This window comes from Microtus pennsylvanicus, chromosome 3 (genome assembly GCF_037038515.1).
Source record: "Microtus pennsylvanicus isolate mMicPen1 chromosome 3, mMicPen1.hap1, whole genome shotgun sequence".
Taxonomy (NCBI): Eukaryota; Metazoa; Chordata; class Mammalia; order Rodentia; family Cricetidae; genus Microtus; species Microtus pennsylvanicus.
This window is the reverse complement of record NC_134581.1, coordinates 132427298-132715655: the sequence shown is the minus strand read 5'-3', so window position 1 is coordinate 132715655 and position 288358 is coordinate 132427298. Positions and strand designations below refer to the sequence as shown.

At 43.6% G+C, this 288358-nt stretch overlaps 2 protein-coding genes, 1 long non-coding RNA gene and 1 pseudogene across 6 annotated transcripts; 2 read left to right on the top strand and 2 right to left on the bottom strand.

Moving 5' to 3' along the window:
- Window positions 1-101892: 101892 nt before the first annotated feature.
- LOC142847338 (uncharacterized) lies at window positions 101893-103184 on the bottom strand. Its single transcript, XR_012910147.1, has 3 exons — window positions 102932-103184; window positions 102741-102801; window positions 101893-102128 (listed from the first exon to the last, which is right to left on the bottom strand). It is a non-coding gene; the product is annotated as an uncharacterized LOC142847338 (long non-coding RNA).
- A 1604-nt stretch (window positions 103185-104788) lies between these two features.
- Znf462 (zinc finger protein 462) lies at window positions 104789-237921 on the top strand. 4 transcript variants are annotated; one of them, XM_075967195.1, is made up of 14 exons: window positions 104789-105527; window positions 160967-161216; window positions 161692-167315; window positions 168083-168247; window positions 170387-170455; window positions 170567-170670; window positions 173731-173849; window positions 176963-177154; window positions 204960-205227; window positions 206584-206720; window positions 215565-215788; window positions 227197-227329; window positions 233451-233574; window positions 234938-237921. In XM_075967195.1, the coding sequence occupies exons 2-14, from the start codon at window positions 160997-160999 to the stop codon at window positions 235143-235145; spliced, it is 7587 nt and encodes a 2528-aa protein (XP_075823310.1). In that variant the 5' UTR covers window positions 104789-105527; window positions 160967-160996; the 3' UTR covers window positions 235146-237921. The 4 variants fall into 4 exon arrangements, with proteins under 4 accessions (XP_075823310.1, XP_075823308.1, XP_075823311.1 ...); XM_075967193.1 differs by having other exon boundaries at window positions 170384-170455; XM_075967194.1 differs by lacking the exon at window positions 104789-105527 and adding an exon at window positions 105960-106270 and having other exon boundaries at window positions 170384-170455.
- A 22948-nt stretch (window positions 237922-260869) lies between these two features.
- Spcs1 (signal peptidase complex subunit 1) lies at window positions 260870-261169 on the bottom strand. Its single transcript, XM_075968048.1, is given in 3 exon segments — window positions 260870-260964; window positions 260967-261087; window positions 261089-261169. Coding segments are annotated over 3 exon segments (297 nt in total).
- An 8211-nt stretch (window positions 261170-269380) lies between these two features.
- On the top strand, window positions 269381-269715 carry LOC142847336 (ribosomal protein eL22-like 1 pseudogene; annotated as a pseudogene).
- The last annotated feature ends 18643 nt before the right edge of the window (window positions 269716-288358 follow it).

Below are 288358 nucleotides of genomic sequence, written 5' to 3'. Positions count from 1 at the left end.
ATGAGTTCTGAGTAATAAAACTCAGATTCTTACAATTCTTCCCAGACCTTGAAAGAACAATACTCAACTTCATATGGAAAAACAAAAAACCCAGGATAGTCAAAACAATCCTGCACAACAAAGAAACTTCTAGAGGCATCTCCATCCTTGACATCAAACTTTATTACAGAGCTACAGTAATGAAAGCAGCCTGGTATTGGCATAAAAACAGACAGGTGGACCAATGGAATTTAATCGAAGACCCTGATATTAATCCACACACCTATAAATGAACATCTGATTTTTGACAAAGAAGCTAAAATTATACAATGGGAAAAAAAGAAAGCATCTTCAACAAATGGTGCTGGTATAACTGAGTATCAGCATGTAGAAGAATGCAAATAGATCCATATCTATCCCCATGCACAAAACTCAATTCCAAATGGATCAAAAACCTCAATATAAATCCAGCCCTACTAAACCTCATAGAAGAGAAAATGAGAAGTAACCTTCATGAGCACAGGAGACCACTTCCTAAATATAATACAAGTAGCACAGATACTCAGAGCTACAATAAATAAATGGAAAAGCTTTCTGCAAAGCTAAGGACACAGTCGATAAGACAAAAAAGGCAGCCTACTGGATAGGAAAAGATCTTCACCAACCCCACATCAGACAGAGGACTGATCTCCAAAATATATAAAGAACTCACAAAATTAGACATCAAATACCAAATAATCCAATTTAAAAATGAGGTACAGACCTAAACAGGAAATTCTCAACAGAAGAATCTCAAATGGCTGAAAGACAGATAGGGAAATGTTCAACTTTCTTAGCCATCAGGAAAATGCAAGTCAAAACAACTCTGAGATACCATCTTACACAAGACAGAATGACTATGATCAAAAACACCAATGATAGTTTATGCTGGAGAGGATGCAGCCTTACCCTCTCTGAGGAGTGGATGTGGGTGGAGGCAGAGGGAGCAGGAGGAGGGGAGGGAGTGGGAACTGGGATTGGTATGTAAAATGAGGAAAGACTGCTTTTTAAATAATTAAATAATACATTTTAAATGGCAGGATCTCATATTTCTGAGGTGAGTACTTTACCAACTGAGCAGTTATGTCACCTCCTCCCCGACTTTCTTAAATCACCTTTAAACCTTCAATGATGCCCCACTGGGGATAAAGTATCACTTTGAGATCTTGAATGATGTCACCAATGGTTACAGCAAGGTCTCCAGTCTCATTGCTCCAGGTTTGCACCATCTGTTCCAGCTGCGCAAGGGGAATCAGTAGCATTCATTAGATTTCCCAGGCATATTTCTTTCCTGCTCTATGCATTCTCCAGAATAACGTTCAGAACATCCTGATGTAAGGTAGCTTACAGAACACAGCTTCTCCTGCATCCATAGAGGTCATAAAGACAGCACAGGAAGCCAGAAGCTCTAATCCGTGATGGAACACTGCAGTAGAAGACTTGAAATTGCTTTCAGTCTTCCTCTGAGCCACTTCCTTCTTTCACAAGGGACTTTGTTTTCCTTGCCTCAAGCTCTTTATCTGCACAAGGAGGGCGCTATGCTCTAACTCTCGGCATTTTAGGAAGATGCACTAGGATGGCAAAAGCATCATGAGCTTCATTACCATAAAGAAGGAAAGCTCAGCCCACACTGCTGAGACACATATGTAAAAGTGGAAAAACAAGCCTTAAATGTGCAGAAGAAAATAATGACTAATCCAAAACTTTTTAGCTCAGACTTCCAGCCTTCAACAACACAGTGATATAGTGTTTTTAGTTCGATAAAATAACATATTACCTATGTCTTCCAAGTCCATTTCTGTACTTCTTCTAGGCAAATACCAAATATTAGCATGTGATAGGACCATGACTTCAAAGGCATTATTTTCAAATCAACTGAGAGTCACCGTAAGCTCTATGAGATTACTTGCTCAAATTTTTTAGCTTTCCTTTTCTGACTCAAGAACTTCAAATTTCCCCCAAAATTATTGTCTTTCAAAAGTTCAATAAAACAAGATGTCACTCCAGGCAAGATGTGACTATTGGTGCAATAGTGGCATGACTGTCACAGCAGAAACAACTACTTCATGGATGGATTTGAGCACAGTTCTACAGAGGCTACTCACTCTGGTACTATAAATCTAGTCAACAGCTCGTGTCTCAGATGTCATAGACTCTGATGGGAAGCTACTGTTGCTGTTGTTGTTGCTAAGTGGACATGACAGGCCTGCCAAGTTGCCTTCAAATATTTATGCTAGTGCCCAAAGATTCATGCTGATGTCAACTTAGGTCAAGGAAACATTTTTTTTCTCCCTGAGTAGGAGGCAGATACTGCAGCAACTCATAATTCAGTAAAGTTCTGAAAATACGTGACTGTTGGATGTTCAACCCTAAATGGTACATCTGTATAATACACCAAAGCTTGAGGATCATCACAGAAGATAGAGCAGAAAATATGTAGCAGCCAGAGAAAGGGGTGACGTGAAGTGAAACACTGTTTTCTGGGGAGGACACGGCTGTTGCATTTGGAATTCCCATCATCTGTGGTTATCTATGCAAGAGCTGCACAAGATTTTGCATATCAAAATGGAATGGGAAGGGCTTATGAAACCAACACCTCTCTGAGGATCTACAGATCATTAATGATAGTTAACTTATGAACAGACATTTTCTTCAGTCGTGTAGCCACTGAAAAATTGTCCATACTCCTGTAAAGATCCAAAACACACTAAGTCAGAAGACTATGTCAAAAGTCAGGATGGATTAAATACTTGGGTGATATTAAAGGGGAGTCTATCCCAAGACATTTTTGTTTTCAAAAATGGTCCCTGGGGAGAGATCTCTACAAGAAAGCAGGTAGGATATGTGACAATAAGAATCCAGCTCCAAGATAGCTCAGATAGGTACACATGGTATACATAAGCTGCCTGGCAAAGATTGGTAGCTCATTATATAAGTATTCTTTTATTCTTTATTATTTAATATCTACTCTTGTAGATATGGGTCATGATGACTTTTCTTTTTGTCAGCATGTTGTTTAATCAGAATTTAGGTTTGCTGTGCATATTTCTCCACCAAGTCTATGACAAGGCATTTCTTACTGAACCTTTCACCATATTGCATGTTTTTCCTCTCTTACTCCTTTTTCATTTCCTCTTTTTCTTATGGTCTTCATTTTGTCTCTTAGTTATAATCTTCCACAACTCTAATAATCTCTAAAATCGATAGAACCAACCAACACTTCACTATTCTCCTCCCAGATGCTTTAAAAGTCAGTCTAATATAGACAGAAGTTTCTGGCCCACCAAGTCCCATAGTTATTCAGACACAAATAAGCACACAGAGGCTTATATTATTTATAAACTGTTTGACCTATTGCTTAAGCTTATTATTAGCTAGCTCTTACAATTTAAATCAACCCATAATTCTTACCCATATTTAGGCATGTATCTTGGTACCTTTTCTCAGTGCAGCATTCTCACCTTGCTTCCTCTGTGGCTGGCTGGTCATTATATCTCTGCCTTTTTATCTTCCCAGGGTTCTCCTAGACTGTTCTCCCCACCTATACTTCCTGCCTGTCTTCTGACTAATCAGCATTTTATTAAACTAATTCGAGTGACAAATCTTGGCAGTGTACAAGAGTATAATCCCACAGTAGTCTAATACTAATCCCTATATTTGTCTACCTAACTTTGTTCTTAATTCTAATGTTAAAAATTAATATCCTAGTATACTCGTTACTATGATTGTTTTTGTTGCTTTTTTTTTTGTCCTTCAACCATTTTTAAATTGTTAACTTGTTACAGTTGTAGTTATTCTGGCAGATAACAATCTACTCGGTGGGTAAAATAAATTCCACATCAGGTATCCTGAGTCCCAAGACTAAAACTATTTCCTGACATATTCAAGTCCCTCTTGACCACTGAAAACACTTGAACTGAAAGAATATCTGTTTAAAAAAAATTACTAAGCAATGAAATATCATCACGTATGTAAATCTCAGCAAAGTTCATACAAGAAACACAAAAAAAAAAACAAAGCAAAATTAACTGCTTCAAAAACTACAAATCTGGCAGGAATGGCACTTGGTAAGAGAAAATTAGAAATTCCACAGATAACTCAAAAGAGTATTAACAGGAATGTTCAGAGAAAGATTCAACCAAAAAAAAGAGAATTACAGACCAATTTCATCCATGAACATTGATGCAAAAATATATAATAAAATACTGACAAATCAAATCCAAGAGCACATTAAAAAGATCATCTACGATGATCAAGTAGGCTTCATCCCAGAGATAGAGGGGTGGTGGAACATACAAATATCTGTCAATGTAATTCACCATATAAATATACTGAAAGAAAAAAAAAACACATAATCATCTCATTAGATGCTGAAAGAGTTTTTGACAAAATCCAATACCCCTTCATGATAAAGGTCTTGGAGAGATCAGGAATACAAGGAACATACATAAATATCAAAAAGGCAAATTACAGCAAGCTGACAGCCAACTCAAACTAAATGGAGAGAAATTCAAAGTGCTTACACTAAAGAAGGAAAAAGACAAGGCGGTCTGTCCACGCTCTCCGTATTTATTCAATATAATACTCAAAGTTCTAGCTAGATGCCGCTGAGGGACTTCTCATTCACTTGCAAAAACGGTGATTTTCCTACTGTTTTCCAAAAGCATTTTCTTCATCTCATTTGAATCCATCTCAAGGGCACTGAGCAGATTCTGCAGAGAACCACACTGGCGTTACTAAGTGAACCAGCTATCCTCGGGTGCCTGGCAGAGTAACATCCGGAGTCAGGCTTACATTATACTCCTTCACTTTCACAGCATCCTGCTGGACTTGGTACTCAAGTTTTCTCTTCTCCTCTTTTGTTGTCTCAGACTCAGTTTTCCAAGTCTCTTTTTCACTATAATACCATGCAATAACAATTAAAAAGATAATAAATAAAAAAAATTTAACTGCAAAAGGAAAAAAAACAAAGTTCTAGCTAGAGCAACAAGACAACAAAAAGTAATCAAGAAGATACAAATTGGAAGGGAAGCTACCTCTTGGTATATTGGTACATACTTAGCTATACCAATCTTAGGTATATACTCAAAGAATGCTCAGTCACACCACAAAGACAGTTGCTAACCTTTCAACACAGCATTGTTTGTAAAGGCCAAAATCTAAAAACAATCTAGATGTCCCTCAACTGAAGAATGGATAAAGAAAATGTGGTAGATTTGCACAATAAAGTATTACTCAGCTGTTAAGAAACAATAACATCATAAAATTTGAAATAAGATGATGGAACTATGCTATAGGAATTCCTTCAGCCAGTAGCCTTTAAATTACTAGCCTTGGGTGTGGCCTCTTATATGATAAATGTCAACATAAAGTGCATGTTTGCTCTCTCTCTCTCTCTCTCTCTCTCTCTCTCTCTCTCTCTCTCTCTCTCTCCTGGCTTCTAGATTCAGTTCCTGTTGCCCATTCATGCAGAGGACTGTGATCTCTGAGTCTACCCATAAATAAATAACCTTTTATTATATGCAGTTCTGAGTTAGGAGGGATTATTTTGTAACTTCCATCTTCATCTGGCACCCATGTAACAGAATGGTACCCAATGTGGAGCAACTACATCCACATAAAACCTGAGAGAGCTTGGGAAGTAATTCCAGACACAAAAGAACAGAATTAAGCACAACTTCTTGGTAGCAGCATTTTCTTGGGGGGGGGGGGGAATCTGTTTGCTAGAAGTAAGCACATCTCATTTAAGAGAGGCTTCCTGACTCAGCCTTAGTTGCAAAAACCCTGCAGCCTTTTAAGAGTCTCTGCCATCAAACACTTAAATGGTGTTTATGAATAACCAATAGCATGCTTCCTGGTGGTGGCAGGGACCTTGAAACTCCATAGAGTTGTGACAATAACCATGGCTCCTGCCAGTACCTCCACCATGAAGTTAGACTCTCAGAAAGCTAAGAAATGTGGTGGATCCAGCTGCCAAAGCCACAGTTTTAATCCTAGCCATATTGCTTAGCAAATTAAAGACTTATGTGGTCAGAAAAAGAGAGATATACCATAAAGATATATTCAGACCAAAAATAAAAAATAAAAAAAAAACTCTAAATGGTTCACAGTGTTTTTAAAAATATGTATAGGCTTGAGAGAGAAAAGAAAAAGGACAAAGCCCTTAAAAAAGAAAGAGAAAAAGCAAGAAAGCAAGAAAAAAAGAAAAAAGAAAGCAAGAAAGAAAGAAAGAAAGAAAGAAAGAAAGAAAGAAAGAAAGAAAGAAAGGAGATTAGTTGGGTATGAAGGCACACACCTTTAATCCCAGCACTTGGGAGGCAGACACAGGTGGATCAGTTTGAGCTGAAGGACGGTCTGGTCTACAGAGTGAGTTCCAGGACAGCCAAAGATACAGAGAGAAACCCTGTCTATAATAATAATAATAATAATAATAATAATAATAATAATAATAATAATAAAGAAATAGAGTTTAAAATAAAGTCAGATAAAGATGGAAATACACAGAGAATTCTGGATGCTGTATGTTTTTTGTTGTCTTTGAATTGTTTGATGGCTGAGGGAGGAGCAACAGCTGCTAAAAAGACATTTGATTACAAATGCTGCTGGATTAATTTAACATATACATTTTGAAAGTGCCTTAACTTCAAAATTTAAGTCAAAAGATGTGTTACTTTGGAGAAGAGGTTTTGCTTTTATTTCCACAGGAAATGAGAGGCTTCGGATTCATTCTAGGTTAAGAAAAATCAGGTTTGATCAAGGAAGAAGACCCCTCTAAAAAATCTCCAGTAGGAGCACAATGGCCCAGATGACCCAACATTTCAGAGGACCTCTGTTGGAGTTTCCTCTGAGTTCTACGTTCAAAATAGCTTCAAGAATGCTGGCTGAGATGATCAAGCTTCACAGAATACTCCAGTCAGGACTTGACCATAATCCTAAATTTTCTTTAGGTCCTCATAAGCTTAGTGCCCCCAATCAGCAGGAAGTGGGTGAGGGTGGGAATGGGAAGAGAGAAGGGAGGGAAACTACCTTCAGTATATATATAAGAAAAATTTAATTAATAATAGAAAAACTACAAGCTCATGACTGAGACCACAAATAAGGAAAGCAACACAAGATATAAAAGGGGACCAAAAACAATAATAGTGAAGAAAAATGAATCTATAATGTTGGAAATAAACAACAAAATAAATCCAACAAAAAGTTCTATGAGAAGTCTCACCAATAGAATGGATCAAGGTGAAAACAAAATATGTGAGTTTAAAGACTGGGTGGGGAAATTGGTGTAAAAATATGGATAAGGTGAAAAAGAAGGTACCAGTGGGAATTCCAAACTATACATGGCACTGGCACTCTGAGAAAACCAAATTCATGGGTCATAGACATAGAAGAATAAGAACATTATTCTAAATACAAAGAAAATATTTTCAAATGAATCTTGAAAAAAAAATTGCAGAGTTTGAGAAAAAAAAAAAAAACAAGATGTAAATCCAGGTACGAGGAGTATTCAGGAAAGCAAAAAAAAAAAAATCAGAACTAGAAAAGAAACTCCCTTCATCAATTTATAATTAAATTATTAAATATAGAGAATAAAAAATATTGATAGTCACAGCAAGAAACATCAGTCAGGCACATAAGTGTAACAGCAAATTATTAAACTGAAAATTTAAATACCAGAAGGGTTTAGATTTACATATTTCAAACTCTAAAAGATAATAACTGTCAACCCAGATTACTATGTCCTTGGAAACATAAAAACTCCCCAAGATAAGAAACAGACCAAAGAAATTTATCACCACTGCGTCAGCTGTACAAAAAAATATTTGAAGGAATTCCTCAGACCAAAGAGAAAAAGTAAATTCATATATGAACCACAGCAAAAACTAACCATGCCACAATAAGAGTTAAACAGAAGAGGAAAAAGAAAATCCAATAATATCAAATCAACAAAATGGCAGGAATTAATACACAACTTTCAGTAATAGCTGAATATTACTGGTCTCTACCTCTCAATCAAAAGATGCAGGGTAGTCAGATTGGTCAAAAATCAAGAACTATCTAGTTACTGACTCCAACACTGTGTCTCTCTAGAAAAGACAGATGCTATTTTAGGGTAAAAATGGGGGGGTAAAGTATTCCAAAAAAATTGACCTAGGAGACAAATGGGTGTCAGTGCTATAATAGCTGACAAAATGGATTTCAAACCAATACTAGTGAGAAAAAATAAAAATAATATTGATTAAAGGGACAATCCATCAAATAAAAGCTTTTTGGCTCGAAATATATATACTCTAAACACACATGTGCATAATTTCTTAAAACAAATACTGTTAGGTGTAAAGTCACAAATTAACTCCAGCTTAAGAGTCTTGAGAAACTTCAGTTCCCAACTCTCACCAACTGACAGGTCTTCCCAACAAAAACTAAACAGAAATATATGAGTTAAATAACACTGTAGGTTAGATAGACTTAAGAGACAGCTACAGAATATTCTATCCAAACACTGCACATTTTTCTCAATAGCCCACAGAATTTTCTTTAAAATATTAAGAATCAAAGCAAGTCTCAGCAAACACAGGAAATTGATATGTCCCTTCTATTTTATCTGACCAAATGTAATAAGAGTACAAACCAACAGTCAGAGCAGCCTTAGAATAATCACAAGGTCATGGGGATTATGCAATGCACTACTAAATAAATGATCCTTGAAGAAATCAATGAGGAAAATTTTAAACTTCCTAGAAGCAAATGAAAATGAAGGTATAAGCTACCAAAATTTATGGAACACGATGAAAGAAGTACTAATACAATGAGAGAGTGCTCAAGTAAATAACCTGGTATACATCACTGACCTGCAAAAATAAGAAAAAGAGAAACGCTCAATCAATAGATAGGGAGAGGGCAAGTTGGCTCAGTGAATAAGGGAGCTTCCTACGCAGCCTGAGTGTGACCCATGGAGATCAGAGAGCAGAAGGAAAGAACTGACTCTTGCAAATTGTCCTCTAACTCCCTGGTACATGTACTCACAAATATACCCATGCTCAAACATACACACACACACATACATACATGCATGCATGCATACATACATACACACATGCATGCATACATACATACACACACATACACATGCATACATGCACATACATACATACACATACATTCACACATACATACATGCATACATGCACACACATGCATACATACATGCATGCATACATACATAATCACACATACACACATACATACATACATACACACATACATACATGCATGCATGCATACATACATACACACATACACACATACATACATACACACATACACACACATACATACATACACATACATTCATACATACACACACATACATACATACATATATACACACACATGCATACATACACACATACATACATACACGTAAGTGCAAAAATTAGAAGATGGGAACTAAATCATTAAGATCAATGCCGGAACTCATGACGTAAAAAGTACAAAGGTTCAATGAATTAGGGTCGTTTCTTTGAAAAGATAAGTTAAGACTGACAGACCCTTAGCCAAACTAACCAAAAGAAAAAGTTCAAACTAATAAAATTAGAGATGAAAATATAGATATTAACAGCAGATATTAGTAAAATTTCAAAAATCATTAGCTTTTACCTTAGAAACATGTATTCTACTAACTTGGAAAGTCTAAAAGAAATGAATGGATTTCTACATATATAAGAATTAATAACATTAAATCAAAATTAGATGAACAATTTAAAGAGATCTATAGCAATGAGTGATATTAAAGACGTAATTTTAAAAAACAAAACTCTCTGTGTGAAAAGGTCCATATCCACATGGGTTCAGTAGTGAATTTTACCAGAATTTCAAAGAAATAAGGTCAACTGTGCACAAATAATTCCACAAAATAAAAAAGGAAAGAACATTACCAAAATCTTTTTATGAAGTTGGTATTATTACCCTAATATTTAAAAATATTTTTTAAAAAGTATCACAAAATGAAAGTTGCAGATTAATGTCCATGATGAACATGGACACAAAAATTCTCAGCAAGCCGGGCGATGGTGGCGCACGCCTTTAATCCCAGCACTCGGGAGGCAGAGGCAGGTGGATCTCTGTGAGTTCGAGACCAGCCTGGTCTACAGAGCTAGTTCCAGGACAGGCTCCAAAGCCACAGAGAAACCCTGTCTCGAAAAACTAAAAAAAAAAAAAAAATTCTCAGCAAATTTCTTGCAAATCAAGTCTGAGAATATATCAAAAAGATCACTCACTATAATATAGATAATTTACCATCAAGTTGAATTTGTTCCAGAGATGCAGGGATAATTCAGTAGGAATAAATCAATAACATTACAAGAACTCAAGGACAGAAATCACGTGGTCATTCCAGTAGTAATAGAAAAGACTTTGATAAAACCCAACATTCTTACAAGTTAAAAGTCCTAAAGAAAGCTGTGTGGGCTGTAGTGATACATGTCTTTAATCCCAGCTCTTGAAGGTAGAGGAAAATGGATCTCTGAGGATCTCTGAGTTTAAGGCCAGCCTGATTTACAAGCAAGTTCCAGGACAGCCAAGGCTACATAGAGAAACCCTGTCTCAAAAAAAAAAAAAAAAAAAAACTCCTGAAGAAATGCAGAATAAAGGGAAGGTGCTTGCTGTACATTACAACCCACACCCAATATCATATTAAATGAGAAAAAACTTTAGGCATTTCCACTAAAATTGGGACCAAGATAAGGGTGCTCACCTTCTCTGCTTTCACGTGGTTTGGAAAGTCTTAGCAATGAAAAAAAAAAAGCAAATAAAATAATAAAGAAAAGAAAGAAGTTTCAGTATCCATATGTAGGCAGATGACATGATTTTATGAGACCCTACTCCACCAGAATACCCTCGAACTGACAATCACATTGAGCAATGTGCCAGGACACAAAATGAACTTTCAAAAGTCCTGCGTGCCAATCACACTTACCGAAAAAGAAATCAGGGGACTCCATTCGCAAGAGCAAACTAAGCAACGCAGCAAAACCTTGGAACAAACCTAATGAAGGATGGGAAAGGCCGCCACAATGAAAACTTTAAAACACTGAAAAAAGAAACCAAGAAAAACACCACATGAAAAGGCCTCCATGTTCATGGATCAATATCGTGAAAATGTCCATTTTACCAAGGACAATTTACACATTCAGTAAAATCCAGTCAAAAGGCCAGTGATGTTCTTCCCATAAATGGAAAAGGAAAACATTAAAACCCACATTGGAGCACGAAAGACCCCAGATAGTAAAAACAATCCTGAGCAAAAAAAAAAAAAAAAAAAAAAAAAGTTCTAGAAATAACTTCACACCTGATCTTGAGTTTTACTGCAAGTGCCTAGTAATAAACACATCATGAGACAGGCACCAAAGCAGGCACAAAGACCTATGAAATGGAATGGAGAACCCAGAGACAAGGGTACAGCACCATTCAGTGGGGAAAAGATGATATCTTCTGCCAGCAGTGCAGAAAACTGGATATCTCCATACAGAATAATAAAATTAGATCCTTAACTCTCACCCTCCACCAAAGTCAACTTCAAATGGGCTAAGAACTTGATCATAAGTTCTGAAACTGCTAGAAGAAAAACTAGAGAGCATACTTCAAAGCATATAAAGTTAAGATCACATCACTCATGGAAGAAAAAAAAGCAGTCATCCTCAAATGAGAGCTCACGAAATCAAAAAACTTCTGCAAAGAAAACAGTAGTGAAGAACAAGTGAAGAAGCAGCCAATAGGAAGGGAACTGCAATCTATATATCTAGTAAAGAATTTGTATCTAGAATATGCAACAGCTCAAAAATTAAACACCAAGAAAACAAATAATCCAATCCAAAAAATAAACAAACAAACAAACATAAATAAATAAATAGAGTTGAGGGATTGAACATATTTCTCAAAAGAAGAAATACAAGTGGCTAATAAATTTTTTGACATGTTCAACATCAGAAAAAAATGCGAGTTAAAATTGCTTTGGGGTAGGGAAATTGAAGAAAACTATGCTGTGATTCCGCTCCACCTTCCACTTCTCAAGTGTCCGCGGAGGTTCAGAAGAAGGCGTTGGATCCCATGGAACTGAGTTACAGGCTATTGTGAGGCACCCTGTTGGTGCTTTTACCCACTGAGCCATCTCTCAAGCTCTAAAAGATTCTTTTGTTTAAAAACAAAACAAAACAGCCAGGCAGTGGTGGTGCACACCTTTCTTCCCAGCACTCGGGAGACAGAGGCAGGCAGATCTCTGTGAGGCCAACCTGGTCTACAAGAACGAGTTCCAGGACATGCTCCAAAGCTACAGAGAAACCCTGTCTTGAACACACACACACAAAAAAAAAAAAAAACCACAATTACTCTTAATAACAGCAGCATCCTCATCCTGCCTGGCTAGGTCACATTGTGTCACAGCAACACGGCAGCATTCGACAGACCACCAGAACCTTTCCTTCTAGACATCCTCCCTGGTAGAGCATTTATAGGTCGTCTCAATTCTAATTCTAAAGGCAACGCCAGTTCAAGAGCCAGTTCCACACCAATTCTCCACCTCCACTTCTTACAATTTTTATTTGGGGCTGTATTTAAAAACCACAGGTAGTTTTCTCTATTCTTGCTCATTTCTCTGTCTTACATAGGCTGCAATTTAATTCTGACTTGCCCAAATATACCCTGCAGGCGTAGTGAACATCCATCTAGCCATTTTCTTGATGGAGAAACACATAAGCAATAAATACATATGCTAATTCGACAATTTATGCATTCATTAGCTCATAAAGCATTCCTGAACACCTATTCTATGTCAGGCTGCATGTTCTGACTGGAGAGTGGATGAGAGAGTCCCTGCTGTGAAATGTCCACATCCAGCTTCCTTGAAGAAACAGGCGAATCTATAAGTCACTTCAGTTCCATAGGAGAGATGCAACAGGAGCCTATGCAGACCTCAGAAACAGCGAGGATGGATGACATATGTTTCCTGTGGGGAGGCGGGTGTGGTGGCTGGCTCAGAGAGAAGGTGGTGCTTCAACTGGACAGAAAAAAAGAGCAAAGTTGCTAGCTTGAGTACTATAGGCTGGTCTTCTAGGCAGAGGGAACCCTATGAAATAGTTAGAAGCATGGTAACACTTCTGACTATGCCTTCCAGTGTGACAAGAGTCTACCATTCATCAGCAGGCAGAGCCTTGAGATAATAGCCTGGCAAGGGAAGCTGGGCTCAGATCATAAATGACCTTGAGCATCCTTCTCAAAAAAAGTATGGTTTTGTCCAGTAAGTGATAAAGCATGGAAAGATTTCATTGCAGGGGTGAAAGGATCTGAGAAGAACGGCCATTGCTGGAGATGGGACAACTAGTTAGACACATCCAAAGACTCAGCACATAACTGCAGAGATGACCATGGAATCCAAAGAGGTTTGGGGGTAAAAATATCTGTGAACAGACTGGGTGTACACCTCCTTGGGTTCATTGTGCATATGTTAGGTCCATATGTGATCAAGAAGCTACCCAGTATGTGAGTAAAGGCAGTGACTCCTAACCAGCAACAGTGAGGTGGTGGAGGGGAGACAGTCTCTCTGGACTCTGACTTGGTGTTTGCATGGGACGGCGCTCTGCCTCTGTCACCCCTTACTTTGTTCCTTCTTCAGCTCCCATGTGACACACTGACAGGGATGATTGGTCTCTGAGGCTCTTGCAGCCCTCACATTCTGTGAGTCAAACACTTGGGATTAGTGGACACAAACCCTGTCCTTCCCCAGTTGAGTCACCTCTGAGGCAGGGATTCTTTGGGGCTGACCAGAAAACATGAGCAGAGTCACTGACGTCACACCCCAACTTCCATTCTCCGGAGGCAAGGATGGGCAGGAGGTGCCTAAAGTCAGAATAGATACCAGAGGCAGATCCCCTCCAGTGATCAGCCTGGCTGGTCCTGGAGACCTGTCCTCACTGCCTCAAGGCTAGGGCCCCTGGGCCTGGCCTTTGCCTTCAGAGGATATGCCCCGATGCTATCCTAAGACTCCACCACAGAAAGGCAAAGGCTTCCGTACTACCTGCTGTCCAGAGTGTGTCTGAGATCCACAATCCACAGACAGCAGCAAGACGTCATCCTCAGGGTCTCAGCCCCTAAAGGGTTCTACCTCTGTCTATTCCACTACCTGAAACTTGGTGAAGCCAACCATATCGCACCAGACACATCCAAGAATCCTGGGCTTCCCACACCAACCCCACAAGGTGAACATTGTTTGTCCACTTTAATGATGCAGAAAATGAGGTTTGGTGATTCATCAAAGGCTGGACTAGTATGTGGCCCAGCCAGGACTCAAACTGAGGTCTGTCTGGTTTCCAGTCCACTATGTTTTCCCTCAACAGCCAGAGCTAAGCCCTAAATAATCTTCTGCTTGAGTGTGAACCATCTGGAAAGCCACTAAGTAGATTCAATGTCCTCTTTTCACCCAAGAAAAGCATGGTCTAGTTTAACTCTAGGCCTAAAAAACAAGCGGGTCACAGCTCACCAACTACAGCACATCACTATTAGACCTCTAGGCTTCTCCTAATTTTCCCCAATAAAGTTGTAGCATATGGGATTACAGTGAAGAAGCTCCAGAAGTTTGTCTTCCTGGCTTTTCACCCCTGGTATCTCAACATGGCCCCAGACAAACTACAGAGAGTAAACCTCAGCCACCCCGTGTCTACACAGAGATGAGAGTCATACGCACCTCATCGTGGTGTTATGAGTGGTAAATAAGAGCCTGCGTGTAAAAAGCACTTAACATGGAGTCTGGCATATGGCAGGAGCTTGATAAATCCCAGTCATTATTATTACCATAATATCTCTGCGCATAAATCTATCTGCAGCCCTGATTGTTTTCTTAGGACAGATGCCAATGGGTAAAATGGCAGTATCAAAGGGTGGTTCTTCATACATAAGGCTTAATTATCCCCCAGAAATTGTCTAGCAGTTTGTACATCCAACCCAGAGTCAGCAATCAAACGCAGCCGCAGGTGATGCGATCAAAGCTGTCTCACAAGCAGGTGACAGTAGAGATTTTATTATTCTTATTTATTTGGTGTGTGTGTGTGCGTGCGTGTGCACATTGCACACACGGAGGTCAGGAGACTTTTTGTGGCAGTTGGTTCTCTTCTTCCGCCATGGATGAAACGAAGGTCCTCAGGCCTGACTTCAAACCTTTAATCTAACAACTGCCAAGATGCCAGCATTTTCTCTTCTTCCTTTTTTAAAAAACATTGTACAGAGTCTCAAGTTGCCCCAAGTGACCCAGAAATCATTATATAGCCAAGTGCAACCTTGAGCTCCTGATCCTCCTGCCTCCACTTTCTCCCATGTACTAGAGTTTCAGGCACACACCACCATACTTCATGTATGCTGTGCTGGGGATGACACCCAGGACTTCCTATATGTTAGGCAAACACTTCCCATCCGTGCACATCCTGACTCCATAAACATCCTTTCCCTCGTACCTCCCCAGGTGGAGGAAGACCCAGGTTCCTGGCTGAGCATTCAAAGGCTTTGATTGAACGGCGAGAAGGAACGGACTCAGTTCTGCACTCCGTCGCTACAGCTGGCACGGTTTTGAGCTGGTTTTTTTCTCCTCTGTGTCTAGTTCACTCTCTTCTCCAGCTGCTTGAAATAGAGATTATATGTGGGTGGTGGCTCCCTCTCATCTTTCCTGTAATCACATATGGAGAGTCATGTGACTATTCCTGATGATAACACCTATGGATATTTTTTTTCTTTTCTATGTCTGTATTACAGCCATGGTCTTCATTTTACTACTATTGACATTTAATATTACATGTGTTATATGTTTGCATGCAATGGGATATAGATTTAGCTCCACCATAATCTTTCTGGGTGATCAAAGGTCAGTGGCTTTGCCGTCCTGGACCTCCTTTTCCTGACTGCAGCAATAAAGAACTTAGTCTACAACATCCCAGTATCCATGTCTCTATCACCATACCTTCCCCTCCATCAAAGTTCTTGATATAGTATAGACGTGAAATGTCCCCCGAGGGCTCATGTGCTGAGCCCTTGGTCCCCAGATTTTGGTGTTATTTGAGGAGATGGTGGAAGGTTTGGAAGGTGGGGCTTAGCTAGAGGAAATGACCACTGAGGACATGTTAGTTAAGGTCATAGCTGGTCCCCTGTTTCTTCCTTGCTCTCTGATTCTAGTCTAGATGAGTTGAGGAAGCCCCTCCAGCCCACACTCCCACTAGTGCTCTGCCTAAGAACATGGGGCTAAGAAACCATGGGCCAAACCCTCTGGAACCATGAGCCCAAATAAAATACATCTCAGGCATTCTCTGTGATGCTTTGGTTACACCTATGCAAATGGAATGAATAGAGTCAGTCATTCCTCAACCTCATATTACTAATAATACTTAACCAAATAATGTTCTTGTGCAGGCTGGCATGGAGAGAGGGGCATTGTCCTGAGCATCAGAAGACATTCAGTAGCCTCTGACTTCCTACTTCAACATGTGAGAATATACCGAGACACTGCCAAAGACTCCCGCATTAAAGCTATCCCTAGCTGAGAATCCTGTGTGTTCTAGTTTCAGTCTGTGACCAAGAGGAACGTGGGGAAGAATGGGTTTATTTGACTTATCCTTCCAGGTCATAGTCCATCACTGAAGAAAGTCAGAGTAGGAACTCAAGGCAGAAATCTGGAGGCAAGGACCATAGAAGGACACTGTTCGCTGGCTAGATCTCCGGCTAGCTCTGTGGCCTTCTTCTTAGCGGGCTCATGTCAGCTGACTTTCTTAGACATTCCAGACACTAGGACCACAGTGAGCTGGGCCCTCCCACATCAATTATCAATCAAGACATTGCCCTATAGATGAGTCTCCTGGCCAGTCTGATCTCGGCAATTCCTCAGTTGAGAATTCCTCTTCCCGAGTCACTTTAGGTTTCTGTCAAGCTGACAATAAAGACTGCCCTGAGCACACTACTCTCTCCCTCAAGCTTGCAATGGTTGTTTCACAATCCTTTCCATCTCAAAATCCCAAAACTCCCCAGGACTGAGGCTGCTGTGAGCTTAGCCCATCTCAGGCTACCTACTTGAGAGGCCTTGATCATTCTAGGATCTTCCACCTTCTCAATTCCATTGGAATGACTAACTCAAGCCCCTACATCTATGCTATCTCTTGGCTTGTCACATTGCAATGACAGGTGAAGCTGCCAAACCCCAGACTTAGAGTCTAACTGACCCAGGCAACAGTCAGCAGTCTGGAGGAAATTGGTTTTTCTAAACTTGTTTCTCTTTCCTCTATGAAACATGGGTGATACCTCAAAGCCATTTAGGAGTGTTTACGTATAGAAGTATGCATATGTTTGGTGCCAAGGAGGAAGGAGAGTTCCAAATGGAAACTGTTGCTTTCCTTTGTCCCTGTGGTATGTGATTACCACTGAGCCATTCCCCAGGTATCGACTCAGGGCTTAAGCCAAGCTTTCTTTTGATTCTGTTCTTTTGAGCCAGAATCCTGGGGTAGCTACTGAGGAGTGGGGTGGACAGGTGGTCTGCATAGGCATCAGAGAAATACTATAAACCAGAATCGTGACTTTGGGTCTAGCTGAAAATCTCACAGAATGCCAGGAGAAAGGAATCGCTTTAGCAGGTGTGTATGGAATCTGGCAGAGAGAGCTGGGCCTGGGCCAGGAGCCCAGAGCAGGCCTGAATGGCTTCTGTGTTGACTTCCCTGGGACTGAGACCCAGGAGGGAGAGTGAGGGGAGACCTCTGGAGTAAATACACAACAGCCAGACAGTGGCGGATTTTTCCTTGGCCTCTCCATGTCTCTTATACAAGTGTGGCCAACATCTGAGGCCTTCACCAAGCCTTGTCTAGATCATCGGCTCCAAGAGGAGGTCCCAAAATAGCTCAGACTCTGGGCCCGCCTGGGAGAGACATAAAGATTCATTTACAAGGGAAGGTGACCGCTCTGAATATCTTGAGCAGACCAGTCTATGCTAATGCTTCTACTCCCTCAAATCTGGGATTTCTATAACCCGCTCCCGTCCTTGTCATTGCCAGCAGAAATGTCGGCATTATCTTAATTCCAGAATGGAAATTATTCCAATTTTGAAAGCATCATTTTAAAGTTGTCAAGGTCAATATTTTTAACAGCCTAGAAAGAAATTTTTCACAACTGGAAAATGTCTAAACAAGCTGTGCTTGAGATCCTGAGACAACTGGGGAAAATCGGGGGAGATGGAGGAATGTCCTGTGCTGGGCCCCTGTCCCGTTACCAGTTTGTCCCAAATCAGGACACTTGCCTTAACCACTTTCAATCTGTGATCCTCTATGTATGGATTAGTCATCCACCTTTTGATTTGGACTTTATTATTGCTAATAAAGCAATTAATTCCTAAAGGAAAAATGGTCAATGAAAATAAGAAAAGCAAAATAAGCCGTGCCTTAATAGCCTACACATTTTCCAAATGTTATTCCATTTCTGTCTGCATTCTTGTCATTCATTACTCTCTGAGACCTGGCTACCGCCCTCCTCACTTACTCCCCTTCCTTAAGTGGAGGGGAGAAACTTCTGGAAAACTCCTTACTTGGTCAGGAAGAGCAAAGAAGCTCCTCTTCAAGATTTCCCTATCAGTTTCCATCCAAGTGAATCGTCATTTCTACTTGATTAACTCTCCCGGTCAAAAACCCCAGATTGAAGGAAGTGCGTGCGTGTGCAGGCAGGAGAATGGCTCTTCCAAGCGGAATCACAATCAGGCTTTGTCTTTGGCTTAAGGGGCCATTTGTTAGCACCTGGGGAGCTTGCCAGGCAGTGAGAAGATGGAATTAGCCAAGTGGACACCTCCGGACACCACTGCCCCAGATGCCAGCCTGAGAGGTCCTCGGGGAAGAAGTTGGAAAATCCCTATGATGGGCCCATCTCCCAGTCAGGAGCTGGGAAACACCACCACGTTCCTGTAACTCCGAAGCAGGATTAATTGATTGGTCTCATATGAACCTAAAAGCCGTTAAGAGCAGGGAGGATGAAAAGCAATTCAAATTGCTTTATTACGATTTTGTAGTAAAGTACCAGTTTAGCCCTCAGCCCTACTGTGAAGCAGCGGGTTTCCAGATATTGACTGCACTGGCATGTGCTTCTCCAGGAGAGGAAATTCCTGGGTCTGCCGAGCAGAAACATCTGCTCAGCTCTTCAGCAGGCCTGTTGCCGGAGCTGGGGCGGGGGGGGTCCCCTCCAGGTGGTCACTGCAGGCAAGAGACAGAGGAAGCACCCCCCCCCAGGAGTGTGGGGGGGGGTATGGAGGCTGTGGGTGGAGATTCCTCCTTTTTGTTTTCAAAAGAGCTCATTCACCGCATGGGAGAGGGAATTATAAATGGTTTTCTAAAAGGGTCTGTGGACTTCCCATTGCAAAACATTGGCACAGCTATCATCATAGCAATAACGATTGACTTCCCAAGCTTTGGGGTGGGAGGCACAGAGTGCTTTACATATCTTAATTCACTTCATCCTCAAATGGTACCCCTTGCAAGACACCGCTATAATCACCCTTTTAAAAATGGAGAAACTGAGGCACACAGGAGCAGCAGCTTTTACAACCAGTCACTGCAGAAGCCAAGCTTTGATTCTAGCTACTGGCTGTAATTCTCCTGACCCTAATATCTAGTTATGGGAATAGGTACCACCGTACATGCCTCTATCTGTACCGAGAAGGCAAGTGTTGAACATTGAGGTGCCCGATTTTTAAATGGACAAAATACAGCCTGGAGTTATGAAGTGATTTGTTCGAGGTCACTTGGATAATAATTTGTTCAAGGTCACGAGGTCAGAGTCTGGTTTTACTCTAAATCAGGTTCTTACTGCACTTGGGCTCCTGTTCCCTGACCTTCCAGTTTGGTCTTTGGCTAGGTTAAATGGAAAGCTAATATTGATAATAATAACTTAACAATCGTAATAGTTACCATTTATTGAGCACCTGTGACTTGTAAAGGTGTCTCTTAAGCATGAGTTTAATCCCCACAAATCTCTGCAAGGCTTTATTACCCCCCTACACCAAAAAGAGAAACAGAAAAATCAGTTCCATATCTCCTCAGTAACCATGAACAAACTGGAGGGGAAATTAAGATGCCAATCCCACCTACAATAACATCAAAAGGACAAAGAGCTTAGGAAAAGCTGCTGCCAAAAGTGCAGGCAACAACCAAAAACTGTGTAAATTGCACCTTAACAAAATTAAAAACTTCTGTGCATCAAAGGAGGAAAAAGTCACAGGATAGAAGAAACCGTTTGCAGGTGGCCAGGAAATGTGGTTCAGGATATGCAAAGAGCTCCTACAACTCAACAACAAAACCCAATTCAAATGGATTTGAATTATTTTTCCTCTAAAACGATGCATACAGATTTCTAATAATCACATAAATAGATGCCTAAACCACCAATCATTTAGGAAATACAGATAATCACCAGAGTGAGTTATTTCCGTATACCCATTACTTCAACAAAGTTATGGCAAAAATGATGAGCACTGAAAATTCTGAGAAAACAGAACCACTGTTCATGTGTTACAGATGTGAATGGCACAGCTATTCTACAAAGCAATATGGCATTGGCTCTCAACTTAGAGTTATCATAGGATCTACTGTTTTCAGTTTTGATACACACCCTCAAAGAAGTGAAGTGTCAGACTGGCTTTTATACACCATGCATACAGCATCATTGTTTAGAGTGTAAAGAATACGGAAGCAACCCAACCACCCATGAAGTATGAGTAGATAAAAAAAAGCAGTAGATTCATCCAAAGAGATATCACTCACCCTAAAGATAACATGAGGCTCTGGAACATGCTACTATATGGGTAAACTCTGAAAAACGCTATGCTGAGAGAAGTGAGACAATGAAGGTCAAATACTGTAGACATCCACCTATATGAAATACCTAAAACAGCCAGACTCCTAGAGACAGGAAGCAGAAAGATGAGAGATGGGAGGGGAGCCAGAAGGCTGCTGGTTAAAGGATGCAGAGTATGCTGGCTTGAATAAAAATAACCCCATAGGCTCAGAGGGAATGGCACTATTTAAAAGGATTAGGACCTGTGGACTTGTTGAGCAAGTGTGTCACTGGGGGTGGGCTTTGAGGTTTCAGATGCTCAAGCCAGGCCCAATGATGCTCTTCCTGCTGCCTTTTGATTCAAATGTACAACTCGCAGCTCCCTCTCCAGCTCCATGTCTGCCTGTGCCACCATGTTCCTGCCAAGTGGATAATAAACTAAACCTCTGAAACATAAGCCAGCCCCGATTAAATGTTCTCTCTCTTATAAAATTTGCTACAGTCATGGAATCTCTTCTCAGCAATAGGACTTTTACTAAGACACAGAATTTCAGTTCAAGACAATATACTTTTAGGCTGAAGGATGACGATAGCTACATACATTGTAGTGTAAATGAATTAGTGCCACTCAGTGATGTGCTTTTTTTTAAAGAAAAAAATACATTTTTACATTTACAAATCTGGGTGTGTCTGTTTCTGCATATATGTATATACATATATATATTATACATATACATATATTGTACACTCACATAAACTGGTTCATATGGCATTTAGAAGACAACCCACAGGAGTTAGCTCTCTGCTTCTATCTTGTGAGTTCTGAGGATTGAACCTAGGCTTAGTGTTGTGTCTCTACCCACTGAGCCATCTCACCAGTGCCAAGAATAAATGATATGCATTAAAATGTCTAAAATGGTTTCCTGTTATAGACTCTCCCCATCCTCCCTCCAAAAAAAAACAACTGAGGAACTAAAATGAGACTTTTGCCTAAAATCACACATTGGGCATGTTCCTGGCCCAGTCCACACTAGAATTATCAGGTTCCTACAGCCTAGACTTGTGTTAATGCCATACTTAAATATGAAGCAGCTTGAACAAGATGAATTGAACTTATCACTTATCATTGCCCCCTCCCATGAAAGCAGAAATTCCCCCCCCCCTTTTTTTTTCCTAAGACAGGGTTTCTCTGTAGCCTTGAAGCCTGTCCTGGAACTGGCGCTATAGACCAGGCTGGCCTCAAACTCACAGAGATCTGCCTGCCTCTGCCTTCCAAGTGCTGGGATAAAGACATGCACCACTACCTGCCAGCAAGAAATTCACACTTAAAGTATGCAATAAGTAGGTGTGACAGTGGGAGTAGCAACAGCCCCTCTCCAGGCCCTGAGACCTGGGCAAGAGCACGTTTCACTAAGGTAGCAAGGCCTCCCCTCTAGCTCTGAGAATACCCCAAATTCTACAGTTCATCAAACTTCTTAAAAATTTTTCACAAAATTAAGCTAAAACTAAAATCTCCAGGCCCCAGTGGTCTTGCCGCTCAATACAGCAAAATCAAAGTCACCACCTGAGCCAGCTTATTCTCATAGCATGTATGCTCCTGTCCTGTGTTCTACAATATTGCTTTCAGTAGGAAACCTTGTTGGTTTCCTTATTACTATTCAACGTTATCAGAAATCTTAGCTAGGAAATACTTGCAATAAATTAAAATATTAAATTTCCAATTATGTTTCCCTTTCAGCATTCAGGAGGAAAAATCAGGATGCAGCCTCATGTATAAAGTGGATTTTAATTGCTCCATTTTTTTCCAGAACAACCTGGATATGGTTATTGATCTTCCTTAAACCAGGTTTAAGTGTTTGGAACAATGGAAATGGTTTCTCCTCTCCCGTTTCCACTTAGTGTCTTCATACCTCACATCCATTAAGAACACATGCTCACTCTAAAGGGCATTTCTGCCATCAAAAGTCAAGATGACTCAGTGTATAAAGGCACTTGTTAAGCCCGACAGCCTGAGTTCAATTCCCGGTCCTCTAACCTCCACAAGCTCACTGTAGCGGGTGCACAGCCCTGATTGTCTCCCCCTAAGAGACGAATAGGAGTAAATATAAAGGTAAATAAATGAAAAGAGTCTGTTTTTAAATTCCAATTCTTTCATTGAATGCAAAAGAGAACGAAATATTTATATGCCCTGCAATTCCAACCAGCTATTTAACCAACTTTACCCTGAAGGTGGGTAGTTGTCTGTCCTTGTCCAACATGTCCAAAGACCTGAAGTAACTCTGAGTCCAGGGACATTTCACCCCCCAAGTCTGTTTATAGCAGGGAGAAATGCGGAACACTCAAATGTTTGGCAAATCCAAAGCTGTAGGCTATTGCTTGTGTCTACTGCTACTGAGCAACTACATGGTCTTGATTTGTGATGGGGGAGTGTCATATATCAATCTGTTGATTTCCTTGGTTAAGCAATAAAGAAACTGCTAGGCCCATTGGATAGGCCCACCCTTAGGTGGGTGGAGTAAACAGAACAGAATGCCGGGAGGAAGAGGAAGTGAGGTCAGACTCCACAGCTCCGCTCTCCGGAGCAGACGCAAGAGAGACGCCATGCTACCTGCTCCAGGGAAGACGCACGCTATGAAGCTCCGACCCAGGATGGACTTAGGCTAGAATCTTCCTGGTAAGCGCACCTAGGGGCGCTACACAGATGATTAGAAATGGGCCAGAGCAGTGTTTAAAAGAATACAGTGTCCGTGTAATTATTTGGGGCATAAGCTAGCCGAGCCAGGCAGGCGGCTGGGGTGTTTGGGGACGCAACCCTGACGCCGCTCCATATTACTACAGATTTGTATTGCTGACAGATCAGAGAAACAGCGTCTGAATGAGCCACCCAATCTGTTTCTCATAAGTTCCCAGAAAACACAGTTCATTTCTGCCCTGAATAGGAAAGGGTTCGAGGACATGAAACCAGCAGCCTTCCTCAGAGGTGTATGATCTTTTTTCTGTACTTGCCAACTTCTGCAAAGGGAAGGGTAGAGGGTGGGTACCTTGAAACTGTTCTGCCGTCATGCGCACGCCCTTCTCCATGAACTGTAGTACGACTAATAAGAAACCAGAAACAGATATTGGGGTTCAAGCTGAAGATCAGAAAAGCAAAGAAACCAAGCCACTAGAGAGTTCTTGCCTCTATCAAGGCTCAGACAAACAAAGGGGGTGATTCTGTCCTCATTGGGCCTGCACACAGCAATGCTCTCCACCACACCTCAGAACGTAGAATGAGACCCTGAGCTCCTGTCTCCTCCTGTCTTATATTCCTCTCTAATGCTGGGATTAAAGGTGTGCACCATCACAGCCCCGCCTTTATGGCTAACTAGCGTGGATGCCAAGATTAAAGGTGTGTGCCACCACTGCCTGCCCGTATGGCTGACTAGTGTGGCGAACTTTGCACTCTGATGTTCATGCAAGCTTTATTTATTAAAACACAATAAAATATCACTGTAATGAACTACCCTCTCTCCACCCATTCTTAGAAAAATATCCGTACCCCACCCAACTTCTAATAATGTGTGAGGTGCCTTAAAAATTAGTAATGTTTGGCAAGCACATTTGATTTATACAAATAGAACAGTATTTTTGCATATTTCTCCTAAAAATCTGTTAGTTTTTTTCAAACCAAAAAGGGCTTTTGAACCCTTTATAATCTTATAATCCATACAATCTCTCTTACCACTGCTTAAACAAAAATTAATACATTTATGATTATAGTTAAAGAATGCCAATCAGAGTGCTGGGAACCAAGAATTGGGGAAATGAATCTTTGGAGCAATAAAGATCTCCAGAGCAATAAAAATACTCTGTATTGATACTGGTGGTTATGTGGCTATATTCTCTGGATTGATACTGGTAGTTAGAGGGTTGTTTGTATTCATTTTGTGTACATTTAAAATGCACACAGAGCTTTATATGTACATGTATATAGATTATACCCCAATGCATCATTATGCATTATACTTCAATAAGTTTTTACTTAAAAATTAAATGATGACGTATTCACTGGGAATTTTTAAGCAGGTTCGTAGCTAAACATGCTAGATTTATTTCACCTTTCTCCTTCCTGTGACAAACCTAAAATGAGAGAAAACCATGGCGACAAGACAAACGAGAACGGAGAAGATTTCACAGACTTCAGAACCCAGCAGAGCAGAGAAGACTGCAAACCTTGTGGCCACAGATGAAAGAAGCAAAAGCACAGGAGGTTAATGGCGGCTTCCCTCACAAGACCTTGGGTAGGGGGAGACACACTTAGCACTTGGAAGCAGGATAAAGTACAGAAATGAATAAAGGATTGGCTGGGAGCATCTCCAGCGAGGATTGGGATTCTAGTCCTCTTTTGTGTGGGTAGCCAGGGACTCATCTCTTTTCCATCCTTCATCTGCTGCATCCCAGACTCAGGGACAAGACTCAGCAGAGAACTGGTTAAGACATCAGACTGAGCCATTCCATTTACCTCCTGTGCTATCAACTTCGGCCCACTTCACACCCCAGCCTTCTATAAGGAAAAATATACACACAAAAACTCTGCAGCTCCCAAAGGTCAGGCTTCCTTGGATCCCTGGGCTGAACCCCACCGGGTTAAAAGCGGTACACGCGCGCACACGTAGAAGCAGGGGCGGCTTCCACACGTGGCACCATTTTAAACTGGGACAGTGGAGGATCACTCATGAAAAATCACCATCACGGCTTCTTCTTTAAAAGAATTGAAACCAATAATTTTTTTTAAATCTTGGGAAATTGAAATAAGGCTGCAGAAAACATAAGGAAACTGACTTTAACTTTTTTACGTTCCGCAGCACTCGGAGACCAGAAGACAGCCCGTCCAAGGATGAGCTGGTCCTCTTCTTCTGCTCTGGGTGCCAGAAATCAAACACAGGCCAGCAAGCCTGGTGGAAAACACCTTTGCGAAATGTGCCATCTTGCTGGCCCAGAAGGTTTATTTTTTAAAAGCACCTTGGTGCTGGGTGTGAAGGCTCAGAGGCAGGTGGAGCTGAGGAATCTCAAGGCCAGCCTGGTCTACTGAGGGAGTTCCAGGACAGCCAGGGCTACACACAGAGAACCTGTTTGAAAGTAAATTAATTAATTAAAAATAAAAGCAAAAACAAAACAAGACAGACAGACAGACAGAAAGAAAGAAAGAAAGAAAGAAAGAAAGAAAGAAAGAAAGAAAGAAAGAGGCAGAATTCTGTTCAATGGTTGTAATGGTGTAAAACATTACACCCATAAAACAAAGCTATGAAAGGGAAATAGAAGGGAGGGTTTTTCTTTATTGAAAATTGTGTTAGAAGAGAATTTTCTGTCTTTAAAATGTGTCAATATTTAATATAAGTACTGGAGTAAGGAAAATTAGAAGTGTTCAAGTAGAAAAACTACATAGCCAAGCATGGCTGTGCAGTTTGGAGGCAGACAGGTGGAACTCTGAGTTCTAGGCCAGGCACGTTGACCCTATTTCAGAAAAAAACTAAATTTAAAAAAAAATAATAAAATGAAATTTTCACATAAAGAAAGAAAAACACACGAAAACTGAGAAGAAAATCAACCAGGAAGAAAGTTCTATAAAAGGAAACTAAAGTCAAGAAGAAATGGGAGAAAGGGCACAAACCTTGAGGGGGAAAAAGCCCGTGTGTGAACGGGACGAGAGTGGAAGGAACTCTGACAGTGCTGATTATCCTGAAATTTCAAGGCCCTGGAGGCAGACATAAAGTACAGAAACCTCTAGAAATAGATTACAGATCACAGAGCAAGGAGGCACACAAAAAGGATTAGACCTCTCAGCAACAGCATTGATTTTTCAGTCAGTGGAGCACAGTCTTGACATTTGTGAGAAAATTCATAATGTAAGAATTTTATATCAAGTCAAGTGTGGCGGCACGTGCCTGAAACCCCAGCAGTCTGGAAGTGAAAATGGAAAGATCAGGAGTTCAAGGTCACCCTATGTGTGACAGCTTCAAGGCCAGCTTGGACTACACGAGACCTACCTGGAAACAAACATACACACAAACACACATACACACACACACACATACATACACACATACACACACTGATACACACACATACATACATACATACACACACATACACACATACATACACATACACACATACATATACATACACACACACATATATACACACACACAAAATCATACCTATCTACATTATCATTCAGAGCAGAAGGAAAATAGACAGATTTTTGTACATGCAAAACCTCAAAACGTTCACCTCTTAGACACCTTAACCCAGGAACTGCTAAAAGAGGTGCCCCAGGAAAAGTTTGTATTAGCAAAAATTAATGTCAAATGTTTAGGAGAGAAAACACAAACACTGGGGAGTGACAGAGAGAATTCTCTATGCCTACCCAGCCAGCACACACAAGCGACTGGAGCTAACCTGGGATGAGTACACTCCGAATAAGAATTCTCCAGAAGGAAAAAAATCTACAGTAGGGTCCAATCTTATCTTCTTAAGCACTTATAATATGTACTACTGGGGATTTGAGCTATCTGTTACTATGTTCAGAAAATTTTTCTTATGATAGGTAAATAGGAAATTAATGAAAACACTGAAGCCATTGTTAACCACAAGTAAAACGAAACTGTCATATGGAAAAAATCTATAGTACTTGCCTGGGCTGTGTACTGTTTGCGCCCTTGTGACGGTGTCACTTTGTCTTCAGATTTGGCACCAAATTGTTATGTAATTGTATTGAAAGCCTGAGAGATTAAAAGGGGAAGAAATAGTAATCTGATATATAATACCAAAACTAACACTATATGCATGTTGTGTAGATTTCATAGAAACATCATAGGAAACAGCTAGGATTTCACACAGCTTCCTTTAACAGGTAGAACAAGGCAGGAAGAATTTGGATAAAGAACTATGCATTTTACATAAGCCTGTAGATTATTCTACGTTCAAACTGCATATGTGTTTTCATGTGTGAGTGTGTCCGTGTGTATGCATGTGTAAGGGTGTCTTTGAAGGCCATAAGAGGGTACTGGATCCCCCAGAACTAGAGTTAAAGGCATTTGGGGGCCACACAATGTGGGTGTTTGCAAGAGCAACATGTGCTCTTAGCCAGTGAACCATGTCTCCAGTCCCAGTCTGCTAGTTCTAAATACTGCTTTTCCTACATCCAAAGGGTAAAGAATATTATTACAATATTTGACTCTTCACAACTCTGCCTGAGCAGAAAAGGACATAGAAAAATGAGTAATATATAACTGTTTGATAAACTGAATTAAGAGCATATCATTTGAGAAACACATAGGAAAAGGGTAAGACGCAGGGCTGACTCTTAACTCCACAGTTAAAAGTTCTTGCTTCTACTGTAGAGGACTGAAATGGGGTTCTGAGCACCCAGATAGACATATTACAGCTCCAGAGAATTCAAAACCTGCTCTGTGGGTGCCTGCAAACGCGCGCACACGCATGCACGCGCACGCGCGCGCATACACACACACACACACACACACACACACAGCTTTTTTAAAAAGAGAGAGAAATAGAGGACAAAAAGATGGCTCAGAAGGTAAGAGTACTTGCTGCTCTTCCAGGGGACCTTAGTTCTATTCCAAGCACTTACACGGCAGCTCACAACCACCTGTTAACTCCAGCTCCAAGGGATCTAACAATTTCTTCTTTCTTCTGAGGCACCAGGCATGAATGTAATGCATATATATATATGCAGAAACACACACGTATTATGGAAAGTTTTTAATCTAAGGAGAGTGAAATAAAAGTAGTTAACTCAAGGGGAAATTTTAATTAGCTAATGCTGTGTAGTAAATCTTCTATGATTTCTATGACTTACATGTGATTAAATCTAAAGTTTATTCTCCATGCCCTAGCCATCAGTGTTAAACAGAAAGCAAGAATTACCACTGAAAGTTTCACTATGTCCACAAAATAGGGTCAAATCACACGTTTTTTAAAAAAGAGCTTTATTAGGCCAGGTGTGGTGGCTCACACCTTCAATCCCAGCACTGAGGAAGCAGAGGCAGACAGATCTCTGTGAGTTCAAGACCACCCTGATCTACGAGTGAGTTCCAGGGCTTCTCAGTATGACTTTGTCTTAAAAAGGAAAGAAGGGAAGAAGGAAAGAAGAAGGGAAGGGAGGGAGGGAGAGAGGAACAGAGGAAAAAGGAAATTATGTCATGTAATGATAATATTCTCAACAGTTACAAAGTATGTGTAGAGGCCCAAAAATGTGAGCCTGTTCCACGCAGACCAAAGGTCAGAGAGTTGGACCTTTAGTTCCTGCAAGGTTATTGTCCTTCTACATCAAAACAAAGGTCCCACTTAGTTGTGAATCAGAGAATTCTACTCTCTCAAGGTTATTGTTAGCAGGTGGGGCTAATAGCCAGCCCTGTACTCCAGGAATAGAGAAGTAGATCTGTTCCTATCTCAAACAAGAGTCTAAGGACCCAACTAATTCTCTTTATGGAGATAACTTGGGATTCCACCAAGGGAGTGGTTTGCCTACAGAATGTTTTGGTCTAGGGTACGAACGTGATTTGTTTTATTCTAGCAACAGAATGTTTAACGATGGGGCATAAACTTCCAGCCTTCATAGCCTTACAAGGGTCCTACACTTCTGCCTCCTCTGGTCTCTGGCAAAGTAGATGAAAATGGGGATTCTGTTTACTACGGCGGCATAGAAGCTGCAAGAGCGTGAAGGGACGGTCCGTCACAGTGAACGCTTCCAAAGGTCCTTGAGCTCACCCATAACTCATAACTCAGCCTCTTCAACACGCCTTCCCCCAACCTTTCTTCCTTCCCAGGAGAAAACCAAACCAGCTGGGAGTGTTTGCACCAATAAAAACCCATCTCGTAGCCAGCATCCTTCCAGTCCCTAAGGATTCCTCCTAAGGGCTTTCCAGTGCACCCCTCCCAGGGCAGGCAATGTGCTAAACCAGCTGTGTAACAGGAGAGGTTCCCTGTCCCCAGAGACTTGGGACAAGCTCCTGCGATGTGTACGATGTCCCCATGAGCCAAGTAGTCGGTTGTGGGTGCTCTTCCTCGTATTTCCCATCGTCCACTGTTCTTTAGCTGCTGGTCTGCCAGAGTCTCCAAGCACCCGCTTTCAGAAATAAAGGAGAAAAGTACTGTTCTTAAGCCTGCCTTCCCAAGGACTACGTGTCACAGAAGCTTGTCCCCATCCATTATCAGGGAGACCTAGCTCGCTGTCTCCTGAGATTTCCATGCCGAGTCAGCCGAGTCAGCCGCGAGGGGTGAGTGAGCGGGAACGGGGAGAGCTGGAAGGAAGTCACTGACTCCAAGTCCCAGTGTCCCAGGGGGCATGAGAAAGAAGTCATGGTGCAGCTGACAAGAACTGGGTCGAGAAAGCACTTGAATCCTGCATTTGCCATTTAGTCAATACCTGTCCTTGGACAACTTTCAAAACTTCTTCCTCCTAAGAGGTTATTAAAAAAAAACAAAACCCTCCAAACTATCCAAGGACAGAATGCATGACGTTGATGGAGCCCTCAGCACAGGGTCTGGCTCATGGTAAATTGCAACTCGTGTTTTCTGTGAGTTAATTTATGTCCCCAAGAGAGGACAGAGGCTGAGGATGGTGGACAATGCTCTCCTGATCACAGGTGTCCTCACTCACGGAGAATCCCATCTCCCAGGCTCTAGGTTCTTCCAGGTGTAATTATATCCACACTGACTAGTGTTGGGTCAGGGTCTGCGCCATTCAGCAAGGTAACTACCAGATATATATATGTTGCTACCAAGCTGGTCCATGCTGAGATAGAGTATAAAATCCACTTTAGGTTTCCTATCAAGAGTTGGTATGAATAAAAGAGCAAATTATCCTTTTATATTACTTCCATGTTAAAGTGATAATACAGCTAGCTCATGTTCATGTGTTCTGAATCCATGAATTCCACCAACTATAGAAGAGTTCTTCTGACAAAATCATCTCCTATTGACTGCACAGACCTCACATGCCAGTGAGACCTGTTTCCCTTCTGCCTTCTAGTCTAAAGCCATAGCTTTTGTTCTCTCCAGATGATGGAGTATTCAAGATTCCATCAGTAGAGAGCAGCCCTCAATAAACATCCATTCTGCTGGCACCTTGGTCTTGGGCTTCCAGTTCCCAGACCCATGAGAAGTCAATTTTTGTTTTTATGAAGTTACTCAGTCTTGAGTATCTTGTTGTAGCAACACAAACACAGGACACAGCTCACATAAGTCAGGAGAAGAATATAGTCAGGAAACCAGACAGTCTCACGTGGATCCCATGAACACAGATGACAATGACTGCAACAGATCACATGCTCGCCTCCTGGTGTGGAAGAACCTTAACAAAGGGGCTGGCTCTGTGACTGGGTGTCACTGAGCCTGGAAGCTTGAGGACCTACATTTAATTGGCCTGAGGCCTTAAGAACTGCAATATCATCACATGTGGGCCTGAAAGTCAACCTGGTAACAGGTGAGCATCCCAGAACATCTCATGCTCCTGTCTCACATGCTCTCAACAGAGATCAAGGATCCAGATACCCTCCCAAAGGAATTCTCATACATCTCAAGCCCTGGGCTGGATGAGAAAACTGGAGGAGTCAGCCAGAAGACCAGAGAGATACCAGAAGAACACTTCAAAATGCTGAGTCCATCTTCAGGTTGAACCAACCTCAGCCAGGTTCTAACATGGACTCAGAAAAGTTCTCAGAGAATTCTATTCCCAATGTCTTTTCAAAATATGACAATGGCTAGAACCATCTGTGGGCTCACCATGTCCAAGAGATTCCTGGAAGTCCCCTTCAATCTCTTAATCTAAAGAATCTCTTAAGTAGGAGTAAGTGAAATCTAAGACAGACAACAAAACCTATTATCCAAAGGTGAACATTCTCTAAGACTATGTGTCCTGTCCTCCAACAAGGTGGAGTGAGAAAGCTTTTATGAGATAATTTCTCTGGTTTGTCAGCTGAAAATGTGACATTTGCTCTTACCTCCATGAAGTACAATTCAATGCACTGGAGTGTGCAGCCACCACCCCATTTTAGGTGGTGCTGGGGATTAAACCCAGGCCTCTGGTTGCTGAGGTCATCCCTCTGACCACTGATCTACAGCCTCAGCAACAAACAAATGAACCCGAATACAGGAGGTACATGCAAAATACAAAAGATTGAGAAGGCAAGATTCTGAGAACTTGGACTTATGCCATACCCTGCACTCCTGCACTTGTACTGTTTTCAGGCTTTGGCATGAAAATCAAGATTTGCAGCTCATTCTTGTGGCTCTACACACATGGTCTTTCTGAACACATGTATTCTGTTACCAGCTGTGTGAAAACTCCTAGTAGGCTTGATTGAGACAGCCCAATCCCTGAGTATAAATTATTTTACTATTTTATTTGAAATGTTTTGGTTTTGGTTTTAGATAAGATCTCAGGTAGCTCTGGCACCTTTGAGTTTACTGTGTAGTAGAACATGATGTTTGACTCTTGATTCTCCCGCCGTCTCTGCCCTTTTCTCACCAAGGGTTGTGATTGATTGTGTGTACCGCCACGTTTCAGAATTATGTGCTTTTTCAAGTGTTATATGACCATCACAAATTCATACGCTTTAGTTAATTTAATACAATTTGAAGTTATTTTATATAACCTCATAAGCGCCTCTCTTGAGAACTAAATGCTTCCTGAAACTTTTCATGATCTCTGAGTTTCAGGTCCAGCACTTATTCCTGGTCATCCAGCACTGGTCAGTAGTTACCTTGCTGAATGGCGCAGGCCCTGACCCAACACTGGTCAGGGGGTTTACTGTGCCCTAAGTACTTTCCTCACTGTGGCCAACCCCTGATAAGACAGAACTTAAGAGAGGAAAGGTGTTCTGAGTTTTAGGGTTTTTTTTTATTCTCTCTGACACTTTAAGGCTACAGTCTATCATGTCAGGGAAGGCCACATGGCATCTGTGGTCAAGAAGGAGAGCACTAACAGAAATGGGGCCAAGCTACATGAATACCTCAAGGCCTGCCCCAGTGACCCACTTTCTCCAGCACAGCTCCTCATCCTAACGATTCCACAAGGTTCCAAACAGCACCTCCAGTTGGGGACCAAGTATTCACATGAGTCTAAAGGGTGGCATTTAACATCCCAACCACAGCACGCAATTGCTCTCTTTTTGACTTTGGAAAGACGTGGGACAGGACAGTACAAAGAGTTCTATGATGTGGGGGGAAATTATCATTCTGAGTCATATTATATTATCTACACAGTGGGAGTGATAACACCTCTCTAATAGGGTGATTGTGAACATGAATTAACAACCTCAGAGTCAAAGGCCTGGCACAGCACCACACCAGCCAGGAAAACATGGGCCCCAGTTGTAAAGTTTAGTGTCACTTTAAAAGGACTGAACAGTAAAGCATGGCATCTTGCTTGCAAGAGGGAAGAATGAATGTAAGTATATTTACTACAAAGAGTCAAAAATAAAGGGTGTCTAGGGCTTGGTAGAGGAGATTTCTAAGGAACTTCATTGCGGTGGAAACATTCATTTTTATGTTTTGTTGGTTTTCCATTTTGTGGTACAATGGCAATAGACTTTATTGTCCCTTTTTTTCTTTTCAATCATCAATTGTTTATTCCTGGGACCAAGCTTAGTGGTTATCAATATCATCATCACTTTAAAGTGACTTAGGTGGAGTTGCAGACATGGCTCAGTGGATAAAGTGATTAATGTGCAAATGTTCAGACAAGATTCACATACCCAGCATCTACATCAATGCTGGCTGAATGTGACCGGATGCTTATAATTGGTATCATCAAATTTCTTATTTTATTTAATATAATGTTTTAAGATAGGACCTCATGTAGCCCAGGCTTGTCTCAAGCTTAGTCTTTGTCTGAGAATGAGTGTGAACTTCTGATTCTCCTGCCTTCCCTTTATAAATCCTGGGATTAAAGGTATTCACCACCATGGCCCAGTTAGTACAGTGCTGTAATGTGGGAATCCTCCTCTGTATGCTGTGATTACCATTTATTAATAAAGAAACTACTTTGGATCTATAGCAGGGCAGAGTAGAGCTAGGCAGGGAAAACTAAATTGAATGCTGGGAGAAAGAAGGCAGAGTCAGGAGATGCCATGTAGCCGCCAGAGGAAAGAGATGCAAGCCGCTAGCTGGAACCTTGCCAGTAGGCCATGAGCCTCATGGTAAAATATAAAATAATGGAAATGAGTTAATTCTAGATAAGAGCTAGCTTACAATTCACTTAAGCTATTGGTCAAACAGTGTCACAAATAATATAGTTTCTGTGTGATTATTTTGGGAGTCTGGGCAGCTGGAAAATGAACAAGCAGCCTCCTACAACAGTGCAGGGAATCAAACCTGGGGCTTCATACATTTGAGATAAACACTCTACAACTACATCCTCAGCCCCCATTTTCCTTCCTAAATGTTCCAAAACTCAGTACGAGAAATGAGTTCTGGCTTGGACCTGTCTCAAAGACTTTGTCTACAGGTTAGGAAAGCACACACAGGCATACTGCATTATCCTTTTCTGTTCAGGATCAAGGTGCCCGGATGCTTTGCAGTGAAAAGGCTGCATAGTGTGTCCACTGCTGTCCTCCCCCTCAACCTCTTGCTCTTCCGCCTGGCTACCTTAGCTCCTCCCTGACCGCAGAGCGTGCTTACACTTACTTACTCTGGAATGTTCTTTTACAGGTCTCTGTTCAAATATCTCTGAGCCCTATCCTGTCCATCAGATATAAAACTACAGCCCCTGACACTCCAATTTCTGTGTGCCTTAGCAGGTATTTATATCCATACAGAGCCCATAAGAGGAAGACTTTGCCCAGTTTTCTTACTGCTGTGTTCCTGACACTCAGGGCAGTTTCTAGACCACTCTAGGGACTTAAGATGTAAGTATTAAAAGAGTTACAGAATATCATCACCACCACCATCATGAATTTCCTAGTAGTAAAATGTTTCTGAGTGCAGTCAAATCATGCCTACACCTCTAAAGCAGACCCCAAGCTTGAACCTGTCTGGTCAACACTGCTCAGGCCTTGCCCTGATCTCATTTTCCACATCAACTTCTGCATTATCCACTTTTCAGGTAGGAATCAGTGGAGTGGTGTATCTTGAGGTTATATACACATATACAGTAAGAGGTAGGAGCACCAGTCCCATGGGGAATACTGACACTGTGATATTAACAATAGTGTGTTTGCTGAGAACTCAGAATGAATCAAGCACTAATTTATCTACCAAGCGGTCAGTTGTTGTTATTATTGCTATGATGTAAATGTGTTGGATGGTAGAGTTTCTCCCAGTGAAACTAGGGAAAAGGCAAGAACCATGGCTTAGCAGTGCTCTGAATGAGGGCTATGCCCGTTACATCCTCTGCCACCTTAGAAGTCCTGCATCCTCCCCAAGGATGCTGATGTCATTCTTCTTTCTCTGACATTTTCATACCCTATCACTAACTCCCCATCCAAGCTTCAAAGTGGAGCATTTGTTTTCAGTTGTATGAGAACCCTTATTGGGAACCCATCACTGCTGGTTCTGGTGTATGTTAGACAGGAAGGAGGTAAGCAGAGGAGGTGTGGGTGGTTGTCCATTATATATGCTACAGAGAAAAAAACATGCTTATGCAATTCTTGAATGTAAGGTATCTCTGTGTTGGGATCATAATCAGAGTCTTATTAACTCTCCAGCCTGTCTCTCTTTCTGTGTATGTGTTATATGTTTATGGTGTGTGCGCCCATGTACACATGCAGAGGACAATGGTACACTCATCTGTATCTCCCTGCCTCACTCCTTCTCCATGAAGTAAGAGTTTACAATTTTTTGTTAGACTGATAAACAATAAGGCCCAGCAATCCTCTTTTTACTCACCACAGTGCTGAGGTTATGGGCTGGACATACGTTGGAGCCACAACCTGCTTATTCTCTGAGTTCTGGGTCTGACTGCTGGTCCTTACTCTTATACAGCAAGATTTTGCAACTGCTGAGCCATGTCTGCTCTTCCTGAATCCTCCCCTCTGAGGGGAAATGGTGTCCCTAGTAAAATGAGAAAATGAATAAGATGCATTTCAAAGTCTTCCTTTTCTTTTCTTCATAAACAGAAGGCAGGACCCTGAACCTGAGCACATCCTCCATTCAGATGGCTGCTCCAGATTCTCCTGAAGAGCTCCTTATTGAGCATCCTTCACAGAACTTGTGTTCTGGGATGTCTTCATTCAATCCTCCTTAGCTAGATAGAGAACTTCCAGGAAGTCTGTGATGACTTCGTGGTGTGACAAGAATTCTCAAAGTTTCTATCTTATTCAAACTGAGATCATGAAATTAAATGAACAACTTACTAAAGCAGAATTTCTTTGAACCATTAGTCCTTATTGAGAGTTTGACATTTTCCAAATAAAATTAACATCCATCCAGGTGACTGCAGAGCTGTTGCCATCACAGGCACGTGATTATTCTGTTTGAAAAGATCACCACAAACCAACTCCTGTAAGGGTCTGCATAACTGAAATAATACGGTCATTTGTAATGACCGTGGGAAAATAGTAACTCTATCAACAAGGCTATGTGATTAACTCATATGTATCTCACAAATCAAAGATATAGCCTGGCATGGGAAGGTACACCTATAATTTCATCACCAGGACAGTGGAGAGATGGATTGGGCATGGCGCTAAAGTAGAGCCTTTCTCAAAAACTCAGAGAGAGATGGATGGTCAGTCCTAAATGGGCTATCTCTACTGAACCCTTTGCTCCTAAGCCTCAAGGACAATCACTGTGGAAAAGGGCGTGGAAAAAGATACAGATACAGAGCTGATGGATGGATGCACGGGAACAGTGTTTTCTGGACACACCACGACAGCTGCACATAGACACTCATGGCAGTTGTCGTAACAAGGATAAGACTTGTACATGCTCGGGACAGATAAAAATCCCAGCCTGAAAAGGAGAGGCATGCAATAAGTCTCACCCCTAGGTAGGGAGCAATTGGAAGCTGACAGTTGCTGAGGAGAGCTGGGTTTTTTTATTGCGATCCTTGGTAGACTCACCATGCTTTAGGGCAGTGGTTCTCAACATGTGAGTCGCAACCCCCACAGGGGTCACATATTGAATAGTCCACATATCAGGAGTTTACATTACAATTCATAACAGTCGCAAAATTGCAATTATAAAATAGCAATGGAAAAATTTTATGGTTGGGGGGTCACCACAACATGAGGAACTGTGTTAAAGGGTCACAGCGTTAGGAAGGTTGAAAGCCACTGGTTTAATGGAAAGCCACACATCCAAGAGTATATTGGCAGTACAGACTGCTTTTGCTGTGTTCAAGAAAGTGGGGGACAAGTGGGGTGGTGGTGGCGCACACTTATAATCCCAGCACTCGGGAGGCAGACATAGGTGAATCTCTGTGAGTTTGAGATCAGCCTGGTTTATAAGAGCTAGTTCCAGGACAGGCACCAAAAAGCTACACAGAGAAACTATGTCTCAGAAAAAGAAGAGGGGAACAAAATTAGGTGGATTGGGAATAGGGGCTGCATTTGGGGCAACGTGGAGGTTGGAGGAGGGGAGTAATTATGATCAAAATATGTCACGCAAAAATTTTCAAATAACTGATTTTTAAATGGAGAGGAGGCCATGTGGGTAGGTAAGGAAGTCAAGGGGCACAGCTTCCATGAGAAGAGATTTTTGCAAAGTTTTAAAACTAGCTCATCTGATCAAGAAAAACTTCAATTCTAGAATCTCTGTCATTAATGCTGCAGAGACCCGCCAACTAGTAATATGGGGTGCAAGTTCTCCAAAGGAGAGGATCATGGGATATTCCTAGGGGAGCACACTCAACTAACCCCATTAGATTGGAATCCAGAGGAGCTGCTAGTTTCCATGCCATGTCATGAGGAGTTCTTGACTGTTCAAATATAGTGTCAAGACTAGGAACATATCCAGAGACTGTAAGGTAAAGCTGCTTCCAATAAATAATAAAGGTTACAGTTCTAAATGCTTCGATAAAGCATTTTAAACAAACAGTCCCTCTGATCCTCATAATAACTTTTCAAGATAAATATTATAATCACCACTTTACAAATGGTGAAACTAAGAATCAGAAGCCTTAAGCCATCTTCGGAAAGCTTAACTGAGACAGGAATCTAAGGCAGGTTTACCCCACCCTGCCTTCCCTGAAGCTTTTCCCTGAGCCCCGAATGGTTCACTACTGTTCGCATGGCACTTTTGCATATTAGCTGTTTCCTTCACTCTAGTCAGCCTCCCCACATGTAGTTATTTCTATCCTTGTTTGAAAGAAAATAAATCTTGGGGGGACGTGGGGGAGTCAAGAAAACAAGTGACAGCAAAGGCTTCACGGGAGATGCCAAGGTTCTCTCAACAGTGCGTCCCCAAGACTAAGCCACGAAACTATATCTGTGCTGGGAGAACAAGACCCAAATAGAACTGAGCTGCAGCAGAGCCTTAATCAGATACATTCCATTTGACGTTTCTGAAGTCTGTTGCCATGGTTGTTAAGACCAGCATGCATTCCTTGAGATTACAACCATTTCACAGCTGACAATGCTAGAGACTGTGCTCAGAGGTGTCATTGCACTTCCAAAGTGAATCCAAAGGTGTGGGGGGACGGGCATAATGGAGGGGGGTAGTCTTAATTCACAACAATAGGTTTCAGTGCTCAGAGGGGGTAACCTTTCTAGTCTGGGTGGTATTTAATATTTTTGCTGATCTTGACTGCTAATATTATTACAAAAGGAATTGCCCAGTCTTCATACACACTTGCCAATTATTACGAATAAGCCAGGAAGGGGAATACATAATTTCACTCTTCTAAGTAAACTACAACATTTTAATGTATATTTCTCTCTTTTTAAGAGTGAATAGCAAAATGCTGTCTCGAAAAGTAAACGTGACTGAGATGGCCCAGTAGCTAAGACCGTGTAGAGCGATTGCAATAGGGCTACAGTTTGGTTCCAGGAACCCCCATGATGCAGCTCACATCTGCCTGTAACTCCAGCTCCAGGGGATCCTTTGCCCTCTTAAGGCCTTTGCAGGCATGAACACATACACACATATGCACACACACATACACACATATACACCTTAAAAATAAATAATAGAATCTTAAAAATGCATAGTTTTATACGTTTTGTATATTTTTTACAAAGTTGTCACAATACTATATACATTTTTTGAGTATTAAAATATGCTATAATTAACACTGCATCACTTGAGGCTAATAATCTATTGGACATTATTAACAAAATTTTTATTTTTCTCAGGATAATGATCCTTTCACATTTTTTAATTGATCTTTACCAAAAGAGCCTTACAATGGATCTTCGTACAACGGATCTTTTAATAAGTTTGGTTTCTTCAAATAGATACGCAGAAACTGAACTAATGATCATTTTCAGACCCTTGATATTGTCAAATTATTTTTCAGAGCATATGTATTTCATACTTGTGATATCATTGATATGGCTTGAATAGCCTTCTCTTAGCACATTGGCAGAACCCTCTGCAAACTTCCTGAGTCTCTGCTGGGTATTCTGAATGTAACCATATTAAAAGTTCACGCTCATGGCTCACAAGACAAAGCTAGCTAAGAGTGGTAGACACAGTCGTAATCCCAGGGCTGGGGAGACTGCAGCAGCAGAGTCAAGAGATTGAGATCAGTCTGGACTACATACCAAGATAGTCTCAAACAAGCACTGTAGGGGGAGAATGGTTCTGCACCTAAGAATGCATCCTCCTCTTTTAGAGCAGCCAAGTTTGGTTCCCAGCACCCATGTCAGGAAGTTCATGATCACCTATAAGCTCAGGGTACCTAATGCCCTCCTCTGGCCTCTACAGATACCTAAAATGTGTGGCATGCATTCTCATAGGTATACACACATACATGGAAATAATAGTAAATAAAAAAGGGACTAGGGGTGGAACTCAGTTGGTAGAGCACTTACCTAGCATGCAAGAAGCCTGTTCAATACCCAGCACCAAATAAACCAGACATAGAGGCACACATCTGTAATCCTAGAACTCAGGAAGTAGAAGTAGGAGGCTCAGAAATTCAAGGTCATTCTAAGATACATAGTGAGTTCAAAGCCATGCTAGGCTACGTGAGATCATGTCTCCAAAGAAAAGTGAACAGTTTTATGAAGATAACTGAAATGTCTTGAAACCACCATGCCCTTTTGGTCATGCGTGTCACTGGAACCACAAGCTCACACACAGCATCCATGCTTAAAGCATTTGGCTCTAGATGGCCTCTGGGAACTCTGCAAAGCTTTTACTGTCCAAGTTGCTCAACAGATAATCTTCGATGAAGCAACCATCACTTATGAAAAGCCATTTGAGGATACAGGCCTTCTGTTTGAAATTCCTTCCTCATACATGGGATGTACTCACTCATAATTGGTTTCTAGCCATAAATAAAGGACATTGAGCCTATAATTCATGATCCTAGAGAAGCTAAATAAGAAGGTGAACCCAAAGAAAAAACATATAGGCATCCTCCTGGATATTAACCTTCATCTGGCGATGAAAGGAGACAGAGACAGAGTCCCACATTGGAGCACCGGACTGAAATCCCAAGGTCCAAATCAGGAACAGAAGGAGAGAGAGCATGAACAAGGAACTCACACACTGAGACAATGGGGATGTTCTATCAGAAACTCACCAAGGCCAGCTGGCCTGGGTCTGAAAAAGCATGGGATAAAACTGGACTCGCTGAACATAGCGGACAATGAGGACTGCTGAGAAATCAAGAACAATGGCACTGGGTTTTGATCCTACTGCACGTACTGGCTTTGTGGGAGCCTAGGCTGTTTGGATGCTTACCTTAATAGACCTGGAAAGAGGTGGGAAGTCCTTGGACTTCCCACAGGGCAGGGAACCCTGACTGCTTTTTGGGCTGATGAGGGAGGGGGAGTTGATTGGGGGAGGAGGAGGGAAATGGGGGGTGATGGTGGGGAGGAGGCAGAAATCTTTAATAAATAAATAAATAAATAAATAAATAAATAAATAAATAAATAAAAATTTAAAAAAAGAAATTCCTTCCTCATAAAATACCCTTGTGTCAGAACATCAAATCTTGGAAGAGACAAAGCTGGGGCTAGAGAGCTGACTCAGTAGTCAAGAACACTGGCTACTCTTGCAGAGAACCTAGGCTTGATTCCCAGCACTGATATGGTGGCTCAAAACCACCTATAACTACAGTACTAAGAGATCCGATGCCCTCTTCTGGTTTCCATGGGTACCACGCACACAGTGCATATACAGGTATGCATGCAGGTAAAACACTTATACATAAAAAATAAATTTTAAACTTAAAAATCCATTTTTAGAAAGATGAAGCTAAGACACCACAAAAAGAAGCAGTCTTCACAGAAGCGTGTTAATGCAGACATCCTCAGAGAGAGAGAGAGCAAATTTATGATCACTAGAATCCTTGTCTGGGCTGAAGAGTAGGAGGAATGTTCCCAGAATAGGAAAATAAAAGCACTGTCTAGACTGAGGGAAGGAAACTGGAGTGGGAAGAGGTTAGAGGCTGAGACACAATCAGAGACTGAATTGAAAACAAAAAGGGGGTTATGATTTTTGGATAGATGGGTGAAAAACAATAGTTGGTGTTTTTAGGTGTCACCTGGAAGGTACAGATCTCAAGGTGGCTCATCTATATTTATATTATATAACTATTCAGCTAGACCCTCATTCTAAACTGGGTAGGTCTTCACCAAGCTTCCTATATTTTACATACTGTCTTTGTCCTACCAGTGTTGATCAGGAGTCCTCTCCTAGCCTGTATACAAACTTAGATTCTTGCCTTCACTGGTATCATCCGGGTTCTCTTCTACTACTCTAACCACTGTCCCTAATCATCATTATTATTTTTCCTCTTTCTGTTAGTGTAGCAGACAGCTTTCTGTCTCTGTGGAAAATATCCGAGACAAGCCACACAGGAAAGATGTCATATGAGCTCATGGCTTCAGTCCTTTAGGCTGCAACTGTAGTGAAGCAGAACATCGTATCAGGGAGCACACTACAGATCAAAGTTACTCACCTCATACTTCATAAACCCCATACATCAAAAAGCAAAGAAGTTGAGATGGGGCACTGGATGCAAGACACACCTTTCCCAGGCCTGCAAGATAACTCAGTAATGTCATGTACCAACAAGCCTGAGGAGCTGAGCTCAATCCCAAGGGCCCCTAGGGTGAAAGTAAAGAACTGACTTGACCTTCTTTGTATGGCTTGAAAATGTTCTCTGATGTTCACATATGCACCATGATACACACATACTCACACACATGTGTACAAAATTAATGATAGATTGAGAGAGAGAGAGAGAGAGAGAGAGAGAGAGAGAGAGAGAGAGAGAGAGAGAGAGAGAGAGAGAGAGGAAAATAAAGATTATGTCAAACAAAGATGATATGCCCTCCAGGGCATGTCTCCAGCAATTTCCTTCTTACGGCTAGATTCTAGCTTCTACAATGTCCTTGGCCTCTCAATAATGCTATCAAATTATGAGTCTATCACTGATGAAGTTAGTGCCCTTATGATCTAACCACTTCTCTAAATTCTGTGCCTGGCATTATCATGTTAGGGATAGCACTTTTCAGCATTTGAGACTTAGAAGGACATTTCAAGTCTAAACCATAATGTTAGTACACACACACACACACACACACACACATATATATATATATATTCTGCACACACTCTATAGCCTTGTCAGCCCTGCCTGTATTAGCAGTATTGGCTCAGTAGGTCTACCTGGACCTACTGGGAGTTTGTGTCAGTCTATCAATGAGAGCCTATTAGTCATGCAACCAAGAGCAAACAGGTCAGTTCACTGAAAGTTTTCTGTTGCCTGATAAAATTTACACAAATTATAAATCACAAATTAACATTTTGGAAGTCAAAATTTTAGTATATAACAACACTATTTTACCCACCTCCACCATTTAACATTATAGTCAACCTTGAAATATAATTTCCAGTGTTTTGTTTGGTTCTGTTTGTTTGTTTGTTTGTAGTAAAAAAAAAGCTATGCATGAAAACAATTACTATTGAATGTAGGCAGAGACTCTTCTTTTATTTCCCAGTTGCTCAGACCCGAATAGTCACACAGAAACTATATTAATTATATCACTGTTTGGCCAGTGACTCAGGCATATTTCTGGATAGCTCTTACATCTTGAATTAACCCATTTCTATTAATCTGTGTGTTGCCACAGGTTGTGGCTTACTGGAAAGTTTCCAGGTTCTTCTCCTACGACAGCTACATGGCATCTCCTTGACTCCACCTTCTCTCTCTCTCTCTCTCTCTCTCTCTCTCTCTCTCTCTCTCTCTCTCTCTGTCTTTCTCTGTATGTATGTTCAGATTTCCTGCCTGGTTTTGCTCTGCTAAGCTGTCGGCTAAAACAGCATTGTTCATTAACCAACCATAATAAAACATATTCACAGCATACAAATCAAAATCCCACATCGTCAAAAATCACTTAACACATTTTTGAAGTTTTATCTAATAAAATTTTTAATGATCTAGAAGGCCAACAAGCCCAGTTGTTCCTCTCATGTTAGAAAAGAATAGAAATGCTTCGGGAAAGCACTAGAGAAAGTCATTAACATGTGTTTAGTGGCTATGCTGCATAAAAATATAGACACTGTCTTAATCTCTAGACACAGAATTGGACAGCAGGATGTTCTCACTGGAAGAGTTCCATGATTACATCCAGATTAAAAAAAAAAACCAAGCATCATAGCTTTCTCCTCATAGTCACTGAGTGATGCTGTAAAAGAAACACCTATAACGTCATAAATCTGTTATAGCTAGTACCTGCCAGAAACAAGGGTTTTAGACTGCCTGAGAACTATTCACTCATTTACTCTAAAAATGAATACCCTAGACCTACTCTGTGCCAAACATCAAGTTGGACACCACACCAATTACACAGAGAAACAAGACTATTCTTGAGTATTTAGGCATCCATTGTCCAGTGATGAAGAGACAAACATCCAAATCAATATTTAGTCAATCTATCAACATAGTAGAACACAAGTAGAGATGTTCGCATGGATCTATTCATCTTACCTGGACAGGTTATGCTGAAAGTCGTAAGAGTCTTGGGAAGAGGTTCCTTCTAGATAAATTTACTGTTCAAAATAGGAGAAGGCCAATTGCTACTACCCTGAAGGTAAAGAACAAAGCCATATCATGGTTGGTTTTCAGGCTCCCCAACACTGCTTTCACTTTTACCTTTTCTACTTAAAGTTTTGAGCCCTATGCTGTAGAAATTATTCTAGAGTTACTTGTCTTAATATCCTGTAAAATTTACAATTATCCAAGACTGTAAAGGTTTATTTTTTATTATTTCTATTTATTATTATTATTATATATACATATACATATGTATACGTCTGGGTGTGGGGATGTGGATGTGAGACAGGTCTCCACTAAAACCAGAAGAAAACACTGAATTAGAACTGGAATTATAGGCTGTTGTGAGCCACCTAACGTGGATGCTAAGAAATGAATAGTAATCTTCTCAAGAACAGTATATGCTCTTAACCACTGAGCCATCTCTCCAACTCCTATCCCAGCCCCCTGCATATTAATTACTTTTTCTTCAAAATATGGATAGTACTCTTATCTTGGAATATTTTAATTAACTGAGATGATATGCATGAACTATTTATAATAGTACCTAACATTCAATGAATACACATGTTATCAGTCATGGTGCCAAGTATGATGGCATTAGAGGAGGAAAGTAGAGAATGGGATTCTAGGCAGAGGGAAACACTTATGGAAATGAACAGAATTAAGAAAACCCATCCTAAGAGCGCACAGGTCGGTGCTTCTGTAGCGTGTGTAGTGGCAAGTACAGAGAAGAGAGAAACTGGATTCGAATTTTGAAAAGTCTCCCAAACCTTTTGAGCAAGTTTGAACTTTATCCTGCACTCAAGAAGAGACAATGGTCTTTAAACAGAGACATAGCATTATGGAACTCTGTTAGGAAGAAAATCCTCGCAAAAGAGTGTAGAATGAGTTCAAGAGGGGCAAATCCCGAATCAGAGTTTGCAGAAAATGGCTACAATAATATTGGCAAGAAAAATGAAAGGTAGGGGAAATTATAGAGAAACAAATTGGAAGAACTGGAGTTGGAGAATAGTGCCTCGGTGTGTAGTGGCGTTTTAACTATATCTCAATAAATAAAGACTGCCTGAAGATCTGAGAGGAAAACAGTCCCACTGGCCAGTTTTGCCGACCAGATTATGGTAACACACACCTTTAATCTCAGTATCCACAATGACAGGCACCTTTTTAATTCCTAGTGAGGAATATAAGATGGGGAAAGACACCTCTCAGATTCAGTCTCCTTCTGAGATTCCAGGAGGCAGGATCACCATTTTCAGACTGAGGTCAATGTAAGAGCCAGTGGCTAGCTTTTTGCTTTTCGGATCTTCAGGTTGAACCCCAATTTCTGACCCTGAGTTTTTATGAATTGTACTTCAATTAATCTTGTTTCGCTGGTGGGGCTAACAGAACAAGATAAGATAGTTGACCAAAAGAAAGGAACAAGAAACAATAAGCATCAACAATTGTGGCCTGCAACGTTCTAAGTCAGAAACATAAACTGAGGAGTAGTAAGTTAGTCACAAGTAGTGAAAGCTGGGGAAAGTTACAGGAAGAATAGCTGAACCTGCTATCTTCTTGGCTGCCTGCATTACTTTCCATTGTATTCACTCGGCTGAGATTAACTGAGACATAATCTATGTCACGTGGTCTTCAAAAGCAATGTTTTCAAGCAGTCCTAGAACTATTTAACGTTTACAATGGTCTCATTATACAAAATACAACCACGGTTAGGCCACTTCAATGTCTAAAGAAGAGAAATTTCACGTAGCATTGGCTTCATCCAGAGGAAACCCTTCCTTGGATTTGGAGGAATTTACTACCTTCTGACAGAAATCGTAGTTTCTTATTATATGAACTTTGCTTCTACTTGGCTTAGACCCAGATCTTACAGGTATAAATTACTCACTCTTTATACCATAAACATAAATGCATCTTCAGAACACAGATGTATACAAAATGGCCAAGAAACTGCATCCTTTCATTGTAGAAATTAAAATTCAATTAACATTAAAGTTTTTGAAAATTTTATTTTTTTAAAAAAAGAAGAAACCAAAGTTCATACATCCTTCTTACCTTTCCCAATGTGTCTTCCTTTTAAGTCAAAATGTTAAGGATCAGTTTCCACAAGTGAGTAATCCATTTATCCTGTGTTGTCTATGATGATTTCGGTGACTTTTCTAGAAGAACCGAGATTACCAAAAACACATCTCCAACACATTTGTGATGAACCTATTTCCACCTCAACATCATCCCCCAACCTGTTATTTGAAACAAATGAAGGATCAGACCTTATCATTTTTTTTACAGTAGGTGTTGGGATGGCTATTCTTGCTTGTCAGCTTGACTACACCTGGAATAAACTAAAACCCAAGTGGCAGGGCACACCTGTGAGAGATACTTTTGTTCCTAATTAAACCATTTGAAGTGGGAAGACCCGCTTGCAATTTTGATCTTTTGAGGTGGGAAGATCCACTTTTCATCCAGGTCTGAAAAAGTGTGAAGTTCCAGCTTTAATGTAGCCACATCGTCTGGAGCAGGCTATGTAAAGAGCATGAAAAGGGAACTTTTTGCTCTTTGCCTGCTTGCTTTTGCAAGTTCATTCCTTCATTGGCGTTACTGCCTACTTCTTCAGGATTCCACCATATACTGAAGACCAGCTAAGACATCCAGCCTCATGCACTAAACAACTATTGGAATATTGGACCTTCTGCTGATAGACAGCCATTAATGGACTAGCTGCACCACATCCTGTAAGTCATTCTAATAAATCCCTTTTATGTGTGTGTGTGTATATATATATATATACATATATAGATGTATAATGATATATTAATATACATATATATTCATATATATATATATCAGTGCTATTATTTCTGATACTCTAGAGAACCCTGATTAATACAGTCACCATATCTATACCTTGGAAGACTGTTGAAGGCTAAAACTGATCATCAAAATGCAGACTCTAGAATCACCCAGGACAAACACACCAGCATCTACCTCTCTCTGTTTTCTGACAGAGGATGCCATGTGAGCAGCTGCCTTGTGCTTCTGCTGCTATGACCTCTGTTATCTTGGACTGTAGCCTAAACTGTGAGCCAGAGCAAGTGCTTCTGGAAGTTGCTTTTGACTTACATTTTGTCACAGCAGTGAGAAAAGTAACTAAGCCAGGCATAGAGAATTCATGAGCACGAGCATTATCAGCTTGTCTCTCTCACACTAAGTGCTGGACCAAAAGAGGGTTTTGGACTGCAAACAGGTCTCTCAAGATGACTGGTGGACAAGATAAACAAGGACAGCTTGACGCTTTCTTCGTTGTCCAACTTATTGTGTCTGGTTAACAAAAGGAGTTAATTATGCCAAATCACCACTTGATCATAGAATTGCAACTTATAAACTCTGGGTTCATGCTGGGTGTGGTAGTTCATAATCCCAACACTTGGGAGGCTGAAGCAGGAGTGTAACCATAAGTTTGAAAGATTCAGCATAACCTACAGAGTTGAGATACTGCCTGAAAGAAAGGGGAAGAGTGGGATTGGAGAGATGACTCAGCAGTTAAGAGCACTAACTGCTCTTCCAGTGGACCTGGGCCCAGCATCCACATGGCAGCTCACAACTGTCTATAATTCCAGTTCCAGGGGACCCAAAAACCCATGGCAAAAAACACTAGTATACATACAATTTTTTAAAAGAAAGAAAGGGAAAGAAAAGCCAAGAGAGCAACCAAAAGATCCATTCTAGGGCACACCCCAGCTCAGAACTTGAGCAAAAAACCAAGTCTCCCACAAGTTCATTATCCATGTTTATAAACACTAAACATGGCATTCCCTCACAGGTCTGTTTAAGCATTAATAGGGTAACAGATGTGAAGATATTCAGTACGGTGCCAAGTAAAATCTTGTCTCCAAAAGCAGTACTAATATTAAATCTGACATTGAGTTTGGGATCTAAGATTATAGGTCGCTTTGTACCAAGTGTTCAACTTTTACTCTAGTTACGTAGTGGAAGACTACTATTGAAGTCATAGATCCTGAATCGTATTACCTATAGACCATATGTGATCCATTTTCATATTAATCATCCCTGCTCGAAGGGTTAGCGATACAGGATGAGCAACATCTCACAAATTTTTCAAACATATCTACTCCCTAGGAAACATAATATCTATTTTTATCAAGAGAACGTTCCAAGGAAGTTCCACCTAATACAGAGAATTGAAGAGAGCATACTGGGTAAATAAAGCAGTTTGCAAAAGGTCAAAGGATATTTAAGAGATCTAGCCACGATACGCAGCATAGACTAAAAGGATTTAAAACAAAAACTAGTAGTGGATTAATATTTTAGAGCTGTGTCTTATGGTCCGGGATATGCCACTCTCCTTGCGTGCTATACTAAATATGTAATATTTCTTATCATATATTATATTTATAATATTTATATATCATAAAATAAGCACACTGCTAGCGTGTGTGCACCAAAGGAAACTGATGTCTGGAATCAGCTGACAGTCACACCACAGCTTGCTACTTACACAAAGAAATATTAATGTACCTGGTCACTCAGAGCTGAGGGAAGAGATTTGAGACCACATCTTATCTACGACCAAGTCCTCGCCAGCCAACCATGTGACTTCCTGTACCCATCTGTGAGAAGCTGTGGACTTGGCCATCCTGGACCATTTATCAAGGCATGCTTTTTAATTAGTGCACACCAAGCTGATATGAAAAGTCTGGCAGCTCATCCCCTCACCCTGGTTGGGTTCATCGCCTCCTTAAAAATGTCCTGGATGGCTGACCACCCAGACAAAACTAACAAGCACCTTTTTTGCTCTCCACGGTAGCAATAAGTAATGTTTTTATAAAGATTTAAGATTTCTAAAGTGCCTTTAAGTATGTCATGCTCCGTTGGTGAATCACAGACAGACTACAAGCCCAGATTTAAAAATTTTGGATTGCTATCCCAATTCTGTGACCCTGGAGAAAGAACACTCTCCCCCACACATCTCGGTTTTCTCTCCCTCCTCTTCAGTGATGTAGAGAAAGTGGCACCCGCAGCACAGGGAAGTGTTTGGTAACTGAGATAGTACTTCGTGTAAATGGAATATTTGTTACAACTCATTCTGCCACCATTTAATTTAATGAAGAAAATAGTCCTCTGGATGTCATGATGGCCTCAGACAGAGGCTCTGAGAAGACTGGACAGAACATAACTCAAAAGACCACAATAGAAAATTCAGGCAAGGAAGCTGGAACAGATTATGTTGGCTCTCATTGGCAAGTCAGATAGCCTAGAAATTATTTTCCAGCTAAACATTCTTGTTAGCGGCTGAGCTACTGTATTTTGTGCCCATTTGACAGAGGAAATACTTCAAACATAATAGATGAGAATTTCTGTTCAAGTTGACTCCAGAATGGAAATCTTGCCTCTTGAATCTCTTCTTTTCTTGTGTTTTGTATTAAAACTCCTAGAAGGAGTCTTGAGCCTCCCCCAAGGTAAGGGGGGTTGGGGCTCAACCAGCAACTCTATTCGAGGGAAAGCAGTGATTACTGCTCCTATCTTTCACAGTCAAATAAATATTTACTAAGTAGGGGCACACAGCATACATTAAGATTAATGCTTCACACGGCTTTGGAAATGTCTGTCATATCTGTCATGTTCCCCCATCTCCATGACTGGGAAGGGCTCGGCTGTCTCTCAGCAAGAGCTGCCATTTTCCTGATGGTGCTCAGCGGGAGACGGGGCCTGATTACACACTCGGAGCCACAGGACTGGCAGATAAGCATGCAAAGCCCAAGGGAGAGAGGGCAAGATTATAAAGTTGGCATTCCGTGAGGCCTGTGGTCACTGTACAGTGTTTTTAGGGAACAATTTAATGGTGACTTCAAATAGAGACCAAGCGCTATACATAATAGGGACATCGATGTTTATGAACTATTAACAATGACAAAGGAAGAAGTAAAAACCAGGAGAAATGGACAGTCGTCTATCTTAGAATAAATAACCTCCACAGAGTTATGTGTTTTGTGTGTCAAGTTGTCATCAGCCCAAGGGTTTAAGGGAGAGTTTGCACTTAAAAGATATTGATGTGTGTTTCCCCAAGTGTCATTCACCCAATGCCTGTGCAGAGTGGAGCTGTCTGGACTCAGATAATTTTATTTTGTTCCTTTTCCCTCCTCTCGGGGCGGTGTCAACTCTTGACACTAGCCTGGCTGCCGAAATGGTGGCTGAGGGTTTCTTTAATGGTATATTTACGATCCCTTTCAAGTGCCTGTGATCTACTCCAGGAAAATATATATAAGCATTAAGAAAGCCACATTTTCAGATGCTGCTCTTTCTGTTGGCATTTCTGGTCCTGCTGTGGCTGGAGTCATCAAGAGATGGAACGAAACTCGACTAGCTATTTTGGGACAGCGAGAGAAACAGATCCGGGGAGATGTAGAAATGGAGCTAGCTTGAGGTGAGATGGGAAAGAGCAGGGAGGTGTGTGTGGCAAAGCTGACGACATTTCCCCAAGTATTCCAAAATGAGTTAGTCTGAATCGCTGGAATGCCCTGCTCATACCAGCTGTGTTTTCTCTGTGACTCACGCCTTAGGGTCCCATCTCTTCAGCTCCAATATGTGGGTAGTCTCATTTACCTTCAATGTCAACTTCCCTGAGGTTTTTTTTTTTGGGGGGGGGGAGTAATTCTGGTTTGGTTGTTGTTTTGCTTTTTACTTACTTTTTCTTCCTCGTCTTTCTCATCCTCATCCTCCTTCTTCACACAAGGATCTGGACTGTAGGTACAGCCCAGAGATAGAGCACTAATTCAGTATATATATAACCCTGGATCTGTTTTTTGGTTTTTTGTTTTATTTTTTTGTTGTTGTTGTTTTGTTTTGTTTTAGGTTTGTTTTTGTTTTGTTTTCGTTTGTTTGTTGTTGTTTTTTTTTTTTGAGACAGGGTTTCACTGTAGTTTTAGAGCCTTTCCTGGAGCTAGCTCTTTTAGACCAGGCTGGTTTCGAACTCACAGAGATCCACTTGCCTCTGCCTCCCGAGTGCTGGAATTAAAGGTATGCGCCACCACCGCCCAGCAAAACCCTGGATCTGATGCTCCAGACACTCACACAAGTACATTCAGGCATCCACACAAACATGTATATCACATGCACAAGCATGCATAAACACACACACAAATTCACATGGATGCAGATACACACGTGCACACACACGTGTACACACATAAGCATGCACACTCTTATACACCACAGGGGAAAGAATATGCATTTCCTACATTCAAAATATTAGCAGCTCTCCCTGTCCATATTTTTACCCAGTGTGTACTTTTTCCCAAAAAAGGGTTTTCTTACAACATAAAACATGAAACTGGAGAATCATTAAAAAGCCCTATCTTGAACACTTTCTGATAGTACCTGCATGTTTAGAACATTTTTGTTATTTTAATATAAGCATCAAGAAAAATAACACCTTGCGATATGATTCTAGCTTCTAGCACAAACACAGGTTTTCAGTTTGGGTTTCCCAGAAGCAGGGCTTGCACAGAGGATCCGCACATGAGTGAGAAGGTGTCTCTGGAGAAGCTGGGAGACTTAGGAAACCACGATAGGAATATAGGAAAAAGCCAAGTGTGGTGAGGGATTAGGTTGCGTTCAGTCCCAGACTGAGCCTGCGGAGGATGAAGGATGCTGTCATTTGGTCCACTCTGGGGCACATGAGCTGGGGCTTCATATTTACTGCTCTTTGTGAACTGAAAATTCACGGTGACTAGGAAGTAAAAAGAAGAACTGTACCCCATAGGGACGCCTGTGTTCGTTAGCTCACAACTGTCTGTAACTCCAGTTCCAGAGGACCTGACACCTTCACACAATATACATGCAGGCAGAACACCAATGCACATAAAATAAATTAAATTTTAAAAACAAAGAAAGAAATGCTCTGTACAGGTGACCAAACTGCTAAATCAGATAAACAAGAGTGGGCTAGGTCTTCTTCATTCACACATCACACAAAAGCACTGAACTACACAGGGAATGGCTTCATTCTTAACATAAGACCAAGCTCACAACAAAATCCATGCTGTTCAGATCATTTCCAAAGTCCTGCACCTGAGAAGGACGGGCAGACAGTCATCAAAGCATGGAGACCCTCACAGTCAGATTCCGTAATGGCAAAATACGAAGAAAAAAACCTGCAAAATTTGTTTTCCATAATAACTTTCTTGAGTGTGCCAAAGGCATCCCTCCTAATGATATTTTGGCTAAAACTTGTAGACAAGGATAACTCCTTGGGAAAACTAGAGACAAGATAGTATACGATGTCCCAGTATCTAGGTGAGCCATTAGGACAGAAGTGAGGTAGAACCTTTGAGAGCTTAAAATCTGGTTAACTTTTATGAAACAGCCTCTGCAGAAGAGGAAGCAAGGAAGCCTTGTTCTTGCTATCTTGTAATATGAAATATTATATATTAGACTATTTACACCTAAGCTCAAGTAAAGAATGATTTTAAGTAGAAGATAGAGGGTGGGAACAGGGAGATGGCTCAGTTATCAAAGAGCTTGCCTTGTGCGCAAAGGATTTGAGTTGCGTTTCACATAACTTATGTGAAAAGTCCAGGGACGGTGGCCTAGGGTTGCAGTCTCAGCACAAGGCAGACAGAGATTTGAAGCTTCCTGCGGTTTACTGGTCACTCAGTCCATTTTATTTGGCAAGCTCCAAGTAACTGAGAGACCTTGTATCAACAACAACAAAAGGTGCCTAACTGAAGAGGATGGCCTCCTCTGCATGCAGATATACACACGCGCACACAAGCGCATGCACACACACACACAATAGTGAAAGACAGGTTGTTACCTATCCCACATCTAAGGTGAACATTTAAAGCATAAACTAGTGGTGTTTGGTTGCTAAAACAAGCTGTCCTAAGCTTACCATGTATGAAACAATAAGCTAAATATTATACAATTTTTCTTTTTGCCTTAATTAAAAGTTGACTCTGTACGGAAGAGGAGCAGAAAGATTTTAAGAGCCAGAGGACAAGGATGCCTGCTGAGAGACAATGTCTTCTAGACATGACAAGAAAGCTGTACCCATGAAATCTTAACAATGTGGTTGCCTAAACAAGACCTGCCGAATGACACCACCAGTTGACATGCCAACAATGATGGGAGAAATTTCACAAGACACATCCCAAGATAAAGAGCTACAGGCAATCAGCGGCTGCTGAGAAGGGGAAAATGGGACTTCTCCAGGGACATGCCCCTGATAAATTATCCAATCCCAAGTGATAAGCCCAAAACACATGTATGAACTAACAGATTCAGAGGTTACCTGTGTGTGTTTGTATGTGTACATTAGTATGTGTTTATATAACAATAATAATTAAAGAAAAGAATTTGGGAGGAAGTGGAAGGAGATGCAGGAAGAGTTGGAGGAGAGAAAGGAAAAGCAATGGTGGAAATGATGCAAATGCAGTATTCATGTATAAAATTCTCAAAAATTAATTTTATAAAAGGCTCCATGGAGTCTGAGGCTGACTTCCCAATGCTAGTTCTTGTTGAAGTGACTGGCCCGGCCCTTCAGGATAATTCTTTCTTCGTTATCAGCCATCACAATGGGAATAAGCCACTAACTCAACGGTCTCCAGATCAAATTCTCTTTACCCCATAAGCAAGAGACATTGGAAGGAGTGTGTGGCCTCCAATGTCCCTCCAAAAGTCAGTCCTGATGATGACCATGCTGAAAGATAGAGGAGCATTTCCCATGAGCCTTTTGCTGTGCCTTTGAAGTTCTTGCTTAGGCAAATCTTCTCGACAAAACAAAATGACTGTTGCCTATAGCCAAAAGCATCCTGATACCTTCCCTGCTGCTCATTTATGCACAAGAAAATGGATGCTTGGAGATGTTCCGCAATCAATCACACGTTGAAAATCAGGATCTGGGCACAAAACTCTCTGATTTCAAAGCCCAAGATACTTAACCATAAAATGAAATGGGCTCATTTTGTTAATGTTTCCAGAAATAGTTGACCACTGGCAGTAGAAAAACAAACAAACAAACAAACAAACCTTACATTAGGAAAACACCAGCCTCAAGACATATGACTTCATGTATTAACTATTTAAGTCTATTAACTGATTTCTATGTACTGTTTTTCATTCAGATATTGATATACATCCTTGGAGAACTCAACCACTGAAGATGGCAATACACAATTCTTCTTAAACTTACAATCTATCTATTTTCTTTTGAGACAGGGTCTCACTATATATAACCCAGGCTAGCCTCAAACTTGTACCCCTTCTGCTGCCATCATCTAAGTGGTGAGATTACAGATGTGCATTGCTATACCAGATTTTATTTATCAACACTAAAAATGTAAGCATGCATTTAAAGAGTTGCTGTTTCCTCGACCACTCAGAAAACTCTTTTAGTTTTAGGACTGGAGTTTTTTATAAATTTTTTTTATTTATTAAAGTTTTTATTTCATTTATTAAAAATTATTTATTGAAAGCCTGCTGATGACAATTAATATCCCTCTTCATAGCAATTTGTTCAGTTCAACCTCTCTGGGCATAAATTACTGCAATAAAAGCAGGCAGTCAGTTGTAGCAAAGATAAGTATCACATTTTCATCAGATTCTAGTAGACATCAAGGAAGGGTTATCATTGTATCGCCCAGTCTCAACATAGCCCTCCCCTCAGCAAACTCATCTAGCTAGACAAGTATTTACAAACAATTAATTTCAGGAAATTCTAGAAGGAGTTAGCTCAGAGGAAGAACAACTAATTTTTCCAGAAGAATGACCAGAGAAGCCATCATAGGAATGGGAACTTTTAAACTAGGCCATGAACAGAAGGTTGGAAGAAGGACAGAGATGGGGAAGGCACAGTGATGTTTCTTGGTATGGTCACAGGTGAGAGGACTGGCCAATGAAGTTGACCATTGCTTAAAAAGAGAGTCTTAAGGAGGGAGAAGATGAGCAAGGAAGTCAGGACCACGAGGGGTGCACTCACCCACTGAGACAGTGGGGCTGATCTATTGGGAGCTCACCAAGGCCAGCTGGACTGTGACTGAAAAAGCATGGGATAAAACTGGACTCTCTGAACATAGCGAACAATGAGGGCTAATGAGAAGCCAAGGACAATGCACGGGGTTTTGACCCTACTTCGTGTTCTGGCTTTGTGGGAGCCTAGCCAGTTTGGATGTTCACCTTCCTAGACATGGACGGAGTGGGGAGGACCTTGGACTTTCCACAGGGCAGGGAACCCTGACTGCTCTATGGACTGGAGAGGGAGGGGGAGAGGAGTTTGGGGGAGGGGGAAAAGGATGGGAGGAGGGGGAGGGAAATGGGAGGCTGGGAGGAGGCGGATACTTTTTTTTCCTTTTCTCAATAAAAAAAAATTAAAAAAAAAGAGAGTCTTAGTCAGCCTCTGCTAACCAGCATAAAGCGAGGCTTATAACAATGCCTAGGAATCTAGAATGGAATAATTATAATTAGACATATCAGCATCTCATATTCCATTATCTAATTTTTGTGTTGCTAGGGATTGAACAGAGGGCTTTGCACATTCTAGGTAAGAACTTTACCATTCAATTATACCAACACAAAGAAACTGGCACATATTATTGAAGTTGGTATTTATAATAATTCTACTTGTTATTGATAAGAAAGTTGACTTTGAAGTAGTTCATTTGGTACAGTGCTTGCTTAGCAATCCCAAAGCCCAAGATTTAATCCCTAGTACTGTATAAAACAGGTCTTATGGAGGCCAGAGGATCAGAAGCTGAAGGTCATCTCGAAATACACACCAAGTTTAAGTCAGCCTGAGCTACTTGAGACTCTGCTCCAATAAAATAAAACTGAAGTTCAGAAAGATTTATTGTCTTGCTGATAATTACATAGAAAATTTCAGCTAAATTTTTTTCTCAGAACACCAGCATCTCCCTTTCAGCATCTCATAACCAGAGGGTCGTGGGAAATTAACAAGCATATTTACTTTGGTGTCAGTGAGTATACACATAACACAGAAAATCAAAAATGAGAAAAGATTTATTTCTTATTTCAGCTCATAGCCCCCAGTCTTTCTCTTTTTATTATAAAACAAAAAGTAGGATCATTTAAAGCTCATCGAAGATGTGGATGAGTTCTCTAAGTTTCAAGACTGTTATTTTTTATAATACTTAAAAATATTCATTCCTGCTGGGCAACGGTGGCACACACCTTTAATCCCCAGTACTCAGGAGGCAGAGGCAGGTGGATCGCCTAATCTACAGAGCATGTTTATGACAGCCAGGACTACACAGAGAAATCCTGTCTCAAAAAAAAAAAGTATTCATTCCTTTTTTTGACTATAAAGTAATTAATACTTATTTTATAAAGTTGGGGGAGAAATCACATTTTAGCCCAGCCACCTCTCAGTATTTTATTAATGCCTTTTTAATTGTTACTTTTGCACATATACACATGTACGTATGGACCTTGTACATCATCGATGTCTTTCTCAGACTGCTCATCAACAGAGGTGACACATGAGGCAAGCAGACTGAGTTATGAAAAGCACTGAAGGTAGAGGACCCACAGAGTAGGAGTGTGAGGATTGCTATCTTTCCACTGTCTCACTATTTGGAACAAGTAGTAACTATATAGAGAGTTAGAGTAAAGATTATCTTAATATTGAGAACATATGGAAGCTGCCAATCCTTCTTGAATTAGGAATCTCAATTGTTTTTCTCAAAACGAATGATACAGTCACTTTGAGACTTGACCTAACAGCAAAGACACAGTTCTACCCCTAGTGATATGGAAGCTGCCAATCCTTCTTGAATTAGGAATCTCAATTGTTTTTCTCAAAACGAATGATACAGTCACTTTGAGACTTGACCTAACAGCAAAGACACAGTTCTACCCCTAGTGAAGAAGAGTTGCTTTGTGAATCAAAGAACCCCCAAAACCTTAAACTACTACTTACTGGTCAGCATGATCTAGGCTGAACGCTATATTAATATCTCTCAAAGCATATGTCCAGAATGTATGACCAATGAAGTCTGGGACCATGAAGATAGTTGGTCAGTAGGAAAATCAGAAGGCAAGAGGATACTTTCCAGACACAGAAATAAAGTCTGACATCCCCTCGCATCCACGTTGCCTATGAAGAATAAACTCTCAGAGAAGGGCCATCTGCAACAGTGCTGTAGAGGGAACATGATTATCACCAGAAACAATTAATCCATGGGACATCTCACTGAGCCCAACTGACACATCGCACCGTCCACACACTTGGAAAGGGACATCGCTGTAAATGCCCCATTTTCTGGGCTAGTGCCACCACCAAGCAATTAATAAAACTTTCAGCCTTGTGATTCAGCTTCCATTCAGAGGGCCTAAAGAACTAAGTCTTTCACCTCACAACAAAATCTCCAACATCAGTGGTTGTTTAAAAATAATAATAATCCAGGAGATGGAGAGATGGCTCAGCAGTTGAGAGCACTGGGTGCTCTTCCAGAGGACCTGGGTTCAGTTCCCAGCACTCACGTGGCAGCTAACAACTGTCTGTATCTCCAGTTCCAGGGAACACAGGACTGTGGCATGACACCAACGCACATACAATTTTTAAAAGATGTTTAAAAATAGTAATAATCCATAGGACTTGTCAACTCTCAGAACATCTTTTGTACATCCAACTCTGGAATCTTCTGCAGCTTCTTATCACTTCATTTGACATTTAAGAAACACATAAAGCTGCTATTGGTGGCCATAAAGCCAGGCATCATGTGATGTGCTAGAAGAAATACAATAAAAGAACATATCACTTCTGCTTTCAACAAGCTTGCAGTCTGTGAAAGATAAACACAAGAGCCAAGTAGATGTCAGGAGAACACAGCATTAAATGTCGCATTGTGACATGGCCACCGTCCCATACTACAAGAGGATAAAACACTGTCTATGGAAGGCATACTGAAATCAGAATCTAAGTTCAATCTCGGGCAGCATGACTTTCTGGTAGAATGACCTTAACAACCTCTTGAAGCCTTTGAACTAGATGGCTTTGTCCCCTTCCTGTCATAAAATTCTATAACTCTCCATGACTCATCTTGAGATATAATGAAAGCAAGGTAAACTTTGTATAAGCAGAAAGGAACAAAAGGGCATTCAAGATACGAGCAGTGTGAATCAGAAAAAAAAAGAAAAGAAAAATGATGATGTGTGGCCAGGAAAACAGAGAAGATGAGCGTGACACACTGTGAGTTGAGTTCATAAAAATCTACTGTTATCAGGGCCAGGGTGGCCACCGTCTTCCACTTCCAACCCTGGGCAACCCCGGGCCCCTCCATTAATGCCATCACATGTGATCACAACCTAGCAAGGTCATTAGAAATGGCCAAAAGTGGAGTTCAGAAGGCTTCTACTCTGAGACCTTCAACTTGTTGACTAAAAACCCTTAAAACTAGTTCAAAGAAGAACATAATGGAATATGGAGGCCCTTACTAGTTCCAACCATAATATTATAGGGTCTCATATGACCTGGACACACCCATTTGCTTCATCTGATGCTCTGAGCCCTGTGGTTTCTTGCTGGAAATCTGCTTCCTGTCCCCTTCTAATCCTTACCAGCTTAGTCATTCCTGCCTGTTACAATGTGGTCATAACAAGAACCCTGTCTCTAGCCATTCTTGAGTACGGTGTTTTCCTGGTATGATGCTGACTCTCAGTTCTTGGTTCTAGGAGAAGCATTTGATTAACCCTAAGCCAGTAGGTAAAGCCATAATTCTCTGTAGTTCCTCCATTATCAGATGAAAATAGAATCTGTGGTACCCAGAGGTGTCTCCTCTCAGGCCCTGGTTCTGGGTTGAACACATTAAGCTAGACAAACAGAAGAATTTATCTATAGTGAGCAAATCAACTATCTTCTTTGCTACAGACTACTAACACATGACAATTTAGACACAGCATATTTAAAAAGATTTGTGAACTAGCATAATGACCTCACTATCATATATAGCATTCTATTCAAAAGAAAAAGTGTTTCAAGTTATATATTATAACAAATTTTTAGAAAAAAAATTCTATTCTTAGCTTGGGGGTGGTCTTCATAGAGCAACCACCAAAGGAATAATGAACATAAAGGTAAAATGAAGGAGAGAGGCATTGATATAATACACACACACACACACACACACACACACACACGGAGAATCAGAAGCAGACACTTGGAAATACTTTACTTTTAAGTAACAGGCGAGAAGAAAGTAAGGGGTAGCCCCCCCCCCCATGACATTAAGAAGCGCTTAAAAAGGAAGCATGACTGGACATGATGGCACTTGCCTCTAAGACTTAGGAGGGAGAGGCAGGAGGACAAGGAGTCTAGGTCATCCTCCACTGTATAGCCAGTTTGAGGCCAGCCTGGGCCTACGTGAGACAATGTATTAGAAAGAAAAGAAAAAGCAAGAAAGAGGGAGGGAGGGGGAAGAAAGAAAGGAAGGAAATACAGAGGCAGGAATGAAGGAAGGAAGGACAGAAGAGAAAGAGAAAACTAACCTTTGTTTGCTGTCTGCCTCAAACTGCCCAAGAACTAGACATACAATTCTGTATTCCTCATACAATCTAAGCTATTGCTAGTCCCACTACCAGACAATGGGCCTGGTACAGCTGACTTGTGCATTTGTGAGACAAAACCAATATTCTACACAAGGCCCCTTTGACTTCCAAACGTATGTTCAGTCAGCACCCCTCACTCCTCCAGGTAGCACAGAGGTTCCAGCACTCTGAGATGAACTTGCTGGAACCCTCGCCAGTCCTGCTGCAAGGAGCAAGGGGTCTCGTGCATCAGTTTTCTCAGTAAAGGAAAGGTCTTTTAGAGTGTGTGTGCTCACACACACATACACGCACGCACACACACACACACACACACACACACACATGCATGCACTTTTCAAATGATTGGGCTCACATGTGTGAATGCCTAGAAAAGTTTCAGCCTCAAACCCTTCACCCTTCACTCTGCTAGATCCAGCTGAAACTCCCGACCTCAAATTCCAGACGTCTTGGGTTGCGCTGAGTCAAGGTCTCTTTACCAGATACCATTTGCTCTGATAATAAGAGCTGGAGCAATCTGGTTGGTGGCTAGTTCGGTATGCAGAGTTTCACAGACCTCAAATGATCTGCTTGTCTTCTCTCCAGCCTCTGCTGATGAGCAATCCGAGAAAGCAATTGTTGACAACGATGAACATGCATATACATAAATATGCATGAAGGCGAGATAATGCGGCCGTTATTGCTATTATTACCCCGACGTTGCTTTGGATGCGGTGATCCGTAGCCACATGATCAATCCCATAAAGAGGGAAAGGTCACCTGCCTAGACCTGATTACAATAGTTTCTGCAGACTCCAAAACTTATCTGAATATTGAAGACATGCAAAAGAGTCCAAGTAAATACACTTACCTCAGGGGAAAAAAACTGAAACCCCGTCAGCACAGACATTTTAAGGAAGATGGACCAAGCGCTGAAGACAGAGAAGAAGAAATCAAATATGCCATTGGAGTAATCTTCAATGCTGGCCCTCAGGGGATAAGCTAAGTAACCTAATAGGTGTTTTCCATCTTTGAATTCTATGACTGGAATAGTAATGAAGGTTTTAGTTTGGAATTGGGATGCTGCAGACAACTTAGGAGGTCTACAGAAAAAAAAATGCTTTTATATTACCTACCCACACCCTGTCTGGATTAAACTGGTACTGACTGATTTCTATTTTCCTAAGTGCTCACTCACCGTAACAGCGTTTTTACACACTACGCGTTCATCATATACATACACATGCAATTATGGATGGAGATACATGAGCTCTTGCGGATAGATAGAGTGTTCATTCCCGATGCGCTGGTGCCCCGATTCACGTTCAACACATGGGGAATGAAAGCAGGTTTCTTTTAGAAGAGGAGAAAAAAAAAACAAGTTGGCTGATGTAGAGTGGAATTTATGGGTCAGATCTTAATTCCTGGAATATGTCAGCAAATGAGTCTTCTACTTGTAACTTACAATGTTTATCTGAAGTGATGCATGTGTTGGGGGGTGGGGAGGTGAGCATATGGAAAAAACAGGTTTAACTTTCCTGTGAGTTCATTAGCAGCAGTATTTGGCCTCCATATCAAAATTACAGTGAGCACGTCTTGAAAGTTAAAAATATCCCCACATTGATCACGTTCATTTGCTAAGGTGGTAACGAGTCTGAATTATACGTGAAGACATTGGAACCACCGGCCACAAATGCTCTGGCAAAGGCTTGTGAAAGCCCAGTATCTATCTCTCCAGATAGTTAAAAAAAAAAAAAAAAACCTACCCGTTAAATCAGAGTCAAATAATACAGGGGTCAAATTCCACAATCTGAAATTCAATAAAAAATGTGGGGTTCGTTAGGCTACCTCTTAAATAATATTCATATGAGCAGATGAGCATAATAAGAAATGCGTAGACCCTATAATCGGAAACGAATACATTATTACCTGGGACTTTTTCATCTCCTGCAAACTGATAGTTGTTGAAATGGAACCTGACCCACATAAACAAATTCATCTTTATGCATGTGAACCTGATATGAGCGGACCCCTCCTAAGCACCACACGACATGCTCTTTTCATTATCGAACACTTTCAAGGATACACACCTAAGTACACGTAAAAGTTATTTCTATTGAAGAGGGCATTAAATCCTAACATATGGACCTCCAAACTCAGTAAATTATTACCAACCCCTAGCACAAACTGTTACATTTCACGCCGCCCTTTGAGGAATGTACAGATACATAGAAGCATATCTGTCTCAGCATCTTCTTCCCTCAGGAGTGTTTGGAAGATGATTATTGCATAAACAGCATTTGCACTTTTTCTTTCCCCATTGTTTGCTAGTGACATTAAAAATATCTTTCTTCCACTAAATCTCCCACCTTAGACTTTCCCTCAAGTGAAGTCATGTGAGTTTTTGAAGGGGACGTTAGAGCTCTTGTTTCATGGAGACCAGCATTACACAATCTAATACCATAGCATCCTCCTTCATGGGCACCAGCCAGATACTGTGTTCAGCGCGGGTGCCACCTCCATCCATTCATCCGTTCTTTTTCCAGCTAATAGGTATGCACTGTGCCAGTGTTTCGTGCAGGAAAAGGCAGAACGGCAGTCGCATAGGGAGTGGAGAAGAAACCCTCCATTTTTGAAGCAAGGTTCTGATTATACAGTACTTCCTTTGTTAACAGTAATTGCTTGTTACCTTACAACATTATCCTTTAATTAGAAATGCCAATACAGGAAAATGTTAACTAGGCCTCCCACCTATTATCAAATATTAGATATGTCAAAATCGCAAGCAGGTGTAGAAAAGCATACTGATAAGGATAATAATGTAATAATAACAACATCTGCCACTTATTGCTTGGAGTGTGCCTGACACCATGACAAACACTTTAGATGTGTCTGCAGGGTGAGGCATCCTCTTGCCGCAGGAATCCTGGATAATATATGGATGGCTCTTTCAATGCTACCGCTCAGGATCACATAAATAGGAAATATTAGAAACAGTTCTGTCAAAAATATGAATCAGTGAATAAATGAACGGTATCTTGCTGAATGCCCAAGATCTAAGTAATGTCGCTTCTCAGAACGGATGCGAGTGAACTTGAAAACAGAGAAGTGAAGAAATTGCCACAGACTAAGATTTAAATCCAGTCTTGAGTGACCCTAAGGTCATCAGGTATGACGCCACTCTGACCCTTTGAAGTGCCTCAACACATGCTCTTTCCAGGGGACAAAACCCCCTGGCATCTTCGGTCCTAAATCTCATCTTCCTCAATAGGTCAAGCATATTCCTCTTTCCTTTCTCCTTGGGACATGTTCTTACCGTGTAAGCCTGGTTGGCCTTATTATGTAGAGTAGGCTGCTCTCAAACTTACAGAAACCCACTTGCTTCTGCTTCCCAAGTGCTGGCATTAAAGGCAGACATCACCATGTCCAGCTCACATGCTTCTCCTTTTCTTTTCTTCTATTCTTTTCTTTTCATTGAGACAGGATTTCTCTGTTATGTAGCCCTGGCTGTCCTGGAACTCGCTATGCAGACTCGGCTGACCTCAAACTCACAGAGATCCACCAGCATCTGCCTCCTGGGTGCTGGGATTAAAGGTGTATGCCTCTGTGCCTGACTCCATATTCTTTCTTGGGAAAGTTTTTATTACATTTTTTGGGGGCGAGTGGCACAGGTACACCCATCCTGCGAGTTGGTTCTTTTCTGTCACCCTGTAGGCCCTGGTCATCAGGCTTGGCAGCAAGGGACTTTACTAGATGAGCTATCTTACTGGCCTACATATTCTTGATTGAAACAATCCTCTTGTTCTATCATTCGCTTTCATTTGACAAAGTTTTTCATTTTTGTTTTGTGTGTCTAAGCCCATGTGTGTGTACAGTCATATGGGATCCAATGCTGCTGCCTTGGATCGGTCTTCTTAGTGAGCCTAGGGCTTGCTGATTCAACTAGACCAGCCGCTGACAAGCCGTGGGAATCCTCCTGTCTCTGCAGCCCTGCTGCTAATTAAGATTAAAGGTGTGTGGTCCAGCACCTGAATTTTCACGTGGGTGTTAGAAATCCCAGTTCAGGCCCTCAAGTTCACTGTCTAAGCTGTCTCCTCAGTTCTCATCTGATGAGTATCTTTGATGGCCTACTCTCTCTGTATTTTTTTCATACTAGTCCTATAAACATATACGCATTCTGAGCCCATAGAAAGAACTTTTGAAATGATCTATCTTAAGACAACCCTTCCTCCACCCCCAAAGATTGGGTGGTTGCCTTAGCAGGAGGAAGCAACAAACTTGGGAGGCATTTAGTGTGTGAGGGGTTCAAATTGTCTTCTTTACAATGAAACCTCAAGTGGGAAAATGTGGGCTCCAGGACTTCATGACCCTGGTAGCTTAACTGTGGTGAGCCTCAATTCTCTAAACACAAAATTAGAACAATGGGAAGAAACGATATTTTTTTAAATTCTGCAAATGTTTTTAGCATAGTATGGCAGACAGGAGGTTCAACTTGTCACCAATTTCTTCAGAAAACTTGCTAAAATAACTTGGGAAATCTGAGGCCATGAACTTGAAGAAGAGTGGGGAAGGGTATCTGGGAAGGCTTAGAGGGAGGATGTAGTAATAGGGGCAGCGGGGCTGCGTCTCTAACACCCCAGCCGCCTGCTCGGCTAGCTTATGCCCCGAAATAATTACACAGACACTGTATTCTTTTAATCACTGCTTGGCCCTTAGCTCTAGCCCTTACTGGCTAATTCTGATATCCCAATCAACCCATCTCTAATAATCTGTGAGCACCGGTCTTACCCCGAAAGATTCAGCATGTCTGACCTGGCGGCTTGCTTCATTGCGTGCGTCTTCCCAGGAGCCGGGAGCATGGCGTCTCTGCTGAGGCATCTGCTCCCGAGAGGAGAGCTGTCGAGTCTGAGCTCACTTCCTCTTCCTCCCGGCATTCTGTTCTGTTTACTCCACCTACCTATGTCCTAACCAATGAAATGGGCCAAAGCAGTTCCTTTATTAGCCAATGACCTTCCTCCATCAAGAGGAAGGGGAAGGGAGAAATGTTGGAATTATATTATAGTCTCAAAAATAAATTTTTAGCCAATTGGTGGCTGTACATGCCTTTAATCCCAGAACTCGGGAGGCAGAGACAGGTGGATCTCTGTGAGTTTGAGGCCATCCTGGTCTACAAGAGCTAGTTCCAGGACAGGCTCCAAAGCTACAGAGCAAACCCTGTCTTGAAACACCAAAAATAAAAAATAATAATGAATTTTTAAAAGATGTGGAAAAGTCACAAGTTGACAGCAAAAGCTGCTGTGCAGGAGTTATGCCATCCCTGGAGAAGGGCACTGAAGAGGGAGGCAAGGGTGTCACTGGGGGACCCTAGAAAGACACCTGCTACTGGTTCAGATTTCCAAGTTAAAGCTATACTCCCCTCCTGGGGAAGTGTTCAGACCAATGGCCTCTCAGATGGGCAGTGAAAGGGAGAATTATATCTTGAGTCTGGGCCTGAGTTTGACTCTCTGTGGAAGGCCAAATTCAACTCACATGAGGGAAGGCTCAAGAGTAGAAACTGGTAGAGTCAAAGGTTTGGGATTCCACAATCTCTGACGTTCTGTCTAGCAATTGCATTTTATGATTCTAACTTCTGACCAATTTCCAAGAGTAATTGAAGTGGTCTCAAATGTCCCGTCAATCTATTAAAGCAGAGCACCCAGGTGTTGGGAAGAGGGAGAAAGGAGAAATGGCATCACCTCCGTGCAAAGCCTCTCAGTGCTGAAACGATTTTAAGCGAGATTAGGAAGTACCATGAAGCAGAGCCACGAGAGGGCAATGCTTGCTCCCCTTCCTCGTGCCCCAGGAAGATATTGATCTATTGATCCAAGCTTGGCAAATCCCCCTGAACAAATATGAGTGTACCCTCAGATGGGATATTCTAAAAGCAGACAAGAAAGTGAACATCACATTTCATGTTGAAGGGGCTAGATGGCTGGCTCGGCAGTTAAGAGCCAGTTTGGTTCCCAACACCCACAGCAGGAAGCTCACAGTGGCTTGTTGGATCTCTAGGGGATCCACCGCCCTCTTCTGGCCTGAAAGGCATCTGCACACACGTGCACATACACATGTATAGACACACATACATGTAAGTAAAAATAGAAACAAAACACTTCACCTTAAAAAGAAAAGCTTTTTCTCTCCTAGCAAAGATCATGAACAATCACTGAAGACCTGATTCTTGCCTTTTCCTGGAGAGAGATTCAGAAAGAAATGAAAAAAAAAAAAACTTTCTACTCGCAAAGGTGTCCTACTTAAGTGAGGAAGATAACAAGCAATGAGGCAGAAATTGATCTGTGAACAGAGGTACAAATGATACGTGATAGAAAAACAAAATAAAATGTTAAGCCAAGACACTAAAAGAAAGGTTTTCAAAGGTAAATTCAAAATACCATCCATAGAAAGTATTTTGAAAATTGAAAAAACAATTGAGTTTTTAAGAACAAGCAGGGTTTCTAATAAGGGGTGTGTGTGAACAGTCTCCCTAATAAAAGGAAAAAAATGAGCAAAGGCCATAGGCAAGTAACATGAAATTTGATGTTCATTTTCTTGTCTATTTTTAGAATAATCCATCTGAGGGTGCACTCATATTCGTTCAGGATGATTTTCCAAGCACAGATCAAAACATAGTATATTCACCTTGCTACTACTCAAAAATATTCAAACTAAAACAGTAAACTACAGGCCAGGTAGTGGAGGAACACGCCTTTAATCCCAACTCTTGAAAGTCAGAAGCAGGCTGACCTCTGCCAGTTCAAGGCCAGCCTGGTCCAGGACTACAGAGTAAGTTCCAGGAATGCCAGAACTATTACACTCGGAACCCCTGCTTTTAAAAAAGAAAAGAAAAAAACTGGTAAACTATAAATTTTATTTATTTGTTTATTTATTTTTTGTTTCTCAAGACAAGGATTCTCTGTGTAATAGCTTTGGCTGTCCTGGAACTCACTCTGTAGACCACACTGGCCACAAACTCCCAGAGATCCACCTGCCTCTACTTCCCAAGTGCTGGGATTAAAGGGATATGCCAGCATTGCCCAGCTACAAAATTATTTTTTTATCTATCAGATTTGCAGACTTTTTAAAGGACAATACTTAGTGTTGATACAAATTAAAATTGTGCCGAGTTTTTATGAGACATCAAGGAATATATAAAAATGTTGCTATAATTTTATCCAAGAAATTCAAATATAATATTCAATTCTAAGAGGGGAGAAACTCAGAGACCTAAATAAAGAGACAGATGAAGGAATTATTTATAAAGATAAAATATTATAAATTATTTAAATGTTTAATAATATCTTCATAGTAATATATACAGAATATGTATATAAATGTGTGTAGCAAATCTGCATACTTATTTGTTTTAGGCTCTTTTTGAGGTCTTATCTATCCCTGCCTGGCCTTGAACTCACTATGCAACTGAGGATGCTATTTAATCCCTCAACCCCATTTCTACCTCCAAGTCTAGTCAACACATCCAGCTACGGTGTTTTGATTTTTAAAAATATTTAATGGCATTGCCAATTTTTCATCATATGCCAAGTAAGAAAGAAGAGCTCTGAATATATATGCATATCTATATATAATATGTACATGGCTCTGTGAGACAAGGATGAGAAAGTCTATCTAAAGATATCCCGCTTCTGGGTAAAGGGATTATGTGATTCTATTTAATCTTTAATCAGAAAAAAAGTAGTTTTTCAAGAATAGCAGTTCTCAACCTGTGGGTCACAACCTCTTTGATGGTCAAAGAACCCTTACACAGTGGTCACCTATCAGATATTTACATTACGATTCATAACAGTCATAAAATTATAATTATGAAGTAGCAATGAAAATAATTGCATGGGTGGAGGTCTCCACAATGTGAGGAACTGCATTAGAGGGTCACAGCATTAGGAGGGCTGACTTGAATATAGACAGGGAATTGAAAACACCATTTTAGCACTGGGAGCCATAAGAATGAAGGCTACAAGAGGAAAAGGCACAAAGGAGAGCATACAGTGCAGCGACAATGAAACCGGGAGGAAGCTGAAGGTGGATTATTGGTGACCTTCAAGGCCATGCTCGTGAATGATTCCTGGGGACAGGGCAGTCCTTTATGAGGGGATTATATGATCACCCTGATTTGGAGAAAGATTGTCTATGTGTCAGTTTGAGATACAGAGTTAGTTAACAAGAGAAAACTAGAAGAAATTGTTCATATACTCTGGTTTAGTAGTGCCTTCAGTAGTAACTACAGTGCATACTAGCTGTGCATGCTCACACACCATGCATACACACATGCTCACACACAATGTGTACACACATGCTCACACACCATGCATACACACATGCTCACACACAATGTGTACACACATGCTCACACACCATGCATACACACATGCTCACACACAATGCGTACACACATACTCCCACACAATGCATACACACATGCTCACACACCATGCATACACACATGCTCACACACCATGCGTACACACATGCTCACACACAATGCATACACACATGCTCACACACAATGCGTACACACATGCTCACACACCATGCATACACACATGCTCACACACAATGCGTACACACATGCTCACACACCATGCGTACACACATGCTCACACACAATGCGTACACACATGCTCACACACCATGCATACACACATGCTCACACACAATGCGTACACACATGCTCACACACAATGTGTACACACATGCTCACACACAATGTGTACACACATGCTCACACACAATGCGTACACACATGCTCACACACCACGCATACACACATGCTCACACACAATGCATACACACATGCTCACACACAATGCGTACACACATGCTCACACACAATGCATACACACATGCTCACACACAATGCATACACACATGCTCACAGACAATGTGTACACACATGCTCACACACAATGTGTACACACATGCTCACACACAATGCGTACACACATGCTCACACACAATGTGTACACACATACTCACATACAATGTGTACACACATGCTCACATACAATGTGTACACACATGTTCCCACACCATGCATACACACATGCTCACACACAATGTGTACACACATGCTCACACACCATGCGTACACACATCCTCACACACCATGCATACACACATGCTCACACACAATGCGTACACACATGCTCACACACAATGCGTACACACATGCTCACACACAATGCGTACACACATGCTCACACACAATGCGTACACACATGCTCACACACAATGTGTACACACATGCTCACACACAATGCGTACACACATGCTCACACACCATGCGTACACACATGCTCACACACCATGCGTACACACATGCTCACACACAATGCGTACACACATGCTCACACACCATGCGTACACACATGCTCACACACCATGCGTACACACATGCTCACACACCATGTGTACACACATGCTCACACACAATGCATACACACATGCTCACACACAATGCGTACACACATGCTCACACACAATGCATACACACATGCTCCCACACAATGTGTACACACATGCTCACACACAATGCATACACACATGCTCACACACCATGCATACACACATGCTCACACACAATGCGTACACACATGCTCACACACCATGCGTACACACATGCTCACACACAATGCATACACACATGCTCACACACAATGCGTACACACATGCTCACACACACACATGCTCACACACAATGCATACACACATGCTCACACACAATGCATACACACATGCTCACACACACACATGCTCACACACACACATGCTCACACACAATGTGTACACACATGCTCACACACCATGCATACACACATGCTCACACACAATGCGTACACACATGCTCACACACAATGCATACACACATGCTCACACACACACATGCTCACACACACACATGCTCACACACAATGTGTACACACATGCTCACACACCATGCATACACACATGCTCACACACAATGCGTACACACATGCTCACACACAATGGGTACACACATGCTCACACACAATGCGTACACACATGCTCACACACAATGGGTACACACATGCTCACACACAATGCGTACACACATGCTCACACACAATGCATACACACATGCTCACACACAATGCATACACACATGCTCCCACACAATGCATACACACATGCTCACACACAATGCATACACACATGCTCACACACAATGCATACACACATGCTCACACACCATGCGTACACACATGCTCACACACAATGCGTACACACATGCTCACACACAATGGGTACACACATGCTCACACACAATGCGTACACACATGCTCACACACAATGCATACACACATGCTCACACACAATGCATACACACATGCTCACACACAATGCGTACACACATGCTCACACACAATGCGTACACACATGCTCACACACAATGCGTACACACATGCTCACACACAATGCGTACACACATGCTCACACACAATGCGTACACACATGCTCACACACAATGCATACACACATGCTCACACACAATGCATACACACATGCTCACACAAAATGCATACACACATGCTCACACACAATGCGTACACACATGCTCACACACAATGTGTACACACATGCTCACACACAATGCGTACACACATGCTCACACACAATGCATACACACATGCTCACACACAATGGGTACACACATGCTCACACACAATGCGTACACTCATGCTCACACACAATGTGTACACACATGCTCACACACAATGCATACACACATGCTCACACACAATGCGTACACACATGCTCATACACAATGCGTACACACATGCTCACACACAATGCGTACACACATGCTCACACACCATGCATACACACATGCTCACACACAATGTGTACACACATGCTCACACGCCATGCATACACACATGCTCACACACAATGTGTACACACATGCTCACACACAATGCATACACACATGCTCACACACAATGTGTACACACATGCTCACACACAATGTGTACACACATGCTCACACACAATGTGTACACACATGCTCACACACAATGTGTACACACATGCTCACACACAATGCATACACACATGCTCACACACAATGCATACACACATGCTCACACACAATGTGTACACACATGCTCACACACAATGCGTACACACTTGCTCCCACACAATGTGTACACACATGCTCACACACACACATGCTCACACACAATGCATACACACATGCTCACACACAATGCATACACACATGCTCACACACAATGCATACACACATGCTCACACACAATGCGTACACACATGCTCACACACAATGCATACACACATGCTCACACACAATGCATACACACATGCTCACACACAATGCGTACACACATGCTCACACACAATGGGTACACACATGCTCACACACACACATGCTCACACACAATGCGTACACACATGCTCACACACAATGCGTACACACATGCTCACACACAATGGGTACACACATGCTCACACACAATGCGTACACACATGCTCACACACAATGGGTACACACATGCTCACACACAATGCGTACACACATGCTCACACACAATGCTTACACACATGCTCACACACAATGCATACACACATGCTCACACACAATGCGTACACACATGCTCACACACAATGCGTACACACATGCTCACACACAATGCGTACACACATGCTCACACACAATGCGTACACACATGCTCACACACAATGGGTACACACATGCTTACACACAATGCATACACACATGCTCACACACAATGCATACACACATGCTCACACACAATGCATACACACATGCTCACACACAATGCGTACACACATGCTCACACACAATGCATACACACATGCTCACACACAATGCGTACACACATGCTCACACACAATGCGTACACACATGCTCACACACAATGGGTACACACATGCTCACACACAATGCGTACACACATGCTCACACACAATGCATACACACATGCTCACACACAATGGGTACACACATGCTCACACACAATGTGTACACACATGCTCACACACAATGCATACACACATGCTCACACACAATGTGTACACACATGCTCACACACAATGCGTACACACATGCTCACACACAATGTGTACACACATGCTCACACACAATGTGTACACACATGCTCACACACAATGCATACACACATGCTCACACACAATGTGTACACACATGCTCACACACAATGCGTATTCACATGCTCACACACAATGTGTACACACATGCTCACACACAATGTGTACACACATGCTCACACACAATGCATACACACATGCTCCCACAAAGAAGTCAAGTAGTGGTTCCTGATGGGGCCCCACCTCACTTACAAGATCTATGCGAATGCTTGCTATTCCGTGTGTCGTATTCGTTTCTACTTTTAAACTTTTCTTTTTTCATTTTTAAAGAGCACAACTTGGAACGTGATGCCACCCTGGTCTGGGCACACTAAGATTGTCTCCTTTCCTCAGCACTGCTCCTGGCTGCAGCCAAGCTTTAGCAACAGATGAAGTCCAGGAACTCAGAGTTGGACCATGGCCCCAGGAGCCAGAGCTTCCTAGGAAAGAAGCAAGGTAAAAACAAGGTGGGTTTTATAAATCATTCTCCATAAGGATCCCATGTCAGGAAGCATCAAAAGGGACGCTTTCCTTGCTCCGTTACCTACCCCGCTGCCTTTCTGGCTTGGAACCTTCTTGGTCAGTGTAGTCTTTGACATAAGACAGACTCCAGCTTTACCTTCACCTTTGCCAACCTACCCCGTGCCCCAGGAAGGTCAACAGAAAACCAAAACCAGCCCTACATAAGAGGCCCTGGAGCTCGCCTGGTTCATACACGGGCAGCTCTTCTCTCTGTGGGCCGTCCAACCTTATTCTCAAAAACGGGAGCTTAGAACAAGAACTTGGCCCAGGGGGAAAACACAGCGCAAGGCAGACTCTTGCTGGTAGACTTTCCTTGGACATATTGACAGGCAATGGCTTTATACAGACATTGTATTTCCATTACTCCTGGAAGAAAATAATTCAATAATCATGGTGAAAGATGGTCCGGGCATTGCCTAGAACACTGGTTGGGGCGATAACATGTGGAAGATGAGCTAAGAAGTACACCTGGAATAGAGTCAGCTGAATTTGAGCCCAGGTGGAGAGGAGAGACGTGAACTGGGGTGTGGGGTGAGACAGTGGCAGAGACAGAAAGATTTTCACGTGAGACACTGGGTTGTAATAGTGAATTCATATAGCATCACTAGAGGTAAGGAATGTGGGAAGAGAAACACATGTTACAGAGAAATCAGTGGGGTTTTGTTTTTATAAGGGTCCAGCTCAGAGAAAACTCAAAGCAAAGAGACAAACATAATCCCCTTGAGGCAGTCTCATCTCTACCGAGAATCAGAATCTGAAGATTGGGTGACACAAACAACTAACGACTTTGTTGTAATTTATTTTAAAAAACGCCGCGAAGAGAAGTCACGCCATGCAACGGGGCTCACATGGGAGGTTTATTAGAAGAGGAGAGAGAAGGGGCAAAAAAGGAAACAGAGAAGGGGCAGAGAGGGGGCAGACACCAGGGGGGAGGGGGGAGAGAGGGAGAGAGAGAGGAGAGAGAGAGAGAGAGAGAGAGAGAGAGAGAGAGAGAGAGAGAGAGAGAGAGAGAAGTCGTAAGCAAGGCCCACTTTTTAAAAGGAAACTTAGTAAGTGTGCACAGGTGATCTTAATGGCTGCAGCTGAGAATGTATCCCCTCGGGACCTAAGAGCAGGCCAGTACAGATGCCTGAATCCTAACAGACTTCACTGTTAGAAGTTTCTCCATTCAGGTTTGACTATGATAATGACCGAGTATAGCTTAATAGTGGAGTGCTTGCCTGCCACACACGTAGTTCTCAGCAGCACCACTAACAGGGAAAAACGTTCACCAAGGTGTAAACCCTTCCATATGGGAGAGCCATCATCACCACCCATTACCTACCTCACCAAGCTTTCTCTCTTCCTTTTTCATTTTCTTCCTCGTTGGAAAGCCCACAACCACTGGGGGAGCTCGGGGTTCTTGTTATCACCTTGCAGAGGAAAAACCTCAGCTGGGCTAGTAACGGCTTAGGGCTGAAGAAATGGCCCAGTTGTGAAGGGCACTTGCTCCTATGCACACACCTGTAACTCCAGCTCTTGGAGAACTGGTATCCTCTCTGGCCTTTGTGGGCACCCACACGCACGTCGCTCCTCCTCTGCACACAAATATAATTTGAAGTAACTTTTTTTTTAAGTCTTGTCTAAAATCAAACCAGATTCTAGCACTTTCTATCAATGGTTGATCTATTTGTAGCCCTGGTAAATCTGATTTTAAGAGGGAAGAAAAGTATGAGGGCTCTAGCTTGAAGAGGTTCAAATAGAAAGACATCTCTAAAAGGTCTTTGGAACATTCCAGAAGCCAGGAGCCAATGGCATGCCTTTGCCAAATGACAAAATCATATTAAGTTGTTGGACAAAATATCAACATCATTTAAAAAGTTTTCCAGAATTTGATGCTACACTGGTGCTTTTACAAAATGCCTCCTGAATGAATTCAATCTTAATCCATATTGTCACTGTGGAAAAAAACATTTTAGCAAAGATGATAGCAAGAAAACCAGTTTTCTGCTTTGAACATTGTGAGGTGATTTTTTTAGGCTCTCTGTCATCACGTGTGAGAGTTCTGCCATGCATGTTCATGCATGTGCATATGGAAGCCGGAACACAGCCTCTGGTCCTCAGGCGCCATCCACCTCGCTTTTGAGGCAGGATCTCTCCCTGGCTTTGAGCTCACAAAATAAGCTAAGCTGTCTAGCCAGCAAAGCCTAAGAATTCACCTGCCTCAGCTGCCTCTCCTATACTTGGATTTACAAACCCCTCCCATGGCTTTTTCGCATGGGTTCTGGGAATCAAACTCTGTCTGACCTTTGGGCTTGCAAGGGAAACACTTGACTAACTGAGCCATCACCCCTGTCTCCATAGCCAGTCATTTCTCAAATGTGCTGGTTGACACAGATCATCTATGTCTTAGCCATTTCAGAAAAAGCAGTACACATGAGTTACATTTAACTAACAATAGCTTAATCCTTTTAGTATTATTAAGTCGGGATCCCCATGGAAGACCATCAGTACCATGGACAAATAACCTTAGGTCCAGAGACAGGGTTCTCAGGTCTGGCCCCACCACCTACTAGTTTGGTAACTGTGACTGAGCAGATTTAGCAGAATCTGTCTCCATTTTGGTGTCCTCATGAGGCAAATGAAAATAACAATGCCTACCTGGTGAGGGGGCTTGAAAGATGAATTTATAATAAGACTCAGAGCATGAAGCTAGGCACAGTAGTAAGTCAAAGAACAGTAGCTCTGATGACTGAAGGGGAAGGAACAGAGGAAAAAGAGAAAACCCCCATCACCCAGCCTGGAAAGACCACTAGAGAAAACCTTTAATAAAATACAACACACACTTGAAAAATATGTGCTTGTTTCCAATACTCATATTTCTGGTGATCCTGGAAAAGATATCCTGTCATCTTTGGCTCAGATTTTACAAAACACAGGAATAAAAACACTTACTGGTGACCTTTCTGGAGACACAGTGAGTGCTTGCTGTTCAAAGTTCAGTCGTGGTTGGACGTTCCCTATATCAAAAGTCATTCCCACTCCGGCGTTCAGATTACCCACACACACTCAGAGGGCCGCACAGCCGTGGACTGGTTCAAACCCTGCTGCGTGAGTTTCCAGAAAGGATATGTGGCCATCTTTCTGGGGAAGGCATCAAAGTATTTAGATATTCACGCTGTTGGAAAGAAGCAGAAGGCCTATGTTTCAAGGTGCATCTTTTCACACTTCTTCCTCTGCAGAGCTGGGGTTCACTCGTTTCCTACTCTTTGAATAAAAAAACCTCTTTAAATGGTGGAGGATTTATGACAGCTCCTCTCCCTTTCTCCAGGACAAACCATCCTGGTTCTTTTAACTTCTGCAGAGCACTCTGGAATGCCCTGACTCTATTAAAATGTTTGACGCCCCCATAGACCTTAATAAAATACTCTGGACAAACTGGCTAATATGTTGACTTTTGCCATAGATATTATTTCCCAAACTTCTAAACATGCCTGTAGCTTTCCTGTCCAAGTTCAAATATAGTATAACACATCACGAGAGCTGAGAGGCAGGAAGTGCTTCTCTGAACCTGGCACCATCGTCCTGAATGGAAAATACCATTTGTTTCCTTGGCAATTTGTCCTTGGTAAGTGGAAAAAAATGGGGGAGAAGGGGTTAAGGTACTGTGGAAGAGCCACACGACAGCACCCAGTTCTTAGAGGATGGGGTAGGGTGGCAGAATCTGCTGGAAGAGTTTCCCTGGGAGCAGGCTAACTGCTCGGTTCTTCAGCAGGAAGTTAGAGCAGAGGTCTGAAGGTCTAATGGTCTCATGACAAGTCACTTCTGCTCCCAAGTTCCTAATCAAGAGTTGAACTGCAGGAAGGAAGGCAAAGGACACCAAGTAATGAGAAAGTCACCAGCGCCACAGACGCTGCAAGGCAGAAGACCTTTCCAACACGTTCAGAGCCAAAAGAGTACCTTTTAGTGTTTGTTTTGATTATATTTGCCTGTAACCCAGCAACTGGGCCCAGATGCCAGGAGCCCAAAGAGAACACGGCTGATGGCCGGAGTAGGAAGAGAGAAGGAATTGCTTTTGTGTCCTCCCTCAAGAGGTTCTTCTCAAGGTGAGTGAAAAAAGCTGGGCCTTCTGAAACTGTTGTGAACCCTTCCTCGTTTTTCTAACAGCCGTCGGGGTGATTTATGACACATATGTGCTCATTACTAGCTTCTTCTCTTTTATTTTTGAAGACAGGACACAGTGGGAGATGAGACTCTTCAGCCGGAGCTAAGCTGATGCTTTAATGTGAGCAGATGAGTTTTCCAGGCCCCCACCCTCACCTTGAGACCGCCCTCCCTGGATCGTGATTTCCCCTTACCTGAAATAATCATTCATTTGCTCAAGGATACTGTAAATGTTTGGATGCCAAGACTCACATATTGCTCAATAAGCTAAGACACCCAGGCTTTAGGTATGCTCCTGTCTGTCATGACAAGCTAAAGCAATGTGGTCAACAGATGAAGTTCATTAGGCCTATGACAAAATCACATCAAAATTATCAGACAGAGAGAAGGCTGTGATTCCAGCAGACATCTAGGAAAAGGGAAACACTCTTATAGTCTAATATATTCTTAATAAGCTTTACAACTATGTCAACCTATGACTCCAGTTTTTAGTGTAGTTTTTCTTTGCTCATGTTCTTCTAGAAATAAGGAAGTATGAAGTATGTGCAGAGCATTGGTTTTGTTTAATCATCATTCCTTGAGCATTTGGAAACAACTGGGGAGAGATATGGAGAACCTAGGTCCTCATGTGTTAGAAAATAGCTAAATAAGCCAGGCAGTGGTGACACACACCTTTAATCCCAGTTCTTGGGAGGCCGAGGCAAGAGGATCTCTGTGAGTTCAATACCAGCCTGGTCTACAATGTGTGTTTCAGGACAGTCAGGGCTGTACAGGGGGAAAAAAAGGAAGGAAGGGAGGGAGGGAGGGAGGGAGGGAGGGAGGGAGGGAGGGAGGGAGGGAGGGAGGGAGAAAAAAATAGCTGAATGAAAATATTTCAGTATTTCTTTTACCCAGAGACTCCTAGAGTTCTCATGATGATAATTTCTGTAGCTTCATTTGTTTGGCTAACTTGGTAATTGAAGTTCCCTGATTGGTCAAGCATTCTCTGTTCTTTCAACACTGGAAATCTTTATGGCAATACTTAGATAACCAAACTTAACCAGGCTGATGACTCAGGTGACATTTTAGAGTCCTGCATCTAGAATCTGCAAAACCACTTTTCCAGAGTTCATTACAAAAACTTCACAGTGGTAGCTGGAATTAGCTGTGATGGAAATCTTTTTTTTTTTTATCATAGATTGTCCTCAACTGCAGGGGGACAAATTGTATTAGTTGGGGCTGGGGCTGTAGTTCAGTAGCTACAGTGCTTACCTAGCACACAGGAAGACACCCTCAACTCCCTCTAAACAGGTGTACTGCTACACACCTCTAATCCCAGAAATTCAAAGTCAGCCTGAGCTACCCTAGACTCTATCTTAAAAGCAACCAAGTCACTATATAAGCAAAAACCAAACAAACTTCTGCTTCTACGTTATTGTTCTAGACACAATTACAAATCACTATAAAACCCAATTTCAAATATGGGACAGAGAATAAGTGAATTGGTAAAGAATTAATGCTTCATTCATGCTGACAGTTGCAAAAGAACAGTTCGATTCTAATTTATTTTTCTTTGGAAATTATTCCCTAATGCTTTTAAAACAACAGGAAAAAAGTTTTCTCCTATACATAAAAGTGAGCAAATCAGACTTGATTAGAGTGTGTCATTTTTTCCATTCTATCTGTGACCTTCACAGAGGTTTTAACAGTACCATGTTGGGTCAGAACACTTGAGGCATCCAAACCTCGGTGGTATATCACAGTCACTAGCGAGTGGGCCAGGAAGAATCTGCCATTTCCACTGGCCAACGCATAGAAGCTACTGGTCAGGAAGCCTTTACAGTTTGCTTTTTGTTTGCTTTTCAGGTGTATTTTCATATTTTTATTTCCATGCATGTCTTTGTGAGTATATGCCATATGTGTGTGGTGCCAGTGGAGGCTAGCAAAGGGTGTCTGATCCCCTGCAGTTGGAATTACAGGAGGTTATGACCTAACTGGCTCAGGCCCTCTGGAGGAGCATCGAGTGTTCGTAACCACTGAGCCATCTCTCCAACCCCAAACCTTTTGCTGTGGGTCTGCATAAGCTGTGCTTTCCTTTAAAGTCAGGCACCAGCAGCTAAAAAAACTAAGGATGCTTTATCAGCTGTGCAATAACTAAAGAACACTTTCAGTGGCGAGATATCTTTGAAAATGAGTTAAACTCATGGAGTTTCCAGATGTGTTTGTGAATGAACAAATGACATGATTTTTTTTTTAAGTAAGCAATGCCAACGATGTAACTCAATGGTACAATGCTTACTAGCATGAGGAAGGCTTTTAGGTTTGATCCCCAGCAAAACAGCAATAATACATGTTGAAATAACAAAGATTATATGACAGGCTTGTGCGTTCAAGACCAGCCTGGGCTACATGTTTAAAAAAAGAAAAGAAAAGAAAAGGGTGGGGAGGAAGGAAGGAAGACAAGAAAGAAGCAAGATCATAAAGTTTGGAGAGACTGAAGCGTTAAACAATGCTAGATTGCTAAAGTAATTAGATTGTTAATTTTCCTGCTAGAGCACACTGAATCGTTCACTTATGCAAACAAGGAAAAAAACTGTAATAAGTCCTGACATCAACAACATTAAGAGATTAAATTCAAGGCACATCTAAGACTAGCATAGTCATTTCATTACCCTAGGAAATTCACATAAAATTAAAATTAATATAGCTCATCGTAACTTTCAGTTTTCCTGAACAAGAACTGAAGGAGCTATTATTGCGCTGTTCTGTTCACTTACGGCAGGAAGCCATGCCTCGGGTCCCGTGGGTTCTGGGTTCTATTTCTTACAGCAGCATTTTCTTCTACAGTGTTTCTCGTCCACAGCGTGTTCTCCACTTCTTGAACATGCTATGATTGAATGTTTCTACAGCTACTGTGATGTCCAGAGACTGTGGGACAGGGACTCAAGGCGGGAACCACAGAGGAACTCCTTTCTGACCTACTGCTTGGCTCACACTTTGCTAGCTTTCTTATACCTACCTGCCTAGGGATGATGCCACATACAGTGGGCTGAGTCCTTCTATATCAATCATCAATTAAGATCGATCTAATCAAGACAATTCTTCAATTGAATCCTTTCCAGTTGACTCTAAAATGTGTCGAGTTGACAATAAAAACTAACCAGGACATAGATCCTTGAGATGAGAAGATGCCTGCATGCCCAAGAGTTTCACATCATAGTTCCAGGCATCCAAGGCTACGCGGTTAGACTTTGTCTCAAAACCCAAAGTAAAATAGATAGATGGATAGATAGATAGATAGATAGATAGATAGATAGATAGATAGATAGATAGATGATAGATGGATGGATGGATGGATAGATAGATAGATAGATAGATAGATAGATAGATAGATAGACAGATAAACAGGTAGACACAAAAATGCATAAATACCTAGAGAACAATACCAACAGAAATCTGTTTTAGCTGATCTGCGCACCATGTCATGTCAATAATGATATGTTTGAATTGTTTGGCCCCCTCCAAACACATATGTAAAATCCGTGTTATACATTCCTGAGTGCAAATTCCATGTGCGCTGCTGTGATTTTTCTTGCTCATTTGTGTGTATGTGTGTGGTTGAGGTTTATTTGAACAATTCTGCCTTTGTAGTTGAATTTCTTTTTATAATTTTACCTAAGTTCTCAGACAATAACAAAAAGGAGAGATGACCACTCTGTAGAGGGGCAAGCAGGGAGATAAAAGAGATTGTGTTTTTAGGAAGGAATGTGATGATTGTCAGATCTAATGTGGGTTCAGTGAGAAACCAGGCCAAATGAACAAGGACAGGAAAATATACTCAAGTTTCAGGATTGTGATTTCAGGCTGTCAGGATGACACAATGGGCAAAGGTGCTGCCAAACTTGATGACCTGTGATTGATCCCTGGGACACACACGGTGAAAAGAAAAAACGAATTCATGCAAGTAGTTCTCTGATACACACACACACACATCATGGTGTGAGTGTGAGCATACATGCACACACAAATAAATTTAAATTATAAGAAAAACGGGCTGTCTTTCTAAAAGAAAAAAGGGACATATTTATGTTTCTTACAATACCATAGGTGGGATGCTAACTTAAGAGGTGAAGTTATCCTTCATTGAACGATAGCAACCGAAGAGAGTTGACTGAACAGTGATAAGCAGAGAGGATTGATTAATGAACCTCTTCCAACTCGTAAAGAGGTCATTAGTAACACAGTTTCAGACTCCCTCGTGTTCCCTCAATCCCTCAAAAGAGAGCAAAGAAGCATTGGGCTCTGGGGACTGAGGGTTTCATAAAACTTGAAATTATCTAATAAATTGGAAAACAATAGCAAAACTGAAAAGGTTTGACAGTCTGAAGTGATAGAGCAAAAGCAATTTTGAACTGTACTTAACAGAGTAATGATAAAATCTTGATTTTTCCAAAGTTTAAATCCAGCCAGGTTGGGTGACTCCCAAGTTAAAGAATCATCTGAACCCAGGATTTTGAGACCAATCTGAGCACATAGTGAGGTCCTATCTCATTTTTTTTTCCAGTTCAGGGCATCTAATCCAGGGCTTTGTACAGATTGAGCAAGTTTTCTACCACTGAGCTGTCTTTATCCCCTGCAAGTCCGTTTTCGTTTTGTTCTGTTTTGTTTTTAATTCAATTTTATATCTTAAAAATTGCTGGGCCCATGCCTGTAATCCCAACACATGGGATTACAGGAGACAGCAGGGCCGCAGGAGTTCAAGATTAGCAACATAATTGTTCAAGACTCATCGAGACAGCACGTGAGAGGCCTGCCTCAAAATAAAATTAAATAAATACATTCATTATTAAACTAATTACATTTAAAAACAGAACTAAGAAGTTGAATGAACACTAATAAGATGGATATGCCAAAATTAAGTAGAACTAGATGAAACCCAGAGATGCTGACCTCAACGGCCGGATCCCAGTGACTCAATGTCAGTTGTAAAGTTACAAGAAAATAAAGCACGCTTTACGGAGCAGCTTCTGGAAGCTTTTCTGGTGCACAGTGGCCAGAAGCTGGAAATGCTCCCGAAGGGCAACAAATCTTACTGGAGTGATGTCATCCACGTTTCTTTCAAGAACTAAAAGCCTAGCCACCAAAGTCACCAACCTCAGAGTCAGGCAGTGTGCAGTAAAGAAAATGGATAGACAGAGAGGATGCGTGCTTGATCTGTGCACAGACAAACCACAGAGACTGAAGGGAAGAGAAAATGTTATAAGTCAAGCAGGTGCCTTTGACTATATTGGATTTCTATCATGGGAAACCTTCCAGAAATGAAGACAAAGCGTGTACATTGGCTCAGGCGGAAAACATGGACCCTGGGACAAAGCTGATCTAGGTTAAAATTACCATCTTTTGAACCAGCTATGTGACACCAGATATTCTGTGTCTGTCTATAAACTGTGTGCTGGCAACCACCTCTCAGCTTTGTGTGATGCTTAACTTGATAAAATACCGCTAGGGCAGTTTCAAAACTAATCACCAACATCAGTAAATTGCAATTTTCACTCGGGCAGAAACTATTTGAGTCTTCCAAGAAACGTGGAATAAAGTTTTTGCACTGGATGGGAAACTGAACAAAATATCTTCGTTCATTCGAATCCAAAGATAATGAGACTCCAAGCTGCGTGCGGTACCACACACCTGTAATCCCAGCACTCGGGAGGCTGAGGCAACAAGTTTCAACATCGGAGTCCAGCATGGGTTCCACAGCAAAAACCTTTTTCAAAAAGAACAAAACAAAAACAAAAAAACTAAAAGCAATTCTCTGAATTTGTGACTTTCCATCATTTCTTTTTTCTATGCCTTCAGAATTTTAGAACTAGTTCCAGGATTGCGTTTATCTCACAAAATGATCCTCAGTCACTTTGAAGTATCTTTGCTTCAGTTTTCCACCTCCATGTGCCTTGCACACTGGCTGGCATATGGTGAATACTGCTGTCTCTGCTCACTGCATATAAAAACCGAATATTTAATTTGTCTGAAAACATAGAGCCATGTCTGCCATTTTCAATAAAAGTTTCAAGTAAAAAAATGCTTGACCAAAATAATTCAAACTAACCCGTTTTATTTTAACTTCTGGGAGGAAAGTAAATTATAAAAGATTATAAACCAGCAGTGATACATAACACCTATAATCCCAGAATCTGGGGACTAAAGTAAGGAGGTGAAGAATAGCCCCATGTTTGAAGCCAGCTAGTACTAGTAAATTCAGGCCACCATGGGCTCCAGAGACCCTTTCTCAAAAACTGAAGATAAAAAAATTCTATAATTTCTTTTTTTCTATTTTTTAAATTTTTTTCCAAGACAGGGTTTCTCTGTGTAATAGTTTTAGCTGTCCTAAAACTTGCTTTGTAGACCAGGATGCCCTTGAATTTACAGAGATCCACCTGCCTCTGGCCCCCCAAGTGCTGGAATTAAAGGCCTGTGCCACCACTGCCAGGCCAAGATTCTATAATTTCTTCTCTCTAAAGATAACCATTTAAGAAACCCACATTCATGGGGCACTTAAGAGAAGCCAAGTGTCTTTCACAAATAATAGTCTCACTTAATCTACTACTCCATCTGTAAATTAATATTTCATTTAATTGTGAAGGGAAAACATGGAAAGCTAGATATGGTGATAGATACTTGCAACCCCACTACTTGAGAGATGGAGGTCAAAGTGGTCAGGATTTCAAGGTCAGCCTCAGCTACATTGCAAGGCTGAGACCCGCCTGGGAGGCCTGAGACTGTGTCTACAAACAAACACATGGTAGTTTAAAAATATTAAATCCACACAACTATTGTATGACACGTACAGAAGTAGAACCCAGTCTGATTAACCCCAGTGCTAAGTTCCCCTGCTCAAACATTGTTATCCACACCTGAGGGAACAGTACTTAGGAATTCCAAGGGAGCTTGGCTACCTAAAAGGACGCCGCTTCAAAAAGCCCTAAAATAAACAAACAAACAGGCAAACAAAATACTTTAATTGCCAAAGAGATGTGATAATACTGATTTTGAAATATCTTGAGCACTTAGAAATATGTAGACAGATCTAGGAGGACAGGAAGACTGCAGCACGTAAAGGTGCCTGCCGCATAAGCCTAAAGACTTCCATTTGATACCTCAAAGCCACCTAAAGATGAAAGGAGAGAACTAACTCCACAAAGTTGTCCTTTTACCTCGACATGCGCATTGTGGCAAGTGCATACATACATACATACATACATACACACACACACACACACACACACACACACGGAGAAAGAGCTCAGCAAAGTGACGGCTGTGCATGTCTCAGGACCCGGATCTGGGTCTCCAGCACACACATTCAAAACCCAGGCACGCTGGTGCGGTGCCGAGAGGAAGAGTCTTAGAGTTCACTGGCCCCTGATCTAGTTGAACAGTGACCTCCCAGTCTAATCGAACGGATGAGTTCTCATTTCTGTGAGGACAACTTGGAGAAGATGGTTCTCTCCCATCTTAAAAAGCATGATAGAGGGCAACGAAGGGAAATACTCAGCATTGATCCCCGGTCTCCACACTCATGAACCCATGTCCACATGCACATAAACACACATACACACAACATATTTAAATCTCTTTATAAAAAGAATTTGAAACTCAGCCCCTGTACTGCACTTCCCACACTGTCTTTCACTTTCTCTTTCTAACGCTAGGAGCTCAGATGGGCCTTTCCTCTAACACAAACCTGGGATCAGTTCTCAAGGCAAGAAAGATGACGATTTGAATAAGACTGTTACAGATCTTTAGACTAATAATTTAAAAAAATCAATACATTACCATACTGGAACTTTTCACAAAGGAAAATAATTTTTTTTACGTGTATGCATTTCTTCTAAAAATCTTTCAGGTCATGCATGGTGGCACAAATCTTTAGTCCCACCCAACACTTTGCAGGCAGAGGCAGGTGGACCTTTGTAAGTTTGAGACCAGCCTAGTCTACATAATGGTTTCCAGGCATGCCAAGGGCTGCATAGAAAGAACGTGTTTCAAAATCAATTGATAGATGAAATTCAAAACTATCAGTAAAGCCCGTCAATATCATATCTTGTACATTTCACTCTTTAGATACATTATGTATTTTTTTTTGATGGACACATACCTGAGTGGGTTTCTTATTTCCATTGTGTTTTGGTCCCTGCTGAGTCCCACCTTGCTTCACTGAGTGGCACATTCTTGGCGTCACTGGCCAGGTGGCCGGCCCTCTGACACTCATCTCTTGCTAACAGAATCCTGATTTTGCTGGAAGCATCCATGTGTCCGTTCCCAAGGGTCTAAGCCTTTCTGTCAGTCCAAATGCCTTTGTGTTACATGAATTCCTCATGACACACTGGTCACCTAGCTTTATGAAATTGAAGAGAAACACTGGTAAATTTTTGATACAGTGACAAGTCTTTTCTGCTAGCTCCATTCTCTCTGTTTTCTATGAACATGAGCGGTTGTGGTGGCTGGTTGTAGACATGACGTCAACACATTATAAAACTGGGCTAGGAAAATGCAACCCTGAGGTCTTTGAAGGCATGAAGGAGTCACTGGCCTCCGTGAACTGTCATCCCCCAGATGCCCTCGGAAAAAAAGAGGTTGCACTTCATTCAGCTTCTCTAACTGCTGTGGAATGCTTCCAAACTTATGAAGATTGGACTAGCAGGTGGGAAAGCAACTTCACTCACAGAGCTATGTGCCGTGGTCCTCTGCCTTAGCTTCCTAAGTGCTGGGAGTTGAGCACCTAAACCATGATTTAGGTTTAGGAGTATTTTCTTTCTTTTTTTTTTTTAATTATTCAGAGTCTCAAAAATAGTTTGTTCTTGTTTTTGTTTTTGTTTATAAATTGCCCAGTCTGACCTTGAACTTAATATGCAGCTTAAGCAGGCCTTGAATTTGTGGTCCTCCCTCCTTCACCTCCAAAGTAGCTGAGATTCAGGTGTGTACCCTCCAGGTCAAAGTAAACATTGTTAATTTTTCCATGCTTGCCTTGCACTAATGCCTTTGAACTCTAATGAATTCTATTAATATTTTTCAGAGGACTGTTTGTGAAATTCTAAAAAAAAAATTAGATTTGATCATTTTAATTGGTGGTGCCTTTGGAGGTCAGAAGGAAGACTCTGACACTCCCCCTCCCCAAAACTAGAGTTACAGATGGTTGTGAAGCACCATGTGGGTGCAGGAAACTGAACCCAGGTTCTCAACAAGAACAAGTGTTCTTAACCACTGAACCGCTTCTCCAACTCAGTTTAAGAATTCTGTTTAAGAATTGCATTTGCAAAGTATGGTACTGGGCCCATGAGTTATTCTTCCGTTGCTTTGATACAACACCATGATCAATGGTGACTTAGGGAAGTTTATTTTATTTGGGCTATGGTTCCAGAAGAATGAGAGTCCTGAAGGGAGCGGAGGCGAGGCAGCCAGTAGCAAGCTGGTGGCAGGAACAGGAAGCTGAGGGCTCTTATCCTTAACTGCAAGCACTGGAAGTAGGGAAAGGTTATATACTCTCAAAGCCCGCCCCCAGTGACGTACTTCCTCCAGCGAGACTAAGCCTCCCAACCTCCCTATAGCTCCCCAAACAATGCCAACTGGGAACCAAGTGTTTGAAACTCAAGCCTATGAGAGACAGTTTCCATTCAAACCACCACAAAGCATCTGAGCTCCATCTTTCTAACGCTTCATTCCACTGTTGCAGAAATTACCTCAGAGACCAGAAACTCAACGGAATGTTTACTTTTATTAGTAGATAGCAAGAAAAGAAAAAAATTCCCTTTTATTTCTCTCTCTCTCTCTCTCTCTCTCTCTCTCTCTCTCTCTCTCTCTCTCTCTCTCTTTCTCTCTCTCATGTGTGTGTGTGTTGTGTGTGCGTGTCTGTACACATATTTGTATATATGGTGCTTAGTCTTGCTAAGAGAATCCTAATTTTGCTGGGAACAGCACTGTGTACACTCCCAAGGGTCTAAGCCATTCTGTCATGCTTGGCAAGCGATCTCTCACTGAACTGCATTCCCACCCTCTAATTGCCTGATCTTAGGGGAAATTCTTCTAACATTTCGTGAATAAGGCATTTCTTATAATTTTCTGGTAAGATATACTAATGATGAAGGAAGTACCCTAGACACTCTTGGGGCTTTTTCCCTGCTGTGCCCACATTACAGACACATGGATGGAGGAGGTTTCTTGCATAAGTAATCTACACAGGTAATAGATACCAAACACATTCTCAAAAGCTAAAGACTCTGGAGATTTCCTTTTACCAGTTCCATGGCACTCCCAGGTTACAGTGACATAATGTCAGAACAGGCTATGAAACAACTTGGCTACTCTGGTCATCTGCCTTTTTAACGCCACAATTTTATCCATAACAAAGAAAGAAACAAAAAAAACCGAAGGGACATAATTTTAGATATCAGCAGTGAAAATAGTAAAGACAACAAAGAGACAGAAAAACTAACAGAGATTCGGGCACAACAGGCAAGAAGAATAAGTGAGGACAAGAAGGCAAAGGGAAAGGGAAAATAAATTTAAAAAAAAAAGAAAAAAGATCGTATTGAAATTCCACTGCTCAGGATGATTTAAAACCTAAGAAACAAAAATACGAGAAGAAAGAAAGAGAAAAGGCCAAGGGGGAAGGCGAGAGGTGATGCAGGGCAAGGCAGGCACAGCATCACAAAGGGGAAAGACAAACACATGCCCCTAACAGTTCTGAATTCACTAAAAAGTAACTGACTCTTTGACCCAAGTCATGAAATTGAAGAATTCATTTTTAAAAGTTATTTATCATGACCCAGGAAACTGTTCGGAGAGTAAAAACCCTTGGCACACAGCCTGATGCCCTGAGTTTGATCCCTAAAGTGGACATAGAGTAAGGAGAGAACCAGTGCCCACAAGTCATCTTCCAATTACTGCCCTTGTGCCACACACACATCACCCAGCCCAACCACTAAACAAATGCAAAAAGTTTTCAAAAATTAAAAACTGATGTAAGTCTAGCCCTTAGGAAGCTGAGGCAGAGAGATTGCTATGGGCCAAACAATACATTGAAGGCCATCCTGAATTATAGGGTGAGACCTAGCATCAAGAAGATAAAAAATAAGAGAAGGAAGTGGAGGAGAAAGAAAGAGCTGTGGCAAGGCTCTGACTGGCTTTGTTGCCCACCGGTGTCTGAATCTCAGGTGCTGTAAGAGCCACTGAGTGGAAGAAAAAGTGAAACTTGTGAAAAACAACCCAAACTCAAACTTAGAATATGATGAAATAGTTGATAAGACCTAATGCTTGTTATGTCTCTACATTTAAAAGGAATAATCTGGCTGGGCAGTGGTGGCACATGCCTTTAATCCCAGCATTCAGGGGACAGAGGAAGACAGATCTGAGTTCAAGGCCAGCCTGGTCTATAGAGAGTTTCAGGACAGTCAAGAGTCATACACAGAGAAACCCTGTGTCAAAATAAATAAATAAATGGAATAAACTGATTATAGATTGTTGTAATAGGAGTGGCGGCGCTGCCTCCCCAACACCCCAGCCGCCTGCTCTGCTAGCTTTTGCCCCGAAATAACAACACACAAACTGCATTCATTTAATCACTGCTTGGCCCTTTATCTCTAGCCCTCACTGGCTAATTCTGATATGATAATCAACCCATCTCTAATAATCTGTGAGCACCGATCTTACCGGGAAGATTCTAGGTTGGAGCTTCATCACGTGTGTCTGCCCGGGAGCGGGGCATGGCGTCTCTGCTGAGGTGTCTGCTCCCGAGAGGAGAGCTGTCGAGTCTGACCTCACTTCCTCTTCCTCCTGGCATTCTGTTCTGTTTACTCCACCTACCTATGTCCTAACCAATAAAATGGGCCAAGGCAGTTCCTTTATTAGCCAATGACCTTCCTCCATCAATAGATAAGTACATAAAACCAATAATAGAGTTTTCTCAGGTAGATAAATGGATAAACTAGAAATATTTTCCCTTTTTTTGGGGCAGGGTCTCACTATGTAGCCCAAGTTGGCCTGGAGCTTACTGTGTAGCCCATGCTGGCCTTGAACTCACAGAAATCCACCTGCCTCTGTCTGTTGAGTGCTAGGAGAATACTATCACACCTACTAGGGCTTTTACAAACAAAACAAAAAAATTTGAAACAGGGTTTCTATGTGTAGTCCTGGTTATCCTGGAACTCACTTTGTAGACCAGGCTAGCTTTAAACTCATGATCCTCCTGCCTCTGCCTCCCAAGTGCTGGGATTAAAGGTATATGCTACCCTGTCGACAAAATATTTTATCTTTATCTGTGTGTAGAGGCTGAAGAGGGCATTTGATTTCCTGGAGCTGGAGCTGTGGGCAATTGTGAGCCATCGGACATGGGTGTTGTGATCCAAACCTGAGTCTTCTGGACGAGTGACAAGTGTTCTTAACTGCTGAGCCATTTCTCTAGCCCCACTGTTAGAGCTTTTAAAGTCTTCTTTAATATTATTCACATGGTGGAAACATAAGGAAATAGCTAATGAGTTTAACACAGAAAAAACAAATTCAACTAAGGCTATAAATGGAGCTCAGGGGTACATTGGTGGCCAAGCATGCCAATACCCTTTTGGTTTGATGCTCAACACTGAACAAAAAGACTTTACTGTATTTGCTACCACTTATATGCCTTTAAAATATAAGTCTAAATCCATGCAGATGGGCGAGGGCTTGATGACTCACAGCTACAACCCCAGCTCCATCACAGTGGGTGTGAGGACAGCCTGGGAAGCAAAGTGAGACCTTGTTGTTAAAAACAAAACCAGCACCGCCAGCAGCAAAGCCAACTGTCCAAGCCCCAAACCACATCGCAGTGGTAATGTATCATACTGCGTCTCCAGTTTAAACCAGGGAGGAAAGGGAGCATTGTCTGATGTCATCAGCTGGGCATGCTGCCACATGCCTGCAATCCCAACGGTAGAGAGGCAGAGACAAGAGGATCTCTACACACTCAAGGCCAGTCTGATCTATATTAGGAATTCTAGGTCAGCCAGGGCTACATAGTAAGAACCCTTCTCATAAATACAAGAACATGAAAAGAAGTTTGGAATTCAAATCCTAGTTAAAGGACCACATGTAGGCAAGACAATGAACTGCTTTCATATGGGTTTTTTCAGAGTATGAAACAGATCAATCTCATGTCAGAACTTGTAGGGTGATTGACAAATGTCAGACATGCATTCCTATTACTGACCTGGTGGCACAGAGTTTTTCTTAGCCTCCAGCTAGATTCTGTGCAATAATACATTGTACTTATTTACTTACTATTTATGTATTCACTAGGTGTGCATGCAAGTGTTTGCATGGGTATGTGCACTCATGTACTTACAAGTGTATGTGAGCGCGTGGTAGGGAGAGCATGAGCAGTCTATGAGGTGCATGTAGAAGTTAGAGGACCACCTACAGAAGTTGGTTCTCTCCTTCCACCACGTGGTCCTGAGGATGGGACTCAGATTCAGTCTTTGCAGCAAATGCTGCTAAACCAACTCGGGGACTTCCTTCGCAAACCCCATGTCCTTTTGTTTGATGAGAGGTTATGTGCCTGGGTCATGCCTCTGACGAGGGGCTGGAGGTGTCTTGAATTTTGTCGTTTTGTCAGCGCCTGGGATAGGATTACTTACTTGATCTGGGGTACAGGCTGTAGCCAAGTGACACTGTAATAAGTGCCGCCGTCATTGGCCTTTTCCCCAAAGCTTTATCATTCAATTCTAGTATCCACAGACATAATTTAATTATCAAGCTCATACTATAATTTCGTGTTCATGACATGAAAAGAGTCCTGACTAATTTCAAACGCTGAGCTCCACAGCGAGTCAAAGGGAAACATCACCGACCTCCTTTTTCAATAAGAGAAGTAATTCCTTTGTGAGCCTCCCCGACGTTGAGGAAAGGCATCCCAAGAACCAAGAGAATCAAGCTTTCTTTTATGGTGTCCCTGGTATGCAGAACAGGCTCTGTTTCTCCATTTACATCTCTATGTGAAATAAAAGCACAATTACCATTTTCCCCTCGGAAAGCCTTGTGCTTCCTTTGTCTTTTCCCCTCCCATCCTGTCTGTAAAAATCACTTTGGAGGATTTGATGAGGAAAAAAATGGGGAAGGTAGCTATATTAAGCATTCCCAAGGAACACAAGATGTTCATGTATGGAAAACACAATTAGCTTTTCCAATGGCCCTTGGAGGTCAGAAAAGAACTTGAAGTGAGTTGAAAATCATCAAAATAAGTATTTGACTTAAAATTTATCACTATTGGAATGTGGAGGTCAGGGGACAGTGCCCAGTAGCCTGTTCTCTTCTCTAGCTGTGACTTCTAGGGATCAGGGCCAGGTAGTCAGACTTATACAGCAAGCACTCTCACCCACTGAGCCATCTCCTGACCCATCATCAAAACAATTTAGTGAAAAATGCAAACTTACCTGTTGGCTGGGTAAGTTGTTAGTTAGCATGGGTCACCTAAAGATGCCTGGTGCCTGTGGAGTGATTAGAGGGTATCAGATCCTCAGGAACTGGAGTAATATATAGTTATGAGCGACCATGTAGGCGCTGGGAACTGAACCCAGATCCTCTGCAAGAGCAACCAGGGCTCATAACCCCTGAGCGATCTCTCCGGCTCTGGGTGCGGATCTTTTTGCTTAAAGAATGATGCGTGTTTTTAAGTTATGGGTACATAACTGGGGTTTGATTTCCTGGACTAGATAACTTGCTCTTGACTCCAAATTTGTGGCTCTTACTTCATCTATGCAGCCTCACAAAAAAAAGGTATAAATACACAGATCATATTAGTTTGCAGTCACCAAAGTCCTGTGCTTTTGAGTGGTGGGGGAACTGAGTGAAGGTTAGGCAAGGATTGTGCTGTACAGGTACGTAAAACAAACAAACAAAAAAAAGAAAACAAAGCCAACCTCCTGTGTCCCTTGCCAAACTGCTATGTTATAAAAACCCCGAATAGCAGTGTTGGTGGTGTTGCTTTGAGAGCTTTTCATGAGACCTTGACTGACTTAGCTCACCATAAAGCAGAAGCTTGCTTAGAACTAGTGATCGTCCTGCCTTTGCCTCCTGAGTGCTGGGATTACAGGCAGGTGTTACTATGCCTCTCTCCCCCATAGGGATTCTGCAGGCATTTGATTCAGTCCTCTCTCTTAGAAGAGGAAAGCGAGGCATGGCGATGCTAAAGCATACATTCAGTTTGCCAAACGCCACCATTTTAATAAAATTTAGAACTAGAAACTGACTAGGTATTCATTGCTAGAGTTTTGTCTTTATTTTCAAATGCTCCTCTTTATTCTAAATAAAGACTCACTTTAAACCTCTTTTTAGAATGAGCCAACATTCAGAGCCAACATGCCAAAGAAATCAACTTGTTGTGCACTGTAGACACATAAAACCAACCGGGAACTTGTGTAAAACCCTGACTGTTATTAGCATCTTGCTGGGAAACCCAAACTGCAGCCTAGCACAGGGGAGAGGATATGTGCATGTTCTATGCTATGGAGAAGGCATTTCCTCAGCTATGAGCTCTTGGTTTGTGCCTGAAAAGGAAACTCAACTGGGTGTTAGCATACCCTATACTAGATATACTGAACCCTAAGCCAAAGCAGCATGGGAAATGAAAGCAATAGAGGCACAAGGATTTGGGGTCTGAGCGTGCTTGTTCACTCACCTTTCTGCCTTAATTCCTTCTTTCCTCCATCTTTCCCTGCCCCCTTTCTGTTTTTACTTCCTTCTTTCACCTGGCTTCATATAGCCCACATTGACCTCGAATTTGCTATGTAGTTAAGGATGACTTTCAGTTTCCGATCCTCCTGTCCCCATCTGGAAGTATAAACACATACTACTTACTACATCTGGTGTAGACTATGCTGAGAACCAAATCCAGGACCTTCTGACTGCTAGGGAAGCAGTCTACCGAGTAAACAATGCCTTCACTCTCAGGTGTGTGCGTGGGGATCTGAATGAGAATGCCCTCCCCCACCAGGATGAGACATTTGAATGGTGGTCCCCGGATGGTGAAACCCAGGAGGTGGCTGTGTTGGAGCAGGTGTGCCACTTACTGGTTGTGGGTTGCGATGTTTCTAAAAGCTCCTGCTATTCCAGTATTCTCTCCCTACATCTTGTCTGCTGTTTAAGATGAGCGCATGCAACTATTTCCGTTGCTATGCCTTTGCTCTGCCATTGTGGGCTCTACCTCTCTGGAACTGCCAACCCAATTAAATGCTTTCTTTTATAAGTTTTCTTGGTCATGGTGTTTTGTCATAGCAATTGAACAGTAACTAAAAAGAAGTTGTTAGCAGGAGATGAGCTATTGCTGTGACAGACCTGACCATACTGGGTTTTGTTTCGTTTTGTTTGTTTTTGAGGAATGTATAGGATTTGGGGACTTTGAACTAGGAAAGCTGTTGAACCCTATAAGCAAAGCTTGATGGGTGGTCCTACTAGGATCCGGGAAGCCAGTAGTGCTGAGAGCTATAAAGACTGTGGATGTCCAGTTCAAGAAGTTTCAGAGGGGTACAATACTAGCAACTAATCTAGAGGCCATTCTTGTGATATTTTGGCAAAGAATGTGGTTTGTTTTCTACCCTTGAACTAAGAATTTGTCTGAGACTAAATAGGAAAGTAGCACATCAATTTCCTTGGCAGAAGAGATTTCAAGACAGTCTAATATTGACTCTGTTGTACGGTTATTAGTCATCACTCTTATGCAGGTCTACAGTGAAAAAGAGCAAGCAGGATAAAAAGAAATAGAAAATATACAACTCGGAGAGAAAAAGAACAGCAGGAAATATAATGTAGCTGAGGTTTGTGTTGAAAGAGGTGAGGAGATCAAGGCAACGCCTGACCTGCACTGGGGTAAAACTCCAGCCAGCTAAGTTTCCAATTTATGAAAACAAAAGTCTTAAGGAGTTTTCTGCTTCTGAAAAGCAACAACAAAGGAAAGGTTCTACAAATGTGATTCAATCCCATCCCAAGTTGATGATCAGACTTGGCAATGTCATCCACAGGATTCTGGGTTTAGAGTTACAAAGTATACATAAGTAAAAGAATAATGGGGTCTTCCTCTGTAGTTAAGGAGAGCCACCGAAGAATACAAGTCATAGAGACCCTGAGAGGCAGTTCCATGAGGTTGTGAAAGTGAATTCTGGATGACATTGGAGACTCCAAGATGTTAAGAGATGCTAGAGTCATGAGATGTATCTGTCAAGAAGTGCACACAGGGAGTAGAATCAACTCGAGGAAGAGATGTATTTTGCAAGCTACAAAACTGGAAGAGTGAATCCATTTAAGCCCTGTGACATAAGACATGGGTTGAATTTTGCCCTTCTAGATTTTGAGCTTGTTTGGTCCAGTATTTCCTCAGTATATCCCTATTCCTTCCATTTGGAATAGTAATGTATATTCTATGTCATTTACATTGGAGGTATGTAACTTAATTTTTGAATTTCCAGGGAATTACAATGAAGTGATTGCCCTGCATCTCCCTGAGTCTCTGAAGAGATTTTAAACTTTCAAGCTATATTATGGGGGGAAAATATGGGGAATTTGGAAGTTAAACTAAATGCATTTTGCATCATATGGTGGCTTGAATGAGAATGACTGCCAGGGGCTCAGATGTTTGAATGTTTTGTCGCTAGTGAGCGGAACTGGAGGAGAATTAGAAGCTGTGGCCTTGTTGAAGTAAATGTGGTCTTATTGGGGAAGTTGTATCCCACTGGGAATGGGCTTTTAGGTTTCAAAGGACCTATATCATCCCCAGTGAGCGAGCTCTCTCTCTCTCTCTCTCTCTCTCTCTCTCTCTCTCTCTCTCTCTCTTTCTCTCTCTTTCTCCCTCTCTCTCTGTCTCCCCTTCTTTGCCTCCTAGCTGTGGATCAAGATTTGAGTTCTCACTTGTTCTTGCCTTTGCCCTAACATTATGGACTTTAACCCTCTGAAAGAGCAATCCCAAGTCAATGTTTTCCTTCAAAAGTTGCCTTAGTCATCGTATTTTATCACCACAGTAGAAAATAACAATGTTCTAAAAATGACATAAATAAAATTTCAAAGTTAAATTGTCTTTTATAAATCTGAAAACTGTTGGTATAGTCAATCTTTATGATATAGAGGAGGTTTTGTGTTTCATCTCTTTATTTTGGTTATAAGATATTGAGGTCAATGGATAAGTTTAAGGAGTTGGCTCTTTCCCTCTACCATGTGGGTTCCAGAAACTGAACTCAGATTGTCAGGTAGGCCAATGTGTACCTTAACCTGCTGGGGTTTTTTTTTTTATTTGAAACAGGGTCTTCTACTGTAGTGTTGACTTGCCTGGAAGTCACTGTGTAGCCCAAGCTCAAAGTAATCCTTCTGCTTTCTCTCCTTGTACACTGAAATTACAAGTATGTAATTTTTGGAATTTTTGTGTTGGTAAAATCCATCTAGAACTTATAATGCTTTTTAAAGTTCAGATAAATTTACTGTAGTAATGTCTAAATGTTTGATATACTATGCCCAGAATTGCATCACCTAGAAAAACTATAACCCCAAACTATTACTAATATTCTCAATGTACTCTCCTGTTTCACCATTTTCCAGTGTCTGGCCATGCACACACACACACACACGACACACACACACCATCCATTCACATACACACATAACCCACACATACTCATGCCCCACATACACATCACATACATATCACAAGCCACTCCCATGCACACCACACACACACACACACACACTCACATACATATGCACACTCACATGTACACCACACCCACTCTCACACAAACAGGCATGCACCCTCCACACCCACTCCTACAAATACACACACATAAAGATATCACACACAGAGTCACAAATACAGTGTAGTGCGTTATACATTCCTTTGAAATCTGCTTGTCTCATGTTGTGCGTCCTCTATTTCTGCCATGATGTTCCTGCCACCGTGATAGTCTGCTTTAGCACACGTTCAGAATCAGCAGAGCTAAGGGGTGTGGACTCAAATCTTTGGAACAAAAGTTAAAGGTCATGTATGCTGAAAATACCGACTTTTATTTCATGGTCTTGGGCAGGTGTCCGTGGGTGACTTTTTAATGTCAGCAGTCTTGACAATGCCACCCTTAGTGCCTGACACATCTTACAGAGAGCCACACTGTGGAGGTTGGTTACACATGCGCAGACAACTGAATCACACTGCTGGGCTTTTGTTTTGGTGGTGCCCAGGCTCAAACCTAGCTGCACATGGGAGGCAAGTGTTCTCCTACTGAGTTGTATCTCCAGCCCTTATGACCCACTCTCCTGCTTTTACTTTCAAATCTCAGGGATTACTGGCAGGAACCACCCCACCTGGCCTGGCTATCCAGGTCCCTTATCCCATTAACATCTCTAAACCCTATACTCAGGAAGGCAGATGGAAGACAAGCTTCCACTTCCATTTCTTAGCTGCCTTGGAAGTAAAAGTCTTTTAACTGAAAAGGAGGAGGAGGAGGAGGAGGAGGAGGAGGAGGAGGAGGAGGAGGAGGAGGAGGAGGAGGAGGATGAGGTGGAGGAGGAGGAGGAGGAGGAGGATGAGGTGGAGGAGGAGGAGGAGGAGGAGGAGGAGGAGGAGGAGGAGGAGGAGGAGGTGGAGGAGGAGGAGGAGGAGTAAATACTTCAATGGGCATTTAAGTTTTCTTACCAATCCGGCATTAGAAAAACAGTGACAGGAAGGTCAGAAGTTCAAAACTGGAGCACATGAAACCCTACTCAAGAAACCAAAAATAGGAAAAAAATAAATAACTAAAAAGGAATTAATAAATGATAGACACCCTTGGAACAACTTGATAGCTATACAAAATAATAGGGATGAATGCAGTTTCTTTAACCAAGTACTTACTCTTTGACATTGACATCATAATAAACCTCTTGCATTTAAAATTTTGATGAAGTTGCAAATATTTCTTTAAATTAATTTCTAAAAATTAGATTCCGAGAGTAAGTACTTTTGAAGTATTCAGAAAGATCAAAATTCTCCATGGACCCACCAATAGAAAATATTGTAGGGTCTATCTGGGGGGTGATGGCACACACGCCTTTAATCCTAGCATTTGGGAAGCAGAGATAGGCAGATACAGACATGTAGGCAAAACACTAGTCCATATAAAAAGTTGAAACTTTTATTTGAATTCCAAAGTATAAGAGTAGGAATTAAAATACCAAATGTTCTCTCTTCTTCTTCTTCTTCTTCTTCTTCTTCTTCTTCTTCTTCTTCTTCTCTCCTTCTCCTTCTCCTTCTCCTCCTCCTCCTCCTCCTCCTCCTCCTCCTCCTCCTCCTCCTCCTCCTCCTCCTCCTCCTCCTCCTCCTCCTCTTCTCCTTCTCCTTCTCCTTCTTCTTCCTCTTCCTCTTCCTCTTCTTCTTCTTTCTTTTTTGAGTCAGGTTCCTATGTATCCCAGGCTGACCTCAAGGCTACAATGTAGCTCAGGATGATCTTGAACTTCTTTCCCTTCTGGCTCTACCTCACAAGTGCTGGATTACAGGCATCCATCCTGCCCTGTCTATGCAGTCTTGGGGATAAACTCAAGGCTTTATGCATGGTAGGCCCCCACCTTACCACTTGAGCTACAATCTTGATTCTTTTTCTTTTTTGGGGGGATGGAGGAAACATGGTCACCTGTAGCTCAGGCTGAACTTGAACTCCCCACATAGCAAGAATGATCTGGAACTCCAGTTCCTCCCTGCCCTCCAAACTACTAGGATTCCAGGTAGTGCCGTTACACCCAGCAGTGGATTTTAGTCTTCGCCACCATTAAAATTGAAGTGCATTTTACTGTAAGACATTTAATCTCTTTTGTCTGAAATTTCTTTTTCTTATATAAAATAAGTTAAAATACCTGAATCTTTGTCCTATTTTCCCTATGAGAATCAAATAGAAATATCTATGTGAAAACCATTTACTGAATTGCTGTCTTATTATTCATATTGACATGCTGTTTGAAGCATGCCTGTGATTACCAGATGTGAGCTGATATTGAATATGAGGACATTTTTAAATACCTAAAAAGATTATATATGATTCAGTTCAAGTAAGTCACTGGACACTATAGCATATGGGGCTTGTGAATCATGATAAAACTATCAAATTTATATAGCTTGTATATAAGTTCTACATTTTCTTTTAAATATTTATTTATTTATTTATTTATTTATTTATTTATTTATTATGTATACAATATTCTGTGTGTATGTCTGCAGGCCAGAAGAGGGCACCAGACCTCATTACAGATGGTTGTGAGCCACCATGTGGTTGCCGGGGATTGAACTCAGGACCTTTGGAAGAGCAGGCAATGCTCTTAACCACTGAGCCATCTCTCCAGCCCGAAGTTCTACATTTTCTAAACTTTTTTTTAATGTGAAGTGAATTTATGAACACAATAGTTTGTTTCTTTTCAAGGTAATCTTTGGGGTATGTTAAAAAAAAAAGAACAAGATCACAATATGTACACAGTTGTTGCCGAGACTGCTCATTTGTTCCCAGCTGTCCAGACCAGAAATAATCATACAGAAACTATATTATTTTAATACTGTTTGGCTAATAACTTAAACATCTTTCTATTTAGTTCTTTTATTTTAAATTAACCCTTTTCTATTAATCTGTGTATCGCCATGTGACTGTGGCTTACTGGGCAAAGTTCCTGTGTCTGTCTCTTCCAGGGTTACATGGTTTTCTCTCTGACTCCGCCTACTCTCTTGTGACATCTATCTGCTTGGAATTTCTGCCTTGCCCCATTCTGTACCACAATAGACCCCAAACAGCTTCTTTGTTAACCAATGGTATTCACAGCACAGAAAGTAAAATCCCACATCACACAGGTTTTTCTAACTAACAACAGGCTATTTTTCTCTTTAATTATAAAATTCTTATAAGCAATTTGAAGTTTATAATAATGGGGAAGCATGATTTACCAAACAGTCTTTATTTCTCATTTAGAATACTTTTTATGCTAGGAGGTGGTGAACACCTTTAATCCCATACTAGAGAGACAGAGGAGGCAGATCACTGTGAGTTCTAGGCCAGCCTTGTCTGCATAGCTAGTTCCACAACAGTCAAGGCTACACAGAGAAATCCTGTCTCCAAAACTGAAACTAAAAACAAACAACCAAACAAACAAAAAAAGACAAATAAAACGAAAACCCTTTATTTATTCATCGATGATGTCCTTACATGTATGCAATGCATCTAGAACTCACTCTGTAAACCAGACTGGCCTCAACCTCACAGAAATCTCTGTCTCTGCCTCCAGAGTGCCGGGCTTAAAGGCGTATGCCACCACTACCTGGCCCCCTTTGTCATTTCTTACATAATTATTTTCTGGCAGTTTGCTCAGGGTAGAATCTTAAGAGGAAGAACTAGAGAAACAAAGGTGTGAGCATTTTGAGGCTTTAAGTGTATACTGTTAACTCACGAATTGGCTGGGTATGGTGGTCCCCATCTGTAAGCACAGCACACTTGAAAGGAGAGGCAGGGGAATCGCCACTAACTAGGCCAGCTTAGTTGCAGGTTTGATGCTAGCTTGGGCTTTATAGTGAGACCTTGTCAAAAACAAAACAAACAAACAAAAAAACCATGTGGTATTTTAAAATTCTTACCAAAAATATAATTTGCTTGTACAATAGGTACTATCAGATCCCATAACCTTTTTTCTTAAGCTATTTTTGAATTTATGAAATGACCCAAAAATCTTAAAATATTTTCAACATATCAATATATGTAACTATTTCAGGCTGCAATGAAAGTGCTGTACACATGCAGTAGGTGAGACCTGGGATCTCATAGGTATTGTTGCTTATAATGAATACCCTTTACTTTCTACTTTAACATTGATCCACAGCCCCTAGCACATGAATTTTAATGTTTGAAATATTGACTATATTTTTATAATTATTTAACTTCATTATATGTGCATTGGTGTGAAGGTATCAGATCTCCCAGAACTGGAGTTACAGACAGTGGGAGCTGTCATGTGGGTGCTGGGACTTGAACCTGGGTCCTGTGGAACAGCAGCCCACGTTCCTAACCCCTGAGCCATTTCTCCAGCCCCTTAAATTATTTTTTAAGTAGCATGAAAATATGTCAAAAGAATTTAAAAATCTCTGAGGTAGTATGAGAATCATGTTAAACCACGGCTGCAGAGATTCTAAGTCTGGGTGTCCCTGACCAGTTAATTCTATGTTCTAACTAAGTTTCTTTCCCTCTCTAGACTTCAGTTTGAGTCCAAATGGTAGAACTGTGGAAATGCTGGTCTTTCTGTGAGAACATGAGCCTCTACAAACGGGCATTTTCTTCAGTTGGTTCTTTTCTTCAGAATGTTGGTTAACCTAAGAGTAACTGATATTAAATCCCCCTCTTTTCTTTTTTTTTTTATTTTTGTTTCCAATGTTGGAGATTAAACCCCGCACCTCGTACATGCTAGGTACTGGCTCCCCGACAGAGCTGCACCTCCCACTGCTTTCTTTTCAGAAAGATCTAAGTAAGAATTTCATGTTGTTGATTCTACAGTCTTTAAAATGAACTCCAAGAAAATTATTTTAACAAAAATATTATTCCCAAATGACTTTGCTGCAGGAGTAGAAAATTTTAAACCAAGCAGATCCTCCTTATTGGCCAAATTCCTATCCTGCTTTTGTGTATGTTAAAAAGAAAAAAAAGATTAAGATTCCTATGACCAAGAGATGTATTTCTGCAGTCAGTTCAGGAAGTACATCATGTATCAACAGTTTGACTCATCTTCTCTCATTTATCTTTGCATCCTAGTGTTCAGTTTCCATTATGATGCATCGCAGACACTAAACAAATATTCAATGGCTGAATGATAGTGCAGGTGTTTCATATTATAGTAACAAGTTTGATGGAAATGTAAATTTAACTTCTACCTATGTGAGAAAGACTTCCTTATACGTTTGAGAATATTACTATTGAAACATCTTCTTGGGTATCTAAAGGTATATATACAAAGATTCATGGAGAGTAAGTTTAATATAAGTTATTACAATTCCTCTTCCACTGAGATCTGTTCAAACTAAGGGATCACATATGTTTGTCTTCTTTAAGTCCCTAGATATGGACGTCAGTTAACCAGGTACATGTTTTGAATCCGAGTTATGAAAATATACCCTTTTCTATTATAACATAAGGTGTGCTAGCTACTTCATTGCCTCAATATTTAGAAGATTTGTAGTTATTCATTTTGCTTTCAGAACACCGTTTGGAAGATTCAGTGTGTCTTCAAAACAACAAGAGTAAAGATCTTAGGTATTAAAAATAGTTTGTTGGAAATCATCAACTCAGCTCATAGAATTTTGACATAGATGGAAGGGCCAGCGTGTTAAGGACTGAGCAATAAATAGTTACTGTTTGAGGATGGAGTAATTATGATGTTTGAAAAGCCATGGTCTTTATTCATATGCTCTCTGTTTTGCTAAAATCATCTTGAACAATTTTCCAGCTGGAATGTAGAGAGTGAAGATAGCAACTGGCATTTTTTTTCTCTTTTCACTTTAGCATTCTGAAAAACAAGGATGATATATATATGTACATATATTTATAAACACATACAATAAAATGTCAATATTCGAGTGATGAGATTAGACAATTATTTCTACAAACAATTATTTCTGTTGAAATTCTTTCTTTCTTTTTTTTTTAGAGACAGGGTTTCTCTGTAGCTTTGGAGCCTGTCCTGGAATTAGCTCTTGTGGACCTGCATGGGTCACTTTGGCTACAGGAGTTCCACTTCTTGAACTAAAATTGCAAGATTTATTATTCTAATAATGTTCATAAAGTCACTCTTTTGATGAGCCATAATTTCTCTTTATGAAGAGTTTGTGTGCCAGTCACTCATGATGGAGGAGAAGATAAGTCCAGACTTTTGACATATTCTTATTCTCTAGGCCATTAATAAAATCTTGAAATCCCATCTGACTACAGGGGATAATGGCATATGATACAGCATCAAATAATAAATTTCAGGAACTCGATGTGTATGTCAGAGACTTCCTTCCCATTGTTGCTTGTGTTTAAAATCGAAGCTTTCCCTTGGAAAGAAGGAAGGAAGGAAGGAAGGAAGGAAGGAAGGAAGGAAGGAAGGAAGAAAAGAGAAGAAAGAAAAGGAAGTTGTCAAGCATCAACCTCCTGGTGGAGAAGATAATCCAGGCTTGCATTATCTTTGGGCAAATTTGTAGGGAATGAAATAGCAGGAGGTGTGAACTTTCTCCTGCTTATCTAAATTATCTGCTAATGGCAAAACATCATTGCAGTTACTTTAGGACCCAGAGTATTCGTCACAACTTCCAGGCACTGCTTCCCTTCACTGTCCCACCTTCAATACCCAACTGTTTTTCTGTCATTTGAGAAAGTCTCCCCTGCAAAGGGAAACACAACAACAACACGAAAACCTCCCCACTCTCCTTAGGTTTAATGTCTTTCATTTATTTTAGTTGGGGAGTTAGGGAATTTGGGACTTCTAAAGGTAGAAAAAAAAACCAAAAAGGACTGTGGCATCATGAACAGAAATTTTAGTCTTCCACTTTCAACACAGCAAGGCTATGCCGGAGTTTTGCAATTGTTTGCTTGCTTCAGAGCTTTGAAAAGTCAGCTTGCTTCTGTACCAAAAGACTCAGTTTGTCCTCCAGAGATCATCCCTCAGTGACCTATTTGGGATGGAAACTTAGCCATGATATTCACTCCCCAAAAGCACCCACCCCAGAAGCGCGAGGAGCCATCACCTCCCCATCAGCGCCAGGATCTCCTGGCAGTCTTTGTCCCTTCTAGACGTGGAAGCTTGGAGAGGAGGTTTGGTTTCCAAGGATTGGAGCGTTTGAAGGGCGGGGCCATCTCCAAGTCCATCTCCCCCCCCCCCCCTTTTTGTCCTCTTCTCCTGGGACGGGAGGGCGGAGCAAGGTCCCCCCCGCGGCCGCGTCGGGAGCTCTCTCAATGTCGGTCGCTCGAGGTGAGTGTTGGCCAGGGTGGCAGCCCGTGGCGTCGCGCCGCAGGTTCATTTCTGGAGTTCACCGCAGCCGCTCCGCCAGCGGCTTCCCCGGCCTTTGCCAAGTGGGTTTATGAGGTCGAAGGCGTGTTGGGGCGCGCTGGCGCAAGGCTCCTCCCCAGGGCTCATTCCCCCGACCGCGAAAGCCCTGGAAACCCCAGGTTTCCTCTGACCTCCGCTCCTTCCTCCCTCCCAGCTGCTGCGTCCCCGCGCCTTGGGGGGGGGGGGGGACGGTCCCCATCCCCGCACTTCCGAACCACGCCAGCCCACAAGGTACCTTCACGTCGAAGATATTTATCGCAGCCTCGGAATGCCAGCAGTTGATGGGAGCTTTCAATCTGAAATACGATTGCGATTATTATCGTTATTATTATTATTAGTTTGCTCGGTGCAGAGCTTTTGACAGAAAAAAAAGTCAGCCTTTTATTAAAGACAAAGAGGTAAATTATCAGTCAGGACGGCGCAGACCTGGCGCGCTTCCTTTCGTGGCCACGAGGAATTGATGGGGAGCGGCGGTCAGCACTCAGACACCCTTGGGGTCCCGGTAGGGAGGAGCTCCGGACAGATTGATTTGCTCAGGTCCCTTTGGCACCTGGAAGGAAGGGAGTCTTCTCCCTTTGCACAAAGCCAGGAGGGTTTTGCCGCGGAGCAGCCTCAGAGATCTTCCTACCCTTTCTTCCTCTGCTTTCTTTGACTCCCGGCTCCTTTTCGCCAGAGTCCTTTCTCCTCGCTTTCCTCTCCCTGACCCACCCCCCTTCTCTTCCTCCCCCTCCTTTCTTCGCCCCCGCACGCGTAGTGTCATTTATTTATTTATTTATCACCCCCAGCCATCAACACCCTTTTAGGGCTCCCGAGCTTTTCAATGTGAGTGGGAGGAGAAAAGGGCAGGAAGTGTTGACTGGAAGGGGGTTAGAGCGTGCGTCAGGGTGAGACATTCTGCCCTGGAATACACAATCGGGAAAATCTTGGGAAATGAGGATTTTAGATGTGCTTAGGAAACGCCGCTATCAGATGGGAACCAACTCCGTTTGCGCGTCTCCTTTGCTTTTATTGTATGGGTTTACCGGTCTAGCTGCCCCGACTGTGGGGGGAGGGGGGAGGGGTGTGAGTATTAAAGAGGACAGTCTCGCCCAGGGTCCTCTACACCGCGCCTTCACCGGATGCGCGCTCCTCAATGCGAAGGAATCCTGCAACAACCCCTAATTCAGGGACGGACAAAAGAAACTTTAATTAAGGTCTCTGCCCCGCGCGCCGCTTTTCTCTCCTGGGGCTGTTGATGTCCAGCTAGAGGATCTGAGAAATAGAAATGGTACCACCAGCCCATGCCCTTGAACTTCAATTGCTCCTGACTTGCTGCATTGATTTTTTTTTTATTTTTTGTACTGTACCCCTTCCCTCCCCATCACCCGTCTTAAATCAAATTAAAGCCTTAGGAAATCTTTGACCTGGTGAGAGAGGGGGTGGAAATCCGCTTCTTTGAGAAAGAGATAGTTCAGAACGATTGGGGGGGGGATTACACTAAATAAAATTCAAGGTGTGATGCAGGAGCTCGGCTCTCTTGTCTTCAACACCATGACACCTTATCATTAGGAGCGATGATTGTTACTTTCCAAGCCTTTAAGATGATCAGCCGGAAAGTGCAAACAACGCGGGGTGCGAGGGTGGAAAGTTATTTAAGTACGACACCACCCCCCCCTTTCTGGTGCGCCGTCAAAACATTTCACAAGTTCGGAAAAGAAAGTGGTGGCTTCTAGATCAGAATGATGGGTTCCTTCTCCTCCTTTCCATATCAGAAGAGACAAAAAACGCACAATGAGCCTTTATTTAGAGAGTGAAGACTTTAAAAAAAATACGTGCCAGTAATGGACAACTTAAGCCCCTCACTGGAGATACACTGCAAGCTGGAGAGGAATTAAAAAGCCCCACGTGGCTGATGTGGGTTTAGACTTGCAACCTTCAGTTCTTCATCTCTGTTCTTTGCAAAGATTGGCCTCTAGATGGATACATTTGAGAGACCCTCTGGAACCAGGGCTGGGTGCCTGGGGCAGGGCTGATGGTGCGAGACGAACAGGGTCCTCAGTGGGGGCTTGCTCCTCTGGCCAGGGAGGTCGGGCGCCTCTGGGACGCGAGCGCGCACGCCTGGGGCCGGCGGTCGCGCTCCTCGCGCCGCCTTTTCCGCAGGTCTTTATTCATCTCATCTCTCTTCCCCTTCTCCTCCTCCTTTGCCTCCTTCTCCTCCTCCTCTTCCTCCTCCTCCTCCTCCACCACCATCTCCTCCTCCTCTACCGCCACCTCCTCCTCTTGCATCTCACTGGCCTGGCCTGGCTCTGTGTTGTTCAGAGTGACAAAGACAATGTCCCAGCCTTAACTTTGCAACCACCTTGCCTCCTTCTGGGGTTCAGCGCGGGAGGGGGGCAGGCAGCAGCCGCAGCTTTAGCATCTCCTCCAGCTTCTCCTGCGCTTCTCCAGCTCTTGGATATTCTTCCTATTTTCCCCCAGCCCTTTTCTCATTTCTTTCTTTCTTTTCCTTCCTCTCTCCTGCAACGTTGTTGTTATTAGAAAGGCTTCGCGCACCCCCTGGTGCTCCGGCGTTTTGTGTGGCAGGAGCAGATTGTCTTCTCTCTTTCTGTCTTGCTTTCTCTCTCCCTCTGGTTGCTCATTATTCAGAGAGAGACACAGAGGGAGGGAGAGAGAGAGAGCGCGCGAGGGAGAGGGAGGAGAGGAGAGAGAAGAGGAGAGAGAGAGAGAGAGAGAGAGAGAGAGAGAGAGAGAGAGAGAGAGAGAGAGAGAGAGAGAGAGAGAGAGAGAGAGAGAGAGGAGGGAGGGAGGGAGAGGGGAGAGAGACGGATATCTCAGGTCATCTGCAGCTGCAGCGAGTCTGAGGAGCCGAGGAAGGCAGGGAAGATGGCGATCCTCCATTGCTGAGACCCGGCAGAAGCACATGAGACTCCCAAACAACTTCCACAACAATAACCCGAGCAGGAAGAGGAGAAAGAGAAAGAGGATAAGGAGGCGGTGGGGCTGGAGAACCCGAAGCACCTCCCGGCGCCGGGACGCTTCTTCTGTAAGTTACTGCAATTAACCACCACCTCCGGGGTGGTCTGAGTGCTCCGGGAAGGAGAGCGCGGGGCGGTGGAGGCACAAACGCGCTCATTCATTCGGCCAAGGAGGGCTGGCGACGCGGGGAGGAGAGGAAGTCCCCTGCATGGACTGGCTATGAGGAGAGAGAAGAAGCTAAAGAGAGGAAAGACCGAGGAGGAGGAGGAGGAGGAGGAGAAGAAGGAGGAGGAGGGGAAGGAGGAGGGAGAGCAGCAGGGGGAGGAGGAAGAGGAGGAGAAGAAGCTAGGGAGGAAGAGGAGGAGGAAGAGGAGAAGGTGGTGGTAGCTGTGGAGGTGGCTGTGCTTTTCCTGCTGGCTGCTCCTTCTGCCTTCTGCTGGGGGGGGGGGGGCGAGTCCTGTGGCTTAATTAATTTCGTATAGTTCTGTGAAGAGAAGAGAGGAGAGAGAGAGGAAAAAAATGAGATGAGTGAGAGGCTAGAGCTAGAGGCTTAGGACGGATGCTCCGAGTGTGGGGACAGGAGTAGGGACAGAGAAGGGGGGCGGAGGGCTGAAGGCCAGGAGAGACCTTAGCCCGAGCCAGAGGGAGCAAGCGAGGGGTCAGAGGAGGGAGCGCTCGGAGCGAGCGGCCCCGACTTGAGCGGGTTGACCTCTTTCTTTCTCTGTCCCTCTGCCTCCTTTCCCCTCCTCTGTCTGACTGTCCCCCGCCCGATGGCAAAGCCGTGCGGATTGGCACCCCTCTCTTCCTCAGGTATTTGGCTCTCCTCTCTCTCTCTCTCTCTCTCCTCTCTCCTCTCTCTCCGAAGTTGGGATGCGGGGTCGGGATGTGTCGAGGGGGTGGCTGCCGCCGCCGCTGCTGGGGAGGAGAGAGGCGATGAGCGGGGGGCTGCGGGCCGGGTGGGGGCGCAGGTTGAGGGACAGCTGAGGAGCTGTCTCCAAGCTGAAGGTTCAGAAGCGTCTGGTTGGAGGAGGACAACGGTTTCTGGAGAGGAGAAGCCATTACACACGCTTGGCTTTCCTCTGAGGCTAGGAGAAAGGAAAGCAGGGGCCTGGAGGGGGGGGGCGTCTCACTCCTGGTGCGGTTCCCAGGGGTCTGCCCTCCCTCCAGGCACGGGGGGGGGAGCCGCAGCCGCCCCCCATTGGAGCAGCCCCTCTCTTTCCCTTTCTTTATCTCCCTGTCCTCCATTTGCAAGCTGTCTGCTTTGGTTCCAGTCCAGACTCCAAAACACAAAGCTCCTTCTCACGTTCATTCTCCAGGCTGTTCACCATTCCTGAAGGAACCCTGGTTTTCTTTTCATTGTGGCTCCTAACCTACAGAGAGGGAAGGGAGGAGGTTGCCTGGAGTTCCTTTTATATTCCTCCCTAACCTTAAAAGAGAGAGAGAGAGAAAAAAAGAAAAGAAAAAAAAAGTTTCATTTTTAAGCACGCGCCTGGGATGGGAAAAGACCAACCAGTTGGGGCTTTCTCCAGGGCTCCCGGGGGTTGTGACTGAGTGTCTGTGTTGGCTGTTTGGCTTGGTTTGGTTTTGTTTCTGAAGGTTGCTTGCAGGTTTGGGGAGGAAATGACTAGTTGGGTTGAGAGCTGGGAACTGAGTCAGGTAAAGCCTTAAGCCTTGTCATGCTGTAGCTCCACCAGAAAATGGAGGAGAGCGGGCTTCCAGGAGACAAAGCTGGGGTTAGAAGTGTTTATAAAATTATGGATGTCTCCATTTTGAAGCTCTGATGGCGAGGGCTGGAAGAAGAGGCATGCCTGCCTACTCCTTCTCCCTCTCCTTGTGGTGGTTCCTCACTGTCTATTCATTAAGCAAGGAAATGAGGGCTTTTAAGGGTTCCTCAGATTTTTCTCCTACCCAAGGAGCTTTCACAAGTTACTGAGATGTTTGTTTCCATTTTAAAGTAAACTTTTGGAATTTTTTTTCTCCTTTGGAGTGGACCTGAAGGGTTTTTGATCTCCCTCAGGAAAGGCAAGGCAAAACCTAAAACATTTCCACTGAGATCTTCTCCCAACTTCCAGCAACTCCCAAGTCCCCTGAATGTCTCCAGGAAATGTTATTCCCTCAGTATGAGGGTGGTTGATGGTCCTGAGAATTTCTTTCTTTCTCGCTTTTCTTTTCCTTTTCTCTTTTGAGTTCTGGGGCTTGGTTATCTTCATTCTGATGCATTGCAAGACTTTATTGTCTGGCTTGGGGTGGTTTTTTTGCCTGAAAGAATAGACTATGTTCCTTCCAGATCTCAGAGGAACCCTTTTAGACTGGCAGTTTCTTCGGGTTCTACCTGTCTCTTCAGCCTGCTCCATTTGTGTGTCAGGCCTTCTTAGTTCCTTTGTTTCCCCCTTCCCTTTCCTTCTGCTGTTTCCCTCTCTGTGTTCTCCAGGATTGCAAGTCTTCAGAAATATCACTCTGTCTTCTTAACAATGTCACTATGGAAACAAATGATATCAGTTGAGAAAACCTTATGTCCAGGTATCTTAACCTTTTTAATTGGAGGAATTTATTAATCTTGTAGGAAGACATTTTGTGAGGATGGACTGAAAACAGAAGCCAGTCCTACCTCAGCACACACACACACACACAATGATGTGGAGCTTTTCACTGATTAGTTCTAGAGATCATATGTAATTGACCCAACTAAAGAACTGAATTCTGAAAAGCTTCAGGGATTTATAAAAGCCAACCATGAAGATGTTGCTTTTCCATTAGGAAAGGTAGCCATCTTGAGGATGAGGGAAGATGTTGGAAGGTTTTTAGATGGACTATTGAGATAGGTGAGGAAGGCTTCGCAGTGCGTTGCAAACTTGGAGGAGATTCAGAACCAATTAACAGATTCTAAGAAGGCTAATTGGACCTTGCTTTCAACTAGGGAGAAATGCAGAAAGGTAGCAGCTTCAACAGCAATAAGGAAGACATTGGTGAGCCACTCACACCGGCCTTTTCCTTGCCTTCTCATTATGTGTCAGATTTTTGTACGCAAAGTTCCTTCCGTCTCCATTTTTTGTGTGTGTGCATATTGAAGTGGTTTTCGATTCCAGATGTGATTATGTTCTGTTGAGTGGCTGGTAGCAATGTCATTCAGTAAATGCACACTGCTGTATATGACAACATCACATTTTTCAAACCAAACTGTTGTGTCATTAATTGAGGGTTATTGTTCTTCTGCGGGGTGTGAAAGGAGACAGGGAAATACATGGCTCTTTAGCTGATAATTGTCCATGGTCAATGAAGTAAAACCCTGTTTGTACAGATGAAGATGTATGGTTTTCAGTGGATGTGGATGCTCATTTAAAAATAGGATGTTCAGATCTTTGCCCCTTTAATAAAGACCTAGAATTCTGCAGCAGCATTTAGAAAAACAATTCTTGCCTGGAATCAGACCTTTCGTTTTTTCCCCCCCATTTTAGAATGCTATCTTTTGACTGAATCACTTTGGTCTTTAAGTTGTCGTGTTATATTTAAGTTTGGTAATACACATAGAGATGCTTTATGTTCAGCTTGGAAGTTTAAATGCAGTAGATAGCTGTCTGGGCAAGTAATTATCAGATAATTTTGCATCTAATTAACCGTGTGTTTATGTAAACATAAATATGTTGATCTTGAAACAAACTTTCGTGCTATCTTTTTTATGGTTGTTAATAGTGGGGCGAGTGGTGACTTTGTTTTAGTGGGTTGGCTGGGGGACTTGGGGAGATGAAAAGCTGCCAGTCACTAGAACAGCTTGACTCACTGTGCTTTCCCCTTGGAAATCAAATGATTTGCTGTCTTCTCAGGTAGGGTTAGATTCGAAGGCATCTGGAAGTGGGGACAATGTAGTACCTGAAAGATGTGTTGGAGTTTGAAAATGTAGTCTAACTTAATAATCTAAAAGACACTTCCATGGGCTTTGTACTTAATCAATATGGAAGTTATTCCATTTTGAAAGGCATTAAACCTATACGCTTGAATTGAGACAAATACTTTGAACTGAGCACCGTGAAAGGAATAAAAAATAAAATAAAATCAGTTTGAACATTCTTTTTTGCTGTCAAAGATTAGAGATCTTTTTTTTATTTGAGATATCAAGTCCATGATTATTCCTGTTATACAAGAGATAGTTGTTGATTCTTCTTATTCACTAATATTGCTCTCACTGGTTTCATACACAATACCCATTGGCCTGAAGACCCTCCTTACCTCATCCCCATCCCTACCCCATCTTGGAGACAACTTCTAGGTCCATTTTTCCTAATGTGTCTTCTGGAAGACAGTAGAAGGTGGGAATTCCAACTTTCCTAATGGGTTTTAGAGTACTTGTGGTCAGTTTCTTGAAAGAAGGAAGGATATAACGTTGCCATCAGAATGAGTCTTGTTTTAAGTGATGGAGTTTAATAGGGCCTAGTCTTCCTTTAATTATTCCTCATCTTGAGAGCTTTAGTTAAGGTAACCTTTATCTTCTTTCTGGTATGTGTGTCTTCCAGATTTATAGTTCATCCAGTTCCTTAATAGAGAATTGATGGGTCTGGGTTGAGTATTTTAAGTTGCCAGCCGAGGTGCTGGAGCACCGGAGTGCTATTTTGTCATGCCACAGTCAGAGATGAAGAAGCACAGAAGCAACGCATCCCAACCGCAGATTGTGCATGACTCTGACCGCATGTCTGAAACTATGGAAACTCCAGAAATTCCAACGAAGGTGGTCCTAAGCTCAGTCCCCAGAACTTTTGTGGCTGGGGAGAAACAGAAAGAGGAGAGGGAATAGGTTCCTGGTGTATGGACACAATTCAGTAAGAAAGACCTTTGTCAGGTGATATGTGTGCGCATTTGGGAGAGCAGTCTGTGGGAGTCCTGAGCTTCTGAAGTTGATGGCTTTGAGAGAAACATTATCTGGGTGTTGGTGACCTATTAATTGATTATGAGAAAACAGAGAAGAGACTAGATAATGCTAAAAGAAAATTCCTTTCCTTGTGTGATATGCCAAGACATCTGGCAGATGTTATGTGGGGCCCTAAGGAATGGACAGTTTAATTTTAGCCCTAGCAAGGAAATGGGAAGTTCTAAGCTCTTTTAATAGCACAAGTCTTAGTTTGGGGAAGGTTGCTTAAAATAATAAGAAAGGAAAAGAGGCATTTGGTGGAATAGGGAGCATAAACTGAGGGTTTGAGGGTGATAGACAAAACCAAGCAGAAACTAGCATCCAAAACACTAAAAACTGACAAATGTTTATATTATAAGTGAAGAATACTAAGGAGTTAATATTAATTAGACACAACTTCCAGTTTAAAGCTAGGTATTTTTTTTTATATACCTTAAAGAGATAATATATTTCAAATATCCTTCAGCGCCTTCATTTTACCCAAGAGGAAACTGGCACACAGGCATGAAGTGACTTGTTGCATAGGGTCAGAAAGTTCAGCTGTAACAAAGCCAGACCTAGAACACAGGTCGGGTTGGATAGCTGCAGCCTGATGCCTTTCCACTACCTCACCAGTTTCTGAGAGCTGTAGTCGTTCAACAGCTGTCCTCTGCAGGGCTGGAACTCTCCAAGAAGCTCGGCAGTCCTGCCCTTGTAGGACAGGTCCCTGGATTTTGTTGTTGCTGTTTGCAGTTGGATTTAACACGTGGGGACTCAGGGCATGAGTTCTTTCATGGATGAGGAGACTGATTTTGTTAGTGAACCTTCAGCTACTGGGTGGTAGCTGTATTTTTTTTTTTTTAAGTTTTATGTTTTCCTCTCTTGTTCTACCATCCAGAGCTTAGAAGTGCTTTTCAAATGCCCTTCTTTGGAAATTTCTCTGGTTCTATTGCAACTTTCAAAAGAGTCCACAATTGGACTCTGAGGATCTGTCTTGCAACATGGTGCAAATTCAAATTGGCTGCTGTTAGACATGTCGTTTTGTAATATTGATGAATGGTCAAGAGGTGAAATCTAGTCTTAACTGGTGATTTTCTGGTATTCACTACTTATTCAAAAAAAAAAAAGCCAAAGCCAACCAAACAAACAAACAAAAAACCATGGGCCTTCTATGCATCTTTTTGAATCCTAATTCTCTCTTGAAGATCAATGGCTTCCCACTTCCTCAGTAAACAGGCAGTCTCACTCAAATGACTTGGGCGAGTACTTTGGAAAGGGTGAGATGGGTTTCCATGTCTGTCTCCTCTTGGACAAGCGCGAGCAATGTTGTAAGAAAGAATAGTGATGTTTGGAAGTTTCCACACTTTCTAAAGCGTCTTCCAAACAAATGAATAAATTTTCATCTCTGAGGCAGCCCAGAGAAGGTAGCGCTGGATGCGGGACTTCTGGCAGAAACATAGTTAATGTTGTAAGCAGTTGAACCTCAGTGTGGCACTCCTCCAAATGAGTTGACTGTTGAAAATAAAATGTTCCAGAAGAACAGGGAGAACAGGAAAGAAGTTAAAACAGCATGGTTTGCATGCCAGGGCTGAAGGAAGAAGAAAAAGTCTAGGGTGGTGGTGGGGGGGGGTGGCGGGCAATGAAACCAAGGTGATCAGAGATGAACTGTCTCCTGGATTTATAGGACCCAGGAGAACTTTCTAAATCCAGGGACATGGATTTTTTTATGACTCTGGATGGAATCTGCAGCTTACTAGAAAGCTCTTCTGAGTTTTCTATCCCCTGAGCCATACGACTGATAAAGGAGAAGGCCATCAGAAGGGTCTTGGGTTTACAGTTCCTGCGTGGACACACTGCCGTCAGGTTGATCTTCTTGCTAAGGACTGTGGTCCTTAGCACTCAGAGCACCCATAAGATTTGTGAAGTCTTCAGATGTCTGGCTCCAGCGCCAATTGATTATGGGAGCCTTCGGGTGGGTGGAGTGACAGGGTAGGAGAAGGTGCTGGTAGCATCAGTCACCTCCCTTCTGTAGAGCACCTTGCTCCCCATCTTCAAAGCATTCTTTCTTAATTCCTAGCTGGACACATTTTTTTTTTCTTGAGTTCTTGTAGTATTGGAGGGAAGGTTTCTTTTCCTGGCAGCCCATGGGTGTTTGGGTATTGATTTCCATACTTTGGTGTGTTTGCCTGTTCAGATCATTGTTCATTTCTTCTGAGTTATTAGTAAGATGCTTAATGCTCTACCCATCCATATTTACCCCACCTTCACTCAAAGGGTGGAGCCTGCTCAAGAGGGGGGAAGAGATTGATAGGTTTTGTTTGCTTGTTAGTTTTTTTACCTGTTTAAAAAATACTTGAAGACAAGGGTTGATTAATTCGGAAAGTTATTGGCTAAGCAGTTGAGGAGACTTTGAACAGAATCCATTAAAGAAAGCCAGAGAAACAGTTCCCCAGATCCAGTGGCTCCTGACTAAATACATTAGGATCGCTCAGAAGGGAAGCAAGCATTCGCCCAAAGTGAATACATCAGGGTCTTACCTTGGATTCGTATTAGGTAGAGCATAAAGAGAGCTGGAGGCCCATGCAGGACAACTGTGTCAGAAGTAATTAAGCCCAGGATTTGTGGAGAGGCTTATCTGCCACAGAGCCCAGCTGGGGAAGGCCAAACTCACTCCTTAAGCCCTTGTCTGGCCAGTTGGACCAGAACACAAGCTAAGGCCCTCGGATTTTACCTTCTTCTCTTCCCTATGCAGGTGTAAGAAGGCAAAGCCATTATTTTTCAGTTTTTTTTTTCTCATGTCTGCTGAGTGCTTCACTCTTGAGCTTGGAAATGCCAGGGGCAAGGAATGGGGGGTGGAAGCTGGTTACCTTGGAGGGCACGTTCTCCCTGTTAACACTGCAAGCGTGCCTAGCGCACTGTACCTTATTACCTAGAAAACTAATTGTGCAGTGGACCAATGTGGGCTACTTGAGAGATGCTTACAGCACAAAGGTTCCAGTACTCACCTGCGGATTAAGAAATGGGTTTCTAAACCATCTCATTTCTGTTGCTAATGAAAAGCCTTGGAAGGCACCTGTGAATTAGGGCTCCAGCTGCTAGCATGGTAGGGGAAGTCGGGCCTTGAAAGGATACATGGATTAGCCTGTCAGAAAAGCAAACAGTAACATCAGCACAAGGAGAAAATAGACAGGGTTGTGAAGCTAACAGAAAAGTAGGCTAAAGCATAGCTGTAATTCTATGGTGAAAATTTGCCGGGAAAGAGAGAGAGCCTGCTTGGATGGGAAAGGGAGAAGTGGGATAGGGGAATAATTGACGAGTCAAAACAGAAGAGGTCTGTCCACTGGGAAGTAAGGCATTGCTCCGAAGGAAACAATAGAGCAAACAGAAGAAAGGCCTTGTAATTTGCTACCCGTCGCACGTGAAATATGAAGAGCAAGGCGAAGACACTCTTTACTAGTTCCTTTTGGGAAAGACTAGAATTGGACGCGGGAGATGATCCGTGTGACTTCTGGGTTACCATTGCAGCCTTTTTGATAAAGGACAGATGGAAACTTGAGGGAATTAGTTAAGTAGGCTTGATGCAGATTTTCCTGGAAAATGATGATGCGGAGAAAAGAGTACTGCAGCAAATGGCTGCATTATTGATGGGCAGAAACCGTGATAGTCCTCTCTAAACCATCCCTAGCGCTTCTCAGCCTACACTCTGGGTTCTAGAAGGAAGGGAGAACAAAGACCCGCTCACTTCAGAGAGGAAAAGGATGGACTGTGACCACTGCCTGGGTGTCCTGTTTAGGGTTAAACCATTCGACTGAGGCAAAGGTCAGCAGAAGCTGATAGACCAGACTACTGCCAGCATTTTAAAATTTAGAACCAGGTCACTGGGGATCAAGATATTTAGCCATTCTCATCCCTGGCTACGTTGCCCTTTGTGTTATGAACAATTAATCAGCAACTGAACAACAACCGTTCAACTCATGGGGATTCAACTCTAGGGGTTCTTCAGTTGGAGCAAAATGCGAACCCTGGGCTACAAACTAAAGCTCCCCTAAGGTAGACAGCAGGCAGAGATCTTGTAAAGATTTCAACATAAACACTTGCCCATCAGAATCACTTCTCTCCCCTGTTTCCTTCTCGAATTGTCTCTGAAGACTGTAGTTTTTAATAGTAGTAACTTGGAGGGGGAAATATGAAGGGAGTGTTTTCATTTGAATGTCAGAGTTTAGTCACAAATGCTTCTCCCCTTTCTGCTGTCAGCTGGATGCTGTCTGTCCTACTATCGACTGAAAACAATAAAGAATAAATACGATTGCTCCATCAAAAAATTCTGCTAACTTTGATTTAGCGTAGGAGTCCCACATAAAGCTTCAATGTGCTATTTCCTCCTTGGAAAGGCTCAAAGTTGGTCTGAGTACCAGGTACCGTTTATTTGACATTTAGTATGAACCAGGGACTGTCCAAGTGGTGGAAAAGGCAAAGGTTAGGGAGATAATTTGCCCAGGGTCACGAGCTAAGAGGTAGGGGAGCCAGAGTTCACAGGAGAGGTGCCTTTCTCCAGAGCCTTTGCTCTTCGCTGGTAGGACCTGACCTATATGCTAATAGCGTAGGTCCATGACAGTCTGTCTCCTCCAGTAGCCAGGAGGTTCTGCGCTGTAGAAGGCAATCTGCACATAATGGAAAATTGATTGATTCTAATGTATTGGTTAAGAGGAAAGAGACAGCCCATTCCAATAACTTGAGAAAGCGTTTCACCAAGAGCATCCTCTTTGTCTTCTGAGTTCCAAAGGAGACCTTGTAAGAGTCACTTGGGGTAGTATATATTTTTAAATTATATCAAACTCATTAGAGATTTTTTTTTAAAGTTTTTCAAGACATGTTTTCTCTATGGAGCGTTGGCCATCCTGGAGCTCCCTTTGTAGAGCTGGCTGGCCTCGAACTCAGAGAGATTCGCCTGCCTCTGCCTCCCGAGTGCTGGGATTGAAGGTGTGCGCCCCCACTGCCTGACTTGCAGATTGAGCTTTGAAAACGAGCACCTGTCTGAACTGGCAGACGGACATGCTGTCTCTCTCTTGTGGTCCCTTTCGGAAATCTCGGTGCTCTGTATTGGCTTTGGTGGCCAGAAGCTGAAGAGTGTTTTCAGAAGCTACACCAGACAGACATTTAAGAGTCAGTGAGTGAAAAGTGGAGCTGACTTTCCTGAAAGCAGGCACTGTTGCTCCCGGCTCTGCTCAGTGGTCACCATGTGTTCTGCTTAGACCATCGAGACACAATGCACGCTCTGGTCTCCTTTGCCTCTTTCTTAAACTATTCCTGTACTATAAAGAAGCACTATTTATAGGTGGCCACAGATGTCCTTCAGAGAGTGACTGTCTGTCCTCACGGAGATAGAGGAGGTCTGTATGCTCTTAAGGTGTGTGGGACTGTGGACTATTCTGTGAGATGAGCCATTGGACACAGATGACTGAGTAGTCTCGTCAACCTCCATCTTCACTGTAGCAGTCAATGTTCCTCTGAATTCTGGTGCCTAGACAGATACATAGCCAAAACTTCTGTAGAAGGGTAAACGTGTACCCTGTCTCCAAAGTGCACAAGAAAAGATAGTTTTTTTTTTCATGTCATTAGGATTATTGCCTGTCAGACTTACCCAAACCATTATTTCCTTCCTTCCTTCCTTCCTTCCTTCCTTCCTTCCTTCCTTCCTTCCTTCCTTCCTTCCTTCCTTCGTCCCTTCCTTCCTTCCCTCCTCCCTCCCTCCCTCCCTCCCTCCCTCCCTCCCTCCCTCCCTCCCTCCCTCTCTGTCTCTCTCTCTTTCTTTCTTTCTTTCTTTCTTTCTTTCTTTCTTTCTTTCTTTCTTTCTTTTTTTCTTTCTTTCTTTCGTTCTTTCTTTCTTTATGCTGTGTTGAGTCTGGCATATGGTAAGGAAGAAATTTACCACTAAGCTACATTCTCAACCCTCAAATTTACTGTTTGCTTGGATAGAGAAGTTTGAGAGGCAGAGGCAGGGGCTGGTGGATCTCTGTAAGTTTAAAGCCAGCCTGGTCTATGTAGTCAGTTTCATGACAGTCAGGGCTATGTAGAGAGATCTTGTATTCAAAGAAGAAAAGAAGCCGGGCGGTGGTGGCGCACGCCTTTAATCCCAGCACTCGGGAGGCAGAGGCAGGCGGATCTCTGTGAGTTCGAGACCAGCCTGGTCTACAAGAGCTAGTTCCAGGACAGGCTCCAAAACCACAGAGAAACCCTGTCTCGAAAAACCAAAAAAAAAAAAAAAAACAAAGAAGAAAAGAAAAAAGAAAAAAAAAGAACTTTGGAGTGTAGGAGGTATTCATGGAAGAGAGTAAGTTATATCAAAGCCCATGATTCTTCAGGCAGAATTCCTAATTCAGAGGAACTGGGAGTCACACAAACTTTCCCTCACTTCAGCCTATCTCAAAGACCCAGTCAACTCATTTCTGTGGTCTTCTTAATTCCTTGGAGAGGATCCCACCCAGAATGCCTTCGGGAACTGCTTTGAAGGGAGCAAACTGAATTGGGTCAATGTATCTCCGGGACCGTGGCAATTGGGCATACGATGTTCAATTTGGGAGCATGTTCAACAGGAGAGGTACTGCAGGAGAGAGAGGAGGCCTTGGGACGTGTGTGAAGGGGGAAGAGGGTGAGGTTTATGTATGCAGGCCTGGCAGAGGGATCGGCCGTCATTTTGCAAAAAAAAAAAGTACATTTTCAAAGACAGAATCAACCGTATCAATAAAAAATAAAAAGCACGCTGTGTAGATTACATGAACCAGAGCACTTTCAAGAAAACAAGAGTTCTATCTTTCCAGCCACTTGAACGTTTGCTCAGTCCCTAAGCCACATGCTGCCACCAATTCATAGTTGGGCGGGGCTAGGTTGTAAGAGGTGCTCAAGAACAGCTGTTGGCTAGCCTTGACATCCGTCTCTGCCTTGTGCTTGACTCGGTGTGCCCTGTGTCCTGGTGCACTCCCTTTCTGACCGGTGACTCAGCTTGTTAGTTACGAATGAACAAGCATCACCTATAGTTCCAGAAATTAGCATGTGTTAAATGTTATGTGATTATTAGGGGGAAAACAAGATAATCTAGTCAGTGGGCTTAATTGGGTTGTGATTGCCCGATTGCTGCTTCATGATAATTATATTCATAACCTTATCTCTAGACGTCAACTGCAATTATCAGAACTGACCCCGCCACAGGTGTTTGTGATCTTACCTGGAGCAGCACTGGATGGGGAATCCCTGACTTCTCTTGTGACCTTCCCCTGAACACTCCCCTTCCTCTGTAGAAGGGCCTGTGATAGTATTGTTGCCTGCACAACTGCACACACTCTGTTTAAATTGCGTTGGCTTCTACAGAAAAGCATATTCTTAAAGTTTTAAACAACAAATAAGACAGAAAACCATAAATACACTAGCACGCCAGAGTCTTGAAGCATAAATTTTTTTTTTTTTAAAAAAAATGGCTAGAATGCTTTTTTTCTTAGCATTTTCTTCTGTTGGTAGCTTTAATGTGCTTCATCTAACTTGCTTTATAAGACAGAATCCTGAAGTGAGAGTCATTTGTTTGTAAATAATGCCATGTCAACATTAAGGTCTGAGGAACTCTAGACGGGAATTTTGTAAGGTACTCCTTACAATTCCCCCAATTTTATGAAAATTACTCTCAATGTATTTGTGCTTCTGAGGAGAACGACTGGGTGGGGTGGGACCCAATTGGTTCAGTGCTTGTCTATTCTACCTACACAATGCCGAGGGCTGGACCCCAACCTGCTCTGTTTAAACTGGGTGTGGTGGTCCTTTGTTGGAAATCCTTCCCCTGAGGGAGAAGTAGGAAGATCAAAAATCAAGGTCATCCTCGGCTACCTAGAGAGTTTGAGACCAGCCTGGATACTTAGAGACACACCTAAGTGTCTGTACACCTCTTCTGTAGCCGGACAGAGTCAGAGAGAGCAAGAACTCATAACTTCATTGCTATGGTAATGGTTTGCTGTATGCTGTGTTTTGTTTCGATTTTTGAGACTTGCCTGCTTCCTGTCACCCTGGTTGGCCTTAAACTCTGTAGCCAAGGATGACTTTGAACTTCTGTTCCTTCTGCCTCGAGTTTTGAGATTACAAGTGTGTGCCCCCACACCCGGTTTTATTTGCTGTTTAACCTCCGAAACAGAGGCAGCGATTTCTAGGAACACAAACAACAACCTTTATCAGCAGTGGGTAAGTCTGTGAAACTGAATCATTGGGCCAGATTGTCGTTCTGGCAGCCTTTCGCTTTGGATGTGCAGCTACGGGGGGGAAAGCAATGCGCTTGGAATTTGTACACCATGGCTAGTTCATCTGTCTAAAGAACAACTGGCAACTGCGCTGCTGTGTGTGTGGTGTGTTTGGAGAGAGAGAATATGGATATCTGTCACCATTTATTTCTATAAAATCAGTATCACAAATTTTTCTACTAAAAATTCCCTTCTCAGTGCAGGGGTTTCCATGAAGCCAGTGGGATGGAGTGTGTCTAGCCTACTGGCCTGTGAGCATGGTTGACATTTGCGCCTTCCTTGTATCTTCTTGCCTAAGTCACTAACCCTGTGTCCTATGGTTTCCTTCCTGCTTCCACAGAAGGTTTTGGTCATGGTAAAACTGGCATAAGGGCTCCCAAAATACATGTATGAGAGTCCTGGTTTGTTTATTTAATTTTAATGTACTCTTCTCCAAGCTCTCTCCCTTTTTAAAGATTTATTTATTTATCTTTATGTGTATGTGTGAGTGCCTGGATGCATGCCTGCTTGGTGCCTGAGGAGGCCAGAAGACAACATTGGATCCTCTGGAATTGGCATCAGAGGTAGTCATGAGCCTCCTCATGTGGGTGCTGGGACCTAAACTCAGGTCCTCTGCAAGAGCATCAAGTGTTCCTAACCCCTGAGTCTTCTCTCCTGTTCCTGAGTGCTGGGTTACGATGAGCAGGGATGGAGGAGAATTACTGCTCGGTGACGGAGAAACCTGGCACAGTCCTCTGTCCTCAGTGTCTAGTCTTTGGCCTCCATATCCATTCCTGAACTTGCCTGTTTCTTGTGTCTTCCCTGCTGAGCAATCAGTGTTGGTTCCGTTCAGAGGGAGACACAGCGCCAGTGTGGTCTGCTGGTCTGAAACCCAGCTGCGGTTCTAGGTCTTTCTATGGTGCTGTTGTTGTCCTCATGGAGTAGCCTAGGCTGGCCTGGAACTCAGTCTTCCCTGTCTCAGCCTCCTGAAAGGGGGAAACTGACCGGCATTGAGGCCATTTCCTCTTGCCAAGAGTGCGTTTGCAGGGTAGAGAAGCTGCCTATCATGGCTCGTTGTTATTTCTTAGAGAGGCTTAAGGGTACAGTGTTTGTAAAGGTGAAGCTCTTTGATCTTCTTAGATGTTATTACCCTTCCTGTTGTTTGATGCTCTCCTGACAAAAACTGTCTAGCCATCTGTGAAAATGGTACTTCCTGCAAGGGGAATACTAGTAGTGTTGTTTGATGTAAACTTTGGCTGCCTCTTGGCATTGCCCGTGGAAGGTAAGCTGTAAGCCAGTTTGAGCGCTGCCCTAAAACCTTGGTTAGAGATGCGTTGGGTTCTTGGGTTTTCTTTGTGCAACTGTTTGTTCTAGCAGCTTAGGTCTACTTGGTAATATCAGGTGTTTTGAGATGTCGGCCACGGGGAGGCTAATTTTAGACAATCTTACCAGTAAGTAGGTGATGTTTCAAACTATGGGGAACACTGGCAGGTGTCGGTGGGGCCCTACATGGCTTCCCTGACCTGCTCTGCTTTGGTCATAGACCACTATGCTCACAGGGTCGTGGTGGTGGGATGTGTTGGTGACAAAGATAAAGAAGGTCTGGATGTTTCTTTGGTAAAACCGCATCCTGATTTTTCACACTTAAAAGCAAATCTCCCAACACAGGTGGTGTAATGTATTGTGTGCCCATAATCTCAGGGTTTGGGAAATCAGGACCGGGGACTAAGGAGTTCAAGGCCAGCCTGGGCTATGTGAGGCCCAGTCAAGGGGGAGGAGGGGGAGGAAAGCAAATTACCCATAAAGTTTATTTTTTCTTTTCTTTCTATTTTACATTGGGAATTTTCCAGAAAGACAAATGTCAGTAGGATTTTTTTTTAAGTTATGAAATTTATTTAAAAACTTTATAGTTGCTATTAAACATTGTGTCCAAAGCAGCTTGAGAAAATGGTCATGTTCGTAGTCATTGGTCTTTGAGATTTCCAAGAGTCTTGTAAATGTGAGACTAAATTTTTTTTCATTCATTCATTGTGTGTGTGTGTGTGTGTGTGAGTGTGTGTGTGTATGTGTGTGTGTGTGAGTGTGTGTGTGAAGGAGCACACCTTGAGAGAATTGTCTTTTTCTTAAAAACTTTGTTTGGATTTGTTAGTTTTATATGTACCAATGTTGTGCCTGCATGGATGAAGCTCTAGTTCTCTTCCTCCGCGCTGTGGGATCTGGGGAACAAACTCAGTCACTGGGCTTTGCAGCACACACCTGTGCTCAGTGAGCCATCTGGCTATCCCCAGATAAAAGCGTGTTAGTCGTGGAGGGTGGACCCAAAACTAAGAGTGGAGGTACGGCCGTGGTTGTGGTAGTAGTTCTTCTGTAGTTGCCCCCAGTTTTCGGAGAAGTGTGGGAGGGAAAGGAGATGCTTCTCACACCTAAAGACTAAGGGTGGAAAGGCTTTCTGCTTTCCTGGACTTGAGCATAGGGCCATTGCCCTCCCGTGTGTTCAGTTAATTACCTGTTACAGGATTCCTGCTTACCCGTGACTGTAGAGAAAAATAGTTGGCTTTGAACTAAGAATTAAACTCACACCCTTACCTTACCCCTTACTGTCTGGCTTTGTGAACCTAGGTCAGGATCCTGATGGCTCCTAGTCTCTGTGTTTGTTTCTTGTCTTGGGAGAATTCCGCTCTCTCTGGCGGGAAGCAAAGAGGCATAGAGTGTATGTAAAGCGCCCAGCACCCTACCGGGTGCCCAGGAAGTGGCCACTTGTGCGGGTCATTTGCAATAATGAATGAGTGGCCACCCAATGACTCTGGTGCAGATGGCTTACCCCTTGCCATTCATCCGAGACCTGGTTTACATGCATGCCTCCGTGTGGGTTGATGATGGACTTGGAAAGAATTTCACGTCTTCGTTTCACTGGGATGTGCTACGCTGGAGTTGTTCCTTTTAAAGGAATTTATGCCTACTCACTCGTATACCTATCCATGAAACCTTTTTTTTTTTTTTTGAGTACCAGGCCCACCTGTAGTGTGCCTTGATGGTCAAGCTCAGGGAATATGGGATCTGTCTAGTAGAGTTGTGTTTAGATTTTTTTGTTTGGGTGATTGAGAGATTATGATGGGCATGGCCTGGATCCTGGGCCATGATGCAGGGTGGCTTAGGCTGTGGGTAGTGGATTCTTCTACTGTAGATTCATTCATTTCTTTGTGTGTGTGTGTGTGTACAATACAATTTACTAACTATGTAGTTAGCGCTGCTGTGGTTCCTAATCTGGCAGATCATTTAAATATTTACTCCAAATGATCTTGTTCTCTGTTGGTGTGAAGTAGAGTTTCCAGTTATTTTTAGGTCATTTTCATCTTAGCAACCCTGTTGGAGATGAACCAGACACGCTGCTGTAAACTGTCCCCACATTTGGATGGAATTTAATAAAGTAAAGTTTAATGGTTTGGTCCCAAGAGGCAAACAGACCATCTGGTTAGCAGAAGGTTAGGTCAAGTATTGCATGGCTGCTGAGAGGACCACAGACAAACCGCCCTGACGGCCCTGGTAATGTGTCCAGTGGCTGAATGCATTAAGCATTTGAAATGGTGTTCTCAGGTCTGCCGAGCCAGCAGTTCTGTTACCACCGCTGTGACGCAGGAGATAATTCAGCCGGGCAAGCAGCAGCATGGGGGTGGATCTACAGTACAGGATGTGTAATGTCAACATGAAGGATTGGAGCTGGCAGAAGGAAAGGAAGCAGTCATTTCATGCCAGTGCAGGAAGCCTAGGGAGATGCTTTCCGCCCCCTTTGCTTCTTGTCCTCGTCTGGAGCTTTCATATTACGTGTTAAATGATTATCTTGTGTATGGTCCGTGGCAAAGCCTCAGCTGGTGTCTCTGCCTCTTTTGGAACCTGTCAGCGTAAACAGTAAGCCACAGTCCACCCTCATGGAGGGCTGGCAGGGGCAAGAGTTTGCTGCACAGACTGGGAGGAGGAGAGAGGCTTCATTAGACAGGAACATCTTTGTGCTTGAGATGGAATTCCATTGTAGGTCCCTTTGTGCTCCGCTTTGAGACTGGCCGTCCATTCAAAGGCTGCAATCATCTTTGAACATTGTGCTGCAGCTGTAGTCCGTAAGAAGGCTGTGGAATGGTTCCTGTGATTCTGCAGAAGCTTAGCAATTACATAATTGCTATGTAGTTCGAGAGAGCCATCAGGGCTGTCTAGTTCTTCTGGAAAGAATGCTTCCACAATCTGAGGGGTAGATTGTTTCCCCCTGTTAAACTCAAAAGCTGATAAGCAAGTGCATCAGGCCATCCAGCCTGAAACCTTGACATTCTCGAGTACACATTGCTGGACAGTCGGGATTGCACAGTTGTCTGAGATGGGAAGAGAGTCACTTACTCTTGGAATAGCGGATTCACCATGCTATACGATTCCCAACCCTGACAGTGTCCGACACTGTATTTTGTGTGCTTTTGGAGCATGGAATATTCTAGAGCTTCCCCAGAAATGGGGCTGACAGGCTTTTCTGTAATCAGCAGCCCTCTCAACTTCTGCTGCCTGCTCAGAAGAGTTCTCAGAGCTCTTGTGAATAAAATACCTATCTGCCTCAGATACTTATCTGTAGAAGTACTGCAAAACTTATTGTCCTAGCCTCCTAAATGAGACCATCTTTGACTATTGACCAATGGCAGGACGCCTTTGGTTCAGAGACTGGAGTGGGACTGGACAGTTTGTGGGGAACCTCAGAATAGGAAGCAATTCTTCCTCTCAGCTACCTGGTCCCTTGCTTCCCATAGGTGAGAAAACATTGAAGTGGAGCTGGCTAGATGTAGCTCTGAGGGCTGCATTAAGCCAATGTCAAGATCCGGCTCTGTCTCTTCTGGTGTCAACCAGTCTTCTAAAATTAGCCGCATCTCCCAACCCAAGTATGGACCTGGCATTCATTTGTTCCGTCGCTTTACATTCCCACCATCTTAGCATTCCGGTATCTATCCACGGAGCTGCTAGAACAGCGGTGTGGTTGTCAGGGTCTGTTTTTATTTTAATGGTATAAACTGGGTCTTTTATAACCGCGAGAGTCTCATCAGAATTTTTCGGTTTAAATGTCTGCAGTCAGAACTTCAAGATAAAGAGGGAAAGAAAACATTGTTTCCCTAGTGAGTTCCAGTGGAATGCCCAGAGGCCAAAGTGAAGATGAGGCCTCCGAGATACAGGGAGCCCACGGATTCCTGGTCCTTTAGCCTTTAGACCCGCAGTTTCTTTCTGCCTCTCTTGAGCTGGACTCAGGTTGAGGGATGCAAGTAGCTGAAGAATTTTGAGGCCTACGAAACAATGTTGGCAGCTTTCCAGGGATCGGCCTGTCTTCGCACTGAGCTGTTATTTTGTAGCAATCTGGAGGGGTATGGAATCACCCACGGTGACCTTTCCTGCGTCATTCTAGGCAGGTCTTGGCATGTTCCAGCTGATGAGTAAAGTCGGCCATTGGCAGGAGCGCCCGCTGGGTTTTTCTCGTTTCATATCTCAGGAACAGTTCAGATTTTGGGCCCTCAGTACCCAACGTCAGCAGTGTTTCTGCACTCTGAGAAACCCTTCTGAGGGAGGAACCCTTGACTACCTATCATGAGGAAGGCCATGTAGAAGAGAATTCTTGGCTACCAGCATCTGGAGCCCTGGTAAGACCTTGGCAGCGAGGACTGTAGTGTGAATGGCCCCACAGGACTGACCTTGAGTGAATGATTCAGAGTCTGTTCCCCAATTTCCTTATCTGGAAAAAAGAAAACTCTACTTTGTAAGGTTCTTATGGGGGAAAGAAATGAGATCATGAATATAAATCTCGACAGCAGAGCTTGACATATAGTGGGCATATAAAAAATAGCAATTGCCTTTCCTCTCCTTACATTTTTATACAGTGGTAGGCAGAGCACACTAAACAGTGCCTGTCTGAGATTGCAACTAGAATGCCCTTGAGTTGCCCATGAAGTCCCCTTCAGGGGGCTCCTTAAAGCCTCCATTGGTGGGACTGATAAACATTTAACTTCTTGGCTTCGGGACTGAGCAATGCTTTTTATTCTAGAGCTGCTTAATAGAAACCTGGAAAGAGAAAAAATAGTAACTTAACCTCTGCTTGCATTATCTTAAACATTGTTACAGGTTGTTTATTAAATTCCTTAGATTGGATTCTGTAATATCTTTTTTTTGCTATTGCTTCATACGCTACTAATACCTTTACACAAAACTTGAGACTGTCCAAGACTAGCACAGAAGTGGGAGGTGTGGTTATCCAGGATCCAAAAGACTTAACAATCTTACTGTCTCTTTGACTCTCCCTTTCTTTGCCCTCTCGTTCTTTGAAACCTCGATGGCTCTTAAAGAAAAACTACTGTTAGTTAGTTAGCATTTGGCAAAATGAACTTTGTTGGCCAATAGTTAAGTTGTTTTTCATATCAGTTGCTGAAAGAACTAGACAGAAGCTGCTGGAAGGCAGGCTGGGTGTCTCCCAGGGTCACCTCTATATCCCTGATGTTTTGCTTAGTGCCTAGAGTAGATCTATTCAAAAAACCTCTGATGGGTCAGTAAGCCAAGTATTTCAGAAGACATTTAGATTTGTGAAACAAAGTAGTATCTCTCTGTTTCTTCTTTGCCTTAATTGCTGACAAAAATCCCACTAGACAGACAGCTATAAATGTTAGTGAAGATTTATCTTGACATGGAAGTTCTCCAACAAAGGAAACCCCCGAACTCCACAAATCCATGTTACGTAACATTTCAGAAGTCAGAACGTATGGTTAGCCATCTAGGTTACAGAGGCCAAGGAAAGACTGGTTGTTGGTAGCCGTAGATGAATACTAATTTGAGGATGATGGTTTACGAAGCATGATCCTCCAGCTCATGATTAGATATTTCTAGCATTGATTCACAAAGACTAGAATAAAAAAGCCAATACTCAAGAATATGAAGTTGTTCAAGGCCATAGTTGATTCTAGAGGAAACTCATTTGTAGTTTTTCATGAAACTAGGCCTTGGTTGGACCTGTGAAGTGGATTGTGGCGTATGTGAATGGTGGTATGGATGCCAGAAGCAACCCAGAGGGAAAATGCTCCAGAGAGAAAGGTTGAATATGAAGTATCCCCTGTCATCCTGACAGAGCTAGAGAACTGGCTGTCAGAGCAGGGCTAATAGTGGAAGTTCTTTGCGGGCGGTCAAGCGAATTCAGAAAACATTCTTCTTTGAACCTTTGACTTCAGTTCTTGAACCTTTCAATGGAACGGTTTAGACGGTTGAAAGTCTAGTATGTGCAGAAGCCATCTAGGACGTAGGTGACCTTGTTGCATTAAAGAAACCCATGGATCCTGTTAGCTCCAACCTGACGGAAGGACATATTCTGAAGAGCCAGCTCATTAAGCAAGCTTTTGAAGGGTGCGCTGCAGAACAGTTTCCTGTTATTTGGTTAATGGTTGACCTAGTTCTCTTGCCATATGCTTCCTGGAACGCATTCTAATATAAAGTATGTGTTAAAGCGAGACTAGGGTAATAGCAGAAACTCAAAGCCTTTCTGAAGCAGGGGACCGCATTGATGCCGGGCTGGGAAAGACAGAATGGTGCATGGGTGGAAATGAAAAGATTTTCCTTTTTGCAGTCTTGTTCGCAAGTTCTGGTTTTAATCCTCGCTTTTCATCCCAGTTCGCGGCAAAAAGGTGCATTTTCCCATAGTACCATGGACATGGGCCTGTATCATTAGTTCATTTATTGTGCAAGCCAGGCCAAAATCAATGTTGAAGTCTTCTGAGTAGAATTGCTACTGCAAGGAAGGATTAGATTAGATTTGGCTAATGGCAGGTGGTTTTGTTTTTGTGTTATTATTTTTTATATTGTATACAAGGGATTAGTAAATCTTTTTGCCTAAAGTTTGGCTGGAGTCCAGAGCGCAGTCTGAGGCCCCTTTGACTTTTATGTAGCACTGTAACCTGGAATCAGCAGCCCTAGTTTCTTTGAGATGGGTAGAGGAGCTCACAACAGTCATGGGGGCTGGTGAGCAAACTTTACACCAGACATACAGTGTTTGTTTTACGAACTTCAGAATGTGAAGAATCTGTGGGCCTAGGCTGCCAATTGTGGATATCTGAGCGGTAGTGGAAAAGCCTTTCTGCTCATAAAGAAAACTGTTCGAGGAACTCTGTGTGTGTGTGTGTGTGTGTGTGTGTGTGAGAGAGAGAGAGAGAGAGAGAGAGAGAGAGAGAGAGAGAGAGAGAGAGAGAGCGAGCAAGCATGTGCGCATGCAGGCTTAAGTTGAGCATCTCCTTTTAAAAGTCACTATGAAACTATGATCCCTAAGCTTGGTTGATCTTCAGAATTCTTCTGAGAACTTAGAACTGAAAAGGTTTCTTGAAACCGGGCTTCTAGGTTTGCTGGGCACAAGATGGGAGCAGAGAATGTGTTGGGGCCAGAGTCCTGCCAGCAGGGACAGAGATGCAGTCATTGTTGGAGTGGCTTGCATGCAGGAAGTAGGCGAAGGACTGTAGCTGATCGTCAGTGGCGCTATGGAATAATAGGCTTACATATCTTCTTCCCTGGGAATTTAGTCCCTTTAGGGCACCTTAAGGGCACTGAATATGAATGATTTACGTTTGGAAAATGCGGTGGCAGGCTACTCACTGTCAAGCTCCGTCTTCGCCACTCTCTTCCTTTGCCCTATTTCGTCTCTTCCACCCTGAAAGCAATGTCAGCAAAATCTGCCTTCATCAATTAAAGTAGATGCGTGTTTTTCATTTTAATTCTTTTGACAGAAACAAAGGGAATTCATTATGCTAATATCTAAATACAAAGAAGTTGCTACTCATTTACCCAAATAAATATATATATATATATATATATATTTTTTTTTTTTTTAATTGAAGAAAGAGAAGCACTTGTTGACTTTCTCCATACAGCTTCAGACCCGGCCTGCTTTGAAGCCATTGCCTCTAACATTAAGGCACTGTTAACTGACCTGTTTGTGAATCAGAGTGACTTGGTTGCAAGATCAGCCTGACATAGGGCCAGTGCTATGTCTGATATGTTGTCCTACCGGTTAATGTAAAGAGTGATTTGACTGGGCCAGCTCAGTAAACCTTGCCCCAAAGGGTAAGGGGTAACTTTGGAAGATGAAGATTCTGTTTCAAAGCAGTGGGTGGAGCCACCATATTTCCCTAGGACGTATTGTGCATTCATCTCAGCAGAAAGAGAGGTCACTCAGGTACAAAAAATACCAAGCTCATCACAGGGAGTTGGCCACAGAATGTGTGTTATCAAAGGAAAGATTCTTCTTTACTTACTCTTTTCAGGGTAAAAGTTTCATAGGGGTTGAGAAGAGTGTTGTCTGAGAAGAGGAGAAACAATTGAGAAGAACTTTCTAGAAGACAGTTGAGGAAATTTATCTGATGACCAGTCGCTTTTAGTAACAGAAAGGCAGTAATCACAGCCCGAGCACTCATGGTCATGTCCTTGGCATGCTTAGAAGTTCCAAGAAGGGAGTATAGTTTAAAGTTATTTTGAGGAGTTGGACACTACCTACTAGGCTCCTAATGCTTACCCAAGTTAAGAGGTTGAAGTGCCTCCAAGGCTTTAAGTGGCAGCTGCACATGTGATCTTGTTAACCCTGACATGTTGCTGAGCTGTGACTCAGATCACTGTGGCAAACGATCCGATCCCATTCCAGATTCCCCAGCCGAAGTCGGCATGAGGTCACTCCGTAGGCATATGGTGCAGAGCCCATGAGACTCTCAGGACTTGAGACCAGGACAACTTGCCATGGCCATTCTTCTCATGAGACTGGTGTTGACCGCTTGGTGTTTTGGAGTCTCCTTGATGTCTGAGAGCTGCTGGTAACCACCTGTACTCGCCCCCCCCTCCCCCCGTCTTCGTGTAAAAACCACTTGGTGAAAAGGAGCGGATGTCAGAAAGAGTCATGTTCTCATAATTATTTGCTCTTTGGGAGCTTCCTCATCTAACTAGACGGAGGCTTTGTGTTCCCCAGGAAAAGGTAAAGTATGCACACAGTAGCCTACAAACTGTGTGATGCCTGTTTTGAATGAAATAACAAAGTCGAATTATTTGTTTTATTAAAAATAATAGCCAACACCTAGAGAGGAAGAAGTGGGTTTGTTGGTCTTTGGTTGACAGGCTGCATTAAGGACTCTTCAGCACTAGTGACTTAATAAAAGAGATGGGGGTTGGGAGGTAAGAAGATGGTTGGAGTTGCTTCTTCACTGGGTCGCCTTAGACTTTATCTTTTCCTGACTTCACTACGTTCCTCGTAAATCCGCAGATTTAAAGCTTGAAGTATTTCTCCTCAGCTATGTGAAGTCGTTGTCCATTTCGAAAGCTGTTAATGACTCAAGGGTGCCCAGCTCTCAGGAGTCAAGCCACTGCATGTTGGGCAATGATACTGGATCCCGGTTTTAAAAATAAATGCCAGGATTCAGCCTTGAGGATCCAGACATAGACAGGGAGCAAGTTCTAAACCTTGATTCCCAGATACCTTTACAGCAGTGCTGGCTCCAAAAAGCAGAAGGAGAGAGAGGGTTGAAAGGGAAGGAGTTACTTACTGTCCTGGGGAGAGAATGTGAACTCAGTGTTTGGACTGTGAAGTCGTCCTACCCAGCCCCTTCAGTTTGCAGCCAGCTCTGGAAAGGCTTAAGTGATTGGTCCAAAGTCCGTAGTTTAGGGAAGTTGGCTGGGGAGACCTGAACTGGAGTGGCACTCTTCCTGCCTTGGTGATCCGGACTTATTCCTCTCTAACTGTGTTGGCAGATAGCTACTGTTTCAGATGCCAGTTTTGATTGATCGGTGGAGACTGCCTGCAGCTTCATTTTGAGGATTCGGGGGGCCTTGTCTGGGCTTGTTGGGAAAGAGTGGAGATCAAGCAGAGAGCTCCGCAGTGGGCCAGAGAAGGTGAATGACAGGAGGTGGCACTTTCCCATAGTTGCTGCCCCTAGTTAAACACCTTCTCACTTGATGTTCTTGGAGGCATCCTATTTCCAAATGCTTTAAAATGGAAAAACAAAGCGAATGTTTAACGGGGGAGCAGATACAAGCTTGGAAATAGCTTGTCCCTGTGTCTTATCCAGGGTAATGGATGGTAAGTAGGGGTTTGAATCAGTGATAGCCCTCACCTGGGCCTTATCAGCTAACAGGAAGCACGCTTTGTACATTGCTGCTGAGGATCCCCCAGCTCCCTGTTGCCCTTCCATCTTCTTAGAACCATTCTTAGATGCTGTCTGGTTTGTCTGCCTCTCTGTACCTTCTCTGAAGTGATCTCATAGGCCAGCTACTGAGTTCTCTTCTGTAGGTGAAAGAGAGAAAAGGTTCAAAATGTCAGAATCATCTAGAGAAGTGTTTGTCAACCTGGGCTGGGACCCACACGGGGGTTCACATATCAGATATCCTGCATAGAAGATATTTATTATGATTCATAACAGTAGCAAAATTACAGTTTATGAAGTAGTGATAAAATAATTCAATTGTTGTTGGAGGTCACCACAATGTGAGGAACTGTATTAAAGGGTCCCAGCATTAGGAAGGTTTAGAACCTCTAGTCTAGAGTATACTAGACTAGATGCATGGCCAAACTAGGACCTTGGCTCCCTGATCCTCGCTTCACTACACCAAGAGTGGTGTTCTGAAGGAAAATGGCCCCCAAAGGGAGTGGCACTCTTAAGAGGTGCGGCGTTGTTGGAGTAGGTGTGGTCTTGTGTCACTGTGGGGGTGGGCTTTGAGGTCTCCTGTGCTCAAGCTACTCCTACTGTCACAGTCCACTTCCTGTTGCCTGCAGATCAAGATGTTGGCCTGCACACTGCCATGTTCCCCACCATGATGATAATAGGCTGAACCTCTAAAAATGTAAGCCACCCCAGTGAAATATTTTTCCCTTATAAGAGTTACTGTGGTGTCAGGAGCCAGTTTCCTCCTAAAATCATTGCAGGAATCATCACCCTGGGGAGTCTGCAGAGAACCCCACACCCATAATTGTGTTAGGAATCGTTCTATTGACAGAGCCTACCCCACACCCAAATTGGCTGTTAATGGAGAGCTATCTGTTAGCGGAACCCACCCCACATTCCAAACTATCTAGAGAACTAGGTGTGTCAACTCCTAGTTGTGACTTCCTGGCCTACGTGACCAACGAGGACCACGTGACCAATGTGAACCATGCGGCAAGAGCACAGGCCCCTGTGCCCACCCCCCAACTCCTTACCCTATATAAGCTGTACCCCATCTCTAATAAACGGAGGCTTTGACAGGAACCCCAGCTTAGCCTTCTTCTTGTCTCCTAGCCCATTATCTTCCAGATAGTGCCTCTCCGGGACCCTGGAATAACTGACTGCAGGGTGGGTTACAACCCCTAGACTGAGTAGCCCACCCAAAGGCGGTCAACACTGTGGTCAGGAATAGAAACCCTAACTAAGACACCAAGGTGTTTCCTTGGGTTACCTACCAGTTACCAGGGTGTTGAAACCAGAAGGAAACTTGGAGGTTATTTAATCTCCTTTTATAGCTAGAGAATTTGAATCCAAAAACACTTAAGAGATTTGCCCAAGGTGACTAAGTTGTTAAATTGCATAAAACCTCTTAGGATATTGAGCAAAGTCAAGCCAACATCATGCACCCTTTTCTTTCTCTCTTCTTCTAATTTATTTTAATGAGACAAGTCAAGTGTCGATCCAGAAGTTCACAGGGAAGATGCCTGCTTTACGACACGCTAGAATCTATAAATTTTATGTAGTTAGAATGATGTAGCCAGGATGGAGAAGGCCTTTTGGAGCTCTCCTTAGCATGACATATTTGGTCAATTTAGATGAGGAAAAGTCTTTGGTCAGAGATTTTCTTAAAACAAGACCCTTAGACGTTAAGTAAAATTTTGGAATCGTTTTCAACTTCCAAAGATGAGCTGCTGTGAGAACAGATGTAGAGGAGCAATATGCCTGGCAATCTGGGGTGCTGTGGATTTGTGGTTATCTAGAACAATGTGAGGTATGTGATAATTGATAGACTCTAGCCCCCAGGATACCTCTCCCAACTCTCACCCTTATCCTCTTAACCTCTAACCTCTAATACTTTGGCCTGAATGGGGTCAGTGTTTAGCGGGGAGGGAGCTGTATTTCACAGGTAGAGCAATCTGTTAATGTCAAATTTGAGATGAACGCTGCTGATAATAGCAGGAGAAGCTACTGTTGTTTCCCACTGAGGTGACTCCGTTTGTCCCACTTAGCTGGGCTGGCAAGCAAACTGGGGTTATTTATTGGTTTGGTGTCTTCAGCATCAGGCAGTGTCCCTAGGCCAGCATTTTTACCTTTGGGGGGTCAAATAATCTCTTCCTAAGGACATCAGGAAACAGATATTTACATTACGATTCACAACAGTAACAAAATTATAGTTATAAAATAGCAACAAAAATAATTCTATAATTGGGGGTCACCACAACATGAGGAACTGTATTAAAGGGTTGCAGCACCAGAATCATTGAGAACCACTGCCCCTAAGCAATGCCACAGTGATCTGTTTCGAGGCAACTTCTTGCCTCTCGTTCTCCCAGCAGCCAAGAAGGAGAGCGTTCACCCAGATTTCTGAGTCATCTTGATGTCTAAACATTTTGGCTCAAGCTAAGTGTATGGTGGCTCACACCAGCATCCCAGAACTCTGGGGCCAAGGTGCGAAGACCACCATGAGCTCAAGGTTATCCTGAGCTGCATACATAGCTAGTTCTAGTTCAGCCTGGACTGTAGAAGCAGACCTAATCTCAGAAAACCAAAATAACAACAACATGTTAGTTCTAAGACCTTGGCGAGCTTTGGCCTTCTGCTGAACAACTTCTTGCAGAATCGTGAATATAGATTTTTTTTTTCCCTCTCTCTCTTTCCTTCTGGAACCTCTCTCAAATCCTGAGCCTGTTTTGAAAGACAATGGTATAATTTTTACAGAAAACTGGAAACAAACCACTCTTAATTCCCTTTCCTCCCCCGACAGTTGTTTTCAGTGGAATGAATGATTCCTGCTCCCTTTAACAAAAAGATTCTCTTTCTAGCTTAAAATATTCTGGATCTGCCTTAACTTGCCTTGGGGTCATAGCACTTGTCTGCCAGGACTGATGAGTCTTGTCAGTTGCCCCAGGGTGAGAACTTTAATAAGCAAATTGTACACACCTGGTTTTTCAAATATTGGCCTAATGGGGCACCAAGGTGGAAGTCCCGTACATCTACCCCATGGATGCGCTCTTCCTCCCCACCCATTTTAAATGGGGGGGAACCTCTGAAATTGCTGCCTCCCCCCATTTCTCTTGTGAAACTCTGGTGTCTCTTTTGCTCCCTGGCGCTCTGGAAGTTCAGGGGGTTGTGATGGTTAACGAGCTCAGGCTGTGGCTGTCAACGCTCCCTCTTTTGGATGGGAAAGCCACACCAGCAGTGGGCAGGGAAGACTGGTTGAAAAGGAGCTAGTTTGGAGAACTCTTTGCTGAGCTGGGTGCCCCCCACCCTGCTCTTTGATTTGTGTCTGTGGTCGGGATTTCTATGCTTGGTTAGTTTAAGAGAGCGAGCCTATTTCCTTGTTATTGAAGCTAGATGTCAGCCTTATTTGTTTTTCATGTTTTTCACTCTCTTCCTTCCTCCCTTTCTTCCGTTCTCTCATTTGTTTGTTTGTTTGTTCATTTATTTGTTAATTAATTAAATCCATCTGTGACAGGCTTGGAAATCATGGCCTGATGTATGCTAGGCAGATGCTCTGCCGCTGAGCTTCGTCCTGCCCTCCAACCACCAAAAGGTGGTTGAGTATTTTCTGTCTTCCAGGTTTGTGGCAAATGTTGCCTCTACAGAAATGGAAAACCTTCAGTCTGCCCCCATAATCTAGTATCTACGTCTGCAGTCCCCCAGATGTATAACCTACTGCCCACATAGACGTGATGCATTGTGGTATATTTTCTTTGGCTTCTATCTGACCCTTTATTGCTGGCGATCAGCTCCCCCAAATAAAGTTGCTTGGACATCCTGGCTATCCTTTTAGACTTGTTCAGCTCAAGTGGCTGAAATGTAGAATTACTATGGCATCTATGGATTAATAATGGGCATGACCTTTTGTTTTTTTGGGTTTTTTTTTTTTTGAGAATTCATATTTTGGACTGCAGGGAGTTCCCACGTTGGTCTCATACTCTTCCCTCACCTGTCTGCTTTGCTCTCAGGGTTCTCAGATTAGACTCATTGATTCTCAGTGGCTCACTTGAGCATTCTTAGATGATGATCTGCCTCAAAGTTTACAAAATATGGTGATAGAAGTTACTCTTTTGGTAGTGGAAGATGCAAAATGGCATCCTTGGCTTTGATGAGGCTGTGTACTCTCTTCAGTTTTGCTGTGTATGTGGACAGGGGGAAAAATCCCCAGTCATAAATGCAATAGTATCTGCAATACCCCTTCCAAGAGTACTAGTCTCTAGATTAGAAATTTCCCAAATTATCTTCCGGAATCCTTTTGGTGTATAGCCCAAGTCACCATATGAAATGACTCGGAAAGTACTGCATCTTTTTTCCTCTCTGCCCTCCTTTCTCTGTTTACAGCCATGGTTTTCCTCTCTGCTTTTGCTGGCTTGGAACTCACTCTGTAGCCCAGGTTGACTTCAAACTCACAAGGATCCCTCTGCCTCCGACTAAGCGCTAAGATTATAGTCATGAATGACCAGGCCTGGACTTCAGTTTCTTACATCCACATTCTCCATTTCAGATGAGAAAAAAAAAAATTGATTGCCCACTCCCAATGATGCTCTCAGGTTTGTCTTTAGAGCCCTGGTGAACGTCTTCGGGTAGTCAAATGTGACGGGGTCAGAGGGCATGTGCTCTGGTAAGGAATTCTCGAGGTCATTCCCTGCCTTTGTCCTCTGCACTAAAGCCTGTGTCAATTGCATCATGCTGTCAGGCTGAACAATATTGCGTGGTGGGGAGCAAGCGAGGGACTGTGTTGTTCAATTATCTTGAGATTACCGCATTCTCCTGCCTGGAGACGCGCCAGCGCAGGGAACAAAGAGATGATCCAAGCAACTTGCCCACTTTGATTCTTGAAGACTAAGTGGCGTCCGCAGAATGTATATCCTTGAAGTGGAGAGAAGAATTTTTTTTCTCTTTTTAATAAAGAATCCAGCTAGTACAAGAACTCAAGAGTTTTAGCTAATTTGATGAGCATTAAGAACTGGAACTGAAAGCGTATTGGACTGAAGAAGTGAGGGGTTGGGTTTCGAGGAAAGGGGAGACTGGTTGATATTTTCACTACGTTGAAGACAAGCTCTCTTCCTGGAACAAAACTCCTGAAAGAAGGTACAAGAAGGGATCAAAGCAGCAGAGAGAGAGCATTTTCCACATCCACAAACCACGAGGCCTTTGCTTTGTCATTGGGAATTCTGAAAATTTCTGGAATTCTCAGATTTTCTTGATATCTAAAAAAAAAATCTAATGTTTAGTTTCAAAATAATCTCTGTCCATCCCTGTTTTTGTTTCCTCTGAGTTATCTCTGTCCTCTGAAAATTAAGGAACAGTGATTTTTTTTTTGTCCTTCCCTGTCTGTTGGCGGAGACACACAATGGGCCGCCTTTTCTCTTCTCTGTGGAAAAAAAATGGAAACCCAGAGCCAGAGAAGTTCTGAGTGGATTGGCATTTCTTGCTTTTGCGTTTGAAGTTAAGATGGTCACGAGAGAGAAAAATCTTTTCTCTGCCAAGCCCAAGTAAAGGACTTTCCTTTTGGTCTTGGCGGGCTCCGGCTCATGGTTATTGATCTCTCCCTGAGTCGTCTTCAGTCTGAAAATGAAATCACTTCTCTGAGCTCCTCAGCCTTCCACGCCCTTCATTATAGAAAAGGGGACATTTTCTCAGGCTTATCTGAAGGCGCTTAGGGTATATTTTCCTGGAATTTTTTTGCTTCTTCCCTTTGGATGAATTCCCATTGTTGATCAAGCACATTCAAGAGAATTTTCCAGAGCCCTGAGAGATCCATCTGGGCATTCTGGTGCTAAACAAAGAAAAATAATTTTTTTTCTTTAAAAAGAAAGGAAAACATTGTAGATTTTTGTTTGTTTGTTTTGTTTACGTTTCTCTAGTGAAGAAACTCTCAGTTTTTCTACCTGGAATATTGGTGTTTTTAGGTTAGGTTCCATATCACAATCATCCCCATCCGACAAGAAGTCTTTGTGTAGCCCCCTGGTCTTCCCTCAATGCATTTGCTGTTAGGAGAAGAGGACTCCATCCAGGATTGTTGATTAAGTCTTGAAGACAGGGTTTGAAATTGGTAGTGGCCCAAGGTCATGGGTAGAACTAATGAGCCATTTGAAAATTATTAGCCGCTGGTTTAATAGAATTTTAATATGAATCGCAGTGTGAGAAAATCTAGGCACAAGGTATTTGCAATGTCCCCTTTGAGGTCCTTTACTCTTGTTCTGTAATCCTGGCATCCGTCTAACTAAAGAGCAACTCAGACAGAAGATTAAATGGTTTTCTATACAAGCATGTAAGCAACCTTATTAGCTTTAGGCTTTGGACCATTTTTTTTTTAAACAAAACGTTCTGACACTATTAACCTCCTCATGCAATCTGCATGGCCCTGTGTTTGTCCACTACCGCTACCACAACTGGGCAATCTCCCCTCTTTTCATAGACTCCCCTTTCTTAAGATCGTCCTCTTTGAAGATTTGTAAGGTTTGATTTCTCCAGTGGAAAATGACAAGTGGAAGGTATTCCGCACTTGATCAAACATTCTATTTCCAAACAAGCCAGCTCCCCTTTCCGTATGGCTGAATAGACGAATGTGCTCTGTAGATCTGGAGGCACACACGTGTGCATGTTCGTGTGCAGGTACCAATTAATTTGGATCGAAAGAGAAAGGGGCTTATTTCCTCTATCAGTCATCTGCACCTTGCTAACCCAGAAGCTTGACGTGGAGGAGAAAGGCAGGGAGCATTCCACAGTTAATGGATTCCACAGCCATGAGTCATCTTGGCCCCCGGGCTTCTTGCTTTGGCCTCATCCTCTTCCTGCTCTCTGCAGGCCGAGGTCTGGATCTCTAGTTACTGACTTGGGAGCTGGGTGAGAAGAGAGGGGACGTCTCAGGTGGGAGAGAGGAAGAATTCCTTTCTCTCTTCCAATTCCTAAAAATATACGACTAAAGCACCAGAGGAGGGAAGCGAGGTTGAGATGAATCCACACCTTGTATTGATATGCAAGTCTCATTGTAAATGAGTGCAGGGCCTCTCAAGACACCCTGTATAAATACACACACTCCTCAGCAACCCCTTGAAACAAGCTCTCTCTGTGGCCCACAGAGGTCAAACAACTTCCCCAAAGTCACAGAGCTGGTTGACTGCCAGAACAGAGACCCAAGCCCTGTCTTCTGACCAGCCCTTTCCAGGACCCCATGGATGACTCACCACAATGGGCAGATGCTTCCTAGGCTTTTAAAGGAAGTTGGGGATATTCAGGGGACATCCTCTAACCTTGTGAGGATGTATCATCATGGAAGGAAATCTCCACGCTCTTCAGCTTAGTCCTCAGAGCCAGGAGCTGGCATGGCTTACCGTGGCTTAGATGGATTGCAGCGGTGATTAAGAACTTGACAATGATTTGGTAAGGTAACTGTTACTCACTGAACAGCCAGGAGTGTGTCATAACTGCTTCCCTGACCCTTTATTCCACTCTGAAGTTGTGTCCTTCAGGTCCCCTCCAAACTGATGTGTTTAAAGCAACAAGTGGGCCCAGATGGAGAAGTGAAAGAAAAGCTGCTACTGGGCTAAGGAGAGGATAGGAACTGTTTTCCTTCCTCTCTTCCTCTCTTCCTCCACCCTTCCTTCCCTCCCTCTCTCCCTCTCTCCTTCTGTTCTTTGGATACTTGGTCTCACCATGCAGCCCAGGTAGGCTGACTCAAACCTGAAGCTCTTCTCTTGCCTCTGTCACCTGAATGCTTGGATAACTGACGGGGGACACCTCTGTGCCTAGCTCAGAAGCTATTTTCTGATGGCCAGATCACCTGCCATCTGGGTTTGCCTAATGTAATCCTCCTTGCATTTTGCAGAGAATGCAACTGTAGTGTTCTTCTTAGTTAGCAAATGAGAAATGTTACTTCTGTGTAGCCAGAGAGAAAGCTGAGGCTCAGACGGGTTGTGTGGCTTGCACATGGTTGCTGATGTGTTTTGGGACAGGCTGGGAATGGGAAGCCAGGCTGCTTGTGTGCTTTGAGCAAAGCTGCCTGGAAGCATGCTTGAGATTGAGACATGTGACCCTGAGTATTTCCGGAGGGTTTATTAAGTCCATGGAATTAAAGGTGAAGAATTATTGATGGGACTATGTGTTTCAAGAATTCTCCCATAGTTCCTCATTTAATCCTTGTAACAATCCCGGGAAACACTACTATTTCCTACTTTTTAGAGGGGAGGGAATGGGAGCCGGGCGGTGGTGGTGCACGCCTTTAATCCCAGCACTTGGGAGGCAGAGGCAAAGGCAGAGGCAGGTGGATCTCTGTGAGTTCGAGGCCAGCCTGTTCTACAAGAGCTAGTTCCAGGACAGGCTCCAAAGCTACAGAGAAACCCTGTCTCGAAAAACCAAAAAAAAAAAAAAAAAAAAAAAAAAAAAAAAAAAAAGATGTTTGGTGGACGTTCAGGCTCACATTTATGATCTTAGCACTTAGGAGGCAGAGGAAGACTAGGGTTATATAGTGAGAGCTTTTCTCAACCCCTTCCCTATCTCTGCCTCCCAATAATAGTAATAGCAAGTCTAAGCAATTGTTATGTGGGAAAGACTGGTGGGCTCTCAGCCTGTGATTGTGACTACCACATTGAGTACTGCTAATCAAGCCAGGTGCTACGGTCTACAAGCAGCTCTGGTGAGCTGAAAGACAGATTTCAACTGAACTGGTATTGGGGTTGGCACATTCTGAGAATGTCCAGCTAGGCGATGGAATGGCAGTATGCTTTGCACTTTTAAAAAAAGACCTCTGTATTGCAGAGAGGATGCAGAACAGTAATAGTTCAGTGCCCATAAAGTAAAATACCATTTTTTAATAGACAGTACCTGTAACTCATTGCTCATCATCTTAAGAAGAATGGAAATGTTTCTCAGGGCAGACAGTCTATCACCAGATGTAATTAGATTAGCATTTTAAATCTCTCCAGAAGTTTAGCTGCCTGAGGTGACTGCTGCAAGGTGAGGACCCATGAGAACTCTAGAATAAGTACCTTGTTCAATGGGATCCTTCAAGGCTGCTGGTCTGTGGTGTCCATTATGGTGGTCCTGAGGCACACGTGGCTGTTGGACACTTGAAATGTGCCAGGTCTGGGTGGATGTGTTTGTTCGAAGCCTGAAATACACTGAATTTTGAAACTTGCTAATATATATATATAGTACATATATAATATGTCTTTATACTGGTTGATGGAATAATATTTTTGGATAGTTACACCTATTTCTGGCTCCTAGAAATTTTGAAAGTTTGTGTGTGTGTGTGTGTGCACAACTTGCAGTGTTGACTTAGCTAATTCTTCTCCTTTCTAATTAAATAGGAAATATACGGGGATATAGTTTTCATGGAACGGTACACTTTCAACTATGTGCCTGAACTATTTCAAACTGTCTTTTTTGTTTTGTTTTCTTTTGCTTTGCTTTTGGAGACAGGGTTTTTTTTTTTTTTTTTTTTGTAGTTTTGGAGCCTGTCCTGGAACTAGCTCTTGTAGACCAGGCTGGCCTCGAACTCACAGAGATCCACCTGCCTCTGCCTTTGCCTCTGCCTCCCGAGTGCTGGGATTAAAGGCGTGTGCCATCACCACCCGCTCAAACTATCTTTTAAAACACAGTTAAAGGCATAATTTTTCTTCTATCACAAAGAACATACTGTGCTTGACATATATTTTAAAAAGCCAAGCTCGGCTGCATCTCTGGACAGGTTAGAGAGTGGTGACCGGGTTAGCAGATGGAGTTGACCCCGTGTTCGCTTCTGTGCATTCTCCTTTCTAACTATTTTGTAGGCTTCACCTTTCTCCTGGGTCCCCAGTGCATCTTTCTAACCCAGACTTATTTTATCTCATCCCTGGACAGCCATCTCGGCAGCTGCCAGGGCTGGCGGCCTGTGTCTTCCAGATGTCCTCCATAGCTCTGCCTTTTCATCTCCAGGACACAGGGACCATTCTACTACTTTCCTCTAATTAAGACCAATCAGTGGTCCCTGTTGCTGTGCAAACATAGGGTGGGAGAGACTGTGTAGATGGTATCTTCTTCAATCCCATTCTTTGCGTCAACAAACGGTGTTTGGTATTTTGCCTGAGGTCAAGACAGTAGGTGGAAGTAGGTCCTATTAATCTTTGCTAAAGACCTGGCTTTTCTTCTGTCTTTGTTGTTGCTTTCTTGTTTCTTTGTTTCATAAGACAGGGTTCCTCTGTGTAGCCCTCCCTGGCTGTCCTGGAACTTACTCTAGTCCAGGCTGGCCTCAAACTCAGAGATCTGTCTACCTCTGCCTCCCTAGTGCTGGGATTAAATGTGTGTGCCACCACTGCCGGGCTAGATCTTTTGTCTTTTAAGAACATTTTGCTCGTGTTTTTTGGATTTGGATTTTTGCTGTTATTTTAAAGTCCAACTTCAACTCCCAGGTTGGCCTTGATTCTCCTTCCTCCAGTCTCTTAAGTTGCTGGTATTTTAAGTATGTACTACCACACCCAGCCTCAAGAATTTTCCGTCTTAAACCCACCCTCCTATCTTCAGTCCTGGCGTTTCTCTTCCCACTTGCCCAGATTGGCACCCTTCTCTCTGCCTTTGTATTGGGAAAGTGTACCTATCATGATCTATATTTAAGAGTGTTTAGAAGTCTTCATTTGCTATGTTTTGGGTGTTGGTCTTGACCCCAGTATATTTTAACTCCTGTATCAGAAAAGGTACCCCTTAAACCAGTCTTCGTCTCCCTCGTCATATGTCCTCTTTTTAAAAACAAATTTTCCATGCCTAGAATTATTCTGACAGGCCCATACATATTCCATAAGGGAATGGTGTTGGCACATGGTAGCCGATCAATAAGTCATCAGTTTGGGCTCGATTGGAAATATTTTTTTTTTTTAAATGAAGGCAGAGAGGCTCTTGGTCAAAGAGTCCCTCTTCAACGTCTCTAACTGTGAGATGGGGTGGAGTTTGGCAGTGACACGACACTTCAAAGCCAGGCTTGACCTCATTGAATCTCAGATTTCCCGCCTTGATCTCAGGATCTCCTTTGTGGGATGAAGTGAGCATGGTTGCTGTCCCACATAGCTTAAGAGGGTAATATTGCTTCTCAGGTTTCCTGGAGAGACATTTAAGGTGTTTCTGTGAGTTTTGAGGTAACTGGTCAAGAATATGGTCCCAGAAGAAAAGAGTCTCTGTGCCCCCTTCCCCGCCGCATGTGCACGATGGAGCAAAGGGAAGTGTGAGGTAGATCAATCATTGGAGTCCACTGATTGATTAAAATGGAAGCTCAATTGAGCGTTCCTTCTACATCCTCCTATCTCTGTTACGAGGCACGTCTGGTGTGGGCTGAAGTTTATGAAGCCTGCTAGCAGAGCACTGAGGTTGGTCCATCTGCTAATAGGCAGTTAGTGTTCTGTGGTCAGTCTTGGCTGTGCCATTTTGGTCACATGACCTTGTTATTGTGTGAACTCATAAAGTATTTAAGCACCAAAGTGATCACACACCCCCACATTCTCTAAAATGTGGGCTGCCTGGCTGGCTAGCCATTTGTGGACCTGGAGTTGTTTTTTTTTTTGTTTGTTTTGTCTTTTTTTTTTTCAAAGAGAGCTGAGTTAGCTTGTTTTCTTAGTTCTTAGTGAAAACACTTAAACTTTAAAAAGGTTTTCCAGCTTGTAAAACCCACACACTAATAAAAAACTACAAACATTATAGAAGCTGCAGTTCAGACGAAGGGAAAGTACTTTGTAACTCCATGCTGAAGACTCACTGTTGATGGCTTGGGGCCCGTGGCTCCAATTATTTATATACTCATGTGTATTATTGTGTTTTTAATAGTAAAAGGCTGGGCTGTATTTTCCAACTTAGAAATTCCTTAAGGGGAAGTCAAGATTTTGGAGTGCAGGAGCTAGCTATTTGGGGTCCTCAGCTACAATGACTCAAGCTCTGCCTACTCTGCCTTGAGTCTTGTCTATCAGTGACCTCATTCTTAATTTGTTGTGTGGATCTTTTCAGGACTTTGTGTTTTGAGCAATTCCATAGGCATGGAATTGTTACTTCCACCCCCCCCCCCCCCCCCCCGCGAGTCTCATCCTCCAAATGGACTAGTCTCCTGGAATGCAGTCATGTTTTATGAGTGAAAGTTAGATTTTGTGAGGACACCCTTTGTCTGAAATGTCATTGCTAGAGGCAGGAGCAGTATAAAGGGACAGAGTCATGTGCGCCAGGACGGAAAGAAGGAGGACAGAGGTAGAAACACATCATCAAGTCCCACACTGCCAAATGTGTCTCAAGTCTTCAGACAAGGGTGGCATTGACGAGGAATGGAGATGACACCTCCTTGAGAAGAGGGAACAAGGCCTCAGAAGGGCTTTGCTGATCTGTCCTGGAATGGCCTGCAATCACCAGGCCTCTGATTAATGGTCAAACGGGACCTTAGCTGTGCTTCTTACCACGTCCCACTCTGCACCCCCACCCCAACACACATACACACACACACACACACACACACACACACACACACACACACACACAGCCTGTCTGCTTTAATGTGCTAAGAGCATTTCCCAATATTTGTGCCTCTTTAAACAAAGTTTCCGCCGGGCGGTGGTGGCGCACGCCTTTAATCCCAGCACTTGGGAGGCCGAGGCAGGCGGATCTTTGTGAGTTCGAGACCAGCCTGGTCTACAAGAGCTAGTTCCAGGACAGGCTCCAAAACCACAGAGAAACCCTGTCTCGAAAAACCAAAAAAAAAAAAAAAAAACCAAAAAAAAAAAACAAAGTTCCCTTGAAACCAAAGTTTGCATTTTTGTGTACGTAGAGTTTACCCTTAAATCTCCCATCAAACTGTAGCTCCCATTTATTTCCGCATGATCGAGGGACCAAACGCAGGTTCTAGACTGCGGCTAGAGCTGGGGTTGATCAGCTCTACTCCTGCTTTCAAGGAACTCAGTGTTTGTGTGGGGAAGACAGGTAGACAGTGCTGTGTAGAAAACGCAAGTGAGATTCAGGGTCACCTAGGAACAGTCTTAACATAGCTTTGGGGTACCAGAAAGGGCTTTGTAGAAAAAAAATGGTACTCAACTGGAAATTATTTTGCCCTACGAGGGGGCATTTTGTGATGTCTTTGGGGAGATCAGTAGACGTAATGATGCTTATTATTCCTGGCTCAAATGTAGGCACTCCCTGCATCTGATGCTAGCTTCTAGAATGATGCTAATATCCTCCATGCCCAGAGGACCCTCCAAAGAAGTAGTGATCTGACTTCCCCTGTCAAGGGAGTGCTGAGGTTGCGAAGCTATGCTCTAATTCGAGTCTGAAGGAAGCATGCAAACTGATGGTGCTGGGGGACCGAAGAGTTAAGGTGTCCAGGGAAGGAGTTATTTAAAGGAAAATGGGCTTCGATGGAGCATACTGCATAAACAAGGGTTTAGCAAGGGTTTGAAGTCAGACTAGCCCATCATTCCTCCTAAGAAGGGTGTTCTTGACCCTGGCTGATAGAAAAGTCAGTGGTAGAGGATTGGAATTCAAGGAGCACAGAAGCAGTTTGTTTTAAAAAGGAAAATTAATAGTAATTATGGCGATTATAATTTAGTCTTTGCTTCTGCCAAAGAATGATGCGAGAAGCTTGACATTCGTTATCTAGATCATTTCGTACAGCAGCCCGGTGACATATGCGTCTCCTTGTGTAAGTGAAGACGTAGAGGTTTGAAGAGTTTCCGGTTTGTAATAGTTTATAAGCTATGGAGTTTAAGCTGGGCGGTGGTGAGCGCGCTTTTAATCTCAGCACTCAGGAGGCAGGTGGATCTCTGTGAGTTCAAGGTCAACCTGGTCTACAAGAGCTAGTTCCAGAGCAGGTAACAAAGCTATGGAGAGAAACTCTGGCTCAAAACAAAACAAAACACAAAGTTACAGAGATTAAAGCTAAGTCAGGGTTTCTTATTCTGTCTACTATCAGGGAACTCCAGATGAAGCTGTGAAGGAACGGGAGCCCAAGTCTGGTAATCACTTAGATGGGAAATGGGAGTGTACCTTCCATTGTGGCAGGATGGGTTGGGGGGGGGGTTGTCTGGAGGATCAGACAAAGACCATGGAAAATGGACACCTCTTTCAAAACCAGGCACTGTGGAGTGGAGACAGACTTGGCTCTGCAAATTTCTGGCTTTGCGGCTGGATTTTCTGAGGCACCTATTTGAGGCTATGGAAAGAGAACTTGAAGGAGAATTCTCATCCACTCTGTTCTGGACAAGAGGAAAAACAAATGGATTGTGAACTTGGGCAGGTTTTCCCTCTACCTTCTTGAATCCCTTTAAGATGGAACTGGAAAACCGCTGTTCTCTTCATGGAAATCAAAGTCTTTTAAAGGGATTGTAGCAACTTATTGGTTGAGGCTTGAGGTTTAACAGGTGTCAGTTGAAAATCATGTTCGTGACCCGAAGGCTAGATTATCTGAGTACAGATTTTCTGCGATAATGAGGTTATTAGAGACCCGGAGGTCCAGGTTGCAAACAGAATGCAAGGTGGCTGGAGGAGAAACTTGAAATAAGGAGTTGAAATTCCCTGGTGGCTAGTCTTCTCACCAAATTACCCTGGATTGTGAATGTATTTTATTTATTGTAAAGACTAAATTCCTCAGCTAATTTCATAGAATTTCACATCATTTCTTGGGCTTGGACAAAGTTAATCTCTCCCCAGCCCCACTACTTAGCTTCCTGTCTCTTTTCTGATAGAAATGCATTATTGGTGAGTATTTCCACAGCATGCAGACAGTGCTAATTCTTACCTGGTTTCTTTCATCTACTCTTGTTTGCTGGATTATGGATCTCCTGGAGCCCTCAATAACCTCTAACATCAAAGCTTAGCAAGAAACTGGCCTCGAACCCCCATCCTCCTGCTTCTGCTTCCTTACTTAGTTCTGGGATTACAACCACACCACCATAGCTAAGGGTGATCTTGAACTCTTTCTCCTGCCTCTACCTTCTAGGTTCAGGGAGTACAAGTAGAGGCCCTCAAACCCATTTTCATAGTACCAGGGGTTGCACTGAGGGCTTCATGCATCTAGGAATATACTCCATCAACTGAGCTACACCGCCAGCCCTGTGGTTTAATCAATGTATAAATTTTGGTATAACTACAAGATGTCCTCTAAGTTACTTTTTTTTTTTTGCCAAATTCCACATTTAGATTTGTACCCTTTTAAAACTTACAGTCTCCTCTTCAGATTTTGTGATTATCTGAGAAATTATTCAGTAGAATATTAAAAATAATTACCCGAGTGCTTGGGAATCTGCCTCCTTTCCCCTTAGCTCTATTGCAAACAGGAATGATAGACGCTCTTCTTGATTTGTCATTTATTCCCTCTCAATTTGGGCATTAAGGACTTCCGGAAGCCTCCATGGGCACTTGAAATCCTCTGTCAATATCACACAGATACTTGAAAAACACAAAAGTGTGTTTTCTATTTCTAGGATCTAAAATTTGAAATGTATCTCTTAACTCAATTTTATTAATGATATTAATTATATCCTTAGTTGTCTTTCTCCATGCAGACTATTAAGTGCTTATACCTATTTCTTGTATCTGTTGCCATTGTTTTGGTCTCTAACTGGTGCTGTTAGGTGGTAACAAGTTTTCATTGTAAACCCTCATTGTGGGTTGTGCTCTTACATTATAGAGAATTTGTCTCCATCATCTGTCTTGACTTTAGCCATGGATAATACTGACGAGAGGCTCTATTTATTTTATTGTCCTTCTTGATACAACGTCATCACTCTCAAACTTTGTGTCATTTGGCTATATGTGTTCTTTTATAAGCAGAACACAATTGTAGTTTTAGTTTTTCATTTACTCTGGGATTCTCTCCAGAGAAGGGGCAATCCAATTAACACATATCAATAAAACTCGCACACTTGAACTTTGTTAACTGTCTACATTCTCGTTTTTATTTCCGCTGAATCTTCTTTGAATTCTGCATTTACACCACCATCCACGTTGTCTCTGATTTCCTCCCCTCTGGCGATTGAAAGTTACATAATTTGTGTTATTTTATTACTAATTAAACATTCATTTTAATTGGCGCACTTATACTTTTATCTGAAGTTTCATATATTTATGTATTTATTTGTTTTGCTTTTTTTTTTTATTGTCAGTACTTCATTATCCCGGGCTGACCTCAAAGCTACTACACAGTGGAGCATGAACTTGAACTTCTTATTTCCCTGTTTTCACTTCTTGAGCACTGAGATTATAGGAATGTGCCGCTACATAATTTTACGCAGTGTGGGGAATCAAAGCCAGGGCTTCGTGCATGCTAGACAAGAACTCTACCAGCTGAGCCACAGCCCCACCCCTTCCCCCCTTTCATGAGTTTTATTAACTTCACTATCAGCTACTTACACAATACTCTGTATGGGTTATGACTATTCACCCAAATATGGTTACCCTCTTCACGCCTCCTTGCCATTTTATTAAAATATTTTGAAGATTTTTTTCTTTAACCTTGTGTATACTTTGGGGACTATTACAGAATCATTTATTATTATCATTCAGTTAAAAGTTTATATTTTGTTCGCAAGTATTATAAATCATTTGATTGTGGTTAAAAGTGCAAGCGGACTCAGTGCCATGGCCTCTACTAATTTGAGCATTCCCTCTTGAGATCTCGAGCTGGGAACTTTTCTTTTGCTTGAGTGTACCGCTTACCAGGGAGTACTTTTTAAAATTTCATTTCTAATTATCTGTCTCTGTGTGGGTGTGTGCGCGGGAGTGCAGGCGTCTGAGAAGGTCAGCGGTCTCAGGTCCCCAAGTGTAGCTGTGTGCAGCCCAGTGTGGGTGCTGGGAATCTAGGTCTGGCCCTTGCAAGAGGTACCCTCTTGTTTACCTCTGAGCCATCCCTTTAGTGCCCTGAGTAGCCCTTTGAAAAGGAGTTAATCGTGAATATGCTATTGTCTTCTGTTTCCATTTTTGTTAATTTTGTACTCGGTGGGCGTTTTAGTTGGGGACTGACAACATGGGTCCTAATTCTTTTTCTCAAGTCTGTGTAGACACTGCCTCACTGTTGGCCATTGTTGAATGTCTCAGTGAAAAACCCAAAGGCCACTTAGCATTTCCCCTGTAGGTCCCAAAGTGATTAGAGTTTCGTGTTTCCCCTTTGAAGCCCCCATCACCACGTGTCTCAGTTTTGACGACTCTGTATTACTTTTTCCAAGAGCGTCAGCCACTCTGTCGTCTTAACTACTCTCTATCCCCAGATCTGAGCGTGTTTTGTTTTGTTTTGCTTTGCTGTCGACTTCTAGTCTACGTTTCATCTGTCTGTTGGATCTCTGCTCAGCCCTTATCTGTCATCTTCCCTACCTGCTTTCATCTGCTTGTCCCCTTCCTCTGCCTCTCGCGCAGTGTTCTGAAGACTGTTTTCCATATCATCAACTTTGTTTTTGGTTTGCGGATTGTTCCTCTTCTAACTTTCATACATTTATTAGTTCTACAGTGGTATTATTTGTGGCATCAGTTTCTTTCTTCAAGTGCCAGCTGCCTTTGATCTCATTCTGATGTCTTATCATCTCATCTTTGATCTCATCCTCCATCAACTCTCTGTTAATTGCTGTATATAATAATTTTCTTCTGTGTCCTGTTCTTCCCGAAGAGATTGTTCGTTGGTCTTTTCCATGCCATTTCTTCCTTGTACCTTCCTGCAGTATATTTTGCTTTAACTTGTTGATTGAGATGTAACTATTAGAACCATTTCTGACCCCTTCCTCACCCCTACATTTTTTGGGTAGTAAAATCTCCTTAAGCCCAGCTCAGTTCTCCCCAAAGTGTGAGTTTGAGGCTGACTGGTTTGTTTTCTTTTGGAGTCCTCCAGCAGTCTAAGGGATCCTGGTTGTGTTGTAAGGAAGAGCACAGCTAATAATTTGTCTCTGAACTCTGATTTTAAAGTTTAAGCCCCGTTCCTTTATATTTTCCCTTAGCCAAAATTTGGTTGGCAGCAGCACCCACCTCCCCTGGAAGTTCTTGGCTGGACTGATGCATAGACCCTTCTTTTGAGGAATTTGCGAACACCTTTGTGTTTTCTGGGGTTTCTTATTGACAGTTTAGCCTTGCGTTGCCCTGTTAGTCAGACATCAGCCCACTTGTCTTGTGGAGAAGGCTCATTCATCACAAAGGCTTCCATTTTGGAAGATTCTAGAGTCCTAAGGCTTTACACAACTCTTAGAAGTATTCTGATCCTAAAGGTCACCCAGTCTTTTTGTTATTGTTGTTTGTTTGGTGTTTTTATTTTTCAAGGCAGGGTTTTTCTGTGTAACAGTCCTTGCTGTCCTGGAACTAGCACTTGTAGACCTCGCTGACCAGGAGTTCACAGAGGTCTACCTGCCTCTGCCTCTGCTGTGCTGTGCTGGAATTAAAGGCATGCACCACCTCCGCCCAGCCTCTTATCGGGTCTTTAAAACTGTCTAATTAGTATTCATTTAATCGCATTTGTTTTAGGATGTTTCTTGGGATAAAGCAAAGAGATATCTGTTTGCTCTAGATGGGAAAGACATTGTCCTACCAAAGTGAGAAATTCAGCTGGGTGAACCATTGTGTTTACTGAGGCACATTTATAAGAACTTGAGGGAGCCAGTCTTTTGAATAGCTAGCATGGTACCCTAGGCCAGCCTTCTCCCTCCTTTGTAGGCCTCCTGAAACCCTGTGGTGCTGGAGGTCTGAGGGAAGTCTCAGGTAGCACCTCTGGGGAGGGTCTGGTTTAATCCCCTCCCGGGTTGTTTAATCTCTTTCCCAGTTCCTGGGACCCAGCCATTGCTTTATTGTCTGGCTAATTTTGTTGTAAAGGGGAACAGGAACAGCCTGAGGGTGGGGATTTCCCTGACTGGTGTTTGTGGAGCACACCTTTAATCCCAGCATTTGGGGGAGGCTGAAGCAGGTAGATCTCTTGAGTTCAAGGCCAACCTGGCCTGTGAGTTCCAGGACATTCTTGGCTACACCGAGAAACCCTGTCTCGAAAAACAAAACAAAACGAAAACAACAGAAAGAAAGAACGAAAGGAAGGAAGAAAGGAAGGAAGGCCACATTGCAGTGAGTTTGAGATGAAAATGTGTTCTTTGACTTGGCGAGAGTTACCAACAACACTCTGGTGTTATTGGTCTCAATGGCTCAGTGGATAAACCACAGGGAAGCTGTCTTCCTTGCCAGATGTTTCTAACTGCACTTCTGCTTTCTGCCTTCCATGGATCTGACCCTAATATTTCAAGGTGTCCCTAAGGCTCTCTCAGCTGAGCTCTTCAGTCAACAAAGACAGAGCACATTTTCTGTGAGAAACAAAACGATGTTTCTCACAGGGTGGATTTGGTAGGCATAAAGCTCCTGCATAACCTTGCTCTGATTCCGTGAACCTGGAGTCTGAAGACAGATAATTCAGTGCTACAGCGCTCCTTCCTCTCTTCATACCTTTGTCAGCAATTTTCAATCTCCCCATGTGCTTTCCAAAAGGATGAACATGCCGCTTGCACACCTAAGACGGTCTTTGATACGCAACAAGTTTTGCACCTTTCCTGGGTCTGAATTCAGAGCAGAGGAGATGCTGGAGTGACAGGGTCTGCCTCCCCAGTGAGGAAACTCATCCTTCTGCTGAGAATAAACATGACTTGAAGTGGGAAAAGCTGTTAATAAGCATGTATGCCCTTACTGCTAACTTCCATTCTCAAATTTTGGATTTCAAAAGTCCCTTCCGGGAAGTCGTGGATAGGTTACTTTTCTTAAGACTTCCGTTTATAATCTGAAAGAGGAAGATGTTGGAGCAGGTTGGGCTAGCTAGTCTTTTAAGATTTCTTGTCTAGTGCATGTTCTGAGCCTGCAGATAATCAGCTTTTAGAGTAGATTCTTCTGGAAGGCTCAAATCACAGCATAGCTAAGGGGGAGGAGCTGCTCCTACATAAGTGTGCTCAGCTTTCCTCTGCTGAACACAGTGTCTGTGTAAAAGGGGGAGAAATGCTTCTTGGGCTTTGTACTTTGGAGAAGCATAAAGTAGTGTAGTGGAGGTGGAGATATGGTCCCCAGAGTGGCACAAGTATCTATCAATTCAGACAGCTTAGCAGTGTGATATCTACATGAACTGAACAAGTCTACTAGAGATTCCTTTTCCATGGAAGAAGCCTTGGAATTCCTAGTATGTCAGTAATCACCCAATGGCTTTAATGTGGCTTCAATAGTTTTCTTTTTTCTTTCTTTCTTTTTTTTTCTAGTTTTATTGATTTTTTTTATTGAGCTCTACATTTTTCTCTGCTCCCCTCCCTACCTCTCCCCTCCCCTTCAACCCTCTTCCATGGTCCCCATGCTCCCAATTTACTCAGGAGATCTTGTCTTTTTCTATTTCCCGTGTAGATTAGATCCAATGTATGTCTCTTAGGGTCCTCATTGTTGTATAGGTTCTCTGGGATTGTGGTTTGTAGGCTAGTTTTCTTTGCTTTATGTTTAAAAATGACTTATAAATGAGTACATGTGATAATTGCCTTTCTGAATCTGGGTTACCTCAAAAAGATGTTTTCTAGCTCCATCCATTTGCCTGCAAAATTTAAAATGTCATTATTTTTTCTGCTGTGTAGTACTCCATTGTGTAAATGTACCATGTTTTCCTTATCCATTCTTCAGTCGAGGGGCATTTCCGGGTTCTGGCTATGACAAACAATGCTGCTATGAACATAGTTGAGCACATGTCCTTGTGGTACAATTGAGCATCCTTTGGATATATACCTAAAAGTGGTATTACTGGGACTTGAGGAAGATTGTTTCCTTATTTTCTGAGAAATCGCCACACTGACATCCAAAGGGGTTGGGTTGTACCAGCTTTCATTCCCAGCAGAACTGCAGAAGTGTTCCCTTTTCCCCACAACCTCTCCAGCACAGGTTGTCATCAGTGTTTTTGATCTTGGCCATTCTTACAGGTGTAAGATGGAATCTCAGAGCTGTTTTGATTTGCATTTCTCTGATGACTAAGGATATTGAACATTTCCTTAAGTGTCTTTCAGCCATTTTAGATTCCTCTGTTGAGAGTTCTCTGTTTAGGTCTGTACTTTATTTTTTTATTGGTAATTTTTCTTTCAATGATCAGTTTCTTGATTTCTTTGTGTATTTTGGAGATCAGACCTCTGTCTGATGTGGGGTTAGTGAAGATCTTTTCCCATTCTGTAGGTTGTTGTTTTGTCTTATTGACCATGTCCTTCGCTTTACAGAAGGTTTTCAGTTTCAGGAGGTCCCATTTATTAATTGTTTATCTCAGTGTCTATGCTACTGGGGTTATATTTAGGAAGTGGTCTTCTGTGCTAATGCATTCAAGTGTATGTACCACTTTCTCTTCTATAAGGTTCAGCGTGGCTGGCTTTATGTTGAGGCCTTTGAACCATTTGGACTTGAATTTTGTGCTTGGTGATAGATATGGATCTATTTTCACTCATTCATTTCATGAGATGATGGGGGCAGAATTGGCTCTGGTTGGAGTCACTGCTGGTGACATAGGGTTTGCAGGCGCTAATGGCCAGTCTTCTGTGGTATGTTCGACTCTGTGTTTTGGAAGCTCTGACTCATTTATTCCCTTCCATGACTTCAGTTCAACTTCTATTTGCTGTGTGTCTGTTGTACTGAATAACTGTCCCCGGGACTGAACATAACAATGTGAACAAGACAGATGTGGAAAACACAGATAGCCCTGTTTTCAGTCAATTCATTTATCAGGGACAATGTCAACTGAAATACTCCACTGTGTGTGTGTGTGTGTGTGTGTGTGTGTGTGCGCGCGCGTGCGCGTGTGTGCGCACGCACGCGCGCGCCAGGGGTCAGAAAGATGGGGATCAAACCTGAAACAAAGCAAAGAAGGAAGCCTGAGAGAAACTGAGCATGTGTAGTCGTGGGAAGGGCATCTCACAGGGGAAGGTAGTGCCTAACATTAGATGGGGTTGTCGGGAGAAGACCCTTGGAGACAGTCTTTGGGTGCAGTCGTGAATGATGGAAAGACAGCCACAGGAAAATGGTAAAAAAAAACCAACCCAATGAACTCAATCAGCAAAGTGGCTATTCAGATGCGAGAAAGAAATCTTGTAAAACTGGTGTTTTATATAAAAAGGTTGAATAACATGGTCTAATCTCTTAGTTTGGTCAAACGATCAAAGGAAGAGCCTCAAACGACCTGCTCAAGATAAAGATGGTAGGCAGAGACATCACACCTACTGTCACTTTTTGGTTTTAGTGACCTGAGAACAAATTCTTTAATTGGCTGGATAGGCTTTCCTGCAGGCTCACCCGCCAGCTCTTTCTTTCCTCTTTCTCTTTAATGGCACAGTAGTGAATCAGACAGCAAGCATATCTAAGTTTTTTGGACAGAAGTGGGTCTTATCCTTAAAGATTTTGGGAATGTGGGGCTTGGCCAAGTGTCTAAGCACAGTAGTGTTTCCACGGGGTCATAAAAGTCCATAGAGTTTCATGGGCAGACATTGAGCTTTGCTGGTAGTTCTTGGGGGACAGCAGTTGGCCAGAGCAGATTGATGTGGTGAAAAATATATTGGGAATTGTAAGAGAATAAATATTCCTTAGCTGTCAAAGACAGTCTCCTCGTGGCTTCTCGTGACTGGGTTGTTAGAGGGCTTGTTTGCCATGTACAAAGTTCTGGTTCCATAAACCAAGCATGGTGGTGCACAAATATAATCTTAGCACTGGGGAGGTAGAGTCAGGAGGGTCAAAAGTTCAAGCTCATCCTTAGCTTTGTAGTGAGTTTAAGACCAGCCTGAGACTCATTCTCAAAAAAAAACAAAACAAAAACAAACAAACCCAAGAGAAAAAAATCCCATTTATTATGCACTCATTAGTCTCTTATGTAAATAAATGGTATGTTTTTGTTTTGGTTTGTTTTAGTTTTGTGGGTTTTTTTTTTTGGGGGGGGTGCTAATTTGATAAAGAAGGAACACAGTCTACTGAAAGACTCTGCTATGCTATGGTAGAAGCCAAGAGAAGATCAATATATGAACCAAACAGACACCCCCATCTTAGAATGCTTCGTAAATAAAGACTGAACCTTGTTTGAGGGCCCTGTAGACCCAGCCATGGCTTGGCTTTCCAGTGAGGACACACTCTCAATGCTAGATCTCTGAGCAGCCCTGTCTTGTCATGCTTAGCCTTGTATGAGAAAAGAAACCTGTCGGAAAGGTCATGGTCTAACCCTTTCAGGTAGATTTAGGTCAGTTCTCATGTAAAGAGTGTACTAGTTTGATGGTTTCTTTCTTCCTTTCTTTCTTTCTTTCTTTCTAATATTTATTTATTTATTTATTATGTATACAATATTCTGTCTGTATATATGGCTGAAGGCCAGAAGAGGGCACCGGACCTCATTATAGATGGTTGTGAGCCACCATGTGGTTGCTGGGAATTGAACTCAGGACCTTTGGAAGAGCAGGCAATGCTCTTAACCTCTGAGCCATCTCTCCAGCCCCATGATGGTTTTTTTTTTATTGTTAAGATCCTGAGTGAATTGGGAACATGGAGACCATGGGAGGGGGTTGAAGGGGAGAGGCTTGGAAGGGAGGGGAACAGAGAAAAATACATAGCTCAAAAATATCAATAAAAAAAATTAAAAGATGACGTTGGTGGTGCACACCTTTAATCCCAGCACTTGGGAAGCAGAGGCAAGACGGTCGTCAGTTTGAGGCCAGCCTGGTCTACAAGAGCTAGTTCCAGGATAGGCCCCAAAATCTACAGAGAAACCCTGTCTCAAAAAAACCAAAAAGAAAAAAAAGAAATTAATATGCTTTTAATTGACATATATTGATTGTACATATTATTGGGTGTACAGTGTGATTTCTTTTTTTAAATATGTCCGTGTTGATCCTATTGAAGCCAATGGCATATCTATTGCTTCACCTGTATCATTTCTTTGTATGGCAACATTTGGAATCCTCCCTATTATTTATTGGAGATTTTCAATTAGCTATTGTCAGCTAGTTACCCCCCAGTGCTATATGGAAGATTAGAAGTCATTCCACCCAAAGGCCTGGAAGTTGCTCAGACAGTAGTGTTTAGCATGTATGAGAGCCTGTGTTTGATCCTTAGCACCAGAAAAAAATAAGTTTTATCTTTGCAACTCTATTCAACCCTGCTAACCATCTTCTCTCCACCTCTAACCCCAACATCCTACTCAGGATCTGTCTTTTTTGTGGTAAACTTGAATTTCCACATCTAAGAGAAAGTGTGGTCTATATGATCTCCCATCCATGTCACACATGAACTTGTCCAAATTTTTTGAGCAAACAGCAGGTGAACAAATCTCCCAAGCGGTTAGATTGGGAGTGTGGGTCCTTCCCCAAATAAAAGGAGTTGCTCCGACAAATCTTTCTTAAATACGCCAAAGTCAGCACCCGTTCTCCGCTATTGCCTTCGAGTTACAATAGATACACCATAGGATGGTTTCCTTCATTGACACCCAATGGAGAGTTGGTGTCGCTTGTGTGACTGGGGCTTAGAGCCAGGAGCAGTTCGGGCTGGGCTGTGAGGGCTCATCCAATGTCCAAGACCAGTTGGACTGGCAAGCCCCCGAGGAAAGAGGAAATGCTCATTTTTGGTCTTTCTTAACATGGAAGATGGCTTTCACGGAGGCTTCTGCTTACTTTGTGTCTTAATCAGCTCGGCAATAAAAACCCAGCAGCTTGTCTGCAACTTCCCTTTAATTTTAGAATTTTGATCATGAGAGTCCTTATAGTGTGAAAAGTGTGCATAGAAAACCTAGTCCGCATTCTGAGAACTCTATAAAGGAACACCGCGATGTCCTATCTCTGCCATTTGGGTGAGATTTGGCTCTGGAAAAGAGAAATCAGTTCTCTTGTTTGAAATTCGAGGGTAAGAATGGCTTCAAAGTTTTCAAAGAACTTCCCTGCGAGCTCATGGCATTTCAGGGAATCCTTCTGGCCTCATCACTTCTAATTTATTTATTTGACACCAAGAACATTTTCCCGTTATTTGAAAGAACATGATGAGCCAGGTTCTGGTTTTTTTTTTTTTGTCCGGGTTGCATTTTGAGAATTTTAGTGTGGGAGAGGCATCTTCATTTTGTTTCTAAACCACGTCTCAAGAAAATGGCCCCAGACACTTCTCAGAACTAAGAATTACCTGGTGAACAACAATGAAGTCTAAAGCTGCTAAGACACCACCCAGCTTCCTTCCTTTCTTTTCTAGTCCTTTCTCTCTTTTTATCTTCGTGTTCAATCCACAGGCTTCCTTTGCTAAGGACAGGAGTGTTGGCAGACTGCCTATTGGCTGGTTGGCCTCAGTTGGCCTTATATCATTGCAAAGGAATGCCTGAATTCTCCACAAGGTCTGTAGTATCTTTCTGTACAAGACACTCACTACCCGCTTTCGTAACAGGTTGCTCAGCCTGGATCACTTCTTGCTTACATAGCTGACATTTTTAGCTACTTAAAGTACGGCTCTTGATGCTCATCTCTTCTTAATGATGACCTCCACAGGTATTGGTTGTGAAATATTACTCTGGTGTGCTCTGTGACATTGGAAACTTTATTTAGCAAAGCAATCCTACAATAAGAGATAACTTGGAGACTCTCATCCTTGTGCGGACGGTGACTGGGTTGTTAATCTGTCGATTGCTTGCTTTAGACGTTGTGTTTGTGGACAAGGTCCTGCAGATGGACAAGACTGGTCATGTACCACAGAGGCTGCATGCATTGGCAGGATTTAGTCTCAGGGTATTTCCTGCTACTGTTTCAATTCGGTTTCATATGGGGATATATATATATATATATATATATATATATATATATATATACACACATATATATATATATGACTGCAAATTGCTCTCTTCTCTTCTCAAAATTTGTTTTTCAAGAACAGCTGTGTCTCCCTTCTGAATTCCTTAATTATTTATCCTCCCTGATAAGTTAAACCTTCCGTTAATGTGGTAAATTGCCAAGAGCACACAGCGCTGCTTAGATCATGTAGCAAACTGTATAAACATTTGATAGGACATTTGAAGACACCACATGCTGAGCCACGATCTATACGACTACCGAATGCTGTGGGATCAATGAAGGGAGCCCGGCGTTGGCCTCCTTTGTTGCTGTTTTCTTAACTAACACGGGAATGGAACACACACACACACACACACACACACACCAGTTGTGCTGATTCAGAACAGGCCAGTCCTAGGTCTTGCTAAACCATCAGAGATCAAGTTTAACCAAAAAAAATTAACTAGTTCGCCAACGCATAGTCATATAATATACATATAGCTATAATATGCATATGAAAAAATGGGCGTATATGATGAGACAATCTGTGTTTGTAGCTTGCATTCTCTCACTACTGTTTCTGAAAGAGCTACCACCTCAGATTCCCAATTAGTACTGTTGAGGAAGAGTCTTTCAATGGTTTTAAATAAGTAGACCTTTCACTTTGGCCCCAGAAAGAGCACATGATTAATAACGACCCAAAACACCATTCATTGCCAAGAGTAACAACCCCGAATTTACAAAGTCAGTTAGTATTTGATGTCTCCGTCTTATTCTTAGGCTCTGGGCTTGTTTCTAGAAATATCAGCCTATTCTATCTCCTAGCCCGTTGACGTCATTGTGTGAATAGCCTCTGACCGGTAAATACACAGTTTTTCAGGGGGGTGGTTAGCTTGCTGATTTTTCTGTATTTCTGGCCCGACTGTTGGGAGATTTATGCACCTTTTCTCTTGCCTATCTTCTCCTCGGATGATTCACGCTTTTCCTCAGGGGAAAGTAAGAGAAGCAAGGACAAATAGCAGGCGTTAACTGGAGCCCTTCATTAGAGTTGTGACTGAGGAGGTCTGGGGAGTTCGCTATCTTCTAAATGAAAGTAGGTTTCTGGAGTGGACAGAGAAAGAGCGCCTTCTGGTATATCTGGATCTGGTTCTCAAAGGCTTTGAAGGTTATAATTAGTTGCTACTTAATCACATGGCTGTGGGGCTTCACAGCTTCGTTTCTGCTCTGCAGTCCTGCGGTCAGCTAGAGGATTAGACAGGCAAGCCTGGGTTGGATTCATTTGGCCACTTCCTGGAGGTAGTTAAAGACCACCTTCTACTCTTGGCTACCAAGCGAGAAGAGGAGCATTGGCCAAGCTGACCTGGACAAGGGTTGAAAGTGTCAGGGCTCTTGAAGGCCGTGAAGCGGCAAGGACACCTCCAGCCTCCAATGACATGTGCGCTTGGAACGACGCACAGTGACACTGTGCACTTGGAATGACTGCTTTTTCCTCCCCAGAAGGGAAACCTGGGGTACAATGGACCCCGAAGTTCTTAGCACCAGTGGGTGGACAACGACATCAATGAAAATGAGTGTTGAGTTGGAGAAAGGGCAGGATGTGTTGTTCCTCTGTGTGTTTCCCAGATCTCTAGGCGGTATGTCTTCAAGACATTGCTAAACATAGACAATGGATTTGGGAGTTTCTCAGCCAAACAGTGCCGTTGGAATTCAGACTTTGAAGGTTGAAGCAAAGAAATCATTCATGAAAACTAGTTTGAGGAACAGTTAAGATGGCTTAGAGTTTCTTGTATTGAGAACTGGTCACTGGGGGTGAAGGGCATTTTAGAAGGAGGTATCCTTGCTTCACAGGTGTTATCCCATGACCATTAGACGTGGAGCTCTCTGAAGGAAGAGAATTTGACCTTGAGGAGCCTGGAGATGTGGGAGGGACAGGAGGTGGGGATGTCTGTTTGGTTTATGTAATGATCCCCCTGACCTTTAAAAACAACATTTCTTTTCAGTTGGTTCAGAGAATTCCATTTCTCCTCTTGATTGTGCTGATTTGGTAAGTGAGGAAAAGATGGTTAATCTCGTAGTTGCGTGTATGATTAAATGAGGTAAATAGGAGAGCCAGGCTCTTCATTTCGGATCGCTGTTTCAAAGCAGGCACTTGCTAGGTTAGTCTCTTCCGGTTGCTGCTCTTCTGAGTGGATGAAACAGTCAAAGATAGAGGCTCCCCCCTCCCCCATGTTATTGGCTTCTTAGAGGATTATGCCCTGCTCCACAAACATACCTCCTGAAGGATGGATGGGTCACCCCCACCTTCAGCATGCTTGCTGGCTGTCCTTTCCTACCACCCCGCTGCTCTTGCGGCTTTGCCCGTGTGTACTTCTACAGTCTTCTAAATATATCAAGTTCCTTAGGTTGTTTGGGTCACGCCAGCCATTTCTGTTTTCTTCTCCTGTCAGCATTCAGGAGCGCCATGTACACAAAGACAAAATGGCTTTCCAAGTAGGCTACATTCTCCTTTCAGTATCCGTGCGAACATCAGATTGAAGGCCACTCAGCTCTACCTGCTGGTGGCCGCATGAGCCGCCTGGAGATTAACCTCTTCTAAGGCTCTGAGCTATTTTTGAGGTCAAGACTGCAACAACATTAAAGCTAGAACCCATTAGAAAATCACTTTCATCATCTCTTTCTTTTTCCAAATCAGTGGCTCTCTCTTTTTTTTTTTTTTACCCCTTCTGATCTTATAACCCTTTAATCTTCTTTGTAGCAGAACAAGGAGACTGTTAGTGTTTGCATCCAATGAGGTTAGCATCCTTGATAGATAACAGCTTCAGAAGACACCAAGATATTAGAGGAGTGTGTGGAGAGATGAACTTCATCTCCAGGTTGGGCTGCCTCAATGCTGAAGGTGGATCCGCTCTCCTGGGCCATTTTTGTGGATGGTTTGCGCGAGCGAGCTAGGCTCAAAGTCTCCAAAAGAGACGCAGCAGAAAGCCCTTTGTTGCCTTATTTCTAAAGGCTTGAAGTTTGGAAGGGAAGGGATTTTGTTTTCCTCTGAGCTACACAATGGAGCTTTCACAGAACCTCTTTTTAAAGGAATAGCTACAGCCTTTGTGTTGAAGGGTGTGTCTTTTGGCAGGGTCTGCTGAGGCAGACAGGCTGGCTGGTGATTAACAAAGGTCATTAGACTTTGGAATCTGGCTAGCAGCCTCGGATGGTACGTCTTCTGTGTGTGGAAGGACGCCTCCCAAGAAACCAAGGCATTCTGGAGGTCCCCTCTCCAGGACACCCCTAAATCTGCTCCAGGGACGTCCTGATCTAACCAGGATTCTGCTTAGGACGAACGGACCAGCCTATCAGTCATGGAATAAAAGAGCCTTTGGAGATCTTGGTGAATGGCATTTGAGGAGGAGAAAGGTGCTGCTTTTCGGGAAGAAATGAAAACAGTTCCTTCTTTGTTGGGAAGAGCAGAGCCTAGGAGCCCAGCCTGCCCTTGTAGCGTTTCACTGGTGATTGTCAGCCTAGTAGAATCTAAGAGAAGCCATGTTGTGCACAGAGGAGAGGCTCTGAGCTAAAATGGCTGCTCCTCCAGCTCAGAGGACTAGGGCAGCTTAGTGAGTCTTAGAGGTTCAGTGACGCAGGAGCTCCTATCTCCTGGAAGTGTGATAAACACATTCAGCAGAGCTGTGGCTTGCTTGGCTGAGATGAAAGGACTAAGCTTGGGGGATGGGGAGTGCGTATTGGATGATCTGCTTTTTTTTCTGTGAAGCATTCTAAATGCAGGAGTCGTCTGCACCATGGAAAAATTTGTTTTCAGGTCTAATGGACTGAGCGAAAGGAGAAGTGGGGTGGGGCCTCAGCGACTGCTGTAATTTGATCCAGAGCTGATAGCAACCTCTTCCACACAATTTAGGCTGGTGGTGCTCAGACATAAAAGCTTGTGTATCTGGAATATTGAGACTTAGTTAGCTGAAAGGACTATGGTGCCCAAGTTCATGTTTATTGAAATAGGATAAATTGCTGGGTGAAAGAAGAGGAGGCAAAATATCTGTCTCTCTCTCTCTGTCTCACTCTGCGAAGCTCTGTCCAGAAATGAACTTGGGCAGAACTTGCTTTAGCAGGCTACTGGCTGAAGCATTCTTTGATAGAAAACCCTCACGCCCATGGCTCCTTGCACTTCACTGACACATCATGACTGGACTTTGTTCCTCCAGCAGAAATCACATGACTTTTATGTGAGGTATAGAAAATGGCATCATAAAAGGATTTGGCTGCAGCTTGAATTCTTAAGACACTTGGTTCTAGATGACAAAGACTTCGTAGGGCTTGTGATGTACTTCGGGTGGCAACTTACTCGTTCAGATAGTAACCAGTTATCTCCTTGTAGGAACATATGCTAACATAAAAAGAACTGCCCCTTCCCAGTATGCTTTTGACTTCTTCATGGTGGGACTTTGCGTTGAGTTAGCATGAGGCTTTCCATAGATTTTAGTCACACAGCAAATTACAGAATAAGATGAATGGACCACATTTTGCTTTATTTCACACCAGGCTCCCAGGTTGATTTTGTTGTTGTTTTGTATCTAAGTGTACACCTGACGCTTGTAAAAGGGAATGGAGCGGAAAAGGAAAGCCTTGATTCAGAAGCCCCTCTTCAGAACTACTAGTCTCTGTGGTCTTCAGGTAAACCCAAGTGCCAAAGTACAATCCGAAACCTGAAACTGAACTGTCATCTAAAGTTGGTTGCTTGGAAATCTCATGAGAAATATTTTATGGCCTAATTAGATTGGAGAAGCTGTTAGGTTTTAATTGGTAGGTAGTAAAAGAGCGAATAACCACTTACCTCATGGGTGAGAGCTGCACTATTTGGGGAAAGGAAGAAAGATGTGAACCCCGTATCAATAAAGTTATTAATAATAAAAGCAGTACGAAAAGCCACAGCCATTTCTAAGAACCAATCCTATTAGCATTTGGTGTTAAAACACTAATGTAATAAGATGGAAGTGGAGAAAAGAAATGGAAATTTCCTTGCCCTTTTCTGGGTATGTCCTCTTTCCTTCTAGTTCAAAAAGAAAAGGTCCAAGAAGAAATCAGAATCAATATTAAGTTACCTAGGATTCTGGATGTGGTGGAGAAACTCAAAAAACGGCACAAACTTTTGAAGTATTAATGTTTCCTTGACAAGTGGCATTTGAAGATCTGTCAAGGCAGAAAACATTTATCTGGGATTTCTTTCCTTTGAAGTTAGGAAATCAAGGACTTTGTCTCTGTTGTATCTGATTGCCTTTCTGTGGCCAGTGTTCGAGTTGGCAGAGAGGAGCAGGGGAAGTGTAGCGATGTTGGCTTTCATTTCCTTCAACAAGCTGTCGCCTCTCAAGGTTTGTGGTGAGCGCCCTCCTCGTGATGCATCATTGTGTCTTCCGCCTCAGGTTCCTTATGTGAGAGGGTAGCCCCTGACCATGGAGGTGCTTCAGTGTGATGGCTGCGACTTCCGAGCCCCGTCTTATGAGGATCTCAAGGCACACATCCAGGATGTCCATACTGCGTTCTTGCAGCCCACAGATGTTGCAGAGGACAATGACGACGAGCCACCGTCCGGGTCCATGAATGCTGGCAACCAGACAGAGGTGGAGTTTTCTTCTATAAAGGATGAGTTTGTGATTGCGGAAGATTTATCAGGTAATCCTACACTAAACTTCCATGTCTGATAGAGCTTAATTGCTCTTTGATGATGATGATGATGACAATTATTATTATTAACTGGAAACCATAGTTCTTATGTGCAGCTTCTGCATTTTCTTATTCCATGTTAGCTAGTTTTACTATGTAGAGATCATATTTCTCTTAGTTATCCTAGGAGATGATCCCTGTAGTGTCCCTGTGTGTCCTACTTTTAAGTTTGAAAACAAAGAATCTTGGAAAGTTCTAGAATAAATCTTACAGTTGATGAAAGCTTTCTTTATTCTGTACCTATAACTATCCATAACATCTTCACTGTTAGCGCTCTGTGGATAGTCTTCAGGACTTCATCTTGAGTCATCGTGCCTGTTGAATGTGATACTTACAGAAAAACTGTAACCGTGCTGATTTGTGTGGTGAATCTTATATTCTCTTTTACTTTTCTCATTGCGCTCCTCTTAAATGTTCTCTTTAGGTCAAAGTGCAGCTGCATTGGGGAGCGGAAGTTACTATGGCCACAGTCCAGGATATTACGGTCAGCATATTGCCCCTAATCCCAAACCAACCAACAAATTTTTTCAGTGCAAGTTCTGCGTACGCTACTTCAGGTCAAAAAATCTCCTCATAGAACATACTAGAAAGGTCCATGGAGCTCAAGCTGAAGGGAGTCCACCAGGACCTCCTGTGCCAGGATCCTTAAATTATAATATCATGATGCACGAGGGATTTGGAAAGGTCTTCTCTTGCCAGTTCTGTACGTACAAGTCGCCTCGGAGGGCGAGGATCATCAAGCATCAGAAGATGTACCACAAAAACAGTTTGAACAGTTTGAAGGAGACCGCAGCGCCACCACCTGCCCCTGCCCCACTGCCAGACCCCGTAGTCCCTCCCGTGTCCTTGCAGGACCCCTGCAAGGAACTCCCAGCGGAGGTTGTGGAGCGCAGCATCTTAGAATCCATGGTTAAGCCTTTGACCAAGTCTCGCGGCAACTTCTGTTGTGAGTGGTGCAGCTACCAGACCCCCCGCCGAGAGCGCTGGTGCGACCACATGATGAAGAAACACCGGAGTATGGTCAAGATCCTTTCTAATATCAGGGGGCAGCAAGAAGGGACGAATGCGCCGGAAGTGCAGAATAATAATGAACCCAGCCCCACGTCCACCTCCCCCTACCTGTCCATGAATGCTGCAAGCCGGGAGATGCCCAACACTAACGTCTCCAATTTCAGGGGCTCCGTCGGCAACTCCATCATGAGACCCAATTCTTCTTCAGCTTCCAAATTTTCTTCTATGTCTTACCCTCAGATGAAGCCGAAGTCACCTCATAATTCTGGCCTTGTGAACTTGACAGATAGGTCCCGGTATGGAACTTCTGACCTGACTAATTCATCGGCTGACCTGGACACGAACAGCATTCTGAATGACTCCAGCTCTGACGAGGAGTTAAATGAGATAGACAGTGAGAACGGCTTAAGTGTTATGGATCATCAGGCGTCAGGCCTGACTGCAGAGCAGCTGATGGGCTCTGACGGCAACAAACTGTTAGAGACCAAAGGGATTCCGTTCAGAAGGTTCATGAATCGATTCCAGTGTCCCTTTTGTCCTTTCCTCACCATGCATCGGCGCAGCATTTCCCGCCACATAGAAAACATCCACTTGTCTGGAAAGACCGCCGTCTACAAATGTGATGAGTGTCCATTTACTTGTAAGAGCTCATTGAAACTGGGGGCTCACAAACAGTGTCACACGGGTACGTCTGATTGGGACGCTGTGAATTCGCAGAGTGAGAGCCTCTCTTCCTCTCTGAACGAAGGTATGGTCTCTTATGAGAGCGCTAGCATCAACGGTAGGAAGTCAGGAGTCATGTTGGATCCCTTGCAGCAGCAGCAGCCACCACAGCCACCGCCACCACCGCCGCCGCCACCGCCACCACCATCCCAGCCGCTGCAGCAGCCGCCGCTGCAGCTGCAGCCACCACACCAGGTGCCACCCCAGTCACAGCCACCACCAACGCAGCAGCCACAGCCACCCACACAGGTCCCACCATTGCACCCTTATAAGTGCACCATGTGTAGTTACTCCACCATGACTCTAAAAGGGCTAAGAGTCCATCAGCAACACAAGCACTCCTTCTGTGACAACTTGCCAAAATTCGAGGGGCAGCCCTCAAGCCTACCACTGGAAAACGAGACAGAGAGCCACCCCTCTTCCAGCAACACTGTGAAGAAAAGTCAGACCTCAATTCTTGGGTTGTCCTCCAAGAATAACTTTGTAGCTAAGGCCTCTAGGAAGCTGGCGAATGACTTTCCTCTTGATTTGTCACCCGTGAAGAAGCGGACGAGGATTGACGAGATAGCGAGCAACCTGCAGAGCAAAATCAACCAAACCAAACTGCAGGAGGACGCGATCATCAATGTCGAGGATGATGAGGAGGAAGAGGATGACAATGAAGTAGAGATAGAGGTTGAGCTAGACAGGGAAGAGGAGCCAGCAGAACCCATCCTGGAGGTTCCTGCTTCCTTCGCAGCCCAACAGATTTGGGCCAGAGACACCAGTGAGTCCCAGAAGGAGCCCAACTACAGAAGTATCACCCACGATTATAATGCCACCAATGGGGCTGAGATTGAACTCACGCTTTCTGAAGATGAAGAGGACTATTACGGCTCTTCAACAAGCATGAAAGATCACCAAGTGTCCAACGCAGCCCTGCTGAACACTCAACCCCCTATCTATGGGACAGAACACAATAGTGAAAATACAGATTTCGGTGACTCTGGAAGGCTTTACTATTGTAAACACTGTGACTTTAATAACAAATCTGCCCGGAGTGTTAGCACGCACTACCAGCGAATGCACCCCTACATTAAGTTTAGCTTTAGGTATATCTTGGATCCCAATGACCACAGCGCAGTGTACAGGTGCCTGGAATGCTACATTGACTACACCAACTTTGAAGACCTCCAGCAGCATTACGGTGAGCATCACCCAGAGGCCATGAATGTACTCAATTTTGACCATTCGGACCTGATCTACCGATGTCGCTTTTGTTCTTACACAAGCCCAAATGTCAGGAGCCTGATGCCACATTACCAAAGAATGCATCCCACAGTCAAAATCAACAACGCCATGATCTTTTCGAGCTATGTCGTCGAGCAGCAGGAAGGGCTGAATGCTGAGTCCCAGACCCTGCGGGAGATTCTGAATTCGGCTCCCAAGAGCATGGCGACATCCACTCCCGTGGCTCGTGGTGGTGGTATGCCCGCTACGTTTAACAAAAACACTCCTCCCAAGACGTTTACTCCGGAATGTGAAAACCAGAAGGACCCTTCTGTCAACACGGTGGTCGTTTACGATTGTGATGTTTGCTCGTTTGCGAGCCCCAACATGCACTCTGTCTTGGTTCACTATCAGAAGAAACACCCTGAAGAAAAGGCCTCGTACTTTAGGATCCAGAAAACCATGCGCATGGTGTCTGTGGACAGAGGCTCTGCCCTTTCCCAATTATCATTTGAGGTGGGTGCTCCATTGTCTCCCAAAATGTCCAACATGGGTTCCCCACCCCCCCCACAGCCCCCACCACCAGACCTCAGCATTGAGCTTTACTACTGCAAACACTGCTCCTACAGCAACCGGTCGGTTGTGGGGGTGCTTGTCCACTACCAGAAAAGACACCCAGAAATCAAGGTCACTGCCAAATATATCAGACAGGCCCCCCCCACAGCAGCAATGCTGAGAGGGACCGAAGGGCTCCAAGATTCCCCTCGGCCTCCTGCCCCCATGCAGCTCAACCGGAGCAGCTCTGAGGGAGAATGCCCTCCCGTGGAGATGGAGATGTTCTTTTGCCAGCACTGTGATTACGGGAACCGGACGGTCAAAGGTGTCCTCATTCATTATCAGAAGAAGCACCGGGACTTCAAGGCCAATGCAGATGTCATCCGGCAGCACACGGCCACCATCAGAAGCCTCTGTGACCGAAACCAGAAGGCTGCCAGTTGTGTGCTTCTCCCGGCTTCTGGTATGGAGCGGGACAAGACGAAACTTAGAGCGCTTAAATGCAGGCAGTGCTCGTATACCTCCCCCTATTTCTATGCCCTGAGGAAGCATATCAAGAAAGACCACCCTGCCCTAAAGGCCACCGTCACGTCCATCATGCGATGGGCGTTCCTGGATGGCTTGATAGAAGCTGGCTACCACTGTGAGTGGTGCATCTACTCCCACATGGAGCCCAGTGGCTTGCTCCTGCATTATCAAAGGAGGCACCCGGAGCACTATGTAGATTACACCTACATGGCTACCAAACTCTGGGCTGGACCAGACCCATCCTCTCCCACACTTACCATGCCAGCTGAAGCCAAAACTTACAGGTGTAGGGACTGTGTTTTTGAAGCTGTCTCCATCTGGGACATCACCAATCATTACCAAGCCTTCCACCCCTGGGCCATGAATGGTGACGAGTCCGTGCTGCTGGATATCATCAAGGAGAAAGATGGCGTGGACAAGGCCATCCTTGCACCCGAGGAGTTGATAGGCCCCGTGAATTGTGAAAACAGTCTGCCCACCCCCCTCCCTGAGCAGGAAGCCGAGTGCCCAGAGGATGCAAGACTTTCCCCAGAGAAAAGCATTCATCTGGCTTCAGCGAACCCTGCCATCTCTTCCACCCCGTACCAGTGCACCGTGTGCCAGTCCGAGTACAACAACCTGCACGGCCTCCTCACCCACTACGGGAAGAAGCATCCAGGCATGAAAGTGAAGGCTGCTGATTTCGCACAGGATATCGACATCAACCCGGGGGCGGTCTACAAATGCAGGCATTGTCCATACATCAACACTCGCATCCACGGCGTCCTAACCCACTACCAGAAGCGACACCCAGCCATCAAGGTGACCGCCGAGGACTTTGTGCACGATGTGGAGCAGTCTGCCGACATAACCCAGAACGACGTGGAGGAGACGAGCAGGATTTTCAAACAAGGGTACGGTGCCTACCGGTGTAAGCTGTGTCCATACACACACGGCACGCTGGAGAAGCTCAAAATCCACTATGAGAAGTACCACAACCAGCCTGAGTTTGACGTCTTTTCCCCATCTCCCCCAAAGCTGCCTGTCTCCCTGGAGCCTGAGATAACCACTGAAGTGAGCCCCTCCCAGGTCTCAGTGACGGAGGAGGAGGTGGGAGAGGATCCCATGTCTACTTCTCACTTCTCTACCTCGCATCTGGTCTCCCACACTGTGTTCCGGTGCCAACTCTGCAAGTACTTCTGTTCCACAAGGAAGGGCATTGCCAGGCACTACCGGATCAAGCACAATAATGTCCGTGCCCAGCCCGAGGGCAAGAACAATCTCTTCAAGTGTGCCCTGTGTGCCTACACCAATCCCATCCGCAAGGGACTGGCAGCCCACTACCAGAAGCGCCACGACATTGATGCATATTATACCCACTGCCTTGCGGCCTCCAGAACCATCAGCGACAAACCCAACAAGGTGATCATCCCATCCCCACCCAAAGACGACTCCCCTCAGCTGAGCGAGGAACTGCGGCGGGCCGTGGAGAAGAAAAAGTGCTCCTTATGCTCCTTCCAGTCTTTTAGCAAGAAAGGCATCGTGTCCCATTATATGAAGCGCCACCCAGGGGTGTTCCCAAAGAAGCAACACGCCAGCAAGCTGGGGGGCTACTTCACGGCTGTCTACGCAGACGAACACGAGAAACCCCCACTGATGGAAGAAGAAGAGAGAGGCGGCTTGGAGAGAACTGAGATGGAGGGCGAAGCTCAGGACGTCGAGTGGCTCCCATTCCGCTGCATCAAATGCTTCAAGCTGTCCTTCAGCACGGCCGAGTTGCTGTGCATGCATTACACAGACCACCACAGCCGGGACCTCAAGAGGGACTTCGTCATCCTCGGCAGCGGTCCCCGCTTCCAGAACTCCACCTTCCAGTGTAAGCACTGCGATAGCAAATTGCAAAGCACAGCCGAGCTGACCTCACACTTGAACGTTCACAATGAGGAATTCCAGAAGCGTGCCAAACGTCAGGAGAGGAGGAAACAGCTTTTGAGCAAGCAGAAATATGCAGATGGTGCTTTTGCAGATTTCAAACAAGAGAGGGTAAGGATATGTTTTGATTTCCCTTCCCCCAGGAGGCCTCTCATCACTGGTGCCCACATGCACTTCTTCGCTGCCAGCCAAACTGCTGCAGGCTTCCTAGTGACTTAGCTTGCCAGAGAGCTCAATAAGTCAATTAAACATTTCGAGCTTGATTATCCCCCGTTCTATACTCACCCCACTCCACGGTCCTGCTCCCCTCCCCTTCTCCCTCTGACTCCTCCCATGGCTCCCCAGGGGAGGTTTGGGGTGGTTTCTATGTATGTCTTCTTGCCAAGTAGTGTATGCTGAAGCCTAGTTAGACAATGCTTGATTTTCCGAAGGCATTTGTGGGCTGTTTCTTGGTATCCTTAGCCCTTCTCAGCTATGGCTTGGTCTCCAGTGTTTGTGTCAGGAACCTAACATCTCAAGGAATAGATTTTTTTTTTAATTTTAAATCAAGAAGTTCGTTAAAGGAATAGCTGCGCAACATTTCACCTGCGTAGACAAAACTGACCTGAAAGCCAAGGTAACTTAGTAGCAGTTACGACGGGCTTCTCCACAGACCTCGCTCCTCACCAGACGGAGCCTAACTGGGTTCCAGTGACTGCGTCTAGTAGGCAATGTGTCATGGCTGATGAAGTTGATTTATTTATATATATATAAAACTTGCCTCTGTCTCCTTGGTTTTTAACCTCTTTAAAGTACAATATCCAGTAAACTCTAAGAGTGCAACGCCTGCCTTTATGGGAGGGTGTGGTGTACTGATGGCTGCCACTGTATTTTACCAGCCTTTCGGTCACTTAGAAGAGGTGCCAAAGATCAAGGAGAGGAAAGTGGTGGGCTACAAGTGTAAATTCTGCGTGGAAGTGCACCCAACGCTTCGAGCCATCTGCAACCACCTCCGGAAGCATGTCCAGTATGGCAATGTCCCGTCTGTGTCGGCTGCCGTGAAGGTGAGAAGGGGAAGGTCCAGGTACCTGGCGTGTATGTGTGCGAACATATGTGTGTGTGTGTGCATGTGCGCATTCCCATGCGCATATCTGCGTTATTTATTAACCCATCACTTGAAGTGCTGGGCAGAGTGTGGCCTGGGATGCGGGCACTCTTGAGTTATGCTTGGCTGGCTTTGGCTTGTTTTGATTTCTTTGCAGGTTGGACCTTCCGAATCATTCTGTTCAGGGAAAGGTTTGGCTCTGATATGGTTTCTGATTCTGGGGTATGGTTTGGTGGACCAAGATGGTCCTGCATTCTCATGTAAGGAGGCTCGGGGTCATGCTAGTTCGTGCTGCTTGACACTAGATCATTGTTCTGAATTGCCAGAGCCCATGGGAGGAACTGAGTGGGCTCTGCTCCTGTCACCTGGGCCTCTCACTGCCTCATCCATACTGTCATTTGCCCGAGCATGCGACAGTCCAGGAGAATCCGCATTTTTCTTCTCTCTGGGTTCTCTGAGTTGTGCAAGGGGCATTGATCAAATATAAACCGAACAGCCTTTGAGACCTGGGTTGTCTGCTACACTCATTTCCATATGATGCAGCCAGTGTCTTCCTTCCCCTTGTCCCTGCCTTTACTAGACTATCTGTTTTGAATATCATAATCCAAAAGCAGCTGCTGTTTCAATTGCTAATTCTCCACCGTACCTTCTAGAATATAGTTAGGTACTTCCCGCTTCTGAGCACAGAAGTTAATTCAGGTTTCTGCCCTTTTCATCTGGATGTTGGAATATGTTTTTATTATTTGCTCTTTCTTGACCTTTGTGTCCTATTTACTCTGAAGGTAAAGCTTATCTTTTCTTGAACACTGAACCCTTGTCTTTGATGAGAACACTGGCAACCCAGGGACAAAGAAGATAGCTTCTACTTTGATGTCGTCTGTCCCAGGCTTGCTTCCTAGACTCACACGAGAGAAAACTCAGTAATCCAAGGAGCTACTTCAAAAGTGGATGACATAAGAATCGGCCTGCTCCTTAGCTTTTGGAATTAATCACACATTAACCTTCATTAGGAGGTGGCATTTTTATCTGCGAGATAGGGGCAGGGAGCAAAGATCTCTCCTCAGCTTCATCTCCAAATGGCCCAAAATTCTTAGGTGGCTAGTGTCTTAGTGACTGTCCTATTGTGAAGAGAAACCATGACGAAGGCCAACTTTTTTTTTTCTGAGACAGGGTTTCTCTGTAGCCTTGGAGCCTGTCCTGGAACTAGCCCTTGTAGATCAGGCTGACCTCGAATTCACAGAGATCCACCTGTCTCTGCCTCCCGAGTGCTGGGATTAAAGGCCTGCACACCACCGCCCAGCGGCCAACTTTTATGAATAAAAACATTTCATGGGGAACTTGCTTATAGTTTCAAAAAGGTAGTCCATTATTATCATGGTGGGTGTGTGGAGTGTAAGGGAGAACTAGCAGGCATGGTACTGGAGAAGTAGTTCAGAGTTTTATATCCTGATCTATAGGCAGCAGGGAGAGAGAGAGAGAGAGAGAGAGAGAGAGAGAGAGAGAGAGAGAGAGAGAGAGAGAGAGAGAGACTGGGCCTGACATGAACTTTTGAAACATCAAAACTCATCCCCAGTGACAAACCTACAGTAAGGACACACTCCTGATCCATCCAGAAATGGTTCATCAATTAGGACTAAGCATGAATCTACAGGGACTATTCTCATCCAAACCACCACAGCTGGACTATGCTTTTCCCCTTCCCTCCCGTTTCTCTCCCCTCTCTCTCTCCAGGTCCCCTCCTTTCTTCTTTTAGAGCTATAATCCTAATCCAACTTTATTTTGGAATAGAGATCACAATTTAAAATTTCTTTCTAAGACTGGTAATGAATAAACCATCTTTAGACCAGGAAAGCCCATGTCACATGTCTCAGGCTCTCTAGTTCCAAAGTATGTCACCCCAAAACCAACACTGCTGTGAAAGAAATAATACTCAAGCTTGCCTTCCTTCGGTGGGGAACCAGAGAGGCAGAGGAGAGAACGTTGCCAGGAAATGCTGACAAGCTTGGGAGATTGACGGGTAAAGAAGGAAGCCGGGGTGATAACAATGGATATTTATTTTGTTGGTGGGGCATGTGTGTGTGTGTGGTTCTCTTAGCAGGAGGCTGAGGACCCTTCCCACTTATTCCTGGATGGAGTGGAAGCAGCCAGAGACGACAGTGGCACCCTGGTGGGCCGGGTGGATGGTGGACACTGCTTGCTTGATGGAATGTTGGAGGATGAAACCCGCCCGGGGGGATACCATTGCAGTCAATGTGACCGAGTCCTGATGTCCATGCAGGGGCTGCGTTCTCATGAGAGGAGCCACCTGGCCCTGGCCATGTTCACCCGCGAGGACAAGTACAGCTGCCAGTATTGCTCCTTTGTTTCTGCTTTCCGACACAAGTAAGTGTCACTGGGTCGTCTGCCGTGGTCATTGGAAGAGGGTATTTTAGAGAAGGAGACAGACAGACACTCAGATGCGCATGAAAGCTCAACTCCCAGTCCCTACCTGTGCTAAGGTGTCCCCAAACAAAGAGGGACCTTGGCCCTGACTCTTGCCATCTATAAAATGGGCCTAAGAAGAGTATTGATGAGATGACATTAGATTTGGCCAATATAGGCATTTAAAAATCGGGAACTTGTGGAATTGTTATGGTTTACCCAAGGGAAGAATTTTTTACTGCTAGGGCCTTCAAATATTTAGCCAAAAGTTGAGTATCATTTGAAGAAGTCAAATTCTATTTTGGAAGTTGAGGCATGAAATGGGCAAATGAGTCCTGTTAACCAGACTCGAGTCACTGGAAGGTAACAAGGCTATGGATACTAAGGAGATTGCTTGGGGAACAGCGAGGTAGAGAGGTAGGGGAAGGCATCTCTTGCCAAGCTTGGTATCCTGAGTCCTGAGTTCAGTTCCAGGGTCTCACATGGAGAAGTCAGGAGAACTGACCTGTGGATGTGGTGGCCTGACTCCCTTATGCATGCTGTGGCAAGTGTGTGCGAAACAAACTCTCTTCTCTCTCTCTCTCTCTTTCTCTCTTCTCTCTCTCTCTCTCTCTCTCTCTCTCTCTCTCTCTCTCTCTCTCTCTCTCTCTCCTTCAAATTGTTAACAAAAAATTCTGGGGAGTCTAAGAAGCAGGAATGTACCATGTCCCGTCACTCCACCATAGCTTTAAAAGAGGGAATTTGGGGTGATGGGGGGCGGTTCTAAAAAGAGTAAACTTTTTGTCGCATAAATTTTCTACCTCTTAAGGCTGGCAGAATATTGAAGGTAGCTAGCTTAACTTTTATTCCTGCTGCAATTGAAAATCAGTGAGACTTGTTCACTTCAAGGAAACCAAGTACAGACGGAACTCTCAAAAGCAGGAGGAGGCCGTGTGTCTCAGGAGAGCAAGATAGACAGCATACTTTTTATTCTGGTCCAGAGCCTATCATCTAATCCGTACTGAAGCACTAAAACTGGTGTTCTTCTCAGTTCCTTAAGTATTAAACCATACCACACAATACACATAGGCCCTCAGTAAGGTATTTTGAATAAAAGAATAATATATGCCTTGCACTCTGTCTCGGGAAAATATGAAGAAGAATAGGATGTGGTTGACTTATGAAAAAGAATAACAGCAACAAAGGACTGGGGAGATAAGGTACACTTCTTAAAATGAGATTTCAGTAAAGCGCTGTGAACTTTTTAAATTTTTTTAATCTTTATTTTATGTGGTTTTGCCTGCATGTAGGTATGTATGAGGGTGTTGTATCTCCTGAAACTGGAGTTACAAACACTTGTGAGCTGTCATGTCTGGGAATTGAACCAGGGTCCTCTGGAAAAGCAGCCAGTGCTCTTAACTGCTGAGCCATCTCCCCAGTCCTGAGTGCTGTGAAATTTAACAAAGAACAATGCACCTTCTGCCTGGGAGAGAGTTGGGAGGGTTTTATAGGTTATGGACATTGAATCAAGTCTTAACATGGGAAGGTAGAACCTGCATAGTTTGAGACACCAGGGGAGGGAGAAGAGAGAGTCCGAGGAGGAGGACATGTCAGTCTCACTGAGGCCTTACCTGGTAGTTTAAATAAGCTTTAACTTATGTGAAAAGGAATAGTGGAAGTTACCTCCTGGCTACCTAAATAGACATCCTATTAGGTTGTCTTTAAATGCCAGGAATTAGTACATTATAATTACAGTACTGGCAAAAGGAAGAGTCTGGAATGAGTAACATATTCATAATTACTAACAATTATTGCACCTGCTGATATAACAGGCCCTATCTTAAGTATCTTCAATTATTACCTCTTTCTATTTACAAAACAGCCCTATGAGCTATGGCCCCATTATCATCTCTATATTATAGATGGAAAAAGTGAGGCCTGAAGAGACTAAAGAGTTTTTCTGAGGCCAAATAGCTAATAAGTAAATATCTGGGATTCTGTCTCAGTTGGTCTAACTGTGTAGCTCCAGCCAGGGAGATCAATTTAGAAGAAATAATAGGAGCTCATTCAAGAAGTGAGGGGACTGGCTTCAGGAATGAATCGGTAAAGACCATGTAACAAAGTAGAGTGGCATCCAGGTTTGAGGCTGGTTGGCTGAGAGAATGGCAGGGTCGTTGGCGGAAATGAGGGGAACTGGTTTTGTAGGAAAGTGTGCTGGGTTTGGGTAGCGCGGGTTGAGTGTAGGCTTAGCTAAAGGGCATCGGTCCTGTAGCGGTGGTGCTCGGAAGAACAGTACATGTTTCGGTGGTGAGCAGCAAGAGTTCCCTGTGAGTCACTGAGAATGGAATGCAGACCTCTGGAGTACTGTACAAATGAGAACATCCCACACCTTGTTGGTTAGCTTTATTATTTTTCAGACTAATAATTATTAAGAAGTGCTAGGGGTTCATTCTAATTAAGTTGCATCCTCATAAACCGCTTCTGGAAGAGTGATATGAGCAACTGTGGTTGCTGTTTACACGCAGGGTTTCGGCTCACCCCTTCCTTGCATGTGTAATTTCTTGAAACACACTTGCACCGTGCTCTGTATGGATAGAGATCTGGAGGACAAGGCACCTGGTGGGAGTAGGAGCATGCCATGCACCTTAAACTCTCTCTCTCTCTCTCTCTCCCTCCCTCCCTCCCTCCCTCCCTCTCTCCTTTTCCCTCTTCTCTCTCATTTCATGCAGCTATTCTAGAACTTACCATGTAGCCAAGGCTGGTCTTGAACCCCTGATGCTCCTGCTTCTACCTTCCAAGTACTACAATTATAGTTATGTGCAACCACACTGGGCTTCTAGAAAGATCCTTTAATCCAGATTCTCCTCCTGCTAAGATTCCTCTCACAACTTGGCCTCTTTATTGATTGATTGGTAATGACGCCCTGTGTCATTAGACAACAACAGGGAAGAATTGGAACAGCTTCAAAGTCTGATGTTAGAAGGGGCAACGGGAAAATGTTTGCGGGTTTTTAATCCTGGTTTTCTTTTCTTCCATCTCAAGCTTGGATCGCCACATGCAGACCCATCACGGACACCACAAACCATTCCGCTGCAAGCTCTGCTCTTTCAAATCCTCCTACAACAGTCGGCTAAAGACACACATCCTCAAAGCCCATGCTGGTGAGTTGGTATTCCTGGGATTCTTCAGCGGCTCTTGAGTTAGCTACCTCATGGCCTCGAGTGAAATTTAAAGTCTCTTCGAATGAGCATGATTTATTCTTGGGATGGCTGCGTGTTCAGTTTTAAAGAGAATACAAAATTAAATTTTGTTCATAAAACCAAAGTCATCACCGATGCTTTGTTTGGTTGATGCTACCAAGAACTTAGAATATGTTGGTTTAGTTTTAAAAGAAATTTCTCAATTACCTTGGCTTGATGATGGAATTATATTAAAAAGGAACTCTTACATCCACTGAGCTAACTACCAACTGAGGTAAAATGTAGCTACCAGAAAACCCAGGAAGCATGAGATTTCTCAGGAGATGCCCTTAGGTAAGCCATGTTCTTTCACTTGAGTCACGCATGTCCAGGAGCAGTGCTGTTTCTGTCACTGCATGGTATTCGTCCCAGGCTGCGCACTAAGCTGTGACAGCCATCGTCGTATTCAACCCTACAGCATTCCGAAATGGGCAGCCTTATGTAATTCTCTCTGTGCCTTCTGTAGCATTGGCTCTGAACAGTCTCACAGAAGCTGCCCAGAGCCTGGCTCTTCACTTTTGCCACCCACTCATACAGAACCCGTATCGTTCCTCTGCTTCATGATTGTTAAACCTGTTGAGCTGTTTTAGGGCCATGAAACTGCTTAAGTCACACAAATACCCTTAGCCCCACTGGGGATCAGAGTTGGAGCAAGGAGGCTAGCCATGTAGGCTTGTTTCCAGTAGTATTTTTATGTCTCTCGAAAACTTCTGAAGTCCAAGGAATGAGTAACTTCAGAGTTCATCTTACTTTTAGAAACTCATGTAAATCCTAAATTATTCAGCAGGGACAGCATCCTGGTGAGCTTTTCTCATTGACTTTTGCCTTGTCAAAAGCCAATTTTACCAGTGGGGGGCTAGGTGAATGCTCTGGCCTAGGTGAAGGTCTTTAAACAGTCCAGATGCTACAACTTCAAAACACTAAGATGAGTGCATGTTTCTAGAGCATGGCTCTAGAGCTGGCTAGCCTCCTTGTGCTCAATAGTTGACCAGAAGAAGTATCCAGAAATAAAAGCAATATAATTCTGCTGCCAGTACCCCATTGGAGCTTGACTCTGAGCCACTGAGAGATCCTTGGTTTGGAAAAAAGTCATATATTTGCTATAAGTCTTTCAATTTGTCTATTCTCAGTTGATTGTTTCATTTATTTTTATTGATGTCTATAGATAGGGTCTTGCTATATAGCTCAGAGTGGCCTTGAACTCACTGTCTCCTGGTTTTTAAATTTAATCTTAAGAGAGGGCATATCTTTAGTTCTTGTATTTGGGCAACTGAAGAAGGGGATTCCCAGAGTCCAGGAGTTTGAGCCAAGCTTCAGTAACATAGCAACATACCACTTTTAAGAAAATATGTTTTTAAAGTGCATATTTATTGAAGGAAATTTGAAAACAGAAGGAGTCTATTCTGTCATTAGTAATGCTATTCTATAAAGGCTACTGTTAATATTTGATATTCCCTGTCAACTTTTCTGTGTAATTATTTTCCACAGTTGTGATGATAATGTCTGTAAAGTATGTTTCATGTTTCAACTCATTATTAATTTTCTGTTTTATAACAAGTTCTCAAGAATTTAATTTATCGGTGGTTCACCCAGAGCATATACCTACATTTGTCTAATTGTTTTCTTTTGTTCCAAAATCTAGGTTGTTTCATATCTTTCCTGCATAAATAGTATAATTTTTTTCATCAAATTATTTACATTCTCTGTGTGTGTATCATTGTTTGAGTGTGTGTGTGTGTGTGTCTATGTGTGTACGCGAGAGCATGTGCCATTGTGCATGTAGAAGTCAGAAGACTTCTTATAGGAGTCAGGTCTTTCTACCATGTGGGTTCCAGGATTATAGCTTGGGTCATGAGCCTTGACCTCACATGCCTTTACCCACTGAGCCACCTTGTCAGTTTACAAATAATACTAAACTCCAAATGAGTATCTCTGTAATAAGGGTGTATCCCTCCCTCCCTCCTCCCTCCTTCCTCCTTCCTTCCCTCCCTTTCTCCTTGTCTCCCTTCCTTGCTCATTGGGATTTTTGTGACCATATCTTGCTATTGCAGCCAGGCTGTCCTCAAACTCACAAACTTCTTGCTTTAGCTCAAATGCTGGGGTTATTGGTGTGAACCCCTATGCCTGGCTTGTAAGCTATTTTCTTAATACTCTTAGGAGTAGCCTTATTAGATCGGGGGCCAAATTGTTTTCTTGTTACTCTAAATGAGATTGATTTCCAGATTGATCAGACTAGAGTATATCTGTTTGATATCAGACAAACTCACTGACAACCTTCATCCTTAAAATGTAAAAAGCTGGGTTACAGCAAAGGTAAGCCAGCCACACTCTTGTCTTAATTTGATCATGGCTTTCTGGGCTGTAGTTCAGTTCAAATGCATTATTTATGGGATGCTGAAAACAGTATCCATGCTCCCCTTCTCCCTTATGCTTAACACATATAATTCTCCCTCCCAAAGACCTGTTCCATTTCGATACTGTTGTTCAGATAGGAAATGGAATTTCATGATGAGCTTACCCTCAACCCCAAATCAATGTGGGGAGAAAATGGTTAAGAATGTGTCAGATGAGGAGCTGTGTAGTTCAGCAAAATTAAACTTGAGAATCAACACAGTAGCTCTCCTGTGGATGGACAGCATGCTTGGAAAAGCCACTGAGATAAAGAATTAAATTTATTGTTTTCTGGGGTCGACTGCAACCTGCCGTGATCGCTTTTTAGCGTAGAGAAGGAAGAAGAGATTTAACCCTTTCGGAATTAGGTGGCACAATAAATGGGAACCATCCTAAAATTTCACTGCTATAGCTAGAACAGGAGACACACAGGCACAGGTGACTTTCCCATGGAGCTTCAGGGCTTCTATTTTAGGACCTGCGGTTGTGAGGATGGGCAGGGAGTTGTCCTCGGAGGTTTTCTAGACCAAGCACCCTTCAAGCGCATCTCTAGCGGGAGCCAATTAACGGTGTGGTTTTGCTTTCTAGCCCTCTTCCTCCTGACTCCCACCTTTCCTCTCTACCTCACCACCATCTCCTTCTAGGTGAACACGCCTACAAGTGTTCTTGGTGCTCCTTTTCCACCATGACAATCAGCCAGCTGAAGGAACACTCCCTCAAGGTTCACGGAAAAGCCCTGACCCTTCCCAGGCCACGGATTGTCAGTCTCCTGTCCTCACACGCCCACCACTCCTCTCAAAAGGCGACCCCCACCGAGGAAGTGGAAGACTCCAATGGTAAGAATGGGTTCTCCAGATGGAATCACCACAGAGGATGGGGTGAACTAAATTTTTTTTTCTAGCGAAATGCTTACATGAAAATATGATGGTTCAAATGAATGGAAGGAAAGGAAAACTCTGGAGTAGGAAGAGGTGCACAGTCTAAATATGCATGGTGCCCCAGTAATAATGTCCACAGATACCAATAGAGGATCATGCTGGCTAGGTTGCGCCATGCCAGTGCTGGGTTGCTGGGTTCTTCCATGGGAGATTCTCGTGAGACAGGAATGGAATACAAGACAGACTCCGTGTTGTTTTGATGACTATCTCGTCTTGTAAGAAAATGTTGTGTGCCGTGTATGGAGTGTCGGTTGTGTAAGTTAGCCGGAGCTCAGCATAGATGGGAAGAGCCAGTGAATGGGGCTCTCTCATCAGAGTGGGTCACGTGACATGTTAAGAGACGTCTGTGTTTTCTTATAGCTGGCATTTGTCGTGGAAGCATTAGTTGGGAAATGGGTTTAGAATTGCTTTGCACTGTTTCATAGTTTTGAAGGTCAGGCATGAGGAAGATGTTGAGAGATGTGCGCTGTGACCAAAGCGACAGTCTTGAGTTGGAGCCAGTCATTCGGCATGGCTTTGAGAGCAAAGGGACACCTTCTTGTTTTGGTCAGACTTGGGTTGTCCATCTTTCCCAGAATGCCTGTAGGATGGGCTCGTTAGTAGAGAATTGGAGATGATAGGAGAGCTTGGAGCTCCAACCTTCTCCTCTGATGCATGGTACCTTCCGTAGCACATCTGAGCCATAACTGCTGTGGTCTACGGTTCTCCCAGCCTTTCTCCCAGGAGCTACTCTTCCATCCATAGGAGGAGCTCAGAGACAGGAAGTGGAGCATAGGCCTGGATTCCTATTGTCTCCCTCTGGCAGTCGTGTATCCCGAGGCTGTCGTATTTTCTATTCCTGTATGTGAGGTTGAATAATGATATGTACAAGCCTCAGCTGCTTGTCTGGAGAGACTAATGAGACAAGGTGCCCACGTCAAATGCCCGCTATGTCTGACACACAGGAAGTGTCAGTGAGAGGCCATTTTACTTCTGTGGTTTTCATCTTTTGGTCACAGTTCTGATCTTTAGAACCATTTATAGTGAGTGTGGATTTGGGTTTATTCGTGTGAGGGCTTAAATGAAGAGGTTCTTGAAGGTGTCTCGAGACTGTGATAGCCCAGCTTGTCAACATAGACTAATAATTCTCAGGCTATCAAAATAGTAATGAATGATCTTTATTCGTGAAATCTGTGAATAGGCGGGAAGAGAGAGGTAAGCCCTGAGATCAAAATTAAAATTAAAAAAAAAAAGTCTTGAGCATCAGATAGCACTGGGAAAGTAAGAACTTCTGACTAACAGGGGGTTTCTTATGGTGCCTATGAGGGATTGAGCACATGACCTCCACAGATGTAGTTGTAACTGCAGAAGGAGGTCGGTGCTGTCTGTGTCTCCCGTAAGACTCTCCAGGCTACAGTGGCGTGAGAGTACCTGTGAAAGAATAAAGGAATAGCCCCCTTCACCCTCCGATTCTCTTCCCTGGGTGTATTGTGACCAGAGGGCAAAAATAAAATCTGACCTGAATTGTAAGGTTTTTTTTAATGTGAATTTTAATTCATTTATTTATTCTTGTCTTTTAATCTGAAATGGAAGCTATCCTCCTGTAGCCACTTGGGTGAAACTGATCCACTTAAATACTATTCCTGGTAAAGCCTTTTCCACCCAGTATCAAACATTACTTCATCTCCCTTCAAGTCTGGTCTCAGTCCCGGGATAAGGGGATCCCCTAGAGTCCTCACTCATTCCTTTTCACCCAGGCTAAAAAGCTGGGTGCTGCCAACTCTCCGAACCTGTGCTGGCTACAAGCTGGTCTAGGCAGAGACAAACCCTAAACAAACACAAGACGGTTCTGGCCCTCAGAAAATGGCACCAGAAAATGAAATGCTTGGAAGACATTGGCTCGCACATCTGAGCTTACTACAGCCCCACGCCTGAATGAAGTGCAACCTTCTGTGTGTGTGTGTGTGTGTGTGTGTGTGTGTGTGTGTGTGTGTGTCAGAGTCTCAGAAGCTGGACTGTGGAGAGGGGTGGGTTCTCAACAACACGGCCGTCTGACATTGAGTGACTGCAGCTCACAGCCGCGGGAAGGTAATTTCCTCTACGCGGTGCTGCTTTTTGTTTTCTGCCTTGAGAAAGGACACATTTGCTTGAAAGCTCTAGGTGGTAACCATTTGCCCGAGACCAGCGCAAAACTCCTCGGCTCTGTACTGTTTTTAACGCACGTAAATAGCCCCATATCCAAGGACCAGCCACGATTAGTTTAATTTGATGACAAAAAAAGTTGATTAGGAGGTGGGCTGAACAGAAAGGAGGCAGCGGATAGGCTGTTCTAGTGAAGGAATAATTGTGTGGACAGAGTAATTAATAGTCTATGCATTCGATAAGTATTTTCTTCAAGCCCTGCTTTAGATCTTGCATTGTTTAGCATGGCCAGGAATGACTTAGGAGGCCCACACTAGGAGGACAATTTGCCAGGCAGCTCGTGGCAGATTCCTAGAAACAGCTCAGACTGGAGGACGGAAAAACAGCTGTGGGGCTAGACGGTAGCCTGTAAATCTTGCTTTGAATGGTGTTTGAAACACACATGTGAAATCCAATTGCACATTTTAATAGGGAGAAGCTGTGGGGCTGTTGGCTCTCATTTAGGGTTTCCCACACAGCAGATGCCAGGACCCTGTGAATGCATGAACCAAAAATGTGTTGCAGGCCTAGGGGGAGTGGAGATCCATAAACCCAGGGAAACGGCCAGCATGTCCTGGGCTATCTAAATCCCTAGTGAGCCATGAGAGTAAAACGAGTTGACACGCTCGCTGCTGTTTTGCAGTGGGCAAACGCTTGCTGTCTTGAGAACAAGCCAGTTCTTTCTGGCAGAGGGAAATAGTCCGGGGGGGGGGGGTGTTTCTCTCTCTGCTCGTCTCAATCCTAACCCAGAGGGATGCGCTGAATGAGGGGGGAGAGAAGCTGAGAAAGGAAAACTGGGAGGTAGAGGGCAACCCTCAACCCCAGCTGCCTGGCCACACACCTGTTCCGCGCTTCAGCAGGGCTCCTGGGCTCTGAGCTGTCAGTCTTGACATGTTTCACGACTCCTCTAAATACTTTGCATGATCAGTGGTTGGGAAGAAAAGCGACGGCTGTGTGTGGTATTGGTTTTGTGTGCTGGATAATGGGAAATGGCACTCGCTTGCTATTCAAAACAGTGCATTAAGGAGAGACAGTGAGGTTGTCAACAGAGGAAAGTGTTCCGCAGGGAGGTGTTTACCGTGTTCCTTCTCCTGCCATATAAAATATAGGACTGGCTTTTCTCAGGCTGTTTTTCCAAGTCTCCGCTTTCAGACCAGAGAACTGTGTACAGGCACAGATGTAAAGTAACAAAGAAAGTAGGCCAGTGGAGTGTAGCCATAAGGTTGGTTCAGGCCTGAGAAGCTACACAAGACATGAGCAACGGATATGTAACTGGTAATTCAACCACGTCCTGCCTTTTTCCTCCTTGAATTTCCCCGGGCCAAAACCAACCAAGCTAGCTAACAAATTGTTTCTTCTGCCTATCCAGTTCTGCCGTATGACCTTGCTTGCTTTAAGAATTAGCTACCATGAGACTCTTAAAACAGAAGGTAGAACTAGAGAGAGAGAGAGAGAGTGAGAGAGAGAGAGAGAGTGAGAGAGAGAGAGAGAGAGGTGAGCTCTCCACCCTGACACTAGTTAAATACCGAGAAAAACACAAAGAATTTAATCATTATACCACTCCATTGGAGGAGTCTCTGATTTTATGAATTATTGTAAAAAGTATAATGAGCCATGAGAACTTTCTCGGTTTTGGCAGTTTTGAGGTAACAGAGAAATGTAAGGAGTAATGTGATTTGTTTGTTTTTTAAGACAGACTGGTCTTGAACCCATCATGTAGCTCAGGGTGCCCTCAAACTTACAGCTTTCAGAGCCTGGGAGTCCTGGGCTTCTGCCGCTGTTCCTGGCTATTCTGTGGCTATGTTCTGTGACCATAACATTTTCAGTTGCCTTTTGTTTTGGTTTGACCTGGTTTTTGATTTTTCGAGATAGGGTTTCTCTGTAGCTTTGGAGCCTGTCCTGAAACTAGCTCTTGTAGACCAGGCTATCCTGGAACTCAGAGTGATCTACCTGCCTCTGCCCTCCGAGTGCTGGGATTAAAGGCGTGCACCACCACCACCTAGCTTTTAGTTGCTTTTTTTAAAATTCTAGATTATTTGACAAACACCTTTTTTTAAAATGAGGTATATCTTCCTGAGGAACCATAGGTGTCTCACCTCTGAAAATCCCAGTCCTCTACCTTCACTCAAAGTTGACTTCAGTTCTTCTTTTCCCATTGCAGAAAGCCTTCGTCAACCAACCCTGATGTTTGCTCCCCTCTCTAGCTGCTAACTTCTTCCTCCCTGCCCACACCTGTTGACTAAGCTTCACGGGGCACGCTGAAGGATTTCTCCTTGACTGCGTCTTTCTATAGTTTATGACTTTTCCTTCCTTTGAAGCACGCTTTCTAAACTCTCAGGGCCCTGCCCTGATTTTTATCACTTCTGTCCCTTACCCGAAGGCTGTATTTGCACTTGTAGATGTACTATGGTTCTGTCCCTATTTTAAATGGGACAGTCAGGTAGGTATTTAGGAAATGCAGTATTCTTGTAAGTGGTTTCTTGGAAGCTCCCTAGTTTTCAATGCAGTCCACTGTACTGAGTTCCCAGACTTATCTAAACTCCCCAGAGCTAAGCGAGTTTATATCCATTTAAGAGAGATGTTCAAAAGGCAACAATTTGAAGATGAAGCCTTGGGGACCGTTCTCACAGAGAGTTTCTGATGCAACCATCATGCCATAGTGAGCGGATCCGCCTTCACGTAGCATTTGAAATATCGCCATTGTTCTCTGCATGCGACTGACCATCTGTGTGGGAAGGAAACTGAAGGTTGAGACAGGGTAGCTGGAGAGGGATGGGTATTGCTAGAAGGTTGCCAGGTAACAGAACTGCCTCTTGGAGTCAGTGTATACAGTTGCCCCTTCAGTGGACAGTTTATTTTTCATGTCTCTGAACATATAATGTTTTGGGAAAAATGAATTCCAAACTCAATGATCCTATAGAGACTGAAGCAGACTCTCAAAACTCGTTGATGAGTAGGACTTTCTTTTTCCCTGAAGAATTGTCCCACCAGACTGCTGATACGAAATGATGTAATGGCTCTAAAAGACACATTGGTGCAGCTCATCATGGTCAACTTGGTTAATGTGTGGAATATGCCAAGGTGTCAAATGCAAGACATGGGGAAAGTCTTAAACGCACTAGTGTGTGGGTGACGTGGGCGAGTGCAAAAAGAGGATGGTGTCGAGGCTATCTCTAAACTATCAACTCATTTAATCTTGACCATGGTGCTACTTGACACCTAAAAACTGAGGTCCAGGATGCCTGCTTTCTGTGGAGACGCTTTTCAGGTCTCTAAATAGGTCAAACATAAAATTCAACCTTTGAGAGGATCCAATTAGTTGCTAGGCCATCAGACCTTCCACACAGGTTCCAATTGCAATCAGATTTCTCTTGGGGTGAAAAAAAGAGAGAGAGGTGGTTTCTCTAAAAACGACAGTAATGAAATAGAGACTTTTGCATGAATAACTGTAAGATACAAAGATTTACATCGTTTAGAGCACGTGGGATATAAGACATAATTTTAATGGCTTGACTATAATTTTTAATAGGTTCAGCTGGTCTCAGAATGATGTGACCAGACACCACTAACCTTCCCTCTTTGACATCAGAATTCCTTCATAAAATGTAGTCTGGAGTTTATTTTATGCTTATTGCAAAGAATGGCAGTTCTCCTGTAAAGTCTTCAGAGTTGGTGACTCCCTGGAAACAGAGTGGCAGGGAAGACTCTAGATTGCACTCTGTGGTCTCCAGAGGAAAAGCTCTAAGCACTGGCGTGAGTGGCAGATAGAAACCCTCCAGATTGATGATCATTTTGAACTTGATCTTGTGATAGACTGTTCCAAAGAAACCCACATGCCTGGGATTTGAAACCTGAAATGCTCTTCAATTGTTTGACAGTGAATTTTAATGTTTTTGAGCCAGCCACATTTGTGTGTGTGTGTGTGTGTGTGTGTGTGTGTGTGTGTGTGTGTGTGTGTGTGTGTGAAGAAATAAATAACAGTTCAAGTGTAGACTTTCAATGTCTTGGGAACTTAGTCATCTAGCCCATCCCCCTTTCTGCAAGCCAACAGGGACATTTGGTCATCAGAAATAAATATCGCCTGTTACAGAGCACACTCAGAACTAGTTCCAAGTCACACTGGAGTTGACTACGTAATTCCACATCTGTCTTTGGTAGCCGTGGTGACTAGGTGGAGACTGTCTGCTGACTTCCAGAATCCCAGGAGAAATGGCTTAGAGCAGTGGTTCTCAACCTTCCTAACGCTCCTCATGTTGTATGAACCCCCCCCACCATAAAACTCCTTTCATTGCTACCTCATAACTGTAACTTTCTACTGTTCTAAGTCATAATGCAATCATCTGTGTTTTCTGATGATCTTGGGTGACACCCATGAAAGGGTCATTGGACACCTTCCCCCAAAAGGGTCCTGACCCACAGGTTGAGAACCAACAGCCTAAAAGAAAAGAAATCCCATTTTAACTATGTAGAAAATACACTGAGTTATTACTCCAGTCATTTAGAAAAATATTTATTCTTTTTGGAAAGGAACAAAAATCTCTTTTCATATTATTGCCTGCCTTGAGTTTTCTGTCACAGCAGCAAAACCTTGATGTGCTACTTTGATTTTATTTAATCAAAAGCCCTTTAAGTTGTCCTGAGACTTACCTGACCCAGAAGACCCGTCCTCTTGCAAATATGGCTGTTTAGGAGAGAATTTTACGCTTGCCTCAGACAGGGTATGGAGTCTGCAAAGAACAGTAGGAAGTAACTCTGATTCAGGGAGAAAGATGTGGGGTGTCACTGCTGGGGCGCAGGATATGTCTTGACAAAGATTGGCTTGTGAAAAGAATTCTTTTAACTGCACAGTTGACAACAAGATACCAAAAATAGTTTTGGAAGCCATTACTCTTCTTCTTTTTAAAAGTTATCCAAGTTTTAATGATGTGACTGGGAAGGGATGTCATAGTAATATGTACATTTCTTACACCATTTAGAATCCTCTATCCCAGTGGTGATGGTGGTAGTTCAACAAAAATAGAGATATAAGGGAAGGTCAAGGCGACGTGACCGACCAAGGTTTCAGGTAGAGGATGTATTTATTTTCTGCTGGGCTCTGTCCCTTGCTACCGAGGCCCAGAGGGAATCAGTTCTGGCCTCTGGGCTCTAATCCTTTTGCAAGCTCCATCCAGGGAGGTGTTAGGCAGAGTGCTGGCCCAGCTTAAGTTTCATGTAGCAGCACACTGCTCCTGGGAGCCTGCTCCGCTGCTCCGGTCTCCAGCTTCCTCAGAGACACACAGTATTCTTAGACGGATCTCACAAGCCAAGCCCCTTACATCATCTTTTATTTTCACGCAGAGCAAGTTCCCCGCCACAACTGCAGCTAAAGCCGCTCAGACGTCAGACCTTCCCAACCCTTAATCTAGTTCTTAGTTTGTAGCATTGCTAGTGATTGTCTCCCTTTGGGCCAGAGGGAAAGCTATCCACTGTAGTTTATATAAGGACTCGGCATGTCTCCTTGTTTGCTTCCTAAGTGATTAAAAGCAATCATTTTTATTGACTTAGCTCTGCAGATTGCCTTAAATTGATCATCGGCCTTAATACGTCTCATGAATGTGAGGTAAAAATGATTAATTTTAAGTTCCAAGGGCTGAGACGATGAGTTAAAAAAAAAAAGAAAACCTAGATGTGATGGAGTTGGGTTTCGTGCATTAAATCCAAAGCCTGCGCTTGTCTACCTCTCCGCCTCGTCAGGGCCTAACGGCAGAACTGCACAGCTAGGCAGTGAGACGGGCTAGTATAGCACACCTCTTCTTGTATGTTTGGGGGATTTTGGAATTATATTCCTTGCTATTTGGAGCTTAAGTTATTAGACATGCAGGTAGTATTAAGTTAAAGGACTGGAAATATGAAGTGAGAAGTTGTCTTTCTAGCTTGTGATGACTTGTCGCTCTGGGAAGGAGAAGGAATTGGCCCACAGAGGACGTGAGGGAAGAGATGGATCTCATGCTAGGACCGAACTTCTGTCTCGCTGGAGGGGAGGGTGTGTAGTGAGAGTGGGGGAATGGAAGTGCAGGGGAAAGACCATGGATTTGTTTAGGAGCAGACTGAATTGTAAAAATCAACAGCAGGGGAGACTCACTGCTGTGGAAAACGCTCAGTATTTCTGAGCAGTAAAGTCTGTCTCTGTCTCTTCAGGAAAGAGATTGTATTAAAAATAGGAGCAGCCTGAAGAGATGGCCCAGTGGTTAAGACCACTCTCTTCTCAAGAGGACCAGAGTTCAGATCCCAATACCCGTATCAAGCAGTTCACGACCACATGTAACATCAGCTCCATGGGATCCGATACCGTTTCTGACAACTATGGGCACAGCATGCATGTGTTCATACATGCACACAGATGCCACATAAGAAACAGTGATCTGTCACAGTCATCCTTTTGATGTGGCTATATAAAATCCCCCTCCCCTCCACTGTTTGCAATATTTTTACCTACTTACGGTTAGAGAACAGTTTCATGGCCCTGCTTAGCAGAAAAGGTTGGAGTCACCTGTGAACTAGGCCCCTCTACCCAGCAAAAAGCTCTACCAATAGTTCACTGTGGACAGGCTTCACATTTGTTCTGTAAATAGACGAAACAACAAAACAACTTATTTTATTATTTTAATTATTTTTAAAGTTCTAGAACCATGGATTGAAAATGAATTTTCCCTTTTGTGATTTTGTTCTCACTTGATGCATTCCATCACTTGAACCATATATATATATATATATGTGTGTGTGTGTGTGTGTATGTATGTGTGTATGTGTATATTTAAGGCAGGATTCTCAGAATCATATAAGACTTTTGAAGTTTCCTAATCAAATGTTAATTTTATTTTCAGGGGTGCTCATCCCTCATCCCCCCATATTTTAATAGAACCCATATCCCTGCTATTTTCTGGAAACCTAATTCATTTTAAAACATAGCAAATTGGTCTATAAGTTCAGTGCCAAAAATCAAGATTACAGACTGTCTAGCCTGTTTAGAGGAATGGGCTGAAAGTGAGATTTTGCCGGGGGACGAATACGAAGCATGTTTGATGCTTGATAGCTTTTGACCCTTCTAGCCACTTCCATTTCTTGACTTACCAAATATCTGTGTAATTATCAGCTACCATATCTGTCTCTCTGACTACAAACCGTGTGCCCTCTGCTTTCTATTTTTTTTCCAGAGGCCTAGTACTTGGCAGGCCATTTAATAAATATTTCTTAAATTGGCTTTAATTAGAGCTGCAAAGGGAATGACAGACAACGAAAGCCAATGAAGCAACAGCTCTCTTCTGCAGTGGCCTGAGGATTTTCACAAGTTCACCTGAGCGTTCAGAAGCTACCATCAACTGGGTAGTATTTGGAAAGGCTGGTTGGGTCTGGCTGCGTGTATCCCAGGATGTGCTGGCTTCCTGTGCCAATCACACCTTCCTCTAAGTTAACTGACTTGGGCAGCTTCTGCCCCTACTGGCACCATCATCTATGTTTCACTGTGGGGTGTGTGTGTGTGTGTGTGTGTGTGTGTGTGTGTGAGAGAGAGAGAGAGAGAGAGAGAGAGAGAGAGAGAGAGAGAGAGAGAGAGAGAGAGAGCGAGCATGTTAGAGGACAATTTGGAGGAGTTTTCTCCTTCCATTATGTGGATCCCAGAGATTGAACTCAGGCTTCTATGGAAGTGTTTTTTTTTTTTATTTTATTTTAACCTGATGAACCCCCCCCTCTGTCTCTCTCTCTCTCTCTCTCTCTCTCTCTCTCTCTCTCTCTCTCTCCTCTCACTTTCTGTAACTCCAGTAACTTATTTCCCTTCTTTTTTCCTCAAGACTATTTGTGCTTCTTTCTTTAGTATTTATTCCCTTTTTACTTTTACTTTTCTGACATTCCGGAGTGATCTTTTACCCCCCTCTGTGAACTTGATGTGAGTCTCATGGTCTTCCTTTCTCATACAGCTGTATCTATCCATCAAACTTTAGATCATATTCATGGAGCGATTTAGCCAAAACTGGGCTCCCCAGCTTGGGGGAGTTACCTTCCCCTGTCTGAATCCAGTTGTCCATTTGTAGCTGCTTTGACCATAACACTCCACATCCAGCATCAGAAACTCAAATTCTCTGCAGCTCCTGCTTTGAGCTTTGCCCCAAGCCTGGTGCAGACAACTAAGGTTAGCTGTTCAGAGGAGCCTTTTTCCCGCCCACTGGCTTCTCTGGCTCCCTTGTCTCCGTCCAGATCCAAAGTTGCTATCCAAGTCAGGGTCATTAATGCTGTGATGAAACAATGTATCCAAAGAAACTTGTCAAGGAAAAGGTTTACCAAATTAAGGCTCATCATCAAAGGAAGTCAGGAAAGGATCTCAAGCGTGGCTGGAACCTGGAGGCCGAAATCTTGGAGGAATGCTGCTTACTGGCTTGCTCACTGTGACTTGCTCAGCCTGTTTCTTACCGAGCCCTGAGCCCAGGACCCAGCCCAGGGATGACACCACCCACTGTGGGCTAAACCCTCCCCCATCAATGAGTAATTAAGAAAATGTTCCACAGCCTTGCCTACAGCCCGATCGTAAAAATCTTATAGAGGCATTTTCTCAATTGAGGCTCCCTCTTTGGTGACTTTACCTTGTTTCAAGTTGACATAAAAGTACAATCACTGAATCCCAACCCTGAACAGCCCCTTCCGGTCCTCACATCCTCCACTGATGTCGGCTCATCTTTCTGGCTCTTAACCTCAGTCTTTTCCGAGCTGTTTTCCCAGGTTATCTTTGTTAATCACAAATCCGATTTACTGTTAAAAATAAACATGAGATTCTTCAGACTTATCTCGATATAATGTCAGTGTATCCGTGAGTATGTCACAGTAATTTCTGGAAAAAAAGATAGAAGCAGAGTTATGAAGTTGCCAATGGCTGCGGCCTATCTTTCTTGTCCCAAAGAAAAAGGAGTGAGCAGCTGTGTAGTTAATAGCTACGGCAATCACAAATTATTGTACTTGTAAGTTGTGATTTTATTATTATGATGATTTTACAGTGTTTTGAAATTTTGCCCCTGGGTAAATTTTTAATTAGGAATTTGCAGAAAGGAAGATGAAGGAACTCACATCTTCCTTGTGCGCAGGCTAAACTAATGCCACCAACATGTCTGCAGGCAGAAGCCTGTTGACTATAACTAAACCACAGGCAGACGGTTAAATTGTCAATGAAATTCCCCATAGACACGTTAAAAATTAGTGAATTCTATATGTTGTTATGGCAACAAAATAAGATAGTTTTTCCTAATTCGTCTGCAGGATTATTTTTTTTTTTTTTGCATTTTGGTTTATAACCTCCATAATGTGTCCCTGAAAAGAATGACTCTTTTTGAGTCTTGATGATTATTTTTTTTTAATTTTTGAAATAGGTTTTCAATCTATAGCCAAGATAGTCCTTGAACTGTTTAAATTTTAAATACATATATTTGTATATATCTAAGATACATTTATATAATATATAATACATACATACATATATATATATATATACACACACACATATATTATCTCCCATGCATGCTGGTCTCAATCTCACGACAATCTGGTCTCAGCTTCCCAAGTGGTAGGATTACAGGTGTGAACCACTACTCCCAGTTAGAAAACTTAATTATTTGAAAGATCAAGCTTGATATTCAAATAAAATATTTTTTCCCTTTTAAGATAGTTGGGGGTTTTTTGTTTTGCTCTATTTTTTTTGAAAGGCTACATTAGTCCGTGGTTCTACTCCTGCAATCTTTGATTGCCAGGAATATCCTCTGAGTTCCCATATACCTCGGGAGTGTGCTCAGGACATAAATATTACCTACTATGAACGAAGACTGAAAACTGTTGGTCGAAAAAGTAGTGATTCTGTTCAACGTGAGATTGCTTATTTATTTGCTTACTTATTTTATCAGTTGAAAATCAGAGAAGGCAAACTATCATAGGAAAGGAAGCTTTGGTGGCTACTTTTGCCCTCAGTCATCTTAATCTCAGGAGGGGCTGTGGGGGCTCAGTATGTCACATAGGACCAGCTGTGCCCCAGAGCCAACTTCCAGACAGTGGGGAGCAGCTTACATTGTACCCCTGAGCTTCCTTGATCTAGAAGGGAGGCGTAGGTTATCGACAGCCACAGATCTGCGACACCTGATTATTTCTTCAGCCTGTCCAAGTTCCACCCCGGACGCTCATTCTTTGTTTCTGTGGTGCCAATCAGTCATCCTCGGGGAAAGCATCCAGATGTTCTACGGTTCCTCTGCCCCAATTCCTAACAGTTCCTTTCCAGTGGAATTCGGGGGGTGGGGGCGCGGATGTAGCAGTGCTGGCTTGGGGTGTGCCCCTTACTGTGCGCCACTGGATTCGTTTTTGACTGAGCCAACGCCAACAAAGATCGTTCTTACTCCACTAGAGCTACTGAAAATGAGGCAAATGATCCTTTCTCGATGAGCTCTCCAGGCCGTTCTCATTGACTTAGTCTTCAGATCACTGAGTTTGAGGGGAATTCGAGGGCTGCTGCAGGCTGGGGTCTAGGAAGTAGCTTTCACACCGCAATGAAATGTGTGCTCTTTGGTGGGTGCCCTGCTGAGCTAGCTCTGTATCATGCATGACTATCCTTGAATCCTCTCTGAGTCTTGCTTTCCCAAAATATGTAAAACAGCAACGCCCACTTTCTGAGGTCATTTCAGGGATCAAATGGATGTGCTCTAATATCTACAATTATTATTAGATATTATTAAGATAGTACAGCAAAGGTAAATATCTTAGCAATTCATGATCATTTATCACCAGTCAAAGAATAGCAATTATTAAAAAGAGGGCCCATTCCCTAAAACCCATGTTTTACCTTGGAATCTGAAATAAAGTTCCTTTCCTTTGCTTTCGTCAAATCTAAAATAATTCTGTTGTGTGGTGTTTTACTTTTTTGACTTTTTTGGGGGAGGGCCATCACCCAGCTCCCAAGTAAACACACACAGAGGCTTCTTCTTAGTTGTGAATGCCGGCCTTAGCTTGGTTTTTTTTTTTTTTTTAGCAACTTTTCTTACCTTATGTTATCCTGACTACCTTTTGCCTCTAGGCTTTATCTTTCCCTATTTCTGTATACCTTTCTTTACTTCTTTCTCTATGGCTTGCTGTGTGGCTGGGTGACTGGCCCCTGAGGTCCTCCTCTCCTTGCTCTCTCTCTTCTCTTCGCTTCTCCTGTTTATCCTCTCTGCCTGCTAACCCCTCCTGTCCTTGCTCCTGCCCCGCTACTGGCCAGTCAGCTCTTTATTAGGAGGATCAGGTGTGTTAGACAAGGAAAGAATCACAGCTTTACAGTTCATCAAATGCAGCATGAACAAAATTAATACACCTGAAAATAATATTCCCCAACATAAATCAGTGTTTGGGAAGTGATCCGCCAGTCAAAGAATCACGGTTATTAAAAAGGAGAGAATCCCCTAAAACTCATGTCATACCTTTGGCTCTGAAATGAAGTTTCTTTACTTTGCTTCCTTCGAATATAAAATAACTCAGTGTTTGGAAAGTGATCCTGATGCCGTAACCCAAGTTATATAAATTTAAGTGTTGGTGCTTAATGGAAACCACCTCTATCAGAAACTTTAACATTTGGTGTCCCGAATGGGCCAAGGGGATGTTAAGTCCCAATCTCTGACTGACCTGTTCCTAGTATGATGGTCAATTAGCAATATATATTTTAATTAATAACTCTCATTTATTACCTTCATACTGGAAGTAGGAATTGTTTCTCTACATACACAACAATCCCTTGAAACAAGAACTATTGACCAGGTCCCTGCTGTTTTAGGATGAAGAGAAGTAACTTCGTGAGAGTGGTGTTGCTTGAGTTGACAACACTTGCAGGGCTGGGGTCCTGTGCTGGCAATTGTGATACCAGAGCTGTTTCTCTCTGTCGCTCTGCTTCTGTAAACAAAGCAGGATCTTACGATGTTGCCCTAGCTGGCCTAGAACTCACTATGTAGACCATGCTGGCCTCAAACTCACAGAGATCTTTTGCCTCCCTTATGCTAGGATTCAAAGCAGCTGCCACCATGCCCTGCCACGCCTCATCCTTAAACCTCATTTGTTGATATGCCAGATTCCCCTAAAATGCTAGGAAAACGACCACTGTGAGCCCCAGGAAAGCGCTCAGTGTTCGAGATGCTAAAGCCATTTTTGAATAGGACCTTCTGCAAGTCTTTTCTTGTAGTTGCCCTGGCTGCCTTGCTCATCTCTCTTGAAAGGATCCCCATTCACTCTCTGACTTCTTTGCCACTCAGTCTTTCTTGCCTAAAACTGCTAGAGTCTGTATTCTCCTCTCAGCATTCCATGGAACCGCTCTCCTGAACTGGTCTCCTGTTCTCTGACTCCAGCGCCGTTCACTCTGGAAATAGGCCTGGCTTCTTGCACCGAACACCTGCTGCTCCTTTCTCTCCTTCAGTGGCTTGCACACTCGTCTCTTGCCCCATCCTTGTGTGTGGTGTGTGTGTGTGTGTGTGTTCTATGGTAATTAAAACTGCTGATCTTTCTTCTAGGCGAATCCTCTTCCCGGGTTTTAATCCTGCTGTCCATTTCAGGCCCCCTGGACTCTCAGATAATGGCTTCCCTTCTGCCAACATCGCTTCTACCTCAGCCTGGCTGTGCGCTCCTCAGCTCTTGCCCCTCACAAGCTCATGCCCTAACTCTCACTCTGCCATACTGCCTGGACCAGATCAACCACTTCCCAAACAGGCCCCAAACTTTTGGGATTCATCAAAAATTCATCTGCTGGCCATATTGGACCCATTTTATAGCAGGCAGTCAGTTGCCTTCCTTGTCCTGCGCTTCCTGTTTCATCTCTTACCCAAGTTATTACCATTCCACCTCTATTCTGTATATTCTCACTGCTCCCGTTCTCTGCCCAGAAACATTTAACAGCTCCCTATGGCCTGTTTAAAAGCTGTTGGACTCAGGGCTCTCCAAACCCACTCCATCTCCAGGCTTCTTTCTGCTGCTGGCTGTTCATTGTCCTGCTTTTGCCAAATTGCAATGAGCCTGGTTCTTGCTACCTATTTGCAGTTGTCTCTGCTTTCCCCCATTATCCATCTCTCTATCTCTCCATCTCCAGACCCCATTTAGCCTTCAAAGCTCCGTGCAGATCCCTGCACTTCTGTGATGGCTCCAGATACGAGTCCAGTCTCTTCCCTCCAATCTCGTGATCCTGTGATATATTTTTTTTCCTTAGCCCTTCCTTGTGGCCTGTTCTGTTATCTCCATTATATTGCCCGAAGGGAACTCATTAGGGGCAAAGGTTTTATCTTCTTCCTGTTCTAAACACCTGGCACAGGGCTGGTGTCTTCCTGGAGGAGAGGTCCTGTAAATGCAAAATGAAAGCTGTTTGCCTCCCACATTCCAGAAGTTTAAAGCATTGAATCAAGATCTAAAACTTTTGTGTTTGTGTGCGCGTGCGCGCAGGCATCTCCAGAGCTCCACACTTTTCCAGCCATGCAGGTAACTTCTCAGGGGCGTTTGTTTCATTCTCACTGCTGTGTGGTGTCGTGATTCCCCTGCTAATCCAAGAGCTCTTGGAATACGAAGTTCGGTCAACTTTGTCCCTATCAATTGCTCATGTAGGAACTGGAGAGCTGTCTCATCCATTAAGAGTGCGTACAGGTCCTGCAGAGGACCTGAGTTCTGTTCCTAGCACCTACTGCATACTGCTCACCACAGCCTTTAGCTCTAGCTCCAGGGGATTCTAACATCCTCTTCTGGTCTCCTTGGGCACTGGCACTCACATGGACAGGACACTCTTGCACATGGATACACACTCATATGCATAATTAAGGATAATTCATCTTTTTAAAATTACTAATATAGAGTCATTTTATATTTGTTGTGAATCGGCAAGCCATTTCTAAAGAGCTAATAAACCCAGAAGAATATGCTATTAGTTGACAATATTTTGACTACTCAGTTGAGACTAAAATGAAACCAGGACATGGGTATTAAGTGTCCTTGAGTTGACACGTGGATGTTAAAACTACAGAGCAAAACGCAGCTCTGGGCCCTTTGGGGGTGATACTGGGACTCGGTGATCTCAGAACGTTCCAAAGATCCCAGGCTGTTGACTGCCCACTTGGATGCCGAGCGCACACTGCAGTGTGCCAATATACCGCAGAGTTGCCTGTGCTTCTTTGTTTGCACATGAAGGGTAAATAGGGAGCAGAAAAGGCAGACCCCTGAGTTGCCTTCTTTCCTGTCCCTGGCTAAGCCTGTAATCGATTCCAGATGTGTGCGGCAGAAACAGTAGGGACTGAGTTTCAGACGAACAGTTCCAATACACCAGTAAAATCCAGACGAGAAACAGTAGTGTTTTCTACTTAACGGAGCATGGAGTCGGGTTGCTGGTGGGACTGTGTCATCGGTAGGGAAGGGGAGTCTGTTTAAAGCAAGCTGCTTTATTTATTGGTTTGGGCCAGGGCAATGGTAAAAGCTCTAGACATGGAAATAGTTCAAATATAGGACTTCTAGCTCAAGCCCTTTAAGGACTGTACACTTTGTTTTCAGAGTAAGTTCTAAGTCAGCAGAGAAAGTTCTTATGTGGGCCCCACTCTCCCGCTGGGTCACCCTCCATCATGTCTTCACTCTTGCGCACTGAGCTACAGACTGTCGCTGCCTTGTCGAGTTGATTCAGGCCTCACACTCTGGACCATGACCACGTTGTTCTTTCTGTGTGACCCTCTGTACTTGCTCACCCTTCCACCTGTTTTATGGACCTCCAGTTGAAAGATTAGGTGGACCAACAGTCCTGGGAAGCCGGGCAGGCTAACCCAGGTTCCCAGGGAACCCAAGATGTCCTAGTCAGTCACAGGAAAACCCAAAGTCCAAAATCAAGCAGACCTAGAAGTCTGTGACACTGTCCCTCGCAGACATCAGGCATTGAGCATGGTATAGCAAGAGATGCTCTCAAAGGAAAGCAAGCAAAAGTGGCTGGGAAGCCACCCATAGGTGGACAGGCCACACCGATAAACTGAATGTCAAGAACCTTTCTCAAACTGCAAACAAGTTTGAAAAAAGCAAAAGGAAATGAACGCCAGAATATATGCTAGAAAATTCACTGCGATTTGGGAATTAAATTTGTTCTGACAAGCCCATTTGAACAAGCTGATATGTGTCCATCCTGTGTGCATTGTTACCTAACAAAACGGGGGTGACCATTCTGTCTGTATTATTTGGGTTGATTATTTAGGTTGACCCCTGCCTTTCTTTGATGTCTGCTTCCAACATATGGATCAAGCTCACAGTAGCCATGAATTTAGGTTTGCCCAGAGACAACCAGCCAAAGAGGACCTGTGAGCGTCTCCCTTGTGCACAGAGATGGAATGACCACCCTGTCCCATCATCATGGCCATGTGAGCAGTTGCCACTCTATTCAACCCTGTCGCCCAGTCATCCGATGCCTCACTTGTGAAAAACGACGCTGGAATACTCTTATTCAATGCAAAGTCTGTATGATGTGGGCTTTAATCGATGTGGCACTGAGAAGTCTTGGAAGCATTGCCTATGTAATAGGCCCTGCCCGTCCTTCACACACGGTTATCACTCAAGTTGGCCATTGTCATCTCCTTTTGACAGATGGCAAACCAATAGTCTGCTTGGTTGAGAGTTTCTACAGGGCTGTGAGAGTCTTAGAAGCGCGTTCTAAAGAGGGAATATTGTCTGGTTCTTATTCTCCCCTTCAGGTTTCTCATCTATAGAATGGGAAGCAACAGTTCTGTAAGGTCACAGTGAAGATCAGTAAGAGACCATCAACCCACACCAAACAGAGCCATCAACATAAAGCCAGTACTAGGTGAATCTCTCTGCCTCACTCTCTGAGCCCTCCAGCCCCAGGGAAATGTACATTACACACCACAGGCAGCTTCACTGAGCAGTGCTCCTCCAGGCGAATCTGAAGTGGGTGGAGGAACTACCCTAGGGGAAGAGCCTACTGCTTTAACAGTAATTAAAAGTACAGCTTAACCCAGAGCGGGGGTTTTCTTCCACTGACGAGAGTATGTGGAAATCAAGGCATGAAGGCTAAGAAACCCACTGGGTTTGTTGGTTCAGAGACTCCAGCTCAGTCCCAGTTTTAGCATAGCTTTGTGTTTTGAAGTGAGGCTGCTCATCCCTGTTCTGATCAGGCGTCTCCCTTCCCTCCTGATTTCCATACCGTCCCTCGGAGCCCTACATGTCTCTAAATTTATGTGCTTAGGCCAGATGTGCTTTCTTCCTGATTTATCTTTTAAGCAATCTCCACAATGGTTTCCTGTCTGGCTCACACAGCTCGGCTCATAGCCAGCCCTGCATACACTGTGGCCAGCTCCATGAAGTCGGTGGGCATCTCCCCTCAAGGCAGGTCTTGAGGAAGCACCAAGATTTCACCCATAGGACCGGTGAGCTCTAAGTACCTTCTGAAGTTATTGGGAGCTCTCTGTGGAGGAGGACAAGTCGTTTCTAGAAAGGAAGGAGCCTTTGAGCTCCGTAGCTTTTTGTAGGATAGCGCAGTGTGATGAAGCCATCTATAGGATGGAAATGAGCAGCGGGAAACATTCCTTCCTCATCACACAATTCAAAAGAGTCGCAGGTGAGTGATGCATTTGGTATCGTGAGAACCTCTCAGTTAACAATGGCAGATGCCACCCAGAGTTTCCTTAGAGAAAGGACAATAAAAATCTTAGGAAGAGGCCCCTTTCCCTTGCATTCATTTGCTTTCCTGCGAATTTCTAGCCCGTTAAAGAACAGAGGCTTTGAGTTATGAATGCCATCTAGTGAAGAATGTATCTTAATGCCTGTGGCCAGAGGGGAAGAAAAGGACACTTTTAAAAAACTGGGCCACACAGGAGCCCCAGGTTAGGTTGCTGTTTCCCCGTTGACTGTCTGCCTAACATGAAGCCGTCTCGGCTTTTCTGAGCCACTATAAGCCCTTATGTAAGTGAGCAATGTGCGCATTACGTATCTGGAGTGAGAGCACGTTCCTGGTGGAGGGAAACGCCTGAAGGTAAGCCAGGAATACTCTGCCATTGGTGGCCAAGTGCTCTCGTTATATAAGTGGCCTTGATGTTGACTGTGTTACAGTCATGGTGTATTCAATGGGTGTGACTCGTACACAGCTGAGCATCTCGCAAACATCTGTGTCTACCAAAGGCTGCATAAAAGGGAGACGAGAATGCCGTGCATGGTCTCCAGATGTTCCTGCACCCGCTGTCTCACAGCTGATTCAGAGGTACAGCCAGAAATGAGGGCCCTTGGCTTCTTAGAATGGCTGTGGACTCTGAAATGCCTTTCCATTCAAATTCCAGTGTATAGAAACCATTGTCCTTGTAATTAAGATCTAAGCTTGTCTCTGGGAAAGTAGGTCAGTATTTCAGTGGGAAGGCTCTATTAAATTGGCACCCAAAATGCGAGTGGCATTTGGCCAATTGGATTTTGCTTTTAAGTCTCAGTTTTGCAGGCCCGTGTTTTCAGTTTGAACTCTGGGTATTTACAGCGGGTTTACTGGGCTCTTGTTTTAATATAGGCCCTGAGCAAAGTTCCAAAGGAAGTCAGCTTACAAAAATTTAGAAAGTAGTAGATAGCTTGATGCCCATGTGTGTAGTAGCCTTGGAAAGTGTGGATTAGAGCCCAGCACTTGGGAGGTAGAGACAGCCAGAGCTTTGAGATCAAGGCTCCCTGGTTTGCATAGCGAGTTCCAGGACATCCAGGGCTATACAGAGAAACCTTGTCTCCAAAAACCAAAACCAAGACCAAAGAGCTGAAGTGTGATGGCAAATAAGTCACACTCAAAAAGAGAGAATGCCAGTGTTTTGGCTGCTTCTGTGATTGTGAAGATGAGGGTATTCTGTATTGTTTGTGACATCCCCCCCACATCTAACCCCTGATCATATTTCACAGTTTCGTTTTCACTCATCAGAGCGACAGGAAGTTTTCAAAGTCTGTTTCCTTCAAGTTTGGCCTCAGATTTATTTTCAGGATTAGGTGTTTGTTTTTCCGTTTGTTTCCATGACAACCAAGCCTAGAATTCCTATATATAGTCATCCAGCATCCATTGTTCCCCTGGCCATTGTATCATAATCTTACACACCCAGACCAGAGAACTCCACCGATGAAAGAAGACAGGAAGGTGCCAGGGTCCCTGGTCTGGAGATTCTCAAGACATAATCAAAAGGAGGAAATAAAATAATGTAACTGTCTCTAGAGATTTAAGGTCCCCCACAGACACTATCCAGAATTGAGATGGCATGTGTCTGATAGCTTCGTTTTGTACACAGTTTTCTTTTGCAATGGCCCACTGAAACAGAACATCCCAGGAGAAGTAACTAGAAAGTTATATTGACCACCTGTAGTTTTTATTATAATTCTGCGTGCCAGTTTTCTTGAACAGCAAGTATCTTGAGAAAGAGTAGAATTGAGGTACAACGGAACTTATATAGAGTGCAAGAAATCTTTTTATATGCTTGGATTTATTGAAGTTCGTGAGTCTTCTTGACAACTCTATGCTACATACTCAGTATCTTAGCCGGTGTTCCATTGCTATGAGGAGACACCATGAACATGATACGTCACCAATGTGATGGAAAGCATGATGATACATAGGCACATGAACATGATATGCCATTAGCATGATGGGAAGTCTAGCAGCACATAGACAGACGAACCTGAGATGCCGTGGCGGCACACAGGGAGTTGAACATGATACGCCATCAGCATGATGGGAAACATGGCGGCACATAGACAGATGTGGTGCTCGAGAAGGACCTGACGGTTCTATATCAAGATTCATAGGCAGCAAGACAGAGAGAGTCACTGGGCCTGGCTTGAACATTTGAAATGCCAAAGCCCAGCTCTGGTGACACACTTACTCTAAAAGGCCATGCCTCCTAATCCCTGTCAAGAAGCACACTCCCTAATGACTAAGCATTCAAATATATGAGCCGATGGGGGCCATTCCTAGTCAAACCACCACACTCAGGAACATACATGTGCATGTATACTTATATATTTATAAATATTTTTCTTCACAAATTCAGCCTAGCAAACATTTTCCAAATTTTCAATATTTAGTATCATATTAACTACCCTGCATGTTGCTGTGTGGTAGATCTTTATGTCTTGCATATGTGCTAGTTGGTTTTTGGTCAACATGATACCAGCTTGGATTATCTGAGAGATGGAAATCTCCGTTGAGAAAATGCCTCCATAAGATGGATTTTATTTTATTTGTTTGCAGCTTTGGTCTGGCCAAGTATGTTGGCAGTGCCTAAGATAACTTAACATAGCATGAGGTATAATGTATAATGAGGTGGTGGAGAGAATTGCAGATGTTTATGCATTGACAGAGTATAGACTTGAAGAACAAAAAGTCCATTTGATTTGATGGGAACTTTTTCACAGAAGAGGAAGCTCCTCAACAGTTTTAAAGGCTGGGTAGGAATTGCAGGAGAACAGTGAATAATCTGACCTGACCAAGGACCAGCATCAATAACGTTCTTGACGTGTTCAAGGAATTAGAAACCAGCTGAAACCATGGGATGGGCCAGACTGAAGAGCCGTGTGCACATCAGATATATCCGTGTACCACAATCATTCAGGAAGTAGGATCAGACATGACGCTGAGTTGTAATTGTGGAATGGGAAGACCCAAGAGATCAATGGGTGTAAAGGCATGGGATGGAGAACAGGAGCAGAGATGATGGGGGCGGGGTGTCATGAGGTCTTTGCCTAGCACGTGTTACACCTCTAATGTGAATGAATACAGGAACTGAGTATTAACATTCATAATGCAAGAGGAAGAATTTGAGGAGCTGGTTTGTAGCATACTGAGTGGTTTTGAGGCATCCCCTGAGCTCCTTCCTCAGCTGCAGATGAAGGACTGGCGTTATCATCCCCAAAGGGCATTGCGTTTCCCGGTGCAACAGAATTCTCTGCTCTCTCCGGATACCTGGGATATTGTTGACATACACATAAATCTCTGACTGCTTTTGTCTTTTGTCAAAGTTTCTAAATGGTTCTATCATCCAAACTGCATGCCATGCCAGAAGCTCAGTGTGCCTCTAGTTCTTCTCCTTCTATCATTTTTTGGCTGGAGGTAGTGGACCTCATTCCTGTTCATCTCCACTTAACCCGTTAATCCCCATCCTCTTTTGGTGATCTCTACATGCATTTAAATTAACCAACCTTTAGCTGGTGCATCATCTGCTTTTCTGAAGAAAATTATGATCCATGTATTATTATTAAACCTTCCTTTTGATTGTTTAGAATGAGGTCTTGCTACATGAGCCTGGCTGGCCTGGAACTCAGCATGTAGACAGCATGTAGTCTTGAACCTGTAGCGACCCTCTTGGTTCTGCCTCCCGAGTGACGATGGGATTACAAGGGTACATCAGCATGCCTCAGTTTTGATGTTTTTGTACTATGGTTGAACTTTGAGATTTTAAAGTTTTGCTTCCACAACCTATACCACCTTCTTTCTATTTGTGTTTCTATTTATATCCACTCTCCTAGTTCTCATCTTCATTTTTAAAAGGACTCACATTTAATATTTCATTTTATTTGTGTATGTCTCTGTCTTCATCCATCTATATGTATATATGTGTTTGAGTGCCCATTGAGGTCAGAAAAGGGAGGCAGATCTCCTGGAGCTTGAGTTATAGGAGGTTGTAGCTACCCACTACGTACCTACCAGTGTGGGTCCTGGTTCTTCCAGACTCCTGAGCCATTTCTCAAGTTCCTTGTTTTTATTTTTAATTATACCCTGTGTGTGTGTTTGTGTGTGTACACGTGTGTGTGTGTAACTGAGGAAGACAGAAGAGAGTGTCCGATCTCCTGGAGCTAGGTGTATAGGAGTTTGTGAGCCACCAGATGTGGGTACTGAGAACCAGCTTGGGTCTTCTGCCATAGCAGATCATGCTCTTTGCCCCCAGGCCGTCGCTCAAGCCCGTCATCTTTACTTTTCCATTGTAAGAATGTAGTTGTTTAGATTTCTCTGTACTCATCTCCAAATGAATGCTGTAAAGTACAAGTACAGCTGGGGTCATGAAACATTCAGTATCTGCAGGTCTGATGTTGATCTCACTGATTAGTGCAGTAATTAATACCAGACATATTTATTAATGGATACTCAGGATTCTCTTTGACAGCCCTGCTCCGTCTCCTGCACTCTCACAATCAATCACTAAATGATTCTGACTGTCCCTCTTCCTCTCCCTGTCTTTGCAGATGTCTCTGTAAAATGTCCAGTTGTTTGCATTGTATCGTAACCAGTCACTTATATGTCTTCCTGAGACAATGAGTTGCTTGAAGACAGGGATCAAGTCTTACGGTCCCGGAACAGGTGTCCTGTTTACTCAGTGGCCAGTAAACATTTGCTGATGAATAACCCTTTGCCTTCTGTCCACCTCAGAAATGGACTTACCTTAAATTCTTTTGTCTTTCTTTTTCCTGGTATTTGATTCCCACTAACCATCGAGGCTGTCTCCCGAGTCTGCATAGAAACTTAGCTCCCGTACAATTGAATGCGGTGGCTGGCTACCCTTGTCTGTCTCTCACTGTTTCTTTTCGGAGCTGCAGAACATTAAGCCTTGACCTCCAGAATGGCACCGATCTGTATCACTTCAGCACGCAAGAGCATCCTTCCGTGAGCGGCTGATTCCTGCCTTCCTGTCTTCAGTCCCCTGGCAGAGCAGCTTTCTGAGGCTGTGCACTTGTTTTCTGTGCCTCTTTTATTGCTTCAGAGGGTGGGATGAGCTTTGGAGATGTAAAGAAGGTCTGTGTTTCCCTAACCGCCAACTACCAGCACGTTCCCCTGAGGTATTTCTTGAGGGAGCTGCAGCCACTTAGTAATGGTCACAGATCTGAAGATACCCTTCGTAACTTCTTTGGCCTTGAGTTGCCAGAGCCAGCAACGTACCCTGGCCCCAAGACAGCGCTAACAAATGTGTGTTCAGCACTGTGGCTCCATCAAAAGGCTTCTTCTTCCAGGCACACAGTTCTTACAACGTTCACCTTTCTGCCTTTGGCCTTGTGAAGGCCACTTTCTTGTGGTTGTTTCTGCAGTGGCTAAAGTTTGGAGGATGAAGAAAAGCTAAAAGTGAGAGGATTGACACCTAGCTCTGGCTCACACTCCAGGGGATCTAGAATTAGCAAGAAAGATCCAAGTAGCCCTCTAAGGAACACAGTAAACCAGAGAGGGCTGGGAAGGAGCCTCTGGAATGCAGTCTCTTTCTGCTTTAAAATTTCTGGCTGTCTTAGAGTCCTGCCTGCTCCCAAGTGCTAGCCCTTCATTTGTCTGTGTGTACTGTTCTAGCCCTGTCTCAGCATGAGAAATTTTATAATTGTGTGAGAACAGTTGGTCCAACATCTCATTATTGTTTTAAGACAAACTCTCACTACTTAGCCTTGGCTAACCTGGAACTTATTATGTAGACCAGGCTAGCCTTGAACTCTAGGTCTGCCTGTCGCTGCCTCCCCATGGAAGCCTCCTCTGGGACTCAGGCCTGCAATTCATGAACAAACTGGTATCTTCTATTCCATAGCAAGCTGGCCTTTACAAGATCAGAGGAGTCATACAAATGAATGCATTTGACATCAGTGCTCAGAGTGTTACTTTATTTACAAACAAAGGACCTGGGAGAAAGCCAAGCTCTGACAGGTCCCACAAAGTGGGTTGCTGCAGCCCTGGGAACTGTTACAGATGTGTCATAGCTGCTGGGATTTGCTCGTGTTTGTGAGAGAGTTTGTTTACCTGTCCTAATTTGAACCAGGAAAAAAGGCGTTGAGAGCATAGATGGCGGCCGTTGTTTCTTTGGAATTGTTGAGTCTCGTTTGTTGAAATGTTCCGCTGAGATTGCTTCCATTTTTCAGATGCTATATAAATTTACATTTTAGAGTTTGAGTGGTTTTGCTGTTTTGCTTTTGTTTTATGAGAGATGGGATAATGTTGCAATCGAGTCTAGAAACAACAATAACAGAGTGTGTTCACTAGAAGGAGGCTCCCTGCTAGAGGGGTCGGCCTAAGGGCGAGGTAGGTGAATCTGGTTGAGTGAGTGGCAGGTGAGGAAAGGGGTTAGCCTGGCTTAATGCCTGCCTAGGAGCCATTTATTTCTTTATAGCTTTGTGGTCAAGGGATTTCAGCTGTCAGGTACCTGGTGTCTGAGATGTGCTCGGCATTAAAACGAACCTGTGAGACTCCCTAGATGTGTGCCATTTCTTGAGGACGCTTCAACTATTCAGTAACAAACAGACCTTTCCTTAGGACATGGGATTGTTCTCTGGGTGGATTTGTGGTTGGGGCACAGATCTCCTCCAGCAAGATGTGGCTTTGGCCTGTTGCTTTCAGAAAAGCCATGCTGCAGAGCTGAGTGTCTAGAGGACAGCCTCTCTGTCAAGAGGGTTAGGAGTTCTGGGGACACTGGCTGGCTGTGCTCAGCCCTCACTGGGAAAGCGTTCACAGCGGAGTGGAGTGTTGGGAACATCTCTGAGTGTGTGGTGTAACGGGGTCTTGGGGCTTAAACAGAGACACGATCTGAGAAATGGTAAACAAGCCTACTATTGAAGGAAAGAAGGAGAAGTTGGCAGTCCATTCCTGTGGTCCTGAGTGGGTTCCTCAGCAGAAGGTAGAGGAATAAAGGAGTGGAGATAAGGAGCTGAGACTGCACCACAGGCTGTGCCTTTCCTGTCTTCCTTTGTCTCCTGCATACACACCTGTAGGTGAACACCCGGAGGCTCTGTAGACTGAGTTACTTTTCCTTTTGTTTTATTTTTTGGCTCCTGGCAGGCTTGTTTATAAAAGAGGTTCTCTATCTTAAGGAACATGCCCTGGGGGACAGACAGAGCAACAAGAAGTGAAAGGTATCTTAGTGTTTTACAGCAGAGGTGGGTGGGGCAGGAATACACCACCCTGCAGTCAGGAAGGCAGCTCCCACACTGTTGGCCAAGAGACCAATGAAATGATGGTTGATCTTGGTGTGGTCAAGTATTAATTTTTACAAGATTAGTCCGTATTTCATCTGGGGGGACTGTACCTTAGAAAATGAAGCATCCATCAGATGGGGAGAAGGCTTGTGTAACGTCTGTCCCCTCTTTGCTTATGAAGAAAAGAGAGACCCTTTGTTTTCATTCCGTTCTTCAGGGTGGTTCCACAGGCTGCCTCCTTAGTCTTCACAGGCAGCCACAGGCTGTGTGCACAGCATTGTTGAATTGGGATCACCGACTCCCCAGGAGTGTGCTGGGAAAAGGTGCTTCCCCCTAGCCTCCCCATCCCATTTCACCAGGACTTGCCGCTCACGCTCCTGGGGTTAAGGCTCTTGCTCTCCGTTTCCATTCTCCTCCCTCAGAGCTGCAAACTTAAAAATACCTTTCAGAGAGACTTGTTTGGAATTTCATTTTAATGGGATTTGTGAATAAATCTCCATCTTAATGCTGACTAAGCTTTAAACGGCTCTTCCAGGAGAACACTATCGGATTTTTAGATTTTAAATTTCAAATCTCTTGACTCCAAAGGCAGAAAACATTTTCATATTTGTCGGCATGCCATGTGCCTGTGCACTCCTGCTACAGACTGGCTTTTGAAATACTGATAATATTGCAGCTGGTGTGAAAATCTGGGCTGGGGCGGGGAGGGCTGTTGCATCGTTGAGACCCTGTGTGCACTGGCTGGTTCGTTTATTCCCCCTGTGAGGATGGATGTCCTGTGGTAGCCTATTGTTACACTCCAGTTTCCTTAGAAAATAAACTAAGCCTCCTATCTTCCTTCACCTTGAAACTTTGAACCTCGGAATTTTGCTTTGAAACAAAACACGAGGCCACGAGCCCTCAAAGTCAGGCGCAAAGAGGTATTGTCCCTTTCTGTCACTCTGCGCGTGCTTCCCAGCTCTGGGGTGGTGAGTGACATGAAGATGAGAGGTGTCACTCCCCCTTAAAAACTACTCACGACTGACCAGGTGATGCTGGCCAGAAGAGACAACCTTCAGGTGGAAGGAGGGAGGGGGTCCTGTGTGCAGCAGGTTAATACAGGAAGATGCTCTTGGAACCTAAGGTCTTAATTGTGCCCACCACACACCAGAGAGTGCTAGCTAGCCACGGGAGGAAGGGGATGAGCTGATGAACTTCACTGTGGTAATAGTTTCGTGGTGTAAGGTCTGTGTGTGAGTGTGCACACGCATGCGCAGACACATTGTAGGATAGTGGTCATCATCTCTCGTCTTCCTCAATTGCTGTCCACCTTGATTTTTGAGGCATGGATGTGACTAGGCTAGTTGGTCTGTAGCTCCTAGGTACCTTCCCATCTCACTTCCCCAGGTCTGCTCTACTGTGTGAAGGTGCCAGTGTGAAATTCAATCTTATATTGCAAACACACTGCCAATCCCCAGCACATGTCAGCTCCCCAGCCCCAATAGATGTGTTCTATTTTGTTGATTATGTCTTAATAAATCTAGTAGGGGAGACCCTGAGGTGAGGGGCTTTGAAGCAAGCACCACCCCACGCTATGTCCTAGGTGGTCCAGGTCACTGTCCCTGTCTCTCCACAGACTCCTCGTACTCGGAGCCCCCCGATGTTCAGCAACAGTTGAATCACTACCAGTCGGCTGCCCTGGCAAGAAACAATAGCCGTGTTAGCCCCGTGCCTTCTTCTGGGACTGCTGCTGGCACGGAGCAGAAGGCAGAAGCTGTTCTTCACTGCGAATTCTGTGAATTCTCCTCGGGCTACATCCAGAGCATTAGGCGCCATTACCGGGACAAACACGGAGGGAAGAAGCTTTTCAAGTGCAAAGACTGCTCATTTTATACAGGCTTTAAGTAAGTGTCGGGAAGAGCAGTTGTGGAACACCACAGTGGCTGCCCCTGCTCCGGCCCTCACCACACTCTTCCCTTACATCTCTCTGCCTGCAGCTCCAGGAAGGTTCTATCAAGGTTTGAAAGGAAGGTTGGGTTCTGTCTTTCCAGAAGGAAGCTAGTTTCAGAAAGACTACTTGGGACCTGTGGCAGGGAGTCAAGGGTCACATGAAGACAAACGATCAGAGTGTATGGGCTTCTAAACAATGTGGGGTTGGATCAAAGGTCTGCCCTGGTCCAGTACATGTTTTTCTTTCAGAGAGCATCCGTGTGTGTGTGTGTGTGTGTGTGTGTGTGTGTGTGTGTGTGTGTGTGTGAAGCACTAGGTCTCTCTCTCTCTTTTTTTTACAAATGTATATTATTAAGGAAGCATGAGAAAGAACTCATTAGAGGAAGGTTGCCAAAGGAGAATAGAAGGAACTTATGCCCCTTTTACTTATCCATTTTATCGGTCTGCACACACACATGCCATTATGGAGGTCACGAGAGGTCCCACCTGTGTGGGGGTCAGTTCTTTCCTCCCATCATGGGGCTCCTCAGTCCATCAAACTCCACAGCAAGCGTCTCTGCCCACTGAGCAGTCTCTCCTGCCCACCATGTGTTTGCTATGAGACATTCAAGGGTTGTCAAATTTAAGGATGTGAGACAAGGGGAGGCAGAGGCATCAGGGCCCCTCCACGTTTAAGCTGCTTCACTTCCAAGCTGAGGGAGCCTGGTCGCAGTTGCCGTGACTGACACCTGAACAACCTGTTCTCACGCTTTCCGGGCGACAGTGCCAAGACTTGCGAAGGCAGGTTAGGAGTCAGCCAAGATTTAAAACAGCCCTTCCAATACTTGCGTGAGGCAGAGTCGGTCCTCTTATTTTTGTATTATTTAATACGTAATTTCTGTGTTTCTGTGTGGTGCTGGGCGCTCTATCCAAGTTCTCACTTAGTTATCTAGGCTGACCTTGAAATCATTATTTAATCCACCTGAGCCTTGAACTTGTGATTCTCCAACCTCAGCCCTTTGAGTAGCTGGCATTTACAGACATGGTCACCAGAGCTGGCTCAATAGGCAACTTCTAGTTTTCAGGAATAAAATATTTAGGGTATTTATGTCTTTCTAAACAAAACCTCAATTCCAGCCAAGTAGCTGAGTAGTTGCCCCTGTATCTCTATGTCCATTGATGGGTTACCTGGCCCAAGGAAGCTGTCAACAAACACAACAGCTTCAGTTTAGGCTTCTCAAGCAGGGGCGCCACCTGTGGGCACCTGCAAGAGGTGTGCCAGCAGGAGACACATCCCGCGACAGTCATGGTCTCTGTCCCTTCTCTCTTAGATCTGCTTTTACTATGCACGTGGAAGCTGGGCATTCTGCGGTCCCAGAGGAAGGCCCCAAAGATCTCCGCTGCCCTCTCTGCCTCTATCACACCAAATACAAACGCAACATGATCGACCACATCGTGTTGCACCGAGGTAACCTTCAGACTGGCTCGGGTGTCTTGGGTCCTCCTGGGAGGTGGCGCTGCAGCATTTTGAGGATGTTGCCTGTGGACCACTGCAGCATTGCCCTCTTCCCTCAGGCTTTGCTCCTCCAGGCTAGAGTCACAGTGACAACTGCCGATATTCAGTGGATAAGACACATGAGTAGAATTCCTTCGTGGGGGAGGCATGGGATAGGGGATCTCAGGAACCCTTCCATCGGGGTTGTGGACATCAGGAATTTCCCATTCTGAATGCCTTGCCACCAAGGGATTCTAGCTTTCTGGACAGTGAGCCCTGGCAAGGAAGGCAAAGATGGAAATGATTCTTTCCCAGGCACCAAGTGGAGTTTGGTTTGAAATGGACAGGGAGAAAGAGTTGCAGAGCAGACTGTTGGGCAGAGAACCCATGGATTGAGCGCTAGATCGTTCTGGTTTGGATCCTCCTCTGTACAGCTTCTCTGTAAGATGGGATCATTCTGTGAGACGCTAGCTGGTGGGGTTCCTGGTAGGGTTCCTTTCCATAGTAGACGCACAGTGGGGGGTCGTTGGATGTGCATCCCGGCTGGTCAGCAGGGACCCTTATGAGAGCACTTGGGTTGTTTCCTTTTATTTTGTTTTCATTTCTGAAACAGGATCTCTCAATGTAGCCCAAGTTTGCTTCAAACTTGAAATCCCCCTGGCTCAGTTACTTCCTGGGGTTGCTAGAATTATAGACAGACATGGACTAGCCCTCTTGGGCTTTTTTTCTTTTTAGTTCACTTTGGCCAATTAAAACATCTCTAGCCAATGGGAGTCTTTTGTATTGGAAGAAAATATGCTGATGGCACATTTTGACCAAAAGATCCTCTTGCAGATAGGTGGAGAAATGAGCACCCACGGCCAGTCTCGTTTGTCTTGCAGTCTCTCATCTTTGCATCCCTTCCCATCCCTTGCTTCCTCTTCCTTCCTGTCTCCCTCTTCTTTCTCATCATCTTTCTTTTGCCTCTACCCTTCGAAAGCTTTCCAGTGTTTGCCACACTTGGCCAAAGGAGAATATGTTATCTGCTTTCCTGCCTCAATGTCCCTCAGATGCAATGGCGTCTATCACCTTGTCTGCCCAGGTCCCTCAGATGCAAGGGTGGAGACATTTACAAAGTACCTTTCCCCAGAACTGTTGGACAGCATGCCTGTGATGTGCCTATATCATCCCAAATCTCACAGACAACTCAATATCTGCAGTGCTCTGTCTGTTTCTTCCTTCCATGGCAGTCTACTAAGATGAGAGATGGTACCCGGATGGGCCAACCACCTGTGAGCCAGGCAAAAGTGGCGCAGTAGTATTTAGTCAGGGATTCTTGGCGCTCGGCTTCTTGCCTGGTGTTTTGCCTCAGTCACCTGGCTTCTGGTCCCCAAGCCATGTGTTCCTGTAGCTGTGTGCCTCATCCCAGCTTGGGTGGAGGCCATCAGTGGAGCCGGTGCCCAGAGAACATCATCCGTGAGTCCTTGCTGACTGCCGTGAATCCTCACTGGCTCCTGTCACTTCCCATATTGCTGCCCAGCAGGATCAGAGCTTTGATGGCTGACAAGCTCAATGTCTTTTCTTGTCAGAGCTGACTTAAGGAAGAGAGAGACAGGGGTGAGTCTTTCTGCACAGAGGCCAGGAGCGCTTGACAGAGAGCTCCCAGCACCCAGTTGCCCCATCGTCAGCACAGCGCTATAGGCAACAGCAGCCAACACATGGCCTCCTGTTTTGTAGCTATGAAGCCGAAAGCTGAGGAAGACTATGGGGGTTTTTGCTTGTCTGTCTCCTTTCTGCTTTTTTAATTCGGTGTCTTTCTTGGAGCTCTGCTTCATCTCACAAAGGATTTAAAGTAGCTCAAAGTCAGTCCCGCAGAGCTGTTGCATTAAAAACAAATGAAGAAGCGAAGGCAAATGTGAACAGAAACGAGGCCAGCAGAAAGTGCAACTGACAATAGGAATGGTCTCAGCAACAGTTTGGAGACGCCGTTGAGTGCCCAAGATCCCCATCTTTCATTAACCGTGCCCGCAGAGTGGTCCTTGACATCTTTGCCTACCAAGATAGGGAAAGAAATAGAAGCAGCTGGCTTTGGGGTGTTTATTAAGCGATTTCCTACAATCTAGACCCTGAAGTCTGGGAAGCTCTGCAGTGAACAGGCAGGGATACACAACATTGTGTGTTGGGCCCTTCGTAACATACACTGCATGTTGCATGTCCTCTGGCATGTATGCAATGCCAGAGACCAGAAGTGTTTCAGAGTTCTGAGAGCTTCAGATTTTGGAATGTTTACGTAGAATGTCAGTTGAATATCCAATCACATTGGTGCTTGCAAAGTTTTGGTTTTCGGGCATATCAATCTATTCAGTAGAGCTGTAGAGAGCTAAAGTAACTTAGCCAGAGTCGCTCCTCCAGCAGGCAGGGAATCAGTCCCAATTTTTTGTTCTTGTGTCTCTTTCCATTTCCCATCATTGGTGACATCACCTCTTCTGTTTGCTTAGGGAGAGAGTTTTCTGGATATGTGAATATTGTCCTCACCAAGATAGAAATATGGTCCCAAAATGTGCAGCTAGGGATCAGTAGTGTGGCTGCCATTAGTGAGCCTTCACTCAGTCATGGGCACTATGCTAAGTGTTTTCTAGTTAGCTCGCTAGTTTGCCAAACCCAGCATGGTTGATATGACCCAGGTTCAGAAAAACTTCCCTACAGCCCAAGGGCTCTTGGGTAACAAGCTAGGATTGGAACCCAGGTGCATTTGACCCACAGCTCTTGCTCTGAATCCCAGGCCTCCCTCTCACCCCCTTGGGAAGCTGGTGTCACTTGTTCAGTGTTCTAGAGGTGGTGAAAGCTGGCCTAAAGACAAAACTCTTTGTAGGGGATGGATGTCAAAGAGGAGGACTCCAATCCACAGGTGGCCGAGGGCTGTACCTACTGACTTCCGGCTCGGGTGTCCAACTCCACTTGAAGGCAGATCAGAGAGGTCTTGGCATCTCAGCGATGCAATCAGATGTCTGCCTTGCCGATCAACCCTGGGGCTGATCCCAGAGTAATAAGATGAGTGCACCTGTGCACTGCCTGCTCTGGATGGATAAACATCTTTAGTCTCTAGGGTTCAGAGCATGAGATGTTTCTGAGGCCTCGGTTAATTAAAAACCTTGGGATGAAAGGCAAGAAAAACAACTTCAGAACTGGCCCTGAGACAGACCTGCTACTGACAAAGAGAGTCGCCATCACTCTTTGCGGGGGCACAGTGATGCACTGAAGTCAGTGAGGAGGAGAGAGGAGTCTGTTCCATGGAAGTCTGCATGGGAACTAATCAAGGATGCGCACTGGCCATGGCAAAGGGAACATCCTACTGATTCCTAAGTTCAGCAAATGCTCATTGTTTGCTTGATGCTTGCTGCATTCTGTGTGGCCGTCTGTGGATGGTGGAGTATAGAAAAGCCAAACGTGGCTTTCTCAAGATAAACACATGCAGAGCATATCCGAGACAGTGAATGATGGGTGTCTAGGAGTCCTGTTTGTGTTTGGGAAAGAGATGGGCCATGGACAAAGGTGCCTTTCGACCCGAACCATGGCAGCATCTCACAGGGAAAACTTAGGTGGGCCACATTGAGATACATGGCTACCAACTTGGTGACACTAAATAGTTAGAGAAGCAAGAATTATCAACAAGGCTGTGCTTTGTGTAAAACTTCAAGATAACTGAGCTGGGCGGTGGTGGCACATGCCTTTAATCCCAGCACTTGGGAGGCAGAGACAGGTGGATCTCTGTGAGTTTGGGGCCAGCCTGGTCTACAAGAGCTAGTTCCAGGACAGGCTCCAAAACCACAGAGAAACCTTGTCTCAAAAAAAATAGAAAACAAAACAAAAAAAAAGGAAAACCCTACTTGATGGGATGAGGGGAATTCAAGTCAGTGACAGATCATGTTCCTACCCTGTGTGAGATTCTAACTTTGATGCCTCATCATGCCCTAACTCTTTGGCATTCTTTGGTATCCTTAGCTTATATTGGCTTCCATCCAACTTCTGCCTCCGTCTTGGGCTCTCATTCCCAGTGTGTTTCTTTTTGTGAGTTCTCATATAAAACCATCGGACATTGAATTGTAGGCCAGTCTTAATCTAATACGATCTCTTTTGTCTTAATTACATCCCCAAACTCTATCCCGATAGTCATATTCTGGGGTTCCAAATGAGCATAAATTGAGGGGATACTATCAACTACTACTTGGGAGGGTAATTTATTAATAAACCACTTAAGCCACTGGGGGCAGGACCTGTTTGCAGCACGGCAGCAAACTATTCCAGGTACCCTAAGAGAACAAGAAGCCTTGAAGAAAGTGTCTTCTGGAGGCTTTGGAGGCGGATGCAGAAGTTTGACCTTTACTTAGTAGACAGACAGGAAGTCAGGAAAAATTGTTTTAAATCGGAGTGCCAGCTAGACACCTGTTAAATAACAGTCTAGCCGAGGTTGAAGCAAGGGATCGTTAGACCTCTCTGTTTCTTTAAGAGCTATGGATTTAGATCAGTCAACGTCCAGTGAGATCTGGTAGTTTAACTGGGCAGTTTGTTTCATGAATCCATCTGGTAGGACTTTAAGTGAGCTTTCGTTTGAGAAATGGATTTGTAGCCTATCTACTGGCGTTTTAAGAAACGGGTAGTCCAGCCCCCAAGAGTCAGGCAACATTTGTTCTCTGAGGGAAGTTGACCTTTAGTGGAGAGAGACGTAATAACCAGCGAATGAGGCTTTATGAGTGCAGGCTTTATGTGTAGACCATGACAGGAAACATGGTGCCCGTACACCACTTGCCCAACTGTCCCTCATAGCGAGCCTGAAAATTTGAGTGCAGATTGAATTGTGGGGCTTAAACCTTTTGACACATATTTACGCTGTGGTTATGTGGCTGTGTAGTCACGGTGGTTGCTCTTCAGTGGGCGCGCTAACTTCAAGGTTCTGTTTTCTGCTTTAGTAATTGAACGCTGAGGGAAGCTGAGCCTTGAAGGTGAGCATCCTGGATGGAAGTCATCGCCGCTAACTAGTTAGGGTCACTTTGGTTTTAAGAGAGAAAATCAACCAGACTGACAATATTATTTTGATTTAGGGAAATTATATGGTCCCTTCCATCAGTATCCTTACGTGATAGGGGTATCAACTGTTCCTATCTCTCTCTAGAAATCAGCCAATGCCAAAACTTAATAGCTCTTACCAGGAGCTAGTGGCTTATGCTTATCTATTTATGGCTTTTGAAAATAATGGTATCTTTTTCTTTTCCTTCTTTTCCTCTTACTATCCCTCTACTTCTCCTCACCTTCCTCCTTGTCCTTTTCCTCACCCTACCCCTTTGAAATGGGGTCTTACAGAGCAGAACCTGACCTGAAACTTAGTGCCTTGCCTAGGCTAGTCCCGTACTTTGCTGCCTCCATCTCCCAAGTGTGCTGACATCGGACTTAATAGTTTTCTCTGGTCTTTGGCCTTTGTCACTCAGTGTTCAACAAGTAGTGATGAGTCTTTGGGCTCAGTCTTCCGGGTTGATGCCTTGCACACCAAGTTTGTGGGTGTAAAGGAGTTCCAGCTTTTCACTGCCTTATTTAAGATTTACAGAGCTCTTTCCAGGAGAGTTCTTCCCTGGCGGCTCTGGGCTCCATGGCCTTGTGGCTTCCCACTGAGAACTGGCACTCAGTGGTTTGGTTACATTTCTGCAGCTTTTCCTCCTGGGCTCGTGGCTGCACTGCAGCATGCTCTGCTCTGCCCTTGCTACACCCGTGTTGTCACTCCGGAGGCCACACTCTCCGGTTTCACGTCTCACTGTAGCAGCAAGTGCCAGTTGAGGAGGGGGTGATGAGATGGACCATCCATCTTGTGGTGAGCTGGTGACATTACCATATTTTTTTTTTTTGCAACCCTCACCAGGAGCTGAGTCACAATGGGCCTGATGCAGGCCATTTCTTGGCCAGGGTAATTTTGAGAGGTGTGGACTCAGGAACCCATGAGTTCTCACAGAAATATGAGTTCCTATAGCCAAGGCAGGAGTCAGTCCATACCAGTTTAGCTTACACATGTATGTAAGTGAGGGATTTGGTCCATTTAAACTTATATCTTAGTTTAGAAATGGGAAGTTTTGTATTCCATTTTTTTAATTTTTAAAAGTCCATTTAGTTGTTTATTGTGTGGGGTGGATTGTGCAGATATCTTCAGATGGTAACACCAATATTAACTGATATATCCATATGTAACCCTGTGACACCTAAGAGAGGTTGCCTCATAATAGGCTTTTAATCAATTGTAAAGTCATGTGTTAGTTTTTATTGCTATTAGCATTTGAACTCCAGAGCATGACTCTGAATGCTTTGGTAAAGTTCTTAATGATGCTTCATGAAATTAGCAACTGCAAAGAAAAGTAACCAAGGTGGTGGAGGAATCAAAAGGGGGATCTGAACCAAGGGGATTTGGGAGACCCAATAATTGATTGCGAGGAAACAGACCGTTGAGTGACTGAATAGCTGTCCTTGTGGCATCCGAGGTATTGTTACGTGGAAAAGTGTGCCCAGCTGTTCCTCATCTCCACTGAAGTTGACAGATCTAGGGCAGATGGGCCAGGCTGGAGCCAAAGAATAAAAGAGGAAGCAGTAAAGATGACAAGATAAATCAGGAACAAGAATAGAAGGAACGGGAGGGCTGCGGCCTCAAGGAAGTGCCAAACATGATCATGGCAGCCCTTTCTGTGAGTTCAACCTCAGTATGAAATTGATCCCTGTTGCCACTGCTACCTTGCTGTCCCCTACACAGCGTTTAGGGTCTTAGTCAGGTCTACTTTACGTGATGTCACAGAAGTTCATGCCTGGTGTTGCTAAGCATGATGGTTCTCGACCAGCCCTTCCAGCCTCCCAGGGGTGCACTGCTGTGCTGGAATTTTGGGGTGTACAGGAACGATCACTAGAAGAATCTGGTGGATGAAGACCATAAAAGCTGCTAAACATACTACAAGCCACAGGACAGTGCTCCACAACAAAGAACTGTCTAGCCCCAGATGTCAGCCATGCTCTTAAGGAACCCAGGAGTAGGGGAGTAGAAGATTCTAGCACAGACTTCCTCAGGCTAGCTAGCTTATGCCAAGGCATTCTCTCCCCCCACCCCGCCCTCCACTTACACCAAACCGTGGAAGTGAATGGCTCAGAAGACTGTTAAACATTTGCTATTCTAAGAAAATGTGTGGATTACTTTATAATCATGTGTTTCTTAGCTGTCTGCTATACTTTAGTCTAAAAATTATTTATATTTCTAAATAAGCAACTGGATCTTTGTAGAGGGAAAATAACATATGCATTAGATCTCTGGGGAGTATATTGTAGGCACACACCCTCCACGCTTTCTCTGCCCAGCATTTTGCTGGCCGATGAGGCGCTATATTCAAGAGCTCCAAGGCAGTGAGTGGCCCACAGTTAGAATGTTGTGGTTGAGACGAAGACGTGACGTTGGGTGGGAGAAATTCCTTCGGACCCGAAGGCAGCCAGTAACGAAGGAGGAGGCAGTCGCATGGGCGTGCAAAAGACTAACATCGCTTCTCAGTGTCTCTGGGAATAAAATCATGCTTTTCTGACTTAATAATACATTGCTGTTTCTAAATACTATAAGTATATGTTGTGTGCGTCCATGTGTAAACTTCCGGAGTCTTCTGAAATCCAGACTCAGCATGAAAACACATGCTATATTTGATTCTTGCATATATAGCACAGATTTTAATTTTATCCCAGTTATGGATATCTGGCACATGTGCCAATACTCTGGGCAGACTGGTGTGAAATTTAATTTGAGCAGTTAAACACAAGGGTGAGAGAGTGCAAAATACACACACGCATGCATTTCCAGCCCTCCAACATTTGGCATGTGGCTGAGAAAGACACCCAAGTCCGCTCTTTCCTGCTGAGTTTTCTTCCTCTTGTGGCAATTGGATCACAGATTTTTCTAGAGTGGCGCAAACCTTCAGAGGTTCCAACAGGGGTCCCCACCTCCCTCCTCAATGCTGCCCACAGCCGTTTCCCTTGTAAGCTAAGTGTACTTGTTAGGCGGTTTCTAGATTTGTTTTAGATGAGAGCCCCTTGCTTTTGGGATGGAAGAGGGGGTGTCTTTGAAAACATCTTCACGGGGAGGGGGATAGGAATAAAAGTAGCAATGAGGCCAACCTGGGTTCACCTCTCAGCCCTGTCCGTTGCTGTATCTGAACTTTAGAACGTTTTTAAAGGTTGTTCTTTACTGATGCTAGCCGAGCCTGTATGAGACGCTGGCTTTCATCCCCGGGATAGAAGTAGGCTACTGTTCCTTATTTCTGTTTGTCCTGAAAATGGGAGTAACTCTAACCATGATGTTATCAGAAGGGGAACACTGTGGTGGCACTTGGGTACCCAGTTGATACCCATTTCCTTCTCTTGGAGATACCTGGCATCCAGTCATCGTTGCCCTCGCCAAAGGACATTATAGTGGGTTTTGTCAATGGTTGCTAATGTTGGTAAAGATGGCAGCCACTTCCACGCCCAACCTGCCTTCACCGCCTCCCCTTAGAAGTTATCTAACACCTTTCTGCCCACTCCACATCTATTTCTACATCACTGTTGGTATTAAGTACACAGAAGCTTTTGGTCTCAAAGGACCCAGGTGTGCCAGAGGATTGTGCGCCATGTGGGAACGTCAGGGAGGGCCACTGTGCATGTGTGTGTTGTTCACAGACCAAGACCCACGAGGAGTTATTGGAATTGAGTGGGTCCATTATTTTTATGTCCCAGAGAAGGAACATGTGCTTTCTGTCGGTAAAAACGCCCATCTCTCCATTCAATTTGTTTCCACAGAAGAGCGCGTTGTCCCCATTGAAGTGTGCCGTTCCAAACTGTCAAAATACTTGCAGGGAGTTGTTTTCCGCTGTGATAAATGTACCTTCACCTGCTCCAGTGACGAGAGCCTGCAGCAACACATAGAAAAGCACAATGAACTGAAACCTTACAAATGCCAGCTCTGCTACTATGAGACCAAGCACACGGAAGAACTGGACAGTCACCTCCGGGATGAGCATAAGGTACTAGCCCAGGACTTCCGGCTTCCCTTCCCTCCCCACCTCCGCACTCCTGTGAGGAGGGCCCCGTGGGGAGACAGGTCACCATAGTCATACCTACTGTGTGCGAGACAGGGAGATGAATTAAAGTAATAATTACAGTAAGCCTTCATTTTCTTAGAATAAAAGAAATATAGGATCATTGTAGACCTTGTTCAGAAAAGTAGGTAGGGTGGAGAAGACAGTCATACCACCACCGTCCAAAACGTTGGGGGATCTTTTCTTTACTTGATGTCATTTGTTTTACAGAATTTTGTTTATATTATATATAAAGCGCCTTATCTTGCTTTTTTGTTTTGTTTTATATTCTGACTACAATTTTGCTGTCTTATTTTTAAGTGTGTTTTGCTATCACAGTGGGCAGGCTTCCTGGAAAGGGTAGTCAGTGGCTCTGTTGGGCTTTGATTTCTGTGATTTCACTGGCAATTGCTCAAACTCACCATTACCACAACAAGAAAGAAAGCATGGCCAGGGCATCACTGATTGAACGTAGTAGTTTTTGCATAAAACTTTGCCCAACCAAAGGAGACAGAGTGTGGGTTCTTAGTTCCCAACCCTTTGACTCTCGGTCATGTAAGTTCTTTCCAGGGTTTTGATAAGGACAGAGACTTTCAAAGGCATCACTATGAATATCTGAACAATTTAAGAAACCGACTGTTCTAATGGATTAAGAAGGATGTGTGATGGAGATTTGTGGGGTAAATTCTCTTCTGTGGTTTGCTGAGAATCAGAGCCATCCTCCATGACTGACTGTCTTACTTGGGGTAGGGCTTATTTGGTTTACCGTGGCTCTAGGTGATCACTCCAGGTTTTGCACATGGTCCCCAGCACAGGAGGAGTTATGATTAGTAATTGTTTCTGAGAATAGCCTATTGACAAGTCACTGTTGTTGACAGTGGCTGGCAACCACTGAATTAGTCTCAATTCTTCTTGAGTTGTTGCAGTGGCTTCTGAGCTACTAAGAAACCCAGAGAGGATTAGAAACCAAACAAAATAATGGAGCCAGCCAAAGGCTTCCTGGACAGGGTGTTGAAGTCTGGAGCTAGGGAATGTGGGTTGGGAAGTGAGGTTCTCCAGAAAGAGGGGACCAGCTTCAGAACTTTTCAAACAGAAAAACCTGAGTAATTACTTTTGCCCCATTGCTGATTGTGTATGCATTAAGAAGCCACTTCAGTGTGGTGGTTGTTTTCTGGTTTAACCACGGGGATTGTTGTACTGTGCTCAGAGGCCTCGTAAGAGCAGACAAAATCCTTGTACTTCCTGCATGTTGGCACTCAATCTATGCTCCATACAGTTTGTGAATTTGATTGTGTTCCAATACAGCAAAAATTGTATAAAACATAAAGGCAACCATGCTCTCAAAGGCCTAAAATACGAAATCAGTAACAATATCTTGTATTTTAGATCACTTCTGTTATACCTTTCCCATGTTATGGTATATTTTTAAACCTTGCCCTTTCTTGTGGCTGACGAGTGTGTTAAATCCAATGAGCACCTGCCAAGGGCTGAGGAGTCGCCACTTTGAGCATGCCCAGTGAGTTCCATCTTTGTCTCTGTTCCTAAGTTTATGAGATTCATGTTAGATAGAAGCACTTTCTTTTCCTCATTTTCTATTCCTTATTCACCTCTTAAATGACAGCTCTCAGATGATGGGCACTGGAGCTGGGCCCCAGGAGAACATGGCTGTTCGTCAGGGTGAACAGTGCACACATGTCAGAATTCATGGGAAAGGTATGGGGCTGGAGGTGTGCTCAGGAGACTTGCTGAGGATGCAAATGGAGACGTTAATGACTTTATCACAAAAACGAGGAATTAAAGGCCTGAGAGAATGAATCAGAAAGAAATATCGCTTATTTTATTTGCCAATCTTAGTGGCTACAAAATCCTGATGAAACTACATGAAAGCTACTAGAATACTCAGGAGCTTATCGATGTAGCAGGATATAAGATAGGTACACGAAACTGAATTCCTAAATGCTGAAAACAAAAATTATAAAAGACTAATTGTATCTATTAGCATCAAAATAACAACCTAGTTATTGAGAGCTACAGTAAAATTAGTATTGATCATTTTTCCTAAACTAACCAACAGATTTAATATAATCTCCATTCAAAACTTTGAGAAGTAATTTTTTTTATAGAAATTATTAAACGGAATCTAAAATTTGTGTGGTGGTGGATTAGTCAAGTGCTTCTCAAACTATGGCTCACAACATCTTTGGGGAGTTGAATGACCTTGTCACGGGGCCTCATATCAGATATTCTGCTTAACAGATATTTGCATTATGGTTCATAACAGTAGCAAAATTACTATTATGAAATAAAAATGAAATAATTTTGTGGTTGGGATCACCGCACCATGAGGAAGTGTATTAACGGACTGCAGCAATAGAAAGGTTAAGAACTACTGAATTTGTCTAAATGATGAAAAGAAACAAAGTTGGGAGACTCAGTCCTTCTTGCTTTCAAAATGAAGTGAAGCTATAGTAACTAAAAAGAGTGCGCCATTATTACAAGCACAAACACACAGTCTAAGGGAACAGAAGAAAAAAAAGTCCAAGAATAGACTGTCACGTAAATGTGGTCCATTGGTTTCCACCAAGCATGTCAATACAATAGAGAGATGGCGTTCTTTAAAAGGTAGTTCTGGAATAGCTGGGTTTACATATATAAGTTTCAACCCCTGGTCTTTACATAACTATACAAAAAAATCTGTTAAAATTGATCATAATATTTGGGATAACCTATAGACATTAGTGAAATAAGGAATTCTGAGACATTGGGTGACAGAATAATACTTAGATAAAGCATAAAAGTTGTGGACATTAAGAGAAAAAAAGAATATAAGTTGAATGTCATCAGGATTAAATGTTTGCTCTTTAAAAGATGGCATTAAGAAAAAAAGGCCAAGAAACAAACCTAAAACAGATATTAGCCAATTATTTGCACCAGGCCACGGAACCAGTTCTACTCAGTGTGAGTGAAAAATTGAATAGCCAATTTTCTAGAAAAGGATAAAAAAGTGGGTAAATGCTCCATTCAAAGATGCTTGGCACAATCTACCACCAGCAAAGCAGAGGTTAAGGAGGTAGTAAGTTTTCACTAACTACCAAGGTGGTCGATCCCAGGCTGTCAGTACCAAGGTGTTGTTGGGGATGTGGAGAAAGGTGGAAAACACCATGGCGTGCTGGTAGGAGCGTACAAGATTACAGCTGCTCTGGAGTGCTTTGGCAAGCTGTTTCAATATTCCGCATCGTGTTGACATCAGACCCAGCAATCCTACCCTGGCTGTCAATTTTCTATTACTGTGAGGAAATGCCATGACCACTCTTATAAAGAAAGCATTTCATTGGAGCTGGCTTACAATCAGAGGTTTAGTCCATTCTTGTCATGGTGGGAAACATGGTAGTCCACAGTCAGGTAGGGTGGAGATGGAACTGAGAGTTCTACACCTGGATCCCCAGGCAGCAGGAAGAGAGACATTGAACCTGGCTTGGACTCTTGAAACCTCAAAGCCCACCCATGGTGACATACTTTTTCCAAGGAGGCCACACCCACTCCAACCAGAGGACACCTCCTAATCCCTGCCAAGTAGCACCCTTCCTAATGACCAAGCATTCAAGTCCGTGAGCCTGTGGGGGCCATTCTTCTTCACAGCACCACACTGCCTTTAAGTAGATGGGTAGATGAAATACAGACTGTCTATCCAGTGGAAAGCTGCCCATGAGTAAGGAATGAATTACTAGCATTTCATGGCATGGATGGATCTCAGATCACAGTAGATGGACAGAAGCCAGACTTCGGTTTCATGTGACTTTCTGGAAAATACATAAACGTAGCCACGGGAAGCAGCTCAGAATTTGCCTGGGACTGAATCTTGAAAGTAAGGCTTGATTATAAAGGATGTGAGGGAAGGGTCAGAGAGAAGGATATTTCTAAGCTGCCTTGGGTGAGGGTTGTACCAATGAGTAAATCTACTTTAAAAAAAAATTAGTTGATCATTTAAAATAGATAAATTAAATGGTCAGTGAATTATACTCCAATTCCCAAATTCAACCCCATAGTAAGTCCTCAGTAGTTGCTAAGTTTCTGAAGTATGTCCTACGAAATTGATCGCTGGACCAATAGAGCCTGATTAATGCGTGAGCTGCCAACAATAAAACCCGAGTTGAGGCTGGCTGCCACGTTGTCAATAAGACACTGCTAAGTGTAGTGCTTTTTATATTCCGTCGCAAATCACTTAAGAGGATGTTGCGTGGGGAAGAAAACCTAAGGGAAAGTAAGGCACCATAGGATGTGTTTTCCCGTGAAAGGATTTTATTAATCAGAGCTGGGCTTTTCATCAGCCTTGGCCATCTGAATGCTCCCTGCCAAAGCTGGAGACCCAAAGCAGATCTTTAAAGACACCAATACCGTGTGCCAGGTGGACGGAAAGCTGTTAATATCAGAAAGGGTCCTCGAAGTCAAATACATCATTGCATTTATGAACCAAAATGTCAAGGGCACTTGGCGCAGGCTGCCATGTTTATCCTCAGAAGCCAGAGTGCAGAGGAGAAGGGGCGACAATCAGAACCCTCATTTTAGAGGTGACAAACAGAACCCTGTCCTTCCAGACCCTTCTCCGTCAGCGAGCAAGGAGTCGTGTAATCTCCTGGGATCTAAAGCAAAGAGTGCAGCTGTTTTGTTTTATCACCCGTTCACTCCCTGCTTGTTTCCCATCTCGCTAGATCCTCTGGAAGGCCTCATTTTCTTTTCTGTCCATTTCTCCTCCTCCTCCCCTCCCCCTGTACATGCAGAAGGAAATCAGTCAGCAACACTACTTCCAAAAAAAAAAAACTTATATTTCTCACTTAAAAAAGCACACATTTTTAAAAGAAAAATTTAAGCATATGCAGTACCTCTTTATGATCTGAAATCTCTTTTCCACTTAAAGGAACGTAAAAATATATTATTTCCAACTTGGTTTTCTCATAAAATTATCATGTTCGGTATATTACATTTAGGACAGTCTATTCAGGCATTATACATTTACTAATTGAATTTACTTTGAAGTGGTTTTAATTTTTTATACAAATGGAGCCTCAAGCAATTGAACTCCAAGAAATGTGTATTTTTGACTCTGTGTGTGTGTGTATGTTTGTGTGTGTGTGTGTGTGTATGTATGCACGCATGCAGGCAAGCAGCCGTTTTCAGGAAACAACAGAACCTTCAACCCAGAAACAAACAGCAAGTTCTGGGCTCTTAATCCAGTTTTCTGAATTCATGAAATACACAGTAGTACAAGTTTCAGAAAAGGAGTTTAGGGTTAAACTACAGTGTTTGGGGGAAAGCTGCTTGTATTGGTTGCTCTGATGCCACCAATAGAGTCTGACCTCAATTTGGAAAACAGAGTTCACATTCAGTTGGCCTGGGTGGACCAAAGAGTTTCCTGGACACCCCGAGGAGGAAGAGGAGAGTCCGAGGGGTTGTGCGGCCTTTTCAAAGTATGCCCTACCAAATTGGTTGTTGGACCAATAGAGCCTTATTAATGCATACTTGAGGCATTAACCCAGGAAGTGGAGAGGGGCAGAGCAGGATCATGTCTCTGTCACTCTGTGTATCTCTCAGATTTACTCCCTAACATTTATCTTTGATTTTTATTCTTTAATAAAATAATTTCTAAAAATCTCCATACTATAAATCTTCCCTCATTTCAAACTATCAAACATACCTTTATCCACATTTTTTTTATTGCAATTAATTTCTGGGCTAACTACCAGTGGACAGTCCAAGGCTTCCGAAGACTTCCACAGGCTCTAGGCCTCCCTGGAGGTTTGTGTTATCTCAACATTGCTCTCCCTCCTGTTGGCTTTGTTTGTTGATGTGTCAACTGGACATCTGTCTCTTCATGGGGTTGAGAAGGCAGAGAAGCCAGAATCAGACAAGAAATGCGACCGTTTTTCAGAAGTGTGTGCCTCCAAGAGCCTTGGACAATATTTATCAAGTCAGCATTAGACAAAGATGTTATTTACCCATAACCTTTGAAAGTATCCACCCTCTTCCCCTGTCAAAACCCGAAGCTCCCACTCCAACTTGCTTCTCTGCAGACACATGCCTGAATTTCTTTCCACAATCTAACACTGCCTCTCCTGCTATAGACACTCAACTAAATGAATCTGGAATTGCTTCTCAAAGATGGAATTTGAAGAAGCCTGTTTGTTCAAGTTAGCGAAACTTAGTGGCCTTGCCAGCATCTTTTGCCTTTGTGCTCTGGGTTCAGAAGCCTGGCAACAGCTCAGCTGATCGGGTCAGAGCTTGTTGATGCTGCCCTTCTCCTGGCTTCCTTCAGCACTTGTGTCTGGAGTTACATACCAAGGTTTCCAAATAAGTAGACTTCATCTGGACTTCGGTCTGTCAAAACTCTGTGAAAAACTCGACTGTGTTTCAAGAAAGTGGATCTGGTCCTTGTCTTCCGTGCTCCATACCTGTATAGTTATTCCATGATCCTCTGTTTGTACTGTTCTTAACAGAACTTTTATTTTGAAGGACACATCTCAAGGCATGCTACTTGCCCATTAGAGTTTGCAACACAACATTGTTATCGATACCGTTTTCCTTTCTTTTCTTTTCTTTTTTTTTTCCTGGACTAGCAAGTCTCACCATAGCAGGCATTTTTTCCTGCATCTTGCAAGTGCTTTTGTACTGTCACGGGTGGTTTGCTATAGGAGAAAAAACAAACCGAGCTATGGCTCCTGAAGAGAAGAGAACCCACTTCATGACTCTAGTATGTATGTTCTCATCTTCCGACGTGGAAAACAACTGTAATTGTGTACACAGCAGTCCAAGGTTAAAAGGATGCCTGTCAAAACTACTGCATACATTTATAGTCTATAATAGATATTTACTAAGTACTTTTTAAACTCATAGAAAATGTCTAGTTTTATTTTCACACCAGCAATCAAATTCATGGGATGCGAATGCTATGAATTCTTTATGCATTGTAGTCTCATGGGTTTTCATGTCACCCGATAAAGTTAAATAACGCTCCTTGCATGTGAAGTGCACACTTGACCTAACAGTCTGCACTGGCCATACACAGCAAAGTAAGAGGTGTTTGCTACCCCAAAGCAGATAAGACACACAAGGTTAAACCAAGACTGAGGATCCAGCATGCTCTGTTCCTCATAGAAGCAACCATAATGAGATAGCACACCAGCCCAGCTCACAGCGGCCTCTGAAGAACTTTCAGACCACCCAGATGCTTTACTTGCCTGGGATGTTTTCCTTTCCTTTTCTTCCAACTTAGTTGAGGCATAGTTGACAACGAAAACAATGTATTATTGAGGTTCACCGTGTGGTGCTGTGGAACCCTTGGAGGAAGAGCCCCCTTGCGCACTGCTGGTAAGAATGGAAATTCATGCAGCCTTTGTGGAGAAGGGCAGGAGGTTTCTCGAGAAGATAAAAATTGAGCCAGACCTGGTGACTCAGGTATGTGAATCCAGTCATTCCAGATGCTGAAATAAGATGTCTGGAAGGTCAAGGTCTGCCTTAGCTTTGGAGTAAGTTCAAGGTCAGGCTGGACAGCCTACCATGATAGTGAGACGCTGTCTCCTGTATAAAAAGTAGAAAACAGTAAAAGGACTGGAGATACAGCTTAGTGGGAAGCATGAGTGGAGTACATTGGACCAACCGTTCCTCTTCTGAAAATGTAAGGAGAAGACGATCTGGTATCCCCTCTCCCCTGAGACCATGTGCTCCTGCTGTCATCGTATTGTTTACATGGAAACCACCAAAGCATCTGCTGGTGTGTAATAAATGAAGAAAATTGTGGCATGCACGATGGAATGTTATTCAACCAGAAAAAGGAAAGGAATCTTGCCATTCAGGACAACCAGATGAACGTTGAATGTGTCCTCTCTTTAAGGTTTCACCATAACTCTTTGAAGGGGCACTGCCACCTGAGAATGCAACATGCTTTTCAAATTACTATCTTATTTATTTTTATGTAAACCAGTGTTTTGACTGCATATGTGTGCGTACCTGGTGCCCACAGAAGTCAGAAGAGGGTGTTGCATCGCCGGAGATTGGAGTTCATGATGCTTGTGAGCCATCATGTGGTTGCTGGGAATTGAACCTGGGTCCTATGGAAGAACAGCCAGTCCTCTTAACCGCTGAGCCACCTCTCCAGCTCCTTTCACAGCATTTTAAATCTGCATCCTGCGGGCAACCGTACAGATACTATTTTGTTTTTCACACCGATTCCCTTCCTGTATCGCCATCTGATTTTCAAAGACAGCCAATGAGCTGCTTGCAGCTGTGCCTAAGTCAGGGGTTAGCAGAAAGGTGATCCATGGGCTAACACCAACACACCACTTGAGTTGGCATGGCCCATCATCTAAGAAGGTGTTGGAAATTTTTAAGGAGTTGGAAAGCTCAAGAGCATATTTTCTGACCAACGAAGCAGTGCAGATTCCCTACCTTGCTTTCCGTAAATAGGTGTTGATGCACGTTCAGCTGTGTGCGTCTTCACCTGGCGCTCCTGGCGGCTTCTGAGCAGTCTAATCATTGTGGGAGAGGCTCTGTGATCTACAAAGCTTACAAGAGTCATATCTCTGCCTATGCGTAAGTCATTCTCAGCATCATGGTGTCAGTTAGTGACCACCAGGCATTACAGATGCCAGCAACGGGCCATGGTCCCATGTGATCTGCTGTTACTTTTTCTAGAGAGGGAAGGGTACTCTGGCTGCTCTGATGGTGAGAATAAATGGTCAGGAATAGGAGCATCCTGATTGGGTGTCTCAAGGGAAGATAAACTTGTGCGGCTGTGTCATTGTGTGTGAGGGATGCAGCAGGTTCAGGAGTGCAGGCTTAGGAATAGGAATGTGCTGGGAAGCTCAGTGAGTTGAGGTGATGGGAACAAGGGTTGCTTGGAGAAGGTGTGTAAACCACACTCGTCCCCCCCAATGGATTTTGTCCTCAGGGTGAAGATTGATATTTTACAAGCCTGTGACGTGTGTGTGTGTGTGTGTGTGTGTGTGTAGATGGGGCTTTTGTATACACGTGTATGGAGCCCAGAGGCCACTGAGTATCTTCCTTAATCACTTTCCACAGGAACTCTCAACAATGCTGGGGCTCACCCACCCAAAGTCCCAGCAAACCTTTCTGTCTCCAGCTCCTCAGAGCTAGGACTGAAGGGCGCACTACCACGTCCAACATTTTATGTGGGTCCCGGGGATCCAAACTTTGTTCCTCACTCTTGTACAGGAAGCTCTTCCTGACTTAGTTCTTTTCCCAGTCTCCTAACATTTCCTTAACGATGGCTGTGACCACACCGGGGAATAGATACAGGAAGAGGGGAGAATGGATGCTGCCGAACCAATTTTGCAATGGTGATCCAGACAAGAGAGATGGTGGGGCTAAGCAGGGTGGGAAAAAGGCTTCTTTCTTCTGTGTTCAGATTAGCATTTAGATGGCTGGTTTGGGGGTTTTAAACGTTAGAATAACCCAGCACTATAAAGATTTTTTTTTAATTTTAGAAATCTTCTCATTACATAGCAAAAAAAAAATAGTTTTACGTCTTAATTGCCTTCAAAGATTACAGACATCTTCAGGACAGATAAATCCCGGGTTGTCTCAGGATGAACATCTACCGTGGAAATGCCACATACTGTTTCAAAATTGTGCAGAATCCAAAGCGTTGAACTGTTTCCTAGGGAGGGAAAACACACAAGCATCGTTCATCAGAAATTCCTGAAAAGGAAGACGGACAACAGAGCATTTGGTTCAATGACAGATCTCCTTCTGGTACCATGAGCTTCGTGAGAACCAGGGGCTGCAAAGAGGAACCCCAGGCCTGGCGAGGCGAGAGCAAAATCCACTGATTTCATGGATTCCATTTTCCTAGGTAGACCAGCAAACCACCATGAACGAGCGAGCCTTCTGCCTCCCCTCAGATGTTCCAGTCTTTTATCCAGAGTTGCCAGGGCCGTGTTCAGTCTTCTCTCAGCACTGCGTTGGCCCCGGTCCTCTGAGTCAAGTTCTCTCACATTTGCCACAGCAAATGATGACGAGCCCATCTGCCAGGCATATGGAATTGGTGATGCTCAGCAAATCTTTGTCCCAGCCTGGCCCCAGCGAGTATTCCGAACTGTCTTGTGAGCCCTCTTTCCTCTCCTGTGCCCTCATTGTGCCGTCTACCACGGCAGCTGTGGAAGCGGCCTACCTAATTATTGATGTCTGCCGTCATTCGACAGCCGTACTGTGAGCTTCTGAGGCAGGAACCGAGTCATGTTTGTCTTGGCACTCCCCTCCCTGGCCTTCCACAGGGGATCGGAGCACCCACCTCATCCAGAGCTGTAATCTCTGGCTTGTTTTAGCGGCCTCGCCTGTCATCCCTAACAGCTCGGTGCGTGCGGTTGCCAAAGTTCAGATGTGAGGAACAGAGACGGCAAATTTTGTGCTCTCGTTGACCTCGTAACCAGGGCGCTATAGATTTTCTAGTTTGGATTATTGCTTCCTTTGAGCGATACTTTGAAGAAAGCTCAGGTTCCCCCATTATCCTAACTACATTTTAGGTAAACAAAAATCATCCACTGTGTGTGTACATGTTCTTCACTTTGTTTTGAGATGGGTCTGTTCCTGAGCCTGGAACTTCTCTTCTGGGCTTTTATGTGGTGCTGGAGACCAGAACTCAGGTCCTCACCCTTGAGCAGTAAATCCTTTTCCCACTGAAGGATCTCATCAGCCCCATAGTTAACACACACTGAATGAGCTCTTAAGGTTACTTAGCTGTGAGTTTTTTGTTTTGTTTTGTTTTGTTTTTTAGGTAATCCTAGTCTCATAAGTAGGCTATGATCAGTTTCAAACACATAGCTAAACTAGTAGCAATAGTATGGTCTCCAGTAGAGGCTAAGAGTCTATAAAGTTAAGAGTCAGAAGTCTTGTGGTTCTGGTTAGAACAGCCTAGAAGTGTGGTTGACAGGAGCATGGAAGAAAGTTCTGATTCTCATTGCTGGTAGTCAGGATACCTCGAAGAGCATCTTTGCATGCAGAGCTACTGAAAGTTTGGGGGGCTAAAGATGCTCGTATTTTTTTTTTAACTTAGAGTTGACTCAGTACTATAGGTTTTGTGATGCCTTGGGCTTTGTTTTCAGTACCCGTGTCTCACAAGTTTGATGAGAAGGTTCAGTGATGTTCTCTGTGGAGTGGGGGAGTCGGGGACAGTTCTGTCACTGAGAGTCAGGGTGAAGAAAAGGACCTCTCAGGCTCCTAGTTAGTTTGGTCTCAGATGCAAACACACAAACATAGGGGGAAATTCTGCTGGAATGATCTCCTCCCGAGAGAGCCCGTGCAGTCTGGTTCATTATTCCATCATCTGCTTGGGCCTTTTTTAGGTCAGCCGGAACTTCGAGCTGGTTGGACGGGTTAACTTGGATCAGCTGGAGCAGATGAAGGAGAAGATGGAGAGTTCCAGCAGCGACGATGAGGACAAGGATGACGAAATGAGCAGCAAAGCTGAAGACAGAGGTTAGTCTCACCCTGCCCTCTGAGTCCCAGATTGCACCCAGAGCGTCCACAACCGAGACAGAAGGGAGGCAGGAGGCTGCTGTAGGAAGAACAGAAGGAATGATCCTTCTTGGTTAAGTAGCAGAACAGACCGGCTTCGGCACCATCAGGGGCCCTGTCTTTACAAACTTATTACCAGCTATAGACACTCCAAGGAAAACAGAGATTTTCTTCCTAATTATAGATATATGTTTGCTGGAGGGAAAAAATATGGCTCCTGGCAAGGAAAACTAGTTCGGAGGAACCTTCAAAATGAAGATAAGCAAAGAGCAGGCTGAATGATGCTGTGGGGCTATCGAGGAGCGGGAGTGAACTTGGAACTGCACACTCCGTTAGAATGATGCTGCTAGAGTCGTAGTGAGAGGATGCAATGAACTTGAACTCTCTACACGTTCCCCTGCAGGCCTTCCTCTTAACTCCCTTAGAGCTCTGTTTCCACTCTGTCAAGAGGGAGAGACTGTCTCTCTCATCCTTCTGTGTACATGCAGAAAACACCAGCAAAGGTTTTGTAGGAGTTTTGAACTATATTTTAACTGCCCTTCTGCCATTATTCTAAGATAAAAAAGATTCCAAAATGTGTTAGTTACAGATAACTCATTTAGGAGATCTAAAAAGTTGTTCTTATCTGCTGATTAAACATGGAACACTCTGGGCGTGCTCAGGCTGAGGTATGCGCGCCTACATGTGTGTTGGGATGGGGATGGAGGGCTAGAAAGAGGAGGGTACAGCAGCTAAGAGTGCTTGCTACTCTTGAAAGAACCGAAGCTCAGTTACCAGCACTCAGTTTTGGCAGCTCACAGCCACCTGTAACCAGCTCTAGGGGCTCAGATTCCTTCTGGCCTCCATGTGTTCCTGCACCCCGTGCACGTAGCCACAGACATACCCAAAATTCAAAAGAAGTAAGGTAGCCTGGGATGGGTTCTTTGAGTTACTACAGATTGAGTAAAAAGTTCATGCATGGATACTGTAAATATGAGGAAAAAGCTTGTAGCTACCACCATTGCAGTGATGGGAAAATCATATTAACGGCCATTACTGAACATTGTTTCTTTAGTCTCATGAAGCATGAAGGGGTTTCCTCAGTTACCCAGTCAGATCATGGCCCCTGTCTGTAGGACTTGGCTTCATGTTTTAGTGAGATCACCAACTATCGAATAATAGTGATGGTGGCAGTGATATTAGCGGTGGATAATAGTGATAGGGTGGACGGTATAGAGATTTTTTTAACTTAAAATCTTCAGACTTTGAACTTTGGTATGTTCTTTGGTTTAACTTGACAAGCAAAAAATATTGTATATTTAAGTGTTTTAAAATTGTGGAATGGCTAAATGGAGCTAGTTAATATAATTTTTTTCTCCCATACTTATCTTAGGAAGTAAGAACTCAATCAACTGAGCAGTTTCAAACTTCAGCAACATTATTAATTATAGTCACCACGATAGAAAATTGATCTCCTGAACTCTCACTCTTCCTATCTACATGAAACTTGGTGTCTTGACCAGTGTGTCCCCAGCTGCCCACCCATGGGCTTTGGCAATGCCCACGTCACTGAGTTTGACTGAGGTTTCACATTGAGTGAAACCGTTTAGGGTTTGCCTTTGCACACGGTTTATTTCCTTTCACGTGCAGCCCTCGTCCGTGTCACCTCAGACGACAGGATAACGGTGTAAAGGGCACACCAGTGGGTGTGTGCGTCATCTCTTCTGTATCCTTTCACACACAAAGGGCCTCAGTGGTGGATTCTGTGTCTCTGCTGTTGTGAGTGCTGCCGGAGTGCCGGCCTCTTTTGGTAGACTCGCTTGGTTTTCTTTGGGTGTCAAGCCAGTAGTGAGCTTGCCAGGGGACTTAGAATGGTCCATAATGGCTACCCTAACTTTTGTTCCTAATTAGCTAGGAGTCTACAGTGTTGTGCTTTTCTTAGCTTCACCGACATTTGTTAGTGTCCCCACTTTTGGTCGTAGACACTCTTAACTGCTATGGAGCAGCACTTAAGGCTTGAATTTGCATTCCCTCCTGTTCGTGATGCAGAATGCCTTTATAGCTGATGTCCTTTGCATATCTTCTGAGAAACGCTTGTACAAAACCTTTGTCTATTTCTTAATTGGGGAAATTCTTCACTCAAGTATTGGCTGAGTTGTTTGGGTTCTGCATACGTCCGGGATGTTGACTCTGTGACAGATGTGTGGTCTGAAGATGTCACCTCCCCTCTGTGGGCGCCTTTTCATCCAATGTCTCTTTAAAGGCTCAGAAACTTTTCAGCTTGATTTAGCTCCAGTTCGTCTATTTTTTTGCTCTTTTCACTTGTGCTTTGGGGGTCATGTAAAAAACATGAAAAATCGTCTTCAGACCCATCTTGAGACCGGTGTCACGGAGATTCCCTGTTTCCTCCAGCAGTGTTTACAGCCTTGGGGCTTACATTGCATTTCAATCTCTTACTTCTTCTTTTGAGGTTTTTTTTTTCTTGCTGGGAGATCAGGATCTGGTTTCTTCCTTCTGCCTAGGATGCCCGATTGTCCTGGTGATCATTTACAAGACTGTCTATTCTTGTAAATTGCGTGATATTGGCAACCTTCTCAAAAATCAATGGCTGTAAATGTAAAGATTCACTTCTGGACTCTGTTCTGCTCCATTGGTCCATGAATCTGATTTTAGGCTGTTTTGATTACCTTAGTTTTGCAATATCATCCTAAAGTCACAGAATGTGGAGCTTTTTATGTTTTCTCTGTGTAGCTCTAGTTGTCCTTGAACTCTACTTTAGACCAGGCTGGCCTTGAACTCACAGAGGTCCGTCCACCTGACTCTGCCTCCCGAGTGCTGGGATTAAGGGTGTGTGCCACCACTGCCTGATTTCAAACTTTTTATCTTGATCACATTAGATTATTGTGTTTTTTTGGGGGGGGGGCTTCTGTGGTTATTTGGTATTATAAAGATAAGAAAGGCCTAGAGATGTAACTGACTGATAAGAGTACTTGCCTATTGTGTGAGAAGCCACCTTCTCACACCACCCCACCACAGCCAAAAACACTGATTAAATGACATGATAGCCAAGGCATGGACCTATGACCTATCTAGAATATAGTAGGTAATTAAACTATAAACCCAGCGAGGTTGAATCTCACAGTCTTCTGGCTCCATTGTACACTGCACACACTTCCAACCCCCCAAGTGATAAAATGTTCTTTATCAAAGAGAACCTAGCCATGAAATCTGAGGGTGTATGGGCCCTGGGGCTAGACTCTAAGGGCCCACGGCAGAACACCGGGTCAGACTGAGCCAGGTGTCTTTCGTAGGTAGTTCTTTTCTGATGTGGGTTTCTCAGCCACGCCCTTCCACTGTGATAACCAGTTTGGCCTTTGAATCTTCAACCAACAAAGATAACAGAGCCTGGCTGTCAAGACGTGCTCACTAGTCAAGCTACTTCCTATGGCCAGCTCGTGAGGTGACACAAACCAAACCGGCTCAACTGTGGATCACGCCATTTCTTCTCAAGGATATGATTGTGAACCCAGAAGTATGCCTTTTTTTCTCTTCCTTTTTTTTTTTTTAAGGAAAAAAACCTTTTCACAAACATGTTCTTCATAACATTCTTACCATCCCTGCACTGTTTTGAGTGTCCTCAGGGAGAGGGAGGGAAAGGATGGCTCCGACTGAGGGCACAGAGGGTCCTTTTTCTTCCTGATGCTCTGACCTTGCTGTCCCTCTTTAGGAGATAAAAGATTCCTTATTGGGTATCATGGCTTTCTCGTGTCTAAGGCTGAGCACATGCTATTTCTGAAGCCATCAGCATTCCAGAGTCCTCTGTTTCCCCAGTGATGTCTCCCAAAAATAGATGAAACAAACCTAGGCCGTGAGGAAGCACAGTCCATGGTGAGATGTGTAAGGTAGCAATCAGGCTGGTCCAGCTCGGACTCTCTTTGCCCATTGGGCTCTCAGCAGGAAACCAGATGTAACTAGAGAGAATGGCAGGCCTTCTGCTTCTCACTGGAAAGTGTTGTGTCTGCATCCACCAGACCTAAACACATGATGCAAAAGTCCTTCTCGGGTAAACAAGTTAGTATGGGGGACTGACCCTAGTGCCTTAGGAATTGCAAGCCAAAACCATCCCTTCCCTACCACTCGTCCTTGCAAGAACAGCTTCCTTTGTCCCATCCCCTTTGAAACCATCTAGAATCAATCTTCCACCACCTCAGTAGATTCTTGCCAAGAAGACAGAGTCAACAATAGCCTCGGGTGTTTTTGCCAGACATCCTGGCTTCTGGCAGAGGACAGGAGGGGGTATTAGCTCAGCTCTCAAGCTGAGGGAGAGTGATTTAAGATCTGACAGGTAGAATGGCTTCTTCTTTGAGGATGAAGCTGAGCATGTGCCCTTGGAGACAATAGATGACTGGCTTCATGTTTCCTGAGGGCAAAGGAGCAAGTGCTAGCAACATTCTCCTCAGGGGTAATCTGGGCTTTCATAGAGATGCCTTCCGCTGGGGGCCCCACGGCCTTCTTGCTACCCAGTTCCTTTCCAAACAAGAGAGCTGGGGAGTGTGCTCAACACAGACACACAGCAAGATCGGCCCTGGAAGCTCAGAGGGAATTTCAGAGAGCAGCCACGCGTGAAGAAATTGAAAGAACCCAAGCCGAACGCTGCCCGCCCCGCCCCCTCTCATTATGCAACTGGGAGGAGTCAGGAAGGCATTCTGTTGATTTCTTGCCCAAGATAATCCCTGCTAAGGAATTAATGCGCGGAGCAGATGGTGCTGTCTCATTTCCAGTGAAAAGAATCAAGGAAGATAGTCTGTGCAATTATTTTTAATGGCTTGTGTGGTGATCTTCTTAATTTGTGAGATGTCTCGTCTTTTGTGAAAACTGGTCTTGTTCACATAGCCTTTTGTGGGAACAGAGCCCCAGTTAGTGTCCTGAAGATTTCCTGAGCTATGGGAGCATTTCAAGCAGGAGATGTCTTCCTGTGACATCTCATCTGTGGGGCCCACAGAGATGACGATGATCAGATTTCCCCTAAACTTCAAACTTTTTGCAGAATGGCTTACCAGTGTGAGGTCTTGGCCCTCCGTGGGCCAATGTAAGACTTGGGGGCTTAGGACACAGGACAGCACAAAGGCCGTGTGAGCCCTCACCTTTGAGCTTGCCATGGGGTGTGGCCTAAAAGCAATTAGCTAAACGACCACGTTTATCAGACCCCTCACTTGTGCCAGTATCACAGGAGTAAACAAAACAGCTGCGTCAATATTTGATGTGTACACCAGACAGGTCCCGAAATGTCTGTCTGGCCCTGCATTTGTGAATATCACTGGTTGAGGAATAAATACTGAGCAGCTGGACCAGGATCCGTCACTGACTAAGGACATGCCTTCTTTTCTTTTTTAACGATTCCATGTGTTTATTTATGGCACGCATGAGAGAGTGGCATATACGGCGCTCATACTTGCAGGAGCTGCTGGTTTTCTTCTCCCGTCATGTGGCTCCAGGGAGTAGACTCAGATCAGGCCTGGTGGCAAGCAACACTAATCCCCTGAGCCATCTCTCTGTACTAGACACACTTTTATATAGGCCCCCACCCCCACCCACGTCACACTGTCTAGGGCCCCATCACACGAGGTTCTTTGCAGGGCTTCGAACTGTCCCCGGAACACGTTGAACTCACGTTATAAAGCTTCGGACTCACTTGGGGTTGAGTAAAAAGCCCTGTGGTCTATACTGTATGACCACGCTGGGTTCTTCCTGGGGTCTGTTTCCTTCTTGGTGAAAAGAGGAAGCTGATTCAGAGAGACACTGAGTAGCAGCCAAGCTGTCAGAGCCCTCACCCAGAGTGTGCAGAAGGGATGGGTTAATTAGAAGATAGATGCCATGGGATCCCAGAGGAGACCCAGGAGCCTTTTCTGGCAGGAGATTTGTTAATGATGGAAGCTATTGCTTAAGTGACTGGAACTCAGGACAGTTCCTGAGAGCTATCCAAGCATCAAGTCTGGTGATGGCCCACTGGGTAGCTTCCCAGGTAAGTCAGGAGCCATTTCCCCACAAATGTTGATTCCGGAAGCACACAGTTCTCACGCAGGTCCTTCCTTTCTGTTGGCAGAGCTGATGAGATTTTCTGACCGCGGGACTGGTGTGAACACGGAGAAGCGATTTCCATGTGAATTCTGTGGACGGGCGTTCTCTCAGGGCTCTGAGTGGGAACGACATGTGCTGAGACACGGCCTGTAAGTCGGTGCCCTAAGAAGACCTTTGTCCCAAGTGACCGAGAACTGGGAGGGAGGCTAGACTTTCTCTGAGAGTACGTAGACCAGCCCGCCCGTGTCACTTTAAAACATCCCCCCTGACACAGATCAGGTGACGCGATTCCCCAGGCTCGAGGGTAGTGTATCTCTTGGTTTGCCCATCTCTGAGAGAATGTGAATCTGGATCTGAGTTTCTGGCTTCTGTGTTGCTCATTTTATGAATGGTCTTGATCATGCCCATGACTTACCTCAGAGATACAGCTCCATCCCACCCGCCTCCCGGGTAAAGGAGGTAAAACGTTCCTATGAGGTTCTGACTGCTCACCTCTTTGAAGGTAAAATTGCTCCTTCTTCAAGGAACCCTTAGTCCACCCCAAACAGAGAGAAGTCAGTTGTGGTTTGTGTGAAATGCCCGTAAGGTGTCCAGACTTCTGAGAATAGAGCTACAGGTTTTTGGATTTTTGTATGTTTGGGTGATTTAGTAATAGACCTGATTAATCTTTAATACTAGAGTTGCTCCTTAATCATGATTGGCCAGGACCTAAGCTTCTGAGCTCAGCCGACGGGTTTAAACACGAGGAAGTTCTTGCTGTTTCCCCGCTGTAGCTCAGGGAAGGAGATATCAAAATATACTAAAGTGGAAAGAAAACATGGCATAATCATAGCATAGGATAACATTGAATATTTTTCAGGATCCAAATTGTTAGAAAGAAAGAGGTTTACATGACAAAAAGAAAATCCCTGGCAACTTAGTTATATACACATCGAGTTCCTTTGCTTTTAGGATCAGAGAAGTAAGCACAGATGAGATTTGTTGGTTTACTGAGGAAAAACCTGTGAGGGGCCCAGGAGGTTCACTCAGCTAATAAAATGCTTGAGGATTTCAGCTCCCTGCCCAGAACCCAGGTTAAAAATGGTGGTGTACACCTTTAGTCAGGAGGCAGAGGCAGGCAAATCTCTTGAGTTTGAGGCCAGCCTGGTCTACAAAGAGAGTTTCGACAGCCAGAGAAACCCTGTCTTAAACGAAAACAAAAGCTGGGCATGGCAGTGTGTATCCGGCTTGCCAGGTCTGGGGAGGCAGAGCCAGAAGGATCCCTTGAGCTTACTAGCTAGCCAGCCTACTAGATTTGACCTAGCCAGAGAGAATGCCCTGTCTTAAAACAGAAAGATGATGATGCCCAGGGAATGATCCGTGAGTTTGTCCTCAGCTCCTGAACCCCACCCACTCCTCCCCCCCACTCCTCTCCTCCATCCCCACCCCACTATGTAATGGTTGAAATTAGAGACATGTGCCACCACCGCGTCTGGCTGATGTCTGTTTCTGCCATTTGTTTTGTTTTCCCAGGGCATTGCATGACACCAACCAAGTGAGCAGAGACGAAGTCCATACAAAAGAGATGGTAGACGATAGTATGCAGCTGCCCTCCATAGAGGCGAAGGAAGACGATGAGCCAATCGGGATAGACTTTTCCCTAAAGAGTGAAACCGTAGCCATCTGTGTAGTAGCTGCCGACAAATCTCTCCTGGAGGATGCAGAGGCCAAAAACGAATGAGAGTTTGGTGAAATTCTTATCAAACCTTACTTGAACCGTGATGAAAATGTGGGCGGGCCGGCGTGGGCTGAGAAGGGAGGGGACAGAGAAGAGAGAACAAAGCTGCTCTTAGGACTAAACAATCTATTTTCAAAGCACTGGTAGCTGTGTGAGTGAGTATGTAAATTAAAGTTATTTAAACGATCGGAATACGTGGCTCCTGTCCCGTCCCTACATCCTTCTTCCCGGATCTTCACCACGGAAGTTTTCGTCGGCTGCGGTTTGGGAAGTACCTTCCACGGGCACGGCGGGCACTCTCCGTGACCCTCTCGGACAGTGTGTGGCAAACCGAAGCTCCGGGACAGTAGAAGACTTCTCCTAGGGGAACAACTTTGTGGGCGCACAACTTTCCGTGCGTTTTTCTAGTTTTAATACCTTAAGCTTTTTTTCAAGACCTAACTGCAGCCGCTTTGGGAGAAAAAATAATAAATAATAATAATAACAGAACAGAAAAAAAACTGCTCTGCATACAAGAGTCACCTGTTTCCTAGTACCTCAGACTTAACCAAGGGAAGTCTCCGCGTTTCTCTGTACTACCTGTGGCCCTTGTGGTTAACTGTAGGGAGAGCTGCTGGACAGGATGGTGAACGGAGGGGAAAGAGAAAGACTTTTAAAGAAAGGAACACAAATTGTGCTTAAAATCCCCACGCGGGTTTTATTTCTTAAAATACTGTGATTTTTTTAATTATTTTAGTAAAAAACAAAACAAACAAACAAAAAAAAAAGAGAAACAGACTTTAATGGCTAGGTAGGTGTGTGTGAACTGTCACCCCGTACTCCAGGTAAGCCGTTTCTTAGTGTTCAGCTATAATTTAGAATTTGGTAGGGTTCGTGTGAACTAATTTTAAGGTGATTGTGGGGTTTCGTTGGCCACATGTTTATTTCCTCTTGGTCTGAGTGTTACGAACACAGCACAAATTCGGTTGTTCTTTTTCCATGTGAGTTGTCCTTTGTGTGTCTGTGGTTGTTCTCATTGGAGGTCGATGGAGCGGTAGAGGATTTTTGTGTGTGTGCGTGTGTGCATAGGAATTTTTATAATTTTAATACAAAGAGGTCAACGTCCCTTGTTGTTGTTGCTGTTTTGTTTTTCTTTTGTTTTTTAATTTAAAGAACCAACCTCCCCGCACAGCTATGCAGCACGTGGGCCAGACAAAGAGGTCCTCTCACCCTTTCGCTTCTTCTCGAACAAACACGTCACGTCGTCTGTCTCACACCAACAATCTCTCTTCGACTGAGGCTGGCTTTCGTGTGTGATTTGAACTCTGTTTTGTTTGCTTTCTGCATTGTGAGGTTTTCTCGTTTCTTGGGGGAGCCATTCTTTCACGAGCACGGGCAAGAGATGGCATATCCTACAGGGAGCCTGAAGAAGGGCTTTTCTCTTTCCATCTAGCTGGTCTGTTTCCCCACATAAGCTTTTCTCTCCTTCCTTCCTTCCTTCCTTCCTTCCTTCCTTCCTTCCTTCCTTCCTTCCTTCTTTCTTTCTTTCTTTCTTTCTTTCTTTCTTTCTTTCTTTCTTGTCATTTGGCTAGGGCATCTTAGACTAAACTTAAGTCTACATTTATAGTATGTTCTGATTGTGAACAAGGGGTTTCGTTCCAAAAAGTATAGAAGAGCTTTCTTGAAGCTTAGGTTTTAGGTGTGTGTGTGTGTGTGTGTGTGTGTGTGTGTGTGTGTGTGTGCATAAGTACACATGTGTGATGAATGTGTGTTGGCGAATGTATGTCCTTTGGTTACTATGTTTCTTCTTTTGTTTTTGTTGTTGGTTTTTTGTTTTTTGTTTTTGTTTTTTTAACTTGGAAGGGTTGATGGGTTGGGGGGCGGGCCAGAAGGGATGAGGGACTACTGAGATGACGGTGTCCCACATAGCTTCAAATAAAATCCATGGAAAGATGTCAAACTTGTGAAGTAAGTACTTACTTGAAAAGCATGTTTTTGTTTTTGTTTTGTTTTGTTTTGTTTTAATTTTTCGGCTTTTTTTTGCTATTAAAAAATTTTATTTGTAGGGTGTTAATTTAATGTTTTTTAGGGATGGGGGCCATCATATGGAAAGCAAAAAAGGGGGAAAGTGTGAAATATCTAGACAAGGATTCGTTTGTGTCCTTACTTGTTTTTGATTGGCCTCATTTCCAATGTACTAAACAGTTTCATGCCTGGATTGGATGTTTGCGATGATTACCAAAAACAAACAAACAAAACAATGAAAGAAAAAAAGAGAAAATAATTGTGACATGCTTTTATCACTACTTTATTTTTCAAATAACATGTAAATATTGTAATCCATTGGATTTTGTTTTGCTAACCTGTTAATAAAAATATGGGACCATTATCCTTTTAACAAGGCTAGAATGTCATTTTTTTCCCTTTTTCCATACATATACCTGATGTTTTGTGGCCACACATTTTTGGATGCATTCTGTTTCTGTTGACTGTAATGACATAGAATTTACAACATTTTTTTGTTGTTTAATTTATACAGAGGACATTTTTTTTCAGAGCTTGAGAGAAGAAAATAAATAGCAAAATGATAACCTATTGACTCCAATAATCAGTGTTTCCTGAAACTTGATGAAGGACAAGAGGGATCCTGACTCCTTGAAGCCAAGGGTTTAAACACACAAAAAATGAAAAATAAAAAAAAATAAAAATAAAAACCACAAGTAGGTTATTCAAGTTGTTTGCAACATACATTTTGTAATGAAATGTGAGAAATTAATAAAGAATTTTTTTCACATGTGTCTATGTGCATCTGTCGTAAGTCATTTGTGGGTGTGGTTACAGACAGGCAGGCTGGCAGGGAATGACAAAACCCGTTTCCAGTCTACGTACTGAATCTAAACAGATGTGGAAAATGGGAGATCAGGGTGAGGGGTGAGCTGAAGTTTTAAATGTCAGCATTCCTGCATCAGGACATGCAACACGGATGAAACGCTGATGGAGGGGATGTTTTCCACCACAAATGAGAATCACTTGTTTGTGGTAGCTCACACCTGAAATCTCAGCGTCTAAGAGATTGGTGCAGGAGGATCACCACAACTACTACCCCCTCCACCACCACAACACACACACACACACACACCATGTACACCCCCTCCAGCATAAATTGTGGATCAAAATGAAGCTTCAGGAACAAATGCCAGTACTGGAACCTCATCCAGGAGCTCTGAGCCCATGATAGTCACAGCTCCTGGAGGATCCCGATTGGTACCTCTATCTCCTCAAATCCTGTGCCACAACACAAGTTACCTTACTGTGTTGTGTATCAGGCACAAATTATCACCATTCCTTTAAAGGTTTTTGAGCCACCCTGTTAGCAGTCAAAGGAGGAATTAGTCACAAAGACACCCTGGTTGCCTTGCCCTTCCTTAGTACTTTGTTCGCCCTTGGTCGATGGAGAGTTGGGAAATGAGATCACTGTGTGTGCTGGAAACAAACTCAGATAAGCAAGGATGATGCCTAGGGATGGTAGCTGCGAGTTGACAAAAATATATATTTGTGAAGCTATGTAGACTCCACCAGGTGCCCGGGTCTGGGCTCGCTCAGTAGAGAACACAAAACAAGCATCTGTCAGGAGAATCATTCTTCTAACGGTCTTGGGAGTCCTCAGGATGTAGTAGGATTTCACATTAAGTTCCTCATTCAACAGGCATCCTCAATGCAGAGATGCTGTTCTCCAGTGACTTAACAACCATTACGAACAGCGTCGTTAACTGAGTTTATGTCTAACCCATGCTTTCTCTCTGTTTTATGTAGAGAGAATGGACTTGTAGATGTCTTGGCCATGGGAGGGGCCACAAAGCGAAGTTTAACCCCTCTGGCTTAGCATAGTAGAGGTCTGTTTGAATTCTGTGGTGTGGCCTTCCTCCTGTAACCCTAGCTTCTCCGTCTGGTAATGTGAGGAGACTTTCATCACGGCACATATATCCCAGGGCCACTGCGAGAGCTTAGCTAGTAATCTCTCCAGGTAATAGCACACGCACGTTATGGACTTGACCCGGTCACAGTCCCAACTATCCACATAGGGGTTGGAAAATGTCTGATCTAGACTACCAATGAGTCCAGAAAGAATGTAAGCCAGGAGCTTCTACCACCGTGCAAAACAGAACAACGGGAGACATGGAAACCTTGTGTTCTTCAAAAGCACAGGCTGCTCCTCCCATCAGCCAGGTGCTTATACATTTTTTAGTAGGTGTGGTGCCAGCAACTTGATAACGAACAGACAGACTGACGTGGCTCGGGTCTTTCGACAGCTTACAAACGAGGAGGGTTAAATTGAGATTTGTAAGGGGAACTTCCATCAAAGGTTCTGCTGGGGCCTTCATTCGATCTTTAGGAAGCCTTGGGCCTGTGCGTTGATGCAGCTAGCCCTCTATGTACTGGTCTTGAGGGTGGGTGTTTTCTGTCTGCCTAAGGGAATGCCCTTGATTTAGAGAGGCATATGGCAAATCTATTATTGAGTGAGCCTTCCCTCCTATACTGAAGCAAATGGTGCTGTAGGATATGTTCCCCCCCAACCCTCATCTCCGCCCCCCCCCTTTTTTCCATTTTTTTCCCACTGTCAGGCCATCACTCTTAGGAATAAATTTAACAAAATCAAGCACCTACCTCCTACCTTGTACAAGTGAATGGGGGGGGAGGCGGAATTGGGCTTTTAGCATAGGTGAAACCTTAAGAATTTCTTTTTAGCTGGGTGTGGTGATGTAGATGTTTAATCCTAACACTCAGAGGGCAGAGGGAGATCTATTGAGTTCCAGGGCAGCAAGCTCCACACTGGTCAGAAATAAGTAATGACACGTTGTCTCTAAGTAAATAAATCAGTTTATTTTTATAGTTCTTAAAGAAATGCCAGCCGGGAGGAGGGTATTAAAGTAACTTAGGTCCCTCCCACATTCATATCCTGGAATGTATTTTAGCCCTTTTGTTGTTGGTCTCTCCTTCCATGGTTCATATATGAATATTCGGACAGTGGTACACACCTTAAACGCCAGCGCTTGGGAGGCAGAGGCAGACGATCTCTGAGTTTGAGACCAGCCTGGTCTAGAGAGTGAGTTCCAAGACAGCCAGGGCTGCAATAAAGAAACCCTGTCTCAAAAAAACAAAATAGATCAATGAATAAACAATATGGTGAAGAGATTTTTATAAATCTTCACCTCACGGTGTAAATATTTTTCATGTTTCTGTGCAGTCACTGAAATTAGAACCTTCCAGACTGCATAGTATATTGGCTGTTAGAAATGGGGAAGTGATCCGTAGCTCCTAGGGGTTATCAAACCTTCCATGGTTTCTACATTTCACTTAGCATTTTGCCAGCAGCTTCCTCACTGGGCCAAGTTTCACGAAGCTGTGTTAAGCATGAAAGAGCATTGTCTTAGAGTTTCCATCACCGTGACAAAACACCGTGACCCTGACCGTAAGCAACTCGGGAGGAAAGGGCAAATTTTACTTCAACACCACAGCCCATTATGGAGGAAGTCAGGGCAGGAACTGAAGTAGAGGCCACGGATATATGAAACAAAGGATACTGGTCAGGACTAGATTTAAGGTCGGATCACCTTCACTCAGCCACAGTGGACCCTTTGATTGTGTTATCTCTTGGGCAGGTTAATTAAGCCTCTGTACCTTGCTATGTTTTTTCTTGTTGTTTTTGTTTTTCAAGACAGGGTTTCTCTGTGCAACAGTCCTGGCTGTCCTGGAACTAGTTTTGTAGACCAGCTGGCCTTGAATTCACTGAGATTCGCCTGTCTCTGCCTCCCAAGTGCTGGTATTAAAGGCATGAGCTACCACCACCCGGTTCCTTGCAGGATTTAACATGAGCTGGAGTGGGTAAATGTTCAGCTGTCCCGGATTTTTTGTTTGTTTGTTTGTGACAGTGGTTTAATGTGTTGCCTCAACTGTCCCGGCACTCACTGTATAGACAAGTCTAGCTTGAACTCATAGAGATCTGGCTTCTTCTGCCTCCCAATTAGAAGTGTTTAGCAACCATGCCTGATGTGCCCAGCTTTTGAAAACATATTTTTCAGTGTTTCTTTCTTTCTTTGCTTTGCTTCGTTTTGTTTTGCTTGAGCCCTGGCTGCTCTGAAACTTGCTTTGCGGACTAGGCTGGCCTTGAATTCACAGGGCTCTGGCTGTCTCTGCACCTCGAGTGCCAGGATTAAAGGTGTGCACCACCACCCCTGGCTTCCACAGCTTCTTTTTTTGCAGGTTTCTGCAACAAGCGTCCCAATTCTGACCAGGAAAATGTAAGAGAAGGGACTCATGAAATTTTCTAAGAAAATTTTCCTCTGTGGCTAGAGGTTCTACCTCTTTCTCCAGATGGTCTTTTCACTCATCCTCCTTTTTATTTATTTACTTACTTACTTTTCTCCTTCTTTCTGCAATTTCTCCTGGAATAGATGGCAGCAGCTATCATGAGACCTGTTGCATGGGTATGAGTGCTTTGTTTCCACTCAGCGATGCTCAATGGGTCACTAAATGGAAGGTGACTGGTCCATACATGTCCTGGAGGAGTGCTGAAGGTGGTGCTGGGGAAATCGAAGGACTTAAGGATTTAAGCTATTGGCATTTAGTTTAGTTTGGGATTTCTAGACAGAAGCAGGTTTAACTGCTGCAAAGTAAAAGCTAGTTGACGTCAAGGCAAGTTCACTACCATTTAGTTAACTGAGCTCAATGAGTAAAAAGATCCCAAAGCTGTGTTAAAATGGAAGACTATTCTCTGTGTTGATTGAGCCTGAAACGGTGGTTTCTTGCAGCCCTTTGGAAGAGGACTTCAACCCTAGTGGTCACTCTGACCAAAGTTCAGAGCTCACCAAGGGACATGACAGGGCCCACTTGCAGGGGAAACACAGGGAACCTCTTTGCCATCCCACCTCTTCTCTATTGGGCTCAGGTGCAGAAAAAAAAACAGGTTTACGTAGTCTCATGAGCCCAGAGTATGTAGGGAACACCATTCAATCAGAGAATTCAAATGACACCTCCAAGGATCGCAGTCACCATTCTCTGAAAATGTCAGGCAGTTCATACCTCCTGTGGCTCTGGTGCCAACTCCTTTCTTCTGGAATCACCTGCTCTCTGCTACATAGCCAAAATGTCACTTCAGGTGGGAAGCCCTCCCTCTCTCCTTCCCGGGCACAGGGCAGAGCCTTGCCCTCATTCTCCTAGTCCCTGTTTTCACCCATGCTCCACGAAGACTGGTCACGTTCCAGCGAAGGTCTCCATGCTTCAAGAACGCCAGCTTTCATTTAGCCCTTGCATTCGCTTTTCTCATCGCAGATGACCACAAGCTCGGTGGGTGAGAACAGCAGCAATGTTGACATATGTGTAAATATTCTCTTTGCTCTGAAGGGCAGAAATCGAAAGGCTCGGGGGTTCTTTTGGAGGCTTTTGGGAGACTCTGCTCAGTGCTCCTCTTAGCTTCTGGTGGCAGAGATGTGGTTTTTTTTTTTTTAATTTTACAGATGTATGAGTCTAGTCTCTGCTGTTTTCTGCACATTGCCTCCTCCATGTTCCTACATCCTCTCTTCTCTCTCTCTCTCTCTCTCTCTCTCTCTCTCTCTCTCTCTCTCTCTCTCTCTCTCTCTCCCTCCACTGCTACTATGTTTTTAGGGATGAGAACCCAGGGCAGTGTGTTTGCTAAATCAAGTGTTACGTCGCCAGAGCTGCTTTTTCACTTCTAAAGACATGCTATTGAATGTAGAACCCATCTCCATCGAGAATGGCATTGTCTCAAGATCACTCACAACACCCCGTAAACACTCCTTTTTCCAAACAGATCATGAGGATCCAAGGTGAATGGGTCTTTAGGATGGACAGGTCACGATCCAGTCCACCCTTAGCTTCGCCAACCTTTTGAGGTGACTGCTGTTACTGACATGGTTTGTAGATTAGAGCCCTCAGTGAGAGGTTCGATCGTTGCTGGGGCTTCACACCTCAGATGGGGTTTATAGGCAGCCCAAGTCCTTCTTGCCACTGCTCCTCCACCACGTCTCTTTGTCTCATTTGTTTCTGTCTCGCAGCTGCCATACACAGACCCTGGCCCCGGATCAGAACTCAATAATGTCTCAGGGAGAAAAGGATGGATGGACGGCTGATGAAGCGTTCTGCTCTCCCCTCCTCCCACACGACTCAGCCCAGACTCTCAGAAGCAGAGACGCATTGCAGTCAGATGCAGCTAGCCTTTTTAAATTCAAATATATTCCTGTTGATACCAAGTGTTAGTTCTCATCTGATTTGGCATCGATGTTCCATTTACTCTCTGAGCTTGATATTGCTTTTTTAAAATCTCGAAGTAAAAATATGCAGCTTGGGTAGATGAAAAATGTCTTTGTCTGCAATTCCAGGCGCTCCTGAAGAAAACCCCAGAGTGCTGAACTCCAGCACTCTTGCTGAAGGGCCCTTTAACCAATCCTTTTCTCCTCAGAGATAGACAGAGCCTGAACAGAGTAAGGAGGAGAGCCTGGAAGAGAAGCAGGTAGCAGAAGTCAGAATTCGCTGCGATAGCGGTGGGGACACATGAATGGACATGCCAGCATGCTTAATGTGAGCAAGAACAGCTCTTAGAAGGGTGTGTGAGGAGATGGGGGAGCTTCCTTTGCACCCCATCCTTCTAGACATCACCACCACCGCCACCACCCACTGAATGAAGAAAGGACAGGTCATCCTGGGAGTCGGAGAGGAGACTTCCTTTCCTCTTCAATGATTTGGCTCTTTGAGTTGAACCTGGAAAGCAAACGCTCTGTCTATTCATCCTTTCTCTCTCAAGCTCGCTCTCATTAACAAAGCAGCTAAGTTTGGTTTAGCTGGCTGCATGCATGACTTCCAAAGACCACATCACAAGGCAGAAGGAATGTAGCTTCTCTCAGCAACGGCAGCTTCACCACATTGTTTAAAGACAGGAGCCAGGCAGCAGCAGTACTTCTGAAACCCATTTAATATGTGTGAAAACATCAGATTGAAATTCTGACCTTTCCCCGGAGCTGAAAGGACCCACTCCAGGAGGCCGTATAAAAAGACTGCGGCTACAGGCCCAAGCTCATTCGTGGCTCCCATTCCTCGGGCTTTTAGTGGCCCTGTCTCCCGTCTGTCCTTTTCAGGTCTAGCATCGGCTTAGAAGCTGCTGGGCGTTTCAGAACGGGGAGTGCTGTTTGGGACCCAAGAAGGAAAGGGATTGTGAGAGTTAATATAGATTGTCAGCTTGACCGGATCTAGACTCACACAGAAGGAAGTTCTGGGCGCGTCTGTGAGGGATTCTTCTGATCAGGCTAACTGAGGTGAGAAGACAGCAGCACTATTCTATGGGCTGGGGTCCTGAACTGCTGGAAAAAAAACAAAAAGCAAAAAACAAAAAACAGGAATTTTTGCCACAGCAATGAACAAAGGAATTAGTACAGGGACAATCAAGGCGCAAGTGTCAGAAAAAAATAAAACCTTCCCCTAGAGTGGTGGATAGGTTCTATCAATGGCCCAGGGAAGGGATTCTACTCTGAGGAGCCTTTAAGAGGTTTTATTTTTTTACTTTTAACAACATGTATGTGTCTGTGAGAGGTTTGCACACATGGGTGCAGTTCCAGCGGAGGCCAGAAGAGGGTAACAGATGGCCTGGGACTGGAGACAGTGGTGAGCCACCCGAAGTCAAGGCTGGGAATGAACTCAGGTCCTCTTACAGAGCAGTACACGCTCTGAGTCACTAAGCCAGTTCTCCAGCCTCTGATGGACCTTTGGATGATAGCCCAGGTGTTTGGGGCACTATGGAATAGGAGAAGAGGCATGCAACCCGAAATGTAAAGTGGCTGGATTTTGAAACCACGTCACGACCGAGAACTGCGGATAATAGTCAGATCCTTACTAGTCCACTGACTCTATAGCTTTGGGCAATCAACTTGACCTTCTTCTTCTCCCAATTGCTCCATCTTTATTACTGGCCTGGAAGTGTGCAGTCCTGCACAGTCAGCTTTCCGCATATGTAACTTCTGCAGGCAACCGCAAGAAGGAAAAATATTTGCTTAACAGAAACCTGCGTCTGTGCTGAACATGCGCAGACATGGTGCTCTTGTCTCTGGGTCCTTCATAATGCAGTCAGGCTAGTCACTTAGCACTTACACGCGATTGTGAGATGGCTTAAAGTGGACGGAGATGCACGCTACTCTTCTTGCTCCGTTCCCCTCCCGTCATGTCCACCACAGCAGGTTTTATGTTGTGCTTCCTGCATGCTAGGTGAGCACCCTACCCTGAGAGCTCATTGGTGTGGCCGTCTCTAGCATGCTTCCCGCATGCTAGGTGAGCACCCTACCCTGAGAGCTCATTGGTGTGGCCATCTCTAGCATTGCTGGTTTCAGCTTGGTTTAGTCACAAAGTCATACTCTCCTGTGTAAACGTTCTTGCCCTATGACCTAATATGTTTGTGCTTTGATTTTGATAAAGTCATTGAAAGGAACCTAAGGATGGGATGGTAGAAAGCATGTTTATGGACTATCATGTTAAGGGCCCAGAGTTTGTGCTTCCAGTCCCTAGCATGCATCCACCCTGCTTCTCAGGAATGTAATGAGAGCAGGTGAAAGTGCGGGCCCTTGGAATTTTCTGAGTCTCTTTGACCATCGGCTCCACTGTTGACTTGAAGTGGAGCCAGGAAGTCATTTGATGTTGCACTCTTCTTTCCTATTCTGTAAAACAGGGTGGTCATAGGTAAAGCCCTGCCTATCCTTCCTCAAAGAATGGGCTTCTGAAATCTCCCCCATGGTCCTTAGAAAAGGAGCATATGGGCATGAAGAACTAAGGCCTGTGAAGGATAATAGTAATTGCCAACTTGAAAGGTCTTAGAAGGAGACAAACTTTGTGTGACTGCAAAGAGTCTCCAGATTAGAAGAACCGAGATAGGAGGACCCACGCTAGAAGTAAGTGGCATCACTCCATGGACTGAGATCTCAGACTGAATGAACAGAAGAACGCAATCTGAGTGCCAGTAAACCTTTCTCTGCTTCTTGGCCAGGTGTGATGTGACCATGGCTTCATATTGCTGCCACTACACCTTAAACCGCGGACCAAATTAAATATTTCCATTCTTAGGTTGCGTTTGCTGGCTATTTTGTCGTACCAACGAGAGCCGTAACTAGTTCAAACCCTCCCAGAGAGCAAAGGGGAAGATAGGGCCACGCCAGCAATAAATGTGTGAAAGGCCTCAGGAATGCATGCTTTTTAGAGTTTTTGCTTATTTTTTATAGATTTATTTTATTTTTATTTGTGTGTGTGTGCGCGCACACGCTCGCGCACGTGCATGCGCAATGGTGCCTGAGTGTGTGAGCAGGTAAGTAGCCACAGGAAAGGGTGTTGGATCCTCTGGCGCTGGAGTAATAGGTATTTGTGAGCTGCCTGACATGGATGCTGAGAATCAAACCCTGGTCCTCTGCAAGAATAGCAAGCACCCCTGACCAATGAGGCAGTCACCCACTCTTTTTTTCCTAAGATAAAGAAAGAGAGGCACAAAATGGCATTCCAGACTGTAGCGGGAGGGGGTGGGCAGAGTAAGAGGTGCTCACTGTTTGGTTGACTGCTTGGTTGGTTCCCGCATGCGGGATATTCTTCTCTTTCTGTCGGTTTGCTTGGTCATTGTTTTGCCTTATTCCCCAGAGATTCAGCCTCAAGACGCTGAAAAAAAAAAAAAAAAACAAATGCCATGCACCATCTGCCCATACTCGGCTGACTCCTCCCCTGGGACTGGAAGTCCCTGGGAAACACCACCATTAACCCAGTTGCCAAGGAGAGATCTCAGCCTTGGCTGGTTCCTCCCTCCCACTAGCGTCTCACCTCTAGTAGGTCCACCTGTCCACAAGATCGTTGCTACATCAGCCTGTAGCCACACCCACTCCTGTGCTGGGGCTTTACTCTGTGCATCAAGGCCCCTCCCATCACTGCCTATCTGTCTCCTGCAGTCTAACCAGACCACATGTGGCAGCCAAGATGGCAGCAAACCTGATTCCACAGTTCTCTGAATTACGTCTCAAGACCCTCGGCAACATCACTCCTTAGGCCCTCGCCCCAGATCCCTACTTAACTCAACTGTCACTCAGAGCTGACACCCATTGTCTATGTTCCCCCAGCTTCTCTTTACCTCTATCCGATTCCACATCTTGTTCTAATTGCTTGAAACACTTCCTCCACCCCGATCCTAGCCAATTCCTTTCTGCTTTTGTTTCTTTGTTTTCTTTTTGAGACAAGGGCTCTGACACAGGCTGGCTTCCAACTCCACATATAGTGGAGGGTGGTCTTGAACCTCTGATCCTCCTGTATGGAGCCTAAGAATGGGGATTGTAGACTTTTAACACCATTCATAGTTTATGAGGTGCTGGGAATACTTGCTAAGGGATCATTCTAGCAGCTGGGCTACAACCTGAGCCCTTCTTTGTCTTTAAATATCTCACATTTAACAGCTCTGAGCCCTAGTTTTCCTCCAATAAACCAGTACTACCTACCGCATAGGTAGTTGAAAGAAATAAATTAATCCACATGAAGGTCCATGCCTAGCAGTTCAACAGATAGACAGTAGCCATTATTATCTGTTCCGGGGAGCCTTGACCTTGAGCCATACTCCTCTCCACGGCTCTGTGTTTCTATAACAAGCCCAACTTTCCTTAACCTACTCCTAACCAAACTAAATCCAAAAACAATTTGCTAGAATGTGTATTCCTCGAAAAGACATACAAGGTCATATTAATCTGTGTCTCTGCCCTGTGTGCTCAGGAACACAGAAGGAACTAGTGACTTTTAGTTGGATGAATATGTCTCTGGCCAGGAAGCTCTCTTAGCACTGCATGGATGTCCTCACAGATAAACTATGAAAACTCTTTATCTAAGGTTTCTGGTAAAATACCCCAGAGATGTGTAGGCTCCTGTCATACTTTTTACTGAATAGGATGATCATGTTGCACACACACACACACACACACACACACACACGCATCGGGATCTTGGCATTGCAGGCAGAGCCACTTCCTCTTCTTCCTCACTGAAGGGGGGGAGGGGGAGGAAAATAACTTAGTCATTGCTGTCAATCCCGACAAATAAACAACCCCATTACACACTCCAGAACTCGAGCAACACCTAATCAGGCACAGGTTCAATCAGCAACAAGACTCCGGTTAGGTTGTGAGTGGCTCATTTGCGCTGCAGAAGAGATGGGCTTGCTGCTGATTTGCATGCAAACAGGGCCTCAAAAATGCTCAATTAAATAACTGCATTAATATTTTTAAGGCTCATTCCAGGTGAAAAGCCTCCTCCCCCCCCTTTTTTTCCCTGAGAAAAGAAGCAGGGAAGTTGCCAAGATGCGTTTCTGAGTACCTACAGCAGGTTTATAAAGGTTTTTATTTGTCTTCTGGTTATAAAAGTAATATACTCACAGTGTGAACACCTTGGAAAATGCAGGCAGTAAAGCAAGGAACAACCATCTGCAATAACCTTAGAGATCTAATCTGCCCTACACTGGACTCGCTTACGGCTACATTCAGTAACTCCACAACTGATCTTTCCTAGTCCTTGGTTCTGAATGCTAAGTTTATGTTCATAATTCTCAAATGAATAACTTCACCAGCAAACTCCAACCTGGATGTCAACAAGACAATGCCAGAGCACGCAAATGTTTAATACTTTCAAAAGTTCAATATGCACGCACGCACACACACGCACACACACGCCCACAAACGCACACACACACGCGCACACACACATGCATACACACGCACACCACTTGCTTTCTCTCCTCTCCTCACAAAGCTGGCCTCTAGCCCTCAGCAAGTTTTCCCATATGCATAAATGCTACCTACCATCTTCTTCCCTGTTGCTTAAAACCCAAATTAGAGCCATACCCCTATCCCTCGTGCACATTTTAGCCAGCAGCACACCTTAATGAGCCTTCCCCAGATCATTCCAGGTCTATCTGGAGGATTGTGAAGGTTTTCATCTGCATTACCACCTCCTAAAGTGCAAGAGGCCAGTATTTCTTGCCCAAAATAGTTTAAGACCATTTCCGTCCCTTGGTTTTCAATTTCTCTACTCTTTGCAGCCAGGGTAGTATCTTGTTATTGTTATTAGGTCTGACACATGAAAGTACAATTGTAAAAAAAAAATGTAAATTAGTAACCCAGGGTTCTTGATCATGGAAGTACCTGTATCTGTTTGCTGCGTCAGTCATGTCTGGAGTGTGAAGTTTAAGATAACATTCTCAGAAGTTGCATGTGTGGCCTACAGCGAGCTTGGGTCTTTTGGTTGGTTCACAGTTTTTTTTCTCTTACTGACTAAAGTCATAATTGCTTCTTTGATCATTTCATATTTATATTCTAACATGAATTTTCAATCTATGGTGCAAATGAATAAAAATATCACTTTCAAAATATTTTTCTTATAACTTAACTTAGTATTCATCCAGGGCGTCTGTGTTGCTTAATGATTGAAAACTCAAATATTCATGATTCCAGCACTCTTTTTTACTTTTAATGTTTTGTGTGTGTGTGTGTGTGTGTGTGTGTGTTTGCACATGTACCAGAATGCACATGTGATAGTTTTCTATCTTTTAGAGGTTGGTTTCCCCTTTCATCATGGGATGAGCTATCAAACCCAGCCCAGTAGGTTTGCACAACCACCTCCCTAGCCCAAATCTATGAAATTCTTGATAAATCAGTTACTTGGGGTTTTCTCTATCATTTTAAGTTTTACCTCAGTCACTTTGGGTTTTTTTTAGCCCCTTTCTTTTTCTCAAGAAGTCTTATTTCTATTGGTAGAGGTAGTGGACCTCAGCATAACTTGATCAACTTAGCCGTGACAGAAAAAGTAGATGAGACCTGTTTCTACACCATCATCTATTCTAGTTAGAATCTAAGAACTTGGCTCCAGGTAGTCTTCAATTAGTCTCACTTTTATAAGCTAACATGATTGTAGACAAAGAATGTGCTTTCGTTTCATGGCTTCCCAGACCTGAATAATCACACAGAAACTATATGAATTACAACACTCTTTGTCCAATGGCTCAGGCACATTTTTAGTTCGCTCTTACATCTTAAATTAACCAATTTATATCAATCTATGTATAGACATGAGGCTGTGGCTTACCGGTAATGTTCTGGCATCTTTCTCCTTTGGTGACTAGGTGGCATCTCCTTGACTCCTTTTATTCTCTCTATATATATCTCTGCAGATTTCCCACCTGGCTTTACTCTGCTAAGCCATTGGCCAAAACAGCTTTATTCATCAACCAATAAAAGCAGCACATATATAAAAGGACATCCACATCATCTCCCCCTTTCTGTCTAATTAAAAAGGAAGGTCTTAACATTTCACATACAAAATAGTTACCAAGAAAGAAGTATAGTTACAAAATTTAGTCCATTTACATTTGACAAATTAAGGAAAATACTTTATCATCTATCCTACCTTTGTGAGTCTAAAGTTTTATATCTAATTTATCTTTTATCATAACCAAGGAAAAGACCCTAGATGGATACAATATTACCTAAGTAAACAGGAAGTATATTGTAAGCAACTTCCAAAGTTCTAGAAATGAAAGAGACATCTCACTGTGTGGATAGTCACCCAAAGTTCTTCTATAATGTTGGGGCAACCATCTTCAGCCTACAGGCCAATAATATCTGGAAAACTTTCAGTGAATCAGAAAATTTGAAGATCTGTTCTGCCTTGTAATGCCCAGATTTATCAGTTGCTGTCTTCTGTGTCCAGCAAAATGTCTGGCAGTTTCTTCTGTGAGGCAGGTACCTTGAAGAACCATCTCATCTTTTAGAAAGTTCAACGGTCACTTTTCTGTGGGTCCTGCATGTCAAGTTCATACAGCATACCATCAAGAAATTCAAGCAAGAGCAGTTTCTTGCTCCTTGAAGGCAATTCCACAACAAGTTTCTTCAATGCCCATCAACCTCTCTGAAGTAATTGGTGATGCCAGAAGCAGACATGTCTCACTGTTGAGAAAAGTCTAGGTTCTTAAAACATTTTAAATTCCATATTCTATAGATCTTTAAAGGTTTGAAGAATACCTATCTACCTGAAATATATCTCTGTACATGTAGAAAACCTAACAAGCATGACTATAGTTTGACTATTATAGAAGACTATTAATCTGTATTTCTTAATTATACATTGTATTTATAAATGGGCTGCACAAATACATTATCTTAAACAAGAGCAGAAATATACATATAACAAAATTGACCTTAAAGTATTCATTTTTGTATCATATCCCCTTTTTTTCTTTAGAAAGACTTGACTGACTATTAACCATTTATAATCAGCCCCTTTAAATGAAAACAAACATTTATAAACAATATTTGGAAATTTGGGCATAGTTTTTTTAGACAACTTTCTGCTGATTAGGGGTGCTGTTAATCAGGTCTTTCATGGGGGATCCTGTGTGGTAGGTCCATCTCAGCCAGCAGTCCTGAAGCTGTCATGAATGTTGGACCACCTGAGCCATCACTTCAGGGGGTTTTGTTTGTTCAAACAATATTGGCCAGTAAGGAATCCAAAGCTTTTTCTCCTCTGTGGAAACAAAAACAGAACCTGTTTTCTAAAGTAACATATCCTTAGACTTAATTTTCAAAGTCAAGATACCCTTAAAATATATGCATGTTGGTTTAGCTTAGCAGTCGATACAATGAAATGTCTCTCTGTACTTAGTTCATTTACAATAAAAAATTCAAAGAAAACATAATAATATACATGATCCAGACTCTTTGTGTATTTTCCATCTTTACATGGCTATTTTTTTACTCTATTTCTGATATTTTTTAGCTTTTGATTTTTTTTTGAGACAGGGTTTCTCTGTGTATCTTTGGCTGTCCTGGACCTCACTCTGCAGACCAGACTGGCCTTGAACTCACAGAGATCCTCTGCCTCCCAAGTGCTAGGATTAAAGGCGTGTGCCACCACACCCGACTGCTCTATTACTTTTTTTTGAAGAACTTTCTCTATCCTTTTTCTTTTCTCTCCCAAGCCTATATGTATTTTTAAACACACTGTAAAACATTCAGAGGTTTTTATGTCTGAATCTGTCTTTGCTGTATATCTCTACCTATTCTGACCACATATGGCCCCTCCCCTACCATCAAACCCAAGGATCAATTATTCCAAATACCCTGTGATGGTTTGAATGCACTTGACCCCTATAATCTCATAGAAAGTAGCATTATTTGTTGGAGTGGGTATGGCTTTGTTGTAGGAAGTGTGTCAGGATGGAGGTGGGCTTTGAAGTTTCCTATGCTCAGGATACTGTGCCCAGGGTCTCAGTTAACTTCCTGTTGCCTGTAAGATGTAGGACTCTCAGCTACTTCTCCAGCACCATGTCTGCCTGCATGTCACCATGTTCTCTGCCATGATAATGGACTTGACCTCTGAAACTGTGAGTCCACCCAATGAAATGTTTTCCCTTATAATGTAAACCTTTATGTTTGTCATGGTCTTATTGTCTCTTCTTAGCAGCAGAAACCCCAATTAAGACATATCCCTTATTCTATTCTCTGGCTACTTTTCTTGGTCCCTCTTGGCATCACAGGAAGCTTCGAGACTCTCCCATGATGGTCTGCTATTTTGGACCTTTTATGTACCTTGCCTCTATTCCTCTCTGCTTCAGCACTGGGTGCTTCCCCCTCATGATTCTTGAGAAGTTCAGCCCAGGCCATTTCTTTAGACTTACTATATCTAGTTAAGATCATCTTCCACATAGAGGGGTGCTACCTCCCCTGCATAGTTAGGGAGAAGCAGGGAGGCAGAGTTGGAGACACTCTGCTCAACTTCTTCCTTCTGCAGGCAGATGTTGTCCAGCTGCAGAGAACAGACAGCAGGTGCTCTCCAGCTGTCAGTCTTTCCAGATGCAGAACATGACAGTTCCCAAGGCCACACCCTCCTCGGGGCAGCTAATGTCCAGGGGATGAGTAAAAAGGTGGTATGGGGCTCCAGTCTTTCTGCCCAAGACGGAACAATTCTGATGAATCACGCTTACTCCAGAGTTCCTTCTCCCAACACTTAGTCAGGCTTCAATCACAGTTTGGCCTCTCCCTGCCCAGTTCTGCTTCTTGTCTGGGGCTTTAACTGCTAGTCAGCATTTTGCACCCCAACATCATTTCAGAATAAACTCAGAGACCCCAGCCTGCAATATCTGAAAATCTAAACAGTACTCTGCACCTCTACTCAGAAATACTTAATACAGTTCTCTTGCTTTTCCTTAGCCCCTGCCCCAGCCCAAGCCTTGGAAATTACAGTAAATGTTGCCTTTCCTATACCATCATTCAGTGTCTCCTGATCTTCAGACACACACACAAAAGCAAAGCTTTTGAGAGAAACTTTTATACCAACCTGTATTCCTTCGTCTGGCCTTTGAAAGGGTGCCTTTGAGACTCAAGGTTGAAAATGTATGCCTTTGTTCTCCTGTGTTTGTCTGTGGCCTTCCTTTAGGATGCAATGAGCTTGAGACCCTCTGAGTGCTGCCTGAACTAAGTGGAGGGTTCTTGTGCTGCGTGAGGGCAGAAGTCTGTGTGGCAGCAACAAAGAAAATGCCTGTATTATCTCAAAGTCTTTTTTTCTTGAAAAGCATGATCTCATGGAGCCCCAGCTGGCCTCTAACTTTGCTAGAGCAGAGAGTTATCTTGAACTTCTTACCCTTCTGACTCCACCCTCCTGGTGTTGGGATTAGAGCATTTGCTACCGCAATCTGTTTATATGGTCCAGAGCTGCACTGGGCTTTGCGAGTACTGGGCAAAAGTTCTACCTCCACACTCCATCCCCAGCTTTCTAAGATAGTCTTACCCTAGCTTTCTTGCTATATCCATAATTGTCAAAGCACCAATGAAAACAACTGGAATTTTCCTCTGTTCTGGTTTTGAAACCCATGCATGGAGGGTAAAGGTATAGCAAGGGAGACACTCTAAAACCTTAATTGTCGGCACCTGAAAGCTAAAAGATGCTCTATCAAGAACTGGGAAATGAATATTCTCCTGGGGGAGATATGCAAATTCATCTGAATGAGGGAGAGATTAGCACTCTGAAAAGCAAATCAGCCTGTAAATTCCACCATTTGAAAGCTGAGGCAGGAGGATTTCAAAGTCAAGGTCTGCTTGGGATACAAAGTGAGGTGGACACCAGCAACATAGTGAGGTGGGCCCCCTACACACACACCACACACACACACACACACACATACACACACATCCCCCCACAGCCTCACACTCACACACACATACACACACATGCACACACACACCCTCACACACATACACCTCCCCACCCACCCACACACATACACACACACGCACATACATGGAATCTAACTCAGAAGTTGACCACTTGCTTAGGATGTGTGATGACTTAGGTTTAATTACAAGTACTTGGGGCAGGCAGTGGGGAGAGGAAGGGCGTGGAGATGGGGTTTTGTTGTATATCAGTGAATACATTATTCAGCGAGATCATGGAGCTAGAAATAAAAATATTAGGCAATATCAAGAAAAGAGTCTGAGAAACAGACAGGAACTTCTTACCTGTTGTACGAATGTGTCAATGTGTACAAAATACCTGGTACTCTATTACAGTGCTGTTGAAGCAAGCGTTGTTAGCACCTTCTTGTGATGGTTAGCTTTAATCACCAACAACACACCACCTGCAATTACCTAGGAAGAGAATTCCAAGGAGAGATTGTCTATTTTGGTTTGGCATGTGGCATCTTTGTGGGGGGATTATCTTAATTAAGTTAACTTACATGGAAAAACCCAGCCCAGTATGGGCAGTACCATTCCCTAGGCCTGGAGTTCTGACTAGACCGTGGGTAGAGTGACTGAACTAAGCACCAGCAAGCAAGGAAGTGGCCTGCATACTGTCATTGCTCTCGGCTACTGACTGTGGAGGTGATGTGATCAGTGCTTTGAATTTTCTGCTTTGACCTCCCATCTGGTGAGCTGTAACCTAGAATTGTAAGCAGACATAACCCCTGTCTCCGCTAAGTTGCTTTCTGTGAGTGCATTTGATCACAGCAACAGAAATGAAGCCAGGGCATTTCCCTTTAGTCTAGACTGGGACTGAGCTCTTCTTTCAGTATCAGACTGCACAAGAAGGGATAGCAAGGCACTTGAGGCATACGTCTTGGACTTGGTGGCTTCTAATTCTGTGCTCTAAGGAGCCCTGGGCCTGCATGTAGGAATCTGGGTGTACTGTTGCAAAGTCATAGTGGAAAAAGAAACTCTGATAGAAAAAAACAAGAGACCCAGGCATTTCAGCATTCTCAGGGTCCTCCGCCCTTACTGATGAGCCAACTCTAGGACAGAAGCCTCAAGGGTAGCCACCAGCAAGACCAGTCAAAGATTTGGACAGCCAAGACCACCATTTTTTTTTTAGACTTATGAGACACAATGCAACATTTTCCCTTTTAATCCAGTAGATTTTTAAAATTGGTCTGTGATGCTTCAGCTGATGAAAAAGAGGTTGTAGCTTACAGGCGTCAAGGCTTCAGGGCAGGCCCTCCCAATTAAGAGATGAATTCAGCACAGATAGCACAGTATACTCCATTAAACATGCGCCTCACCTTCTGCCCTCTGTGCTAACTGCAGGCTGGCCTAACGAGCTTCCTACCTTTCCACGAGCCCCCGGTTCCTGCGTTGCCACGCAATGCTGACTGGAGAGACAGAAGGCACTAGTTAAAAAACAAAAAAAAAGACAGAAAGAAAAGCTTAAAATAATTTAATGTTGTATTTTAAAAGGTATTGTGTAGATATGTAGGCTTATAGATGTTTAGGTGTGTGTTAAGAAGAAGATAAACCTCAGTTGTTGCTCCTCAGATGAGAAACACTTGGGTTATTTTTTAAGTTGTTATTTTCTTACTTTTTTTTTTTTTTAAGACAGTGTTTCTTTGCCTGGAACTCACTGAGCAGGCACGGCTGGGTAGCCAGGGAACCTTAGGACTCTGCCTGTCTCTGATGCCCCACAACTGGAATTACAATTTTGTAACACAATCCCCAGCTTTCTTGTTGTTTTAAACATGGGTTCTGGGGGATCAAACTCAAGTTCTTACACTTGCAAGGCAGCAGCTTTACCAACTGAACTGCCACACTGGGCCCGGAGAAAGTTCTTTTGTGTGCTTTCTTTATCAATCAATCACCCTCAGAGCAATGGTTGCTGCATTTCTTACTCCATGAGTTAGCTGTGACTGTCCTTGAACTCCATATAAATGAATACATGCAGTCTATTTTCTTCTACATCTGGCTTCATTCTCTCACCCTACCGTCTGTGAAATTTATTTGCTGCTATTTAAGTTGATCATCATTCTTTCTCATGGCTGTCTACTGTGCCATAGAATAGATACACCAATCGCTGGCCAATGGATTTTATTCCAGTTATTTTAAGTTTGGAACTAGTAAGAAGATAGACAAATATAACTAACAAATATATCAATGGTATATTCAATAACTCTAGTCACCATAAAAATTTAAATTAAACTCCTGATAACATACTATTTCACATTCACTAGAGTAGTTAAAATTAATGCAGCTGGTAAGGCCCAATGGATATTGTTCTGGCTAGTTTAATGTCACCTTGACCTTCCTCCCCATGTTGATTTTGGTTATAGTGTTTCATCATAGCAATAGTAACCCTAACTAAAACAAACTGGTATCAGGAGTGGGGCATTGCCGTGACAGACCTGACCATCATTTGGGAAGGATTGTGAAAGGACTTTGAAACTTTGGGCTAGAAGAGTTATTGAGTGTTGTGAGCTCAGTGGGCTCTTCTGTAGGAGTCTGGAAGGTAAAAATGTTGAGAGAGGGGCAGACAATGGAGGCCTGGCTTGTGAAGCTCCAGAGGGAAGCAAAGACTCTCCTGGGCTTTTTGTGTGAAGAATCTGTGGTTCTGGTTAGCTGGGGCTGAAGAATCAGCTGTGACTAACAAGATCCCAGAACTGCTGAAGCGAAACCTTTGCTTTGCAGGGATACTTGATGCTGGTCAGCTGGACCTGAGACATTAGCAGTGATTAAGAAGAGACCAGTCAGCATCACTGAGGTGAAATCTTCTGAGAAGTAAGTGTTTCCTGCGGGTCAGCAAGCAGAAGCTGTGTTCCAGAGATGGTCAAAGTTTGAATCTGTAAAGACTTCAGAACTTTTAAAGTCTGCATAATGTTTCATATTGTGATATTGATGTTAATGTGTGATCTTGGAAATGAACAATAAAGACTTAACACCGATGTGCTTGTGTGTTAAATTGATGAAGGGTCAATTGTCCTGGCTAGTTTTGTGTCAACTTGACTCAAGCTAGTTACCTGAAAGTTTCTAACTTCAACTGAGAAAATGCTTCCTAAGATCTGGCTGTAAGGCATTTTCTTAATTAGTGATCAATGGGGGAGTGCCCAGGCTGTTGTGGGTGGTGCTGGAGGTCCTGGGTTCTATAAAAAAAGAAGCCGAGCAAGTCATGTAGTGGAGGTAAGTCATTAAGCAGCACCTCTCCATGGCCTCTGCGTTACTTCCTGCCTACAGGGTCCTGCTCTGTTTGAGCTCCTGTCCTGACTTCCTTTGATGGTGAACATTACTGAGGAAGTATAAGCAAAATAAACCCTTTCCTCCCCATCTTACTTTTGGTCATGGAGTTCCATCATAGCAATACCAACCCTAACTAGGATGATACAGAACTAGAATTCTCATACACTAGTGGTAAAAATGTAAATGAATCCTTCACTTGGAAAATATTTAACAGTCTTTTTATAAAGCTAAACACAAACTTAATCAATGACACAGACATTCCACTCTCAATTGATTTACCGAAGACAAAACACAGAACTTTCTAATATCTACTTATTACACAAATAATGCATTGATTTATTATTTTTAAAAATATCATTTTAACCCAGTTCATGTAGGTTCACATTAGAAAGAGATAAATTTGCTTTTGTGTGCTGACAGAAAATCAGGTTTCTTGTTATAGAGTTGAGTAATAGATATGAAACAGTAGCAGCTCTTTTAATCCAATAAAGAGCATCTTAGAGTTTCCTCTGTTGAGTGGACCCTCCACTGTGCTCTCTGCTAGCAAAGCCTCCCCTCCACATCACTATCTGGGTATGGTGGTGAAGTTCTGTCAGGAAAAATGAGAGCAAGAACCACCCATAGAAAATAGTGTCATGGAAGACACCAGCTTTGAAAGACAGAAGACTGGAGTGAGACTGAGACAGTATGAGGAATGTCAAAGGAAAAGGGTTTAAACGAAGAGATCCCAGAAGGTCAGATATGGCAGAGAAGTAAATTAAGAAAGTTCTGGACAAGCCAATGATTTTGCCTGAAGAAAATCAACAGTTACAAAGGCGTGATGGAAGAAAGACAACTGTGTTGAAGGGAAAAGAAGAAATAGAATTTGTGGCCATGGATGGTTCCTTAGAGGTAGGGCAGACAATGAAAGAGGAAGGGGTTTTGTTTTTCTTGTTATTTTTGTCTTGCTGGGGAGTAAACCCAGGGTCCTGTGCATGCTAGGCAGATCCTCAACCGCTGAGATCCCTACCCAACAAGAAAGGTTTATGCATGAGGAACTTGACCACATTTTTAGTTTGAGGTGAAGGAATGAACAAGCATACAGAGGCTGTTGATAAAACAGGAAGGAGTTTGATTGAGGAAAAAATTAAGAAGAGGAAGGAGTAAAAATCTTGAATACACTTAAGGAAAGTCTTCAGTTGATCTAGAAAGGCTATCAATTACACAAAGAAAGACCTCTCTTACTCTGTGGGAGGAAGAAAGGCAAGCTGGGCAAGCATGGAGGACACCAATGGCAGAGCTGGGGAAATCTGACTGATGGTCATTCTTTTCAGTGTGACATGGGACACAAGGACATGTGTAATGAGTAGGACCTAATAATGGTGACTGGCCTAGTGGGAAAGTGAAGTTTTGAAGCAAAGAGAGGAGCAAGGGAAAGAATCAGTATCGTGTGAACATCTTGATAGGGTCAGGAGCCCTGCACTAATGAGGTGATGGATTTGAGATAAAGTGAGTCTATAGCACAGCTGTGCACTTTGATTTGGGGGTAACCAGGTTCAGAGTAGAAGAGAGAGAGAGAACAGTCTATATGTATGTGGAGATTGAAGGGGTTGGGCAAAATAGCAATGCTATCAAGCTAAGTTAGGAAGATAGAAAAAATTAGGGTGGGATTTAATAGGATCAGAAACGTATGTGGGATCAGAAACAATAGGACAAATGTAAGGAGAAGGCTTAGCAACAGCTGAAAAAGAGTCACGTGTTTCATAAAAACTGGTGAAGGTCAACGGCTTTGTTTGTGTCTGAGCCTGACAAGGGCAGTCTGGGAGCGTCTTGATCTCACTCTCATATCTGTGCTGTCCGCTCCTAGGATGGGCTACCAAGCTTGTACACTCACCTTGGGCCATCAGCCTTACAAAGCCATCGCAGATAGCAGAAGATTTGTATGAAGTTATATTTACTAATAAAAAGACTACTCAAGAAAGAAGAATCCTTAAAAATCTCACCAAGGCAAAAAGACACATTCTGAGTAAAAAGATATGATTAGGTGAAATAGATATTATATGGGAAATAATAACCTTTGAGATATAGCAATAATTACAGGTAGGTCATAGGAGATTTCTTTCTAGGTTATACTCAGTCACACCATGGCACTGTAGGAGCTGAGCCATGAGCTCCTAGCTATGTGGGCCTGGGCAGATAAAGTAACTCTGCAGAGTCTGTTTTATTGTGAAAATGACTTTCCCATCAAGGCTACAGTATGGACAGAGTGAGAAAATAAATATGAAATGATGTAGAAGTTGTTGGTCTCTCCAACCAGCATAGCCTTCCTTGGGACTAGCTTTTTGAAAAGGAGAGTTGGTTAAAATGATTTAGGTAAGCTCATTATTTTAAATAAAGTTCCACCAGCTCCTATCCATGGTCAGTAAAGAACACTGGAAGGTGGCTGAATTCATGAATGGTGAAAAGAAATAACTATGTCAGAAATAGCTCCTTTTAATGCTCCCGTGCTTTTTATTTTCCACTATGAGTTTTAATTAAAACCATTTGGGCTAGTCATGGTGGGTTATGCCTTTAACTCCAGTACTCCAGAGCAGAAGGCAGGTAGAACTCTGTGAGTTCAAGGTCAGCCCTGTCTATGGAGCAAGTTCTAGGACCCACCAAGGCTATATAGTCAGACCTTATCTCAAAAAACCAAATCAAACAAATGAACAGACAAAAAACACCACCACCACCAACAACAACAACAAAACCACCATTAAAATAGTTCAATGCTTCACATGGATCATGAAACTTTAATAGTTACAAATTAGACTATCAAGCCAGGTGGGGTAGCAGGTGCCTGCAGTCCCAGCAGTTTGTGAGGCTGAAGCAGGAGGATTTTAGCTTGGAGACAGCCTAGTCTTGGTAGTGGGAACTATTGCAAAACTGCATTAAAAACAGAAAAAAAAATACTACCAGTTCTGAGGTGTTAATTCATTTTGTACACCTGAAAGAAGCACTGCATACTTATATTATAAGTATAAGATTATAAAGAGATGGTATAAATAGTTATAAGTTAAAATACAGCTGGATTAGAAATGAAGCAAGGACAGCTAGATCTCTGCACAGCTGTGCTGTGCAGACAGAGGTGGCTTAAGATCAGGTTTGGTTATGGAAGCAATTCAGCTCATCTTACAGGAAATAAAAGCAGGTGCTGAATCGTCAAAGCTCCGATCAATTATTTTTAGCATGTCTCTTAATTTCTCTGTCCCCTGATTTCTTGTCTTCTGTGCCTAAGACTTGAATAGGTAATCACTTGAGGGGATATCAGCAAGAGGAAGTGTCAACAAACACAAAAAAGCAAATCTGGCCGTCACTATATAGACAGTCCACCCAAACTGTTCAGCCACATACCCTTAGATAAACCCAATTATCGCAGGGAAAAAAACAAAGAATTCCCCGAATCATGTGTTCAACTAGATTCTGCCGTTTGTATTCCATTTTGGTGGGCAGCGAACTCAGATGTTCCAGCATGTTTGGCAGAGATCGGTAGTGAAGCAGGGGTAGCTGATTCTTGAGTAAGGCTTGTGGGGTGCGGCACTGAACATAGCCCTCAGATACTGCTAAAATAACTACAGACGCAATACAGGAAATTGCTCCATACATGGCCGTCTTTCAAAGTATGGCCAGCATCTGCCCCATACCTGTGCGGGAAGCCATTTTCCACCACACAGTTGGGTAAGGGCTCTCTCTTCTTTCCCAGCCAATTGTCAGTATTGAGAGTCTCTGATGAGTGTGATCAGTCTCTGGAGCTGGGCTGGCCAGTTAGCCGAGGCAGAAGGTTGAACCACAAACCTCAGTGAGCGAGTTTGATCAATAATTAAATAAATTGTTTCTCAAACGATATTGAGAGTTAAGCTGAAGTCAGACTGCACAATGCAAGGGTTGGTAGTAGCGGTTTGGAGTGTCTGGGCTAGGTTCGGGAGAGTTCTAAGCCACTGAGCCCAGGAGAGTAAACAGTCACATCGTTAGGGATATCAGCTCTCCTGAGTCATGGCGGAAGAGACGGCTTCTCCATCTTTTCACTACTGAGACACCATATTCGTTAAGTTAGACTCAAGGACCACAAACATGACCAGCGATGCAAGGGACTTGCTTTTCCAGCCTTTAAGGATCAGATGGAGATTTGGTTCACCATTGCACCAACTCCAGACTCCAACACATGTTAAGACAAAAGACAAGATGAGTGAGAATCTAAGAATTTACCTTCCAATGATCTGAGAAACTCCATTTGCCTTTTTTTTTTAAATCGTTGTTGTTTTCCAGAGAGGGTCTACATATAGCTATTAGAATTTCTAATCCTCCTGCCCCTACCTCTTGGTACTGGGATTACAGCCACCACACCTGGTTTGATGTGGTGCTGTGGATCAAACCCAGGGCATTGGACACAGTAGGCGAGCATCCTACCAACTCAGATGCATCTTCAGACTGCTGCTGGGTTTGCTGAAGTGTTTGGGACTGCAGTCCAACAAAAGTTAGAAGGAATAAAGTGAGACAAATTTGTGCAAGCATTAAAACCATACATTACACAAAAAAGTTATACAAATCTAGGGGGTCATGACGTGGCTTCCCTAAATCTGAGGTTTTATTTTGGCCTCCCTTCACACTAGTGAACCATCTCCTCTTTGCGTTCATCAGGGTCTCGGAGTACCCCTACTTAGTGCTTACTTGCTCCCAGACCGTCAGTTTCTCCAGGGCAGAGGCTGATCATCTGTTTCTCCTCTAGCATCTATTGGCACATGGTAGATTCACAGCAATTGCCAACAAGATGGAAAATTAAAAGAATTGGCTGGGCATGGGGCCATATGCCTATGATCCCAGCATTCAGGAGTCAAGAGAGGTAGAATGACGAGTTTGAGGCCAACCTAAGCTACATTGCAAGCTGAGGACAGCATCGTATACACAGCTATGTCTCAAAATAAAAAGCCCCAAACCTCAAGAGACAGGAAAATCCCATCAGCATACCAGGAAGTTTCCAGCTTGGTTGCAACTCTGCTTCCTTCTTTTGTTGCAGTTTCTGTGTCTGCAGCAGCAGCCTCGATAGACAAGGGAGCTGTACAATGCCCAAACTCCTGGCAAGACTGTCCAAGTCCTCCAGCTGCAAGTAAGGGACACGGAAGAGAATGTGCATCTTAATTTTTGGCATGAAAAACATCTCCCAGATGCTGAGCTGGGTTGTAAGTACCATCTGTCCTGCCACAGAGGATTAGAGGGAAGAACACCTTTGTCTGAATCCAGGGACAGTGCAGGCATCAAGATGAGCTGTTAGTATTAACTTGTCTGCACTCACCTGACTAATTGCCTTCCACAGAACCTGCCTAGGGCTTCTAGTTGGAAATCAGGCAGCTGGTGCCATGGAAGGTCTCAAATTCTCATGTGTTTGGTTACATTCATTAGAGAGAGTTCTGGAAAGGATGAGAATTAAACATCTTGGAGCTTATCCTGGAAGATTTTAAGCCGGTGTACTCTTCTATTTGATGCTTGGAGAAATGACGGACTTCATTCTGACCTTGGGTTCTTTCAAACATTCCCTCTCGAGATTTCTATTCCATCCACAATGACTGGGTCTTGATGCTAGACACAAGGGGCACAAAGGGAGATGTGACATTATTTCAGGAATCTGGATATCCACTCACTGTCTGGGGTGGGGAAGGAGCAAGAAGTGAGGCCTGTAAAACAAAATACAATGAACTCTGGCAACCAGCAGAATAGAGGTTCAGAAGTTTCTGGGCCTGCAGGGGAGGGGGAAGTAAAAACCCTCAGGGATGTTTACTGATGGTTAAGTCTGTGCTTTGTCCTGTTGTCATGGATCCCCAGCCTCATCATAATGTTCTCCAAAGAAGTCTCACTGTCAGGATTTACCCAGATGGGTCACACCATCTTACTGTCCTCGGTGATAGATACAAAAGATACAAAAGACAATACATGCCCCCCCCCAAGATCAAAAGAGTCTCCCATGAAAGCATGTGTTAGGTTGCTAAGAAAAAGAGGATTGGTGTCCCTACTGAAGTTATTAAATGGACCCCAATCCTGACTCCAGAGGCCCAGCATAAAGTATTTGGGAAGCAGACATTTCCTGTGTTCAAGAAGGGTGAATAATGGAACTAGAAGGGGGACAGAAAAATCAGCACACAATATAGAAATGCATGTGCACATGGTGTATACACAGCCATGTTTATGGGAGGAGGGAGGAGAGAGAGAATTCCTATGTGGAATTATAAGCTAAATGATTTCTAGAACTCTTTGTGTTTGGACAAACAAAATCTTTTAAAATATTTTCTTTGTAAAAATTAATTTAGCACAAAATAGTAGGTCTCATTATGACATTTTATGCTTATATACAATTATACATTGTTCATAATCACTACCCCACTATCCCATCCTGTCCATTCTCTCTCTACCCACTTTTAACTGGTCCCTTTCTGACCACCCAGATTGTCTCTCTTCTGCTTTTATATTTTAAACACACACACACACACACACACACACACACACACACACGGGTGTTTTATATCTATATTCTGCATATGAGAGAAAGCATGTAAGTTTCTCTCTCCCAGTTACTCTTTCTTGTTCACCCTCTTCTTTCTTCTTCCCTCACAGTCTCACTTCTGTTCTCTCTCTCTCTCTCTCTCGCTCTCGCTCTCGCTCTCTCTCGCTCTCTCGCTCTTTCTCTCTCTCACACACACACATACACACACATCTAGATTCCATATATGATATCAGATGTGATATTTGTCTGAATCTAACTTATTTTGCTTACCATGGTGATCTGTGGTACCATCCATTCTTCTGCAAATATAAGTTCATTCTTTTCTATGAACAAATAAAACTTGGTTTTGTGTATATGTGTGTGCAATTTCTCTTATTCATTTGCATGGATATCTAGGTTGTTTCTATTTCTTTCATTCTCCAACGATTTATTATTTGTATTTTATTTATATAGGTCTTTTGCTGGCACACATATGTCTGTACATAACACATGTGCAATGCCCGAGGAGGCCAGAAAAACATATCAGGTCCCTGGAATTGGAGATATAGATGGTTGTGAGCTGCCATGAGGGTGCTGGGAATTGAACCCAGATCCTCTTGAAGAGCAGCCAGAGCTCTTAACCACTGAGCCAACTCTCCAGCTCCTGGTGCCACGTCTTAGCTTTTGTGAATAGTGTAATAATAAGCATGGGAGTGCAATCTCTGTGGTTTGCTGACTTCGATTCCTTGGGCTATATACCCAGGAGGAACTGTACATGGGCCACGTGGTAGTTGTAATTTTGTTTTGGGGGGAACTTTTACATAATTTCTGTAGCAGCCGCAACAGTTTACACTCCCATCAGCAGGGGATAAAGGTCCTCTTTCCCCACATCCTCACCAGCGATTACTGTCGTTTGTTTTCTAGATGATAGCTGCTCGGGCTGGGGTGAAGTAGAATCTCAATGTACTTTAAATTATTATTCCCCTCGTGGCTAATGATGTCGAGCATTTCTTCACGTGTGTAGTGGTCATTTGTGTTTCTTCTTTTGAGAACTATCTGCTCAATGCATTTTCCCATTTATTGGTCTGAATGAGGGGCTTGGGGTATTTAATTTTCAGAGTTCTTTACATAGTCTAAAGCTAATCTCCTGTCAGGTGCACAGTTGGGATGGAAGTCAAGGAGATTTCTTTTAAATCCATTTTGGTCCGGGCTCATTTGTTTTTGGTTTCAAACATTACACTCCTCAAGGACTCCTGGGTGACATGGGAGCCACACACAGTGGTTCAGATAATGCAGGATTCATTATCCCACGAAAGAATAAGGCATTTTGGGGGCTCTTCATCCCCTTGGCACAGCTGCATCTTTTTATCACACACTCTGCCGTTCACACACATGCACAGGTCTGAGAACCTCTGCTCTAAGGGAAAGCCACTACAGCTGGGTGGGACAGCACAAGCCTGTGATCCTACAGAATGGCCCCCAGACGTGAATAACTGAATCCACAGAAAGCCTGAGAAAGCTTGGGAAAGAATAGAGTACAAGGGTACCCTCATATGTAAAGAAACGCTCCTAAAGCTTAAATCATACATTAAACCCTACACACTAATAGTGGGAGACTTCAACACTCCCCTCCCACCACCGGACAGGTCAGTCAGACAGAAACTTAACAGAGAAATAAGGGAACTAACAGATGTTATGACTCAAATGGACTAAACGGACATCTATAGAATATTCCATCCAAACAGAAAAGAATACACCTTCTTCTCAGCACCTAATGGAACCTTCTCAAAAAACTGACCACATACTCAGTAACAAAACAAATCTCAACAGATACAAAAAAAATTGGAATAATCCCATGTATCTTATCGGATCACCATGGCTTCAACTAGAATTCAACAGCAACGCTAATTCCAGAGCGCCCACAAACACATGGAAATTAAACAGGGATCACCTGAAGCATCAATGGGTCAAGGAAAAAATAAAAGGAGAAATTAAAGACTTCCTAAAATTCAATGAAAATGACTACCACAACATACCCAAATTTATGGGACACAATGAAAGCAGTGTTAAGAGGAAAGTTCATTGCACTAAATGCCTACATAAAGAAGCTGGGGAAAATCTCACACTAGTGAATTAACAGAACATTTGAAAACTTTAGAACAAAAAGAAACAAGCTCACTCAAGAGAACTAGATGGCAGGAAATAATCAAATTGAGAGCTAAAAACAACAAAATAGAAACAAAGAAAACAATACAAAAAATCAATGAGACAAAGAGTTGGTTCTTTGAGAAAATCGACAAAATAGACAAACCATTATCCAAACCAAAAGGCAGAGAGAGAATATCCAAATTAACAAAATCAGAAATGAAAAGGGGGACATAACAACAGACACAGAAGAAATCCAGGAATCATCAGGTCATACTTTGAAAACATGTACTCTACAAAATTGGAAAACGTAAAGGAAATGGACAACTTTCTGGATAAATATCATTTACCAAAATTAAATTAAGACCAGATAAGCAAATTAAACAGACTTATAACTGCTAAAAAAAATAGGAACATAAAATCTCCCAACCAAAAAAGTCTGGGACCAGATTGTTTCAGCTCAGAATTCTACAAGATTTTCAAAGAACTAATACCAATACTCCTCAAATTATTCCATACAATAGAAACAGAAGGAACATTGCCAAACTCTTTTTATGAGGCCACAATTACCCTGATACCCAAACCACATAAAGATATTACTAAGAAAGAGAATTACAGATCAATCTCTCTCAAGAGCATTGATGCAACAAATACTGAATAAAATACTGGCAAATCAAATCCAAGAACACATCAGAAAAATCATCTATCATGATCAAGTCAACTTCATCCCAGAGATACAGGCATGGTTCAACATATAAAAATCTGTCAGTGTTATCCACCATATAAACAAACTGAAAAATAAAAACCACTGATCATCTTAATTTAATCCATTTCTATTAATCTGTGTATCACCATGAGATTGTGGTCTACCAGCAAAGTTTCAGCACATCTATCTCTGGCAGGGATCATAGCATCTCTGACTCCACCCTTCTTTCACCCAACATTCAGTCCAGTCCTCTCTGCCTACCTAAGTTCTGCTCTATCAATAGGTCAAGGCGGTTTCTTTATTCATTAATGGTAATCACAGCACAAAGAGGGAACTCCCGTATCAGAACTTCACATCGTTGAAGAAAGAAATTGAAGAAGATACCAGAAAGTGGAAAGATCTCTCATGCTTTGGGGTAGGTAGAGTTAACATAGTAAAAATGCCAATCGTACCAAAAGCAATCTAGAGGTTCAATGCAATGCCCATCAAAATCCCAGTAAAATTCTTCACAGACCTTGAAGGAACGGTACTCAACTTCATATGGAAAAGCAAAAAACCCAGGATAGCCAAAACAATCCTGTACAATAAGAGAACTTCTGGAGGCATCACAATTCCTGACTTCAAACTCTACTGCAGAGCTACAGTAGTGAAAACAGCCTAGTACTGGCAGAAAAACAGACAGGAGGACCAATGGAACTGAATCAAAACCTGAATGCTAGAATACTAGTGCACACACACACACACACACACACACACACACACACACACCTACGAACACCTAATTTTTGACAAAGAAGCAAAAAATATCAAATGGAAAAAACAAAGCATATTTAACAAATGGTGCTGGCATAATTGGATATCAACATGTAGAAGAATGAAAATAGATGCATATCTATCACCATGCACAAAACTCAAGTCCAGATGGATCAAAGACCTCAACTGTAGTAATAAGGAGCGGCGGCCGGGCTGCGTCCCCAACACCCCAGCTGCCTGCTCGGCTAGCTTATGCCCGAAATAACAACACACAAACTGTGTTCATTTAATCACTGCTTGGCCATTTAGCTCCAGCTCTTACAGGCTAATTCTCACATCCCGATCAACCCATCTCTAATAATCTGTGTGCACCGGTCTTACCGGGAAGGTTCTAGCCTAAGTCCATCCTGGGTCGGAGCTGGGGCATGGCGTCTCTGCTGAGGCGTCTGCTCCTGAGAGGAGAGCTGTCGAGTCTGAGCTCACTTCCTCTTCCTCCCAGCGTTTTGTTCTGTTTACTCCACCTATGTTCTAACCAATAAAATGGGCCAAGGCAGTTCCTTTATTAGCCAATGACCTTCCTCCGTCACTCAACATAAAGCCAGCCACACTGAACTTCATAGAAAAGAAAGTGGGATGTATACTTGAACACATTGGCACAGGAGACCACTTCCTAAATATAACCCCAGTAACACAGACACTGAGAGAAACAATTAATAAATGGAACCTCCTGAAAGGATGCTCAATCGTGCTACAAGGACATGTGTTCATAGCAGCATTGTTTGTCATAGCCAGAACCTGGAAACAACCTAAATGCCCCTCTACCAAAGAAAGGATAAGAAAAATGTGGTACATTTACACATTGGAGTACTATACAATGGAAAAAATTAATGACATCTTGAAATTTGCAGGCAAATGGATGGATCTAGAAAGCATCATATTGAGTGTGGTAACCCAGACCCAGAAAGACAATTATTATATGTACTCACTCATAAGTGGCTTTTAGACATAAAGCAAAAAAACAAAAATAAAAACAAAAAAATACCAGCCTACAAATCACAATCCCAGAGAACCTAGACAACAATAGGATCCTAAGAGTGACATACATGGTTCTAACGTACATGGGAAGTAGAAAAAGTCAAGATCTCCTGTGTAAATTGGGAGTGTGGTGTTTATGGGAGAGGGTAGAAAGGAATAGAGGAGGAAGGGAGAAGGTGGAGAAAATATATAGCTAAATAAAAACAATTTTCAAAAAGTCACACAAAAAGAAAATTTAAAAAAACATATACAAATTCTAACATTTCATCCTTGAGCAAGAAATGTTGATATAACCAGACAAAACCTTTAGTCATTTCGGCTTACAGTGGTCCTTTAATAGCCAAGACCTTGTTACAAATAAATAGTAATAACTATTCTAAAAAAGAAAAAGAAGAAGAAGAAGAACTCACAGAGATCGACAGCAGACACAACAGGGTCGATGAAGTCATATTGAACTCACAGGGAAGACCTTCTTAAGTTTGAACTAGAGAATGCCAGCATAGAGGAGGGGAAATGGGCACAAAGCATGTTTCTTCCCATCTTACCCTAGATCTTCCACAGGCACTGAGTCAAGATGATGATGCAGAAAGACAAACCCAAGATGTCAACCTGGAGGCTTCATTTGGACTTTACTCATCTGACAGGAGAGGGAATTTTGATTTTGGAAACCTGAACTCATTTTTACTGGAGAAACCTAAGTTACCGAACAAACTGGAAGTCAGGAATGACGTTCATATTGAATACTTGAAGAATGCAATCAGTCATTTCTGAGAAAAAGTCCTCTAAAAGGCATGTAAAATACCTTACCAAGAAATCCCTTATAAAGAAGCACCTCTGCGATTAGCCAAGGAGACTTAGGAACTTTGTTATTTCCAGATGAGTCAATATGAAGATGGATCAGAGTCTTAAGAGGTAGTCAGCCTTCTCTTTTTAATAAAATGGAGTATGCTTGAGAAAGCAACCTACAGAAGGACTTTAGTTTCTCAGCAAATAAAAATCATTGTGCTCTTTAAAAAATTTTCCCTGTAATTCTGGTTTCCTGTGACTGTCTTAAAAAGGGGGGGGGGCAAATATGAGATTTCCTGTTTTTAAGTGATTGGGAAAACACTTTTTTCCAACAAGACAAGTGAAGGCTCCGTGAGTAACTTGTACATAGCCCAAGTCTTCTGGCTTCCTGTGGAGAACAGGGAAGCATTGTGTGTATATATATGCATGAATGTAGCATGAATAATAAAAACCCAGAGGCATATATTACGGTTCATCCTGAAGATCAGAAAAGCAAAGCCGTCACGCCACTAGAGAACTCTTACTTCTAGGAAATCCTCAGACTGAAGGAGAGCAAGTTCCTGTCTCGTCCCGGTTTATATTCCTCTCTAGTGCTGGGATTAAAGGTGTATGACTCCCTAGCACTGGGATTAAAGGTGTGAGCCACCACCACCTGGATCTGTTTCTGCATTGATCTTGTGTGAGTCAGGGTGGCCTTGAACTCACAGAGATCCAACTACCTTTGTCTCCCAAATCCTGGGATTAAAGGTCCCACTGCCTGGCCTCTAGGGACTTAGTTTTACCTTTTGGTATTCAGTTGAGCTTTATTTATAAAACACAAATAAAATATCACTATACATGAACATCAAGATGCTAATGGCTGTGAGAACCTCATGCGTCTCATTGCGCTGAAGGGAAGAGTAAGTCTTATCTTCATTAATAGCAATAAAATAATAATCGGCACCATTACTGATGTCTCTGTGTAGTACCATACTGGTGTCTGGGGATCTGATCCAAGTGGTTACCAAACAACCCCACTATGAGTAGAGTAAGGAATCTAGAATACTCCAGAGTTTTTAAATAAGCAAAAAGTTTGCAAGGGAAGAAAGAATGGCCATCAGGGCTTGAAATGGCTAGAGAAACAGGAAAAAGTACTGCAGAGGGGCAAGAAAGGAAGGCAATATAGTCACATCTCATCAAGCTTCACTCTCTTTAAGGTCTCATATAAGTTACTCTAGAGATGGAGGAGGAGTGGATGGCAAGGGGGTAGATGGGAAACTGGGGAGGGGAGGTAGATAGGAGGGGAAACTGCAGCTGGTATGTAAAATAAATGAAAATATGTTATTTAAATAAAATTTTAAAAAAGAAAAAAGAAGTTACTCCAGAGTGTGAGCCTAGGACAGCAAGTGGTGGCGCCAGTAAGGATCTTCTGATAGCCCAAAGATCAAGAGAATAGGGCAAATATAAATACAACGCAAAGAGTTCAGACAAAGGTGGCCAGTTGGTAGGTAGACCAGATGGACGCACTGTGATGTCAGACAGATCTGGCTTGAGGCAGCTGGCCTGCATCAGAGTTCTATGATACCTGCCAGATGACTTAGACTGTGTCTCCCTTTCCTTATTATATGTTGAAGCTAAACAATACCCACTTGGCAAGTGTGCTGTGAGAGCTACAGGCATGGTATGCATAGGGCTGTCACAGTGCAATGGAAATCTTAACGCTGTCATCACTGCCAGAGATTGAACATCTCTTGAGCAGAGTGGTTCAGTCTCAAGAGCCAAATGAAAGGAATGCTGAATTCTATTACCTGGGTAGATCCCGCTGCCTGGGTAGATCCCGCTGCCGTCAAAAGGTCTTCACGAGTAACTTCCCCAGCGTGAACCTCTCCCTCGTGATTATAGACCAATGCTTCTGAGACTGGCACTGATTGGTGGGTGGGCAGTGGTAGTCTGTAAGGGACAGTTTTTTCTTTGTGCATACTGATGAGGGGGGGGGGGGCGGCAGCTTCCAATAAGACATCAGGTTACATTGACTTAATGGCAGTCAGCCCATTACCTGCCCTCTATTGCTGGGCAGTTCTTGCTGCAGAGTTTACAGTCGATTGATTGTTTCTTCCACATTCTATAATTGCTTCATTGGAGGCTTCAGATGGTTTGTTGTGCTGGCAACTTCCTATAAAACTGTCAATCAGGGGAGGAGACACGGCAGTCATAGGGGGTTAAAGACTCATGTGTGTGAAAGACAGAATATTATGTGCACTGTGCTGCTGGTCTTATATCAACTTGACACACAGACTAGAGTTATCTGAAAAGAGGGAACCTTAACTGAGAAAATACTTCCATAAGATCTGGCTGGAAGATAGGTGTTGTGGTGTATGGCTTTAATCCCAGCACTTGAGAAGCAGAGGCAGGAGGATCTCTGTGAGTTCGAGGGCAGCCTGGACTACAAAGTGAGTTCCAGGACAGCTAGGGCTGTCACACAGAAAAACTCTGTCTCAAACACCCCCCCCCGAAAAAGACTTGAATATAAGATATTTTCTTAATTAGTGATGGGGGGCACAACCCATGTGGGTGGTGGTGCCATCTCTGGCCAGGTAGTTCTGGGTTCAAAAGAAAGCAGTTTGAGCAAGCCAAGGGAAGCAAGCCAGTTAGCAGCATCCCTCCATGGCCTCTGCATCAGCTTGTGTCTCTGGTTTCCTGCCCTGTTTGAGTTCCTGTCCTGACTTCCTTCAGTGACAGGCTACAATGTGGAAGTGTAAATCCGATAAATCCTTCTTTCCACGATTTGCTTTTTGGTCATCATGTTTTAAAATAGCGATAGAAACTCTGACTAGGTCACACATTTTCATCCCATGAATACAGCCAGCATATGGGTAAGAGGATCTGTCTCTCAGTGATACCACCAACTTACTAATGACTCCCTCACTTCTAGCTTCAATTAGAGCTACAGGCCAGTTAGTTGAATCCCTCAAAGGCAGCCCTAGCCCAGCAACCCCATCCTGCGCTCTGTACCCCCTAGCCCTCTCTCCCTGACTTGTGCCCTCTCTTATTGCCCATGGCAGAAAACAGCTTCACAATGTGTACAGTGTCACAGAGTACTCTGTCTGTCACCTCCACCATCTTCAAGCTCCATACCCTTATCGGGCTCCTGACTCCCATGCCAGATCTCTCTGCTGTTTCCTCGGTCAGTGCAATCCTTCATCTCCACAGTCGCTTCTACTGTGTCCTCCATGAACCACTGTGGCAGCCGCTTCTAGTCCAGCTCCTTCCGAACTGCAGGAGTCAGGGGCATCCTTTTAAAGGCAAGACTGAGAACGTTGCTTTCCTGTTTAGAACCCTTCAAAAACTTTCCAACGTCTGCAGCCTAAATCCACCGAGACTTTATTAGGTCAGAGTGTGCTGTCTTCTTGGTACCTTGCGTTCCTCTTTGAAAGGGGTATTTCCTTCTTCACAGGCAGGTGTCAGGAGCCTCGTCTTCCCTATTCACCTCAATCTCCATGATCAGCAGGCTGCCGGCCATGGAGAAGGGGCTGGGAAACTAGCTGGCCAGCCTGTGGCCACGAAAGAATAAACAGCAGGTGTCCTCATTTGCTGGCTTTCCAAAACCCTCCGTTCTGAGATGACTTTGGGGATAGTAAATGGAACACTTCAAAGATCAAATGGGCAAGACTCGATGCAGGAGGTTGTTTTGAGAACGGGGTACCTGGCCTCTTGCTAGTGTGAATTTCCAGTCTCCGTTGTACTAAATGCTTCCTTCCTCTCCAGCCTCCATTGCTACTCTGACATGAGCCGCCTCCCCTCCCCAATCATCGCGTGCCCAACTCACACCACCAGCGCTTGGCAGGAGCATTGAGTTTCCTCTTTTTCTCTCTTTTCACCTGGGAAATGTTGATTTCTTCTCTAAAAGCGACTACTTCTCTGGCTTCCTGGAAAAAGACAGTGGTTCTTTGCTTGTCTTTGCCAGCTCGGAGAGCATCCATCAGACACTCAGTTCTCAGTCACTAGAAGATGAAAAGCCGAGATGAAGATGCCAGTGTGGTTCAGGTGAGTACCAACTTTCTGGCTTGCAGATGACTGCCTGGCTGTCAACTCTTTGTGATGTGGGAGTGTCATATATCAATCTGTTGATTTCATTGGTTAAGCAATAAAGAAACTGCTAGGCCCATTTGATAGGCCCACCCTTAGGTGGGTGGAGTAAACAGAACAGAATGCTGGGAGAAAGAAGCTGAGTCAGAGAGTCGCCATGATTCTCCCACTCCAGGCAGACACAGGTTAAGATCATTCCTGGTAAGCCAGCTCGTGGGCTAAACAGATTATTAGAAATGGGCTAGTCCAGGTGCGAGAGTTAGCCGAGAAAAGGCTAGGTATAATGGGCCAAGCGGTGTTTAAAAGAATACAGTTTCCGTGTAATTATTTCGGGGCATAAGCTAGAGCTAGCCATGTGGACGGCCGGGTGCCAGGGACGCAGCCCACCGCTCCTATTTCAACATCTTTGTGTCCTCCCCTGACTGGTAGAGGAGGATACACTCTAGTGTCTATTTGTAAGGTCAAACACTCTGAGACCTCCACGCTCATGCTCTTATCTACATTTAATTATGCCCTAAAGGCTCAAATGCCTTTGTAACATACAGATTCCAGGGGGACACGAACATCCCTCAGTTGGTTGCATGCTTCCACCGACCTCTGTACTTTATTAGGCTTAATCATTAGAAGAGCTACAAATACCAAACACTCACTAGTGTCATCAAGTCTTTATTTCATTAGCTCTCCTAGGTCTCTGAAGGGAGTTGGTACTTCTGCCCCTTCTCTGGAAATGAGGGACAGCCCACTCGTCCAAAGGGGTTCATTCCTGACTTCAAAACGAAGGCATAGCCACTCTCCTTATATTTCAGAAACCAGGAATTAATAAGAATTTTCTATCCAATGTCAAAACGTACAGAGTTTGTTCTTCACAGCCATACGGTCTCTGTCCTGACCCCAGCTCCTCCATGGCAGCACGGAAGGAGCCATAGGAAGGACATAAATGAATGAACGTGGCTTTCTTCCAGGAAAACCTTACTTAGCACTTGGGAAATTTGAATTTCCTTTAGTTCTCACATGTCACAAAACAGACTTCTTTTGATTTTCTTCCCCAACCACTTAAGAACATAAAAACTAAGCCTAGCTCTTGACTATATAAACACATAGAGCTTGCTTATCCCCAGTCTAAACAACCACAGTGAAATTAAAACAGTAATTATTTTTTAAAACGTGTCTCCCTTCATATGCCTCTCCTAGAGGATTCACCCTGGGTCTGTGAGAGGCCACTTAGCATTTCCTGTCTCAGGGGTTTCTCACGTAGCCTTCTGCCTTAGTCCAATCCCACTCCCCAGGCCAGGGCTGTTGCCTCGGCTCCTTCAGGTGCCGACTCCTATGCTTTCCTCAGCCAGACTGGTCCTGAGCGCCCTCCTGGAAGCTGGGACCGCCTCTTCTGTCACTTGGTACTTCACTGTGCCCTTCCTCCTCCAGGTCCCCCTGTCTAAGCAGGCACATTTGTCTGTCAGTTACCACGTTTACCTCTATGAGGAGGTGAGCAGAATGCAGCCAAGGACTGGTCTTTTGCTCGCTGCCAGAAAACCAAAACCTAGACAGTTCTAGCCCCCAGTGAGCACTAAGCTATCCTTGTCATGTACAGACATCCAGCACAGAGCACTCTCAGCATTGAAAAGCTAGGACGAAGGTAGGCCTGGAGGTGCATGTCCATGATCCAGCACTCAGGAAGACTGCCATGTACTTATATTAGACAGGCTTACATAGTGAGACGCTGTCTCAAAGCAAACAAACAGAAAATCAAAAAAAAAAAAACAAAGAAAATCAAAGCTAACTAAATACATTTAAAAAGACTGGGTGGCAGGGGCGGGGGTGGGGGTAGGGCTAGGAAAAAGAGGCAAAAGAGCCCAGTGTGGTGGCATATCCCTATAGTGTCGGCACACAGAAGTCTGAGTTCAGAGGATTGGGAATATGGGGTCACCCTGGACTACTTGGTGTGTTCAGGGTAGCTTGGGCTAATTGTGAGGCCATATAATAATACATGAAATCAAATACAAAAGACTTGGATGAATAGCTTGATAAACATTGGATCTTATGTTTCCCCAGAGATCTGACTGACTACTGAGCTTGCACAAGGCCTTTCCCACCGTCCATGGAGTTTGTGTGGGCCAGACACAGCCCTGGCCTCTTCTCTCTGAGCTCCTTGCTAAGTGGCTCTGGGCTGAGCTTTCTTTGCTGTGTGAACTCCTGACCCTGCTCCTTCTGGAATGCTGAGCTGGAGGAGGAGACAGGAGGTGATGGGGGCCTGGGGATCAGTCTCAGACGGGAGCAGCAGATGGAGTTGGGGACGGCTTGGTGAGAGTGGCCTGGAATTCTGGCAGAAAAGGGAAGAGGAGTGTGCCAGGGCTCCTGGCGGGCTGGCAGAGGAAGCCTGGCTTCTTCTTCAGTTAATTGAGGTAATTTCTGCTGCCACCTTTTGGATAGAAGGGAGACTCTCCCTCTCCCAGCCACAGATCGCTTCCCTGCCTCTTGCTGCATTCCGTTGTACAGGGTCAGAACTCTAAATTTAGCTCCATTTATTTAGCTATTCCTTAAAATTTTTTGTCACCTAGAAAATTAATTATAGGATTTCTCTGACAGCCTGAGATACACAGAGTGCACAAAATTACAGGGATAATTCAGAGGCCCAACTGGAATCACCAAATAAAATTGACAGTAGTGGTCTAATTCCAGAATAATCTACATGGTGCTGGAGAGATAATAATCTACCTGGTTCCTCGGGCTCTTCTTTTGAGTCTGAATATTAAGCCAAAAGGTTAAAGGAGCTGAACAAAACTAGCAGAAGAGACTTTGAGGCCTAGGCGCGGACCCAGCTTTTCTTCTACTTGGCAGAACCCACTCCTGAGAAGTCCATCTTGGTTGGGCAGAATAGAATCCAGCCTCTACTCTGCCCATCCAGGAATCTGACCAGGTGAGCAGCAAGAGCAGAGGGCAGCTTCCTTCTCTTCCTTCCTTCCTTTTCTTCTTCCTATCACTGTAAACTGCAGAAACCAAAGCTGGTCTCCCAAGGTGAGAATGGCAGCCAGAAGACAAGAAAGCTGCTCACAATTCCTTCCGGGAAGTGAGTGCAGAAAACCACAGAGAGATGGATAAATCTCTTACCTACGCATTTTTCAAACAGGGCTGAGTGCCTTCATCTGCAAAGTTCTGCAGGTACAAGATCAGGGTCTCATGGAGATGAGGCAGACAGAGGAGCTAACCAACTTAGACCCACAAAGGCCTAAGTTAAAGGACTTAGAAGGGACTAAAAGTCTACAGTGTCACCCTGAGCCATTGGTACCTTTGGATCTCCTCTACCACCTGCCGGCCACTAGTCTCCGTGATTTGTTTATCATAGCCTGCCTATAGGAAAGAAAGGTTTTCCAATGGAGGCGGCCTCGAGAGTCAAGAAAATGTTCCAGGACTCCCTTTAAAACCAGGTGTGGTGGCTCACACTTTTAAACCTAGTACCCATGTAGCGAATGCAGAAGCATCACTCAAAGTTCAAAGCCAGCATGAAAGGCTGAAACACAGCCTGAGACCAGGCTTCAAACAACCAAACATAAGGGCTGGAAATGCAGCTGAGTTTGTAGCATGTGTCTTCAATATGCACAAAACTCTAGGTGCAGGTCTCAGCCCTATATAAACAAATAAACTTGGCATGGAGTGAGGGGGGGCTGCATACCAATCATTGTGGTACTTAAGGGGGGGGGGGGACAAGAACATCAGAACTTCAAGGCCAGCCTGGACTACGTGACACCCTGTCTCAAAGCAAGCGAACCAAAATATCAACACTTCCTTAGGAAGCTAATGCTACAGAAATTAACCTTTGCACAACTTTTCGTCTATTTCTGAAACACACCCCAAAGACGAACGTGAACTTTCCAGCCCTGCTCTCTGCACCTCCCGATAGGGCAGCTCTTCCCATACCCCCTGCTTCTGGCCCCATGCTGGGACTATCTTGACACAAGCTGAATCCTCTGGCAAGAAGTCCTCCGACTTACTTGGAGGCTCAACAGCATCTTCTTGTCCAGGGTCATCCACCACGTCACCAGACGAACCACCTCTTCTCTGGACACTGGCCTTACCTGGGTGTTCCTCTTTCATCTGCTTCGTAGGCAGGGCTTGTCTGTTCTTGGCTTTCATCTCCACCCCCAACATGTCACAGCCTGCTCTGCCCCCTCCACAGATCACCTGGAGCTTCCTGGTCCTTTCTTTGTCCTCTCTTCAGAGGCCAGGAGCATAGCAGTGGTACTTAGTAAAAGTCCGTAGATTACTGATGCTGCAAGCAACAGCATACACCAAATGTTTATAGAGACCGTAAGCTTCCAAGAACCATAAAGGTTATAGGCAATGTATTATTTAGCACATATAAAAGCCATATGAGGAAATTCAACTTTAACATATACCAAGTTATCATGGCATGTGATAGGAAACCTATGAGCTATGAATGCAGCCCAACACAAATCTGTAAATTTGCTTACAATGTTGTGACATTTGGGACTGGCTCAGCAGTTAAGATTGCTTGGTGGTTTTCCGAAGTACCCTAAAACTCCAGCTCTGAAGAATCAGGCTCCCCGTTTCGACCTCTGCTGATACTACACTAATGTGTATGTACCAACACACTCACACACATGTGCACACAAATATCTAGTATCTATGAGATTTAAACATTTTATTATCATTATGTATGTGTATTATATATGTATATTATATATTCCACATATATATGTGTGTTACACATATATATCACATACATATATATGTATGTGTATTATATATGCTACAGCTTTCATGTATAGATGAAAAAAACCACTTTGTGGGAAATCGTTCTCTCCTTCTATGTTCATACAGGTTCCAGGGATCGAACTCAGATCATCAGGCAAGCACTTTTACCCACTGAGCCATTATGAGATATTTTTGTAATTTTTTTAAACACTGAAACACAGACTTCGTAGATGACAACATCATGTCAAACATCAAAAGGACACATTTCTGCATCTAACACATGTTCCCATTTTGCAGAAGAGGAAATGGATGCATGAAGTAATCTAAGTGATTTTCCCAAGAGTGGGGACCAAAGACCATAGACAAATTGAATTAATGACTAAAAAAAGAAATGATGTCTTTGGTAGGCAACGGACTCGCTGCTCCGATCTTAGCGAGGGCCACACTTCAGGAGTAACATTTGACCATGCCATTGTCAGGAAGAGGCACTGGGAAATGAATTTGCGTACCTCCATTGGAAAAGAAAGTTCTTGAACTGGATAACCAGTCCTCCTTGCACAACTCCTCCCAAGAAATTCCCAAGAAAAACAAAGCAAGAAAGGCATTCTTCTTTAATCTCCTGCCACCCGGCCCTTCCCTCCCGTCACATACTATCCATCACCAATTCCCACTGCCACCCAGCTTCCCCGGGCAGCTGGAAGGGTGCTTCGAGGAGACCCACATACCCCGCCCCTCCCTTCCAATTCCCCCGCAAGCCCAGTCGCACCAGGGCAGAGCACTGGCTTGAAATCTGCATACAGAAGAGGCTGGGAAGGCTGAAGAGAGCAATTTTTGTCTCACATCGTCTCTTTGTATAATGTTGTCTCCTCCTGACTAGTCCCCAGAATACAGCTGAACTCCACCAATTGCTGCCTTAAGAGAAAACACTGAAGACCTATCTTTAATGTCACAGGAACAATGGGCGTCCTTCCAAAGGAGGAAAATGACTTGCTTTGAAAGAGTTGGAGGAAGAAAGTGCAGAATGTTCCAGCTGAACGTGAGGGGGGAAGAAACTTAGCAGCTGTGTGCCGGCTCCCGGCTGCAAGACAGAGCAGCCCTGCCAGCGTCGTCTGTCTGTGCTGGGCGCACTGAGGCAGAAGTCTCTCAGCGTGGTGGGATGGGTACTGCTGCTTATTCCAAGAGGGATGGGGGACATCTAGCTGTCCGTGTGCTGTGGGGGTGGAGTTTCTGTGGTTTCAGACCTGTGCAGTCTGTCTTCCTTTCACAGACCTTGGAGCAAACTCCATGCTTGTGTGAAATTCTCCCGCGGAGTTCTCTTCCTTGGGCCGGAGTGGTGTTTGCAGCTGACCACTAAGTTTGAAGCTCAGTCTGGCTACTTAGCTCAGCAACCTTGTCACAAAGGCCCGGTTCACCCAATGCCAGGTACAACCACATTTTGAGGCCTTTCCCATGAGCTAGGAATCCCCCCGGGAACAGGGGTTACCTGTCCAGTTTCGGACGCCACACTCGTAACTTCATTTCTGATATTTCATCTCTGCGAAGCATTTTGGACTTTCCCAATGAAGCTGTTTCCTTCAGGTTTTCCCTATGACCCAGCGCCTTTGCACGCACTGATTTCTCTGCCTGAAAGGGGCATCCTGCATCCCCCAGAACATTTTCCTTACCTTCAAGACTTAGCTCACTGGGTCAGGGTGGTGCACACCTGTAATCCCAGCCCTTGGGAGTCAGGAAGATTGCAACAACCTCAGTGTAACCTGGTTCTGGGCCAGCTAGGGATACAACCAAAGATCTTATAAAATAAATAAATAAATAACCACAGAAAACAAAACAAACAAACCAAAAAAAAAAAAAACACAGGGAAATGACTCTTGGTAAAGAACTTGCTTGTATAAGGGACCCTAGCTCCCAAGGTCAGTTGCCAGCACCCCTGTAACAGCTGGGTATAGTGTCATGAGTGTAGCCTTAGTACTTGGGAGGACAGCAAGAATGAGGGCTCCTGGGCTTGACGGCCAACCAGCCTAGCCACATCTGTGAGTTCGAAGCCAATGAGAGACACTTTCTCAAAATAACAGTGTGAGACCTGGAGAGATGGCTCAGTGGTTAAGAGCACTTGGTTTATCCCAAATTTTAATCTGGGTACCCACATGGTGCAAGCAACTGTCCATCACTCCACTTCCAGAGGAACTACTCCTCCAATGCTCTCTTCTTGACCTCTGCAGACACTAGGCATGCATGTGATACAGAGACATTAGTGTAGGCAAAACACTCTTTTACATAAAATAAAATATATCTTCAAATATGCAAAAGTTATAATTGTGTAAAGGGCGATTGAGGAGAACACCTGGCTCCAGCCTCTGGGCTCCACAAGCAGGTACATGCACACACCTGCTTACACCTGTGCACATGCACACAACACACATACACAAAGACTTCGTTCAGCTATTGCTTCCTTCCGGCCCTCTATCTGGTCTTTTCAATGAATCTACTGCCTTCCCTTGGGCTCCAGGCTACCTACCGTGGCAGCAGACATGAGCCTGTATGGAATTCATCCACCCACACCACTGCTGCCCTCCTAGCTTGTGAGCATCTCAGAAAAAGAGACTTTGCTTTGTTTGTGTCAATATAGCTACAAATGTAGCTGTGGCCGTAGACCTAGCTCAGTGCCTAAGTCTACTGTGCACTCAGTGAACTCAGAGGACCTCAACAGAGATCCTTAGCCCTGCCTGGAAATAGAGAGTTAAAATGTGTACGCACCGAGGACCGGGCCCTTGTCCTAAAACAAAGTAAACAGAACCTTTGAATATGAGATGCCTGTATTCCACCTGTCTTTAAGTCACCTGAAGGGCTCACTGAAGCACCAATGGCTGAGCGCATGCCAGTTTCTAACAGTTGGTTTTATATTTGAATCTGAAAAGTGCCCCATAGGTTCCTTGCTTGGACACTTGGTCCCTCATCATTGTGATGACTCGGAGATGGGGTCATCCTAGAGGATGTAGGTCCTAAACGGTGTCTTTTCCTCTGCTACTCTCTAGTTTGCTTCTGCTTCCTGGTTTTGTGATATGAACAGCTGCTCTTGGCCACAAACTCCTGCCGCCGTGGAGTACTGTTCCAGCACGTGGGACTGAGTAAATGCAGACTGAACCCTAGGAAATCCTGAGCCAAGATAAATAACTCCTTTCCCAAGGCATGTAGGGCAGGTGTTTGCTAACAGCTTTGCAAACTACCGCAGTGGGTCTGAACTGGGCCTCTGAGATGTAGTTGCCATGGGGTCCAGGGACCACACACCGAGAGACACTGAGGAGGCAATGGCTTTCCTCTTCACTTTCCTCTTCACTTTCAGTCAGCTCCTGTCAGAGAAGTAAGTGAGGAACTTCTCTATTCTGCACTGGGCACTGACTTAGGACTCCTTGTTTGCTCTGAACAAAAAAATCAGAGAAGCATATGAAACACCTGAGACTATTAAACCGCCGAGCCCAATTCCAGGACCCATGGTGCCCCCACGCTTCTGTATTTTGAGCAAGTTCTTAAGCAGGGCCAGCATTCTTCAGTAGGAGCTGGCAAATATCCTCTGTGCAGGACCCGGTGGTAAACATTTAGGCAACACAGGTCAGGAAGTCTCTGCCGTGATTATTCAATTCTGCTCCTAAAGCATGTACACAGCCGCTCTCAATGCAGGCAAGGCTGCATTCCAATAAAACTTTATTAGTTTACAAAAGCGCGTTGGAAAGGCAGGCTTGTCCCAAATGGGTCATAGTCAGCTAATTCTGATTATAGAGATTTGCGGGAAGAACAGTTCGTACATTTGATGTGATAAAATAAGGTACAGGAGGTAATAGAGGAGGGAAGGAGAGCTGGTTCTGCAGCTTCAGATTGATCAAGCTCTGTATAGAGGAAGGAGAGGAGGGAGGACACTGTGGTTGGAGGCACAGATTGAGCAAAGGCACGGAAGAAAGATGGAGAACACCGTAGAAATAATGAAAAGACCAGAATGTGAGCATTTAGACTGTATTAGCTTCAAAGTGACCCACTTAAGTCTTAGTCCTTACTCCCTCCCCACATCAGAATTTAAAGTCTGCTTTGGAGCACTTACCAGGGCAGACTGTCCTGTGAAATAAAAGATCAGGCCGGGGCCAAGGAGTCTATAAGGTGGGACGGTAGATCCCCGACTGTTGCTTCTCTCACCACTGTTGAATTCTGGGTTCTGGTTTAGAAGCAGCAGCAGTGGGAGGTCCTGAGATTTTGAACTCATTACTATGTGTTTAGCCTTGCTTGGTGCCTTATTACACTGTCACACTCAATACCACAAGTCTGCACAATATGTGTACCTGGCCCATGTTAGAGGATCCCAAAGGTAATGGTAGGGTCATCCCTGTTCAACCCACATAGATGACAAGTGATGATTCTGTAAAGAACAGAAGTATTCTGTTACCAGAAGAACACACTTCAATCTTTCCCATGGTCCAACATAGACACATACAATTTTCCCCAAGACTACCACCAAATATAGTAAAAAACATCTAACACTAATTAACTCTAGAGAGGAGAATAATGGAGTGAATGACCTTTGTTTTTTTTTTGTTGTTGTTGTTATTGTTTTGTGAATGACCTTTGTTAAACACTTAGTTTATGACAGTCACTATAATTGTTTTGTTTGTATCAATTTATGCAATGCTATAGGAATATGATGAGTTAGGTATTGCTATTTTCATCCTTACTCTTTATCTACCTATCTCTCTATATCTATATCTATACCTATATCTATATAAAAACTGAGGCACAGTGAAAAGGCATAAATTGCCCAGCCACTCAGGTGCTAAGTATGAAATCAGCAATATGACTCCATGGTCACAACTCTTAATTCCTCTGTCACCTCAGTTTCTTCTACTTCTGTTGTCTCCAAGGATAGCTTTTCTGTCATTAAATTCAAGTCTAATATGGATAGTTTCAGTCTGTGCATCTAGATACTCAAGGTTAAATAACCTTTTCTCATTTCTTCCCTAAGACATATGCTATGCAATGGTAGAGAAAGAAAAAAATAAATGCAATTAAAGCTCCCCCTAGGAAAAAGAAGACCGGAAAGCAATGCATTCCAATCACTATAAACTTCCTGTTTCCCCTTGCATCCGGAGAATAGCTTTTGGTGTAGAATAGAGAAGGTTTGGAAGGTGATGGGGAATCTGCTTCCAGGCTCCAAGCTTTTCTCGTGTGTTTCAAGCTTTCTTTAAATGTCATTTATGGTAAGTGTAACCTGGTGTAGAGAATTGGGCTTTTCCAGGTCATGCGGCTCTTCTCAGTGTCCCTGGACTGTTGGCTAATACAAGATGGGCTTTTCTGAGAAAAACTCTTTTATTCCCATGCAGCTCACTTCAGTCTCCCAGCACATCACCAATGGCCATAAGAACTGAACAGTCTTCTCTAACATTATCGTCTTCCTTCTTCAGGCTTGAGGCTGCAGATACTGTATACAACATCTACCATCTTAGACTTGAGTGTTTTCTGACTTCCCAGCCAATCAGAAGAGAAATTCTTTGTTCTGTGTAGCTCCTGTGCTTTGTCCAACTCTGCGTTTACTAATGCTGTGGAGAAAACCCTATTCCCATAAGATAAAGTTATTAGTATTTAGGACTTAATTGAAAATGAAAGACACCTACTTTCAAACATCTGAAGAGAGAAGTGGATGTTTTCGTTTGCCTGATTGGGAAATCCAGGCCTTCCTCTGCTCTCTTCACTTGTGGCTGTCTCTAGACCTAAAATTGTGCCACCCATATACCCCTGTGCTCACCAAAGTTCATCGCTGCCTCCTCTGTATTGGTTTCATTCTCTGATGGGAAGCTCCCTCAGGAATAAAGCTTCGACTTCCCCCAAGCTTTTCCAGGAAATTCCAATAGCTGACATGTATCTGTCCACCTCTAGTCATGTGATCAACCCATCATCAGTTACCATGGACAGAGAAGATGCAATACAGTGTGGGGGGGGTCACACCTGGCCATGTGCCCAAATTTAAAGTCAAGAAGTGGGAATCCTTCTCACCTAATACACAGTGTAAGGGTGAAGGTTGTTTTACCAAAGGGAAAAGAGTATTTCTGTCGGCAGAAGGGTGCGCCATGGATAGACATCACAAAGGACTCTGTGGACCGTGACGATGCTGGCTACTGTAACCCCAGAATAGGTCAATCTTTGCTTAATGGGCAAATAGAATTTATGGATGGTGCATATATTCTAACTACTCTGGAAGAAGCCTATTTGAAGACGAGTTCTTCAGGCTGCCATGGGTTCAGGTGTATACTCTAATTTCAGTGACTTCTGAATTTTCCTAGTGGGAAAAAATAATCCTTTCTTTATAGGGCACCATCTTCCCAAAATCATCACCAGAAGGAGCGCTAATGACATTCATGCCTCTCCAGCATAAAAGATAACAACAGAATGTCTTGGAAACCTTGTCACCGTATATTTATTTTCCCCTGAACTATTTATTCTACAGTTGTTTACAGAATGTCTATCATGTAGCAGACACAGTGCTAGGTACTAAGGCAGAGACATGGAAGGCCATAATATTTTTAAGAAACTCAAGTCTGGTAAAGACACAAAATAAATGACTATTTGTTTATTTAGTTTTTTTTTTTTAAGACAGGGTCTCACTATATAGCTCTGGCTATCCTGGAAGAATTCACTCTGTAGACCAGGCTGGCCTTGAACTCATAGAGATTTTCTTGCTTTAGCCTCTGAGTGCTATAGTTCAAGGTGTGCACTATCACATCCATTTCAATAAATAATTTTTTTAAAAAAGATAACAGGCTTTGGTATATTATCTGGGCTTGAAATATGGCTTGTCACTTAATTACCAATAAAACACTGGGAGAGTTAGCCTCTTCAAGTTTTAATTTTTCATTATCAGTAAAATTCGTCATAATGAGATCACTAACTTCACAGAGGTTTTATGTGGATTAAACAGCAGCTGAACCTCACATAGCTAGAGCCTGGATGAAGAGACACCCTTCTGTGTGAGGCTCTGAAGGCCAAGAGAAAAGAGCAATGAATCCAGCCTGTAGACGACACCAAAGAAGGCCTGAGATTTGCACTTCTTCTTAAAGATCATCAGGAGAGTCCAGGTGGAGGAGGGTGGAGGCGGGGAGATGCCTTCTGCCAGAAGGAGCAGTTTACTAGAAGCTTTGAAAGCCTGAGCCAAGCTGTGGGGTTCAGAAAGCAGTAAATACATCCAGCTGCCTGGTGTGCTGGGGGGACGGTGGTAGGAGTAGAAGGGTGTGAAATGACAACATTCCTGGGAAGATGGAAGATTCTGGAACTTTGTCCATTGAGGGGGAAGAGAGGGCACCTGGAAATCTCTGCCTGATAGCCATCCATCATTGTCCTCCCAAGTGAGTATCAAATAACCATATTCTCCTGTGTGCACTAAGACGGTGCTTTTTGAATGGATGAAGGCCCATTGATAGATCCGTCCAAATGCTCACAGTAATATTACTCAGTTTGGTTTGACTGGGGCAGGGCTGTGAGCTAGGGATTTAATACAATACTATCCATTGAGCATGTTGGTCTCTCTGTGCTGATGTGCAGTTGCTCCTTCTTAGGGACTCTGCGGGATCTGGGGACATGCTGCTTCTAACCAGAGGTACCAGACGGCTGCAGTGCTGGGAGGAATGCAGATGGGTAGCCGGGAAAAACTTGTTTCTTAAGTAATTCCCCACATCAGTGCCGCAGCTAGGATCATCTGTCACAAACAACATATAGACATCTTTATTGGACAGTAGGAAATGTCAGATGCTTAGGCCTATGGGACCCCTTTCACTAGGTACCCTCCAGCACCCACTCCCACTTCCCATCCTCACACCCCACATCCCACTACCCAAAGCTCTGCTGGGGAGGAAAATGCGCTCTCTTTTGAGGATGCTCCCACTAGTGGCTTTCCCGTGCTCTAGTGGATGACCCATCCCCATGAACTTGTGAGCAACACTAATTAAACTTAGTGGACCACTTAGAAAAAAAGACCCGGAATTGGGAAGGGACCATGGCAGGGAAATGCGGGGAGAGTTGGAAGAGGGAAATGGGAAATGGGTATGATCATATTTCCTTGAGCACTTGTGTGAAGAAAAAAAAAACATTTTAAGATTTATTTTTTAGAGAAGCTCAAAGATTTTAGAGGCTGAACACTGTAAAAGAGTTATTTTTTCATTCATACCCAATGTGGGTGTTCTTCCGAAGTTGGGAGTTGATAAGGAGAGAGGGATACAGGGATTCCTATTCCAGTCAGTGATTATAAATGACCGACTGTACCATTCATCTGAAGCAAGACAAGCAGGGCAGGAGGGGTTTGAGGTGGGACATTGTGGGGTAAGCTTTACCCCCCATTCTGGTGGTTTGAATGAAAATGGCTCTCATAAGCTCATATGTTTGAATACTTGGTCCCCAACAATTGATAACTGCTTGGGAGGGAGGTGGTTAGGAGGTATCACCTTGATGGAGGAAGTATGTCACTGGTGTTAGCATCCAGGCGAACCTGGCCCTGGCCCTTGAGGGCCTGACAGAGTGCATCACCCCTGAGTGCAAGGCAGAGAGTGCACTGTCTCTTTAAAGGCAAAACTCTGCCCACCTCTCCCTCTTCTTCCTTTCTCTTCCTCCTCCTCCTCCTCCTCCTCCTCCTCCTCCTCCTCCTCCTCCTCTTCCTCCTCCTCCTCCTCTTCCTCCTCCTCCTCCTCTTCTTCTCCTTCTCCTCCTTATTCTCTCTCTCTCTCTCTCTTTCTCTCTCTCTCTCTCTCTCTCTCTCTCTCTCTCTCTCTCTCTCTCTCTCTCTCTTTCCACTGCTCCTGTCCCAGACACTGGTCTCTTCCCTCCCCTTCCCCTTTCTCTCAATAAACTAACCACTTAAGCTCTGTCTACATGGCATATTTGTCTCTTGCCCACTATGAGGCTTCTTGGCTCCTTCCTGCCAAGGTTCCTCTCATGCAGAATCATTACAACCTGTAGCAGGTTTTAAGGTTTCAAAAGACTCACACCATTTTGAATTAGCTCTCTCTCCATCCAATATTTGGATCAAGAGGCAAGTCCCCAGCTATTCCTGTCATCATGCCTTTACTCTGCCATCATGAACTCTAACCCTCTGGAACCCTAAGCCCAATTAAACACACTGTTTTATAAGTTACCTTGGTTATGGTGTCTTATCACAGTAATAGAAAAAAACAATACACCCACTCATATGACTGTACTTACTATAGGAAATATCGCACCACTGGGGAAGATGGAGCAGGTACCAGAGGGCTTGACGAGCGTTTAGTCAGGTCACCAGGACATGGACGTGAAGGTCATGGCCAAGACCCATTGAGTGAGAATCCAGCTATTACAGCACACAGTGGCAAAGCAGAAAGATTGCAGCAGCACCTGACGTCTCGACCACATTCATGGAAAATCACAGAAGGCAAGGTGGGGGTGGCAAAATGTCAGTTTACCCCCAGAGAGGCTGCTTGAGGGACCCTCCCAAGTCAGCACAGAGGAACAGGTCTGAGGGCTGAGAAGCCAACCAGGAAATGCCACATGCTTAGGTCCTGGGCAGACATGGAAATCAAAGAGACCAGCTGGCAGGACAAGCTTAAGAATAAATAAAAGGAACTGCTTGATGAGCTCATCCTTGCAGATCCCAAGTCTTTGAGGAAGTTGACAGACACGTGGGAGGCGAAGTCTGTGAATAAGGCACAAAAAAAAAAAGATCCCTCTAAGATGGAAGGGAAGCGCCATAAGGTTGGTTAGAGATGTTGCAGGAGCTGGAAAAGGAGTAGGGGGAGGGAGGGAGGCCCAGTAGGAGGAGACTCTGAGGACTCTGAGTAGGTGCTTGGAGGGGTAGAGAGGAGGGTTCCATCCCCCTGTGTGGTCCTGAGGTAGAAGGTGTGAGAGGTTGACCAGCTTTTAAGTTGAGCGCATCACAGTCCCACACGGTACTGGAACAATACATCCTACAGTTCAAACAAGGGAACAAGACACAGAG

Excerpts from the sequence above, each read along its gene's own strand:
- Znf462 (XM_075967193.1), top strand. The coding sequence starts at position 160,997 with ATGGAGGTGCTTCAGTGTGATGGCTGCGACTTCCGAGCCCCGTCTTAT. Across the intron at positions 167,316-168,082 it reads CAGATTTCAAACAAGAGAGG|CCTTTCGGTCACTTAGAAGA; the intron begins GTAAGGATATGT and ends GTATTTTACCAG. Across the intron at positions 168,248-170,383 it reads CTGTGTCGGCTGCCGTGAAG|CAGGAGGCTGAGGACCCTTC; the intron begins GTGAGAAGGGGA and ends TGGTTCTCTTAG.